Source organism: Lates calcarifer, linkage group LG6 (assembly GCF_001640805.2).
Source record: "Lates calcarifer isolate ASB-BC8 linkage group LG6, TLL_Latcal_v3, whole genome shotgun sequence".
Classification (NCBI taxonomy): Eukaryota; Metazoa; Chordata; class Actinopteri; family Centropomidae; genus Lates; species Lates calcarifer.
In genome coordinates this window covers 21,400,436-21,647,163 of record NC_066838.1, presented here as the reverse complement: position 1 = coordinate 21,647,163, position 246,728 = coordinate 21,400,436, and the positions used below count along the sequence as shown (strand labels likewise).

Sequence of the window (246,728 nt, the reverse complement as noted above, 5' to 3'; positions counted from 1 at the left end):
ACTATGACATTTTTTCATGGTTTTTTAAGCCATAACATACTATGACATTTTTTCATGGTTTTTGACACCTTGCTATATTATGACATTTTTTCATGGTTTTTGACACCTTACTATACTATGACATTTTTTCATGGTTTTTGACACCTTAGTATACTATGACATTTTTTGACACCTTACTATACTATGACATTTTTTCATGGTTTTTTTAAGCCATAACATACTGTGACATTTTTTCATGGTTTTTGATGCCATAGTATATGACATTTTTGGACCGTTTTCAATACCTTAGTATACTATGACAATTTTTCTCTCTATACTGTTAACCCTTTCTGTTACTGTAGTGAGACAGTTTTTGTTGAATTATCATACTATGACTATTAGTACTACTATTTTTTTACTTCATTTTGATGCCTTTCACATTTTTTTCTACATTCTTATGTCTTATGATGTTATGCATTATTTTTTAAATTTTGATTCCTTACAAAGTCATTTTTTGGGTTACATTTTTGATGCCCTACTATACTGTCACATTTTCATCTTTATTTCAGATTACTATTACTTCTGCATCACTTTTATATTACAAAATACTTTTAATATAACCTTTGATATTAGATATTAGAACTTTTGTCATTACATAATACTATTTGCTAGTAAAATTTATAGATTACTGATGCAAACTACATTCAATGCTGCAAACTACTTTTGAACCACAGATCAGTTTGATTATTAGATTTTAATCGTATTTTAATAACTGAATAATTTGCTTGTTGATAAGAGGTTTTTTCACAGAAACAAATTTTTTTTCTCACCTTCACCTTTGGTGGATTCTGTTCTGTGAATTCAGCTGAAAACACACAGAACATTTGTTTAATAACAGGTTTTTCCAAACACAACATTAATGAAAAATAAGGCATAACTGGTTATTATCTTTCCAATACCTCACAGTAACAGTGATTTTATCCTCATCTTTGAACTGTTACATACATACATTAACTATCTAAATAAACTTCATTAATGGGTCAAGTCTATTTTCTGACAAATTATGAACTATTCAGACTGATGATCAAATACTGAACATAAGCAATTTAATGTCAGTGCTCAGTGTTGGACAGTTGATGTAAAGCTGTTTGTGAATTACCTGGAAGCCTCTGTCCTGGTCTCAAAGAACTTCTTCATTGTACCAAGACTCTGTGATCGTGGATTATGTCTCTGTGATCACAGACAATGTCTCTGAGATTATGGACAAAGTCTCTGTGATCATGGACAATGTCTTTGTGATCATGGACGATGTCTCTGAGATCATAGACGCTGTCTCTGTGATCATCGACAATGTCTCCATGATCGCGGGCAATGCCGTCAAATCGGTGACCCCCGTCTCCGCCGATTCTATCGCAAGGTCTCTACGAAGCATGGGACAATGTCTCTGATCATGGACAACGTCTCTCTCATCTTTGACAAGGTCTCTGCGATCATGGACAATGTCTCTGATCATGGACGATGTCTCCCTCATCCTCAACAATGTCTCTCCGATCATGGACGAAGTCTCTGCGATCGTGGACGATGTCGTGGACAAAGTGGTGACACCTGGAGGAAATCAAAGAGAAACATACAAAGGAAAATGATCAATACACTACTACCTATTCCTCATCAACAGTGTAACCATGAAAACACAGATAAATATTCAACATTACAGCTCAAACAGAAATTTTAACAGACATTAGGTGGGCTGTTTCAGAAAATGAAATACTATTATACTGAATACTGAACATAAACAATTTAATGTCAGTGCTCTGTGTTGGACAGTTGATGTAAAGCAGTTTGTGAATTACCTGGAGGCCTCTGTCCTGGTCTTAAAGAATTTCTTCATTGTACGAAGACTGTGATCTTGAACTACGTCTCTGTGATCGCGGACAATGTCTCTGAGATTATGGACAAAGTCTCTGTGATCATGGACAATGTCTTTGTGATCATGGATGATGTCTCTGAGATCATAGACGCTGTCTCTGTGATCATCGACAATGTCTCCATGATCGCGGGCAATGCCGTCAAATCGGTGACCCCCGTCTCCGCCGATTCTATCGCAAGGTCTCTACGAAGCATGGGACAATGTCTCTGATCATGGACAACGTCTCTCTCATCTTTGACAAGGTCTCTGCGATCATGGACAATGTCTCTGATCATGGACGATGTCTCCCTCATCCTCAACAATGTCTCTCCGATCATGGACGAAGTCTCTGCGATCGTGGACGATGTCGTGGACAAAGTGGTGACACCTGGAGGAAATCAAAGAGAAACATACAAAGGAAAATGATCAATACACTACTACCTAGTTCTCATCAACAGTGTAACCATGAAAACACAGATAAATATTCAACATTACAGCTCAAACAGAAATTTTAACAGACATTAGGTGGGCTGTTTCAGAAAATGAAATACTATTATACTGAATACTGAACATAAACAATTTAATGTCAGTGCTCTGTGTTGGACAGTTGATGTAAAGCAGTTTGTGAATTACCTGGAGGCCTCTGTCCTGGTCTTAAAGAATTTCTTCATTGTACGAAGACTGTGATCTTGAACTACGTCTCTGTGATCGCGGACAATGTCTCTGAGATTATGGACAAAGTCTCTGTGATCATGGACAATGTCTTTGTGATCATGGATGATGTCTCTGAGATCATAGACGCTGTCTCTGTGATCATCGACAATGTCTCCATGATCGCGGGCAATGCCGTCAAATCGGTGACCCCCGTCTCCGCCGATTCTATCGCAAGGTCTCTACGAAGCATGGGACAATGTCTCTGATCATGGACAATGTCTCTCTCATCTTTGACAAGGTCTCTGCGACCATGGACAATGTCTCTGATCATGGACGATGTCTCCCTCATCCTCAACAATGTCTCTCCGATCATGGACGAAGTCTCTGCGATCGTGGACGATGTCGTGGACAAAGTGGTGACACCTGGAGGAAATCAAAGAGAAACATACAAAGGAAAATGATCAATACACTACTACCTATTCCTCATCAACAGTGTAACCATGAAAACACAGATAAATATTCAACATTACAGCTCAAACAGAAATTTTAACAGACATTAGGTGGGCTGTTTCAGAAAATGAAATACTATTATACTGAATACTGAACATAAACAATTTAATGTCAGTGCTCTGTGTTGGACAGTTGATGTAAAGCAGTTTGTGAATTACCTGGAGGCCTCTGTCCTGGTCTTAAAGAATTTCTTCATTGTACGAAGACTGTGATCTTGAACTACGTCTCTGTGATCGCGGACAATGTCTCTGAGATTATGGACAAAGTCTCTGTGATCATGGACAATGTCTTTGTGATCATGGATGATGTCTCTGAGATCATAGACGCTGTCTCTGTGATCATCGACAATGTCTCCATGATCGCGGGCAATGCCGTCAAATCGGTGACCCCCGTCTCCGCCGATTCTATCGCAAGGTCTCTACGAAGCATGGGACAATGTCTCTGATCATGGACAATGTCTCTCTCATCTTTGACAAGGTCTCTGCGACCATGGACAATGTCTCTGATCATGGACGATGTCTCCCTCATCCTCAACAATGTCTCTCCGATCATGGACGATGTCGTGGACAAAGTGGTGACACCTGGAGGAAATCAAAGAGAAACATACAAAGGAAAATGATCAATACACTACTACCTATTCCTCATCAACAGTGTAACCATGAAAACACAGATATATATTCAACATTACAGCTGAAACAGAACATTTAACAAACATTAGACAGCTGTCTCAGAAAATGAACAGAAACAACAACAACCAATATTTGGGAAAAAGTAAAATGATAATTGTCTGTCCATCAACAAATCACTGAAGTAAAGTAAATTTTTGAATGCTGGATTTTAGCTTGTGTTGTTTATTATTCTTCAGTAAAAAGTCTGAGTATTTTTTCCACCACATATGGGCACACACAGAATCATTATTTCACATTTCAACCTTCTTCTTATTAACACATATTTAAAATGTCTTTGTTTTGTGTTGTTTTCGTTTAATGAATAACAACCAAATTTAGAAAGATCTTAACAACAACTTATGCGAAAAAAATTAATTAAGCATAGAACTGGTCGTTATATACTATAAAGATATTTTTACATATTTTAATCACCCTCTGACTCACAGTTAAAATTAACACACTTGAATGAATAACTCACTCCATTGTTTTATTTGTAGAATTGATACTGTTTTGTACAGTGTAGTCTAGTGTGTCTAGGGCATACACAAGATTAAGAATTTCAGATCATGTACAATCACTCTGAAGTTAAGATTTAGCATTTGTTAATTCTGATGTATTTGATATTGTTTGGTGAGAAGGTGAGGAGAGCTATAGTCAATTTGTCCACAGACAAAACTTTGACAACTATTATACACATTTTTTTAAAACCAAGGATTCCAAATGTTTGTTTCAAGACGGAGGCTTGAGAGGCGAGAATTAAATAGTTTTCTCTATCATATGATAAATAGTAAATACAAGCAAAACAAGACATCTGAAAAAGTCACCCTGAGCGCTGAGCAATTACAGTGAGTACTTTTTCTGATTTAATAGACACAATTGATCAGTTCCTATTACATTCAGTAATAAATTCATTAAATACCAAGGTTTGAGCTGGAATTTATCCAGTGACACCAAATGGAAAGACCGAAAGCGACTGCTGACATTAATAATTCAGCTCATCAACACATATTTTTCAGACTGGGTAAATGTTTCAAACACATACCTGTTGGTGTCTGTCCAGGCTGCAGTAGCAACAAGTAACAACAAGTAAACCTGGAAAACACAAGTACAACACTTGAAACGTTGATTAACTAATTACAAAACTCACACCATGTTGGAGAACACAACAGTGGAAACTAAACGCTAAAGGCTTGACTATTACAAATAAAATTTGACGGACCTAAAAGAGAAAAGCATTAAAAGATAATGCTAATGTTAACGACATTCAGGTGCAGACGCCATATAATACACAATGACCACAAATAGACACAAACAACGACATGACAGACCGCTATAAATTGACTTAAATGACCAGGCTGGAGCAGAGAGTTACAAAGGGGCGCAAAATGTCGGTAAAATGGCTGTAAACAATTACAACAGGGATTTAAAGAGACTATCAAGAGCTTGTGTTTTCACCTGTCCACGCTGGGGGTCCACAACTCATGTCAGGGACGCCTCAGTCACGATTAATCACATACGATTAAACACACTCTTACCCTCGCGATATAAACGTTTGAAAACACAAATAATGTCAAAAAAGATGTAATTAAAAGAGAAGGCTAATGCTAAACGCTAACGCTCGCTGCTAGCTAGTTCGCTCTTTAGCCTTACCTTCCTGCCGCAGGTGTGTTCAGCGACCAGTCTCACTCGTGTTCGACAAAAGAGCAGCTCCGGGGCTTGTTTTAGCATCCAGGCTTCCTCGGTAATTAAGTTGTCTCACAGTACTGACAAACCGAAGAAACAGTTCAAATGTTGGTTTAAATATGTTTTCCGACTTCGTTTCCCCGCCTCTCTGCGCTCCTCCCAGAGGATTTCGCCAATGACGAGTCACGTCGCAGCAAATGACGACACAGGACGTAGCCAATGACAACACACGTAAGCCAACAACTGTAGAAAAGACGCCAATTGGCCAGCTGAGTCTTGTTACGCTTCGCAACTGCCTCTGATTGCTCTTAAAATACAGCCACGGGGAAGGTAGGATCATGGATGTATTATAAGCATAAAGATTATAAGACACTTAAGATTCTTTTTTTTCAGGACTGGAGTGTCTTCAAAACTCCTTCAAACTCACAAAAACCAAACTCACATCACTGGTAACAACAACATTTAAAATAGATAAATGACCAATCCATATTTGTGCTTCTGGACCATAATAATAATAATAAAAACCACAAACAACAGATAAGTATATCTTTAATAATGAACATGATCAAATCTAAGAGTGTGATAGTGACCTCTGATACAATGGATATTTAATTCAGGGGTGACTTAAAACTTTTTTTTTTCTTTTGCATAAATTTTATCTATATTCCAATACCGTTATATAACTCTGGTTGCTCCACAGTCATACTCCCTCTCTTTTCTTTCACTCCAGCATACACACACATACACACAAATACAGCAAGCAATTTAAAAAAAGTCACAAACATATACCATATAGGCTAGTCTCTGGGTGTTCATACACTTGACAATAAATCAGTTAAGTATAATGCTACAATTAAACATTTTGAGGCGATCTCAGTTAGAAATGCCGGTACATTAAAGCTTACATTTTCTGAGGATGACGTAGATAGGTTATAGCAATGAAAATGATGAAAATGCAGAGATTATAATGATGTTAAGAAAGAACAAGAAACAAAAAAATCAAAGTGGCAGGCCTGGCTTTGAGTTTTAAAAGCAGTACATGCTACATTTCCTTCGGAATCTCATAAACGAGTACCAGGGAAGAGAGGGAAATAAAAAGTCACTGTAGCAGGGAAATAGACAGAAAGCAAATTTTGTCTTGATAGAAACCTGAACTCAAACAGCATATTTGTATTCCCATCACGTAAAGCAACATAATGCAACTATTTTGCCTTAAAACAACAGCTTCAAAATCATTTTGACAGTACACTGACTTATAATAGTGAGAATAGAAGAGTAATGCCAAACTGTAGATCAGTTAAAAGACTCTGAAATCATTAAAAAATAACCATTTATCTCTGATATCTGGTGAGGAAACTTTGAAAATATCAAGATTTTCTAATTGGACATACAGTGACAGTACTTCCAGCTCTGGGGCTGGGGATCATGGGTAATATACACCATTTAGCCACGTTTCAGTTCAGTGAGAGGAGCTATGCAGTCAGAGCTCCGTTCAAGCCAACAATAAGCTTTGTTTTCTGTACATGAATATCACTTTCCCGTTCAGACTCAGAGCTCAACAGAATTAATTGCCACTCGAGGCTGCAGAGGGCGCTGTTGCTCAGCAAAGTTACACTGTGTTGCTCTAAATAAGAAAGAGAGGGACCACCTTTATGAGCATTTGTTCTCTAGACATCTTTTCCCTGAATCTCTAGCTGAAATTTTTGAGGTACAGTACTGGGACCCAAAAAAACAAAAAACAAACAAAAAAAAAAACATTTACACTACTGCTGAACAGAAATGTTAAGGCTCCACTCTGGAGAGAGAAAAAAAATTCTCCTTAATGTTAAATTTATATCAGTCGTAAGCCAGGTGATACATTATTCAAAATATTTTTCTAACATTTATGCTTTCTAATGTCACAACCTTGCACGATTATGTCTATGCATACAGAAACTTTCAGTATACACATTCCTCCACCAAAGTAAAACACCCCTTACATGAAAAAAGGGGCATTATAGAAGTTTTTTCTTCTGATAATATAAAATACAACTGGCCACACACAGATAGCAGACATTTGTCAATAAAGTGTTGTTCACTCGTTAAGATTAACCGATACAAGCACTTAACATTTCTCCAACACACAAACCACAAAGTGAACAGTCACTGAATATCAGCAGCATGTTGTCAAGAGAGATTTTCAAAACAGACGTGCAGATATTTATATTTAGTTAAGAATGCAAGTTCCAGGGTAGCGATAGAGATTTATAAGGCTAAAAAATACAGAAAAAACAAGAAAAATATAGATTATTGAAGCGATTCAACTGGTGGAACTAGCTTCATCCCTGCACTCATCTTAAAGACTGGGAACCAGGAGCAATGTGGCTCAAAAGTTTGACATGGGCCAAAGTTAACAAAATTAAATAGAAAAAAATATTAGTTTTCAATTTCTTTGTGTCCGTGTGTGTTTTCTTAAATCTAGATTTCAGCATGTCCGTCCGAGCACGACCGTTGATCGACCTGTCAGAGGCTCATCATCTTCTGTTCACTTCTGACGATCCTGGATGGAGAGGGAATAAAAACCAAGAAATTATTGGATATGATCGATCAATATCTCATAAGTCACCTGTAATTTTTACAGGGCAACACTGTGATTTTTAAAAGCAGTAAGTCACAAAAGTCTGAAAATCACACCCAAAGAAGGGAAGGATGATTCAATAATATCATTAACTGACTTTTAGCTGGATTACATTGTGCTAACTTGATCATATTATGTTATCATACTGAAAATTTCTGTTGTCCTGACCTCTGATTTTAAAGGTCTTTTTAACACAAAATTTTGTCTGGTGAAATGCAAACCAGTGGTTCATTGCATTAAACATTAACTTCATGATGTCTCACAAAAATATTAATATTCTCAGCTCAGCCCTATCCTAGAGAGAGATGTAAGATAATCATCATCATCATCAACCTTACCTGATCGATTCTGGATCGGCTCTGTATTGACACAGGCTCATAGCCCTGTTAGGAAAAATAAAATATGCAAAGCTTTACTGAAAAGTCACATTAGGAATATAAATCTCATGCCTTTTAATACAAGCATATTTAAATATTTAATCAGCAAACCTCCCTCTCATTTCAAATCAATGACCAACACATACAAAAAAGGAAAAAAAAGTGAAAACCAGCTTAAAAATAAGGGACTGTATAAATACTATTAAGTATAGAGGAGGATCATTTTTATTTTGGTTGATGGGAGGCTAGAGTTTTTTCTTAGCCCATATATTATTTTCCTCATCACACTCGGACAAGCAGGTGAAACGGCTCCAAATCAAACCACATCTGGTTATGTGGCCCAGAATTATGTAAGTGGTTTAATTATGACAGTCAGGGAGGGAACTAAATCTATATTAAGACACATCATTAGTCATTAGTGTCTTTATTATTTGGGGGGGTTATGTGAAAATGTTACATCACTCAAGACCTTCAGCAGCCTTGTTTATCACAAATTTAAATGTTAACAATAAATTAAAGAGAAATTTGGTGGTGCACAGTGTGAAAATCAATGTTCTGTTAACACATTACATGTTTACACTGTGCTACATGACCTTAATTTAAGAAATGAATTGTATCAGTTCAATACTATGCAATTAAAAATATATTTTTGGCTGTAAGGAAGGTCAAAATAAAGTATTAAAACTGAGGAATACAGTGCATTTTTAAAGGTTTCTCCCCACCCCAGTAATTTTCATACGGTCCCTAAACATATTATTTTCTATAACCCAAGTGCCAGGTGTTAAGTCTCAAAGAAATCACTACCTTTTTCACCACCTCCTCCTCCTCCTGCTTCTTCTCATAGTGGGAAAAGTCATCAAAGATAGAGGTTGTGTGTTTGTACTGGGCGATAATCTTGAGCACCTGCTTCGCCTTCTCTAGAGGAACCTCTTGAGTGTCACGTGAGTTGGTGACTGGCTTGTTGTCATTATTTTCCAGGCGGATGTGGCGCAGCTGGCTATTAGGCACGTCCTTAACAAACAACCAGTTCACATCAAACTTTCCCTTCCACTTGTCCTGCGCCCAAACACCAGCACTGGTGCCATAGTCCACGGGTGAGCGCATCTCTGCCACACCGCAGAAATGGCCGCTGCCGTTGACACTGAACAACAAGTAGACGGGACCTTTAGAGTTCATCGCTCTGTAGGCTGAGTCCAAACGCTTGTTGCCGTGCTCCGTGCTGCACCAGATGGAGTACTTGATGGAGCGGTGGATGTCATCCTCAGAGTAGCTCTTGATGATGAACACACGGCCGTTCTTCAGGTTCCAGTCAAACTCCTTGGGGTTGTAGCTGTGGGCCGCTCGCAGCTTCTCCAGCACAGGGTGGGACTCTGATCCTGGCTCTGGAGGCAAACCCCCACCCCCTCCACCTCCGTTACCAACACCGCCACCATTAGAGGAGCCGCTGCTGTCCAGGCTTCCGCCACCGTAGCACAAGTTGCGGTTGCGTGGGGCTACCCAGCGGGTCTGAGGTGTTGGAGCAGAGTTGTGGTTCTGGTAAGATTGCGGAGGAGGTGGAGGCCCCTGCATGGTCATCTGCTGCACAAGGGACTGGGCAGACTGTAGGGACTGTTGCAGGGGAGGTAGGAGACTGGGAGCATGGGAGTGAAGCTGTGGCTGGTGCTGTTGGTGATGGTGATGGTGGTGGTGGGGAGGCAAGGGAGGGGCCATCTTGGTAGCAGTCCCTTTATTATCCCATGTATCAATGTCCATGTTGTGTTTAATGGGGGGTGGAGGCAGAGCTCCTCCAGCTATGGGTGTGCCAGGCTTGTTCTTGGTCTTTTGTTGCTGCAGCTTGGCAGGTTTACTTGCAATAGCAGCCCACGATGTAGGTTTCGGAGGGGGCATTCCGATTGGTGTGCCGCCGTTGCCCGTGGCAACAGCTGCAGCTACGCTGCCACCTCCACCGATCACAGAGCCTGCACTCTTCACACCTGAGCCACTTCCTGTCACATCCCCACCTATTTTTAGGCCCAGCATGCCTTGCTCTAGGCTATTCATACCTGGAGCCTTGCTCAGGGTGTCACTATGGAAACCTGTCTGACCATCAGGGACTAAGGTGCCTCCTAGAGAGCTGGGTGGGTAGCTGTAACTGCCCCCATAGGCTGAGCTCTGAGTCTGCTGGCCCTGAGAACCACTGGTGCCCCAGGCCGAGAAGGCCGGGTTCTCAGGGAAAAAGTTAAACCTGTGAGGATAGATGCTGCTGCTGAGCCCACCCGGCTGCCCAAACACTGTGTCATGCATGAAGTGATGGTCTCCATTGCTGAGGGGGGCATAGGGCGTCAGGTAGGGAATCGGTGGGTCACCTCCTGTAGACCAAGGAGCCTCACTGAGAGGGTAAGGAAATCCAATGGAGGGGGCATAGTAGCTGGACAGATAAGGGTCTGTCATGGACTGATAGCTGTTATTCTACAAACAGAAACGCAATAAAGATCATTTGTTAAGGCAAAAGAATGTTGTAAAATTGATGCTAAAATGATTCAAACTCAGAGGTGCTTCCCACCTGATTGGACTGGCCGGTGAGATAGGGCTCAAAGTCATTGTCGTGGACTGTATCCTTCTGGTGGAGGGAGCCATTCTGCACTGAAACTGGAAAGGCTGCAATAAAATCAGATTGATGTCAAATCTGCACATCTGATTTTTAAAATAGTTTCAAACAATCTAATAAAGCAAACTCTATTATGAAGCCTAAAATACCTGTACTGTACTGTATATAATATCATTAAAACAGCAGATATTTCTCATGATATCACCTGATTCAGGACACAGTCACTGCTGATGCGTGGAAATATGCAAATAACATGTCTTCTGCGTTAATACTAATACATTGTTTATGACACGTCAGTAACTGTGCAGCATGCACCACCAATATTTATAAGGCTAGACTAAATCTATAATCAGGGAACTAAAAACCGATGTACAGTGTTGTGTGGAGATTTAAAATAGATTCCCCTGTCAGCTGAATAAATGTAACCTTTCGAAGGGTTGACCTTTTGAAATGTGCAAGCTGTTTCCAATTCATCAGCTGTTTGCCCTCCCCATGATGTGTATGTCATTACTGCATGGCTAAAAAACAAGCACGAATCACAATATATAATAATGCAAAGACATTTCATTTTCACTGTTGACATAACAATACCTCAGGCAGTACTGCGCAAAAGCTTTAGATGTTTAGATTCTTGCAGCATGACAGGCCCAAACATACAGTTAGAGACATAATAACATATTTTCAGAGACAATAAGAGCCTGGCATTAGATGGTATGGCCCCACTAGAGCCCTGGTCTCAGCATCATGGAGTCTGGCATTACATAGAGACAGAAGGAGAAGAAGAGCTGTGGCAAGTTCTCCAAGATGCTTGGAAAAACATACCCGTCTGGTAACTTGAAAAATTGTGCACAACTGAACCTAGAAGATATTTTTTCTGTTTACTGCACCTTTTGAAAGCATCCTCACTTCAGTTTTTGTGCCTGAAACTTTCGCACGGTACCTTGTGGAGTATCAGTTTACAGGTATGTACTATGCTAACCAGGGTGCTAAACTGATTAATGTGTAACACACAGAGACATCTGGGGGTACGTTAATGGTTTCTCTCTTACCTTTGCTTGCATCTTGTCCCTTCGATGTCTTGGTGGTCATATTGATAGAGGAGGAGTGCATGTGAAAGGAGGAAAAAAACAAGAGAGCCTTGCATGGGTGACGGATGTTATTCAGAGCATTACACATTAGCCGGAGATGTATTCGGACAATTCGTCTGAAAACCAGACTGACACACAAAAAACATCAGCGCCGAGCGATGTGTTACGTTATGCCATCGTCTGGCAGTCAGATATCCACTGGAAGCTGTGGTCCAGGCCTTCGTTATTTACCAGTTTTCCAGCTAACCCCCCACCCCCTCCCTCTCAGCTGGCTAACTAGCTGACTAGCTGGCAGCGGTGGCATCGTCTTCAGAGTGGGGTGCACACACCGCACATCTCACCTCCCTGTGGAAAATAAAAACCTGAAGATGAGCGTGTGTACCCCCTCTCCGCTGCTTACCTGAGGGTCGATACTAGCGGCAGACATCATTCATCCACCAGGTGTTGTGTTAAGCCCTGACAAGACGTTCAGTGTGTCCGCCGTGTGTGAGGCTAATAGCTGGAGAGGCTGCTCCGCGTTACTTTGCTAACAGTTAAACACAGTTAGCAGCAGCCGTTAGCCGGTGTCTCTGCTCGGAGCGGACAGTTTGCTTGTCGTGGCCCTGCTGGCACTCCGCACCGTCCTGTCGACATTAATCCAGCGGGGCTTCAATCCGGTCCGACCCCCCCTCACCGTTAAATTAAAATCCGACCAGCCTCGGTGGCCCTGCTCACTTGCCCCAATGGCAGCTTCATCCGGGGTCTGAGGGGCGGAAATGACATCAGTGACGTAAACGACGCGTCCGCTGCTACCTAGCAGCCGCAGATCGGTTCTACTGTTTACGTTAAATTCACACTAAAATACGCCGTTTTCTATTTTGATAATTTACTGAAATAAAACTTTCTGCGGAAAAAAATCCCAATTAAGTTGACAAGCTTCAACAACAACTAGTTTAAGCCCGTGTAGCCTGGGCGTTAGTTAATAAAGTAGAGCTGCAATGATTAATCGATTACTAGAAAATTAACAAGATGAGCTAAAGTTTCAGTCATTTTAAAGCCAGAATTACAGTCTGAAATTATTGTCTGGAATTGACATTGACAATTTTCTGGCATTTTATAGACCAAACACTTAATCCATTTGGCCCCTGTTAAAATACACAGCTTTCTTTTTCTTTCTTTTTTAAATCCTGAAATATATTTTTTCTACGGACAAAATCCCAATTTTAATGACAGCAACCTTAAACTCTTGTAGTCACATTAGTATCTACTGGTTGTTGTTGGTTCTTGGTAAATTCCACATACACAAATCTAAATATGACTCCAAATCCTGCTTTCAGTTTTTATAATTAATCAATAAATGAGCTTCAACGAACCCTGGCTTTTTCAAAGTTTGCACCATTTTATATGACCTTTGCTGTACCTAATGAAGTGTTAAAAATACTTTATTAATCTAATGAAAAGAGTGAAAATAATGGTCTGCTGCTGTGTGTGTAATAGCTACTTTTTGCCCATCATAAAAAGGATAAAGAACGAAAGTGATTTTAGGGAGCCAACCAGCAGTCTAAATGAAGCAGTCTTATAAATGTTTACGTTTGATGTTATTTAATATTTTTCTTATTGCAAAGGAGTCTTGTGAAAATGCCAAAACCAACAATGTGTTTGTCAATGAACAACAATGGAGCTCTATGGACCAGAAGACTGTATTATCTGGCTTTGGCTACACAGAGAGTACTTGTTAATCAGATCAGTTGTTGTTTTTTTTTCTTTTCATGAGATTTGTTTATTCTATAATGATAAAGAAATTTGTGCAGCACTCCAATACAAGCTGTGTAGTAGTTGTGGTTTATTTGACTGAATTATATCATACTCTACATTTCTAACTGAAATGACACGTGAATAATTTATACATTTTTTATAACATCAGAGAAACAACTACTTATTTACACACTTCAAATCACACTTTTCTTTAAGACAGCTGCACTTGAGTGCTTAATATCCAGTGATTTCCATCTCTCTCACACACACACACTCAACCACACACACACACTCAGGTAGACTTTTGTTTAGATATACAGCACTTGAGGCCTGAGGAAAAAACACATTATAAGTAGGTTTACGCACTTTCTACAGTGATATACTGGCATCTCCCCTCTTGACTCTGGACAGTGTGTACAGCACAGCAAGGTTCAGCATCTGTGACAGATGTTTTATTGACAGCTGAAGCAGACACATGATGAAAGTCTTCAGAGCTGTTTCATCTTCTTCCTGGTTCCTTCTCAGCTTTTCCCAGCCACATTCTTTTTGTGGTTTATTTATAATCTGAACAAAATTATAAAAACATGTATAAGATGTTGAACAAAGAAAAGATGGTGAAACTGTCATAGAGAGACTGGCAGTGATACCTACCCATCGAGTCTTTACACTAGAAGAGCAACTGAGAAGGTTTGGATGGATGATGAAATTCACCAATGAAATTAACTATAATAAATGGGAAAAGAAGAACATAAATAAATGATACACAAACACAAATCGATCCCACAAATGTAAAGGAAAGTGTAATTATAAAAATGGAAAAGACAGGAGTACAATACAGACAGATCAAACATCAAACATATCACAGTGATGCTTCCTTGTTATGGATTATTATGAATTAAATGATAAACTACACGCAAAAATATGTATTTGTCAAATAAATGATATCTGTGGTTTCATGTCATCTCTTCTGTGCGTGGACATCATACTTACAGCTGTCTTCCTCATCTGAAAAAGTGCAGACAACATAGCAGGCGTAAACAAATCCCAGGAGCTGTGGAAGTTAATACAAAAATATATGAATGTTAATTACATGCAATGTAAAGTGTGTGTTTTGGGGGGAGGTTTACTTTATCTAAAAGCATGTTATTCATTTCAAAGAATAATGAAAGATTCTTTTGACCTTTATAAGCTTTTTTTTTTTTTTACATTTTGACTTGTCATGCAGGAAAAGCAGGGGTGTAAATAATAAATGATTAAAAACAAATGATTGAATAATGAATAACCTTTGCTTTTTGTACTTTGACAAATCAAAATGTCTGCTGTGAAAAGGCCTAACATGTCCACAGATCTACAGAGCTCCTGTACAGGGAGAGGAAACTCCTACCACATTCCAAAAAAGTACATCAGGTTAATCTCACAGGAGATTTATACTTAATGGCACAAAAATATCATGTTTTCCATGAACCATGGGCCATAAACATGACTATGTTAACTAGAATAATTGACCCTATTACCAAAAAAACTGAACTAAAACTGAGAAAAATAGTGTGGTGGCTTTTTTGTGTTAATTTATCAGAAATACAAATTCACACGAATGTTAAAAACATGAGCTGTCACCTAAAGCTACAAACTGAGGATAATAGCTACAGGATTTTTTTTAGTTTTCTAGATGTTTAGACATTTGTAGTTATTCATTCATGTATTTAACACCACTTCAATATGTATTTTTTAAGGCTATACATTTAGAGATACAGTATCTCAATTAGAGCTATAATGATTATTTTTATCAACTACTTTCATAATTATTTCAGTCATTTTTCAAGCATAAAAACGTGGGAAAAAAATGACTAATAAATTTGCACATTTCTCCCTCAAAAAAGAGACAATTTGCTGCTTTTCTCTGTCATATATCATTGTTAACTAAATATTTGTGTGTTTTGACTGAACAAAACAAACTGTATCCATTATACAGAAGCTGTAGGTGCAGCTGAGGAACTCTGCACACTAACTACCACTAGATATCAGTGTGATAATGTGAAGCCGTTCTTTAATGTTCTAGTCTGTGTTTTCCAATTTACATTTGCTGTTGCCAAGCAACAGCTCATTCCTGTGTGTGCAGATGCATATTTATTGATAGTAAAACATTTATAATGGTAAATAAATATGCTTTTCAATTAAAGTTTTAAAAGCTTGTTGTAATTCTGTTGACATTTTCACTTGTTTAGTGTTACAGGATTTAAATGGTGATTTCACACATAACTAATGTGATGAATGAGGCAGAGACTCACTGATACGAGGAGCTGGACGATGCAGTGCAGGATTTCTATGTACTGGTATTCCAGCCAGCAGCTCAGCACCGTGGTCAGCTCAGGGTTTTGCTGGTTGTGCCACTCGGCGGAGGGAAGGCCCTCACTCTCACACCCTGGCCCGTTGTCCTTCCACCATGAGCGATGTGACGACACGCCGAGGGAGAGAATATCACTGTCCTGCAGTGACGAAACAGGCAGGACAGACATGAAAGCAACTTTTCAGCTCCCAGATATTCTGTTTTATTATATTGAGTGCAGTACAGAGTGTAAGAAAGATGGGGGGAAGAATGTGATGTGCAGCAAGGATCAGGAGTACTTTCAACAAGATGTTGTTTAACATGTATTTCCATTATTGATTAAGCTGTCAGCTGATTTGTAGGTGATTTATTTTGTCTATAAAATGTTGAAAATACCAACAAATTCACATCAGAAGTTATCAGACCCCAAAGACGTTTTTAAACTCAGTCTGACCATCAGAGAAAAAATCTTAAATTACATATATTTTCTATGGACTTTTGTTTCTGGCTGGTGGATTTCAAGAGATTAAACCTAAAGGAAACAAGCAGAACCCGTTCCTCCCTTTGTTCTGATTAATTTACTAATGATAGAAAATGTTATATTTCTGGAGTAAATGTTTGGTACTGTTACTTGATTAATATCTTGAGAAATGATAAAATTCTGAAGATTTGAATGGATTATTTTTTTCACAATTAATAAAATCATTATTTTATCACATCCACTTATCATTATAAGTTAGAAAATGACAATTTGATATGTGTTGCTGTAGACAGAGGACATAAACAGCTACTGTCACTTCATGAGACCAAATCTTTTAAGAACAGAAACTGTACAGCCCATGTGTGTCTGTAATTGGAGATATGGGCCTGAGACTTAGAAAGAGCTGAACACAGTATTTAGGCGCTGTAGCTGTGTGGGTCTCTAATTATCCGACACTTAACGTGACCATTAGACTTACCTTTGAAAGCCCTCCCAAATCCAAGTAGAGACAGCTCACAAAGACATTCCATCCAACCCACAACAACGTCCACAGCAGGTACTGAGCAGAAACAAAGACACAACGTCACACTGAAAATAAATGAAACCAACATTTCTTCTTCACTGTGCAGCAGATGGCTCCTCGCTTTTCCTACAAAGGTCCTAATCCTGAAACACTGGATACTGTCACTACTTCAGACAATCCACATGCTGCTCCTGAGTTTTATCATTATAAGGTGTTAATAAAGACGAGTGGTGATGGTAATAATAGTGATTGTTATCCTTACTATTGTTTTGTTTTCTCTCTGAGCTCTGACATTGTCATTTGTCCTCATGCAAATCGAAACACGCCTTAATGCACACAGACACGAACAAACACACAAATACCCGACTTTACTCTGCATATCACAGCAGTTGTTTCCTCTTGATGTTTAAATGTTTTTTTTCCTCAGTTGTTCTCTTGTGTTTTTCTCATCATATTCCTTCATGTTCCACTTTATTGTCACACTTTTGTCGCGTTTGAATAAAGGCGAATAAAAGCAAACAGACAAAAGAGGAAGAAATTGCTCTTTGCTTGAAGAGGAGTCAGGCAGATGGTTTTAATTTGCAAGGAAATGCACTTATTCACTTTCTTTCTGAGAGTTAAATGAGAGGAGGCTAGTTAGTAACTTAGCTCTACTACATTTATTTGTCAGCTGTGACCCCCCCACCCCACCCCACCCCCACCCCATTGAAAACTCAGTGTGTGACTGCTCTTGTCATGTTTCTTTATGAGTTGTTAGCAGTGACTGATTTCCCATCTACAGTTCTAAACATAAAAGAGGTAATTTGTCAAATGTTTCACAAAGTAAAGATCAGAGGAACAATTTGTGAAATAGAAATTTGTTCTCTCTTCTTTCCTCCCACATTTATGACCACTCAGATTTACATTGTGACCCTTTGGAGGGGTCTCACTGCTTGGTTGGAAACCACAGAACTAAACTATAAAACTGTTCAGAAAGTAAATAAAACTAACTCCACTTGAAGCAGCTACAATAACAAAATGCTGCTTATACACTGATGCATCGGTGTTGACAATCTAATAATGTCATATATAATAATATATCAGTCACAGAGGACATTTTACTGCAGTACAAGTACTTTTACTTTTGTTATTTTAAGTACATTTTGTAGATTATTTCTTACGTTTACAGTCTTTATGCTAAGCTAAGCTAATCAGATGTGAGAGTGGGATCAGTCTTCTAATCAAATGAGCAAATTTCCCAAAAGGTTGAACTGTTCCTTTCAGAGGTAATAATCCAGAAAAAAGGGAACCACTGGTATAAAGCCACATTCAGTTTTCTGCTGCTTTATATCAGACAGTTTCCTCACCATAATCACGTAGCGTGATCTGTACTGGATGGCACCAAACAGGCCCAGGATGACCATGATAATGTGAAAGAAGTTGATCATGATGGGAGCCCACTGGTAGCCCAGGAAGTCAAACACCTGCCTCTCCAGAGCAGTTATCTGTTGGGTCAGAAACAGAAATGATGAGTTATTAAACACATTCACTCTGTCAGGTCTGTGTCTGGTGAGACTGTGTGTTGCCACTGGCTTGTTAGTCAGTGATCTTTTGCTTGTAATTTTTTTTCTTCCCAGTAAGTTGTCAAGGCAACCAAGCCATGAGGGACAAAGCATGCAGACCTGGGTTATAATGTTGTGTCCTCTGAGGTCGGAGCCCCAGTCAGACATGAAGGAGGGGGGGCAGGGTGGGAAACAGAGAGGAGGAAGACAAAGTGGGTGCAGCTCTTCATTGTGGTGTAGCAGTGGGCGGTCGCTGCTTTTCATTTAATCCTTTAACTATAATAATCTTAGTTTAAATATGTTTCACAAAAAATATCATTTTAGTCGTGCTGCAGCCAACACTTACTGTCATTATTGATTAATGAGTTGATTTGTTTGGACTGTAAATGACCAGAAAGTAGTAAAAAATGCTCATCATAATTTTCCAGAGCCTTTGTATTGACAGTTTTATCTGACCAATTGTGATATTTAAGAGAAAGTATTCTCTTAAATATCACAAACAACCAAGAAAACTTGCGAAAATTGACCTTAGTGAAGCTTTAACCAGCGGATTATGGCTTTTTTTTTTCTAAAGACATTGATTAAACAATCATCTAAACTGTTGCTGAGTAATTTTCTGTCAATCAATGTTATCAATTAATGGAGTAGTCATTCCTCTACTTTTGAATTTGATTTTAATTTGCAGATAATGCAGCTAATGCCGAGTTAATAAGGACAATGTAAATGGAGGGATATAAAATAAACAATAAAGAATATGATAAACAGTTATTTAAGTTTTGTGATTGCTAAAATATTAATATATAATATTTTGCATGTTATAAAAATATAAAAGCTGAAGACTTAAAAACAACAGCAAAGGAACTTTCTCATCAAAATAAACCACAAGTCTTCTCTGGTAATTAACTCGTGAAAAATGCAGCTTTTGAATGTAATGTAAGTGATTTTTAATGGTAAAAGTTGGTACTGAAGTGTCATCAGTGCTCAGGGGGAAGGACAGCAGCAGGCCTGATGTGCAAGCAGATGTGTTTATGTCGAAGCATCATGTGAAAGAGAGAAAAACATCTCACCAACTGCAGACAACACAGGAGGATCAGCATGCATCGCGCCGAGCAGCACCCCATCTTCTTCTCCTCTCTGCTCCCGCTGGTGCTCCTGATGATGATGAAGAGAAGGCGGAAGATGTGAATAACAACAGTGAAGTGACTGGATTTTCAAATTTGCTCAAACACAGGGACCAAACCCGCGGAGCTGTAAATCCATCGCCTTGCGTGTGAAGAGACGCACCGTGCACTTTACCTCAAGAGGAAACACGTAGGCTGTCCCTGTGTGAAAACTACGGAGAAGGGGGAGGGTAGGCTGTATGAGGAGCGATTAGTGCCACAGATCAGAGGAGGAGGGGGCTGAAGGACAAAGTCAGCATCAGGACGCTGAGAGGCAGCTCCAGGACCCATTTAGACTTTAATCGTGAAAAACTGAATTTCCAGAAAATCCGCAGAAGAAAATGAAAAGCTAATGAATGTGTATTTCCAGAGGTTGGGTGCGTCAAAATAAAGAGGTGGTGGCACTGATTTCTCTGTCAGGTCTTATTAAACGATTGCAGGGGAGAGGGAGCAATGAGATGATGGAATTAAAAGATAACTCTGGTATTTTTAAACCTTATTTTCCCATGTTTTTGGGGTGTAAAGTGATTGATAAGGACAAATATATATGTGTGTGTGTGTGTGTGTTAATCAGAATATGTTAATCATAATCAGATATACACATACATATAGCTACATATAACAGTATTCCAGCGGCTCCTCCGTTCTGCTCTGTAAAATAGCTGTTTTTGTCAATGGAGTCTGGTGGTGATATATAGTAATGTTTTTGGTTCAACTAAAAGGATCTTACTCCTTAATAAAAAGGTCTATCTCAGTATGAATCCTGTCTATAATGGTGTCAGATACTTACAGTAATGATCTGAAACAAGCACAGAGGTGGATGTACTTTAACATGGACAAATGCCCTTTGGATAACATTACAGCAGCTGTTTGCAGCAGCTGGTTACAACCTTCTTGCTCAATACTGCACTGATTGAGAACATTTTTGTTCCTGTCAATCATTTATACCCAAAAACATTTTATTAAGTGGTAAGATCCTTTATATCTCAACCAGACTCCATTCACAAAAACAGTGATTTTACTGAGCAGAACGCAGGAGCTCCTGGAAAGCTGCTGTGTGTAGTGATGTTTCTGACTGACCCTGTCCCTTTCAATCATTTATACACCAAAACATGGGAAAATAAGGCCCAGGTTGGAGTTATTCTTTAAGGTCAGGGAGCGAGTGTGGTCATGGTTGAAATAAATTGTCTCCTGAGTCCAACATTTTGTTGACCCATTCGTCCAACCTGACCACACTACTTCCTCTTTTGCTCCTGATCATTTTGGGCATTTGTTAAAACAACTGATCATTATTCTTGGACAGTCTCAATTACAACCCATCAAAAGACCATCAGTATGTCCCGTCCTATAATTTCTCTCCTTCTGCTCCACTGTGGCATGGATCGACCCTCATACAGCAACACCGTCGCCTGCACCCTGATAGGTGGTTGATGTTTTACAATGCTCCAAAGACACCAGTAGGTGGTGGTAGTGGTAGAGGTACAGGCTTTAAAGGTGTGTGAGTGGCAAGGTTAAAGCACCAAAGAAAAAGACGTTACTAGCTTACTTATATATAGGTTAGACTTTACATATATTTATTTACAGCAAGACCTAAACTACATGAGGCAGAAATATAGTTTATAAGCAAAACAACCTGTCTGAAATTATGAATTCACCTGTGTTTGGTCCAACTTTAATGTAAGTGTGAATCATGTAATGAGGGGTCAGACTAGGTTATTGGTGCCAAAGGCTTTTAAAGGGCTCATGATGTTGTTGTGAAGCCTATTTATTCAATGTAATTTGACTTTAAACTCACTTAATTAAAGCTCCCATCAACAGTTTGACCTGTTGTTATGTTGCTTAAAGGTTTAAAAGGGATTAAAGTAGTCAGCCAAAAATGAATGAATGAATAAATAAATAAAGTCAGTGACAATATATCATACACTCGTCTCACAAATCTCTCCAGGACAGTAACACAGTTATTTTAAAGACATGATGACTACAGGTTCAACAGCTTGTATGTTCATATTTTGCAGCACACGCTGTGCTCTTTGCCTGACAGAGTCATCTGGACTCTGAGTGTTACAATAAACTCTAAGCGGCTCTTATCTGCCTCTGAAAATTACCCAGAGTCTACGTGCACCTTTAGCAGGGGCTAAGAAATCCTCCCTAAACCGGAGTCAGCCCATTCACCAGGCGATAGACCCGCACTTCCCCGTCCTTCCGAGGGATGACGCTAGAATCAAAAGACAGATTCATAATTGGGGGGTCTCCAGCTCTGCCTGTGTCACATGGAAGCACAGTAGCTGAGCCGAGGGGATGCGAGTAGAGATGGAGGGGGCTTGAGGGACTGTGGAGGAGAAACCTGGCACTTGGAGATAATATTTGGAGATACAGCGGCGGCGGCGGCGGCGGCAGCAACAACAAGAGGAGAGGCAGGTTAGACACTTCCCAGCCTCCCTTCTGGCTGGCTGGGGGAGCAAGAGGAGCGCGGACAGGGGCGCACAAGGGGGTCAGCGGGCGCTCGGAGGATGCCACATGCAATATGCTGCATTCCTGTTTGGTGAAGCCCCGAGAAGAGAGGCAGGAGAAGAGTTACCGCCTTTGATTGATTATGCTCGCGGGGAGCGAACGGTCCGAGTGGAAGCAGAAACTGAAGGAAGCGACCGGGGTCGATGCTGCGCCTCCCCAAATCTCTGAGCTGAGTGAGTACAGGAGATGCTATAGCGCAATGCTCTGTTGCCCGTGGCTATGTGACAGGCTGGAGGGAGGGAGGGGATGAGGAAAGAGGCGGGGGGGTCATTCATATGTGCCTATAGATTCAACTCGATAAGCCGCACACGCACTTCGCATCCTTTATTCATCCAGGAAATGTTCGCCCCACTGCTTTCGCCTGTTTTCTTTGTGTTCACCCCCCTCCTCCCCCCTCCACCCCTTGGTCATACATTTAACACACAGACACGTGTGCACACACCTCAGCGTTTACTGCATTGCCTTTTGTGATTTAAGCCTCAAATTAACGGATTCATCAGAGAACTTCACTGGGATTTGATGAGAGGAAGGTGCAGGAAGCTTCCAGTCACGCGTATTTTTACCCCCTGTGTGTGTGTGTGTGTTAATATCCCTGCCTGACTGTGAAGCATAAAGATAATTAACGTTAGACCTTCCGTTAACATTTGCAGCCCACACCCCCCTCCACCTCCCCCTTCTCTCTCGCTCCCTGCCTTTCCTTTTCCTCACTCATAAATAGGGGAGGGGGGTTGTGTGTGTGTGTGTGTGTGTGTGTGTGTGTGTGTAGAGAAACTGGCTTTGTCGTGTAAGTTGCCAGCTGACCTCAGGGACACAACATCCTTTACCATCCTCACTTTGATCTGGAAATGAATCGGAAACGCTTTGATGATTAGAGGAGAAAGAAAAAGGGAGGAGAGGAGGAGTAGAAGAAGAAGAAGAAGAAAAATCTCGCGCTACAGGCTTTAATGAAACAAAACCGTGATAAAAAAAAAAAAAAGCACACCGCATCAGCCTGAAAATTTTCATTTTCTGTGACCGCCTATACCCTCTACCTGCACGGGCAATTTAACCCCCAACCCCTCGCTCTTCAAGATAAAAAAAATCCCGTTCACACCCTGCACCCAGGTTTTCTGTGTCAGCCGAGTCGTGGTTTGTAACCTGTTGTCACCAGCATCACTGCAGTTTGAGGTGTCAGAGCCCAGAGGCGCGGCGAGCCGGGCAGCACCGTCACCCAGCGTGTGATTGATGCCTGCTGAGTGGGTGCCATCATGAGCCACATACCTCCCCAGAGCCCTTCAATGGAGGGTATCTTTATTTTATGTTACTAAAGGATCATATATACCTCCCTCCACAATCTAAAATATAAAACATGATGCTCGTGATCCCTCCCGCCCTCTTTCCTCACTTTGTCACAGCAGCTGGAGAGGATCTGAATCATGTGATCGCGAGAAAAATTGTAATTATTCTTTAATTTGCTTTAGATAAATACTGTCAGACGGTGTTTGTATCAGAGGCAGCGCTGCACAGATAAAGACAGAGCCTCTTCCACACACAGGCTTCAGCTTTCTTCCTCACAGGGGCATGGTTAATCGTTGTTGCAAGCAAACATTTGACCTAATTCACATTCTCACACAATAGCAGTCTCCTCTCTCCCTCTCCCTCTCTCCCCCCTCCTCATCTCTCTCTCTCTCTCTCTCTCTCCCCCTAACACACACACACACACACACACACACACACACACACACACACGTACACATAGCTGTTATTTGTGTCACACAGAGGGTGAGGTTTTTGCTCCACATCAACTCCCAGGTGGTTTATCAAAACCTGAGCAGATTGGCAGAGAGGCCACTGCTGGCTGGCTGGGCTTGTTTGAAAGGAGCTCCAGTATTATTAATAATGAACACACATGTAAATGCGTGTTCCTAGAAAATTAAAAGACCAATACTGCTATTTGATTTCTGTGTGCCTTAAAATATATTGTTTTAACGAGCATTAAACCACAATTCTCAGGTGCCATCAGCAGAAAACAAGCACATTTTCTTCATTGTTTGAAGGAGTTAGAATATGAGCATTTGTTCTGTCATATATTGTCAAATGTTGCCTATAAATACATAATCTGATGAGGATTTCATTGTTATTAAATGTGTCACCCAGCATGTTTCACTCTTCCTTTAAAAAACGTTTGACTGTTGGGATTAGATCCAAGTCAACAGGTGATTGATTACTGTCATCTACTAATGGTTATTTTCCATTTTTGACTGATTAATCTTATGTTCTATAAAACAAAATCTCCTTTACAATTGTCTTGAATCATCTGATGAACAAATTCAGAATCCAAAGAGAATGAATTTGTCATGTTACAAGCTGCAGCTTTACATCTATCTGTGACCCAAACTATCATCCATCCACTCCTTCATTCATTCACCTGAACCGAACAGTTCTGCAAAAATTTGTTTGTCGATAAACAGAAAACAATCTGCAACTATTTGATCGTTTTAGTCATTTTCTAAGTAAAAGTGTGAAACATTCCTCAGCTTGTTTTTCTTTGCCTTATTTAACAGTAAATTCAATATTTTTTATATTACAAAACAGAGAATAACCAGCAGATTCATTGAGGAGAAGAGAAAAAAAATATATAGCTACTATAACCACTTACTAGCCTCTGGAGCTTTCAGTCACGCCTTACAGTCTTCATTCTTAAGCTTTAGGAACAGTATATATGTAACAAAATATAACCCAATGAACTTCCAAGTCATATTTTCCATTTCCAAGCAGCAGGCTGTGAAGCAGGTAAGGAATCAGATAGTTCTGATTGATCAAGTAACCTCCTGGTCTGTGAAACTCAGTCAGGGCAACACCTGGAAAAACTGCACCTGCAGGTATTCGAGGGAGCGCTGGTAGTTTGTAACAAGCACACTAACGCCACAGGCAGAGAGGAAGGGGGGGGGGGGGTTCTCTCTGTGGCTGAGGGGGCTTTGTTTAGCAGGAAAGCAGCCGGTGGAGGGCCATTTCTTGCTCCTGCTCTGAGCACTACGTCCAATTGGTTGGCTCAGATGAGGCAGCTCTAGGGCCAGAGATTACACTGCAGTGCTGAGGCGTCACTCTGGCTGAACACCGCAGGCGGAGGCAGGGGGGATGGAGAAGAGGGGAGAATGGGTGGGGAGGCATGGACACACTCAGTGACATGGGGAACGAAGGCCGCGCAAAACCTCGTTGGGAAATGTGACAGCCTCTTCTCATCATCTGCTTTTCGGCGTCTTCAAACACCTGCCACAGGACTCCCACGCAAGTCTTCCTGCCCTCCTCTCTCTTCCTTTCTTTTCCTCCACACCTACACCTCTCCCCTTTTTCTTCTCTCTCATTACTCTCTCCATCTCCACTCCTCGGCTCTGTTGTCAAATCAGCACAGATATAATTACACTGACGCTGTTGAATTAAATTATCATCGCTCACTTCATAGGTGCATATGGTTCTTTAAATCCAATGTAATACTCCAGACTGATCAGGAGGTGAACTGGTTAAGGTGAAGCACAGGTGGATGAATTAGTGGCATTAAAAGCAAGTCGCCATATGTTTGACATGCTGTCTGCTGTTAAAATACACAGAATAATTTTGACAGACAAGCTGGGCAAACTGCTGTGATCACTGTCTTAAGTCAGTAATTATCTTGGATATCCACTATTGGAAAATATGACTTATTGATAGATCGTGTTAAAATGAACACATGAGGGACTCAGGACTCCCTGGTGTCCCTGTGTATGAAATTTGGTGCAAATTGGGTTTCACACAGAGAACAGTTGGGTTCATGGTTGGATCTGTTAAAAGAAATGCAAATTACCCAAAGTTTCCCAAAACGTCTACAGTACAGAGTCTGTTAAGCTTCTGTCCTGGCTTTACTGTCTGGTTTAATACAAAAATCAGATATCAGATACCTACTGCGGTGAAATCAGTCAAATAATAAGCTGTGAATACATTAAAGATAAATACATAAAAGACAGAACGTTCAAAAAGATCGGAGTCAAAGAGCAGGAAAAAAAGATAAAACGTCAACACCTGCATTGTAACAAAGAGGATTTACTGTGCTGATCAGTGGTAGAGCTGTGTTAATGTCAGTTATGTGGGTGACTCGAGAGAAGTCAGCATTTTCATCTGTCAGTGGTGTTGTAGCTTCTGTGAAATGTAGTATTCATATTGTTGCTGTTTTTTTTTTTTAAATCCACTTACCTGTAGTAAAAATTGAGCTGTAATTCAGCTGCTGTGAACACTAACTTTCCTTCAGCTGCTTCACAGTAAACGATTTCAACCAGTAACACAAGATTTTTATTGTGAAGCAGCTACTGAGCTACAGAGTTTACAGGAAGCTTTGGCTATAGGATGTCGTTCAGTCGGTCAGTTCATTAAAACACCTGTTGGATGTACTGCCATGAAATGAAATTTTGTTCAGACATGGTCCCCAGAGGGTGAGCACTAACGACTTACTTACTTAAACTTAAAGGTGCTATATGCTACAACTATTTGCTATCGCTACATCACCAACGTTAGCATTAGCATTAGCATTAGCTTTAGCGGCTGTTTACTTACCAGTCAGAGTTCAGCATCAAACTTCATTCCTTTACTCGCCAAGAGCCAGGTACCTCCAGCACCTTCAACTATCACTGTTGAAAAAAAAGAGGAAATAATTAACTCTTTCATCATGTGACAATGGTAAATATAAAAAACTCAGGTTAAGGGTAAGATAAAGGGTTGATTATAAACAAGTTTTTTTGTGGAAGGTAGGTGAAGTTTGTTGTCATAGTTACAATAATAAACACATGGTTAAGGTTACGGGACGATTGTGGTCATGATGAAACAGCATCAACCTCCTCTCTATGCAGAGTTTGTCACTGACTTCCTCCTTTGTTCCCGTCTATGACCACTAGAGGGCGATGCCTCTGCAAACCGCTTGATGTCGCTTAACAATAAAATGCAACTGTGGGTTGTAAATAAGCTGCTGCCACAAGCAACTGGCAGTTTTCATATGAGAACAGTCTACAACCTATGATGAACAACAGTGAGCTTTGAAGACAGGATCATGTGATCATGAAAATTCAAAATACATGAAACTAGTGCTACATTTAGTCGGCGTGTGCCAGATTTACCCTGGCAAGTCTGGGCATAGACGAGGCTTGGTGAGATTTGGAGCGTACATTGGCAAGACAGAGGGATTTTTAGTAAATTACAGTATGTTGCACAAAATGTAGGCCTGAGCACTTGGCTGTGGTGTATTTACCATTTGCTTCTTTTTTTTTCTGACTCCAGGGAGTGTTTTATGATATGATCAATATGGTGGTCTTGGCTGAAAGGGGAGAAAAAAAGGATTAACTGTCAAAATTAAACAAAACACATCCAAGTGGGGATGGGTGTGGTCTACGGCAGGAGATCCAGCTGGACAATGTGCTACTGTCTAGACAATTAGTTTAATTATGTTATAAATTTCACTGAGTGAATTTTAGTGTCTGAGATTTAATATTAAAGCATCATCAGACCAAAACTCAAGGTCCTGTACAGATCATTTAAGTGAAGAAGAGCGTACCAGCAATTCAAGCAATTCATGCTCGGGTTGCTTGAATCCTTATTAAGTCTCGATAACATTACAGACCGCTACAAAACGATGCCAAGGCAAAATTATTTGAGCTGCTTCAGAGTCACATGTTGGCTTCAGACACGCTGTTCACCAGACCACAGACAAATTGTTAAAGTAATTTGGACTGTGAAGATTAAATTCTGTCTGGATGGGAAGCATCTCTGTGGAATCCAATACTAAAGCACGTTGTTTAAAGTGTCTAATTTGATCACGAGTGAGGAGGATGCAGACACACAAAACTTACAGAGAGATCCACCGTAGAGTGTTTTATCTGGAGAATATCATTTAGAATCTGTGGTTAGAAACAGAATAAATACATGAGAGATGTTTGGACAGACATACAAAGACACTGAGGCATTATCATCCTGAAACTTTGGACACAATCAGACGACATGTTTCCTGCAGTCTGACATTTCAGTCTTGTTGTTGCTGATGGCCAAGCGACAAACACACATAAACACACATGGAAACACGCTGTCACAGTGGACAGATGGCGTGATTCGACAGAGATTAGAACGGGGCTTGTTTGTTTGGTCTTTTTGTTATAGCTCTGTGTTTTTATTGTTTATTTGAAACATATTACACTGCCAAATGTGAAACTGTCTGGCAAGCAGCAAGGAGTAGGAAAGAAGCAAGAAAGATGTTTCTGTCTGCTCGGTCTGCTTTCACACTTCAGAGTTTCAGGTTACTCCTCCTGCTGGCATGTTCAGCTTTGCTGTGACTCATTGTACCCGCTCAATATGTATGTTTGCTCTTGTTGGGATGGTTAAAACCATAGGAAATTTGAATTTACCCATACGCACAGGAGCAGCTCCCTGGCAAACAGATAAACACTCGATTCCCAGAAAAATGGAATCAGATATTTGATTTTTTCTGTGTTTGCTCAGTTACAAAACAGTTGTTCAGTGTAGAATTGTTGGATTGCTTTATGCTATGTAGACCTCGGTGCCTGAAAATCTTTGTTGGTGAGCAGGTATGCTGTTGATGTCTATGTAAGTGTGACACACAAAGCTCAGTAATCCCTCAAACAAGGTAAAGCAGAAGCACATGCCTGAGGCGCAATGTCTGTTCACTTCACTGCCTCAGCGCTGGACGGGAATTCTCACTTCTCCTCTTTTTAAACTGCTGCTTTCCTTCTGCCGTTTGCACCGTGAATATTTTACTTCTGGTTCCGCTGCTTTGTTAACCTACTTAATGTTTTGTAAAGGTCAGATAATTTTGTAATTAAGCTCAACTCTGTGCCTTCTCGCTGCAGATCCCAGTGAGACCGTGGCACTTCCCTGCGTGCATGAGTGTAAGGGTGTGAGTGTGAGTGTGTGAGAGCAAGTGAGCGCCAGCGCTCCCACATGGCCTCCATGCAGGACGGGCTGAACTTCACGGCTCCTCCCTACGGCAAGGTCCTGCTGCTGGGTGCTATCGCTGCTGCCTCAGCCTTTGTTGTTACAATCCTCATCGTGGTGCTCTGCGTGGGCTGCCAGAGGTAAGAGCAGACACTGTGCATGCACGTACGACCAGATACACACATGTATAGAGGATGCTCATTTGCATTTGTAGGACAACTGAGAATAATTACACTGGTGGAAGAAGAGCTCAGAACCTTTACTTAAGTAAAAGTACACACACGTTAATGTTAAAACGCTCCTCTACAAGTAAAAGTCCTACATTCAACATCTTACTTAAAGGAGGCACTTGCAAGTTTTTCTGTTGCTACATAGCTAACGTTAGCATTAGCAGCTGTTTACTTACTAGTCAAAATGAAACAGTGCACGTTTAGCATCAAACTTCATTCCTTTACTCACCAAGAGCTGAGTCCAGGGGTGAAAAGCTTTTAGTTCTATCACTTCTTCTACTGAAGTTAGCATGCCAGCCAGCTTCGTCTCGCCACTTTCCGATAGCAGCGTCCGGACCACCGAGAAGAAGTAGCGCTGCTCAGAGGGCGTATTCTATCCTCTTGTAAACGCAATGATGGCTGAAGTTCTTGGCGAGCGACCATCGCCACCACCAGCTCCTGGCGAGAAACCACATTCAACAAGACAGAAAACTTACAAATAGCCCCTTTAAGTAACAGTGCAGTGTAAAGTATTATCAGCTAAATGTACTCAAAGTGTGTAAAAGTACTTGTCCTGTAGTAAAATGGCCCCTTGTGTTACATCAGTTGATTATACTGATGCATCAGTGGGGCGTCCTGCAAAGGGTCATAAGATTAATATGAGGGGTCACGAGAGATTAATGGGAGAAGAGAGAAGAAAAAACAAACTTTGGACTTTTCATTAATCTTGAAATATTGGATAATTTTACCAGTTCTGAAGTCTAACCATCTGACATTTAGACAGGAAATCTTCTGCTAGCAACTCACAAGGGTCCCAATTAGATACTGATTTTTCATTAGAGGTCAAAACCAGTTGGAACAACTGGTTGAAGTTTATCATATAATTTTTACATAAAATATTCATCTGAAACGTAACCAGTAACTAAAGCTGTCAAATACATGCAGTACAATATTTCCTTCTGAAAATGTAGAGGAGTAGAAATATAAAGTTGCAGAAAATGTACACATACCTCAAAATTATACTTGAGTAAATGTACTTAGTTACTCTCCACTGCTGACACGCACATATGCAGATGTCCCCGTACATGTGCACAGTCACAAGATGACTCAGCCACACATGGACACATGGACAGTGACTCAGACACAAACTCTGCACGCACACACACACACACACACACACACACACACACACACAGTGCATCAGTGTACTAAGTGTCAATCTTTATGACAGAGCGGTTGTGTTTACCACAGGAAGGGAAAGACACACAATGTCCCCGGCGAAGGTGGAAAACACCGTCTCATGGACATGGTAGGTATCAGGCAACGCACTCCCCAGTGTTTTGTTGGTATTGCAGCAGAGGTAACTGAAGCAACTCAATTCACCAGGGAACAATATCATTCAGAGGACACTTCTTCAGTCTTAATTAGTGTTTAACTGGCTTTGTGTGTGTGTGTGTGTGTTGTCAGGGTATACTCAGGCAGTCGAAGCTGCGGTCCATCAGTAAATCAGACACCGAGATGAACAAGATGAACTGCAATGGCAAAAGTGAGTGCATCTTTCACATACAAATCCAGACCTGCGTTCGCTGCACACGGTACCTTGGCTGTCGTTTGAGGTGAAACCTTGTATCTCCCTAAACATCAGCCTTTCCGGAACTAAACAGCCTGGCCTTGTTTTAGCTGCATGACAAAGCAATTTTGGCATCACTGAAGGGGATATCTGGGGAATTTTCTGAGCTGCAAAGGGGCTGAAATCTTTTTTCTCCAACCACATGATGAGCATGTAATTATTCAGCTTATTTGGAAGCATGAAAATCAGAAACAGTGAAGATACAAGGTTTCCATAAATAAACGGAGCAATTATCTGCAAATAAATTTAACTGTGTACTGTGGCATGTTCTGATTTAGCCTTGTCCTCATTAATTAAAACCAGACTCAGCGTCCACCAAAAAAAAAAAAACACATTACCATTACCAAGCCCTGATGAGGCAAAAAAGTGCCACAGCGCACATTTTCTCCACATTATCAGAATCTGATCTGACCCTAAATCCTCCATGAACCTCTCTGTAATAAAGTTCGAGGGCATTTTAGAGGAAGAATTTACCCTAAAGCAGGATTCACATTACATTTACAACTCAGCCTTATTCCATCGGACTGTTCAGTCTTGATTTGTGAGCACGCAACTCTCTCTTTAAAAGACAGAAATCACAGAGCCAAGACAAATCCTGGAGCTCCATCAGTGACAGTCAACAGGGAACTGTGTTTGTGGGCACTGTGACAGTAGCCTGAGAGGGTTTGAAGAAATATAAGCATATGTCCTGTTTCATACTTGTCCTGCTTCCACTGCGGTGGAATGAAGCCAATTTGGATGCATATTCTCAACCGTCTATGTCAGTTCCCAGTTCACTGTCAGCTCCAGATTTTCTCTTACCAGTGAGAGACTTACTCATATTCACAAACGCTCGTGGATCTGTTCAGTCCAAGAAGAGTAAACGTATGTGAATCCAGCTTTATGGTGGGCATCGGCTGTTCGGACAGTAACAGCAGGCTGTATGTGCCTTGCAGAGGCATCTAAAAAGAAACGTCCAGCCAGCATGGACCTTCTGCTGCTGCCCAGCCGCCGGTCTAACTCTGACCTTCGTTCTCAAGGCAGGCAGCTTCCCCAGATCCCTTCTGGGACTGGAGAGGACGGAGAGCACACTTACTCTGAAGTGGGCCGACGCTCCTCCACCACACGTACTGACGATGCCCTCTACGCCATGGTAGGCAGGGCCGGGCAGACGGACACTCCGGCCCCTCCGGCCGTACCTGCCAACACCCCAGCGCCCCCGGACCCGGACGGCGACGTGGAGGGAGGGCTGCCCGAACCCGAGGCCCAGGTCATGTCTCCCCCTCACCCTCCGGAGACAGCCGAGTACGCCTGCGTCAGGAAGTTGAGGAAGGCCGACAAGGCGCCCCAAAAGAGGGACAGTGGGACGGATATGGGGGAGCCGCCGGCGCCGCCTCCACGGCATGCCCCGCCGTCGCACCCCGCCCCTCCTCCGCCACACCCTCACAGCACAAAGTTGCCCCGTAGAAACGTGGAGGCCTTTAACGTCCCATCATTCCCAAAGGTTGGTAGAGTTACATGTCCTGACCTGATGGTGTAAAGGAAACAGAGAGAGTTTGTCTGTGTGATAAATGCGAAGCTGGAGCTAGCAGGTGATTAGCTTAGCTTAGCATGAAGACTGGAAGCAGGGGGAAGAAGTTAGTCTGGCTTGTCCAGAGGTGACAAAATCCCGGACTGGGGTTTTTATAGCCACATGGTTTGACCAGGCCACCAGGATACCACCCAGAAAACATCTGATTAACATGCTGGCTATAAATATAACCTGAGCCTATTGTGAAAACAAGGTACACCTTTCTCATGTAGTCTTTGTGACCTTGATGCCACGTAACAGCTACACATTTCCTTCGTAATAACCCCAGACAGCAACACCGTAGTGGTCGGTTTTATTTGCTGAAGGGATTGAGGAATGATAGCTGGAGGGGGAGAGGAAGTTAGGAGCCTGGTTGGGTTGCTAGTGGTTCTCCAGAGGTCTGACTGGAACAATAGATAAGGTCATACAAGGTAGAGGAAGATTGAGTTGATGTCTTGTTCTCTGTCAGCAGCAGTATGACATTAGTGTACAGTTTGTAGTTCAGGTACAGTGAGCAGGATCTGGAGAGTATCGCCGTCAGATTTCCTGTTGATGCTGCAGAGGATCTGCACAGTTGTAATTGTGCCAGTGTTGCAGTTTTCCTTGCACTCGGCTACATCATGCATGGTGTTGTGATACGTTAGCGCTTCTGTGGAGAATTCTTTGAAGTCCGGGCAGCAAGTTGTGTTTATTTGTCGAGGAGTTCTCGGCATTAGTGGGGGTATTTCTGCTCTCAGCGGTGTCACCTCCTCCATATGTTCGCAGCAGCAAGAGTGTAGGCAGACTGTCTTGGGTTTTTTTCTTTTTTTACTCTGGATATAAGGCTCAGCGCTCCCCTCCAGGTGACAGTGGGAGACCATTTGCTGCCCTGTGTGAGGTCAGTGAGGTCGCGGTATCTGCTGTGACCTGAGTTCAGGAACACGCACAGTTCACAGGCTTACATGTGTACGCCGTCTGCTCGCAGGGCTGTTCACCGCTGATTTTCTTGTGGATGACGCAACATGTTGAAATTGAGTCATCCAGAATATAAGCACATGGTTCCTCTTGTTGCAGGCTCCACCTTCCAGGGAAAATCTATTGAATATGAAGTCCATCCAGTGTGCTTCTAATGCCAGCTCTGTGCCACAACACGCCTGCATGTGTGAAGCAGTTCATTTATTTTCTATGAGCAGTGTTTTTTTTTTGTTTTTTTTTTTGAAAATGCAGTTTTCATGTTCAGAAATGCTCATTTATCAGTCCAGCATCATGCATGAACATGTGACCAGCTCTGCCCCAGATGTAATTTGTTGTTCTGTTGACAGGAAGTGATGTTTATGGGCAACGGAGAGCAGTACATCTGGAAGCCTCCAGAGGATGATGACATGCTCATGCTGCAAAATAAAGCCCTGGGCCCATTGGGTGCTCACACAGTGGAGAATATACAACCGTCTGCTGCTGCGGTGAGCGAGGACTCTTCATCTAACCTGTCTGTTTTCTGTTACATTACTTTGTCAAAGCTCCACGATCCCAATGTTACGATTAAGTCGTTTTAACATGAGATGAAGCATTATTGAATGAGTCCCATTTTTCTGCAGCATTACTCATGCATTCAAGTCACAGGATTAAGCATCATTGTGATAAATAAATAAAACAGAGAGGATCGTTTTACAAATGTACATCTGTCATGAAGGTATTCTGAGAATCCTCAAAGCCTCCTCTAATCATCTAGATGAAAAAACACTGCACCACTACTACTACCTCTACTGCACAATAAAAATTCATTTTCTGAGTTGCATCTCTTTTTCTTAATTCAAACAAAAATGGCAGCTGAAAATGGGACAGCCTCCCTCAATTTGTACAACGTGAATCACAATTTAAACATTTTATCATCATTTATTACTTGTCTATACAGATGTAAAATGCTGTCATTAAAAAATAACATTATTTATTGAGAAGAACAAACTGAGGCTAGACTGAGTGTTTCAAATACAAGTCACTGTGTTTTTATATTTTGTTGTATGAATATGAAATAAAAAAATTTTACTAGTTCATCATTTCAGGAGAAAATCAACCTGACAAATCTGGTATCTTTGAAAACCTATTATCTTATTAGTAATAAATAAATAAACAATTTAATGTTTTGGGAAATAAGCGGCTAGCCTGGCTTTGTCCAGAGGTAACAATATCTGCGTACTAGTGCCTCTAAAGCTCAGTGAGTAACACATTATATGTTCAGTGTAAAAACCACAAGCTGTGTTTTTACAGAGGGGTTTTGTGTGGGACTAACTCTCACTGGAAATAGTGACTTCCACAACAAGCCACAAGCCACAACTCATTATTTTTACACTTTGGTTTTTATGCTAAGTTAAGGTAAACATCTGCTGGCTGCAGCTTCATAATGCACAGATATGAGAGTGGGGCCTCTCATCTAACTCTCAGCAAGAAAGTTAATAAGCGTATTCCCCAAACTATTCATTTAAAGTCTTTTTTCTTACAGTCCATAATCTCAGTAATGTTTGTCTGACTGCAGGTGGCTGAGATGTACTCGAAGGTGTGTAAACCTGGAAAGAAGAAGAGAGCTGTGCCGGGGTCTCCCCCTGCCAATCCTGGTTTCCGGACCTTGGGTCGTGGTGACCGGGACCGAGACCGGGACGGGGGGTTTAGTGTAGTGGTCAAACCCCAGACCTGGGCTCCTCAGGAGGGCAAAGCAGTTGGAGGGCCCCTCGACGACCACTGCTACGAGTCCATCGGGACAGAGGAGTGCGATCCAGCCTATGAGAACATGGAAGGCGGAGGCGGCTGGAAGCGAGAGAGGCCCCCCAACACGTGCGCCACCCTGCGGCCGAGGAGGAAGAAGGCCCAGCAGCCCTTGCAGCAGCAGCAGCCCCCTCCGCCACCGCCGACGCAGCAGACCCCCAAGTTACAGCACCTGCCTGCCAAAGCCCTGCTGCTGCCGGGGGAGAACCTGTACGAGAGCATCGGCGACCTGAAGCAGGGCTCCGCCACCTCCAGCACCACCACCATTTTCACTTTCAACGACGGCATGGAGATGTATGTAACAGGGCTCTGAGGCGGCAGCTGCACTGTGACCCCCTATCCTTCCAACACAAGGAGCTGAGCTAACACCACAAGGAGTGACGGCTGAGCCCCTGTCATGCTCACCCACACATACTGTTTACATTCAAGTCATAACGTCATGCCTTTCACAGGCTCCAGAGGCCTTGGGGCAGTAATGTTGATCTGTTATGACCTGGGCTGAATATAAAGTCCAATCTATAAACCTTATAAGGAATCCAAAGGTAGTAAATAATAAATGAGCACAAGACCATCACAGAGCAATCTGTTGATAACAGTAGCACTTCTATTTTACTGATACATATGTGCAAAGCACAATAAAGTAAAAAGCCTAAATTCTTCCTCAATTCTAGCGGGTAAAAATAGTCATTTATCTGGTCCTAGCAGGACTCGTATTTGGGGAAAAAGGCACAGCATTGTGTGAAATCTTTGGTAGCACTTAGTCTGTCATGAACAGGCCTTCCCTGTAGTTGGTCAAGATGTGATTCAGGACGGAATTCAAATGATATAAAGGAATGAATTACTAATCAAAAATACTTGAAAGCTCAGGGACCAAGAGAAACGATTATGAGAGTATTATAACAAAAATTGCACACATTTTGCATTCCTCCTAAAGGCTTCAACTAATTTTGACCATTGTCATATTTTGAAAACACAAAACAAAAAAAACCAACAACCAGATACTTCCCTCTGTCATGTTTTGTTTCATCTCACATGGACTGAACACTGTCTCCACTGCCGTCTGTAAATGAAGTGTTTTACTTTGTTGATCCTGTTTCTGCACTTTGCCTGCTACAAGTTGCATGCTAAAAAAAAAAAGTGGAAAAAAAAACACAAAAAATCAAGCACTGTCATGTGGTACCTCTATATGAATGTTTTTCTTTTCTCTTGTCGTTGGTTGTTTATTTATTTTTTTCTTCAGTGTGTTGCTTTATTTCTCTGTAGAGCACAAGGCCAGTTAGGTGAAGGATGTCGTTGGCTCGGTGGGACTCTGTGCAGCAGAGAGGAGTGTTAATTTTCTCTCCTCCTGCGCCGGCAACACACAAACACACACACACACACACACGTGGTACAGATAAAACAAGACTAAAGAGAACTGCTCGAGTCCTAAATGTGGAGACAGTCCACTCCCCACACCCTCCACAAACACACCCTCCCTCCACGTCCCCCCTACACCCACACCTAACCCTCCCCTCTGCTCAGTCCTCACTCATATCTGTGGACCGTTCATCTACATAGTCCCCTGCCTTGTGGTCATATGAATCTGCTTGGGTTTCATCATAGTGCAGCTTGGAAAGCTACAGTAGAACTGATGTGTATTAGCAAATGTCATGTCTCGCCATCACTCCATCGACGAACGCTCTCTCTCTCTCTCTCTCTGTTATCAGTGTTAAAAATATTGCAGAAATGTGAAGCAAAAGGGTCCGCTAAGCAGCAGAGCATCACCGTGAGGATAACACACACACACACACACACACACACACACATGCAAAATTACATCCAAATCCTGGACAATATAACTGAGTTAATGAGTTCATTTGACCAAATATCCCCAGCAAACAATGTGATTATACTGTATGTTGATGCAACGTGTATGTACATTACAAAAGAGAAAGAATAATAAATATATCATCAGTGTCAAGAAATCTATCTTTTTCTATTATGTTTAATTGTGTTTTGGAATGATCTTATCTTGTGACACAAAACTGCAAAAATCAGCTGCAATGTAAATTTCAGTGTATTTCTGTTTGTTGTTTTTTGAAGCCATGAAGCTACGGTGTGTTTTTGGAAAAACCCAGCTAAGTTAAATGTGGCAGCTAATGTTGTGTGTTTGCTATTCAGACTACAGGGTCTTGTACTCGAAAAAGCGTGTAATTAAGTGCTAAGTGCAAAAGATTGTAATGTTTTATATCAAGATTACTATTCATGAAATGTCAGTCAAGTTTATACTTTTGTAATAAAGTGGCACTTTAAAAAAAATATGCTTTATCTCATAGTCTTGGTTATTAAAGATGGAAAGAGAAGCAGAATTTGCCGAGCAATGCTCATGACGAACTTCTTTTAAGCCTAAGAGTTCACTTTGCCGTCTACTACAGAAGGATCAAAGGCTCTTTCTTCAATTTAAACCTTCTCTTCTGATCTTAAAAGCTGCCTGTAGATTTATGTCTTCACTCCCATCAGAGGAAAGAAAAATCTTAACATACCTATGCGCTTATATTCCTAGGGTCAAATGAAGAGAACAGGGTCATTTTTAATGTGTCTGCATGTGTTATTTTAAATGTGATGCTGCTTCTTTTGTGTACAACCTCACAACCTCATTTCACATGGAGTACAAGCGTGTGTGTGCATGTGTGTGTGTGAGTAGCCTTCCCATGTTTTTTTTATCTGTGCGCACGTGCACATGTGCACACAGAGTAGCGGGGTCTGCGTCTGAGTAGCTGTGGAGGGGGGGTGATGGTGATGGTGGTGGATGGGGAGGGCGGTGTAGAAAAAAAAAATAGGTCACCCCTTAAAACAAAAAGCTTGCAGTCAACATCGCAACCGTCTGCTGAATTTTCATTGGCGGGCCTGTCTCCATGGTAACAGGTTAACCTTGAGGCAGTAGTCACATGGGCGAGCGAGTCTTCTGCTGTCTTGGAGAATACAGCGTGCGTCGTATGACATCCGTGATCACAGTGTCACCCACTCGGCGAGGAGATATCGCACAGAAAAAACACACACACACACACACACACACACACACACACACACACACACACACACACGGAGCCCAAAACAAACGTGTAGGAGCAGGAGATTCTGTAGGTGTGAGGATGATGTGTTAATCTCACTGTGTGGAGAATGAATGACTGAATAAATGCATGAATGAAGACTGTCAGATTCATTGAGGGCACATGACAGTTGAAAAAGACACAGGAGGAGGGAGACAGAAGAGATAATAACTGAACGTAAGGTCACAAACCGGCGGCTGGGGAAGAAGAGGAGGGAGAGAGAGAGATGGAGGGGGGGTCGTATCATTACCAACCTCTGTCTCATAACAGGGATCACGAGGCGCGTTTGGAGTAAACAGTGTGAAACACAGGAGGGGAGGGAAAAACTGGAGGTTTTTACTGCTCAGTGTGTAACCCTGGAATGACATTGTTATCATCATCTTACATGTTTATAACTCAGCATCACCACACTGCATTCTGCGTCAGATCATTTGGTGAAATCACGAACCACGAGAGGAGAAACTCATGACATCAAATCAACACATTTCAACTTGGGAGGCGATTCAGGTGAGCCTGTGTGCATTCTCCTGCACTGTAACGAGACACACATTTCTCAGAGGGACACGCTATAAATCACAGAGAGAGAGAGAGAGAGAGAGCTAAATGTGAGCTACACTGACCCCTTCAGGCTCTAAAGTGCATCAGAGAGGGAGCAGAGTGGCCTGCGCCTGAACCCTGAGAGTCAGAGGAGCATGGAGAATATTCAGCAGTGAGCATGTGACCGTCCATGACCTCGCGCTGATCATCACTCCTTATTGATCGGTCCATATATACAATGAGCACACATCGTTTTAAAGTAGAAGCAGAAAGAGGCAGTGAAGGACTGAAAACGACGTCTGACTTTAATCTCTGAGATGATCGCTCATACCCTGAATTTAAGATTTACACTTCACTCACCTGCTGTGAGTGTAAACCTGCAAGACTTGGAAATTACAGTAATTTCCCTTTGTCATATATGTTTAATATAAAATTTCTAACTCTACTTTAGATTTGAGTTAATTACATTACATAAAAAAAGTCCTCAGAGCAGCATAAAGGAGTGGATGAACTGTATAGGAACATATTCATGAGCAGGTTGCACCAGCTGTTCATGAAATTCAAACCTAGTTATTGACACAGCTATACATCAGATTTTTTAATAAGTAAATATATTTGAAAGGTGGTTTAACCACACTTACTGCTATTCTGAACCTATATGTCTATACTCCCTGTAGACTTTACTAACCATTTGGATAATAAAATATTCCATCTGATGCAGGAGTAAATCAGATTTTTTACCCATTTATGTAGTGGTGTCTATTTTTCCTGATCTTAAAAAAAGATGGCGGCCAGAAATGTTATATTTCCTTTGCTGACTTTGTACAACATGAACCAAAATTAAAGTTTTATCAGTTATACTGGTATAGAGTGATATTCCTACAATAACATTAAATTGTTGCTTTTACAAAACAAGCAACAATGGAACAACAACAACATTGGAAGTTATGTTACAACTTGTGATGCTGATTGTTGATTGGATGTGATTTCATGTTGTTACAGATGTTTTCTAGAGATCGAATCACACATTAATAAAGTCCTTACTAGTCAAGGCGTTCCTTAAGTTTGTGAATTTACAAACAACTGGTGCAACCCAGTCCTGGATAAAGTTATTTAGTATATAATAATAATGTTGTTGAATTATTGTACCTGAAAGGTAATGGCACTGTTTCACCTCTGTGACCATCTGAGTATGAAAATATTACGATGAACTCTCAGTTGTACACAGGGCAAAACATCCCTCATGCATACAACTTGACCTGAGACTCATCTGTTGTATAAGAGTACAAAATTTCACGTACAGTACAGAAAAAGTGAATATAACAGTTGTTTTTTTTTCTATGCCCAGAGAGGATGCACAATAACAGAAGTTTTCAAGTAGTGTTTGTGTTCTCCTTCAAAGAGGCTCACAGATGTTTGCGTCAGTATGACGGCTGCTCCTGGTCCTCCTCATCACTCCAGCTGTCGGACCCGTCTGTCCCGAAAGTACCGATCCCCAAAGTCCCCTGAAAACACACAACAGAGCTACTGTGTACGAGTGGAATAGGAGAAAAGGATGGAAGAGATGGTTACTAAAATTATGACTTTTGCGGCTGATTCACAAACAGTATGTATGGTGAAACATACTACAGTGAATATTCATCTTAATGTTTGTAAGTAAAGTTTAATTATGTAATCATATGTAATAATTTGTTTGCAGAGAAGAGACTGGTGATCTAATATGTGTATTGTGCAGTTTAGTTACAGTGGTGATCAAAAGGAGCGTTCGCTTCAAATCTAAAGTGACACAAGCATAAAATTAGAATCTGCTGGGACATGAAATGAAATCTGTCAAGGTGAAACAGATGTTTAATATCTTTTATCTGCTGCAAAGACTGTGGACATTTTTATTTCCTGTATAAAAGTAAAATCAATCACACCAAGGACAGTGTTTGTGAGCTGAAATCCTCCTGTGAATCACCATTAAGCATTAAAATTAGACAAGTTCTTCAAAGGTTGAGAGACTGAAAACAGGCAAGTACGTTCTGCTTTATACAAAATGTGTCTGATTTTGCAGCGCAGTTATAAAAACAGTGAGTGTGTGTATTTATTTGCTTACCGATGCCAGGAATTACATGTAAGTTATCGTCCAGACTCTTGTCCACAGCGGTGGTGATGATTTTCACTTTCGGGAAGGCGTAGGCCACAGAGTGCACGCCGAGCTCCGCCATCAACAGCGACACCAACATGATCTTATCCTCTTGCACCTCGTGATCCTGCTCAGTCACACACACACACACACACACACACACATCACAGCCGTCAATACCTGCTTTATCATGACCAGGAGGATAATTAGTGCGCTGAAGGCAAAGGGAAGAAATTATTTGACTTTTCTCTTTGCAGAAGAAGTGCTGATCAAACCTCACCAAGACAGAGAGAGAAAAAAAACAACAACACGCGACTGACGAAGAGGAGAGTGTCTCCTATTGTTGTCTTACTGAAGAATAATGATGTTAATCTCCACCCACCAATAGGACTCGTACTGCCATCATGGCAGCTGCGCCGGTGGAGACGGTGCTGTCCATTAGGATGACATGATCTTCACTGATGTCTTTGGGCAGACGCAGGTAATGCAGCTGGCGAGGCCAGAGAGGAGGAGACAGGTTACCATGGTTACAAAAGCAGGAAGGGTAGTTACCACGGAGACACACATCATGTGGAAGAAAAAAAAAAAAAAAAACAAGAAAACAATCAAAACATTTTCATCTCTTGTCTGATGTGGTTTTGGAGACACTGTCCAACATTGTGTAAGTGTCACAGAGCATAGCACACATAAGCATCTTGAAGACGAGCACGTTCAGGATATTTGGCACTAAATGACCCATTTTATCTACCTCCGGTTCGCCTGAGTCGAGGTTGGTCTGGATGAGGATTTTGCCGATGCGGACGTCCTTGCACACGGCCCTCAGGGCAGGCTCCATGGTCTCTCCTGCCCGCAGGATCGACACACCGGTGATCTGTGGAGACGAGGCAGCGGAGCAAGTGTGATGACAGGAACCCTGAGGACACACTCGAGTGGAAGTTACAGAGACCTTGTAAAACAAGAACATCGCTCACCCCTCTCCCGTTGTAACTGCGGCCCTCGTACTCGTGGCCCTGTGGAGTCTGAACTACACACGACTGTTAGAGGATACAGAAGGGAAGAATTTTTAAGAGATCTCATTTTATAACACAAACACACCAAACGTACAGATGCTGACACAAAAACATGTGTATCTCTGTTTTTGAATGCACATATAGAACGTTGTCTTGCGACTGCGTGAGACATTTCTGTACATATTTACTGTATCACTGCAACAAAATTCACCTCAAACCCTACAAATAACAACAATTTCCCAAAGGACTTTTAATATGATACCTCCCAGGCAGACAGTTTGGGTGATGTCAGTCTGGTATGAAAATCAACTTGCAGGGACTTGAACTTTGCTGGAGACACCAGAGGCAATCCATCATAACAAGCGCTCAGTCACCTTTATTTTTATTTTTTTGTCAGGTGCGTTGTCAGGAGCTGTTACTGTGCTGAAAACTCCTTCTTGTTGACACATTCAAGCTGTGACAACTGACATCCAAGAGTTGGCTGCTTAAAAGCTTTGCTTTTAGAAACACTTAAGAGAAACAATAATCATAGATGTAAGAAAAAGATAAACTGAAGATGTTGTGAAGTTGTTTGCTGGTTTGACTCTTGGTGGAACTAGCTCTGGAATCCAGCAATAATTATGTTTTCAAAATAGTGTGATTATCATAATTATCTCGAGAAAGGTTTGTGTTTTCAAACTATACTGGCAGAAACTAGAAGTGATGGCTGCCTGGACAGCTGTGAATTCCAAAAACATGTGGTTTGAATGTAAAGAAAGTAAAGATTATTTGTATTATTTACTGAACTTTCGGCCACTTGGAAGCAGTGGATTGATGCTGTGAACACTCCTCTTAACTTGATATGGCAAACATTTTAGCCAGCAGTTACAGAGCAACATTATAATTCATTTGAATTTTAGTTATTTTAGAGAAATATCTGGCTCTTTAGCTGCTAAATGTTGCACTTCTTCAGCAGGTACCTGCTAAACGTCTCTCTCTGGCATTTAGTCCTGAACAGGTTGTGTACAGTTGTTGTGTCAGAGACTTTCTGAGCTTGTTGCCTGCTGATGAGATCTGATGAGACTGGACTAAAACAGTAAAGCTGTGGACCTGAAAACCAAAACAATGACTTTATAAAACTAAGAGATTCAAGTGATAATTATCTGTGGGTCGTCACAAAGAGCAAACCTTTTCACCTAAGCAGTCATGTGATCAGTTGTTGGTATAAAAACACTGATTAAAGCCTCTTCTTCTTAATTGAAGTACCTGTGATGGCAGAAATGTGAGTGCATGTTCTATGAGGAGCCTCATTAATCTCTTTGAGTAGAAGATGAACTCGTCTCGACTGGTTTCTTTGCTCCTGTGGCAGAACAAAATAAAATGTTTTAAAGCTTTTATGCACTGCTGCTGCAAGGATACAAAGCTGAACACGAGCAGAGGCCGGTACCTGATGATGGTGTGCAGACCTCTGACCTGCGGCGTGCTCTCCAACACACTGAGCGTCTGAGGCAGCGGCTGAGTCTGCTGAGCCGAGGCCAGGAGAGCCCTGAGACCAAGGAGAGCTGGTTCAGATCAAAAGGTTTTTTACTAGAACAAAGCAGGTCTGACTTAAAGGTGGCAGAGAGTTATTAAGACCAAGTCACGGGAACTCAGAAAGGCAGACCAGAGAGAGAGAGTGAAGGTTCAGAGCAACTAAAGCACTGATACAACACCAGAGAGAGTCACAGAAGGCAAAGTCAAAATATGTATCAGCATACCTGACACTGAGCTCACGCTGCATAAAGAGAGGGTAAGAGAGAGGCAATGAAAGGTGGTACAAAATGTAGATAGTCAAAAGAAGAAAAAGGATCTGAAAGGATAAGGCTGGTGATATAATAGTTTCTGACTTCTTCAATCTGTCTGTTAATTGCTCCTAAACATGTAACTCTTTAAAAATGCACAACAAATATACAGTTTCATCTTTTTTAAAAAAAAGGCAAAATAATATCCCACAACAGCTGGGCACAGTCATTTTAGGAAAGTTAGTCAAACAGGAGGAAACAGAGCATTTGTTTGGGACTATTTTCAGCTGTGGATTTGCTGCATAATAGAGTATTTACAGCAGCAGGATGTGGATCGAAATAAACTACTGTGTGTGTTCATGGTAATAAAGGAATATGTCACCCAGTGCAGTTCACTGGTGTGCAAGGACGGTTTCAGTAACTGGTTCCATTTTGGATCTGGTTTCAGTTTAGATTTGTTAATCTCAGGTGCCAATGAACCTTTATCCTTGATATAATCATTTAATTGCACTTTCTCCTCGATAGTTTTGCTCCTCTGTGAGACTGCAGGCGTCTGAAAAGATGAAAAACTGGTGACTTACACAAACAGCGAGACAGAACTAACAAAACATCGCCATGACAGAAATATTTTAAAGTGTAGATAAACAACAATGAAGTCAACCAGATGACCGTGAAATGCAATATCTGCAGGTGGGTACTCACAACAAAGTGGGGAATGATGAGAGCTTAAATATTTATCAAGCATCTAATGTGGTAAAATAAAACCTTCAAAAGGCATTTCTGACAACGAGAAAGACGAGTGCTCTGCATTAGATGGTCTGTGAACCACAACAGTGAAACAGCAGCTGTGCCTGCACATGCAGAACAATCTGAAATGTCTTTAATTAATATTTGTTAAAAGATGAATTAGAGTTGATATTTATTTCATTATATTGTTTTTACTCGAACGTCTATGGTTTCTGCAGCCAGATGCCACAGAAAAGCCACAGAAATTTCCATTTTCCTTTGCAGGGAAGGGTTAACAAATGTCACAGGGCAGTGACAAATTATATGGGGTGGAAGCCCTACAACCTTTCATCACTGCAGAATCTCTGTGGTTTAGATTTGTACAGCGTGAAATAGAGAGAGTACATTTTTTGTTCATGTCTTCAGTCCCTCAGCGAACAACCAAAACTGGATTCAGATTTGATAAAATGCTGCTGAGTAGGAGCAAGTCATCACTTTGGTTTTGGTCTTTTTAAGAGGTTTTTGACAATATGATGCATCCTTTGACACAAGAGCAATAAGGTTTGAAACCAGGTGACTGAGAAAACTGTGATTTAATCTGAGTTTGCAGCTGGTTATTGCACAAACAGGTGGGAGTCTCTATCTCTGCCTGTGTTACAGCTTTCAGACACATGGTGGCGCCACCTTCCTCTGTACAGTCACTCACCTCCTCCAGCTGGCTGTGAACATGCTGGACTATAAGATCGATGGCCACCATATTCCCACCACCTGGGAGAGACGATGACAGAGACAGTTGGAGACGTTTCAGGGATGTTCTTTGTTGGAGAGTGATGAGGAGGTCTGGCTCTCTCACCTCTTGGCACGACGATATCAGCGAGCCTCATGGTTGGCTCGATGTACTGCTCAAAGGCTGGCTTCACAAACTTGTTGTATTGCTTGATGACGCCTTCAATGTCCCGGCCGCGCTCTGTGATGTCCCTGCGGAGCCGGCGGACCAGCCGGATGTCTGAGTCTGTGTCCACAAAGATTTTCATATCCAGGAGCTGCAGGTGCGAAGAGCAAACATCCCTGAACGGTTCAATAATATTCACTTCGACAAAGCAGCTGCTCAAACAGCACCTGGTGATGATTACTTCAATTCAGTCAAGAATTCTTCAAAAAGAAAAGAAAAAAAGAAAACATATTGCCTTACCTGAAGAAGCTCTTTGTCCGCAAAAGACATAATTCCTTCAAATATGATTACACTGGCGCCATAGACATTTTTCTGCATAAAGAAAAGGAAAAACTGAGAGTCTTCAAAGCAGAAGGCTGCTTCATGAATAGTCAGTTCAGTTTTTATAAGATTAAAGCTGCAGAATGTCACTTTGAGGAACATTTTTACTGGAGAAAACATGTTTACAGAGAAAAATGCTGCTATACTTTCTTTACTGGATTTGACCTTTGAACAGTTCAAGTCATCACTGAGGACTTTTCTGTGATAAAACATCTCACCCAGTCTTTCTGTCGTCTGTGCGTGGTGAAATCATACACCGGGATCTTCACACTCTTGCCCTGCTTCAGCTTTCGGAGCGTGGCGACCAGCAGCTCGAAGTCAAACGCCCCGGGATGGTCGAAGTTGTAGTCGTTACTCGCTGCCAGGGCCTGTTCCTCAGGAGACAAAACCTGTTAAACACACACACACACACACACACACACACACACACACACACACAGCAGATTAACAGGATGTTGCTGATAAAGCATGTTTGAAGATTTCAAAGGAGACATTGGACATTTTGGGAAACATGTTTATTCACTTTGTTGCTGAGTTAGATGAGAGATCGATATCGTTCATGTCTGTGCTTAACTGTGGAGATAGAGCCAGCAGGTGATCAGCTTAGCTCAGCACAGAGATGGGAATGAGGGTGAGACAAAATCACTGCAGGGTTCAAAATCCCAGCACCACCAGCTCCTCTAAACCTCACTGATTAACACGCTGTATACGAACCAAAATGTAAAAAACGACAAATTGTAGTTTAACAGGGAGTCATATGCTGTAACTGCTTCTTCTTTGTTGCCTGAACTGGTATCAATCTCCTTGTCTAACTCTCAGCAAGTTAGTGAACAAGTGTATTTCCCAAAAAGTTTAACTATTTCTCCACAAGTAGAAAAGAAGAAATTTCTTTTTTATTTTATCCATGAAAGTCCTGTTGAGATATGAGATCTCTTCTTCCAGAGAGTCCTGGTCAAGAGGCAGAACAACCGGTTACAGAAACAAACAATTTTGTTTGGAAAAACATAAAAGAAAAACAATAAGGAGAGTAAAAGATGAGAAATATACGAGCCAGTCATTGATATCCACAGTCCATCTCATAGGAAGTTCTCATTCATTTAAAAACTGTTGGTTAGTAACATGTTTCCTTCAGGGCAGACTTTTGAATATATTTAATGAGGGACTGCACCTAATGTAATTATATTTTGTAACTCATTCAAAAGAAACGCAGTTTTACCAAACTCTGAGTGCAGCCTGGGGCATTTAAAAGAATCTGATCTATTGCTATAGTTGTTGGTGTGCAAAGATAAAAGGCTGGAGATACAGGCAGGAAGTTTACCTAACTGTCTTGTGTATAAATATCAACATGTGTGCTCTCTGATAGAGAGAGGACCATCCTAATGACTACAGTGCAGTGGTGTGGACGTGAGCCTATTATAAAATGTAAAGCAGCAAGTCCCGTTTCTTCCCAACCTTTTAGGGCTGTAACAGACAACTAATCTGCCATTTGTTTTCTCACCTAATTTATCTTTTAGTCTATAACACGTAAGAAAATAGTGTCAAATATCCATCCCAGATGTTTTATAAATGTATTATACTTTATGTTTAAGTCAGTGTTCTGCGTTTTACATTCACAAGCAAACTTAATTTAAGTTTACTGGACGACATACAGTATAAAATATAGCACGGCTTTCAAGTGTGTGCACAATAAAAGCCAACATATCATACTTATGTCATATAAACTTATGTCTGCTGCTTTTCATGACACAGTTATTGTTTAAAAAAGTATTTACAATTTCATTCATATCTATATCTATCTGTAGATACATACTGTGTTGAGTATATCACTGCTACTCAAGTATTCACACTGTAATTTACAGGATATAATCTAAAATGTTACCACAGCCTATTGAGTCAAACCTGCGACAGAAAGACAAAACATCTTCTCTCACCTTGTAGAAAGAATCCATAGACAACAGCACAACCCACGGCACATCCAGAGCCTCGATGATCTTATTGGCCACGGTGGTCTTCCCTGAGGCGCTGCCCCCACACAACCCTGCAGATCCACACACACACACAGCCACACATTTCAAAGGCCCATTATGTGTGTTTTTCAGAGTGTGTCTAATGTTGTCTGGCGGTATGCATGTGTGATTGCAGTGCAGTGTTTATATGGGTATAATAAGACAGAGCGGGACACGAGGAGAGGTTCTGCAGGAGGATAAAAACATCAACGTCAGCGAGTGACATACCGATGACAAAGGCCTCTTTCGACTGAGCTCCGTGCTCGTCGTACCAGGGAGGTCGGCCGGCGGTGTAGATGGTTCGTGTGCCCGTGCGGAGCAGAGGAGGCTCGGTTTTACTCAGCGAGGTAGCGCTCTTCCTGCGGGGGGCCCCGGAGGGGGGCAGCAGCCGGTCCAACGAGTCCTCCCCACTCCCACTGCAACACACAGCAAAACAGGGACAGGTTAGAGCCTGAACACACCGAGGAGTCTGACACCTGGTTAAATGTTGTAATACATACATTTTATACATGAAGTCCAGGTGTAATACAACATGTAAGGTGCTCAACTATTTATAAAACATTTAGTATTTTGACCTTAGACAAAATTTGCCAGCTTCCTCCAGAGCTTTCACCCACATTTCACTGCCTTCATCAACTGTTTTCTCAGTATATAAGTGTAGGCTGTGAGATGTGGTCAAAAACCCCTTTACTTAAGAATATTTTCTCAAATTATTATTTTGTTTTCCAAGAAATGATCAGAATTTCAGAACAAATGACAGATAAGAGGCATACTGAGCATCTCGCTGAAGTGAAGTACAGAGCTGAAATGATTAGTCTATTACTTGATGAGTGGACAGAAAGAAAAATAACCTGCCACTCTTGATTATCAAAAATCTTTTCAAGCAAAAATGTTGAATATTTTCCAGCTTAAGCTTCTATACTTCTAGGATGAGCTGTTTTTCTTCATCTTATGTGACAGTAAACTTTACATCCTCAGGTTGTGGATATTATCATCATGCGCTTTAGGAGACGGTGATTTTTAAATGAAAAAGATTCATCAATAGTGAAAATAATCATTAGTTTCAGCCCTAGTACAAAACAATACAAGTCAAGTATGAGGATTTCCACCTGAGACATTCAGATGAGAGTTGCAAAAGATGCTGAGGTTATGTAAAAAAAAGGTTTATTATATCAAATCTGACAGGAGACACACGGTTATTTAATATCTACATACATGATTCTTCTATTTTGTATGTTTATAGATAGAACAACATTTAAGGAAGAAATGTATTCAATAGAAAGAACTGTATCACATTTCTGTCTGACAAGAGTGTGCGAGTTTGCCAAAACCTGTAGTGCAAGAGGAAAACATCTTTGTCCAGTTACGCAAACACTGTGTTGTGTGTGTTATGTAAGACTGTTGAGCACTGAGCTGCTAAACCTGTTGTGAAGTTAAACTCAGCTGCTGACGAATAAAACAAACAGATGTTTTCTATTGTTTTTACAGGTTTGTAAAGGAGCCTAGATTTGGTGGTGGATTGTGACCAAGTGCATTTACCCAAGTATCCAAACAAGTGTTTCCATTTCATGCCTCTTTCCTTCTAGTCCACTACATCTCTGAGGGAAATACTGTACTTTTTACTGCACTACAAGTATCTGACAGCTGTGGTTACTAATTAAAACTTTAAAATCAAAACACAGAAAATATGATGCATTGTAAAAATGAAGCCATTCTGCAGTAAAAAACATTTTTTAAGTCAATTAATCAGTAAATAAATCATGAAAGTATTTTTATTAATCATTATCTCATCTCATCTTAAATCACAGTAAACTGAATAATTTTTTTAGTCAAACAAAACAAGACAGGTTAAGCAGCTCCACTGAACTCTGGGTAATGGTGATAGCTCATAGTACTGTATATAAATACTACACTGCATCATTACATAGACTATATACATCCACAGGCGATATTTCTCTGCATACTCTGAGTACTTTTACTTTAAGTACATTTTCCTGATAGTGTGAGAGATCAATGCAGCATTCTCAGTGTAGTTCTTTTACCTGTAATAGGAGTATTTTTACCTTTACCCAAGTTAATAATCTGAACTTTTTACATTACTGCCTACACTGTGTTAATGTTACTGTCTGATACTCTCACCCAGACCTTCTCAAAGTTTTTAATGCCTGACAGAAGAAGCAACAAATAAACAAAGATCCAAGTTGAATTCTAGTGAAATAAATGTCAGCACGACAGCATCAGTAAACTTCATCTTAGTTTTACCCTTGGTCATTCACCCGCTCCCCTCTGAAGTGGCTCTAGATCACTGTGATTAAGATTAGACTCTCACACCACTGTCTACTATGGAACATGGAAAAGTCAGCTTAGCTTTTGCGTCACGCTCTCCGAGGACACATTTAGCGACTCCTGCGTTCCCACTGGCAGTAATTAGAAATTAAATTAGCAACTCTGCTCAGTTTCACACACGATACACAACTACATATGTGCACACAAAACGAGACAAACTGCAAAATGGAGGAGAGGACTAATGAATGTTTTGCATATTCAGCTGATGCAGTTTGAAATGCCTGTTCAGTAATGATACACTGCAGGCAACCCTCTGAGACTGAGCACAAATAAAACACACCAAAAATCCCTGCAAACTAACCTAGATCCTGCGCTTCCTCTGACCTCTCCGACAAACCCTTTTTAGAGACTATTTATGGCTCACGCACACACACATCCACAGTTGTGTTTGTGAGGGGAACACTGGCGTCCCGCCTGCTCCGAGAGAAAACAACAGCACAAAGAGTTGGATCTTACCTGCGGTCAGACCTCAGGGACCAGCAGCCGGAGATCCTGGCTCCTGCACAGTCCAGCAGAGTCATATCTGCCTCAGACGACAACCTGCCACCCTCCAGCTCGCCTGTCACTCCGTGGCTACCTCACCCAAAACCACAACGCTCAGCGTAGCAACGCTGACCCAAGTTGTAAATTTGTGTAAATCACAGCTCTGTTTCTGCTTTCACTCCATCTGTATCTGTGGAGCCTAAACAATCAAAACACATCTGACTTCCCCATGTGTCCTCCTTTCTCTCCGTCCACCTCTTTCACTCTGTGTGAGTGGGACAGACACTAAGAGGATCAATGTAACACTGACAGCAAAGAGCTGCTTGGCTGGTATTAATAGACGCTCCTGTAAACAAAAAAAAGGAGGACGGGACGGATGTCTTCTGCGATCCTTCCCCTCAGTTCTCTGATCTGATCGACACACAGTCACCACACTACAGTACAGGCCTGTATTCATATCCTAACAGGAGGTACAGCTGGTAAAACTGTGAAAAATGTCCATCAAAGTTTCCCAGAGGCCAAGAACAAGTCTTCAGATGTCTTTGTTTTTCCTTGTTATTCAGTTTACAGCGATATAAAACAGAAAATCCTCACATCTGAGAAGCTGGAAACACATTGTGTTCAGCATTGTTCAGTGACAAGAAATGACTTAAACTATTAATCCATTATTAAAATGGTGGATTATTCTTTTTCTGTAGATCAACCAATCAACTAATCGACTCATCACTGCATGGACTGATCTCAGGAGGCCTCATTAGAGACATTTCTCTTAACTTGTTTGAACTGAGTGAAACTGCAGCTCTTTTCTTCTTGTCAAGCCAAGTGAAGTCTGTTTTATTTATACAGGCCTCAAATCATGAACACGCTTCAAAAGGCTTTACAATTTGTGCAACATACAACAGCCTCTGTCCACAGACTCTCGGCCTGGATATGGGAAAAAGGAAGAAACCTAAACAAGAACAACAGAGGAGGAGGAATCCTTCTTCCTGCACTAACATGGAATAAAAGTCGTATTTAGGAATAACAGTTGCAAATTTACAAAATGGAGGAACAGAATGAGAAGAAGTTCTGAGATCTTTTACTTAAGTAAAGTTAGCAGTGCCTCATTATAAAAATACTAAAGATCCTGCATTCACAACTTTACACAAGTGTTAGCAGCACAGTTTACATTATTTATTAAAATGAACAGTACTCATTATGTAAAATGACAGTGTTCAGTGTGTTATTGCAGTATTCTCATATATATGTAACTGGATTGTTATTAGTGGTAAAGTAGGTATATGTAAACAGATGTTTTTAAACATAGTTGGTCAAGGTGGCGCTTATTGTGACAAAATTATGTGTATTATGCTACTGTCTGGTAGTTTAAGATCTCATTTTTAATAAAATAATCACCAGTAAAAAAAAAAAAAAAAAAAAAAACATTTCCTAATTCAGGCTTCTCAAATTAGTAAATTTGCTGCTTACGTTGATACTTTAAGTACGTTTTGTTGTTAAATACCACTTTACTTTTACCTGAACATTTTGAATTTAGGGACTTTTACTTGTAATATTTCTACTTTTACTTAAGCAAACGATATCAATACTTCTTTCATTACTCTACTTGAATAAATGTAGTTAGTTACAGTTCACCACTGCCCAGACAGGCTGGGAAATATTATATCTAAGAGAGATTTAAAGGTTGATTTAATTTTTATACAGACTGAACGGTCCTTTGGTATATTTTTAAGGTTATTCTATGAATAAAGACCAGAAAAATCCCCATAGTCTTTGAACGCAACAACGAGTCCTGCAGACTAAAAAATACCTGAAGGTTTATTAAATAAACATTTTAGGGATAATCTAGTTGTTTCTCATTAGGGAGCCTGTGACGCACAATTGTGTCAACATGCCGCTCAGCTACTTCTGGAGAGCTTCGTGTTTTAACGCGTTTGATGTATCTACATCCACCATCCTGTCACTGTGATATATGATTAATGATAACATACTAACAGAGAGGGATTTCAACTGAACAGTAGAAACATTAGAGACGAAACGTGTCAGATTTCTTTGCTGTGTTTGGATGAGGAGGAGGAGGAGGAGGAGGAGAGGGGAGGGGGAGTCAGTGTGGTTAGCGTTACATTACAGGATCGAGACGCTGCTGCAGACTGAATAATCACTGTTATTATTTTTAAATCACATGAATGGTTTCGGCACAGAGAATTCAAACACAGGTAGAAAATATTCTCATAGTATCATGTACCTGTCCGAGCGGGACGACATTATTTTCCCGCACTCCGTTTCCATGGGGATCCTGCGACCTCGGAGCCGGCACCGGCTGGTTAAAGCCATGGATGGATTCCTTCTTAACTGTGCTGTGGGATTGTGGGTAATGTAGTTTATCATCACGTGTTTCCCCCACAGCTGCTCCTTTAAGGGCAATGCACACATTTCTGACCTCTAAATAGACATTCGTGATAAATAAAGGCATTGATATGTTTATTTATTTCATTTTTCTGATGTTAGAAAAGTTTAAGAGGGAGAAAGTGGCAGAGGCAGTAAGAGAAGAAAAAGAATTATTATCACAGAACAGAGGAATAAATTGACAAAACAGATTGTCATGGTGCTATTTCATCACAGTTCATAGTCAGTCCATGAAGATTACGTCTGTTCAGCGTGCAGATGGGGAATGAAAAGCTGCCGACTTCATTTTAATGATCATAATTCAGGATATCGTTCCTCGCTGGATGCATTTATTCCACAGATCTGATTCACATTTGAGTTTTTTGATCATAAATCCCATGATTCCACAGTGTCCACTCCTTCCAGCAGTGTGGCTATGATATATTTCCAAAGGAACCTGCAAAAGATAGAAAGATGCAAACAAATGGAGAGTCAGATGAGAGCGCTCTGATGTCTGTCCTGTTGGTTTAGCATAAAGACTGGAAATGGGGAAACAGCTAGACTAGCTCTGTCCAGAAGTAAAAATATCCTCCTACCTCCTCCTCTGAAGCTCACTAATTAACACTGTCAACAGCTGAAGTCGTGACGTTACGTCCAGACAAGCCTCTGTTCCAACAGCTTCTGTAACTCAGTACAATCTCTAATTCAGCTTTTCTTTTTTCTGTCTCTTTGAAAAACTGCAGCACGTTCCCGTGGGGTTACTTTATATATACTTTACTTTCTATATACTCTCAGCATCCACTACAGCAGTTACTGTAAGAAACTGAAGCCTCTGTGATCTCAAGTTTGTGAAAAAAAATACAGCTCCTATGAAAAATAACACAGGGTCCTTGAACTTTCTTTGGACTGTGTTTGACATGCCATCAGACAGCGCTTTGATTTCCTGTGTTAGGTGGCATTCTTGGCTACGGACATATTCATGCGGCTGAGCTCGTGTTCTTCATCCTCTGCTCTCTCCAAGCAGCTCTAACCAAGAGACACTGATCTGAACGGTTATAATATCCATAAAACTCACCTCGTAATCTCTTCTTTCTAAAAATGTCAACAGCAGTCAGTCCTCTCTGTGCTGCTGTGTTTATTTACATATCTGTGATAACTGTGACTCTATGACTCACTCATGGACTCGCCTCTCGCCTTGAATGTGTAGAGCGCGCGGAAAATGATGTTTGCCAAAGGCCGTTACAAAACATTAAAAAAATAACCGTCCTTATCTAAACATCTGAAGCGAGCCACGACATGTTAACAAAGGCTGGTACTCCAGTTTCAGGGGGGGCGTTATGGGTTGGGAAACGTTTTGGCTCTGAGCTGTTACCAGGTAGCCAAACTTCAGGAAGTAACTGGTCCCAGCCAAGAAATAGTCTGGCACATAACCACCCATATTTTTACACTTCTGTCTCTCTACAGGGTGAACAAAGAAAGATATAACTTAATTAGAGAGCTGTAGAGGTAGCGGTTGGCAGCATATTTACTGTACAGACATGAGAGTGGTGTCAATCTTCGCGAGTTTAAAAATAAAAGCACACACACACCCTCACCCCTGCTGAGCAGCTGCAGGTTGCGTCCCTCCTCCTGCACCTGAAGCTGCAGCACCTGTTGCAGCAGCTCCTGTCGAAGCGTCTCTTGCACTAAACCCATCCTCTCCAGCTTCTCCCCGTTCAGACGCAACAGTGCACGGCCTGTAAAGGGTGAAAACAGCAGGCTCAAAAGATCTATTTCACTTTTATATTGGAATTCTTGAATCAACCTTTCCTCTGTGTGTGTTTCCTGGTTGTGCGACCTGTGATGGCGTGATGGGAGAACGCCTCCACGTAGGTCAGGTAGTTGTGCGGACAATGTTTCTTCAGCCATTTACAAACATCCTGTTGTGACCAGAGCACGACGGGTCGGATCAGGCTGGGCTGTGTCGGGCTCGTGTGATATATCCCGTAACTGTCACTGGAGCGGTACTGCGGACAGACAGGAAGACATAAGATGGACATAGATGGACACGTATTAAAGAAATTATTTCACTTCCTTGTCAAGAACTGAACCCTGAATCTGACCTTTTAAAAACCCTTGTATGATGACGACACTGTATCAAACACTTTCAGGCTAAGCTACAGACATATGCACATGTGGGCCAACTATACATGAGAAACTAACAAGATACATGAACAAGAACAGGTTTCACACTCATTAACACACGCAGGGAGGATATGTGCACCATATGTGCATGTAGATCAAACACTGCATAAAGGAAGATCAGCGAACATGCAGCAGCAGCTCCTGCGACAGCACAGACAGAGGAACATGTAGGCCAGTGTGATCTTGAGATCCAGCTCTTTAATCTTAAAGATGTACAGGATGTAAAACTGTGGAGGAGTAATCAAACTGGGCCTTTGATCAGTCAATCAGTTTTAAAAATTCAGCAGGTTCAGCGTTTCTCCAACTCGAGAGTTTCTCAGATGCAAGAAGGAGGTGCTTCAAAAAAAAAGAAAAAAAAAGGCTGGCATACATTTAAGAGTTAGTGGGGCCAAATTTGTACTGGACATCTGCTTAATATGTCAGAGTGTACTGATGACTCTATCTGCTACAGAATAACATGCTACTCTTTAATCAATACAGAGCTCCAGATAAGAAAGATTACCATTATATCTTAAAGCAATTCCATTAAAGTATTTATCTAGTTGTTTTTAATGGTGACTGTGTTCATAATCTATTAAATATCTTTAAATCTAAAACTCATTTCCCGTGACATGATCTGATTAAAAAGCCAAAGCGATAAACAACCATATTTCCTCTTTCTAAAAGACAGTTTATCCATCTGAGGCTTAAAATCTAATGTTTATTTATCAGATTCACTTTGCTGCCAATAATTCCTCAATGTACTCTCACAACTTGACAATGTGTTGCTTCCTTTCCAAGTTGAATTAAGTATTTTGCTTTGCCTCCTGACTGACGGCCAGTTCACCCTGTTCCTACCATCTTGGGTAGGTTTTTGTTTTTATCCTCAGACTTCCTGTTCTAAGCTTGAAGAGCAGAGGATTTCCTTTCCTTTCATTTTACTTTCAGCTCAGTGAAACACTCCCATGTTTTGTTTTATTGTGACCAAAGTATTTATTGGTTCACACCCTCATCAAAGTGACCTTGACTTTTCACTACAAAAATCTAATGAGTTCATCGTTTAACTTCAAGTGAACTTTTGTGCCAAATTTAAAGAAATTCCTTCCTGGCATTCCTGAGATTTGGCATTCACAAGAAAGGGATGGACATGAGGTCATAGTGACCGTGAAGTTTGATCTTGGACTTCCAAACTTTGATCAATACATTCTTGAATACGAATGAATGTTTGTACCAAATTTGAGGAATCTTCCTCCAGATGTTCCTGAGATGTTGCATTCACAAGAATGGGATTGATGAAACCGAAAACATAACGCCTCCAACCACAGTGCTCGCCGTCACTGAGGCATAAAAATGCCAATCACAATTTCCTGAAGCCAAAAGTGATGCCTTCAAATTGCTTGTTTTGTCTGACCAACAGTCCAAAACCCAAAAATATTCCATTTAGTATTAAATAAGAAAAAGGAAAACAGTAAATCCTCACTATCAGAGGCTGACATGAAGGATTGTTTACTATTATTGCTTGAAAAATGACTTTAATGATAAATCAGTGATAAAAAATAGTTGCCAATCTTTCTTTCAACAATCAGTGAAAGTATTATGTTTGTCTGTGTCTACAGTCAGATGACAGAGAGAGACTATAATGAGTGTTTACTGTTTTTTTCAGGAAACTAACACATACAGTACGGTAGAGAGGAGACTGCATGACTGGATGGAGAAGAATGGATAGAAGTACGACATGTAGAAAATGAGTGATTTAAAACTAACTAGAAGAGAAAAAGTCTGAACTGTGGAGGAAGAAGAAGTGAAAACACTGCACACATGTTCCAGTGCAGCACATTCTCCAAACACACAACACTGATTAAGTTTATGTTTCTCAAGACAAAAATAAACCAACCACTACATTATGTGCATCCAAGAGGATTGAGGCAAACAAACAGTGCATTGTATACAACTCTGTTATCAGCCCAGCCCAGTTCTATGTTTGCAGCTTTAGCTTCAGCTCATAACCGCCTTTTAAAGAGCCTTTCATGGGGTGAAGACAAAGGCGTGGACTCTCTGACTTGTAACCACCAAGGGCTTTAAATGAGGCCAGTTTACAACACAAATGGATTTCTGTGTCGACTGCGAGCAGACGACGCTGCATCAGATAACAAAATGGATATCGACGGAAAGATTTAATTTAAACTGGAACAGAATTGCTACTGGAAGTGGATGTGACGATGCTTCACATTAAGAGATCTATAAAGAAAAAGGCTTTGCATAATGTTTATTAACTGTGTACCATCAAACTAAAGTCTGTTTCTCTCTGCTCTCAGTCAACAAACACTGTGGTGCTGCAGCATACTGCGAGTGTTGGAGGACCTGTGCTATTTAAAGCCATGCTAAAAGGCTGTTAGAGCCCACCAACCCGCCGGGGAGAGAGCAACTTCTATTCTCTGCTAACAAAGTGCCCATTTACAACAATGGATGGTAACTGGCCACATTCGCCAGAGTACCAATTTTTCCTTTCAGGCTTCTCTGTACAGAAATCTGACAGAGGAGCGAGTTTGCATATATACTCATGTTGATAAGACGTCAAGGAAAAGATTTGTTTTAATGATTTCTTAACTCAGCATTAGTTTTGTTTTGTGTCTGCATGACTTGTGTAGAAATATAGTGAGTTTGATAATGAAAAGGAAAGGTGAAAACACCAAAAAATAAATGACAAAAATGTTTTTAAGACTTATTGTAGATCAATCTAAGTAAGGATTCATTCAAACCTTTGGTGAATCTGCCATTTAAAGTCAAACTGAAATCTGAATTCTCCTCAGTTTTTGGCACTGAACATAAATCATGACACTGTAGCATATTTTTGCTTTTTTCCACAGTATTGAAGTGAAACAGCTTTTTCTTGCATGTCCTCATTATTAGATATGTGGTGCATCACAGTGGCTCCACACAGATGTCTGCGGTGAACTTTGACCTGAGCTGCATTGAACTTTGTGGGTGCAGCCAATCGCTGCTGAGCACTGCGTGAGCTGAAAGATGTATGAAAAACTAATTTGCCTGCTTGTGTTTCCAGAACTGCACATATATAACTTCAGAGAAAAACATATTTGTTTTGCTAAATATCAGCATTTAGATGCAGCTCCCAGGTTTGTTTGAGTCTCTAAAAAATCTACTGCGCTACGTTAGCACCGTAGTTAATGCAGTACCACTGGGAGTTTTGGAGACTGCACCAACCATCGTGAAACATGCAGATCCTTGTTTTTCTGCTGCCATATGAATATAATTTTAGTGATTTAAGAGGTCTGTTATGATTTTAAGTATGTACTGCAGTTGAAAAGTGCACTTGCTTACTAACATAAGCATTTATTCCCGCTAGATCTTACTTCTTTTTTCTGTTATTTTAACTCTTGCAAAGTCAGTCCTGTGTTTGTCCTGCAGAGTAGAAAGGAGGCAGACTAGCTAGCATTAGCTGTCTGTCTTTCATGGGTCCAGGTGTGGTAAACATTTGATCAGTAACCTTGGAGATAAACAAATCAGAGATGGGACTGAGCATCAGAAAACAACATTGGCCGCACTGCTGGTTAACTGCTCATGTGGCTGATGAAATTTAAATGATTACTGCCCACGACTCAGATATTACATCAGTCAAATAACCAGTACCAGCATCACCAGTCGGTAATTAACAGTGCTGACCTGCTGATTTCTAAGCAAAAATTCTAATTTCAGTTTTATTTTAGGCAGTATAGCTGTAACTTTTTGCCCAGTACGATCATGCTTAATTAAGTATAAACAGACATATCTCCTTGAGCTAGAAGAGAAACAGAAAACCTGGAGGGTTATCACGCTACATCAGTCCGTGAACCAGGTGTGCTGTTTGACATGTTGAGGTCATGTAGGTGTTCAGTACCTGCAGGGCCTCTGTGCCCGGCTGCTGCAGCAGCTTCACCGTCCTGCCTCCTGCCGTTTTCTGTCCACGCCCGTCATGCCAGGTTAGATTCCCACCTGTCCGTCGACTCAGCTGGTGCTTGAAGTCCTCAGGCAGAGCCCTGTACTCCACAGCTGGCCTGCAGAAACTGAAACTGGATGCCGCTGGAGAGATTAAAGCGAGAAGTATAACGATTAGACAGCCAGACCTGAGTAGAACCACTGACAACGTGAAGAGAAAAAAAACAAAACGCATGAAACTTTCTTTCCTCACTCTGCATGACTTGAAAACAAAAGCTGGAGCTGAACCCGCCTGGACACTCAGGGATGATCTCATTATGGAGAAGGCATGAGGCAGCATTCAAAATTATCTAAGCCTGGACAAGCCCCTGGGTAATTCCCGGAAGTCAGCGTTCAGGTATTACTTTGTGCAGACCTTGTAGGTGAATGTCGAAGCTGTGAGACGAGCCACTTTCTCATCATTACGAAGAGGCCTGTAGGCAGACATCCAAGCCCACTCAACAGCAGGTGGCTTCCCAACATTCAGTAATTAAAGAAAGTGTGCAACTACAGTAAACATGCTGTTACAGGCACAGATTCTGGCAGAAAGCCACGGGTCATTACTGATTCATGTGCCAGATTGGAAGGAATTTCTTACTGTGTTTGAAGCTATGCAGGCAGATGTGTCTGCGTGTGCGTTAATGTGCATTTTCAATATCTTAAATTGACTAAGAGAATTTGAAAAGAGGACAGAACGAGAGAGACTGTCACAGGGGACGAGGGTTTGAGGAGATGAAAGAGTCTTTTGGTTTTTCCAGCTTTGTGCCTCTTTCTTTCTGTCATTCAACATCTCCCGCTGAGAGCGGAGCAAAGCCGAGTCCTGCAATCATCAAGGCAAAGCAGCAGCATCAGATTATTATGAATAAAACTCTGCATGCGATTTTTGTTTCTTTGAGGTGCAACTCCAAGACTGTGTACGTATGAACCCTCCTTCACAGAGTTATTACTCCCCCAGGCTGCTGCTGTAAACACAAATGTGCCCCCTTTCACTGATTAAACACAGATAATTAAAACCACTTGTCAGACGGAGTTTTTACCTCCTTTAGTTTTGCCTGTCTATGGGAGGAAAAAAAGTCCTCATTAACTGACACGCATATAAACTGCCTGCGCTGGATAGGAAAACACTTTTATGAACCAAAATCTTACTAAACATACAGAGAAAAGCCTGCAATATGCTTCACTTGGTATCATATCAAAGCCTAAGAGCAACACGGAAACTACACCAACCTCCACCTAGACTGTCCATTTCTTCATACAGAGGCTTACACAATCAGAATAATGTAAAAGATGCGATATAATCAACTTAAAAATGTATATATGAGGGCTGTAAAGGGTAGCTGTGGGGTTTGATTAAGAGTCTGAGTACATGGACATCATCCACCATCACGCCATCAAACTGGTGATGCTGGTTTCTTCCAGCGAGCTGTCCGTTTCAGCACCAGGTCATTATCCATCAACAGACCACCCAGAGCCCCCCTGCTGTTCTTTAAAACCACCATAATGTTCCTCCTCTATGTGCGTTCCTAGAGCACTGAGTTAACGTGATGTATCGTGTTGTTCTTATTTCCAGCAGGTGACAGGTAGATTTAATGATGTAGGCGGTATTTTTAACTATTAATGTTTTGACCTCACTCTGTATATACTTCATGATACTGAAATGACGGCACAGCAGATGTCTTGTTACCAGATGCGACCACTAACGTACCCGGCAAACCGGTCTTGCAAGTATTAAGTTAAACTAATGAGCTCATGCTTGGCTTTTAGTTGAAGTTTCCGTTGAATGGAAAATATTTCAAAGCACATTTCCATGGATTTAACATAATGTAACCAACAGGAATCTGCCTACCGTCCACAGCCATGGTGTTTCTTTGCCGTAGAGAGGATCTAGTCAAAGTCTTCCATCGTCTCCAGCGACCGACACACACATACACGGGCTGCGGCGGGTCCTGCGCCCACCTCTCCTCTCCTCTCCGCGCTGTGTTCACTGATAAAAGTTTGAGCAGGGTCTGGCAGGAGGAATGACGCTCCACATCCTCCTCTCAGGTCCTGCTGCTCTGACCGAGGAAATGCCTTAAAACCGGTTCACGTTCACGGTGTCATCCGCCGCTGGTGTCAGTGGGCTGAAGTTGCTGGAAGACAGTGCAGGAATGTCCCCCGAGCAGCTGGCTGACTGGTTCTACTGGCTCAGACGGGTGCGAGTATCCGCGCGTGCGTCCGTACGTGCATGCGCGCGCGCCCTGCGTGTATTTGTGTGTGGTTTTTATCTGTGTCGTGAGAATCGGACGCGCGGCTTTTTCTCAAGAGCCTGCATGAGCGCAGTGAGCTCAAAGTGCAGCCCCGGGCCCTGTAATTAACGCAGCCAGTGGAGACTGAAAAACAGCCGGATGAAAAGGCTTCTCATCGCTGCAGCATCCAACTTAAGGAATTCCCCTTTGCCTTTTCTTAAAGAAAGGGAGCTCTGTGCGCGCCTGTGGGCAGCGGGCCCTCTCTGTGATGGACCCTCTATGTGGGGTTTGTCCAGAGGAGCTGCAGGACAGATATCAGAGAGCACTGTTCCTGCTCCCACCTGCTCATAAAGTCACTTTATTGATCAAATCTGGTCTTTACAGTAAAGGACAGCTGTGAATTAAATGACCCACGAGCAGCACCAAACATAACTGCAAACTATTCGTAATCACTGAAAGAGCTTGTATTTATTTTTTTGTTTTATTTAATCTCTATAGATTTTATTTTATGTCATGCCTTCCAGCAGGGGTTGTGCTTACAATCTCTGACACGAGAACTTACATTTTTGAAATCTAAATTGTTTTCTCTCCTGTGTTTTTGACTTAACAACAAATAAAGAAACAGTTATTTCATTATTTCAATATTTATATATATATTTGTTGTTGTTGTTGTTGTACGTACAAATTTTGAGCATCCTACTTCTTGATTTTGTAATTTTCACTCACTCTTCCTGCAGATCACTTCATGTTCATGAGATGTTTAAGATCTATACTCAAAGATTTTCAAATAATGATCGAGTAAGGGTGCTGTGAGGGTCATTCCCAAAACTATGGCTTGTGTTTCTTGAAGTAGTTCATGGTATATTTTTACATAAACATGCACTGGGTCATTGTCTTGTTGTAGAAGCAAATGCATTAACATTTGAGGGAGATGTCAACAATAGACAATTCAGCATTTTTAGACACATTTACTAAATTGTAAAACCTTAGTGGTGGGGACGGAGAGTTGACGTCTTCAGCTAGAGTTGAACTGGAGAAGCTGCTGTTTGTGTTGTATGTATCTTAGCCCTTAAATCACCATGAGACCACTTTTTCCTTTTCAAAGACAAAATCCAGACCACTGTATATGACTATAAAGGCCTAAAAAATTGAGGGCAAACTGAACTTGTTTATCCACTGCTACAAGCCTCACTCAAGCCTCAGGGAACAGCTGAGGGACTGCTCCTTAAGGATCTAGACTAAAATAAATTTTGTGGTTCTGTATATTTATAAATATTTCATACTTTTATATCAGGCTGCACTGGGTTTTAAACAATTTGGTTGAAATGGACTTTAAAAAAAAAGCATAAACAAACTTCTGAAAAATCTGAAGCCGTTTGTGTTACGAAACTGGAACCTGCAGGAGAAATTGTAATTTTTTATCCTCTTACAGAATAAAACACAATTGTTCGCCTGAGACAGATTTTAGCTGGGCACTGTGGTGATGAAAGTGCGATGATGAAACCAGATTAGAAGATCAAGGTAGCACATGAAACCCAACATATTAAACAGGCCTGTGCATGGAGGCCAATAAGAGAAAGAGGTGAGTGCCTGCAGGTGTTTCTGTTGTGCACTGATGGAGAGACACTGATGTTTGTTACAGGATATTTGCATAGTGGCAAAGCTTTAAAACAACATTAATCCACCCACACACGTTTTCACGTATGCCTGATTAGACCTCTTCCCGGGATGTGGTGTGCATGTATGAATAGTAGTTCCCTCTGTTCACCCTGTTTGTTTTGTTGTCAGCAACAAAAAAAAAAAAAAAAAAAAAAAAAAAGCTTTAAAACCCCACTGTACACTATCTGATCAGCACTAACCTGCCAACAGACAAAGTTAAAGACTACCTGGTGAACTCAGTGGAGCATTTAGCAGCTAAAGAGACAGACGTTTCCCTCAGGAGTTGGTAGAGACCAAAACCAGAGCTAAAAAATGAGTAATAAAAATAAAAACGAGTTAATATTTGTCAGATGGACTCAAACATAACCCCAAATTATTATAATTTTTACTGATGGTGTTTTTATCTACCAGTTTTTATTGTGGACTGATGTGACGTAATTTCGTTTTGCAGTGCATCTTCAATGTAATGTTTGAATGACAATAAAGAAATCTGAATCTGAATCATCTTACTTTGTAACTGCTGGATGTGTAAATAAGTAAATATTTGCTCATTTCCCAACTTGAACTATGATGATATACTAATGTTGTGTTCAAACGTTATTTCTACTGCCCCCAAGTGGCCAAAAAGTCAATGTATGTTTAAGTACAGTCCTTGAGTAAATTAACTTCCTTTCTACTAGTCTATGTTTCACCTCTCATCCGAAAGGCCTCCTCAGTTCCTTTCAGACGAGAGGTGAAACGTCTCAAAGAAACCTAAAAGACGTCCAGTTGCTTTCACATTTAACTTAACATAGAGACAGGGAAGAGGTGGTACCAGACTGCATCTTAAACCTGTACAAATCCAAAGTATAAAAATAACAAGGTGTGGTTTTATTCAATGAGCTTCAGAGGTGCTCATAGGGAGATTTTCTTAATAGAGCCACGCTAACTGCACCCCCTATTTCCAGTGTTTATGCTAAGCTAACTAGCTTCATATGCAGTGTACAGACGTGTTGATCCTCTCATCGAGAAATATCTATATTTGCTTTCTTGCAAACTGTTCCTTCAATTTTAAGACGTTATAGACTTGATTTTCAAAAACAATAATTTACACATTTTTTAAGGATTCAAAACACATACTTGAAGAAATGAGGAGAGGGTGGAGGGGGGCCAGAATGCCCTTTAGTCCACTATACACCCCTAACATAGCTCACATTAACAACAGTTTATTGCATTGTTGAATGTTTAACTCTTCTTTTATTAATGAACTATGATGATTCTTTTTTATATCATTACTGATGTTTATTTGAAATGACACTACACTAGATAACAACATCTGCCAGTTATTCTCCTACATCCTCCCACAGTCAATGCCTGAAACATTCTCCGCAATCTTCCCATTCATCACTGGTGATTACCACCTCGATGGCTCTAGCCCGATTTTTCAAAACAGTGGTCACAGAAACACATTGTAGTTTATCTCAGTTGCACCACAAAGCCGCACATGGGATTATAAACCCTGCTGACTAGTTTGTGTTTAATTGGCAGGGTGTGGGTATGAGTAGTTTCTGCAGACTGGAGCGCTGGGGCTCCTCTTAAACTTTTAAGCATGGACACATTTGGCCTGGTTAGAGCGCAAAAAGATGAAAAGGACCGCTTGAATTAATAGTTTCCACAGGAGAGAACTTCAAAGAGCCTAAAATATTACTAGTATACATTTGAGGTTTAGACTGCACGACTGCCTTTTGTTTTAATGTTTAACTGAGGATTTCTTTTCATCAGTTGTTTTTCATGGTCATTTCAGAGTGAACCAGAAAATCCTGTCCCTTTTATTATTTTGTATTCCAAACAACAAAAACATACATTAAACATATTAGACTGTAACACTACAGCCAAGTAATAACTGTGCCTATTTTTGACAACAGTGGATAAAAAAGACATTTGGCAATGAGACTGTAGGAAGCGTGGTGGCAGTTTAAATGTTTCCCTTTCTAGTCTAAATCAACAAACAACACAAGGGGGCAGTGTTATTCTGTGCACAGTGAGATAATGTACTGTGTGTATGTTTTGAGGAATATGTGATACTATTGTTCTGTATCAAATTTACTGTGTTTTTTACAGCTGTGATGTAAAAACTACTACCAATAACAGCATTTTAAAATAGACCATTTTGTCTTTTAAGCATGTTTGATTCTTCTTATGACATGAATCAATACTCAGAAAACAAGAATGGCATCAATTTACTTCACAGCATCTACTAAAGTCAGTACTACAGGAAAATGCTGCTGTATGCTTTCAATTTTTTATATCTACCATTTACAAACAAATTAAACTCCACTCATGCTGTGCAAAAACTATCCATTCATCAGTCCATCTGTCAATCAATCCATCCATCTGTTTGTAAACTGGAAATATAAATTGCTGCTATGTTAAGCACTCACTTCATCCAGGATGGACATTCAGACACACCTTTGTTTACATGGCGCAGATTTTACTTTAAATTAATTTAAAATGTATTAGTCATCACTCTGTAATACAGAGTTTAGTTATCATGGAATTCAGTTACATTACAGTAGATTTTGAACCTAAATTTAACAAATTTAGAGGAAATCATATAAACAGCATATGTGCAAAGATTATATGGAGTGAGGAAGAGTTTTTCTAGTGATTTAGTTTAGTTAAAGAATTATTAAATTCTTAAAATCAGTTAGAAAAAAATATCCTGGTCATGCACACACACTGTGTATTGAGAGATGTTTCTAGGGCAATTACAAACAAACAAACAAAAAACTGTGAAACACAAAAGCAGAGGAAATCATGTAGGAGTATTTATCAAGAAAAAACAGACTGCAGGATGGATCGTGGCAGAAAAAACTGGAAAACTTCGAAAGCCAATTTTGAGCAAAACTGCATGGAGACAAGTGAGTGAGAATGTGTGTGTGTGCTTGTGTGTGCGTTGGCTGACTCCAGATGTGTACACACTGCCATGGGTTTGGCAACAGTAAACACACTGCACTTCTTGGCTAACGTGTTAAGTGTGTCACGACATGTGGCCACCACATTAGGTTTGTTTAGGCTCTAAATTCTTAAGATGACGATGACTCAATGAATTAACTTTCACAAGTGTGAAAAGAAACCATGTTCACTCCAATGTATCTCAAAATAGACTCAGCTTAAACAGAACAATGTTGCATAACAAGGCAGAAAAGAGGTGAACCAGCACAGGAAACAAGGTTCAGGTTTGTGAAGTGTTGTGACCAATTAACTCCTGTTTGTTCTTTTACATGGCTGTGAACATACAAGAGCAGATATCGGCCACTCTAAAACAAACAAAGCTGCAAATTACACACAACTCTGCCCTTAACCTGCATTTCCAACATTTTCCTCCAAAACTCCATACAATAATTTGAAGAATAAAAGCTTCATTTTATCCCTGTCAGGTCATGGTCATGGATACATTAACATGTAGCATTTAGCAACTTGTAAAATAAACTGACAGGGAATAAGTGAAGAGATTTGGTTCAGAATAAGGTTTTATCACTTTCAGTATTGATTAGGTTGACTTCAATATGTCCAGAAACGACAAAAAAGAGCATAAACCCTTCATACTCTGTGCTGCAAATATTCTATAAGCCAGTACTGTTGGGAAAGCTACACAGTCCAGTAAGGCGCAGACTTTGTTGAAAACTAAAGACACACAAAGAGATTTACAGGCCGGCTCAGAATTTGGACCGCTGGTGTTAAAACTAAACAGACACAAAGACATGGAGGAGGGATAAACAAAAATGTAACTCCCCATATGTTGCACAGACTTTCATAGCCTCATATACATTTGGGGTACGCAGGCAAATTATAGGCCTCACCCTGTTCATAATTCAGCGATGTTGAGAAGTCCTCCAACAGCTCAAGTCTGACGTAAGCGTTATGACGGGCAGGTGAGTGGAAGCTAAAACAGCTGTAACTGTGTGATGCCATTCAAGGAAAACTCTGGGTGGAGCAGCCACTGGCCTCCAGAATAAAGCTGCATTTGTTTTACGGGAGCAGAAAGTACGAGGCCTGGATGCTGCATGTTTCACGTGATACAATGAGAGCTTGTTTACAAAGTCGAGAGGGTAAGAGAGCCATGGAGAATATCTAACACACACACACTCGCTGTTGTGTATCTGAACTGAACAGGGTGTTTCCAGGTAAAAGAGGTGGGACCTGGTACAAACAGGATACAGGAAATGGGCCTGCTTCTAAACAGGGTCAATCAAGAGATCCCTGCAAAATAATGGACACAGCGTTTCTCTTGTACAAAATGAGGTCATGTTACAATGGTCACGGCAAAACATTTTTGAAGAATGTCTGGTATTATTGGTGGTCTCTACATACTGTCTGATAAACTGTAGAAGGATTTAGATTCTCCAGGTAGAAGTTCTTCATTTCAGTCCTAAAGGCCTAAAGAAAACTGTTAAAACTTCACATTAGTAGCTGCAAGTTTCACTTGAAGGTTTTGATGTAATTCAAAAAAGTGTCTCCTACAAAAGTTTATACAGTTTGATGCTAAAGCTGCGCTGCTGAGGTAAAGATTAATATTGCCAGGCTTCTTTCTACGCTCAGGGCGGTAAACTTCTTCAAATGCACAAAGACTTGTGTTGTGAATGAATGTGTAGGCTTGTGCTGCAAGGAGGCACTCAGGGGCCTGGGTGTGTACTGTCACAGCCTTCAACACAGTGTATTTGTTTTTATTTGTTCGTGCTCCTGGAGGTTTGCTGTTAGGTCGGGGTTTAGACTGTGTCAGTGTGCATGTGTGAAGTAAAGGAGCCCAAGATGTTTCACAGGTTTCACTAAGAGACTGCAGAGGCTCGACAGTCTCAACAATATGAATAACACTGTATGAGAGGATTATGATAATCAATTAATCATTTCAGGTCTTCTGAAACAAAAGCAAATGAAACTCAGCCATTATTCGTTTCATCGTTAGCACCAGTGCTTTCTTTGGGATTTAATTCTTCTTTACGCTCTTAAGAGCTAATATATAGTAGTCAGACAGTCACACACTTGGATTATTATTGGATTATTATTTATTTCCACTATTACCTAAAATGTTTTTAAATGGCTATTTTGGGACAAGGCCTGGTGTTGTACACTATGAAGGTGATGCACAATTTCCCCTCTGTGATGTGCCGTGATGTCACCATGGGGAAACAGCTCATGGCCCTGATTGGTAGAGACAACATTCAAACTAGATGTATAATAAAATCTGCATTTTCTATAAAGTAGAGTGAGTAAGACAGAATGCCACACTACTAACTATTAACTGTGAAGATAATGTCAACTTGGTGTTACTTTGAGGAGGACTGAGTGGGAGGAGATATGCAGATGGTGCCAGTAGGGCCCTATTAGTGGCGTCTGTAGTCCGCACAAACTCACAGTGGACTGTTGTCAGTCTAACAGAGTCCACCACACCCACAGCCTGAGCATCAGGGTCAACATTCACAGGGTGGCATTCTGCTTTCTAACACAGCCAAAGACAGGTTGTACTGCAGAGACTGGGATCTTTTTTTTACCTGATGTCAATTTTGCAGCTTTATTTCTGAGTTTGTATTGTGATATCTTGTTTTGTCAGAAGCCTGGTAATTCAATTATTTCCATATCAAGTCAATGGAATGGAATATTAAGGTTATTACTTGCCCTTGAAAGGAGGATTAATTTTCTTTTCTTTCTTCTGTGAAATCACCTTGACCTCAGTTTGAAGACTCTTGTCACTAAGCTCTTGATACAGCTCGTGGATCTTCAAGGATGCATTTTGTGATGGCTGCGAGTCCTTTTGTGATCATGACTCTATTTTTGTCGCTGGTCGAAACCAAGTTCTACAGACCATTCCAGTTTAACCAGTACAAAGCTGGGCCCAGTCAATACCATGATCAAGGGAAACCCACCAGCAGACACAAGTAAGTTCTGTTCACATTTTACTGTATATCTACAGCCAACTAGACTCATATTCATGTGCCCCACCTCTCTTCTGACATCTTTTACCTCCTCTCTTGAAGAAACCACTGTGCCTACGTCACTGAAAAGACAGTTTCCTTCACCGTGCAGGATGGGGCAGCCCCTTATGTAAAAGCTGAGTACAACAAGTGTTCCTGGGGTCAAAAATGTCCAACTCTGATGTGAGTTAGCAAAATCTATCCCTTGATCTCCCTTGTCATAAAAGGAAAATGGGATTCATAGGACTTAAGAGTGACAAATATTAAGTGTACATTTCTTGGTTGCTCCCCCCAGGTATCGTCTGATGTACAAACCCATGTACAAGGTGGCACATAAAACTGTCACAGAGCTGGAGTGGCGCTGTTGTCCAGGGTACTCTGGTTACGGCTGCATGGAGGGACCTCCAGTTTACCAACACCCAATGAAAATGATGCCGCCATTCAAGGGCCCACCAATGAAAGGCCCACAGTTTAAGGGGCCACAGTTCAACAAAGGTCCCATGTTCAAGGGTCCCATGTTTAAGGGCCCACCTATAAACACTGCTGTGAAAGCCAACCCATGGAGTCAACCCAAAGGGCCGCCCACCGGCAGTTATAACTCTTACCCAATGCGTCACTTTGGGCCTCCATCGTCCTCCTCCTACCCTGACACCTCCTTCGAGCCCTATCCGCCTCAGCCAGAGCCAATGCCAGACCACCAGGAGCCACATCACACAGAGCATGACCAAGTACATGAGCATGAACACGAGCATAGCCAAGCACCTGAGGAACATGTACTAGAGGAGATCCCTCCTCCTTCCACTGGTGGTGAACAGCCTGAGGGAGAAACCACAGGTATGTTCTAAGTTCAAACTACATTGTAATTTTAACTGGATTTGACTATTTAGTAGAAAAGTAACAAACACTCACACTTTTTTCAGAGAGAAACAGAAGCACAAAAGTATAAAATGTTTGCTCTACTGTTAACAGCTTTTCTTTCTCTTCTTAGATCAGGCTCTTGACAGTGAGACAGAGGAGCGTATATATCGAATGGAAGAGGATGTGCGCCGTCTAAACCAGGGTCTGGAGACCCTGAGGGGAACTGTGAATGGACTGGAGGAAAGTCTACGAGCCTCTCTGAGAGAGGATGCCAACAGGATGCTGTCAGCACTGCTCTCTGCTGCCCCTGGTCCTGTTCCTGCTCCAGCTGTAGCCTCTAGTACATCCACTGTAGGGTTTGCAGAGATTCCTGGAGGAAACCCTGAGACAGAGGGTCTAGATGGCAGACACGTGTTTCCAGGCCTTACAGAACTGAATGGTAGGGTAGAGGATCTCAGGGCAGAGCTGCAAGCCAAGACAGTAGAGCTGCAGGAACTCAAATCAACAGTGATGGGCCATGACGGTGAATTGAAGAAGATGTCAGGTGTGGTATTAGACTCCACTGGCAATACTGGGGGAAATGCTGAGAGAGCTATGGAGAAGCTGATGGATGCCAAGCTGAATGCAGCAAGGACAGAAATTCTTGATGGGTTTGAGAAGCGTGTGGAGAGTGCAGAGGGCCGGTGTGAGGAGAAAGCTGGGGATGTGCGCCGTCAGTGCCAGAAGGAGCAAGGTGAGAGGCAAGAGCAGATGGAAGATGTTCTGCATGAGAGTACCACAGACTTGACAACAGAACTGAGAAACCTCCGGGCACAGATCCATGGTATACAGGCTGCAGAGGGCTGCTGTGGCAGAATGAGTGGACTGGTTGAAAGAGTGCAGCTGCTGGAAACATCAGTGGCAGGACTCAACCAGTCCCAGGGGCACCTGAGGGTGGAACTGGGTGGACACAAGGACCACATAGAAGGAATGCTGGAGGGGCGTCTGGGGTATGTTGAGTCCAAGCTCAACCTGACTGGGCAGATTAAAAGTGATGTGTCTGGAAGGAGAGGGGGTGTCCCAGACAGAGCTGAGACAGGACAGGGCCTGGAGGCCAGGATGGAAGGTAAGCTGAGGGCTCTGGAGGGCCGTTTACTGATGGCTTTGGAAGAGCTGGGTAATGCCACTGCCCCCGCTCTGCTAGAGGGTCATGCTGTTCCCACTCTGGAGACAGAACTGGAGTCCATCCGAGAAAGACTAGAGGTGGACGTGGACAGAGTGCAGAGACAGCTGAGCAACCTTGAGATTCTCTGCTCCTCTTCTTGTTCCTCAACTCCAAACCCATCTGCCATTCAGGGAGACTCTGCTGCACCAAGCGCTAACCTCGCAGAGGAGCAGAATGTGAAGGAGGTATTGGACGTGCAAGATGACCGTTTAAATACCCTGAACGTCACACTGCAGAGTATCCTGAAGCGTCTGCCCCTAAGGGAACAACAGGAACAAGGAGAAGGAGATACTCCCATCCATGGAGAGCTCACAATCCTCAAGTTTAATGTCCGCTCAGTCAACCGCACCCTGAGAGGCCTCCAGGATTCTCTGGGAACAGTCATCCACCAGGTGGGTCAAGCCAACAGCTCCTGGCATGAAAGAGAGTCTCGTCTAGCCCAGCAGATAAAGGGTGTGGTTCAGCTGGTTGGACACCAGGCTTCCATGCTTGGGGCAGGTGAACGCAGACTGACCCGACTTAAGGGTGAGCTGCTGGAGATGAGGAGGCGGCTAGCAGAGGAGGTGCAGGGCTGCCGGAGCACTGCTATGGGGGTCCAGAAAGAGGTCACTGAGGTTGGAGGGCGTGTTGCCAGCGTGGAGGACCAGTGTAAGGGCCTGAATTACTTGGCAGATGACCTTGAGAGAATCAGGGAGGAGCTTGAGAGACAATCGAACGGGCTTCTCCTGCAAGTAAATGGGACTCTCTCCAGCCATGCTCAGCAGCTGTCTGAGCTGAGAGGCGAAGTCAGAAACTGCACCTCCAAGGTAGAGCCAACACAACAAAGTTTAGAGCTGGAGGCAGAGCCAAGACGAGGGGACACCTTCGCTTTGAATTAGTTCGGTTTATGTGGACAATAGATTTTAAAAATGGATGAAAAAGGGTAAATACTCTGCAGGTGTAGTGGGGGTCCACTAAAACCCCATCTTATTTGAATTGTAAAATACAAAGGTTTTGAACCTGCACTGAAATGAGGATGATTTTAGTTAGCTTACAGTATGAAATGAAAACAAACATGGCAGCTAATTCTGACTGCACTCACAAAGGTGCTAAGATGAACTGTTTGTTTCAATGGACCATTATTTAGAGCCTAAGTGATTGTGGAAATCTGTTTCCGTAAAGCTTACAAAAATATTCTTGTATGAACCATTGTTTAATGATGTTTACATGTTTAAGTTTTTGTATTGATTTTTCTTACGTCTAGACTAAAAGTATAGGAGATATTATGTTTTTATATGGTTTCACTTAAGCATTAGCTTCTGTTCTATTTGTAATTCTGCATAAAATGTTCACATTTCAAGCTATGAACAGTTTAATTTCAAGGTTTTTCAGTATTTACAATTCAATAAACACGTTTCTTTACCGCTAATGTTTTCCTGGTTAGCAATCATGTCACACAAGAGATGCAAGATACATATAAAACATTATATATATATTAAGGACAACAACCCTGAATTTCAGAAACTAGTCATGTAACTCTTTGGAGGTGAAAAGTGTTGATGCAGAAAAGTGGGGAAGCCACAAGAGGGCAATAGAGAAGCATTAATAATGCTGAGTGCTGGGGACTGGGGAGGTTTGACTTGACTGAAGCTGTGCAGAGTAAAATGTTCCTCCCAAAAATTGAGTTCATGGGGACAGCCCTCACTCGCCAAAAGAAAATTACAAATTGGCATTATTGCCAAGGTCAGACAGAGAGACATCCAAGGAGGACTTCAGTACAGCAGCCTACATCTCATTCTCTCGCTCTCTCTGTCTCTCTAGGCTACAAATCTACCAGCCCAGCTTTCGGAGCACTGCTCTTATTGGACGTTACAATAAGGCGATAGGTGACCTTGCTAATAACCCTCCCCTGTTAGCCCCTCTTCCCCTATCGAACAAACAACCATTAAAACGACACCTATGTGGGAGATGAGCCCACTGCTGTGAAAACATTTTAGTCTGAGACATGAGGTGAATAACAACTACGGAAATACCAAGGAAAGGAAGGCAGACAGAGAAGAGAGACACCAAAATTTTTGTTGGAAGTGCTGAGCGACAGACGGAGTGATGTCGAGACACAAATATAAAACCTGGGTAATCATGTAGGTTCATGCATGCTCATGCACATACAGAAAGTGAGAGGAGGAGAGATATTCCACTGCTTCCAGGCGCAACCTTTCAACACATAAACTAGACTTTTTTTTCATTACTTAAAGTGAAAAATAGACATATATTTCTGCTATACCACACAATTCCCACATTATTTCAGGGCTCCATTGCATTTTACTTCTTTTCTGTATTCCTCACATGCCTCCTTTAAGTTCACACCTCACACACACCCAGACAACAACACATTAATCTTGTTTGTTACCAAGAAGACACTTGAGCAGAAAGGGCAGTCAGGGGCTCTGGTGAATTCGTCTCCTCTGACTCAGACTCTCTTCACTGCTCACTCATGGATCCGATTCTGAGTTATGCTCCCTGCACACCTCGCAGACTTGTCACTGGCCAAGGCATGCGCCCAAATCACAAAAGGCAAAGCTGGCACAAAGACAGAGGACAAAGGATATCTGAGTAAACAGAGAGCTGCAGTGGTCTAAAATGTGAATCATCCTATATAATGTCCTCTGTAGAAGCTTAAGGTGAAAGGAGAGTTTTCGTCCTCATTATTGTGATGGTCAGAGAACGGACAGTGTTGATTACAACTGGCCCATGCAAGAGGACGCCCAGGAGAGGGTTCAAGGACTCAGAACTTCAAAGTAACAAGCTCCATGAATTGACATTTTTCAAGAAGTAGTAACGTGTAATGATGCACTAGAGCTTTTGCCATCTACTCTGAACAAGTTGTTGGTGGAAACCTAAATGTTTTAAATGATAAACAAAAAATGTAACAGATGTAGGGATGCTGTATCACCCATCTCCTAGCTTCTGTTGTGTCAGAAAGATGAAATATAGAATAATGTTTCTTGGCTGTAACATTCTCAGAAGCTGGATCCCTGCCAGAGTTAAGTGCCTAAACTAAAATTTGGCTCAGTCCTCAAAGTGGAAGTAGATTACTAAGGCAAATAAGGCCAGCAGAGGCAAAATTAACACATGCCTACGGGGCGAAGATCTTCCATATACGTGTCTGGATGAATATACATGTCTCTTATGTACACTGCATGGATGTTAGGATCATGACGTACACAGGTGTCAGATGCAGACACTGTTTCAGCTATCATAGAAACTGTACAAATATAATTAATAATACACACAAAAAACAATGTAGTAGATAAATATAAAACATATATTAAAAGCCACAGATAACAAATAACCTAACTCGTATAGGCCTAAATGGTATGACTTTTTTTTTTTAATAACTGATCCTTTATCAGTCCTAATATCGTTCTCAGTTCAGTTTCAGTCCCTTTAAAAGTAGAAGAAACAAACCCATTAAAACAGGGACATTCACATAATGTGCTTCATGATCTGTCCTAGTTTGTCAACAGGGAATGTTGATACACTAAAAAGGATGTTGACAACGATGTTCCTTTGTGAGTCAGTTTTTCACAGTGAGGCCGATAATGATCAACCCAGCCAACCTTGCATCGCGTTAATTAGTTGTGCTGCTTCCATAAGTGACTGAAAAGCAGAATTAACAGACCTATGTATGTGCAACCAATCAAAGGGCAGAACAAACAGAGAGAAGCAATGACAATGGCCGGTATGAAACATGCGAGGTAGATGCGCAGAAGTTAACATGTTCATGTTTTTATTACTTTTGACAACAAAACTGTTTTTAAAAGGTTACAACTGAAGTCCATGGTCCTTTAGGTTTACAATGCCCTGGTCTGCCTATTGATTTTTTGCTTAACTCCTTTGATAGATAGCTCAACATCTTCACATAGAACACGTTATTCAGTCACTTCAAGAAAAACAATGTTTATCTGGGTAACAATTACACCAGTTTTCAGATGTTTTTTAGATTCTATTTTTACTTTTATCTGTGAGTAAGCAGCTGTTTAATAAATCAACCATGAGAGTAGTTTGCAGCCAGAGAATAAACACCTCACACCGTACATTAAATGTGCCCCTCTGGCTCAAACTGCAGTCACCAGGACATTGTGGTTTCAGCTTTCTGTCTCTCTCGGGCCACCCAGATAGGAATGACTCTAAAAATAAATTTTAATCCTCATCATAAAACAGACACATGACTGAAAAATCTACTTGATTATGCTAATGACAATGCTAATAATGCAACAGGATGTGGCATGAATTTAAATTTTGAATACCTGATCAATGTCATAACTTGTTAGAAAGGAAAAGTGGTCCTCTAATTGTTATTGGTGAATCAACCCTTATCTAATTAATTCTGTAATGTTACCTTTATGAATAGGTTTTGTGATGACAACCACTGTAACAGATATATTTTAAAAAATATTTAACTAAAGTTGGTTGAATTAACCAGAGGATCTTGCTGACCTTGCCTGTGTAATGGAGGTTTCCAATATGAAATGGACAAGATTTGACATTTATTTCAAAACCTCAAATGTGCTCTTCTCATTTTCTCATTTTCTCCCTCGTCTTTGGGCAGAATGTAGGATTCACTAATTAGAGTGACAGTATTACATAAAAAAGTGGTCATCTGTAAAAGCCATTCATTACTCTACATTCACATTCAAATTATTCATTGGCAGGAGGCAGACTAAAATTTCCAGGAGCACCAATTTTTGCAGTAGCTCATCAGATTAATTCTATTGCCTAAAGCTTTGTAATCCATCCTCTCAAAGGTTGAGGGATGGCCTCTGCTTTCAGTCTGCTGCCACGGCCAAGAAGGCTAGGTGACAATTTCAGCTCACTGTCCATTAAGAGTAAAAGTGTAAAAGTAATTGACAGATATTTACTGGATGGACGAGGACCAGAGTCATTGTTAGTCATAATAATCATGATAATAGTAAAGAAAATATACTAATTAAGTGAGTTATTGAAATAATGTTTAAAAAACAACATAAATACAAACAGGATTTGATCAAAAACATGTTTATATATACCTATACAACAAATACAAATTTATATCTAACGTGTAATTCCTCACGTAAATGTCACATCTTAAATTTCTCTTAGGCGAATGAGTATGACCAGTATCTCTCTGAAAGAGAGGCACATTTCTTAAAAAATAAAACATTATTTTTTCACAGGCCATATAAGACATTGTTTTTGAATTCATTCTGTGTAGTCTCTGTAGAAAGTTGCTTCTATAAATTACACAAAACTGTTACAGTTTGAGACTGAGCCTCTCTAACACACTGAGTGGAGTCATGGTCATTTGTTTGTGTCTTCCTCCTTTTCTAATATTACCTCTTTTCGTTGCTGCTGAGGAAATATCTACATGTAGGTTTGTGTAATATGACACTATATGCCAGATGACGAAATAAAAATCATTTCATATTATGCTCAATTTTTTTATTTTGTTTATTTTATGGAAATGCTAAACAATGAGATTAAACGCACTATAATTCTCTGTGGGTTCATCACTACAACCAACCATCACGTTGTTTTCACAATGTCATTTAAAAGTTCTGAACAAATTCTACATTTCACCTGATGATCAGACTATTTGACAAGTGAAGGGATCATGTTGAATGTCTGTACAAAATGCTATGACAGTAGTTGTTGAGAAATTTTAGTCAAACTACAAATGTCTGCCTCATTACAGGCACTACAGGAAAAGTCAGGGGATCATCAGAGCCACAAAGATACATGAGCACAGGACAAGTGAAAACTTCGACCTGCTGGTGCAACTGGAAGAAAATCCAGTAGGATCACCAAAGTCAGAGGGACTCATCATCTGGGGACCATGAACATTTGTACAAAATTTCATGGCAATCAATCCAACAGTTATAAAGATATTTCAGCCTGGACAAGAGCAGTGGACCGAACAACTGACCCATGTTGCCATCCCTGGAGCCATGCCACTACCATGGTGAAAAATTAACTGACTTATTGACATCCACCGTGTCTCTATGATCTGATGGAAAGCGACTGCTCTCATGTTCAAATCAGCTCGCATAATTTCTCCCGTTCTGATCATTTCCTGCCTACTGTCACCTCTAATAAGTCGCAAACACAAGCCGACCACAGGCTGTGACACTAAGTTCATTTTACCGTGTCAGAGCGAGAGGCCTGAGAAGGACCAGGACCCTAGCGCCGAGGTATTAATATGACAGCACTGCTCTTTACAGCTTTCTGACAGCCCTGCAGCCTCGGCACAGCTCAGTGAGGAAACCCACGCTCCCTTAAGCAGCTTTCCATGACTGTCAGTCTGGGAGCAGCGCTGCTGGGAGCAAACTGCACGGGTGGGTATGAAAAAGTAGGATGACACAGCGCTTCAGGTGCAGTTCAAATGCTCCCTATAGGACTGGATTTACTGCATGACTAGGGGTGACACCTTACTTTCTAAAGTGGCTGTCACATTCATTTTGGACCCTTGAATTAAGAATAATCACGTAAGAAATCTCATGCCAGTCACAAATTATGCATCAAACATTGTGTAATTCCCACTGCATGCTAACATAATCATTAACTGCCAGTAGCAACAGGCATTCAATCAACAACTGTTGGTACAGCTTAATTTCATCATTGTCCGTAAGCGAATATCCTTCTGACATGATAAGAAATTACAAATAATCTTTATCACTGGCTTTTATCTTAAATTACAGCTTCACAGGAACAGTCTGCAATATCAATATCCCCTTAAAACATGTCCTCTATTTTATATTCAGAGAGAAATATTCTCCAGATGTTAAACAGGATCAAAAATTCACCTTGACGTTGTTGCATGCATAAATCAACAGCCAGTTTTTCCTCCTGCAGGTTCTCATTACCACACTTATACTCACTGGTCAAGTGACTGAGATGCACTCATTAAGTACAAATACACACACACACACTGTTGCTCATATGTGCAGAAATACGCAGCTGTGTATGAGAAACTGATTTGAGAAAACCCACCTTACATGCATGATTCACATATATGACTTACATGTGTAGAAACAAATCAAAGTGGAGGGGGGATAAGTATAGCAGGAAAGCAACGAGTTAGGATGGATAGAGGAAATGGGGTGGGGAGCAGTACTTTAAGTCATCAGTGACACTCAGAGCTTGCCAGTATTATACTGATCCCTCTCTCTCTCGCTCTCCCTCTCCCCTCTCTCACCCAGTCTCTCTCACCCAGTCTCTCTCTCTCTCTCTGGCTGGCCTGCCGTCACTGTGGGCTTTTCGTTCTACATCACTGGGGCTCAGTACATCTCTACAATGATGATGAGTGAATATGCTGTATGAGTGAAGGAGAGCGTGTCCACCTAGCCGGACGCGTGTTAGTGTGTGTCATTGAAGAGGAGGAGGATACCTTAAGCAGACTGTTCAGTGTGAGCTTGAAACAGGTCCAGTGCTCTTCTCTCTCTCTCTGTCTCTCCCCTCTCCGTCTCTCACCCCTGTCCGTCTCCCTCTCGGTGACTGGCCAAGCTCCTCTCCTCTGTGTCCTGCTCTCCACCTGGCCTCCATGAGTTTAACTGAGGACAAGCCATTCCTCCCTGGAAGGTAAGCAGCATAGCGGTGGGGCGTCTGGTCTGTTTTCAGTGCAATATAAAGAAATTGGACAATAACAAACGGGGGGATCATTGACGATGAAGCAGTTGTTTGATCTTCCAAATTTGCTAGCCATGGACAATGAGATAAAGATGCTGACATGACTGTAAAAAATATTTTATTCTGTTATTTCTCTGCTTACTTTTATTGTCTGTGGAAAGGTCTGGTAGTTTGATCTGTCGCCTCCCTCTAAAATGATAACATCTGGTTTTGTTAAAAGGGTATTTACTGAAGGACATTCAGTGAAGGTTCAAATACAGTCTCAAAGAAGTGAAAAGGATTGTGCCGGCTGTAATGCTGATGAGATGAAAGCACAGAAATCACAGCCAACTTGTGGGATCTCCGGCAGGATTAGTGATGAGATCACTGATCATCCCTCTCTGTTTAAAAAAAAAAAAAAGAGAGAGAGAGAAAGAGACTGCTTTTCTTTATCTGCTAGTCAAAGTTGAAGTTGTCACAACACTGACCGTTTTTGAGACAGCCTGTCGACTTGTTCTCCGGCTGCTTGTCACACACTGTTTTCTTCGACATGCCTGCATGCATGAACTACCTATTGAGATGAAGGCACAGACAGAGTATGTGAGTGACGATTCATTTGTTTGTGAGTCCTCACTCTTGCCTCACAACAGAAAAATCAATATATGTTGACAATGACCATTTATAAACACCAGAGAATGAGATCTCTCTACTGGTTAGAAAATGATTTAACAGAGTGAATGACCTTCAACTGAAGATTAGAGTCAAAGGCAAGACAAGACATTTACCCATCACGGACACAGAAAATGTTTGCTTTCCCATACTCAGACTGTGGTTATGTAATATGTTTGTGTCATGAAGAGGAAGCAGTCGTGGTGGAGTGATGATGACATGACTTACTGGGGTGGCAGAATTGTATTTATTTATTTATTTATTTTGCATTCTTTGTGGCTGCTGTCCTTCCCACAGGCGTGGAGATCACAGACTATACAAAGAATTATATTTGTGTATTGAGCATCTAAGAGGGAAAAGTAAAGCAGTAAAGCTTAAAGATGTGTCAAATGGCCAGTGTTTGTATAGTCTGCATTATAAATCACATGAAGTCTCTGCCCCACCTCTGATGCCACATGTTTAAGGATGGTGTGCATGAAAAGCAAACAACTAAAGTGTCAGGGAACTTTCAGCAGGCTAAAACAATCAGTAGTGACAAAAATCATCTGTGCAGTCATCAGGTGACAACTGATTCATGGTCAGATTATTATACTGTAGCGCTGGGCATCCTGAACACATTATGTTGGGGGCACATTGTCTCACGTGACCATTCTCCTTCCAGTCATTACATAAGATATGTCACAGCATGCTCTGCAAAGCTTAAAAGAGTAGCCTCTAACCACGGTTTGTCATGCTGCTAAAACATGGTGTAAATATTGTGCAGTGATGGCATTCACTGTCACTGTCACTCACTCTCAGATGAGGAGACAGTTAACACACACACAGAGGGTGAACAAAGTCCACTTCAGTCTCGCAAAGGTCTCACCAGGCCCTCAGGGGATGTGCCACACAGCACACCAGTGTGTCATGTATGTTGAAGTGAAGGTTTGCTTTTGAATACTGCACAATGCAGTGAGCCATAAGTTTAGTAATGGCTAATAATACAAATAGTTTGCACACGATTAATGTGTCTGCAATGCTTACTTGAGTCAATTGAAAGAAAAAATTAAATCAACAACTTTTTTGTAAATTGTCATTTTTCATACAAATTGCACATTTGTTGGTTTCAGCTAAAAATATTATTATTGTTTATAAGAGTAAATGAAATGTCTGAGTTTTGAACAGGTGTGACATTTACAGACTAATCAAATGATCAAAAGAGAGAACAGATTAATTGATGAAGAAAATAATCATTAGTTGCAACCCAAGTGGACATTTTTATCTAACTGTGATATACAACAAACGTTTGAAGACTTCATCTTGCAAACAAATGTGCAGACACAGACAAGGGGTAGGACAGATTTAAGTTAAAAGATGATTTACTGAGGATGGTGATGAAGAGATGGTGGAGACCAACTGAACAGGTTTGGGAGACAGCTGGAGAGATGGTAGAGACTCAAGCCACAGCAGGGTTGGGCACAAGGAGGGGAGCCTGGGAGACAAGACGAGGAGTCAGGGGCCAGACACAGAGCAGACGAAACTGTAGAGGGAGAGGGGTCAGAGGTCAGAGGTCAGGATACATGCCACAGGTTAACAGGCTGAAACAAAATAACAGCTTGAAAAAAACGGGCAGTGTGGTAATGGCAGGGCTGGGTATTTGTAAAGGGCTTGATTACGGTGATGAGGTGCAGCTGGTGTGACTCTGCTGTGACTCCGGCACACCTGCATCCACTAAACCACAGACAAAGAGGAAGAGAGAGGGGGCTAGAGCCACTGAGGGAGTGACAACAGATTAGGGAGACACAGAATGAGAGGTGGTGTCAGGGAAGGTGGCGAACACACATGTGACAATTAGCAAAAGCTATTAAAGGCAATTGCCAAATCGTAATGCTCAACATACTAAAATTAGTGGCTTTACAGCTTTTCTGATAACAATAAAATGATTTGCTAGAGTTCACTATAAGCATAAATAAAAAATATGCTTGAAAAGCAATGAAAGAACAAGGTCAATCAACTGCAGCATAAAAGATACAGTGTGACACCTTATGTTCAGAAACACACAAATATCCTATGATTCATAATGTCAAAAGGCACAAACACTGGGGGTTGATTGTGAACGTAGCATCACAATGACGATGCACTGGAGGGTGTTTTTCTTTAGATAAGATCATAAACACAAATGCCAACATTATTTTCTATAGTTTGGTGAGAGGTGTGTGTGTGTGGGCTGAAGGAAAAAAATGTCAGATAAAATTGATGAGAACCGTTAAGATTAGTCTGACTTTTGATTTGATTTTAAACAATTCAATATTAATTTTCACAGAGTAAGAACCTCGGGGATGTCTCCTCATTACTCATTATTCAGGGGTCAGATTTAAACACAAGTCAAAGATTGAGCGATGCCACTGGCTGCCAATCTCCAAAAATCGTGCAGACACTGACATTGTAACTGTCACTGCTCATGAGCTCATGCATGTGGTTGCCCTGCCCTTGCACTTGCACACCCTGATGTGCCTGTCAGACCTTTAAATGGCTGCTTATCTCATCCGACTACAGACATTTAATGGCGACAAGTGACAGCCCTAGTTTCAGTGGCAACTTGTCACAAACTTATGGATTACTTGTCATGCTGACGACAGCAGTCAACAGCAATATGGATAAATAAAAATCTTCTCCTCAGTAAATTACACAGTCCCCTATCAGCCAGTGTGAGCAAACGGGGTACATACGCTAGGTCGGGAGACGATATATGGTTTACCCTGTGCATCATCATCTGGAGGTCAATGTCAGTGTCTCAAAGGCACCCAGTTAATCACAGCTGAACAGAGGAGTCATTCTACCAGGCTCAGAGACATGATAACAGCGGTGTCACAGTTCAGCCAGTCTCAAAATACTCAATCTGTCACAGCGGACCAAAGGCACAGTTCAGCTGGTTAAGCTCTCCCTGGTTCTTTGTGTCTACCTCCTTCCTCTCATGGCTGAGAGTGGTGGAGGTTTTATTCCTCTGGTTACATAAACATGTTCACTTACAGAGTATTACTTCAGCAGTGCTGCGAGTGTTATAGTTAATGAGAGGCATTTTAAGGCTTTCAATTGTTAAAGGATGCTGATTCAACTCAATACTTGAGCAACAATGCCTTCTAAATTATGCAGCATGGGATGGTTCAAAAATGAAATGAATCAGGCTTAGAGGAGGTGCTGGAGCTTATAGACCAGCACACTCTGCACACTGAGCAGAAGTTGTTCTGATTAATGCAAGCTTTAAATCTTGCAGGCGTGGCAGTTTCTGTCCAAGAATTTGCAGGAGATAAAACATCTTGAGCACTGATCTGAGTGTGCAGATGTTTTTTCCTCTCAAGGCTACTTGTATAGGATGTTTATATCACTCAGGAAACATCCAGACAAAACCGTATTATCTTTTGGCATCGTGTACTTACACTGTTTGCCAAAAAAGGGATGATAAGTTATGATTGCAAGTCTGAAAGAAAGAGGTAACTCCAGTACTAATCAATATTTTCAGGCTGATACTGGCATTTATATTTAAGAGTACAAAATATGTTACTGCTACACTACTAATACCCCATGTTGGGTTCTAGCGAATCTAAATGACAGAAAACATGTTTGATTGATAAGAGAGTCATTCATGCGTTGACAGAACAGTGGAGTTTTTTAGTGGCACTAAAACTGGTCATAACTAGTTACTCTGCTGAGTCTCCTCCACTCAGACTGACTGGACGTTTCGTCATTGACTGGTGTGCTGACTTGCATAGTAATGAAGCGTCATTCTTTATCCTCTGTGATTGCCTAAGACCTTGAGAGTCAATGTTGCCTCTGCATCTTCTCTGATATATAGCACTCCACATATTGCCCCATATTTGTCCCTGCATAGCGCTTTCCTGCCCAATTTCCATTTTATTTTTCATTCTCTTATCAAGCAAAGTGATGCTCTGAATAGCAATCATCATCTTGTTTGTAGGTAGCAAGGCAAGAAGATGCTGATTGCTGAGATCATGAGTCTGGCTCATAACAGCATGAGCATGAGTGTCTCTGACATGCTTCAAGTGAGGAGACACGATTAAGATTCTTCTTACAATCTATTAGGTTAATTTATTACCCCTCTGAAAGCACCTGTCAGCTCTCATTCGCGGCAGAACAACCACACTCTTACCTCCGCTCAATATGTATCTAATCTATCCCTCCATGTGTCTGCATTGCATATGCGCGTGTGCATGCTTGCATCATGTGTAAACATGAGCCGGCTGGGGACAAACCTGCAATGTCACCATCTTTTTTTCCCCAGCAAATTTGACCATGCGTTATCTTAATCGTAACGGTTATGTTCTCTAGCTCCTAATCTCTCATCTCATATTCCTGTTGTAAATCCAGTCTTTCTAATTCTTTCCATCTGCCAATCCTGCTTTATATTTTTCTATTTAATACAAATTGTCCTCATCTTTTAGTAGGGATTATTTTTTAATAAAAAAAAAAGAAAAAGAAAAGCCTTTTGATCTATTTCTCCCTCTGATCCTGTAGCACAGCTTCTACTTCAGACAATGGACCACATTTTAGATGCTTTAGAAAGAAATCTGTGGAAGTGTTTATTTGGTTTCTAATACAGAGACTAGACAGTGGGGAAATAGCTTGTGCCGCTGTAATTGAACACTCTGTCAACAATACATTTTCTTCCTTTTGAGTGTTTTCATGCAGTATTAAGTTTCTGTAAATTCTTCAATCGCTTAATTATTTATCATTTGTGCGTGTTTACTGCTAATAATGGAATGTTTCAGATGGGAAATGCTTCAGACACATCTGCTGTGTTTGCCTCCACCATCTCCAAGGAGCATGACATCTTCATGGGGTCACTCTACAGTGTCTTCTGTGAGTCCATGAGTCAATATCTGCTGTGTTGATCCTTTGCTGACTCAATGACAAATCCCCACAGGTGCACAATCTCTGGCTCAGCTCAATCACTCTTCTTTTTTTTGGTAACAGGTATACTGTCCCTCATGGGTAACTGCATTCTGCTACTTGTTGCATATCACAAGCGGTCGACCTTGAAGCCAGCAGAGTTCTTCATCATTAATCTCTCCATCAGTGACCTTGGGATGACACTCTCTTTATTCCCACTGGCAATACCATCAGCTTTCTCACACAGGTACCTCATATTCCGTCCTCATCTTTCCTCTTTATTCCTCCAATCTCAATATCTAATTCACTGTGAATAATAATTTGCAATAGTCTGCTGTCAGTCTCAGGCAAATATTATGACAAATAATTGTTAATTTAAGTATGTTTTTTTCTAACAAAAATGCCAAATATTTCCTTGTTCCAGCTTCTCCATTGAGAGAATTCTCTGTTTTTCTGATCAGACATAACAACACAACTGAGGAAGTCACCCTTGGCTTTAGGAAATTGTATTTCACTATTTCTTGACTTCCTGCAGAACAAGAAATTAGTCAAGAAACTCCTGAAATAACACATAACACAAGCGACAACACTGGTTGAGGAAGGAAAGGATACATTGCATAATATACACATATATCTTCTATATGTATCTCTGAGTGGCGACAGAGAGTATTTATGGTTTTCCAGCAAAAACAAAAAAAGCACAATAGGCTCCTATGTTCTTTACGTAAGAGAGTCACCTAATGGTGCTCTGCCAAACCTTAGAAAGAGTTAAGGTCAACCTCAATAGCACCCTATATAGTAACTCCAAACAGCACAGTTGCAAGGCATTTACACAGAGAGTAAGAGTGGCACATGCAATAAAAGTGAATAAAAGGTAAATTCATGCTCTCTGCTACTTTACTCTCATAAGTTGCAGACCTTGTCTCGGTCACATTCCCCCTTTCTCTCTACATACAGGTGGCTGTTTGGAGAGATCACCTGTCAGCTCTATGCTATGTGTGGAGTTCTGTTTGGTCTGAGCAGCTTGACCAACCTCACAGCCCTCTCCTTAGTCTGCTGCCTTAAAGTCTGCTTCCCTAACCATGGTGAGGAGATGATAAACTAAAGTAATGAGCATGTTATTGCCAACACTTCAGATTTTATCACAAAGCTGAACAGCATGAGAAGGAAATAAGAAATAACCGCACAGCATTTTTTTTTCTATCTCCTGTCTGATCAGGCAACAAGTTCTCCTCGTCACATGCTCGCCTCCTGGTGGCTGGAGTGTGGTGTTACGCATCTGTGTTTGCTGTAGGGCCCCTGGCACAGTGGGGACACTACAGCGCTGAACCTTACGGCACGGCCTGCTGCATTGACTGGCATGCGCCCAACCACGAGCTTTCAGCTTTGTCTTACATTGTCTGCCTTTTCGTCTTTTGCTATGCGCTGCCCTGCACCGTCATCTTCCTCTCCTACACTTTCATTCTGCTGACAGTGCGGGGGTCACGACAGGCCGTCCAGCAGCATGTGTCACCGCAGACCAAGACCACCAATGCACATGCTCTCATTGTCAAGGTCAGAGGATATGAGTATGTCGCTTCGGCATCACTGACTTCAGGTTTTGCAGTTGGCAGGATTTGAGCAGGATATGAGACAGTGATTTATTCAAAGGTTACAAAAATAATTTGTTGTACTTGCTTTATCTTTGTAGAACCTTCTCATGTATATGTAGCAATCTGTGTGTGTGCAATCATAAATAAGGGAATGATACTGCAGATATTTCTATCTACACTGTTTATATTTTATGTTTTCCTTTTTATGTTTCTGCTTCATAGCTGTCAGTAGCAGTGTGTATAGGCTTCCTGGGTGCCTGGACTCCATATGCTGCTGTGGCCATGTGGGCTGCTTTTGGAGACGCCACACAAGTTCCTCCTGCTGCCTTCGCCCTGGCCGCCATTTTTGCCAAGTCTTCCACTATCTACAACCCTATGGTCTACCTGCTGTGTAAGCCCAACTTTCGCGAGTGTCTCTACAGAGACACGTCTATGTTACGACAGAGGATCTACAGGGGAAGTCCACAGTCTGACCCGAGAGAACGTTTCGGATCCAACTCACAGCGCAATAAGGATGCGAGCATCTCCACGCGCTTCTCAAATGGACAGCAGGAGAGCTACGGGGCATGTCTGCACTGCACTGAGAATGCAGCACTGTGTCATCTGACACCGCCCCAGAGGACTGCCTGCATCCTGACTGGATCCAGCTACAGAGAGGTGACAGTTAGCCAGCTCTCAGCCAAACCACAGGCCGATTTCCTCTAGTGGTGCAACCTCCTTCTTTTGTGAAGAAAATAAAAGAGGGAAGGTGCTCGAGAAGATGAGAGATTACTGTGCATGGACAACAAAACTGCAAACGGCCTGCACACATTACAATAAGACTTTATAGAATGACAACATTTGCAAGGACCTTCAATGGCATTCTTCCTGAAAACCAATCATAAGTGGCTCCTTCATTTTGAAATGCCTGAGATTCCCAGAAATCCACACTGTGCAAAAACTGTGCTTATTTTGTCTGAGAAGATTTGCCACAGAAATTTATACTTGTAATGTCCTGACACCTACGTCCGTGTCGGCTTGTTTTCTGTTTCATTTTAATGCACTGTGTACTTAAGTGGATTCTGAAGGAGCAAAAAATGAGACAGGAGAACCCCTGCTGGCTTCAAGGTTAATTAGGGGAATGGGTGACATTTTAAAACAGCTCATCATGTTTTGTGTACAGCAGGAACATACCTCTTAATGCGAGGATAAAACATGTTTAATATTTGGCCAGTGCAAATCAAAACATGATATGAAATGATATGTAGAATTATTATAAAGGATCCTAAAGATAAGATATCACATAACTTTTCTGATCCGCTGTAGAGGAAATTCAATTTGATACAGCAGCACAAGAGAGCGTAGTTAACATCAAGAAAGAAATTTGCATAAGTACCTATATACTTATACCAATATACCTATACATCAGTAATACCTATACGTAAGTAAAGAAAATAAAAAATGCTAAAATAAGAATAATAGATACAAAAAAATAGATCTGTGTGTATATAAATGTACAATGTTCATGTGTATGTAAAAGCCAAACAGCTGTGGTTCAAATTAAACGTTTATGTTGACTAATTTGTACATCCCACTTCTACAGCACAGCACGCTACGAGTCAGGATCAGAGATACTGTAAGTTCATGTGGTGGACCTCATACAGTGTCTGTTTTTATATATGAAGGAGATGAGGAAATTGTTTATGGTCCCTCCTGTGACATCAGGCCTAACAGAATAATATGTAACCAGTTAAAATAAAGTTTTAGAAAGGATATGTGTAAACAAGTGGTGGACATACATAAGTTTTACTCAAGTCAAAATGACCATGCATTCACCTGCTGTGGGCTTGAATGTTTCTATGGAAGTTTTAATCCTGTTACCACTGCAACTTACTGTAACAGAGACATAAAATCAGCTGCTGTTTTCTGTAAGGAGTGAAACAATCAGCTTTTAGCAGCCACTTCAAGCCAAGAAGGTCCGAGTGTTTCATAATTAAAAGACAGATTTAGATGAAGTATCACTTAAATGAAGAGGTCCATACTTGACGGGGCTATACTGTGCCATGTAGTCTGTAGTTATTCTACTACTGCAAACAGTCGAAACCTGATTAAAAAAACATGTTTGCACACTATAGGCCTTAACACTGTTTGCAGGGGGAAAAATTGATTTGGACACTGATACAAATAGGACTAGAGATCAGTTTCACCTCATACTTTAGTTAAACAGAAATTCAGACTTCTATTCAGTAAAAACTGTCCCAAGTTCTGTGGTTGTGCTGGTTATGGGACCCCTCCCCTCTCCAGACTCCTAACCTTAATATCAGCTTGATTCAATCTTGGCAGATGAATAGTAAAGGGGCTCTACAGTACTTTCTAACATTAAATTAACCTGTAATTTATTGTAATTTAACCATTTCTCAGAACAGGAAACAACAGGAAGGATGTTCTACTATTTCTTTTTTCTCTATGATTCTTCTAATTGATGCATTAAATATTTTTTTGATGGATGTTTTTAATTAGCATAAATTGACAGTAATTCAGACATCAGTGGCCCTAATATTACATGCACATTAGATTATACTGTAGATGCTCTTAGGTTTGTATTTTCTGCCAAATAATGTGCATTTACACTAAGTATTAAGTTAAAAACCCATTATTTAAATCAAATCGCATGTCTGATTGTGCATGTACAGTACAAACCAAAAGACTAACGACTGTTTTTTTCCCTAAAAATCTGAAGCAACCAGCACTTCACTATATTTAATTCTGCTGTCCTTTTTTTTTTAAACATGGTACTGTGCTTTGTGGCTTCATGTATGTATATAAAAGAGAGCATACTGTACATGCTGTGTCGATATCATTATCAGATCCAATTCTTGTGCAGCTTTATTTACTAAAGAAATAAAAACATTCAATAGTTGTTGTTGTCCAACTGATTTGAAAACTAAAAGGAGGCCAAGTGTGTTTGAAGTAAGAAAGTTTTAAACACTGTGTCTTTTTTACTGTGAAAACTGTCCAAATTCTTAAGATGTAAAAAAAAGAATGAAGAAAAAAATACACCTATGACTCATTTTAATTATCTGCGAGGAAGTGTTGCTTTGGAAACTGTTCATTAACTTGAGAGCACTCTAGGTTCAAATTCACTTGCAATCTAATTTTCTACAAAGGAGTGTTATTGACATTATTGGCAGCACCTTGGGGTGGTATCTGTTTAAAATTCCTGGGTTGGTGCGCAACACTTCTAAAGCCTGAAACAAATCTCCCCTCACTGTTTAAGACAACAGTATCAGTGTTTCAGGAGACAGTGGAACTGAGACAACTGAGACACTTAAGACCAAATTTACAAATGTAACTGGAGAAAGTGCTGATATATGTGTCTAAAAAAAATGAGACGACTTCACCTTGAGTAATTAGGTTAAATAGCTGCTAAAATAATATTAATTACAAAAAAATCCATCCATCCAACTAATTATTTGTCACCAAAAGAAAAACCATTTAACAATTAATGAGATGTCGAAATTGATGTTTCACTCAGCAGATTGGAGAGTTGTATTCTGGGAAGGCACTGTTTCAGGGAGTTGAAGGACTACCTATGTAATGGACTGTAATATCTCCATTTTAGTGCGGCTTCATCATATCTTTGTTTGCCAATGAGACTGCTTTTTCAGAGGAGTATCTTTGAGCACACTGACCGAAATCATGATGACAGCAAAGCTAAAGCTGGGGGGTTGCCAGCCCTTTGAAGATAATATGCATGTGCATCCAAAAAGCACATATAAAAAGCTCATAGGATGTTGAAATCTTGGAGGAAGAAAACATTAATATGTATATCTCTATCTACTGGGGTGATCTACTTCTATCAGCGTGGCATTGAACTGGAATAAAATAAAATACCCATGCCAGCAGGGAGCCCTAGCAAATATGCATGAAGGATGGACTTATATGCAAAGTAATTTATTTTCCCTCAGTGTTAAAAAAAAAACAAGTCTGAAGGATAAGCTTTCCACTGGCAGCCAATATAGGGAAGCAGTGAGATATAGCCAGAGGAGGAATTAAAAGAAAAATAACTGATATGGCACATAACACTTAGAGAAACTGGCAGAGTAATCCTACACAGGCACATGCTGTACAGTAGCTGGATATTTTTCAAAACCCACAAACTAAATCTGAAACAACAATCAGCCTTTTTTTTTATCCCTGTATGGAATGGAAACACATGGGAATGAGAGTTTACTCAGCACAGCACCAACATATAAAAGAGCTTCAATTAAGAGTCACTTCAGAGATAATGACAGTGGAGCTTAAACAGTGAGAGATCCACAATGTTGGTACTGTGCATTCTTATCCTCATCTGATCCTCCTCTTCATACAGCTCTATTCTCACTCATTAATTCCTCTTCTCCTCAGTTTCCCTAAAACTCTGTCTCCTAAACTCTTTCTGTCTCTCCCGCTCTCTCTTGAAATGCAGACCATGACTTGCCGTACCAGCTGTTCCTGTGCAGCCACACCACCCCGGGCATGCAGTTAACACAAAACACAAATTTATTTTGGCGTGTTTCATTCTCAGCCTGAGATCGTTGCCTCAGTGGTGACTTGAGGAGAATTTTGTTTTTAGGGGGGGTATGAGACAGAGAAAGACGAGAGAGAGAGAGAGAGAGAGAACCAGTGGTTTTGTATGCTGCATGTGTGTTCCAGTTCTTAAACAATTAATCAGTCGGTCCGTCGACAGAAAAACAACTGGCAACTGATTAAGTAGTCTGTCAAGATTCTCAGACCTTAGTTTTTCAAGTAGAGTTGAATCGAGAGAAACTGGACTTGGTTCTAGACACGTAAAGACATTTCACCTCTCGTCCAGAGGCTTCTTCAGAACTGAAGAAGTTCAGTCGCCCTCCAGGTGCCCTCGATTCAACTTTTCTTAGGATTAATGAAGTCATTTTAAAGCAACATTTTCTCATTTCTGCCACTCAATTATGAGGATTTTCTTCTTTTCTACTGCTTTATATCACTGTAAACAGAATATCTTTGAGACAAAAAAAGCTATTTGATCACCCTTGGCTTTAGGAAACTCCCATGGCCATTTTCTAACATTTTATAAATCAAACAATTAATCAGTTGATTGAGGAAATAATGAGCCAATTATGCATTAATGAAAATAATCTTAAATTGTAGCCCAACAGTAATGTCTTAACAATAGTTTGGAAGCAGACTGGGAGGTATCCTGTAAATTGGCAAAAATGCAAAACCACTGCCACACTGCTTTAAAATACTTTTGTCCACTACATCCAATGTACTGTACATACATTACAGATTCATTCTGCAACAATGAACTTATTATTTCCTCTTTGTGCTGACAGATCAGCATGTGTTAGAGTGTTAGAGTGTTAGGGTGTCCTCACTGTATCCAATGCACAGGGTCAGTATCTCAATGACCAACTATGTGCTTATGCCCTGATGCCCTCTAGTGCAGAGAAATGGAAAAACATGAGGAACAGGTCAGCCACACCACTGGATAGTCTATCTACATCTAAAATTATGTTTATCTAAAGCCTGATTTTGATGGGTTGTTGCACCTGGTGGGGTGGAAAAACGTACGCCTTTATAATTCTTATCAATACAAGTAATTGGGGTACGTGCAACTAACAGATTATTTCATTATAAATTAATCTGCCATTCATTTTTCTCATTTAACTTTAAAGTCCCTGCATATCTCCACCCAACAAAAATAAAATTTAAATTATTTTTTGTACATAAGCCATCTTATCACTTAATATGTTTTTAGGTGAACATCTGTAACTCTCAGCTGACTGCACAAGTATAAATGTAAACTTTGTTATCAACAAAATTGTCCGCTAGTCACAATATTATCACTATTTCAGCAAGTCTCTTTTTTTTATCTGAGATCTAAGAATAAGGTTTAGCAGCTGTCAGAATTTGAGAAATTAGATAAAACAGCTTTACAGATGGAGCTCCAAGATGGAGTTGGAGTTTAGGGTGCCATAATATTCATATGACTAGTTTTATTGTAAATACCTCAGTTACAGCATCTATTCTTCTCAGTAGGGAGTGCAAATTAGCTAGACTCTTTGGGGAGACCAAATGTTTGATTCTGAAGCAATCTGCCCAGTTGAGATAAAGCTGGTAATAATTAAGAACCCATCAAAAGTACATCAAAACACTGAAGACAGCCTTGGTGTAGACCGAATTAACTCTCTCTCTTTTGATGCTTCTAACAAACATTTCACTGAACAATTCCCTCAAACTGTTACCAGACATCCTAGCCCAAAAATAATGTACCCAAAATAAAAAGGTTACTGTTCTTCAACCATAGTCTCCTTTGAAAGGTAACTCTTTCAATTTTAAAAGCCTGAATGAGTAGGAGAGACACTGAACCAGGGTTACAGAGGCACAAACATGGTAGAAATGTAAGGTCAGGAGTCTTAGAGCTTTCAAACAATGTATAATTTATGTAAAGACTCAGACTAGGACAGACCAAAACACACCTAAAACAGTGCTACATGGGGCAAAGGGTGGGGTGTTGTATTATAAAAGGTTAAAATGCATTTTAGAGTTGATAAATATAACTTCCCTCTGTTTCAATGTTGCATTATAATGAGTAGAATTGTGGACAGGTGGCTTAGCTATAGCCATAGACAAATTATGAAAAAGTGGAAAGACGGAAAGAGACCCTGTAGTCATTTTCTGTGTCTTTATAGTCATTTTGTGTCTCTGTGATTGTTTTGCATCTCTTTGTGGTCGTTTGTGGTCCTTCTGTGGTCACTCTGCTTCTTTTTATGGTCATTTTGTGTCTCTTTATGTTGGTTTTGTATCTCTTAGTTGCTGTTTTGTGTCTGTGTAGTTGTTTTGCCTTTCTTTGGGATCCTTTTGCATTTATTTGTGGCCATTGTGTCTCTTTTAACTGAGCTCTATGACTTTTGAACAAGAAATATTACTAGACAATCTATCCAAGACCACATTTTGAGACCGATTTCTGTCAACTTGCTATATATCAATTCAACACTAACCAAAAGACATGACTCTGGAAATCATAATGTATAAAGCAGCAAATGTTTGGAAGAGTGAGTAAGTTGCTGCACAGCTCACAGATGCAGTAAAGAAAACAGAAGTCACAACTCCGTCAAATCTTAACACAGCCTCCGGTGTTTCGCGAATAAACCCGCTCTTTTCAAGTGCAGAACTTCACGTTTTATCATCGCGTTTTTAGGTTTTCTTCAGTATCAAAGTAATTCAGAGAAACGTATCAGTACAGCCGATGGTACCCTGCGAACAGGAATTGCTAGTGGCGAATTCGGCGTGCTAACTTTTCCAAAATGTTAACAAACATTTGGAAAAGTTAGCAAAAACAACAACAAAACAAGACATGGGCTTAAACTTAAAGCCTACAGCATAATTCACTGAATCCATGGCAACGTTTAACTTCCTCTTTCATGTAAAAAAACAAAAAACAAAAAACAAAACAATCGTACTTATTAATTCCAGTGAGAACTTTAAACGTTTAATGTAACATAAACCAAAAGACTCTGAACATTTAGTATATTCATACCTCAGCTCCATCGGGCGGGTTTTGCTGCTTGGTTGCTCCCAGCTCCTCGCGGTGATGTGCACGTTCCGTACGTCAAAACCAAAACGCGGCACTTTAAATTTTAAGGTAGGGCGTGCTGCTGGTGTTGGGTTAGCTCGGTACTTGTTTAACTTGTACAGAAATTAATTTAAGTAACCGCTGTCTGTTTCTACCGAAACTGTAAGCTGCGTTTAAAACATACCGCCGCCATGATGCTGAACTGTCGTATAAAACCTAGCCTGTCGTAACGCTACTATGGAAACGCGACGTCCTAGCAACCACAGCAAGCTAGCCGACTTTGACCCTGGACTTCAAGCTTAATTGGCAGCAAAATAACTGACTAAACACCCAGCTATTCTCTAATGTCATTGTTATGTTTGTCACAGGTGACAGCTAACTTTCCAGCATGATGTTCCTCACTCAACTCCTCACGTCCAAGCGAGGACCTTTAGCCAAAATTTGGTTAGCAGCGCACTGGGAGCGGAAACTCACCAAGGCTCATGTATTTGAGTGTAATTTGGAAGCAACCATCAGAGACATAATTTCTCCAAAGGTAAAAATTATCAAAGGGTACCTCTCACACCCTGTCTAATGTTGTACATCTGTCTGAGATGTGTGCATTTGTGCTTTTTGTAGATGAAAATTGGTTTGCGGACATCTGGTCACCTGCTCCTTGGCGTGGTCAGGATCTACTCCAGAAAAACAAAGTACCTCCTTGCAGACTGCAACGATGCCCTGCTTAAAATTAAAATGGCATTCAGGACAGGTAACGTCCTGTTTGTTTTTATGAATGTGTCAACAACTATTTAAACAGCAGTGACAAACAAGAGGCACCACAGGGTTTGACAGGGCTGTGGTTACAGTGGACTGGCTGAAATAATAATTATGACTGAGCAAAGGTAGGGAAGTGACTCTTGAATAAAGGAGGCCAAAAGCTGGACTAAAAAGCTGACTGTGGTTTAATACTAAAGAAAACTGACTTCTTTCACAATCACGCTGCAAGGATAGAATGATTGTGCAGAAATGGAGTCACTGATATACACATTTGCATGTTTATCAGGAAGACTGGCAGCTGTTGCTATTATTTTGTCCCTCCAATTTATATAAAAGAGAATAGGCTAAATAACAGACACATAACGTGAAATCAACACCTCTCTCTAAAAATAATTTCAGCAAGAACTGGACGTTGTAGCCTTCATGACAGTAGGGTTTATTGCAGGATTGTTGTGTTAGACTCTAGTTTAGCAAGATGTACATAATATACTGTCAACCAAGTGTAAATACTGTTAAATACTTTATCTAATAAGGCCAACCACCAGAGGGTGACACAGACATAATTACTTAACCTACTTATTTTGAGAGGGAAGACAGAATGTAAAATTTAACACACACCCGAGACAGAGGTCAAAAAGAGGTTAGCATCTCTGAATTCATAACCTACATTTGCTCAGCTGACAAACATTTGAACAAATCTGAAGGCTTCGTCTATTATTCAAATGTATGCTTAGTACCTGTGAAAGCAATAGCACAGTGCCTATAATGTTTTTCTTTTTCCTTTTTTACCTGTTCTAAAGAAATTTCTTTCCTCTGCTGTTCATATCACCATCTGTCTTACCTCTCCTAGTTCTAAATTCAATGCATGTAAATATCATTTGCTTTGTTTTTCTCTCGACACACCAGGTCAGACAGATATGCCTGTGGAGGAGATCGAAGCAACACTAAAAGCGATTACCTTGATCGAAGATTTCACTTCTTTTGATGCTCAGCTGCCTCCTCTAAGGTTAAATATATCCTAACCTGTCGTTCATGTACCATAGTTTTCTTTGAGATGTTGTGCAGTTTAAGAAGCACAGTCACTACTTTTCTGCTTCAATTACAAACATAAACATTACTGATATTACAAGTTAAATTTTTGTAATTTGACTTCTGGAAACAGGACCAGCCCTTTTAATTTACTTTAGGATCACTGACTGTTTCTTTAAGCCTATTAATAACTATTCTGTCTGTGTCCACACCATGTTCTCTTTATACTGGGACACCAGTGACATAGATGTTGTGGACCAGTTCTCATTGAACCAGAGTCGATCAGAGGAGATCACTCTGAAGGAGGATTTTGGGAATGGCTTTCTGAATTTTACAGACTTCGGTAAGAACCAGGTTGTTCTCATGGTCCACAGACAGGGTGGGGAAGTCAGATTGTATTAAGACATAAACTAACACTTTGTTGGTTTTAGTCTTTTCATAGGATTTGAGGACAGCAACAAAAATGTACAACATCATCATTCCTCTCTGTTAAAACTGGTTTTCTGTGTAGAGTTGGTATTTGATACTGTCTTCCCCATTCTGTTATTTGTTCTGATGGGTAGGAGGTGAGTCCCAGAGCCACCAGCTGGATATGAGCTTCCACAGCCTGAGTCAACATGGAGACGCTTTTGGAGATGAGGACAGAGGATTCGACTTACTTGGTAGTTATTGTAAACTTTTTTTGCTACATGTTCATTCTGAAGGCCACCTAGGACAGAAAAAATAAAAAAAATCTCAACAGCACATTTCAGCTTGATATGGTGAACTTGTTAGCAAACAGTTACCTATACCAAAACAATAAAGTTGCAACTGAAGAGTTAAACATTGAGCTGAAACTCACTATCTGAGACACAAAGAAACAAATAACTAAGTTTTTGATAACCAGTGAATGATAACCCAGGAGAAAAAAGGTTCTCTCTGCACTCAGTCTAGTTTTGTAGCAAGAAAATCCTACCTCTGCTACGGATTACATTCAGATAAAAAAATAATTTAAATCTTCGTGCATCCAAAAAGATTCAGTCATTATTCCTGGTGATTCTCTTCTTGCTGCGTGAGTCACCGGTTCTTTTTCTGTTTTAATGGCCTATAGACTTCCTGACAAACTCCAGTGATGATGCCGAATTCACCGACTTCATCCCAGAAAGGCCTCAAAATGAAAATCCAGAGAACTCTCTGCTCAATTATCAGCAAGGTGATAATACATCAGGATAAATATTTTATCCTTATTTACATCCTGTGCTCACCTTCGACTCACATCAATAGACTTCAAAACCTGAAAAGACCTTAAAAGATGTTTTGTAGATGCTGACCAAAGTTTTCCAGTGGAGGCAGAGACCCCGGCACTGACTGAGACCACCTTGCTTACTAATGAGGAGGAGGCCTTTGCCCTTGAGCCTGTGGCCATCACTTGTAGGCACAAACACATCTCAAACTGTGGTCCTTTAACACTTATATGTGTGTTATTTATGTGTCAGTCATTCAAGCTCTATCAGCAATGCTAGCATCAACCGTTTGACACCACATGCATCCACATACTTGCAGCAAAAACAAGCACTCTTATGACCCACTCTTTCTCTTCAGCAAATTCAGAGAAAAAGAGGGGAAAGAGGAAGCGCAAGTTGATTGTGGACCAGGCTAAAGAGCTGACCAGCGACTCCATCAGAGAGCAGCTCTCTGACTATTCAGATCTGGTCACCCCTTTGGACATGGCCCCACCGACTGAGCAGCTCATGCAGTGGAAGGAGAGTGGAGGTGCAGACAAACTTTTTGCACAGCCATGTTCCGCTGTAGTAAATCCACAGATAAAGGAGGTAAAAAGACCTCTCCGTTAATCTATCTGTAGTGAACCTTACATTGAAATTACTGCTGTAACTGTTAAGTCTCATATTGCCTTTCTAGCTCTTTGCCAGGAGTATTTTCCGGGTGAAATATTATTCTGTTTCTGAGGAGGTTGAGGAGATGCGGCAGGATGGACAAGAGGGTAGGAACTTGCATCTTCAAGCAATGAAAGAACCATAATATATGAATTATAATCTCACTATTTTTAATGTATCACTGGCGGTGTCCTCTTCCAATCTCTTGTATAGTTCAGAGGGACATAAGTGCCCTCACTACAGAGAATGTCAGCGTTGTAGATTCATTGATCGATACTGAAAAAACACACAACGCTGAGCTGACTCTCGATCAAATGAGCAACAATCAGCGTGAGAATTACTCGGAGCTCACAGAAGTAAGTGTCTGCATTTCTGGAGTATAGAAACTATGTAGAGTAAAAAAGATTTAATTCTCAATCATGATGTTCTATCACCTTTGGTTTCTAATCTGTGCTTTGTGTTTGTCAGGAGGGAAACAGGTCAGAGTTCACTTATCCAGATCTCCCATCAGAAGACTCCACATTTGTCCATCCATCTCGCACTGAGCTGGCGTCAACTTCCCTCCACACTCAGGTGCTTTTGAACACACACTGTTACAAATGCAAACAAGGCAGGGAATTATACTCTCCAGGTTTCACCAGCCTTTTTCTTTGGAATGAAAATGAACTAATAATGGATGGTTATCTGTGAAAATGGCTGGTACTACAGACGAGCGACAATCTATTTGACAGATGGTGGGTGTTAATAACTGCTTTGGAAATGTGCCCAGCATCCCTGAGTGAATTATTCTCCTTTTCTAACCTGCAGTCTGTGCTGGACAGCCAGGACTTTGAGGAGAGGAGGATAACCAGGCGAGCACAGAAGCTTCTCAACACTCTAAAAGTAAGAGCCCAAAAATAAATCCTCAGATATTAGTACCACAACGACACTAACTGTCCCCATCTTACATGTAAATTGTGTTAATTCAGAGCAGTCTGTTTGTAAAGTCTGCATGTCCATGACACAGGGCTGATGTTTCCATGTTAGGAAGTGTCCTTGCTCTATTGAACATTGAGTGGCAGATAAAAATCTATAGCCACAGTGGACAGGGATTTAAAGATTATATAAAGACGGTGAAAATTAAATTCTCTTGTGTGTGTTTGTGTGCAGCAGAGCCAGAGCAGCACTGACACAACGTTCAGCCTGCAGGCACTCTGTGAAGGGAGCACTCGCCTGCAGGCTGCAACCACTTTCTTCTGTCTCCTCGTCCTGAAAAAACAACAGGCACTCCACCTGCAACAGAGCACTCCCTATGAGGACATCTTCGCCACACCTGGACCCAAGTTCTATGACTAGTAAAACAGAAATCAGCTTCATAAAATTTACAGTATCATAACTGAGTTGCGGTCCTGGTTCTACTGGATCAGTAGCAGGGTGAATATCTTACCCTGGGAATTGTATGTTGAAAAAAGCCTGAAAATAGTGACTTTATTTATGTCACACATGTTTGCACCGGGTGTCTGCAGGTCATAAAGTCTCTAAAAAGGAGTGAATTTAGTTTCTTCTTCTTTAAAAAAAAAAAAAAAAAAAAGACCTAAAAAGTCTTAAATTTCATTTTTAAAAGTTAAAATATTCTCAATTCTCTCAAGTTTTTGCTTGAAAAAATGACTGAAACAAGTAATATATTATAAAATGTAGTATTAAAAAGTCTTACATTTAATTGGTTATGCATCAGAAACCCTGTGTACATTTGTGTGTGTGTTAAAAGTTGTATATATTCTTTGTGCTTGTTCTCAGCACTTTTTGCTGGATGTGAGAAATGTGAGAGGTTATTAATGAAAGAGGATTTCATCTACTCTTTGTCAGACTGTTTGTATTAGGTCTCTGACATCATACAATACCTGACAGCAGGTATGTGTTCTACATCTTAAAATATTTTAAATAAGTAATCTCCAAGATCCTTTGAATATATGTATTTTTTATAGTTACTTTATATAAGAAAAATCTGATGTTATGCAGCAGTTATTGAGGTATTTTAGGACTGTGTTCTCCTGTATGTTTGAATTGTTTTACAGCAGTTCCTTTTCTATTTATTCCAAATTATTGTTCCTCCTAAGGTGTTGAATGACAAGACTTGTCCACCAGGTAGCTAATGAGTCCCTGTTGGGTTTTGTCTGAGTGTGAAAAAAAAAGACATTTAATCAGAAGTAATTGTTAAAAATAATTGCTTTAAAGTGCAGGTATTATTGACATCGTTGGCTAATGGTCATCTGTTCCTCATTCTTCTAGACTTTCTTTTAAAAATCTCTATTTAATGTCATTCTTTGTTTCAGGGAGCTAAATAAATATTTGGCATCTATATGAAACACAAATATGACTGAATATTTACTATATTTGTAAAAATGTTAATGTTTCATGAACATAAATCTCATGTTACTGAGGTTTGGGACATGTAGTTCAATTAGTATATTGGTCTTTCTAATGCTGTAGATACTATAATTCAGTATTTTGAATATTTTTCCTGCAGCTTTAATCTAGAAAATGGAGTATTCACTCCCATAGCAACAAATGTTAAATTATACAGTCATAATAGACTTGTTAAGTTGCTTTTTTCATTAGAATTGTGTGTTGTTCACTTTATTCTGTGCTTAATGCAGGTCTTTTGGGGACAAAATATAATTTTCTTTTATCCTGGGTCTATACGTGATAGTTAGGAACCACTAATACACACCATATGTTTAGAGGGATTACTGTTCAAAACACTTTTCATTTCCCACTTGTTCTTGGAGTTCATTATGTAGAGAATATGGAGTTTATTAAGCCATTTTGAAATTGTAATATTTTGTTAAGGTTTATGCTTTAGTGGACTGAATTAAAATAATGAAAATAATGAATATGTCTTTAATGTATTTATTTTACAAAGGAGCAAACTTTGCTGTAACAGTGGCCTGTACCTGTCAGTGAATGAGTCTCTGCACACTCATCCATCATCATCATGAGGTGTTGTACATGGTGTACCCCTCCAGCTGGACGCTATCCCGTGCCTGCTGTCAGTGCTGGAAATGAGGGACTTTCTCAGCTATAGTTCCCCCGCCAAGACGTTATCATCCCAGCCGTAAACACCCCATCAATAACCACATAATGTGCTGTTAGTAAAAGGTCTCGCTGCCAAATGAAGCGTTATTATCCCCTACTGTCACTTTAAGAAGCACCGATGCAGCAGACGCAGTTGCCTCATTTCATCTCCGGGCTTCATGGCTGCAGGATGGACTCTCATCAGCAGCAGCAGCAGCAGCATCTTCTCCTCCTGCGGCCACCACCAGGGACTCTTCAGCAACCATCAAGTCTGGCTGGGAACCGAGGCTTTTCTACGATGCACAACTCCCACCTGCGGAAATGGTAGATGTACAGCAGTGTTAATATAGACTGGTGTCGGTGTTTTGTGCGGTGTTTTGAGTGTGCGGCCAACAGAAACGATTGTTTGGAGATTATAACATCCTTGTATGTAGGGCACAGCTGGGACTAAATTTGTTAGTCAGCTGTTTGTATCAGGATCTGCGTTTTTATTTTTTATGGAAAGTACCTGCTGGGGTGTTAGATGTCCTGTTTGGGGACCCCTCTGTAGTCAGCTGCCTTTGCAAACCAATGACTTTTTAGGCTGCTGTCATCATCATCCTCACACTAGACCTTTCTGCTTATCTAACACTGCTTTCTCACAGGCGATAAATGTGGGAAACGCTTCGATTTAACACCATACTGATTATTCATCATCCCAGCACCTTCTGGTATTTATCCTAGAGAACATCACCGGCTGACTGATTGTATTTCTGTGTCTGAAACGCAGCTTTAAGTACAGTTTTATCCACCTGCTGTGCGGTGCTCGCCTCCTCAGTAAACACTGAGACTCACACTTACGTAAGATGATTGCGTTATTTCTCACCAATAACGTACTTGCCACTTGTTGCGCAGACAGAGTGGGAGCTGAGACTTCCTGCCTCATTGTCCTAGAATTTAAATATAGGACAAAAAAAAAAAAAAAAAAAATTCTGATGCTGCCGTTTCGTGTAGTCTGGTTTTCATTATCAGCAGAGTGAAGGTGTGTTTGTGTATCTGCTGCCTCTACAGAGATTTATCCAGCTGCAGGTATTTTAGGCCCAGATCAGGAGGTTTCCTGAGCTTTTCTAGAGCTGCAGAGACTTTGGAAGAAAGCTGAGAACATTTTGTTCTCCATGTTGGATTTTTGCTGTTTGATTGGACTGAGCTTCTCTACAACTGAGGGGGTGACTGAACTATAAGAAAATAAATTGAAAATGTTGATTACTTTTACTTTTATGCAACACTGTAGTGTTGAGGTCAGTGAGGTCATGTTTCTTTTCTGTGCATCTGAGGGTTTTAACAGTGTAGTTTACTTCCTATAGTTAAAACCTTTACACACAGTGGATATTTTACAGGATAATTCCACTATTTAGGTTTAAATTTGACTATTTTAGGCTAACAAAATATAAATGAATAAAGGACTAGGGTCATTTTGGGGAATATATACATGTTTTGGCCCCTTTTTAAAAATAGACATCAAATACATTGATCATGTTTTACTTACAATAATGTAGATTTAATTATATATCATGTAGGGAAAAGGTAGGGGAAGTTTAAAGTGCTGATGTTGGACTTTAACATAGTATATTTCTGTAGACCTAAAGCATTGTTGAAAGATAATTATAAGTTTAAATAAAAACTATGTTATTTATGTTATTAAACTGTTTTTACTATGTAAAAACAATGTTTTTTATAACCACTGACTAAAAGATTTGTACATTGTTATTGGTGCCTGTGTCGTTGTCCTTGTATTTTGGTTTCCTGGCAGCTTCATACTCTGTTAAATTGACAAGATGAGAAGTCAGACTCATAACTGAGTTTGTGCTGAATAAAAGGATACCAAACAAACAAAGACCTTAAAAGAAGCCAAACAAAGGCAAATATGAATGCACAGAAAGTCCAGAATAAAATAACCAGAATAATTCTGGACAGAAGACTAACACAATTAAAGGATTTACCTAAATAAAATACAGTCATAAATCAGAAAAAATTGATATAAATATGCTTTAATCCTGACTAAACACTTGATTATAATTTTGGATACTTGACACACTTAAGTACGGATGTATATTGGTCAGTCATCAGAATATTTTATAACTGTGAATTTACTCACGTCCTTTGTAGTTGCAGAGTTTCCAGCTTTTTCCATAGATTAAGATCAGGTTGGCTACTGTCCCATCGATCTTAAACTTCTCATTAATATTAACAGCTGTGGTCACAGGAACATGAAGCTGCTTGAAGACTGTCCTTTAGCCCTTTACCTAAACCACACGCATCAATTATTTCCATCCTTATCTCCTCAGACAGCTCTCTTCTTTTATTTCTCTTGTCTCTTGTCACATTGAAGACTTGATTATAAGATTGAAGGCACCTGTGAGGCTAATTGAAGATGGCAGCCAGCTTGAAATATCACTACAATCCACTCATTTATCACCACCTATAATTTTGTTCAGGCCATTTTAGAACATCTTTGTAGTGCCTTTGTTTTATTGTGGCAAAGCCAAGGCGTGCAGGTAGCAAGTACATGACAAAAAAGTTTTTAAATTCAACACATTTCAGGAAGGACAGAGTCCAGAATCCACCCCTGCTCTGTCAACAGTAAACTCACTGTAGACAGGTAGTGACCCCAATGACCCCTTGTGACTACACAGCCACCAACTGTCTGATTTTCTTTGGTTTTTGCCCTTTGACACCAGTTAATGTGAGGGTTTATCATGTTTATCTGCAGCTCTGCAGACAGGAGGACGCAGCTCAGAGAGAGAGGCAGCTGCACTGACTGTGAACTCACTGTGTCCCCTTTGTGTCAGCACAGAAAGGAGGCTTTATTTGCTGCTGGCCTAGACTATTTTTTTTTTTTTTTATCAGGCTGCTGTCACTGACTTCCAGCGAGACAGTAGACACCGTTTTGAAGGAAAAATAATGAGTGTCTTCTTTACTGAATAGCGTGATGCAGATAACCAAGGATGGCTTTTTGGGATTCATTTTGCATCAGTTGTTATCATCAGCTGATTGTCTGGTTTAATCTCTAGTGCGTTTATGCTTGTGATGGTTGTTGCAGCTCGGCTGTGAGAGCTCCTAGCGTCCTCCTCTAGAGACAGCAGCGGAGAAGGTTGGAGGTCCCTCGCACATCAATGTCTCTCACTCCGAGTCGAAAGCCCTCCTCAGGTCAGCGCAGGTACTGTTGCTTCCTTGTCACACCTCTCCCTTTTTAAATACATTTTTGGTTCACAAATGAGTGTAATTTTGATCCCTCCCATCAAGGCGCTCGGTGGGCACTGGTGGCGGCAGTGGGCGATATTCAAGTGATACATCCAGTACACACACCTATCCTGGTCGGGGTAGGGCAGCAGAGAGCAGCCCCACAGCTCGGACGTACCCTAGTACACCCAGGTAAGACACTAATCATACAACATCAGCTTCTTTTATCCACTCCTACTTATGTAAATTCTAAATCAGTATAACCAAACAATACTACAAACAACAACCCTCTGCATTACACTGCACCTGTGTATCCAATAAGTTGTTAATAAAGTGGAATATTTGATTAATTTCAGCAGCTTTACAAACTACTTTTGTGCACTGTAGCTTTGTTCATTGCCTGCAGGGCCATGTTCAACATCAGTTTGATTTGCACAAGGTTCATTTGTTTGTAATAACACAGGCTTTGCACAGTTCACTCATGGATGGATTATGAGAAAATGGGCCCATGGGCACAGACAGATAAAAGGCACCCGCCCTCCTACACATGGTCCCCAGACAGAAAGACACAAAATGGTTGCAGCCATATTGTTTGTAGTTGTTTTAATGGCAATTTTCTCTCTTTGTGTGTCTTTGTGATCATTTCATTTCATGATTTCCTGACCTCTCAGGCCCCTGACTGAGCCTGTGCTCAGCAAAGGCCCATTTGGAAGGACTTTGTGTAAATGATCTCTTTATAAATGTGTGTCGATTCAGGCGTCAGGCAAAGCACACAGCCTGCAGTGACAACCATGGGATCAGGCCCCCTACCCCAGAGCAGTACCTTACACCCCTGCAACAGAAGGAGGTGTGTATACGACATCTGCGGGCCAGGCTGAGGGAGAATGTGGAGAGACTACAACACAGGTAAACATTACTGTCCTTCAAGTCAATGTTTTGTTGGTTGTTAACACCAACATTTGTTGTAGCCAGTAAGTAAAGCTTATCCTTTCAGGCCTCCTGTGCACTAAACAATCATATTTTCTTTCCGTACGAGAAATAATACGTCCTCTATTCACTTATTCTTTACACTTTATCAGGGACTGTGAAATAGATGAGTTGAGGACCCAGCTGTACAGGATGCAGGAGGACTGGATAGAGGAGGAATGTCACCGTGTGGAGGCCCAGCTGGCCCTTAAAGAGGCCCGCAAGGAGATCCAGCACCTCCAGGAAGTGGTGGAATCAGTGAGGTCCAACCTCAGTGTCCGCGAACAAGACCCCCACGACCACAAGCCATACTCAGGGTTGCAGGGAGCTCGGCCGGGGGGGAAGTCTCGCTCCTGTGGCTGTTCCCCAGCCAGCACTTTGAGCCGCAGCACCACCTACACCCGACTGAGCAACGAGGCTCTGCAGCTGGAGCGCAGCTCCAACGCCCCCGAGGCAGGTGGAGCGTCTCGCCCAGCAGGACAAACCCACCTACTCCTGGAGGCGGCCCTCCTGTCAGAGCAGCTGCCGCCACAGGGCCACATCCGAGGCCCCCCCCCTACCGTGCCGCGCTCCTCCACCTATGAACGGCTGTGCAGTGGGGGGACTGTGTTGCCAATGTCACACTCCTGCCACACTCTCAGTAGTAGCTGCAGGTGCACCGGACACACCTACCTCCCCCATCATCACCTGTTCCTGCACTTACCTCAGGAGGAGGCCCCAGTAACAGCGGTGATTCCCTCTGTTCCCGTCAGTGATCCGATCCCCACTCCTGCTCCTCCAGCAGAGAAAAAGCCAGAGGTCCGCTCCCAGGCCTGCAGCCCGACCATGACCTGGCTGTGTGAGGAAAGCGTTGCCGAAGAGCTGAGCGTCATTTCTTTACCCACAGCAGACATCACTCCCTCAGAACCACTTCCGTTTCCATTGTCTTTACCTCCTGCGTCTCCTCCTGAGCATTCATGCAGCTTAGCGCCACTACCACCCGACAAACCAGAGGAGGTAATGGAGATGCCGGCAGAGCCCCACACCTGCCAGCCACCACCTACAGATCCTCTGCCAGTGAGGCAGGATGCTACAGTACTGGAGATAGAGGAGGACAATAAGGAGGAAACTGAAGGAGCAAATGAAGATGGGTATTCCCCTCAGCTGTGCCACTGGAGCCGCTACTTCCTCATCGATCTTTTGGCTTTGGCGGTGCCTGTGGTCCCGACCATGGCGTGGCTGTGCCGAGGGGCGCCCCGGGACGTCATGCCGGTGTATCACATCGGGTCCCTGCTGAGAGGCTGCTGCGCCGTGGCCCTCCACTCGCTTCGCCGCCAGAGCGCGGGCAGGGGACGCAGACCTACCAGCATGAACGGAACAACAACAATCTGACACTTTACAACTCCCAACCTCTGCAGGCACAGCCACAACCATGCTGACTTTGCTTTATCACATTTTGGTCATTGCCACGTGTTGGATATCTCCTCTTATAAGATTTTTAGATTTCACGTAATGCCCTTGTGATTTTTGTGGTCATGCCTTGCCTTAGAGAACAAAGGATTAGTTGTACATTGTTATATACTTTGAGTACTCAGATATACTTACTGCTACTGCCTGCAGTTTAAGTGGTTTTCTCTTTATTGCAATTTGCATGCAACCCACAGTTTGGTTGGGTTAAAAAGCCCCAACCTGGATTCATACGAAAGAGAAGTAGAAGAGAAGTTGTCTGAATGCTTCTCTATTTTCATCATTGTCATTTTCTTTGGCATCAACAACGTCCCAGAAAATCAGATAAATAAATTACAGTCTATCACCAGTTGATTGACTTGTGCAGAAACAGTAAATAGATTTGCAGAGGACAATGAGCACAGGCAGCAAAAAGTGGAAGGCGTTCATTTTGTACTTCCACTCATGAAAATACTGAGGATGTTTTAAAGCTGTTGGGACTTTTACCTTTTGAAAAAAGTAGAGCATGTGCATCGGATCTAGTTCTCAGGTGCAGAACAGTCAGATCGTGGATATTTTGCCAATAAACAAACCATGGGAGTTTAAAACTGTACGGACTCTATTTCTTTTCTCGAGTTAGGACATTTACCCTTAAACATCAGCACTAGTTTTTCAGTTGAACAATGAATCACTGACCTGAAAATAAAAAATAACAAAAAACCCTGCACTTTTGGCTTTGTCTTGAGATATGACTGAGTTAAAGCTACATAATGAAGGTCAGGTTGGAAGGAATGCAAAAGGCTGTGCTTATATCTTTTCAGCAGGTCAGCCTCTGTTGCAGTTTGGATCTAAAAATAAAGCCTTGAGGTGGGTGTGTGAGCAGGACATTAATACGTACCTGATTTCCACTCTGGCCGTGAATCTACAGTTCCACATTTCTACAAACAGGAGAAAAGGAGAGATAATTCTATAAGATTCAGCTGAATGAATGAAGGACTTAGATGAGCAGTTTTTACTGGATTCATAAAGAGATTAACTGTTTTTGATACTGTGACTTATTTTCAGATTTTACAAGAAACAAAAGATCTTTGCACGGCTGCAAGATGAACACTTGAAAAGTTATTCCTTCTTTGTGTCGGTGTAGGCTGCAGTCAGAGCGCTGCATTGTAATTTATAATGATGTACAGCATGTATCATAAAAGTGGCCTTTTTCTGTTGACTGAAGTGGCTCATTTGTAATCATGATGTACAGTGTGTATATGGTGACCAATTTCAGCCTTATTATGCAAAAATAGCAATGTTTTAGCTTTCAGGGATCTTTCCAATAAGGTTTTACTAGTTTAAGATTGAGCTTAAGGTAGAAGAACAGCTGTTAGTGTAAATTCAACCCCTGTGGTTGGAGCAGCACATATTGTGGTGTTTGAACTTCTATTTTCCTATTTTTGGTTTGTTAAGACTTCGGTTTCAGAGCATTCATGTTCAAAGAAAAAGCACTTCTGAATTTATAACTGCTTGATGTCACTTATGTACATCTCACTGCACAGCCTGGACTCTAAGAGGTGAAACTGGACTTTCTGTCAGTCTGTGCGGTATGTGCAAAATTAATGAAGCAGTGATTGACTGTAGAATAATTGCACAAGAACCAACAGACAACTGCAAAATAGCCTGGATGTTTCCTCTCTTCCTGGAGAATAAATGATGCTTCTGTATGTCTGCTTTTATTATTGTAAGTATTAATCTCTTTTAAGGTGATAGTGAGGTTAAACAGTGAGACTACAATCAACCAAGGGAAGGAGAAAAAAAATAACAGTTTGTGTTAAAAGTACTCTTTTAATGTGTTTAGAGTAAGGAACAGACCTTTTACATCCACAGCTTGTTACACACAACTCCTTCAAATAAAGAGAGCCACAAAGCCCAAGATGTGCCTACAAATCTGTGGGGGGGGGGCTTACCATGCAAGTTTAGAAACCGTGTACCAGAGGCTAAATATTTTTCCCCTCAAGACCTTCTTTTGGCTTTTTACAAGCAATCAACAGGACACACCATGTCCAGTTGTGAGCGTGAGCAATGAAGTCATTTAACTCTACATCTGCAGAGACCTGTTGGCTGTTCATGGCAATAATGTGCTTGACTCATAAAATCCCTGGTTACAGTGTATTTCATGCTTTTTTTCCCCTAAATTTATATCACAAATGTCATTCATAGAAATATCATTGTGTCAAACAACAATTTATTCTTACTTTTATTCAAGACAATTCATTACCCGCAATCAATACAATTTTAGTGTAAAAGGCCACGTAGCCACAGGAATGAGATTGATTCAATACTTCTGACACTTATCTAAAACCTGGTCCTGATGGCAGACACATTTTGCAAATTTAAAGTCAAATAAAAAAAGAAAAAACAAACAAAAAACAAAATATCACCATAAAAATACATAGCAGAATTTGACAAAATACATGGGATGGGATGGCCTATGACTTATTACTGTATGGAATCTAAAGTATAGCATGAAGGATAAAGTTTTAAAGCAAGTGACAACATAATATGTATCTAAATGGAAAGGAGAGTGAACTAGTGAGGCTATAGACATAGGTCCTATGCAGGAATCAAGAGCAGGAATCATCTGTTAATATTTTTCCTCCATGTTCCCGAGATAGGAGTCAACCTGCAGTGAAAAGGAGAAGAAAGGGCCTTAGTGCTGTGATTAAGGAGGAGAAGCAAGAGGGGATTACAGGATATGGAGACTAAAGCTTGTTATGTTCTTACCAGTACCCATCACTGGGTGAACTACAAAGGCTAAATGTATTATCACTGTGCATGTGATGAGCTTAAATGTTAGGACGGTGCTGAAAAAACTAATCTAACCCGTACATGATGCACATAATCATGCGGATAATTCAAAATGAAATAAATAAAAAATAAAACTTCTCACCCTGAAAATTTGAGTGGAATTTAACAAAGTGAGTGCACGAGTTTCAGGCTTCCAGACTAAGCAGCTCCACGTCGAAGGTGAGAGTGGCGTTTGGTGGGATGATCCCTGGGTGCCCTTTGCTGCCATAGGCAAAGTCTGGTGAGCAAACCAGCTTTGCCCGCTGACCTACACTCATCTGTGGAGGAGATGGACAGGTTACTCATACTACTGCTGCTACTGAATTAAACAACATGCACCACAGCTGACATATTTCAACTGGAAACTGTTTAATAATACATGCAGTGTATACACTCTAGGTCTGCAACAGTTATTTTCATTATCGATTAATCTGCAGATAGTCTGTTCAATTATTCATGTTGTCAATAAAACTCTTGTAATTTCTCACATCCTAAGGAAAGCTCTTCAATGTCTTGCTTTGTCTGACAAACAGTCCAAAACCAAAAGATTTTCAGTTTATTATTATTACGTATGACAAAAGGAAAACATCAAATCCTCTCATTTGGAGCCAGAAATGTTTGGAATTTTAGCATTAAAAAAAATAAATAAACATCAATCAACTAATTGATTATTAGTTCACTGTAGCGGCTTATTTATTAGGTACACCTGGCTAATACTACTGCAGTCTAATGCAAGAGCCCTGCTGTAAGTCCTACCCTCATGGACGTTATAATGTTCAGTTTTTGTTTAAACTTCTGGAGGATGTAGTTTGTGGTGCAAAGTAACAGAAACACTTCTCTATATAATGCAATACAGCTGAACAGCACCACAAACTACATCCTCCAAATGTTTCAGCAAACAAAATAAACCTAACTTTCATGAAGGTCGGATTTATCACAGGACTGTTGCACTGTCAAATGCAATATCACACACAGCATTAGGTTTATCTGGGTGTATCCAGTAAAACACCAACTGAGGGTAACAAAAAAAGCTCCTCACCTGAGCTACTCCTTCTTCCCAACCACGGATAACTTCCTGGTGTCCAATCTTGAATTTGAACGGCTTCCCCCGTGATCGCGAAGAGTCAAACACTTTCCCATCTGCCAGTGTGCCTGATAAAAACCAAGAGAGGGGAGGGCGGTTTGGCAATTTTGCAATATATAACTTGACAAACAGATTGGTTTCTTTGATGACTCTAATCTTTCTGTGTCCAGTGGTGGAAGCAGAGCTTGAAACCTTTTCCTACACCTACACAAAAGCGCCAATACAACAATGTAAAAGTATCCCATTACAAAATAAAATTCCTATATTTAAATGTGTATTTAAGTAAATAGCAATTCCCACCCTAGTGGCCACATGAGCCATCTTGAGTCACGACAGTCTTGTTGACAATCTGTGTGGACCGGCTGCAGTTTACAGGACTGTTGTGACTCAGGATGGCTGGCTGACTCTGGCTAACTCATAGCCGATCGTGTCTTCGGGAGGGACAGACTGAGGCTCTGGGTTTACATCTGTTGAAGAGATATCTTCCCTGGCTACGATATATAGTCTGTCGCTGCCAGGGAGCTAACACTAGCCAACGGCTGTCTGCAGATATCAAGCTGATGTTTTGCCAAAACAAACTGTGCAGATGAATTAGTGCTGTGCTGAACTTAGCTGAATCATCTGTTCACGGAAGGATAGTGTTTCTAAAAATATGCATAATAATGACACCCTTATAAGTGGTGCAGGATTTTTATTAATCTTGCTCAACTGTTCTGAACATGAAGGCCTGGGAAAAAAAATGTCAATCGTGTCATATCGTGTTTTAGCCGTTTTGCATTTGCCAAGGAAATTAAATCCTTGCTCCACGTTTAATAACTGGGAAATGTGTTTGAAATTTTGCCAACAATGTACATCTTGCACACCTTAATATTCAAGGAAACAACTGTGTCACTCACTTGTTGACTGTAGAGGAAACTTAGGGCCCCAGGATAAATTATGAGGAGCAAAACATTGGTATTTATCTGATGTCACCAAAAACGGAATTGTAGTAAATCAAGATGAATAAATTCTGCACTTTGTGAATCAAAGGTGAATCAGGAGATCAGTGCCAACATCCGACTCTAGTAACAAGGACCCCCAACTAGACAATACTTTTGTGTAGGGGATTTTATAGTGTATTTTCTGTGTTTTTTTATGTAAAATCCTAGGAGACTAAAAACTGTGGAGTATTTTCGTCTGAAACGTAGTGAACTAGCATTATAAAGCAACATGGAATAAAAAATACTCACGTAAAGGTCAAGTACCACAGAACTGTACTTAAGTAAATGTACTTAGTTACTTTTGAACACTGTCTGTGTCCAGCAGCCTTCTAACGGTAACTGCGGGCTAACGTTAGCCGACTAGCATCATGGAGCGGGTTAGCTTCACGATCGGCGGCTGACAGCAGCTACGGTAGCGTTAGCTTCGACTACAGCTCCGTCTGTCTTAAATGCCTCCAATAACGATAACACAGGGCCATTTCAATTACCGAGTTAACGACACAAGAAAGCCAGCAAGCGTGCCCCGCTTTAACGCCGCTTTAGCTAGTGTTAGCCGAGCAGACGCTGGAGGCAGTTTGTTCACCAGGGCATTGAGCGCTAGCTGCAATGCTAACCAGCAAAAGCACAACCAGCCGCAGTTTCCAGTTTCTACTTAGTCCTTTTTTCACGCCAACACCAGTAACGGCTAACGTTAACGGGGTGCATCTGATTAACGTTCGCTAAAATTAGAAAAAAAAAATGCGTCCAGCTCCTTTAGCTACATCCAGAAATCCTCGGCGGTACTCCAGCCTCCACACTCACCGACATAGTGCACCACGACGCGCTGTCCCTTCTTCGGGAATGTCCGTCCTGGAAACGAGGGGAGAAAAAAACAGAAAGTGAGTATAACAGGCTAATGAAGCAAGACACTCTAGTGAAATATATAATTACATTGTTAAACGAGGACAAGTATTCTCACCATCGCCCGGGGTTATGGTCTCGATCTCTACTCCCATTTTCGCTCTTCAGTATCCTTCCTCTCTCGACCACCCTACAATGCGAGCGGAAGCAGGAGGCAGGGGCGGCCTGCTGACGAGTGGGTGGGCATGGATGGAGAGGGGGGACGCACCAAGTGAACATGGAGGAACTCTACATATTTATACTATGCACGAGTGCTGTCTTATTTGGAAACTAGACTTCAATTTAAACAAGCGACAAGTGACATGAAAAAAAAAAAAAAAAAAAAAAAAAAAACACACACACACACACACACACACACACACACACACACACACACACACATTAATTGAACATATTTTCAACCTTGTGTAGGTCCTGCAACCATCTGATTATTAAAAGTCTAAATATGTTTTTGCCACTAAGGTGACTGAGGACTTCTGCAAGCTACCAGGAAAAACATCAGAATTTAGCCACTTGCCTTATGTGACTAAAAAAATAAATAAATAATCGCCCCTATAATACTACACAGTGCAGCAGATTATACAGAGTTTGCTTTAAAAATTCAATTCAGTTTTATTTATATAGCACCAAATCACAACAGAAGTTATCTCAACGCACTTTTCATATAGAGCAAGGAAAAACTTCCTTTCAAGAGGCAGAAACCTCAAGGAGAACCAGACTCAGGGTGGGCGGCCATCTGCCTTGAGAAAGAGAGAGAGAGAGAGCGGGGAAGGAGGTGAGACAGGGGGTAGAGAACAGGGACAGGAGAACATACCATAACACAAATTCCATGTAAAAATGTGCTAAAAAAGTGGTATCAATAATAAAGTAGTGATAAAATAAACGATGAATTGTTTTAATAATAAAATAGACATAATATTCACATTTTCAAATTGTTTTTCAAAACAACTGATATTAAAATAAAAAGGCACAGTTCTACATATGCATGAAAAGGTTACTCAGTGGGTACAGGCAGAGGGGCCTGAGGGGTCAGAGAACAAAAATGAACACAAAAAAACGTCAAATGTCTGCAGAGATGTAAAACAACTGCAAAGAGACACAAAGTGATCACACAGAGACAAAATGACCACAAAGAGAAGCCACAAAACGACAACAATGCTCACAGAGATGCAATATGAGACACACAAAGAGACACAAAATGACCAGAGAGGGATGCAAAATGGCCACAGAGACACAAAATGTCCACATAGAAATGCAACATAACCACAAAGAGACACAAAACAGCCACAATAAAAAGCTACAAAAAGATGCAAAACAACTGCAAAGAGAAGAAAAACAGTGTGGGTGTTTTGCTCCTTTGTAGGGGGAGTGGCGGGGCCTTCATGTCTGTGCCCAGGGGCCCACTGTGTTCTAACCTGTCTATGTCTATCAGCAAATTAGCAGACATTTTAACATGTCACAACAGGAAAGATACAGGTGTAATGAATAACAAAATGGCCACATCCCATTCCACTTCCAGCGCTCTGTTCCCTGCATGCTGGCTCACAGATCTGGTATCAGCTTTACATATAAATGGAACAGATCCATCACTATTATTAGTTACACCTGTGCTTTACTTGTACTGACAAGTCCAAATGCCTGCAGTGAAAACAGTCTATTAGGGAAAGGGGGTGTTCTCATGTAATTTATCCTGTCTGACTTCTTTTAGTTGGAAGCTGAGCCATTACCCTCATTAACAGGTGAAATTATACAACAGACTGAACGTACTTAACAGAAGACAATCAGGAACAGCACCATAACATCATGGCAATATCTGATTGCTTACTGACGTACTGATGTCCGTGACACAATTATTAAACCTGCAGTAACTTTTTAACAGCAACAAATTATCACCATTTAAGTTGATATTGTGAACCTGTAGGCAAACAGTTTATTTACACACCCAACAGCTATGTGGCAACATTATCATTTATCTGGAATTGTTTATACCAACCTGGTAAATGTCCAACATTCACACTCTTTTAGCTCTTTTTTTTTTTCAGCTGTCTGCTGTGGTGGAAAACGACGCCATGAGAGCTGTGAAGCAAAAACAGAAATGTTGCAGCTGGGCCATTAAACAATGAGCTGAAACCTAATGTAAAGCTCCATAAAGCTGAACAGAGCTGCACATTCAGGAGATAATTCTCCATAGATTCATCACAAAGAATGACCACTTTCACTGCCACATTGTCATTTGATACGTTATGGTAGAAACACTGATTACAGCAGCTTTAAACACAGAACAATGAGCGAAAACTTTGAACAGAATTGAATAAAATTATTCAAAACAACAAAGTAAATTTAAATTCCTGCCTCAAGTCATAACTTCTAAACTCAGAATTATCAGAACAATTACAGTTAGGGGTTGTCGACTTGAAATATTTCATATCTCCACTAGAATTTAATATGAGGTTCTGCAGGTTTTAACAGTGTTTGAATGCAAAGCATCAGCTTGACTCACCAACAGGCTGCTGTTTGTTGACATGTAACCCAGGGATTAGCTTCAACCACATGGTTCAATCATTCCACAAGGTTTTTCTACTTTGAAATCAATACATGGACGAGCAGTATGTTCAAAGAGCCCAGCAGAGAAAGTATTTACATGGGTGTTGCCTGAAGGCAATGAGAGCAATTAATATATTGTGTTTTTGTCAGTGTTTGTATGACATGTAACTATGAGCCACCGCCTATTAGTTTGCTTCATGTTTGATGATGGAGGATGATGAAAACATGATGAATGAGAGATGTTTTTTATTTAACCAAACACAGGTGCAGAAATTTTGCAGGAGTGTGAATATAAGCATGGAAACATGGGGCAAACACTAACAAGAGTAGGCTACTTATAAATATATACAAAAGTCAGGCAATCACAAATCACAGCAAAAGCAAAAACCTCCTTTCCAAAACAAACATTGTACACAGAATAAGACACAATCAGAAACAGAGCGAAGTGAAAGAGAACAAGATATATGTGAGTTAATTCAAAAAACATCCTCAAAATACTCATGTACTCTTCACCATATTTCCTAAAATGTTGTGTTTCTCAACCGATAAGTATTAAAATATAAAGTATTAAAAAGTATAATCCTCAATACTGGACAAGTACTTAGGATAAGTACTCTTACACAGCTGGTCATTTTTAGATTCAGCTGAACAGGGGCAGGATCCTACACTTTATCTATCCCAAATAAGTGATTTGGACTTACTGAAATGGTCTGTAACAGAAAATATCCATCCAGATGAAGATAGTTGAAATTTGCAGTTAGAATGTACTGTACACAGAGAAAGTTTCTGATTTATAGGATAAAGCAGTTTTCCTTTCAATCCAGATTTCACAAAAAGGTGTGAATAACAGTGATCTTAAAAGTGCTTCAGTATTTTGACACCAAAGTCTTTGAGAAGATCAATACCACCCACGTCGATACACTAAATATGAGACTACAGCCAGAAGGTGATTGGCTTCAGCATAAACACTGGATTTTTAACTACTATCAGGTTATAGGTTGTTTGTTTAATCCGATCACAAACAGAGGTGCTGTTAGTGGTCTTTTAAAGAAAGAAATCTAATTTACCAGATTCAAAAAGGGCAGATGCAGTGAAGTATCTTTAACTAAGTGGGGAAAAAAGCAGGCTTACAGTAAGATGGATGGAGAACACAGGAATCCAAGTGAGCAGGGAACAGGAAACACAATCTGGCAAAGACTGGGGACAAGAGGGCTGGAATAAACAGGTCAGGGCTGATTGGGGAGGTGAGAACAGGTGTGTGAATGGGTTGGTCAGACAGGTGAGTGAGGACGAGAGGGAAAGTCTGGGGACATCTGGTGGCTGGGTGGAAAATGACAGAGAGACAGGGGTCGGATGGCTAAAGTGAACAGGAACAGGGCAGCAGTCATAGCAGTAACTGTATGGTTACTTCACTGACAAACACAAAATCACCACAAACATCTACTAATCACTGGATCAAACTTCCACATCTTTCTAATGTCAAAATTGTAATCTTGGTTGCAAATGTCTTTATTAAAGATTGATGATAACTCAAGCAGTCAAGGCAGATGGCTGCCCACCCTGAGTCTGGTTCTGCTCGAGGTTTCTGCCAGTGTCGCTTGATGCTGCTCATGGTGTGAATTGTTGGGTCTCATATAAAGAGTACAAAGAGTCTAGTCTAGACCTGATCTATATGAATCAGATATGAAGTGCCTTGAAATAACTTCTGTTGTGATTTGGTGCTATATAAATAAAATTGAATTGAATTGATGATAAAGTTATAAAAGTAGTTAAATCAACAGTAAAAGTAATGGCCTATTTCCTTATCTCATTTTATTTTTATAATAAAAAAAAAATTTCCCTGAGGTCCACCTTTCCCCACAAAACTCTAATTTGTCATTTTTGAATTTCTGCGTGTGTTCAGATTAAACTGATTCAATATAACATGTTAATTAAAGGAACAAGTAGGTGAATCTTTTTTGTAAACATTTAACAGAGGCAGGGTAGCTGTTTCCCTTTGTTTCCGGGCTTTATGCTAAGCTAAGCTAACTAGCTGCTGGCTGTAGCTTCACATTTAGCGCACAGACACAAGATGAGTGTCAATCCTGATCATCAAACTCTCATCAACAAAGTGGATAAGAAAATATTTTCCCAAAATGTCAAACTACTGCTTTAAGCTATGTGACTATACCCAGGACAATTTGGATTTCACATTCGTCCTGCTAGACAAAGACCTAGGATTGTTCTCAAGGACATTTCTGCTCAGTCCAGCTTCTCCTGAAGGCTGGTGATGGCTGAGTCTCTGTTTCTGCCACTGAGGATTTACATTTAACTGGACAACTGATTTAGGTCTGCTGTATTTCACAGACAGGCTCTTGGGTACATCTGAAAGGGCAGACAAGTTCACTGAGCATCTTTTATCACGACTGTAACAGCATGAGGGTGCTGAATTTGACTTGTGCAATGTGGTATAATGTGATGTAGATGTCACAGCAGCCTGGGATGACTGCAGAACTGTTGGCTTCTCAGTGTTTTCTCCTGGTTCTGATGAAGATGATGATGATGAAGCTTCTGGGCTAGATGAAGGGTAAAGAGAAAAGAAAAACCACATATAATTGATACTACTATAACTATGTCACAGTGATCTGGTAAAACTGCTGTTTTTGAAAATTACAATAGTTATGGATATAAAGAGGATGTGCTGCAACGAGTTGTCATTAAAACCTTAATGTCCCTACAGGTGGTTATTATTAACCATGAAAAAATGAGAAAAGTCTTTGCATAATTATATTACTTGTTACTTAATTAGATCAGCTGTTGGGTATTTGTAGTGAATGAGTTGGTATGATTACTCAGTCGACTCATGGTGTGAATGCCAAGGGAAAACACTTCAAGTTTGGCATTTTGGGAAATAAGCTTTCTGTTTTCTTGCCAAAAGCAAGATGAGAAGATCAATGTTTGTCAATTTGCTTAGCACAAGTAAGCCTACCAATATCCCTGAAGCTCACTAATTTACACTTTATATCTTGTGTGTCTTTTGTATTGTGTGTACAAGTCTGTGTGCAGGTGCTGCTTGGTGTGTTTTTGAACTTAGGATACAGCTAGGGTTAGTTGTTTCCCTCTGCTCCTACCTGTAGCTTCATATCATATGGACAAGAGAAGAGTACTGATTTTCTCAAAGTGAATAAACATATTTCTAAAATATCCTAAATATTATATAATACACCACTGAGTTGTAGCAGTGCTAACGAATACAAAAAATGAATGATACAAAGCTCCTGCAAACAACTTCACAACTAGATATCAGTGAGCTGCTACTGGATATCCAGACCTCTGACTGTGAACTTAAATCCACTATAATTGATTTTTTGGCCACTTGGGGGAAGTGAAAATAAGCTGTAAACACAATACTGATATATGATGTCTTAAGTTGTTATAGCAAACTCCTGCTTATTGCTACAGAGCAACATTATCATTAATGTGGACTCCAATATAACTCTTTTAGCTCTGTTTTTGGTCTCTACCAGCTCCTCAGGCAGATATCTCTCTTTAACTACGAAATTTTCAACAGTGTTCATCATATAGTTGATAACTTTGTCTAATGTTCAAGGCTAAGGACCTACTGTGCAGCTAAATAATGAGGTGAGACTTGCTGTAATGCTCTGTAAAGCTGAGGGAAGCGGCAGATTTAAGTCATAACTCACACAAAAAGATACTTACTTGACTGGGGTCAGTTGTTCCTGGAGCTGCAAACTTTGCCTCTCATTGATTGGGTAGCAGCAAAAAAAGGCCATCCCTATCAGCAGAAGTGCGATGGGAGCTGGTGAGAACAGCACAATCAGAGTCGTCACCACTCCGTCACCATGGCTACACGCACCCGCTCGGTAGCCCACGAAGCTGCAGGGGTGGGGGCAAAATGTGACAGATGCACACAGATACACATACATATCACATTAAGTGAGTGGATAGTGGGAGATTGACTCACTGTAATATCATGGTTGAGATTCCTACAGACAGGCCTCCTGCCAGCTTCCTGCAGAAGGCATAACAGGAGAAAAACAGAGGCTCCAGGTCCTTGCAGGAGGGATGTCTCATGGCAAAGTCGTCCACCGCATCTGGGAGCATAGACCTGTAGGCACGGGAGGATTATGAAAAAGTGGGCCCCTGGGCAGAGAAATGTTTTTGTCTGTCTGATAGTTTTGTGTCTCTTTCAGGTCATTTCATGTTTTTATAGTCTTCTTTTCTTTTTTTTTTCAAAGACAGGCTCTGGTCCAATGGTCCCCTGAGACAGTGGCCAGTAGGCCTGCTGAGTAATCCATCCATGCCTGTAGCAGATACAGCACAAGCCAATATATCACATGTCAAAACCACATGTCAGTTTAGATGAGGAGAACTGACCAGTCGACAAAACACACTGATACTAGAATATTCATCACTGGCCACGTCAGGTGCAGACGATGTGAATGATTTATGCACACACTCAGCTCTGATACTGATGAGATCTGACAGGGCTCTGGAGAGGACTGAGAACTTTGTGTCCTGGCAGAAAACTGACTCACCAGGGTAGAAAGAATACAGTCGCCATGCTGAATCCCATCAAAATGCCCATAAGCAAGAGGACTGGCAGGTTACTAGGAACGCAGGCAACTATGATCACTGCTGGGATGTAGAGCTGAGAGACATAAACAGACCTCACAGATAAGAGGGAGATCTAAGGTGTCATCAGTCAGATAACTGTACAGGACACATCTGTGTTTTCTTACCGATAGTCCGATGAAAATTGTGACCTTTTTTCCTAATCTCAGAAGAACTGCCTGCCACAGAGGAACTGCTACTGAGGCAGAAATCTGTGGAGATATTGAATTTTAAATTCAGAATGCATTGTCTTTTAATCATGTACTTTCTGAAGTCATTAGAAAGCTACTGAAAATTTGCATATATTAACATGTAGGTGAGCAGAGTGTGTGTGACTCTAGTAAGCTGCATCTTACCAGTAAGAACCAGAAGGAGGTACTGGAGCTGGGCTCCCAGCCCAGCTACATGACTGCAGTAAAGTGCCAAATTACTCCAGGACATCTGAAATGAAACAGGCAGTTTCACAAACACTAAAATGCATACTTTGAAAAGCATAAACCAGAGCCAAGATTTAGAGGGATGCAGCACAGCCACTATGAACTCAAACTGTACCTGAAATGCAAAACCAGCAAATATGAAGCCAAGCACCAGTCGTTGGTAAGGAATGTGGCATATCAGCATCTTGAGTGAGATCAGATAGGGGGGTTGTACTTTGTCATCAGAGCAGAGAGGGCCTGAAAATAAAACCAAAATGAAGATGTCAAGGAAGAAATATTGCTCAATTGAAAAACACTATCTACTCCATTTTCATTTATAGTATTTGAATACTGACCGTTGGCCATTTCTGACTCACCCTGCTGCTCCTTTACCCCGAGGAAGACAACCAGGCTGCAGAGGAAAAACAAAGCGCCCATGACCAGAGCTGAGATCAGGAACGCCTTTTTCTGGAGGCAAAAACCCCACATTAAACCTTTACAGATAAACACAGCATATTATGCTGTGTACAAACACACGCCCAGAGCCATACAAACACAAGTCAACAAATCCTCCATATTTATAATTTGTGTTTTCAGTTATGTAATCTTTATTTGTTTGGGATTGCTTTGCCTTTAGATCACATTAAGTTTTTTTTATAGCATTACTATTATCGACACTTCCATGATTGTTAATGGTCACATTTGTCTGATAGCTTAGCATCAACACTGGCTCTGTCCATAGGTTAAAAAAAATCTGCCTCACAGCACCTATAAAGCTCACTAATTAAGATGCTAAAGCTTGTTTGTTTAATCCTCACAAAACAGAGGCATTAGAGATGTAACAATGAGATGGAGACACAAGATGGTTGTGTAGCCTGAAGTCACTCTGTATCTCTCTGAGGTCTTTTTGAGTCTTTGCATCTCTGTTATTTTTGTGTCACATTGTGGTAATTTAAGCCTCTTTGTAGTTGTTTTGTGTCTCTTTGTGGTAGTTTTGTGGTCCTTTAAGTCTCTATGCAGTCATTTTGTGTGCTTTAGTGGTAGTGTTATGTCTCTTTGTAGCTGTTTAATTCTAATTTAATTCATTTGCAACCAAGACTTTCTTCCTGTTTTTAATTTTAATGCTAGGCTAAGCTAATTGTCTCCAGGTAGTGGTGTCTCTTGGCAATAAAGTGAATATTTTCCAAAATGTAAATCTTATTCCTTTACTCTAAATTAACTCTAACAGTAATTAAATTAAATCTACATTAAATTCATTAAATCTAATTTAAACTCCTTTGTTTCCCCTGCTGTAAATAACTAACAACACAAGCCTGGGAGTACACACACAGATGAACACACAACTATCTCTCTGTCAGTCTAAGAGCAGTAAATTACAGGGTAACATGATATCCCTGGGACTATGTGAGTACAATGCCAAAAACAATACTGCTAGACTGCCAGAGAAATATGAGTATAATCTCGGTTTCTACTGTTTCCTGAAGTGATGCCGTTTGTGGTGGTGATGTGCTTTCAGGTGTTTCATGGACCGGGTCCAGCGGTTGACAAGACTCCTGCCTCTCTGTGTTGTACAAAGCCATAACTTGACCCTGGATTACAGAGGCCAGCAGCATCGACACCAACTCCGCGCTCATTCCTGGACAGAGACGCGGAGAAAAGAGGGACAATGAGAGTAACGAAGCGGAGGGGAAATCCTCACCAGCATTCTGTTTGGCCTGTAAGTAAGGAGTGACTCTCTTACTGTAGGCTGTGGCCGAGTCTCTGTCTTTCTGATCGCCGCCCAAGAACATGTTGAGCGAGAGGTAGGGGATGTTGTAGCACTGTTCATGGACGGCAGGGGGAAAAAACGTGAAGCTAACTGACAGCACACGAGCAGCGTGAAACTCGGTAGCCATGGCGACACAGCTCGGAGCAAAATGGCGACAGTTACAGTGACATGAAAATAGTGTGAATCTCTGTCGCCATGGTGACACGAGAAAGATTAGGTAGTAGATTTAAGCACAAGATGGGTACAAGCAGCAGAGCTGGAAGAAGTACTCAAAACAACAGTACAGTACTCGAGTAAATGTAGTTACTTTTCACCACAGAGTATCAGGTGACTTACACTCATGAGGGTCTCGAACAGGCAGGATGCTGCGAGGAACCACAGCACTCTGAGAGGCTGCGATATGTGGTGTGGTTCAAACCACAGCAGCAGATAGGACAGGACGCCAAATGGAGTGGAGAGAACCAGCCTGTGAGATAAATATCGACGGTTCTGTTGAGTACACCGCCCAAGCACCAACCGTAACTTCAAGTGTGAGTTCAACAGTTTGGCTCCACCAACCAACCATGGAGTGAGTTTGCCGATACGTGTCCATTTACTGCGGCTCACCAGATATCCAACCACAGGGTCAGTCACAGCGTCCCAGGCCTGACTTAGAAATAAAATCATGGAAACATAGAAGGCCTCCATCTGTGAAAACATGTTCAGCTCTTAAATGACTGATCACAACACTGTTTGTCACTGCTCTCCTTTTTAATAGAGCGTGAGGACAATTTAAGCTTTTACCTGCACAATATCCAGGAGGAAAATCTGCAGGGAAATTCCTATACTTAGTGCGGTCATCTGATATGGGACCCCACCAACAGCATAACAGATCTTCCTGGCCAGAGAAATCCCCCCCGGTGCCTGTGGAGACCAGGGAGAAGAGCAGGGCAGAAAGGTTTAGGAGCAGATGTGTGACACCTCCAGTTACTTCTTAGATATAACTTCAAACATTTTGTTTTCTCCACTAATTTGGTGCACTTCTACCAGTTGTCTCCTAACTTTAAGTGATTTCTGGCTGTCTTTTTTTCCCACACAACTATCATGTAGGAAGTGTGGGTTACAGGATATTTAATATTAATATTGTTAACAACAGGTAATGTGGACTAAAGTCTGGTGCAGTTACCAGACAGCTCTGTGTATCACCACTAAATAACTGCAGGTTTGAATTTAAGCTGAAAAAGACAGTGACACCTGATTTGTTGATTTGCAGTACTGATTTGCAGTATTTTCTTAGACACCTGTATGTGATTCTGATGATGGTATTAAGAGAATATCACACAGCTCTGGTGTCTGTGTCACCTACTCAACACCTACGATGCTTCAAAACAAACAAGAGAAACTGTAATATTAGGTATAACAAATTCCTCCTACAAACTCCACATTGAGATTCAGATTTTCTCCTTGTGTTTTGAATGTATCTGCAGAAATAAAGGGAAAAAAGAGAGATTTCATTTTGAAAACTTACCCTCTGCTGCTGACCTTCACTACACGAGTTTCTGTCCACGTTCTGTTTTAACACCCGATTCTTAAATGTCTGTAACTGATTGTTAAAATCCTTAAAACAAGTCATTTTTTCAAGCCACATGCAGACTGTTGGTTATGAACTCACACTGCGTGTATTAGACAACAAAAGCTCGCCTCGTGCACACACAGTTGTGCTTAAATCCCCCTTGTGGGAAACTAGAATCTGGTTTAACAACTCATGGATTTGAAAGTGAGATACTCCACCTTCTCATATTTAAGAGTGAATGGCATGGAACTACCACAAGCTTATGATGTGTATATTAACTAAAACACTGTTAAAAAACCAGCAAACCAAAGTCATAACATGTAATATATAAAATATATTTGTCCCTTTTCTGTTTTATCTGAGCTCACTTTGCTTTTTTCTGTCTTTCATGTAAACTGATGAGAGCCTGGTGAGATGCAACTGCTCACCTAGGTGTTTATAAATGCGACACCTCTGCAGATCTTTAAGGATTTCACAGAGTGCATGATTAAAAGACACCAAGCACTTTGACTTTGAATTTTTTTTTCTTCTCAAAAGCAGTTCATTCATGACAAACAGATGGTGAGAACAGGACATTTTGTGTGTGTGTCAGTGTGGACTGCTCTGACCTCTTGTGGAGCATCAGTGAAACTTTCCTCCATCAGCTGAAGCCTGTTGATCTCGCTCATTCTCTTCCTGAGAGTTTCATGAAAACGACCATGTTTTAATGCCACCAAAATGAAGAACAGTTTTACAGCAATTCCATTTTGAATCCATCATGGGGGTTGACTTTTTCTGCGGGTAATTTTTGGTGTGATACGCACAAAGACATCACAGAGAGGCCAAAACAAGATGCATCATTCAATCTTTAATGACGTCCATTTACAGCAGAATGTGATGTGTTGATAGCCCCATTATGAGACTCACAAAAAAAAAACATTCAATAAGAAAAGTCAAATCTGTCATTTAGTGACAAATATTTCAAAATAATTCTCATTTTGCAAAAGAAAGAAAGAACTAAAACAACAAAAAACCAAATCAAAACAACCAAATCAGAGTGAATTACTTGGCAGACAAATTGCATCCATCACATCATACATTTCAATTTACTACCAGTTTAATCATGAGATCCCATCACTCCATGCGTTCTGTGGTTTTGATATGTTGAAATTTTACTTTTGTTTTAAATCTTTTAGACCATTTAACACCATCATCTTATAAGTTGGTGCTCTTACTTGCATTGTCCTTGGCCTGACGGAGCCCATACAGCCATTTGATGACTCTTGCATTTCTCTCAATGACAGAAACACCGTAGGGGACACGCTCTGTAGCGTTGCCAGCATCTTCCTCCTCCTCATCTTCATTTTCTCCTCCCGCGCACTCAGACCCCGGAGCACTCACGCTGCGAAAACGGGCGAGGGAAACGATGTCAGAACTAGACCCAGTCAACTCCTGTAGGTCTGCAGGGTCCAGACCACACAGGTTGAAGAAGCGCTCCAGCTCTGTCCCGGCCCTGGAGTACCGGTCGCTCATGTCTGATTTAGACCGGGTCAGAGACGGGCGTTTCCTGGAGCTGGAGGAGGACAAACGGGTGATTGCAGGGGAGGGAGGAGGAAGAATAGGGAAGTTGGGGGTAGGCGGAGCAGGGGCAGGGGTTTCAGTTGGAGAAGAGGAAGGGTTGTCAGGTTTCGACGGAGCAACAACAGGGGCAGCTTTCAGAGGAGAAGAACCTGGTGTTGTTCTCGGCTGGAGGAGGCGCAGGTGTGAAGCAGCCGGGCGGAGTGGAAACTGGGAATGTAAAGGTATGGGCTGAAGGGGCTGCCGCATGAACTGAGCCGGTCTGCAGGTCGACCTCACAGGGCCGGCCTGAGGCATGACGTCCACTCTGCGAACAGTCCCTGCAGCAGGAGACGCAGGAGAACCTGGATTCTCCACCTTGGCTGGTCCTGAGGCTTTTAATCTCACCTTAGCCGGACTTGACCAGTCAGGACGGGGAGGTGGACGTGGCCTCTCTTTTTTGGGTTGTGGCTCTACAGGTGAGGGGCAAGGAGAGCTGTGTGCAGTGGTTGCACCATCAGGAGCTTTACTGTCCTCTGAGCTTACAGTGGTGCTGGACTGAGGTCCGTCGCTCACACCACTGATGAGGTTACTCAGGTGCTCCAGGTCGAGCTGGACGCCCTCCTGCTTTGTCTTAGCCTGGGTCGGCGTCTTCCTGGTCGGCCGCAGGGCAGTGCCGGGGCTCAGCAGAGGCTTCCGCAGCTCAGGAGGCCTGACCGGCTGCTGCTTAGACAGAGCCACCTGACTCTTGACATATTTAGCCTTGTCTGCCTCCAGCCTTTCCACTGCGCTCTGCTTTGGTCTGCCTTCTGCTGCGGGGCATTGCCGAAAGAAGTCTGGCCCCACTGGCCCCTTGGGTCGCAAGCGTGGGGGTGTAGCAGCTACAGCAGTCCTCGCTGGTCGCCTCACTGGACGTTGGAGAGTCTCCACAGGCATTTTCTAAAACTGGAAGTCGTACCTTGTCCGTTCTCTGTTTGCAGCTGCAGAAATTGCAATGTTTTCCTTTATTTGTGCCTCTGTGCAGGATCAGCTGTACTCCATTTTTGAAGAGATGTAACTGGAGTATCTCAGTTGAACTCTAGTTCCTTGACATTTGCACTTCCTGTGGAAAAGAGAGATCAGTCAGGAGAGGAGAGAAAGGCAAGGAAAGACAGCTCAATAAAGAGCTCAAAGTCAATACAAACATTTACCTTACCAGACAAGCATTTCTTTTACAGATACTTTTAGTACTCCAACACAGAGAGGACACAGTCAACTCCACAAAGACCCGACACTCATAAACCCTCCCTTTTCTTTAAGACGACAGCCAGTCATTCCCCTGAAGCCCTCTGCTTCCTACAAGTTCATTGGCTGCTGGCACAGACGGATCTGAACAATTACTCGCAGTCATCCATCTCTCCGCAGACAAACACACAATAAAAGTGACACTTCATTTTCAGTCAGTGGAAGGCCTGTGAAAAGAGTGGCAGAAGTGTGTGTGTGTGTGAGAGAGAGGGGTGATGGGGAAGCTGTCCAGCTGTCAACAAGCTATTGTCTGGAGGCAATACTAAGCAGCTCACACATGCACCAACAGCTGCTATGGGAACAATGACTCCTCAACCTTAAATAAAGCAGCCAGTTGCCAGGGTTTGTAGCCGGCTGGCTTCCTGCTGAACTCCAAGCCTCTGTAGGTAAAGTGAAGTCAAAACAGAGAGGTTCAACTCATCACCTGTTAACCCATCCTGGTTTGTGTACAGTTAAGATAAGCCTCTAACTGTGGTGAAGGTCACATGAACGAACTTGGTAAATACAGGTACTTTCTCTGAAGTTCTGTGTGTGTGTACTTAAGATCTCGTTTGCGTTTGAAATACGCCGCGTGAGCAGTCTGCATCTGCCAGTCACATTCTCTACATATTTGCCATTCCAGTCTGAGCCAGGCCAAACTCCTGCCGACAGAGCCGTGAAACTCTCCGGATCTCCAGTCTTGCCTGCCCCCGAGGTCCTCGCTTATCTCCCAGTTTACAGAAACCAAAAGTGAGCTCCCTTTGCCAGTAAAGACAACCAGCGCAGCGTAAAAGATCATTCAGATAGCAGGCTGGCATGTTACAAACCAAAGAGAAATGTCAGGAGGTGGGTCAGACAAACAAAAATAGAGCCACTAATTTCTGAATCAAGAGCCAGCATGTTCAGCCACTGAGAGTAAATGACAAACATGGAGCGAAGCAGGAAGCCAAAGACAAGACACAGACACACAAAAGGCAGGTAAACAATAAAATGTCCCTCATGAACTGAACTATAGACTCAAGGCCTACGCACTGGTCTTGCCCTGACAAGCTCAAGGCTGCTGGTATGAAGGTGTAGATTAGCTGGAAGGCACTTGTTGTTTTTCTTTCTTTCTTTTTGGCATTTCTACAGAATAACTCACCTCCTGTTGAGCTCCTGAGCCTCTCCTTGGTTTTCTCGTGTTGGCCCAACGGACACACTGCACTGTCCTACCCACAACTGTGTGTGTGAATGTGTTTGAAACCACTTAGCAGCACAAGACAAACCTGTTTGACAACTCATGTGTGCTGCTCCTGAGCCCGCCCCCCTTCTCACCGATTGGTCCGTTCACTCTCCTACAAGGAAGTACACTCACTCCTTTGGCCACATGACTGCTATTGTTTTGGATAGGTGATAAGGATTTTCAGTGTACTTCTTTTTAGTAGTGGAAGAAGTATTCAGTTCACTTAAGTAACAGTACAAACACCACACTGTAAAAATACTTTGTTAAAGGTCTCGTACTGTAAATGTTATTTAAGTAAAAGTACATAAATATAATCAGGAAAATGGAATGGAAAGAATCAAAAACAAAACTCACACACTACTACAACACTTTACTATTGCAGCATGGAGCTATTATTGAATCTATGTAGGACTGCAACTAATGATTATTTCCTTGATCAACTGATTTCATAAAATTGAATTCATAAAATAGTGAGAAATATAGTCACAGTTTCCATAGTGACACCTTCACACTACCTCCCAACCTCAATAAATAAATAAATCAATTAAAAAAATAATAACAGCAAGTTGAGAGGCTGGACCAATGAAATATTTGGCATTCATACACAAAAAAAATTGTTTTCTGTCAATTGACAAATCTGCTAATTAACCAATTGTTTCAGCTCTACTTGTATATACTGTTTAATCTATCAACATTATATTTTATTTTTTAAGTTCTTCATATGTTTTCTATGCAAAATTTTATTTTGTAAAGTAACTAAAGGTGTCAAATATTATAGTAGTGGAGTAAAAAGTACAGTATTTCCCTCTTGAATTGTGCTGAAGAAGAAATATAAAGTGGCGTGAGAAAATACTCAAGTGGAGCACCCTTAATTTGTACTTACTGCACTAGACTAAATATACAAAGTTACATTCCAGCACTGCTGGTATGATAATTAATCTGCACTACATGTTGACACAGTTTTTGTTGTCCAAAGGTCTGTACTGAGTAGTGAAGTGAAACTAGAATGACAGCCTCACCTTTGTCAACCAAGCTGCAGTTTACATCCCTTTCAGTTCAGACTCGCATAATAAACATATGTAGAGAAGACTTTGAAGCAATTTAACAGAAGGTTTTAAGTGTATTTTTTTTCTGGCAAACTGGAAGTTAACACTATGTTGGCATGTATAATTCCCAGAGAGAAACATTTTGTCTTTACTCATAGACTTTGTTATAGAGTAGTATAGATAGTGAGTTTCATCACAGTGCAACGACAATCACCTGAAGCTCAGTATCAGCAAAACCACTGAGCTGTGGAGGAACAGGACGCCTCCTGTCCTGGTCGTCATCCAGAGGGAAGAAGTGAAGAGGATGGACTCTCTGCGGAGTATTCTGAAGTTGACCATTGACATTTTGTGTGAAATTCTGTCATAATTAGCCCATTCATTGAGTTATGGATAAAAATGTCATTTGTGAGGTCACAGTGACCTTGACCTTTGACCTTTAAATGCCAAATTCTAATCAGATCATCAGTGAGTCCAGGTGAACATTTGTGCCAAATTTGAAGAAATTCCCTCAAAGTGTTTCTGAGATATCACATGGAGACATAAAAACACACATTTAGACCAACAATTTAGACAAATTTAATGTCACCATATTTCTGTCTCACAATCAAACAAACTGTCATTATCATCTCTTTCTTTAACCCAAATAAAACAAGAAAGAACAGTGACCTACACCAAGTATATAAAAATAAATGACCTTTCAGCCTTAGATGATTAGAGACGTGTACAGATTTTGCAGTATTTCGTTTTGGACTATACAACATACACACACACAAAAAAAACTGAACCTCCACAGTTCACACAAATCCTTTTGATTTTGATAACATATAAAACTACCACAGTTTGCTGAAGTAATCATACTCCGTCACATACTATTTGGCCATTTAGTATTCTTTACTATATAAAATTGCACATAAGAGCACAGAAAATGGTTACAGCAGAATTAAGATAAGATAAACTTAATATTCTTTTTTGATACAAACAGTGATGGAGGAATGTGCTGTCAGTTCCTGGTGATACTAGAGATTTGCATATATGTAAAATGTAGTGATATTTAACTACAAGGTCACGACAGTTCAAACAAACAGGTCTGAGTCTTCTCCTGGATGTTAGCATGTAATTCAAACATAATCATAACCAATACTCATTCAACATCCACCACTACTCACATGATTCATACACCATGTACATCATTTTCTACAATGTAACATCTCAGAGATTAACAGTGAGAAGTCAACACTATGAAGTTGAGCTACTTCTCTGAGGTGTATTTTGCTTCCCTTTGCCAATGAGGAACAATGGCTGTGGTTCACCTTCAGAAAAAAGTCCACACTTGTGAGTTGGATTTAACATCATGTCACCGTTGTAAAACTTGAACAACAGAATAATGAAGGGCCATTAGTTCTTCTTGTGCACCACAATTTAGAAAATAACATGCTGTGTGTTGATGTCACTCGCTGTTGGGGGTTAGGAAATTGCACAGTTTTTATCCTTGTCCTTTGCACCAAGACTGTGAGCTCTTCTCCGTCTTATGCTTCCTCTCAGCCCTGAGTCTCTCTGCACCTCCCTCTCCCCCTCTCCCTCCCTGTCTTTACCCTCCTCGGCCGGCTGTTTTCTGAGCTGCGGGGGCAGAGGTATGGGCTGTCCGAGAAAGAAGCCCTCCTCCTCTGAGTCTGAGGACGAGGAGCATGTGGAGCAGGAGTCTTCGTGTTTGTAGCGGGCTGACTGGAGGGTGAGTGAGGAGGCGTTGGATGAGCCCCTCTCCCTGTCCCTTTCCTTCTCGGATCTCCAGTCCAGGGCGTCCAGCCGGGGCCGGTCAGGCCGTGAGCGACGGGATCGCCTCTCCGTGCCCGGATAGAGAGTGGGGTCAGAGGGGATACGACAACGACTCCACCCTCGCCTCAGGCTCCGCTGATGATAAGAGGATCCATCTGGTTGGAGAAAGAAAAACAAAATTAGCCTCATTTCCAAATTTAAACTGAGTTAATTTAACTCTCTGAGGGCTTTACTCACCCAGCAGATCCATCTGGGGCGGGATACCTTTCTGTAGATGTAACCTGTTTCCAAAACCTCCCTCCACCTCACCTCCGTCCTGCTGGTTTTCCTCATCCTCTTGCAGCTCCTCTTCGTTCTCTTCCTCGTCCTCATCCTCCTCGACAGAGTAGCTGCTGCTGATTGGTTCTCTGAAGCTCACTCTGGCTGTGCCACTGCGAGTGATTGGGGGTGGAGAATCTGGGGTTCTGTCCTCTATTTGGGGAAGGCTGGGTGGGGGTGACTCCCGGGGTATCAAGTCACGAGACTTGACGGGCAGAGGAGGCGGGAGGACGGATGGGTTGTTGGGCGGGAGGGGAGGTGAGTCAGGTGAAACGAGGGGGCTCACAGGTGAGGTTTTCTGAGGAGGAAACACTGAGGACAAAAAAAAAAAAAAAAAAATCAGGGAGCACATGCAGTTAAAACACAGTAAGTTATTATTAGTAACTATTAATATTCAGCACCAGCAATTTCTAATACCTTGCATAACCTGATTCGTCCTTTCCACCCACTTCCTACAGTCTTTAGTGGTCGAGGTTCCTCGTGAATTAAGGCCAGTTAGTCCAGTGTTTACAACTAGCTCTTCCTGGAACTGACGACCACTGACTGGAGGTTTGATGCCACAGTCCTCCGGCAGTAAACTGTAATGTGGAAGGTCACTGGGCCATGATGGACCTAAACCATTTCCTAGATGAATATGGGGAAGAGGTGAGTAGGAGCCTCTTGGATGAGGATGACCTCCGGGAGGAACTCCGTTTTGGACTGGAGCAGTGCAGTGGACGCCTGACAGAAAAAACAAACAAACAAATGTGTTACACTAAAGGGAAAATAAAAGTAATAAAAGTACTTTTTGTATAACACCAATGTACCATATTCACCTCTGTTTTCCACTGCAGTGTGAATGCAGTCTTTTGCAGTTACAGTAATGCCCTCTAGTGGCTTCAGTGGAGAACCACACTGCTGCTGCTGGTGTTTCTCTGCTGTCCCGCAGCGTCTATTATGCTGAGGCGGTCGGCTCTGCAGCGCTGAGTCACAGGAGTCGGAGTTGTTGGGGTCTTCGCCCAGCGAGCAGGGCCTGGAGCAGAAGATGAGCCCCCCTCGAGGGAGGAAGGGACGTCCCAGCAAAGGCAGTCGACAGCGGGCGCAGCAGAAACACGACTCCACGGCGTGCCAGTGCTGACCCTCATATGTCATCTGGCCCTGGTCGATACCTGAGAGAAAATGATTTGATGACACATGTCATTTGTGTTGGCTGGAGAATTTGAAAGTCTGTCTCTGTTATGTCAGTGTGGGTGTGTACACTATGTATAAATATGGGCATTTCCTCAACTTTATTGGCTCAGCTGTATTTGGACATACATAACACAACTATGGCTTAATTTAAATATTAATGACCATACTGTGTCACTTTAATCCATCTTGTTTAATTTTAAGAACTTTATTGCACTTATCTGTGACCTATAAGCTACTTAACATTCAACATTCAACCTCTGCCTGTAAGACAAGAAGTTACATTTGGTCTCTTGGCTGTCCTCATGATGCATATTAAGTGTTTTGCTGGTTAATCATAATTTCATCCAGGCAGCTGGAGGATGAACGAAAATATTGAAAAAACAAATAAAATATTAATGTCTCTTTTGCGTGGTACCACAATATTAAAAAATAATTTTCAAAGACTAATCTGCCATGAATCTCAATTTAAACTTAAAAGAAGCTCACTGACAGTGTTTCGTGGTTATTACATTTTTTTTTTTCATGAACTGCTTGTTGCTGTAGCCTTTATATTAATCTGACAGCATTCAGTTTAGATGTCTGCCGTTTTGGAAAGTTTTACAGAATTGTTACAGGCTACTTACTACATCCAACCTAGTAAGTGACTCTGCAAATGTGTTAAATTGACATCAAATTAATGTAGCAAGTTTGTTTCCTTCCAGTACCTATGTGTTCTCCGCAGGTATCGCAGTACTCTGCATAAAGGGACTCGTAGCAGGAGCAGCAGTACGGTCGACTCTCTCTCATGATGTAACGCTGACCGCCGAGCGCAGCCTCACACTCAAAACAACAGAAGTGCTTCATGTGCCAATATCTTCCTTCTGCCTCTGTGCATTCATCTGCTAGAATAATCTGAGGTTGAGAGACGACAGTAAAAGAAAGACAGAGACAGAGGGGTCAGTCGGCACAGCAGTGATGATTTCGCGGGTACAGAAATAAACACATTATGGTCGTAAAAATACTCAAAAAATACTGAGGATTTGGGTTAATAAGATAGAAAAAAAGATGCTATCGGCGCCCTCCTGTTGCAGGATTAGCCATCCTCTGGGTCTAAAGAACTCTTGGTCAATCGTGCCAGATCCATTAGTCAGCTACGTCAACTAATCTCTTAAGTCACAGTGAGAGGCCATTCAAAACAAGAAGAGACTGACAGAAAATCTACAAATGACCCTGTAGTATGCACTGACCACAGGAAATGATGAAGTACACCAACAGCAAAGAACCTGACTGGGCCTGATGATCCATTTGGGGATAAATTAAAGTATCTTTCCACACAGGTAACCATTGAACAAACATACTCATCTCTTACATAAATGACTCACAGCAGTTCTTGATTTATTTTTGTTTTTCTTTAAGATAATTTTTAATATGTTGCCTTTCTGTGGACAGTTCACAGTCAAGACACACAAAAAAAGAAGCTAACACATCAGTAGGATTCTCAGTTTCTCGCTTTCTGACTCCACTACACTTTACTTTTAGAGACCTAATGTTAGTGAGAGGTTTATCACGCAGGTTGGAGGATTTTGGAGCGGCAGTCACCTCATCACAGGCCTGGCAGCGGGGTTTGAGCCTCTCAGCGTGGTGCCGGCCGCAGTAGATCTGTCCGTCCTGGTAAAAGTAGATCAGATCGACCAGCAGCTCACTGCAGGAGGCACACTGGAAACACTGAGGGTGCCAACAGCTGCCATGTCCGGCCCGACTGGCAAACACCGCTATGTCTCCACCGCAGATCTGTCTGCCACACTGGAAAAACAGATTTGGGTGGGTGGTGCAGAGGGAAAGGAAGTTGATGGTATATCCTTTAACAAATGAAGTGAATGCTCCAGGTCGCACAGCAGTTTGCTTATACAGCCCTGTAATCATTAAATCCCAGTATGCTGTGGCCCTTAAGCTATGCTTGCACCTACTTGCATTACAATTTGCTTCAGTCTCAAAAGAAATTCCTCCTCTACATGTCTCTAATGTATTTTAATAGACCTTCACATCCATGCATTAATGTTACCTAAGTATACTGCTGTTTTGAGCTTAATGTGGGCCTGTCTGATGAGGGAATCTGCAACATTTGCTAGACATGAAATTAAAAACACAGCTTTACCTGCTGGCATATAGCTCCCGTCATGGTCACAGGGAAGAGTCTGACGACGCCTCTGCCTAAGTTTTCTTTTTTCCTCTGCTGGCTGAACAGACGCAGCTCCTTCTTCTCCTCCTCGTCCAGAGAGTTACAGTACTGGGGCTGCAAGAAACACATGGAAATCCTTGTTGACAACAAAAAATTATTTCTCAACTTTGTTCACCTCTTTGGTTCAGTGAGATGGATTAAACCTGGCTGTGGCCGCCCCTTTAATAACTGGATAAGTGCTTGCTCAGGGTGGGAACTGTTGGGTCTGTTGGCAAATATTATAATTTAAAGAGTATAGTCCAGATCTGCTCTACATGAAAAGTGCCTCTAGAAAAGCAACAAGGCAATAAGAAAAAAATGACAAGAAGTAAACAAAAACAATAATATAACTAAATCATCTAAAACACTGTCTGTATGTAGAGAGAGGCAAAACCGATTCTAGGGTTTTTATAAATACACTGACATTCTTTTGACATTTAAAGATAACAAATTAAGAGTCTCATATATATCACAATAATGGACATTTCAAAATAAATCTACATAAACCACTGTAAATAAAATTTGGAGGGTAAATGGTATGACATAATCAAAAACATATATAATATTTGGAACTATGAAGAATGCCAAAACCTTGGTTTATTTATTTATTTTGCAACAGCACATACACAGCGGATGAAAGAAAGCTCAGAAGCAATAATAATAATAATAAGGTATTACTGTATTGTGATTTAATAAGCTTACTCATCTGAAGGATTGTATGTATTTGGCATGCTACCACACTATTACAATGCCCCAGGAGTGAAGCCAAAGACTAGAACATCCAAAGTCAGAGCCACAGTGATGTTACCTCGCTGTCGTGGGCCGGCAGCTGGTGCAGCAGTTGTTTGATTCGGTATCTCTCTCCTGGACTGTTCACGTAAGGCACCCTGTCCTCTGGTAAGCAGCTGAAATACTGGTATACCTGCATGAGACAGGAACATAGAATAAAGAAAGCAATTTATTAAATTGCTGCCATAAATCAAAAACACTGAATGCTTTTTCCCATCGTTAGCAAATTGTTTAAGTGTATGTATGAACACGCCTGAGTGAAATTGTGCACCGTGCATGCTTGTGTAGCATTAATTTATGTCTTGACTGTGCGTCTGCTCTGCACCCTGGCTGTTACCTGTTCAGGCTTGATCCCAGGTGGGACCCAGGCGTACTCCTCGGAGGCACAGCCCGAGTCGTCGTCCGAGATGGAGTGTCTCTGGAAGTCGGATACCAGCTTCGTCATCATCTTTTCCAGCTGGCCCGGCACAGAGCGCACAGCATGCTCCTCTCGCATACACTTGCAGTGCACACAGATTTTCCTGTGGAGACAGGGACAGTGTTGGGCTTCACCCCTGGGGACTTTTTTCTGTGCTGATTTACAACACAAGCCAAAATTGATCAAATGTCAAATCTTTCCATAAATACAGTATGACAGGTGGGTTCTCCAGGTGGTTCAGGTGCTAAGGTGCGAAGTTAAACTTAAGATATATCCCTCTCTTTTATACAAATTCAAAGAATACATATCAACATTTTCACAGCTAGAAGAAAATTTGACTCTTACTAAGTTGAGATAGTTAGGCCAACTCCGGAAACAAACACAAACATTAGAACTATCTTTGCATATTAACACCACATTCATTATGGGCACTCCCACAGTTTGTAATCACATTATTTATGAACACACTCTGCGTTGGAGACAACATGTCACAAACCAGCCCACACACATTCTTGAGGTTGACTCAGCTAGACTCTCTGCTGCCAAAAATTACTGATACAACAGTTACAGTACAACAATGGGATTAGGAGCAACACAAAAATATGATCTCTACATCACTTCAAACAAACTCAGACCCGTTCATACCCTCATCACACCAACATCTCACCAGATCTGCATCAGCACCAGGACATCCCAAACATTTTACCAAACAGGCAGGAAATGAGGTCACTGATATAAGCCTGGCTGTCAATCCCATGGCAGTTAAGAGAGGGAGGTGAAGATGGGAGCAATAATCTCCCTCAGCCTCGTATTACAACCCATCTTGTCCTCTGTCTCCACACCACATTCAATCTGGCGGGTGGGTGTGCCCGTGTGTGGGACCGGTGGAGTCAGAAATAAAGCGCCCCGGGAGGTTGTGACAGTGGGGTGTGGGTGTCACGTATTTGAATGGAGAGGATGCGACACTGTGGCCATATGCAACATGTATTGCATGTGTACATCTCTGTTGTGATTGCATAACAGCCTGCCAGCTGGCACTTGTGGCTCAAGTTCACAAGGCACAAAGCTGCTTTATTCCAGCACCCAACCCCCCACACAACCAAAAAGCTAGCACACAAACACACACAACTGCTTGTAAAAAAAAAAAAAACTGCAGGAAAGCTCCTCTTCTAATCAATCGTCTCCTGAAACGTCTTTGAAATGTTACTGACAGACGATAATAACCACATGTCAATGTGAATGAGCTCTTCTCTCTTTACCCAACACAAGTTAATTGTCGACGAGTTGACAAAACAGAGACAAAAAAATGATACTATGGGAACCCAGTATCTTTTCTCAGGCCCAGGACAACATGAGCTTGCAGGCTGTCCTGGGCTGGCACCTTATAAGGCAATGATCGCCAAGCAGGTAGAACCAATATAAATAATAGTAAACACTGCAACTCAGCTTAGGCTAAGCCATGTTGGCACGAATCTGCTCCCAGCTGTATTTGTATGTGTGTCTGTAAGTGTGTGTATGTGTGAGTGCTTTTGTGTGTCTGTGTTAACAAAGGGGGGGTCCATGCACATGCCTATGTAAGTGGGTAGGAGGACACAGCCGGAGACCTGGCATGATGGGACAGATGGCAGATGTACCACGTCTCACCCAGTGTCACCCCGCCTGTACCCCACCTCCCCACCACCACCACCACTACCACCAGCCCACACATGATGACAGCGTACGTTAACAGGGATATAATCACCAGTGGGTGCCTACCCTCACATGCGACCTACAGTAACTGAGAGATGACGAGGTGCCAATTTGGATGAATTTTGGGTATGGAGGTATGCAGGAGAGTCTCAAATCATGTCTCCCTTTGTGCTGATTGCTCGTCAGATATCTTGCCATTCGGGCCAAGTTTGACCAGAGCCTGGTTTGTGCACATGCCAAAACATTTAAATATACTTCTTCTACATAAATATAAACCAGAGGGAACTCACTAAGAGACAAAATGCTGCACACACAAACAAGCAAATCAACAACTGCAAGCAGCATCCCCATAGTATATAGTTTTGAACTGTACGGTTTAAATATCCAAGGGAAGCTTTTCCAAAACATGCTAATTTTATTTCTATTTTGCTAGCAAGTGGTTGTTTAATCATGACCTCACTAAACTTAAAAGCAGTACATTTCTCAAGGGTATCTCAGTGCTGTAATTTACTGAGCCCTGCTGTGCTGAGCCCTGTCCTGTTCAATTATTTGAGTCACAAGCCTGTGATGTAACACAACCAGGCTTTGTCCCCTCAGGATATGAACCACATGTGGTACTGATAAGTCAAAAAATGATCAACTAAGAGGTTCCAAATGAGGGAGAATATCCAACCAAATATGTCTTTGACTGTTGCGGTGGAGATTTGTACAGCAAGCATAGACTTGACTGTGACTAGCTGAAAAACAAATGAATTCAAGTTGTCATGGTAACTTTGTAAATTGGGGTTTATAATTTTGTAAATGGTAAAATGTAGCTGAAATGATTAATCAGATAATAAACAAAACAAAAAAACTACAAAAATAATCATCAGTTGCAGACCCCAAAACCAGACCAACAAAGTCTAAGATACTGATTGTGCTTCTCCAAGCTTTACTGCAGAGTGCACAGACAAATGTAATCAATTAAGGAAGATTATATTTCTGTACAACATCTGTGTATGTCTACACTGTGCTGCCTAGAAAAATAAAAAAAGAAATACACAGTAATTGTGCTACACAGAATCCACAGCCAACCATATGTGATATTAACCAGGAGACACAGCAGATGCTGCTTGGGACAGGAATCCACAATCTGCCTCTAAATTTACTTTGCCGAACCAAAACATCGTTACTGAGCCTGCTGGTACAGCTGGTGCTGTTACTGTTGTTGATGATGTATCTCCTAGTTGTGTTTGCTGGCTATAAAGTAGGCATGGGCCAGTATGAGGTAACACTTAAAATGAAAACACAGGCAGTCTGTTTCTTAACTTTCCAGATTCTCTCACTTGATTAGTTGTTTAGTCTATTAAATATTTAAAAATAATGGAAAATGGGAATCATAATTTCATCACATTTTGAGAAGCTGGAAGCAAAGAAATTTTTGGTATTTCTGACTAATTGATTCATTGACTAATCACTGCACCTCTAGTCTCTAATTATAATAAAATAAAAACAAATAAAAGGTAAATATTTACACTATACAGACCTAAAGTAAACTGATTTGAACTGGTGGAAATCCAGAACAGCTTTAATTAGCTTTAGCAGAGGGGATTTGAAATCATTTTAATTTTGTTGAACACAGAGATTAAGGCTTGTTCGCCCCTCCCCTGGATCCCAAACTGACCTCAGCTTGACCAGTAATACACTAGCCATGTTTTTTTCCCACAAAATCTTTAAATAAAATAGCATCTCCATAAAGACACAAAATAGTTCTCATGTAAAGATACATCACAGGCAGCCAACTGTGTCCAAGGGACGTAAGTAACAACACTACCTGTACGTGACATCATGTTCACCTGTCTGTATGGATATGTGTACATAACAACATAAAGTCATGAGAGGAATTATCTTCTAAACACACAAAAAACCCTTAGTTTACTCACATCTCCAAACATAATGACTGTTTGAGTTTCTAGTCCCTCTAATCCTGTTAGACAGTAAAATATGGTTTCTTAATTACCTGCTGTAATCATGACAAATTAGCCCAGCTTGGCCTGTTGATGTTGTCCCATCCAGACTCGTGTTCCACTGAAACTATAAATGTTTGCGTCCGATAGGCGCCGACTGCTGCCTGTCTGTCAGCCTGTCTGTCAGTAAGAGTAGGATATTCTATGGCAGCTCCTTTCCATGTGGTAATTTCTCTGTCTGTGCTGCTCCTTTTCAATGTCGCCGCCACCCCCAACTCCCACCCTCCTCCGTGCTGATAGTGGGCTCAAACAAAAGGCGTCAGCCCACTGAACACAACCATACACTACGCAAAATGCAAATACACAGTTCTCAAAGTACACACATGCTCATGTAATTATTACATTTTCTCAAATAAGATAAGATAAAGTACATACACAGTGTTTTACTCACCCTGCCTTTAAAAATATGAAACATCAGAGTCAGAGTAACAATCATGAAGAGTAAACTCACAGTGTCTCTCCTCCTCTGACCAGACTGCTCTGACTGATTCATAACAGATGGACGATTGTTGCTTTGATGCAGTTATTAATCATAGGAATAAATGGAGCAGATTTTGAGCCTATGAGCAACTCTGTGCTGTGCCGTATTTGTCATATTATGTGATCAAGATGGCCATGCATGACAACAAAGTATCTCTGGTGAAGTATCAAGCAGACAGCGTGACTTTCAGTCTCAGTCCAGTCACGACACATGTCTGAATTCATTCCAGCTCATCTGATCTGACTTTGGGTCAATCACAAAGGATTTTTAAAAGTTTAACGCAACATTTGTGATAAAAAAAATAAGAAAAAACAGCAATTATTTCGATACAGTGTCAGATTGTCACTGTCTGTCTGACTCTAGCTACTAAAATATAAAGATTTTCTGCTTTTCTGCCTCTAGTAAACTGAATATCTGTTTGTTTCGCACTGTTCAGATAAAACCACTAATCTGTCACCTTCACCGTTCTACTGACAAAACAACAATCAGCAGAATAATTGATAAAGAAAATTACTGTTAGTTAACTAAGTGCAGCAATGCAGTTTTTAAACAACTAACTTTCAAATAGCCGATCTAGACCACTGTTTCTGGGCAGATGTATCATAGGTCAGTAATACTGGTGTGGTATCCAGTGTGGCTGCCAGAATATAATCCTCTGCTTTAAATCTGTGCAGCTGCTGGTGTAACTGAGGCTGACTTTCAGTGGGGTATAGTGAACCCTTCTCAGATCTGGTTCTAAGAAACAGATGGGCTTTGTACCTATAACTCTCTGCCACTAATTAGTGACTGAGTAATTGCCGCATGGCCACCCAGACTATTAGAGATGGTGACTTTGAACACTTTGAAGCATGGTGGGGACCTGCGGGTCAAAAGTAACTCAATTCGCTCGCTGCTGGGCAGCGGAAGCACCATCTGCCCCCCACCTCACTTTAAGCTCTGTCTGAGAAAGCTCAGGATGAAGATGGATCACTTCCCTCTCAGCGAGCATCAGCAGCTGAGACCTGTGGTCACTTGGCTGATCTTCTCCATCGGGGGAAGGTGTGACTCTAAATTGGTTAATAAGGGAGATGCAATTAGCACCAGACTCTGGGGGGTCTTTACAACTGACCCCCATAAATCTCAATCATTTAATCATCTTCATGTTCCTCATTCTCCTGCATCAGCTAAGAGACTCCAAACAAGACACTCCTTTCTGTCACCTCACCTGTCTGTCCTTCAGCCAAACACATAACTGAACAGCTTCATTAAACCACAGCACTGTGTTGATACTACACAGTACACACACTGTAAACAGATTGATGTGCACACTCACACTACAGTGTGTCTGGAGGTAAAAGCCCAGCACACATGTTTTAGATTACATCCGAACTTCTAAGCTTTTGTCTTGACCTGAATAGAAGGAACAGAACTGAATAAGCTAAAAGATACAATTACAGTCTTTTGGTTACACAAAGTACGCATTCCTGTGCCTGCTGTTTTATTCTCTCCACCACCAAGCCACGGTTGGCTTCAACCATGCAGTGCCCATCTGGTATTGTGAACACAGCATTTGTAACCAGGGATAAATGTTCCTCCTTTCTTTCTTCATTCATTAAGCTGTGTGTCAAACCTGGTGAATGTACTCGACTTTCAGCCGACTCACAGCACAATGTAATGCCTATCACGCAGCTTCCTTATAGTTGATTGACTTTTTTCTTCTTCAACACTCACAAATAATCAGGAGTAAGTGTTGCGTAACACTTTGACATAATGTCTAGAACTGAAAACGTCCCTTTCTTTCATTTTATACATGAAAACTTGATGAAATTCAACAGTCACATCTAAAGAGGAAAAGCCACAGTGAAATGGGAGAAAGGGGGAGACAGTGAGGGAGACAGAGGGAGGTACAAAGTGGTCGAGAGGGTTGCTATCACAGCAGTGAGGCCTAATCTGATTAGCGTGATTGACAGGATTAGACTAACCAAGAGACCCAACCAGCTGGATATACACTAAAGGAATAAAGAATAGAGAGGAAAGAAAGGGGGGCTCAAATATTTGCATCTGAGAACCTGCTTCACAGAGGAAAATAAATTGTTGTTCAGGAGGTCCTTTGATAGTGGTGAACAACTTCTGAACAAATAGGTGTAAGAGGTATGTAGGCTGACATTTCAAGGGGCTTGTGTCTTGAGTTTAAAAAGTGAAAAGTGAATTGAAAGTCCTTTTGCTGCTGAGACAGTTACAAAAACTCTCTAAACACTCAAAGACACAAATGGGACATCCTACAAAAAGCATTGTGACCACAAAAACTGGTTCCAGATAAACACTCTCTCAGCTGATTTACACAAAAGAAAAAGTCCCTGTAATATTAAGCAACACAACGCTTTTCACCTTAAAAGCCTCCTTGTGAGCTAATACACCATATGACTCCATTCTTAGTATAATAAATGACAAATGCCACGCTGACATAGGAATAGGTCTTAAGTTTAAATCTCTGACATACAGCACATGTTGCAGGATGACTATGGGTAATCCAGCTTCCTTGTGGTGCTTTCCCCGTGAAGATAAAGTCAACTCAAACTAAATGCAGCTGCTGCTGTTGCGGGCTGTCAGGGCTTAATGGCACTCGTGAGTCTATAGTCCTGATTCTTTACGATCACAGAGTCAGTGAGGCTGACTGGGTCATGTTTGTTGTCCTTTAATGTACATGTGTGCTCATCGTTTGCACAGATTACAGTTAAGCTGATTTCCTTTGGTAGCAATGTTGCTGTCTTTTCTAAGACGAGTGTAAATTACACACAGATGCAGTTTAACTCCTGAACTACTGATTCTTACATAGGTTGACTTCGCTTTTAACTGCAAGCAAACAAAATGTTAGCATCTTTATATCTAGTGAACAAGAAACAATGAAATCTAGTCCCTGGTGTTAGCCATACACTCTATCAGTCCGCATGACAGACTGACTGGCTGTTTGTTCCACTTCCCACAAAGCTGTCACATCTTTGGCAGAATTTCCCCCCTGTTTTTCTGCTGCCTGGATGTTAACTGCTCTCATTTTATCAGAAACACACTATGGAGAATAGCTGGTGTGTAAAAGAAACGCAAACTCAACCAAAAACATCTGTTTTTGTGAGTGAGTCAACACATTAAAATTGTTTATCTACTCATACAGTAAGCGTTCCTGTACACAACACAGCGTTAAAATAATTAGGGGTTAATTTTTACTATAAAATACTTTTTTGAAGTTAAACTGGCAGGTATTTTTTGAAGGTTATCAGCCTTAAAAAAAAGATGCTTTTAAGCAGCTGATTCTTAACAGTAGCTGCACAAAATCCAAAAAGCAGCAGGAGAGATTATTAGTGCACCAAAGGTAAATACAGAGTACAAGAAAAACATTTCCTGCAAAGATGACCGGCGGCACAGACAATGTTTAAGAGTCCTACAGTTCATACCTCCAGCCATGGACACGGAAGCCGGGGCACTGGTCTCCGCAGCGCATACAGGGCTGGCCTCTGTCTGGGTCCTCTTCCTCCTGCTGAAAACAAAACACAAACTCTCTTCAGCTCACACCATTAACTTGACCAGCCTGTCGAGTTAAAAGATGAAGTTGGCACATACAGTTTTCTCTACACATGGGCGTAGAAACATCAACATCATATTGAGAGAGAGAGTGAGTATGCGCGTGAGCGAGTAGTGTTTCTATTTAAGCCACGAGCCGAATGCACTTAGAGTCAATTGTTTCAGCCTTTAGTTTAGTAGCGTGTGGGGTGGAGATGGGGTTGTCTATAGATTACTTAATGACGTCACGTGTGGAGTCAGCTTATGAATATCCCTACATTATATTAAAATCCTAAATCATCATTAAATGAGATATTCAATTCATCATGCATGCACGTGTAACATCAGTATAGATAAGTTGTGTTTGACATGGCTTGTGACTGACAGAACATAAAAATCACACCTCGGGTGGTTTAGTCTGAATATACCTCACATGCTTTCATACTTATACATGATATATTTTTCTCTCCTGGATTCTGGTCTGACAGCAAACATTGCAGCTCCTGTTGAGTGTGTACAATCACTGATCAACACCCTGAAAGAATGAGGAGTGCATCTAACAGTGGGCGTTAAACTTGACTTAATGAGCCCCCTCAGCAAACTGTGTGCTTGAGACCTGGCCTCAAACTCTGCCACGCAGTTAAATTCAGCTGTGAGTCTGACATATATATATATATATATATATATATATATATATATATATATATATAAAAAACTCATGGAGCAAAATCCAAAAAATGCCTTTTGCTATAAAGTGCTGAGCAATGCATCTGACTTAGCCAACAGCAACTGAACAGCTTAAACCAGCTACCTCATATCTCACTTCTATTCCTGCAGCCTAGTGTATGTGTGTGTGTGTGTGTGTGTGTGTGTGTGTGTGTGTGTGTGTGTGTGTGCGCAGGCACAGGCCTCTTTTTAGAGATGAGAGGAAGGAAGCAGACACAGGATGAGAGCTGCACCCTTTCCCTCTCCATGTAGTCCCTACTTTCTTTTTCTCTAATGCCTTTTCTCTCCTGTACCTATCTTCTGTGTGAAGAGCTTACTGTTACTGATAGGGATTTTTTCTTTGTTAATTATTAGTTCTTTCAAGACTGATAAATACACTCTACAATTGTGTTTCCCTAGCCCATCTGAGGGGACTCAGATGCTATTGTTTTCTACTCCGCCACTCGGACAAGGACAAAGTCTCTCTTATTTGTTTTGTGTACATAAAAAAGCAAGACACCCATGAGGTTTTCAAAATAGGTTGCATGTACAAAACTAAAGTTAAAACTTACTTTCAAACATAAAAACAACACTTGCTCTTCACCTCAGACACATAAGCAAACTCCACATGAAGATGCATAACACTCACATGAGCACAGACGCTAAGAGAGTTTAATGAGCAGGGCAATAAAACGAAGATATGTGATACAGCGAGCTACCTGTGCATACCTGCACTGCTATGTTTTGATCTTTCTTTTTCCAACCACAAACACCTCCTGAGAACAGGAGCCATAACCACTTATTCACATCAAACCTGATCTCCCATGAGTTTTTTATATGAGCATTTTCACAAACTGCAATGTATTATTTTGATTACACAGAGTTTGCTTTGCTTATCTTGCTGATATCTGTGGGTTGTACGCACTGTTGTATGAGGTTTTAAGTGCTTTACTAATGTACTGAGAAACCACAGATACTTTGAACTGGGTGCTACTAACATCTCGCTTTTTTTGCTCTTTCGAACATAAAATAACCTTTTATGTGATTGTACAATTAGAAATTATTCTGTCTAAAAAGTTTTATGTTCCAGGGTGGAGATGTTAGGTTATGTGCACTGATGACTACATCCAGTTTCGTAGGAGCATGAACTAGTTTGTCCAGAATAGTCCCACATGTCAGTGAACAATAATTTACATGTTGTTTTTAAAATGGCTTGTACTGTGCTGTGCAAGACAACACACACACACACTTGTGGACACAGGGATCTGAGCTGCGCCATGCTGCCTTATTAATCACCACTTTGTTAAGAGAGCCAGGTATGAAAGGTGACAAGACGGACTAAATGAAGCGTACAGATGATTTCTGGGTGACTGAACCTTTCAGTAGTTATTTTCCTTAGGAAGGAGCTCCTGCGCTGTCACACACTGACATGGTAACTGAGCCTGGCAGGCACACACACTACAAAATGCCTGTACACTCAACACTGGTGTATGGCGACACTCCTAAATATTACATTCATTAAGACTACAGAGAATGAAAGTAAATAGCTGCAGGATAAAAACACTTTTGGAAACTGAAGCCGACCTGGGATGATTACACTGCAGGATACTACAGGGTGTTACTGACTTTCCATTCATGGAGGGAAGAAATGAAATGACACTTTATATGTCCATGTTTTCATTGTCGTTTTTCTCCACTCAGGCACTCTTTGACCTGTTTATTTGAAATGAAGTCTAGCTCATTTAGGAGTGCACAACGTGAACAAGAGCAGATCACAAACAATTCACAATGATGGGGAGTGGGAACAGCATTAACTTCTTTATGATCACTTATGAATAGAAAACAGTTCAGGAAGTTATGATTTCACTCTCCCTCTTGAATTACACGTTTGGAAAGAGATACCAAGGTGGCTGATTGTTGTCTCTGAACTTGTCTGGAGGAGCTCTTTGAGAATCAGTCAGTCATAACACAACCCAGGAAGGACGAGTTACAGGAGACCCAACAGCACTTCTTTAAAACAGTAGTTTTGAACTACAAGTCTATGCAGCTTTTGTGAACAACAACCACTGTATGCATAAGTGACGATAACAGGATAATGGTGACAACTAAAGCTTGCTATCATTAGGTCATCATTAAGTAGAACTCTGGAGTGTATTCAGCTGTGCAAAAATGTTTTCTTTTCTTTGCATATAAAACATCGCACTTAAACACAACTTTTCATTTGTGAGAGGTAGAGAGGTTAGAGATGTTTTAAGTATTAGGTTAGAAATATGTATAAATGAGGGTTTTCTGTAGATCTGTAGAATAATCTTGTATTGTCAGATCTTCGTCTGATCAACCTCACAGACCTCTGAAGAAAATATTGTTAGTTATCTTATCAAACTCTGGAGGCAACCATTTGATCAGCTGCGAGTTTAAAAACACCCAACTCTGGCTGCGGAGGTTAATTTTGTGATTGGAAACAAAGAAGTCCTTCTGAGAGTAATATTATTTGTCTGCTGCAGAATGACAGCCACTGTATCTCTGTCTTTCTCTGAACTGTTCCACCTTGAATTTCTCCAGAGCTCTGGGAGGTTGATGAGATGAGGATCTGCCTGCATTAGATTAAGCTCAGCATAACAATCTGGTCTGGAGGAAGTCTAAACTGTTGATATAAAACTGTGGTCTCCCTTACTCTCCACCAGACCACTAACAACCTCTAACAAAACTTGTGAGATTCTCACTCACATGAGAGTACAACTGTGATGTAATGAATAATGGAGGATTAGGAATCCTGAAAAAATTATAATTTTGTGCTACCTAGACTCTGTCCAAAAATAAAGAAAAAATAAAGACCTGGAGATGACTTTGTCTGTAAACATATCCATGATGCATAAAACCTGTAAGCCTGTTTCTAATTAACACAGCATGCAATTACAAAGTCAAACTAGATTAATAGAAGGAAAAAATCTTCCAAACAGCTACTACTAAAAAAATAGGACCACCTTTCGGCCTTGAACATTACCCGCTGCCAGTCAAGTTTCACATTTCCTTGAATGTTTCCTTATCATGATGGCAGCGTCGTATGTGTCAAGGCTGCACAGAGACATGAGGGTTTCCATGTGTGTTTTCAACTCAGTTTACCACAAAATGACACTGCGTCAAGTTTGTGACCCAACAATGAGGTTCGCCTATTGTGCTGTACGTGAAGGATGTGGTGGGAGTGGTGGTGGGAAGTTTCTCCTAAACTAAGTGTGGGTAAAGTAAACACATCAGCTCACATGCTCACACTCAGACCGGCATATCAGACTTTTCATATCAGCTCCGTTGTTTTTTCTTTTTCTTTTTACCGGGTGGGTATAAGGTTTAATCACATGGCGCTGCCTCGGTTTGCTTGAGCTCTCTGTTGCTACCAAGTAACTGTGTAACCAGGTAATGGACAAACTGAAAGCCTGCCAGCTTTGTTATCTGACATCAGAAGGCAATCGCATTGGCTCAGTGGGGGATTACTTGCAATAATTTGAGATAATGGAAAAGTAATACAGCTGAATGATGTCGTTAGGGCCCATATTGAAAGAGAGGTGCTCCACAGGTAGGAGAAAAGTACTCTAAATGGCTCTGTACCCTAATAACAGAAACAGGCAGTGGCATTCAGGTTTTACTCCTCTCCGTAATGTTATGGTGTAGTAGGGGTTAAACATTAACAGGAGAGGTCAGAGGTCGGGGGCCTTTGCTGCCTTGGCATGCTGAGTAGATGCACCTCTCCTCACTGAACAAGATCAGACAGACAGCGTGGGTTCCCCCTTGTTCTTGTTGTCCTTATGGTTTATGCATCACTGCTTCCTGCTGCGGAGGTCAACTCAAGACAACAATGTTTGACAACTGGATGGGCTTAGCACATATTCAAGTGCTGTTCTCTGGATCAAAACAAAAATCTCAGTGAGTCTCAGTGAGTCGCCATCTAAAGGTATTTCTTGCTGGAAAAATAAGCCAGACTTGATATTTGTCCAGACACAGTCACACTACAAAAACTTCTAAGGACATGAAAGGACTTTTTAAATAGTAATTCTGTTGTCTCTTTAGTTTTTATCCCTTATCACTTTTATTTTACCTGTTTTTAATACTCACTCTCTTTTATTCAGGTTTTATTTACGTTTCTGTTGTTTGCATCTTGACTATATGTACTACTTTATTTTGTTCTACAGAGTACTTTGTAACTGTGTTTTGAAAAGTACTATACATTAAAAGCTAATTATTTATTACTTATTATTGCAGAGCACTATATGACTTCTTAAATAAACTTTATTTACTTACCACTGACAGAAATCATTAATTGCATTCCTATAATCTACAAATAATTTCAAGTTTGTTTACAAAAACGTACAGACAATATTAATCTTTCAGGAGTGTTTACTTTGCACGTTTGTCTGTATATCTGTGTTGTAAAATGATTCACAACTCACTTTTCTAGTGCTGGTGTAATGGAGTGTTGGATAAAATATTCATGATTTCATTAATACTTGAGCACAGTTATTGAATGTGTAAGGTGTGAACAGGTGTCCTGAGTGTTAAAATGATGTTAAAGCACTTACACAAAGGATATGTTGCAGGTAAATTTGAAGATCTCTATTAAATACTAATAATTTTATATACAAACTAAGTGACACAGGGCTAAGGCAAGTTCAGAAAAAGTTAATACGGTTTGTTATTAGACTCTTGCATTAAGTCCACTTTGTATGTGTATTCTACAAGAAGCAGTGTGGTATAATTGTAGCTGGATTCACAGTCACTGTCTGGATAAACTCCAAGACTGCTGCAGAGCCAGATGTTTCATGGTCACACAGCTGTTAGTCTGGTCCGAAAACATTTGCTTCATTCAGTCTGTAACCTGACCACATCGGCTGTGTTTTGGGCAGTAGCCCAACTAGAACATAATTTAACAGAGCATTGATTGTTGTTATGATGAAAAACCTGACAAAGGCAATAAAACACGTTCAGGTTACAGCTACCAAATCCTCAACCTGCTCAGGTAAGAAAAAAAAGTATGACGTAGTCTGACCCCTCCTGACTGACTTTACCTGGGGCGCCCGAAATGACTCAAGAAACAAAGAATGTAGGACTTTCTGGTACAAGGTATTATAAAATAACACAATATACTTTGTTTAGAGTGTGGGAAAAGAGTGGCACAATTTTACAAAACAACAATTCACCGACACAAACGCCAGGTGAAGGTGGGACAAAGTTCCGCTTGGGCTGTTTTCTGTGCTGGACTTGAAAACCCCAACAAGTTCATTTCAAGCCCACTATAACAGAGAAAGGCCTCGAAACCTTAAAAATAACCACTCTGAGTGTTTTGTGCTACAGTAAAACAGCATGGGAGATCATTCAAAGCGTTTGCTGAGTTGCGAAAGTCATTAAGAAATAAAAAATATGTGGCGAAAAATTAGACACTTACCGAGCGGTTCGACCGTCGCTTTTTAGACCCGCGCAGGAACATGATGTCGGTTGGACGTTTAAAAACACAGACGCAGGTCCAGGTGAACAAACAGACGGAAGAAACACGAGGTGTGGATGTTTAAAGTAACACAGTCTGTGTTAAACTACATGATGTTGTTCTCTCTCTCTCTCTCAGACTGCCCTATCTGCCCTCCTCTCTTCGCCTTAGCTAACTATTACTTTGGCAACTACACCGTCAAGTTAGCCTAACTGAAAACGCGACTTCCGGCTGCGCTTCAAAGTAAAACGCTAAAACGTTAACTCCTATGTCATTTCTTGAGCTGAGGCAAAACCAAAGCCAAATTACTAAATAGATATCAAGTAAATACACATAACGCCACATTGTCTGTCAGTGTTTTTAGTAATACGCCCTTTTGGTTCAAACAGACACAGTTCCCGCTTTTATCTTGAAGGTGTCGCAGCTGCAACGCCATCCTGGCAGCACCTATCTAACTTGACGAAACTCCAACTTTATCTCCTGTCCCAGACCTGAACACAGGCGGCAAACTGACCCAAAGTTTGGCTTTAACTTCACCTAGGCTACAAGGAAGTAGGCCACTTTGCATACAAACCCTACTCTCTTGACTCCGCATTAAAAATCCCACCTACGCGCTTTGAATTCATACCATAATTAGTAATTTACTGATCTGCAGAGTCTGGTTCAAACTGTTACATCGTGGAAACACTGAGTATGGGAGGAGTCGTCTTCTGTAGCTTTTTAAACTCCTGAATAAATATTCCTAAATAAATATTTTGACAAGGAGATGACAAATGCAACGCAGATGTGCTTTGGGGAAAGTTATTAATGAACTCGGGCTGCTACAGCAGCAGCAACAACATGGGGAATTAGTTTGATAACAGTCAGTATGACCCCAAACAAAGGATTATCATTCCACTGTAGGTCTTTAAAATGTCATGGGTAATACAGTTGGTTATTTCAATTGAAAGGCAGTAGCTCTACAGCGGAAAACAAAGCAGGGAAAGGATTTTTATTATGTATAAAGGCAATGTAACATCAAAATGAAAAGAGAGGAACAGCATGTGTATAACTGTCTGCAGCATTTCCAGATGAGATTAGAGATCACAGATGCATGCTGCACAGTGTCAGTCGACATCCTGGCAGGGACTGTGTGAGTCCTGATTGTATCTGAACACCGACATCCTAATGAGAGACTGAAACAAACGCCATGAACAATAACTGATGAAAGCTGACATTTTCTCACTGGTAACTTCCTCAATGACTAATGAGACCAGAGCCTTTTACAATTTAACAATTCATTTCACAGTAACACTCTGCTTCCATCTAGTGGCAATCTGATATATGACGAGTCAACCGAAATATATCTATAAATGAGGTTCTTGTTGAATAAAGCTGTTGCTGCAAACCAGGATTGTGTAGTTTGGGAGATTGGTGTAAAATTTAAGCTACAAAACAGATTTTCTTTGCAGTAACAATGGCTTTTATTTCCCAAAGCGTGGCTGCTTTGAATTGTGAAAATACAAACTGCAGACTTTTGTAAAGCCTGTTAGAAAAAATAATAATAAGGCAATGTTTTAGTTGGACAAATAACCACCAAAGGGAAGAGGAAACAGTTACAGATCATATTAAAATGGTGATATTTACATAATAAAATCTGATTTTTCCTTTTTTCTTCATATGCCACATGTACTCAAAAAACATTTAAAAAAAAAAGACTGTAAAAAGTGTCAACAGAAAAATAATCTGCACCTTAAAAATGTGTTACAAATGTAAGAAAAAGAAAACACAACCTGAGCAAGAATCAAAGTAGACAGGTACCACTGGAGGATGATGACACTAATTCAGATAATGAACATGTGGTTGATGGTTAACGGACGTCTTCGGCTCCTAATGATGCAGACTCTGATTAGTACAAAAACAGCCAAAAGATTTGCTGATCAATGACAGTAAATGACTTCAAATGTTTAGGATTCATGAATAAAGGGTGAACAGGATGAAGGAACTGGTTAATGTGAATGAGACTTTAAGGCACTGTAACACACAGGAAGCACTCTGCAGAGTAAAGATTAAATAACAGAGAAGAAAATGTTTAAACCTCTGAGAAACCTCACTGAAAACACAGAAAATCAAACTCAAGAAGAGCATAATTATGATGTTAAACAATTCCTAAAGCACCCATTCATATATCAGTGACTTCTTAAGTCCAAATGACTAAGTTACTACTTACAGTACACTACTGGTCAAAGGTTTGTGAATGGCGCGATTTTCCCAGTTTTTATTGAAATTTAACCAGGTCAAATCTATTGAAGTCTAACTCTAAATGGAGAAATCTGTCTGCCTGTATTTCAAGACCTACTCATCCAATCCACTTCAAACTTTGCAGGTGTACTGCTGCAGATCCAGAAAAGTGCAGTGTTGACTGAAGTTTTTTGGACTTAAATGGTACAAAGGTCAGCAGTAGTTTACCAAAGGTAAAAAAGAACAAGTGAAAAACCATGAAATTTAATAGAAAACAGGACTATTTCAGGGATAAAGAACTTCCTCCTCTGAGGCAATATTAAGAAGATATTACACAAAAAGAAGTAGTACTGTGCAATGCTTTCAGAATGATGAGAAAAAGACAGACTGCTTAGTCAGGGTTATTTCCAACAGCAAAAACTAGGATGTGGTTGAACGGTCATTGCGGTCATTTTTGCTTGAGAAGACTGAGACGTGAGTGAAATGACCTGTAAGTATCTAAGTGGCTGGTTGAATTCTCTAAATGCCAATGAAAGGTGCTTCAGTGCCTCCTTTCTTATCTCCTTGACCACAGGATACACTGGAATTATCCTTTATGAAAAAAAGATGGACAGATAATGTTGTCGTTACATACACTCTCCTTCACATCTCTCCTTGACTCATGACATATTCCATCAAGGTCAAGGAAAAGTGGTTAGAAAAGGAAGTAGGATGTAATTTTTTGGACTATTTGACCACAGCCCTGGATGGTCAGCTTCACATGATGGATGACCAGCACTGTGGGAACTTCTACAACAGTACTGAGTCAAACTTCCCAAAAAACATTTCATTTCCAATGTAGAAAGAATGCCACAGGTGTATTTGAACAAAAAAAACAAAAAAAGATTAAATTTAGGATTTAGGATAATAGGATTTTTTACAGTGTAAATTTCAACAACTGGAAAAATGGAGGTGTTCTAAAACTTTTGACCGGTAGTGTAGTACAGCAGTGTTATTAGACAAGCTCCTTGACAACATCAACCAAAGTTTTACATGGCCTGTTATAAAGGTTTCCCTTTTTAATCAGTGGCACATTGAGGTTGGACTAAAGGTTTCTGAGGGAAATTCCCCATGTAGCAGACAAGATTTTGTCTGACATGCAGGCACAGATGTACAGTACCACTCCCTTTGGCTGTGTCATCCTCCTCTCAGGCGCGGCCCTAACACAAATCTCTCGTCTGTTCACACCATACAGTGGCATTGATTAAACTGTGACCTGTTCATTTTACTGTCCATCGTCCTCTCTGCTCCACCCTTCTGTTAACTTCTGCACAAATGTCCTCTTTTTGATCTTCTGCTGCATTCTTGACAGAGGTGCATGTGTCTCGGGAGTGTTTAAACTCTGTCATCTGTAAAAAAGAAAAAAGTCAGACATTGGAGGTAACATCAGTAACACTTTATATTAGGGTGCACTTATTCTCCATTAAGTAGTTGCCTATTAGCATGCATATTTGCTCTTTATTAGTCATTATAAAGCATTTATTATTATTGGTATGGACCTTATAAGGTAGTAGTAACACAAGCTCAGTAATTCTCCCTTATGAACACTTGATAATATGATCTGTTCTTACATAACCAAACACAAAACTACTGCTATTAACACTTGTAGTTTTGTGTTTTGTTACGTCAGATGTGTTACCCTACCTTATAAAGTCAATCTGAGCAAAACATAAGTTCATAATTCATGTACAACATCTTCCTTACTTACTATCAATAAGCAGTAACTAGGAGGTTATTGAGGGAAAACTCTTATAATGAGCCAATATTCATGCTAATAAGCAACTAGTTAATTGGTGAATAAGTCTACCCTGATATAAAGTATTACCAAAAGATCTTGTTCTATATATGAATTAAGACAGATCTTGAAAACAAGAGTGTTGCTTTCACCAGTGGAAGCTGCTGTGTGCTGCCTGGTGCTCTTGATTTGCAGGAAGATGGTGTAGGTATCATATGCAAACAACAGACCAGCAATCAAACCAAATACCTAAAAAAAAAAAAAAAAAGCAACAACAACTCAGGATCAGAATCACAATAATAATCACATTCACATTACGGAGTACTGATTGCAAGATTATTCCACTTGGGGAAATCCACAACTGAGAAATGCCTGAGATATTCAACAAATGCGTGAGACAAGTCACTGTGGAGAAACCTGCATCAGTTGTTCAGGAGCAGATGTGATGCATTCAGTCCCAGGCACATGTGGTATATGTATAAACAAAAGAATGAGATAAAAATAGCACAGATTGGATTTGCACAAGCCACAAGGAATGTTGTGAAAGAGAGATGTGAAATTTACCTTTAATCAACAGAGCTCTCCCTGATATCAGACACAGAGTGAGGGCACCACACAACTGTCTCGACTAAAAACCACTTAATAGAAATAGTCTGATTTCCTAATGATTTCATTAATTGATCATAGACGTCTGTGACAATAATACTGGAGATTTTCCAGACACTTTTTGTAAAACTGTCAAAAACATTTTAGAACCAACTGCCTACAGCTGGCAGGAAAAATATTTAAAACTTTTCAAAACTTTTCAAGACCAGCAAATACCCTGTGTCAGTTATTCTTCTGAGACATCAGCTATCAGCATCTCCACCTCAACCTGCTACACTTAGAGCTGCTTGACCCACCACCTCTGTCCATCTTTCTTTCTCTTTCAGTTGCGGTGATGTGTGCATCGATAATATAAGTCACTGAGTGCTGCAGTATTTCAATTTGTGTGTGTGTGTGCCCTACAGCTTCCTGTACACGTGTGTGTGTAGCGTTGTTCCTCTCCTGTCTCAGGTTTGTATCTAAGGTGCTGCCAATACAAACACATCCTGTTTTTGTCTATGAGAAAATCAAACATGTTTAATAGTTGTCATAGTGTTTGTGACAGCTCATGATGGGCTGAAGACGAGCCTCTGAACTACTTCAACTGGTGACAGATTTCTATCTTATCTTATTTAGGGAAATCTGTCTGGGACAAACTGTGGCCAGAGTCTTGTGGTCTGAACTTGACTTAAACAGGAAGGAAGTGTGAGATAAGATCTAGGTTGATACATTAGTCATCAATGTTACACTAACTTATTGCTTTCACTGAGAGTGTGTGTGTATATCAAACTGAAAACAGTAAATGATCATCACCCCCCATCTACTATGAGTTACCATAACTACAATCCAAATAATTCATAGTTGTCAAAACAAACACTAAAACCTGAATGATTATGAACATTTTCAGAATTCAGTTGAAAGCTCAGGTTGAGTCAGAGTGGTTTTACTGACCCCCCCTGCAATACGAGCGCCGTCCCCGGCTCCTCCAATGACACAGATCAGAGAGGTGATGATGTAAAGGACAGCGCCAATGCCAGCACGGAAAAGATCCTGTAGAAAAGGAGGAAGCAGGATGAAGCGTTGTGTAACTGCACGCTCGTATGTTTGAGCATGCGCGTGTCTGTGTGTGTCGTAAGACATGTAGAGCACTCACACTCCAGACCCAGTTGACCACTTGGATCTGCTTGTCCAGCTCCATCATGAAGATGCCGAAGAAGACAATGGCGAAGATCATCTCGCAGATGGCCACAGCGGAGTAGCCTCCATACAGAGACGCGGCGTAGCAGATGAGGACGATTAAACTGATGAACTAAGAGTGATAAGAGAGGGAGAGGGAGGAAGGAAAAAATGTCAGATGTCAGAACGATGAACATATCGAGGGAATGTTTCAGGGTTATGCCAGAAAAATAACAGATGCTGCCTAATTTCCACTAACCAGAGGGTCGGTGGTTCAGCTCCTTTAGTCTGCATGTTGAGGTGCTCTTGAGCAAGATACTGAACCCTGAATTGCCCCTGCCATCAGGTATGAATGTGTACATGAATATGACATATAGTGTAAAGTGCTTTGAGTGGCTGTTCAGACTAGAAACACACTGTGTAAGTGCAGTACATTTAGTTCAGTTCAAACAGTTCACCTGAGAGAGAGCCAACGCTCAGTAACAGAAAAAGATCTGTGTCCACACAATAGCCAAGGCCGGTCAGACAGTAAATCACTCCAACAAAGCCAACATTGTTTCATCTACTCCAGCCAGTTCACAATTTAGCATCCACATAATATCAACCATTTCTGCCAAGAAAACACACTGTATTTTCTACACAAAAATATTATTAGAGTGACACAACTGGAAGGACTGTATCGCCCTCAGTCTGTCAGTCACATGCTGCGTTTTTCTTAGATTTACAGTCAGTGTTTGTTCCATCAAGGTCATGTCTTTCCATATGAGGGAAAAAAATCAGTGTGCATTCTTCTCAGTCCATTCCTCTGAAATGCTGCCAATGTGGAGAAATCATAAAGTTACGCAGCCTACGGCTCAGAGGCTCGCTGCTGTCAAACTGTGTGGGTAGATGCTTTCACACAACAGGGACATATGACAGCTGCGAAGGATTAGAATGCCTAAATAGCATTTATTTTATTGTCCATTTATAAAAATTTCTACATCGCAGAATGACAAATATTCAATTTACTACAATGTGAAATGAAGAAAATCAATAAATTCTCACATTTGAGTAGTTAAAATTTGACATATTTGCACGAAAAATCATTCAAATGATTATTAAGATAAAAGCTGATTAATTTTCTGTTGATAGACTAACTGACTAAACAATTAATCAACTAATTGTTGCAGCTCTAATACACTTAAATATATTAACAATTATATATATATATATATATATATATATATAGAAATATAGAATAAGAAATATAGAATAATATATATATATATATATATATATATATATATATATATATATATATATATATATATATATTTTTTTTTTTTTTTAATTCTATATTTCTTGTCTGTGTGGTGCAACATTTATCTGCTTTGCTTCCCTGTGACAAGTAAAATAATTTATTCTTGTAACGCTTACTAAATACATTGGCTCTGATTCTGATGTGTGTTTAAATAAAGCACATTTTGCACATTGCAGAGTTTTATTCTCAGACACATCAACTCAGTGGTCAGTGTCAAATCACTGCAGTCTATATGATACACACATGATGTAACTGACTCGACACAAGCCCTACATCTGTCACTGCTGCTTCCCCTCCCCTCCACTCTCAACTGTTACACAAACTCACAGCCAGTCAGCCAGTCAGCCAGATGCATCAGTAGTTCATGTGTTCTCGAGACTGGCACAGACTGCCTCTGTAGAGTAGCGGGGTGGCCGAGGCCAAGGTCCCACACAAAAGAGGCTCTATTCGGTCCGGGGCCGGCTGCTCCGAGGGCAGCAGCCATCACACAGAGAAAACACCCACTACACGAGTCCCTGAGAACAAGAACGGCTCTGAGATGTTGACACCTTTATGTTTTCCACACAGCGGCGGATCTGTTTGCATGGGTCGGCTTTAAAAGAATCCCAGCTAGGATCTTATTCACATTGGAATAATGAGCTGCTCTTTTAAACTGACCGGAGAGAAACTGTTGTGAACGGCTGGCTAATTATAGTCAGCAGCTACACGAGAGCCAAGACATAGCCCGTTGTGCAGATACACACCAAACAGCAACAGTTGCTAGGGAAGTCACTTACATTTTGGGGTGGTTTTTAGCACTTGCTGTGGGCTCACTAAAGTGTATACCATGTGTGCTCAGAGGAAAATGGAAAGTTGGGTTTCATTTCATCACTCCTCTTGCCTACTTTTCCCCCCGCTCTTTCCTCTGGTTAAAGATTTCCTTAAAGGAGATTACTAAACAAACAAATGGTTTCCAGTCGTAAGACAATGTGACCACTTCATACTGATAATGTCAACGGTACGGTTGTGAGATCAACTCACTGCATGACTCATCCTCACTTATCTCTAGGCTACTAGCTTAACTGTGCCACATGACAAATAGAAATAATTTGCACTACATGGGTGTGACTGTGACCTGTATGTTGTTCTGCGGCTTCAACATGTTCAAGTATGGTCATGCCTCTGACAAGTAGAATAAAAGAAAATAACTCTATATGTAGTTGGAATGTTTCCTGTTAAAACTTGCTGACAGTGCATGAAGTCAGAAAGGCCATTTTTCCTGCTGACTTGTGGTTGCCTGGGTGGAAGATTTGAACCTCAGTAACCCCGGGGTTAAATATCCCATTTCCTATTAGATTGAACATACAGTGCATGCAAAAGTGGCATGGTCAAAATTGCTGTTAATGTGAACAGTTAAGCAAGTAGAAGACGAAATAATCTCCAAAAGGTATAAAGTTACAGATGACACAGTCCCTTTACATTTTAAACATATATATATATGCTATATATATATACATACATGACAGAAAAGGAAAAGGTTTGGGTACCCTGCATAGTTAGTACCTAGTAGCACCCCTCCGTTTGTAGAAGCTATCCTCTTTTCAACTTCAGTTTTTTTACAGATGGTGTAACGTTTGCTTCCAGAATTTGTTGGAATTTAATTGAATCCATTCTTCCCTCTACCTGTGAAATGTTCCCCGTGCCATTGGCTGCAATACAACCCCAAAGCACGATCGATCCACCCCCATGCTTAACAGTTGGAATGGTGTTTTTTTTTTTTCATGAAATTCTGTGCCCTTTGTTCTCCAAACATACCTTTGGCCAAAGAGTTCTATTTTAACCTCATCGGTCCACAGGACTTGTTTCCAAAATGCATCAGGCTTGTCTAAATGTTCCTTTGAGGATGCAGGAGAGGTTTACTTCTGATGACTCTTCCATGAAGGCCATATTTGTGCAGGTGTCACTGAACAGTTGAGTACCACAACTCCAGAGTCTGCGAGATCTTCCTGGAGGCCTTTTGCAGTCAAACGGGGGTTCTGACTTGCTTTTCTAGCAATCCTACGAGCAGTTCTCTCTGATATTTTTCTTGGTCTCCCAGACCTTATCTTGACTTCCACTGTCCCTGTTAACTGCTATTTCTTAATTACATTTTGAACTGATGAAATCTGTACCTGCTTTGTGGGCGTCAATCATTTTCATTTTCAGAGTGCTAGGCAACTACTTAGAGGAATCCATGGCTGCTGATTGTTGGGACAAGGTTAGAGGACTCTGGGTATTTATAAAACTTTGGAACTGGCAACACCTGGCCTTTCCTAACAATGACTGTGAACAAGCCATGACCCTAACAGGCTAGTTAAGGTCTGATACCTTGGTCAAAGTTATCGGAGAGCTCAAGTCCCCATTCTTCTGCAGGGTGCCGCTTTCTCTTTTTCACGCTAAAATTGTAGAAAACAAAAATAATACACTGAAAGAGTGTTTCATGTTTAACTTTATGCCTTTTGGAAATCATTTCATCTTCACATTTCATCTTCTACTTGCTTAACTGCTCACATTAACAGAAATTTTGACCCAAACTTTTGCATGCCACTGTAATAAGCAGTAATGACATTTCTCTTCCTGTTTCCCTCCCACAGCCTTCTCCCATTGTAAACTATTTCAGAAATCCAACATCACAGATAACTCCCTTTAGAGTAGAGTCCTGAGTGGGAGAGGAAGCAACAAACTACCGAGAGTGTTCAGCGAAGCACAAAGATATCCTTGAATGGCACAGCAGAGATGTGTGTACTAAGCAATTCGCGCATTCCTTTTGTTCCTGGGGCCAAACTTCTCACACACAGCCTGGAATTTCCATTACATCCAAAAAAGAAAAAAAAACTTTACAGTGGGTGGACCACTGGCCACCAACATCTGAGAGCCTGCTTTATAATGAGCTTGTTGAGTTGTGAGACCAGAGCTTTTCATCACTGGCGCAAAGTGCTCTGCTCACTTTTGGCACAGTAACATTTTCAGTACTTTGTTTTTGCTGCTGTGAGATATGTGATAATACTCTGACGCATGTGCATGCGGATAAAACTAATGAAATGCAGCTGCGGTATAGTATACAAATCATTTACTTAAGTAAAAGTAGCAATATACTGTACAGGACACTGTAAAATAACTCAGTTACAAGTAAAAGTTCTGCATTCAAACTTTTACATAAGTAGATGTAGTAAAGTATCCTAAAGTATCATTACTACTTAAGTACTGACATGCTTAGTACTACATGCTTAGTAGTACTTTAATGTTGTCGTTGGTCAATGCAGAGCTAATTTTGCAGCAATGCATCATATTTTATAAGCTGATCATATATTTTGTATGTAAAAACTACAGTATTTCCCCTTTGTAATATGGTGGAGTAGAAATAGAAATGTTTAGAGTATAAATACCACAAAGTTGTACTCAAGTTACTTTCCACCGCTGAAAATGCAGAACTTATGTAAAAGAATTTAAGGTCACAGTGAGTCATGTGTTGAGAGAACACACCACTGTGAAATGCAAACAAAGGCAATCATGTGAAAATGCTGGTCAAGGACAATATAAATATAAAATATTCCCAGAAAGGAAGTGGTTATACGTGTGCCCACAACTTATTAATTACTGAGACTGAGGTGTTTCTTTGGTCTCCTCTGCTTCCTCCTGTTTGCCAGATGTGCGAACGTAATGCAGAGTGAGGGGGAAAAATCACTTTATGAGCCTTTACACTGCTAGGAATATGATATACATTGCATTTTCTCCTCGCCATATTTGGGCTACTGCTCCTCTGCCTACAAATAGTATACAGCCTGTGGTAATGAGCAGACAGGGAGATGCCTGACAACAGTCACTGAGCTGAGTTAACCCATATAACCTTTCATCTGCCATTAACACTCGGCATTTGGCTCTTTGGTGCCAAATGAGTAAACAGTGGAGCATATGTGACAGGTGGAAACCCTTAACCTCTGCTAGTGATCCCTCAACCTCCAGGGCCACATGCTTTTCATTCCCTGTTGCCTTTAAAAAATTAGACAAACCAGTTTTAAAGAAGCCAACACAGCATATTTGGACCAGAAATCAAATCAATAACAATGTAGGCAACAATAACCCACTTTAATATCTATGAAATATTGATCAGTTGCAGAACACTAATGCAAACACTACACATACACCATGTATTGGTCGGTTTTGTATCACGCAGCTGCCGAGTAGATGAAAGTTTTGCTGCTCAGGTCGGTGAACTTACTATTTCTGCTGCGAGGATGAAGCCTTTTTGGGTCTTCACATAACTTTTCAGCTTCTCCATGCAGTTGGCACCGGGGCTGGACGCGGTTGTATCAGCCATTCTGTATCAACTAACTTTTTGTAGCGACAGTGTGAAGTGTGTTTTCCTTTAGAGCCTCGACGCCGACGGAGCGTTTGAACAAACTTGTCTTGAGAGGAAAAAGATATTTTACAGTCCTGGTGTTGCTGCTGCTCCCGCTCGCTGGAAGTTGTTTTCCTCCCGCAGTCGAAGTGAATCAACTCCTCCGATGAAAAGTCGTGTTGTAATATCCTGGTTGCTCTCCGTTACTACCGCAGCAGCTCAGAAGACACTCTGCTTTCAGCTCTAAGGAGGAAGGGAGGAGCTCAGAAGCTGACAGTGGGGCGTTGGCCTCCTCTGGTCTCTGGAGGAACCGCTGCTGTTGGCACCACCGAGCCGAGCTGCCCTCATGCCTTCAGGGGCCCCTGGGAAACGCCATAACTCTTAGTATGGAAGCCCATTTCCGCCAAAAAAAAAAAAAAAAAAAAAAAAAATCCGGGTAAGTCATTGTAATGACAAACTCTCTCCAAATATTGACTTTGTATCTCAAAATAATGACTTAGTAGAATTGATTATTTCATATTATTATATGATAGAACTTATAGAATATGATGCATTGCTGTAATTAAACCGCCCAGCAGTATATTAAGTACTTAAAATTGGCTCATTCTTAAACATCATCAGCAGTGAAATGCAACATAAACATGACTGCAGCAGTAATATTAATCCAAAAACATCATATGCAATAAACCTGTAGTAAATTTAGCTGATAATACTTTCATTTTTATACTACTTTTACTTAAGTGCGGTTTTGAACGCAGGACTTTTATTTGAGTGTATTTTACACTTGAATTAAATTGCCAGTCAACTATAAAACTAAACAAATCAATTAAAATTAATTAGCTTATGAATATTGGAAGACTGGTACTGTGGCTGCAGTGTATATTATAACAGTACTATGCTCTCATTTAAATCCTGATCTTCTTTACATCATGTATTTGAATTTAGCAAAGGAAATAATTCTCAGATTTAGCTAAATGAGATGGAGGACACGTAACCCTCTCTGACTACTAGGGAGTACCACAAAGACAGATATCAAAACTACAAACTAGGTCAAACCATAGGCTGTATAAAAAGTTTTAAGGGTTATTTTTGTATTAATATACAGTCTGCTGATCAAGCTAACCTACATATTGGCCCCCAGCCTGCCTGAAATGGTGTTTAATTTTTATTCTCAGAAATATGGGCCAGCCAAGAAAAAACCAAAACACCACTGGCATTTTAGAACTTTTTATCCAAATTTATAAAGACCTTTAAGATAAGCTTGCTTTATAACTTACCTTAAACTAAACTCAAATAAGCAAAGAACAACAAACAAACAAACAAACAAAAACAATCAACTCCTGAACAGAAATACACATTTTAACCTTCAACAGAATAATTTCAAGTTTATTTCATTTTGTTTCACATGGATCCCATATAATAAGAATACAGCAGAATTCTGGAGAGTCTTGGATATTTTTTTTTTGTTCTCTGACTTATCATTATCATAAATACTAATATGAATACATCATACACAATAAACACAGCACTATCCAAAGGCGTAGAGAGTACCACAAGACATCATTCACCACTAACAACAGAGTATATTTCATTTCAGCATATTTATAAGAGCTACAGTGAAAGAGATAGAGAGAAAACAAAAACGGAGGTGTAGGGAACGGGGGGGACTAGAGGAAGAGAGAAAGCCAGGTGCTTCTACACTGCCTGAATCAAAGAACCCTGATTTTTAAAAAATAATGAGTAATGGATCGATATACTGGAGATGGATGACAACTGATTCTGGTGAGGACTGTGGAAGCAAAACTACCAATCAAGACACATCTCATTACCATTTGGCAAACATGATCTTGTATATCCAAACAGAGGATTGGCAGTAGGATGGGTGTATTTATATCTGGAAAGAAGTAATTATTGCAGCACTTACTTTGTGCTTTGAATAGAATATAGCAGAGCTGCTGTATGTGCTGTGCAGTAACCACTACGATGGAACAAACATACCACGGTATTACTGTTTAGTCTAATGCTTTCCTGCAGCTTTGAGCCTCAGCCTCTCAAATATGTTCAGGGATGCTTTAGGATATAAGGTGTAAGATGCATGCAGTAAAATGCGCTTGCCTTCAGAAAGAGAAGAGATAAAGACGGATTGAGGATGCAGGAGAAGTATATATATGGAGACATACTGTTCAGACCGCCTCTTTATAATATGTGTTTACCATGGCATAACCAAGCTCTTTAAGGTTTAATATACTTTAATCTCATTTACCTACAGCTCATGTTAATGTACGTATGGTATGTCACTGATTACAGTGTGATAGAAACACCGGTTAGAAAACTATATGACTCTGTCTTACAACTTTCGGGACCACATTAAAAGGCGATCGGAAACAGGACGAGGTTCACTGACAAAACTCGTTGGATGCCATCACATAAATCTGAACAAATAAACGAACACAGCGAACACTGCTATTAAAAACTGTTGTTCTCTGCTCCGATTCACAATTTTCATACTGATAGCACACTATAGAGCACAGCAAATACAAGATGCTACCATGCTCACTAATTTTCTTAACCCTATGTAGTTTTTTGATTTTGAATGTCAGGATTTTAAATGTTCTGTGTATTACAAGAGTTCATCCTCTCTCGACAGTGACGTTTGATGGAAAAAATATATATAAAAACACAAAATAAAGTTGAAACAACCTACTTATAACACACTGGTATCAACTGCTCCTAAAATAAATGACTCTTTCTCTGCTCACTCCTATATATCAATAATTTATCAATTAATCAATAATTCTCCTCTGTTTTCCTTTCAAACCTTGCCATCAAATGAGAAAATTAAAAAAAAAAAAACAAGATTCTGAGATGAAAACATAAAACCAGCATTGTGGTATGAATAATTTAAGGGAATTGAAGGGCAAAGGCTAAACTATGTGAGCTCCTAAACAGAACCAAAGTAAATGCAATTGAATAACTCTGTGCTCAACATTTGTTGTATAACAACTAATATGGAGTGCACAATTATTCAACTGTGTACATATAATCATATATATCAGCATGTTGATATTTACACAGCACAGACAAATACATTCTCCCAAGTTAAATATTACTACAATTTTTTTTTCTCATAAATGTAAGTCTTTTCCGTTACAAGATTTCTCTTAAATGTTCATCAACGAATGTTTTGGTATTTGTATTCAAGTTTTTCTCGTATAACCAAACAGACAATCCTCTGTTGTCTTCTACAGTTAAATACATCACGAGAATAAACATCATGTTACAGCAAAGACCCATTTCCCCCTCCCCACCTTACCCCCCGTCCCATCCCCAGATCCTGCTCCAGAGTGGTGTTCCCCCTCCCCACGGGCCCCACCAGTTTCTGCCCTCCATGCCTCCCTCCCTCCGCCTGTCAACTAACAGATACAACAAACAGACAAACAGAGGAGTGTGGAAATGCAGGTGGTGGTCGAGAGCCACACTCCAAAATCACAAGGTCACCCCTGGGAGGAGGAGAAAAGGAGGAGAGAGGTGAGAGAAAGAGAAAGAAGGAGAATATTAAACAAACAGAAAATGTATGATTACATTAATGACATGTTAAATATATAAACAAATTCTGATTCAATATATACAAGATATCAAAAGCTGATATTGAAATATCTTTCAAGTTGCAGATGGCTCCTAATCTGTGAAGAAAATGACCATAACACTATATATTCATGTGTAAAATATATAATGTTTTAATGTGTCATTGTTACATCTTTTATGTTATGTAACATGTCAGTGCATAATGTGTTAAAACTCAATGTGGTATAAATTATTAGAGACACAAACTGGAATTTAGAGTCCCTGAAATGGGATTAAAATAGTATATATTTCTCTATAATATTAATGACTTAATAAGAAACAATCAAAGTCTTCAGTCACTGTACTGGCAACATGAGCAAAACACCTGTCATTACATTTTGATTTAAAATGCTAAAATCTGATTGGTGCATGGTATTACAGTACGTGACAGCACCTTTTTCCCAATGAAGACCTCCCACACAAATACAGAGATCTCTAAACTTTGGCACATTATTCTGTGGTCATGAAGGATTCCATTGCTCCTAGTAGAAAGCTGAGGGAGTAAAATTTTTAAAATGTAACTTAAATAAAAAGAAAAAAGTCATGAAATAAGACGAGGTTTAACCAGAGTGTAGATATTCTGTATAGAGAGCAGATCAAACCCAGTGAACCCTATCTAAAGGACTAGAGGACTGAGTGCAGTTTTAGCCAGTCAGACACAACACTCTACAGCCTTGAAGCACTAAACCAAAAAGCTCTTTCTTTTCAGTTTGTTACAGGGTTTGCTGGGAAAGAGTGGAACCCAAGGCCAAACAGAGCAGGCAGGTGAATATAGCTTTACCAGATAAGAGCTACTGTGTACCATAGACTGCTTTGCAAGTCAGATGTTTTATACATCATCCATCTGAGCAGATCTCAACGTCATGCTGGTTTCACCTCTGCTACTCATCATTAACATACAGTACGGCCTGTTAATGAACAACCACTGCTGTTATTTCTCTGGAGAAGACAGTCATTACCTGCATGTCTGCATTAAAATAATACTTGCATGCACATTTGAATGGTTAATAGTCGCTGTGATTGTTTCTCCTGTCCATGACGAGATCCAGCACCATCAAAGAAATATTGATTATAGCTGCTTTAAGTTCAGCTGATGCTAATATGAGACAAACTAAGAGAGTATCTTCCACTGTTTTTAGTGTAGAAGTCCCTTTTTGTGTTTCCCCAGACTGTTTTTTTCAAAGCACAGTGACACAAAAGAGGGAATATCGAATCAAAAAGACACTTGATTTGGCAAACACAGACTGGTAAAGCCTCAGATTGTCCCTGAATGCTTACACTGGAATGACACTAAGAGGGGATCTTTTCATGGCCTGTAAACCATCTGAACAAACAACCAATGCTGCTGTTTTACTGGTCTCATTTGTAATATTCTTCTTAATGCAATCGCCAGGATTTGCAGCTGACATGGTGGAATAATTGTATATTCATATCAGCAACAAAAAGGTTCAGCAAGGTTATTTGCTCTATTGAACTATAAACTGGTGTTGATCAAGTTAACCTCAGGCTTTGAACAGTTAAGTGTTAGGAAGTTACACTGCATCCAAATTTGAATATCATTCAAGGGAGCGAAGTGGTTCAGGGAAAGGTTTGTTTGTCATTTGCATAGCAGTAATACTTCAGCTCATTCTCGCTGCCCTGGAGGCAGCATGTAAGAAACAACTATTGGACCAGACTTTGCTTGAATTAAAGATGAGATCACTACCTCTAAGACATAATGATATTATTATGATGTGAACTGCACTCACCATCCTGCAGCTGTGGTTTGACTGGACCAGCTCACATTTGATTAGAGTAGGAGGTGGGCTGCTGCTCATAGCCCTGGCTGTAACCTCCATCCTCGTTGTAGCCTCCCTGCTGGCCGTAGTCGGGCTGGTAGCCCCCCTGGGAGCCGGCGTAGGGGTCCTGCTGACCGTAGCCTGCCTGACCGAAGGAATCGGGGGCGGGCTGCTTTTCCTGTGATGGGACGTATGTTCCGGCGAAGGCGCCCATCCAGCCGGTCTCCTTGAACACGAACCACAGGTTTCCTACCCACAGGATCAGGTTGATGAAGCCAAAAGCCTGTGGAGCAGAGAGGAGGTAAGTGTTCCAGCAGTTCTCATATCAACTCTTCATGCAGCTTCGTTAACTGTGAAGGCATCTAGGGACCTACCACAGAGGTGTTGAGGCCGGAGACCTTGGGGTCGTAGACCTCACGGCAGCGATTCTCTGGTTCGTCGCAGGCTGAGATAAGAGTGATGACCTTCTCTGGATCAGTGGCTGTTTTCACATCTGACAGGCCTTTAGCCCAAGCACAGGATGACACCAGCCACATGAAGGCAAAAACCGCCGTCACAACGAAGTCCTGGGGATCAGCAAGACAAAATAATCACCTCTACTACCAACCACTGCTGAACATTAACTGCAAGTCTTGTTGTAGAACATGTATGTTGTGAAGGTGTGAGGGATAAACAAACTCACAATCTGGGCTCCTTTGTTGTTTTCACGGTACTTCTCCAGTATGAAACAGTATACAGAGAGCGCTGCCATGGAGTAGAGGAAGGAAAAGACACCGATGGTGACAAAGAACTCAGCTGAGGAGGAGTAGTCCCCGACCAGGAATAGACGCTCGGGGTTCCCTCCCCTACAGGTGGGGGCATCAAAGTAAACCTGATGGAGCCTGAGAACAGAGACAAAAATGAAAGATGGAAGTGCAAGAGGAGCAAAGACAAAGAAAGTAAGTAGGTACATGTAAGTAGAGTAGGTAGCAGTTGTTTGTGTAAAGACGATTAGAGGAGAGTATTTTAAGGGAACAGTGTGACATTGTGGGAAATGCTCTTATTTATTTTCTTGGCAAGAGTTAGATGAGAAGATCGATACCACTCTCATCTCTGTCTGTTGAATGTGAAGCTGGAGCCAGCGGCTTGTTAGCTTAGCTTAGCATAAAGACTGAAGACAGAGGGAAACAGCTAGCCTGGCTCTGTCCAAAGGTAAATAAATCCTCCTTCCAGCACCTCTAAAGCTCACTAATTAACACATTATACCCTAGTTGTTTAATCCATACTACAACTTGTCCTTTTAACACTTGGGTAAACAGTTTTTTACTCATTTATTTTCTTTTACATTTGAACAAAGCCAGGCTAGCTGGTTAAGCTAAGCTAACTGTCTTCATATTTAAGCTACTGACTAGCTATAAGAACGGTATCTATCTCTCTCTTCTAACGCCCTGCAAGAAAGCCAAAAAGCATATTTCTAAAAATGTTGAAAGGCACTTCCTCTGGCAAATGTCCCATTATAATTACTCTGATATAGGCTAATGAGATAACGAGTCTAATGATAGAATAAATCTGGAACATCTGTGTGTGTTATTTGCGAGCAAAAGTCAAACAAATGTGTCCAATTTGTATATTTATATATAAATTACTTTTAAATATAATTACTTGTGCTATAGCCTACTAGGTGGCATTAACAATTATAGCAAAAACAGGATCCCAAGTGTATGTGCTGAATGTTTTCTGCAGACAGGAAGGACAGTATACATACCTGAATGGATATTCAAATTCTACTTCTATGCCTAGGTCGCTCTCCGACCGGTTTTTACACTCCACGCTCATCTTGAACATGCCAGAGTAACTGCCACATGTCGAGAAGGCGAAGATTGCAAAGATCTGCAGAGGGAGAGAAGAAGGAGGCAGAAAGCTAAGAGACAAACTGGAGAAAAAAAAACAGAGAATTAACACAAAGTGACACTTTCCTCCGTGTGACTGACGGATCACATACAATCTCTACACTCCAGTTTAGTGCAGATGATGTAACCATGTAAACAAAGAGCTCTGGTGTAAATCGGGTGACAGCTCCATTTACACTGAAAGCTGCAGACGGTGCTTTCATCAACTGCGGTGTCTCAAGCACACTGATGCTCCACCAATCATGGTGAGCTGCTGGAAAATGCACACGGGGTGCAAATCAATGCAGTGGTATCACGAGGTTACACAGCAAGGACTGTACCTGTTGCCATGGTTACCATTACATTTTAGTTGACGTCAGGGTTCTGTAGATGTTGTTATAGTATTTTTTTTAATTTTTAATTTTTTTATTCTTTTTGTATTTTGTGGTATGACAGTGATTGTGCAGTCGTTCAGAGTCTGTTACTTCTGGTACAAACAGCTCGGTCTTGTTCCTCAGCACCCACCCACAGTCACGTAAACAGCACAAACAGACATGTATGGAGATAAACTCACTCTCTCTCTCTCTCTCTCACACACACACAGGAGATTAGACAAGTCAGACTATTTTTACCACACCCTCCCTACGCTGCAGGCCAGATCCGATTGGATGGAAAATCTAGCTATTAATCTGACTGAGGTGCTCTGCCATCTGTCACCAAATACTCAGCTACAAGCGATTGCACAGCCAGTCACAACACACACAAACACACCCACGGCCACACCCCCACACGTGAGCTCGTATGCTCACTTACACAAAGGAATGTCACTCCCTTCTTAACTCTGATCTTGTCGTACGGTCTACCTGCCGTGGGCACCAACACACTAAACTATTTACAGTAATCTTTTAGCTACTGTGAGTCCGAGGCTCGTTTGTTGGATTTACACACAGTGGTCGCCCAAAGCCAGCCTCATTGTTATCACTTTACTCATCCTTCTCTGATCCTGCAGGGCTATTTCATCTTTGAAGTGTCCTCTCCCAACAAGTCGAACACCTTCTCTCCCTGTCGTCGGTAAAAAGGCTTTTTAACACATTTTAATAATCAATGCAAATGACTGTGGATGTGATGAAAGTGGCAGTGTTAGTGTGTGAGCTGGCTGATAAACAAATTTCAAGCAGAGAAAAAAAAAGTCATTTGCCATCTGGAGGGTAACTTTAGAGTTGGAATCCATCCTAAAACACAAATGACGTCTCTATCATTTTTATAGTCTTGGTTGGGAATAAACTTTTGAAATCTTCAGAATATTTAAGCTTCGTTATGGTTTGGACACTGACTTTGGATCCATTTTTCTCAATCATGACAGTCTCAATCTGGCGCGTCAACCTCAGACGAATCTCTCCCAAGCTAAAAAATAAAAAAAAAATATGTGACAGGGCAGGAAAATGTGAACTGTGTTTTCTGTAGCATTTTCCTTTAGACCCAGAAAAGAATAACAGGATGTAATGCTGCAGCAGCTGAGCAATTAATCAATACCTACAGCATGTGCAGTGTTTCACACCTGCAGTGTCGGCACAATCCTTCACACAGTGCGCACATTATGGTATATTTTATCCTGAAAGATATAAATCATCCATTTCATTTTGTTTATTACAGCTGCATTGAGGTACAAACAGTTTTTATTATTGACGCTGTTCAAAGCTTTTACAGCTCCCTGTGTCCAGATCATTCTTTCACTATCCCTCTGAGACAGTTAGCGGTTATGATTTCATAAGATGGATCGATATGGAGACCAACAACATTTGGTGCCCCAGCTGTACATTTGGCTTTCCTGTCCTCCTCTTCTTCAGAGACATTTTGGAGAAAAAGAAAACTCTTTTACAAGGGCTGGACTCTCTATTTAAGAAACAATCTCTTCAAGCAACAGAAGTAAAGCGATGTGAATCACACTGATATGAGGAACTGAGGAATTAATTGAAGGAACAGCATATTTACATGTTAAATATGAATGTTTTCTTGAATAGTTTTACTTCTAGAGAGAAATTTTCAAACATTACTAGCTTGTTAGAACATAAAATACAGACCCTGATGTAAAGGTACAATAAATTAAAAATGTCATGCCAGTGTATTTAAATGTAATGAGACATAAAGTAAGAGATCCAGCATCTTAACAGCTCTGTGAGCCTTGGCTAGACACAGTGGTGCCATGAGCTACATGCTAGCATGCTCAACAATGCTAACATGCAGCTATTTAGCAGGTGTAATATCTACCATGTTCACCATCTTAGGTAGCGTGCTAACATTTGCCAATTAGCACATAACAGCAGAAAGCTGCATCATCTAAGAACCATGAATGACTGTACATAATTTTAGGCCAATCCTCCTGATACTTCTTGAAATATTTCTGTCTGGAACAAAGTGGGGAACTGACCAACATTGCCATCCCTAGAGCCACACCGCTAGCGTGGCTAAAAACCATTAGCAGGGAAAGAGAATCTTAATAGAAGGCGCCATGGCACAATTAAGAACCGTACTTTTATGGTGACAGATGAACGGAGAGAGGAGAGATGGGGGAGGAAGAGAAGAACAGCCAGGCTGAGAAAAGAAATGGTGGCACACTGAGTGTCAGGTGCCATGGTAACACTACTGGCAGCATCACACAGCGAGGAGGCAGAGGCTGGTTTCTACCCCTCCTGGTATGCTGGATGGTTGTCAGCTCTTCTGTGCCGAGAAGATACACAATCCTACACACTACTCAGACACAAACGATCAGTCTGCTACTGCTTTTCTCACGCTGTCTGTCTCTCTGTCTCTGTCTCTCCCCATAAAACCTGATCCACACAGGAATAAAGGTAGCAGTAGTCAATAGTAGAGCCCAACTGATAGTGGATATTTGAGGCAGATACTGAAAACCTAATCCTACAGTGATATATCAGCTCTTTTTTTTTTTTTTTAACCCAAACATATAATAAACATTTTTAGTTTAGGATTTTTGTTTGCTTTTGTTTTTTTTTGTTTTTTTTAATTATAATAAACATACACACTGAGCAGAACAATTTACAGATGAAAAATAAACTTGCCAGTTTGCTCTTGTGTAAAAATTATGTAACAGCGACACTGTTTCTAAATTATCTTTGGTATTTCTGTGCTGCAATGTCTTGTTAGTTGTCAGCCAACATTTATATCTGCAATAACCTTATATCGCCTGATTTATCCACCTCTGCTCAGTAATTTGACTATTTTATTCCAAAAAATATTACATGTTGTCCTTGTTCAACTAAAACAATGAAACACATCCTTTGAAACACATCATTATCTGGAGTATTTCAGAAGAAAAGCCAAAAATAAAATGTGCAAAAAATCTAAACAAAACAAACATACAAAAAAAAAAAAAAAAAAAAAAAAAAAAACCCTGAGGCTGAGTCTCTACCATGTGTTACAGATTGCTGTATGCACAGTATCTGTGTTCAGACAGAAACCTCTCATATCTGTAATCACTGCAAAGGTTCTGATATTTTATATAATAGTCGTAAATACTGTGTGGCATTATATATAAAAAAATGCATGCCAACATATAGCCAAAAGCACAAAAGCGCAAAAATAAACACAAGCTGTGTAAGCCTTCATCTGAGGCCCTGGAGTAATAACCACACAGAGTGTCTGAACAGCAAAAGCCCCCTGAGCTACAACAAAACCAACAGCCTTTATTACACTTTAGGGACTACACCAAAGCGAATGAGGCTCTTTATTTCATGTTCTCACAAACAGCCCTTTTTATGTTTTTTCGCTGGAGTGAGTCAGAGAGTGAAATCTGAATGCAGATTAAATTCAACGTAGCAGCACCGTCCTGTAGCGTGGGGTGGGGGGTGTGCCTGTGTACTCTGTGGTTGAGCTCTACATCAGCTGTATTTGGGAACTCAATGTCTTCTAACATCCATCAAATCTAGGCTTTGTCAGCACTATTCCCCAGAGACAGAGAGAGGAGAGGGTGAAGTGGGTTGGGTTAGGTTGGGGTGGGTAAGGCAAAGCATGATTCACACACACACACACACACACACACACAGGGCGCTGTTTAAATCTCACACATATTGTAACAACGAGAAGCTTTTTCACAGATAATTTTCATGCTCAGATGTAGAAAACAAGATCTCACATCCTCTGCCCACATACATGACTCCTCCAAAGTGATCCAGTCCATTACCATTTACTTTCATCTCTCTAATTCTCTGCTGACAAATTGCTGCTTTGAGTTTTATATAAAAGCACATTCTGGCTGTTTGACTCTACTCTATACAAGCATCTTTTTCACTGCTGCCTGTTTCCACTGAATCCTGCCTCAGAAGCTGGAAAAATACTTTTGAGGGGTGGCTCCTCTCTCCCCTCCTAAAAAACACTGTTGCTGGTGATGCATGCCCATATTAATCCAGAAAGAGCAGCAGCTCCAGCAGCTCCTCCTCTAGTCTGACGCTGATGCACGCACGCCCTCTGACAGATGATTCATGGGCCCTGGCTTCCTGAGCGAGGCTGCTGATTGGTGGTTGGCTCACTGTGTGACCCAGGGAGGCAGTGATGAGGTGCTGGCACACTCACACAGCTCCAGGGAAGGACTACAGAGTCATGCAGTACACTCATGCCTCTGACTGTTCTCTGGCATATCTGCAGAACACGTTACAGAGTGGGACTGCTTTAACACGCACGTTTTCATCTGGGTTGTGTTACGTTCTCAGGCTGAGGGAGCAGGGATGTAGCTAGGAATTATGGGATCCATGCACAAGAAAGGAACCCCCCTCTTCAGTTTCCTTCTCATTTACCCTCCCTACAATATGCATATAATTACAGTGCAAGCATATTTACACATATCTAGAATATATAGTGAATTGAAATGATTAGGCCTGAATGTAACGAGTATTTCATTATCGATTAATCTGATTAATTATCAGCCTGTTATGTTTCTCTGCAGCCCAAGGTGACCTCTTCACGTAGCTTGTTTTGGCAGAGCATCAGTCCCAAACCCAAAGATACTGACTTTACTACCATATATAAAGAAAAATGTCAAAATCTCATGTTTTAGAAGATTGAATAAGATTTTTTTTGTATTTTTTTTCTTGAAAAATGTCTCAAATGATGAATCTGTCATCAAAATACAGTAGTTGCTGATTATTTTTCTATCTATTAAATCATTTTTGGTCTCTATGTTGATAATAATAACCGGCTGCTGTAACCAGAGCCACAAACCAGAGCTGCCGCCAGAACCAGTTCATAGCATCACATGAGGGTTTTAACATAACAAGAGAAAAGAAAGGAACACTTGAGTCCACACATCTGAGAGGCCCTTGCTTAGCTGCGGGGCCTGCATGGGTAATTAGTACTACTATTCCCACCACTGTGGTGCCACAGCTGTAGAGAGAGAGAGAGAGAAACTGCAATAGAGAAGCACTGCTATTAACCCTGCAGCTGGAGCATGCTGCTGCTGATGGAGGACAAACAGCGTGGATGACAACACATTATACGAGGAATCTTCTACAAATTCTCTTCAACACATCTGCATTATCGTCATTATCGATGAATCTGATGATTATTTTTTCAATTAACTGATGAATTGTTTGGTAAAACGACAGGAGAAAGTAAAAAAAATGCCCATTGCAGTTTACCACAGCCCAAGATGATGTCATCATACTGGTTGGTACTGTCCAGCCAACAGACCAGACTCCAGAGATATCAAGCTTATGATTGAATTAGACACAGAAAAGAATCAATGCTTAACAACTGAGAAGCCGGAGCTCTGGAATAATTGTTATTTTGTTTGAAAAATGACAAAACTGTTTAATCAACTAATTGTTTTTACCCTAAATGGAACCGGATGAATTTATCAGTGAAAGTCTGATTATAAATGGGATACAATGTCCTATTTAATGATGTTTGCCCATGTAAAATAAACAAATAAAATAAATCTTTCTCCTTGAAATGCAGAAAATGCACAATCCTCAAGCTAATTTAAATACTTCAGTATATTTATTTATTCTGCTCTCTTCCTAGATAAACTAATACATGAATAGTTTGTTGGCTCCATCATCTGGTGGAGGAGACTGTGCACATCAAAACGTGGTAATAATAAACCACACTAGTATGCAGAGGTCACGTCCTCTGAAGAGGATTTGACAAACTGTCATTATATTCCTCGGCGGACTGACACCGTGTTACTACAGCAGTGACGTAACACATCCTGCTGGTGTCTCCTGCTCGCTCAGGCCTGCTGGGAGTCGTATCATCATAACCACCATCAGGATACAAGAGACTCCTCTGTAATAACCTCAGTCATTATTTGAACATAGGTAAGAGAGGGAAATATTAGAGCTGAGGAAGCGTTAAAAAAAAAAAGAAAGGAAAGAGTTAAACCCGAGTAGGAGAGTCTGCAGCTGCGAACCTGTTTTTCTAAAAGTGTACAGTCACATCTATTATTAAGCTCCATGCAGCTTTATGACCTCTGTTTGAAAGAAGGTCACAAATCTGTCACTGGCAGACATGGCTTTATTATTTATTGCAAACAGTCATACTAGTTCCAAGCATTTTATCCTTGTTAATATTCTCTTCTTCCCCTTTTTTTAATGATGGAAAAAATGGGAAATATTAATGCTCTAGTTCTATTTGTTACAGACAGCAATATAAATACGTAATAATACATGACTATAATAATATAAATAATGACTTACCCACTGTAGAATTTTTATAAATCCCAAAGGTTGTTTGACTACTGTGAACTGCCCTTGGGCCACCAACTGTCAAAACACAAAAATCAGAAATCAGCTCTGGAGTTTATATATTTATTTATTTTTTAACATTTTCATAGTGAGGTTGGCTCTCACTGTGTGTGAGCTCAGCCTCTATCAGTACTACACCAGACCAGGCGTGATGCTGCTGCTGCTGCTGATGATGATGATAATATGATGATGCTGATTAAAAACATAAACCTAATTACCTCATCCTCACAGCCCACAGGCCTGTCCTGCTGCTGGCACCTGCAGGTGTTTGTTACATGGCAAATAATTGGCAGTGGATAAAATGACTCCACTGTCACAGCTGGCACCTTTGTGGCCAGTGAGATGCTGTATAGTAATTTTGGTATTGACTTTAAATGCTGTGATATGTGTGTGTGTGTGTGTGTGTGAGAGAGAGAGAGAGAGAGAGAGAGATAGATCCTGGCAGCATTACAATTACACAAAGCTGATTAGCTAACTGACTGCTTCCTCTGCGCTCTTGCTACACACTTCACAGCAGCCGATGTCTTATTCATTTTGAGGCAAGGAGGTAAAAAGGTGGAAGCATTTGTGCGCAGGTGAATGCGACACCGCAAAGAAGGCGGTGTGTGTATGTGTGTGTGTGTGTGTGTGTGTGTGTGTGCATCAATAAATGGCCGCACAGGAATAACCAGCAGCAGCAGAAGCAGCAGCAGTGATGGTTTTCTCTCAGGCTGTGCGGGGATACACTTCTCACCCTGACGCTCATTGTTTCTCCGGCGCTTTGGATGCCAAACATCCATATTAAACAGATGACGCATGAACTGACAAAAAAACAAGCCTTGTCAGTCCTGATATTCGCTTATTTCCCAGGGGAAAAAAATGCCTTGTTGGCTTTGTCACAAACCACACAGCTCTCTCAGAGATGAGCTGTTAGTGGCCAGAGAGATGCAGGAGACCGTCCTTCTGTGTCGGGGCCTACTGCGGCTATCCGAGAACACCGAGGGCCTTTGGAAATTAATCAGATTCCCGTTTGTTATCTTAGCAACAGCGGGGTAATTGAGAGCGTGAGCAAACTAAATCAATTACCCGAATCTCTGGAGATAATAAATTACATCCTCTCCTTCCTTTGCTAAATGTCATTGCTGCAGCAAATCACTGGACATCCTACACACATTTTTTGGACTGTCAGCGCCGGGCCACTCCATCATATCGACTGCAGCATCAGTAGTGGAAAAAATATCCAATTCCGTCGTGTCTTTACACAAATGCATTTATTAGATAAATGCATAAATTACAATCCGACTCCGAGGGATCGCAAGCGCTGCATTAGAACCTGGAGGTCGGCGGATTATGATTTTAAAAATATTTTTATTGAAGCGCGCGACAGAAGGAAGATGAAAAATAGAAATAACCTAAACATCAGCTATCAAATGAAACTATAATAAATATATAGATGATTTCCCCCCCATAAAGCCTTACCTGGTTTACGACATCCATCTTGGCCGCTTACTCGCTGATAAGAGGATCAGAGGGGCGGAGGGAGGGAGACGTCTCATCCGGAACAGCCCAAAGGGAGGTGGGGGGGCGAGGGGGAGGAAGACGTCCGAGGGGGAAGAGCTGGACTGCGTCACGGGCTTGTTGCGAGGACGTATGAAGCGTCGTGACGTCAGACAAGTCGTTCGGGGGTGTGGAGTTTAAAAAGGAACGGGCGAGGTCCGGTCTGTCCAATCACGGCGCCGCTTTATTCTAAGAGGAGCTGAGATTTGCCTGGAGGGGGCTGTAATGAAGAGAGGAGCAGCATGGAGACTGTTAGTAGACAGAAGGAGTGATGTGGAGGGGAAATAAAAAAAGAGGTCGGTGAAGGTTCGTGAACCGCTGCTGGTCATTAGCAGGCAGAAAAATCACCTGACTTCGACAAAAAACAAACAAACAAACAAAACAGCTGTAATATGAAAAGAACACATTTTCTCTTTTAGCCTTATTCTGCACATTAACAAGTAGAGGGAAGGCAGAGGGAGAGCTCAGGTTATCTCCATCAGATCCATGCAAAACAGTATAAAACATGAGTACAGTGTGTGATGTGTCACTGAACAACAGACAACCATAGTGTAATGTTTTGCATGCTTCTTTATCTCTAAAAGAAAAGGCGAAACCCAGATGTTGTCCATCTGCCTGTCCATTAATGGCTGATTATATAATTCACTCTTTTGTATTTCACTGTGGTTTTCAACATCCATTATAGCACTGCTGTGAAAAAAAACCCTCTCGCATAAAGTACACTGCTGTTACCCTACTACTCAAAAATAAAAACTGTAACAAAAATAATAAAACATTAATTTATTTTATTTGCACAATGGAAAGAAAATAGATTTGTACATTTTTGCTATGAGTTTTTATGCTTCATCTTAGAGGATATTCAATATATTTAAATATTTCTCTAAAATAATAACACTGTGGGGCTCTCACGACCTGGATCTCATCATCGGTGAGAGTATTAAGGTTTCATTGATCTAAGAGTTTAACATATTCTAATTGTACAGTCTATGCGCCATGATTGCAACTGAACACACGCTTGTATAAAGTGACAACAATTCAAGTACAGTACAAAATACAATGCAAAATGTCATGATTCTAAGAGCCACTGTTTTGAGGAGGCTTTTCTGCAAAACACTGCAGTCATAGTGTTCACAGGAAACCTGGTTGAGTCCTGCCATGTACTGACATGTTCTTCAAATAAGTGCATGTGTGTTTGGCATTCACAAACAAAAGCATATTGTACACTCAGGACAACAAAGTAGAAAAAAAAACGATGTTCTGTTTGTATCCCATCACATCATTTCTTATATAAACACACACCACATACAAGACTTCACTCTTTTTTTTTTCTTCTTTTTTTTTTTTACACATTTCATGCCTCACTTTTTCCTCCAGTTATTTCGGTTTTGCTGATCTCAGTAAGAAATCACACAGTTCATTTCATCGGCCAGTTGGTCCTCAAAGCGAGAAATCGACTGACTGGCCCCGCGAGCTATCAGGTCGGCGGCGGCGCTCTCCATTTCGTCCAGGCTCATGTGACAGGCTTCAGCGATCTCCCGCTTGGCAAAGTTCACAAACTTCGGGTCCCTGGCGTAGACGCCGAGACCCTCTGAGATCAGGATCTGACATTGGCAGAAAAAAAAAGGGCGAAGGAACAAAGATGTAAGATGGATTATGATTTCAGCTCTGCACAGGAAATCTGATCATCTGAAAGAGTCACTTAGCCAAATTGAAATGCTGCATGGTCACTTTATTCTTTATCTCTTTTATCATCATTAAACAGTGCAGCAGCAGCAAATGGACTTTGCAGTGCACTTCAGAGAATGAAAAGGCATTGTACTACACTCTGAAAAGAATTGAGCAATTAAACGGTTAAAGGAGGCTTTTCTGATGAGCTTCCATTGTAAGTGATGGGGAACAAAATCTACAGTCCTGTGCAGAAATGTTTTTTTCGAGTGAATATCTTACAAAGTTATAGAGTTTTAGTTTGAATTTAACTGTTTTGAGAAGGACAGAACATTTGTGAACCTACCCTTTGATATAGTTGTTAAATATGAGCAAATATATGTGGGAAAATATTGATTTGAACTTTTAAAAGGTCACTAAAGCAAACTCCCAGGTGGCTCAAAGTAATTTAAAATAGCAATAGGTTTCTCATTCAAAAAAAAATCACCTGCTCCATGATTACTCACCGACTCAACCAGACTGTCTGCACTGCCTTTGTCTACATAGCCCTGGTTGACTGGAGGCATCCTCATGCTGGTGAAGGTCCTTGTCTGACCGGGGTACCAGCCAGGACGGCTTCCTGCAGGGAGGCTGGCAGAGCTGTCGCTCCACAGCGGCTGGCTGGTGCTGGTGGCGTCGTCCACCAGGATCATAGGAGTGTAGATGAGCTTGCCCCTGCGCCCGGAGGGGGCGATTATTCCTGGAACGGGAGTGGTGCCAGCTGCTGTATTGTTTGCCCAGGAGGCGGACGACATCGAGGACACGCTGCTGGGCCGGGAGTCCAGGCTGTGCTGGGTCTGAGAGCAGGAGAAGACCAATGAAACCAGGCGAAGAAACTCTCCATGGCTGAACAGTTCAGAAGAGAATATGTGCCGTGGTTTTACCTGTAGGCGGGCTCTGGATGGGGATGTGCTCCTGCAGTAGTTTCCTGGGATGGGGAGGTCGTCCACACTGCTCTGAGGCTTCAGACACTCGAAGTTAAAGGCAGGTTTACGACCTGAAACAATAAGGAGGAAGTGTGAGGAAATGGGTCAGGATGAGTGACTGTAACCCTGTGTGGAGGGAGTTAGCATTAGCAGTGAAAGTCTGACTTCGATGTCATGCATGTATCATGTATCATAAAGTCATATTTTAAAAACAATGGTCAAAATTGAAGCAGCAGAAGTGGAGACTTTTAGGTCCTAACGTGGGTCCAGCTCCAGAACTCTAGATCCTACATATCCCATAATGCAACCACCAGCATCGTGCCTAGTAAACACCCACGTCCTCGAAACTCTCAACAGTTTGCTACAGTTTCTCACCTTTTGGTATGGCAGGAAGTAACCGCCTCCTGACAAACTGTGCGCCGCTGTCATTTCCATTGTAGCCATTCCCAGTGTAACTCACTGAGCTGCCATTTTCAATGCAGCCGTTCACTGTGCTTCCATTACCATTGTTGCTGATGATGCTGCCGTTCTCGTTGTAGCCTGTGTATCCATTCCCGTTATATTCATTTGTAGCATAGGGGGTGGGGCTCGTAGCAGCGCTTCCTCCATTCATGTTGGTGCTATTGTAACCGTTGCTAATGAAGCCATTCGCATCATGAGTATCGTAGGGTATCTCCCCAATGCTGCTGGCTCTTTCCAGGCTCTGTCCGTTGTAGCCGCTCTCAGTTGGTACAGGAGAAACAGCTTCTGGATACACATACCTGTAAAATCCACATCAAGATTTTCAGCATGAGTTAATGTTTTACTTTAAGTAACTTTAGGGTAAGACGTAGTCTCACATATAACCCTCTGTGAAGCCACGACAGAGAAAGACAAACTTTTTCCTTCTGTTTATAATCTTTATGCTAAGCTAAGCTAACCATCCCCCCACACAAGTTTCATACTTCACGGAAAGACATTAAAGCGATATTGATCTTCTCATCTAACTATCAGCATGACTTGCTTCTTACCTGTCTACTGATGCCAGACTTGCAGCATCGCCTTCACTGTTATAAACCTGCTCAGCTGCTCCGGTTGTAGCTGCCACAACTGGCGCTTCAGCTACAACCTCTCCTTCGACTAATATCTCCGGGGGAGGAGGAGGCAACTCACTGATGGAGTCCACCCTATTTGTAGAGAACAGACAAGTTAGGAAACACCTCATTATGACAGTAACAATGTGGGAATTTAAATATAATGCAACAAGAGAAACACACCTGACGGGCAGGGGCTCAGATCTCAGAGGCTGCTCTGTTACAACGCTGACACCTGCCAGCTCTGATCCTGGTCTCTCGTGCTCCTGTAGGCCCGTCACTTGCTCTGTAATCACGCCCCCATTGGCTACCTTGGGCTCTGGTTCGACTATAACGGTCGTCTGCTCCACTAGCATGTCTATGGGTGGCATCGGCGTGCTGCGCGGCGTGGTGTTTGCTGAGGTTCCAGCATCGCTGTCGAATATCTCATCACCTGTCATCTCTCCGTCCGCACCTTCCTCTTCTTCCAGGTCACAGGCCATCGCCAGGCGCATCTCTGGAGCCAGGTCCTGCAGCGTCCGCAGCCCTTGCTAAGAATAAATACATGTTAATAATGATTGTTTACCACATATCCATAAAACAAAGTTAAGGTTCCACCTCCACTTTTAAATGAATTTTACTGCCTAAGCATCACTGTGCAGAAACATGTATGTGTAAAGTTTGACACTAGAAGGCTGTTTTCACATTCATCTGCTAAACTGGGGAAGTTTCTGGAACTTACACAAGTGTGATGTGGAAACTTAAGACCTCCAGTGCACACACATACCGAGAATAGACTTTTAGTGAGTACGAGACATCTGTTCGTCTAGGACTTTTGAAATGAGAAATATTTGCATATTCCCTGATGGTGGGTTTTTCAATGAGGGGAAGGAGAAGATGCACATAAAACTTTACATTTCACTAATTATTTGAGCTTTTTTTGTGGGAAAAAACATCACATCCAAATTATCACTCAAAGAAGGGTAATTTCTCTACGTCATAAAACATATCTGGAATCAATCCTTTAAATAAAAAGCACAAAGTCACCTGAAGAGAAGCCGCCTTGTCCTTCTTTTTGGATTTCCTCTCCCTCTCCTTTCTCTTACGGAACTTTTTAAAATAGTCCTGGATCAAGAAACTGGCATAAAACTTCCCACAAGTCACCTCGTCACCTGAGAAAGAAAAAAAAGAGACATACATGGAAAACTGACTGGTGTGTTAGGAGTTGGAGGGAAAGAGCAACTGAACAAATTCCAGTAATACAGACATCTCTCTGGAGGATGAGACTCATATATGTCTTAAATCTGTTTAAGACATATGTATGTATTCATGTATTCATGACATGTATTCGGGAATACTTACAATTATTTTTCAATGCAGGCATTTAACTTTCACAAGAAATAGGTGCCACTACTGGCAAAAGCCTCATTTAATATTTGGAGTGATTTCTGTTTTCTTTTTTTTTCATCATGGCTGGCAGCTATGTAATTATTTGATGTACCTCTAGGGGGAGGAATGACTTCGTCGATGAGCTTGGGCTTAGTGCGCTTCCAGAGCTTCTTAATAATAAGCTTCAGCTCTTCATTCTGCTGGTCAATGGGGCCTGAAGGGGAACAACAAATCCTTTAAGGAAAGCAGCACTGCACTACACAGCACTACACTCAGCTCATACAAGTACAGCAAGTGTTTGTATGTTTTGGAGGTCTAACCTTCAGTCTTGATCTTGAGTGAGGTTCGCACAAGAGCAAACAGAGTAGCATTGAAGGTGACCGTCCCATCTGGGTGCAGTGGGACGTTCATAGCAACAAGTCTCTGAGGGGACAACATGGAGCAGAGGGAGTGAGCTCTATCTATTCCTGTTCCTAAAACCTAATGTGAAAAGCTGAATGTGTGTTGACTTACCTTGCAAGCAACACGATGAGGACACAGTTTTCCAAAACCAAGAGGTGGCTGAATCCTTCGCAGCATGGTGACGACATCAATGTGCTTTATACGGCCGCTGCAAGAAGCAGATGAACAGATATTTACTGAGAGATAAAAGTAAGGATGAGGATAATTGAGAGGAGCAATGTCTGCAGATCGCTGCACCGTGCCTTTTTCATACACGCTGATTTCCAATAGCTTTGCACCTGCAAGTGATTCTGAACAGCGAGAGGGAACAAAGACAGAGGAGCTCAGCAAAGGCAGCAGAGGATGAAAGAGGAATGAGGAATGAGTCTTACGTGGCCTCTGGATCGTAGTCAGACCAGACTCTCTTAAACTCATCCAGGTGATGAGTACCAAGCACAGTCCAGTCTCGAGTGAGGTATTCAAAGTTGTCCATGATGACGGCAATAAACAAGTTGATGATCTGACAGAGAGGGGGACAGAAACATGACAGCTATTAGCGTGTTTGTGACCAACACATCACATTTAAAGTAAGATTTGATAACTGACTCAAAGGAGTTATGTGTAAGTTTTCTCTGCCACTGAGCGTGGTTTCTTGCCAGTAGCAGGTAGTGGTGATGGTCACTTGCCAAGAGTTTCAGCCATCATTGTGTTTACAATACAAGAGGCCAGAGTACGCCCTCTGAGCAGCTACTTCTTCATGGCAGTCTGGATGCTACAGTGAGTTGCCATTATGAAGTGGGGCGTGCTAACCAGCTGGGGCTAGCTTGGTTAGGAGACAGAACTACAAGCAAAACACTGGTGTTGGTTTTCACTGCTGGAGACAGCTCTTGGTGAGTAAAGGAAGTTTGAAGCTGAACTTGCCATGTTTCCTCTAGACTAATGACTCACAAATAGCTCCTTTAAGTGCAGTCATTTAAAAGTGTGAATTTTTTAAAGTTCACTCACAAAGACCCTTTTAAAACAACTTTATATAACAGTTAGTAATGGTTGATCATAATAATATAACCTTAAAGAAATCTATGGGTTAACATACTGTATTAGGGAAAATTAAGGTATAATAGGTGTTTTGAAGGAAATTTATATATGTTAAATTTATATTTATAAAAATACATTTCTATAAAAGTAGTCTGAATAGAGTCTAGTTTTTAAAGTTATCATTTTCCATCAGGGTGTTGTTGTTTATTGAACCATTTTTTCAGTTTTTCAGTTAGTGACTATTTGCACGTCAGTCCATCCAGTTCTGATATGGTGAACCCCAGCAGGAGTCAGAGGTCCACTTCTACTTTTAGCAGCCCAGAGTGGTCTCTGTGGGTTTTTGCTAAAGGTCGAAGACCACACACAGACTGATGGATGTCAGCTGTCCACAGGAGAAGAAACCATAGAAGGAATGCAAGAAAGAGAAGAGCTAAACATGAATCTGGAATCTGGGGTTGTAAATCATGAAAACAGCTTAGACTGAGAAAATGGTCTAACCAACAAGGAGATTAAATGTCCACATTGGTCTCAGACTGACATTTAATTTTCATGGAGCGTGTCAAATGTATGAGGTACAGGGGCAAAGGGGTTTAAACTGGGATGTCTTTTAGGTTTTAAAAATGTGGAAATCATATAATTTTGGTTTGTTTTAACTGCATTCTGCAGTATTTCTCACTACATGCACTACAGATCTAAACTTCAGACCACACCATGTTCCTTTCTCGCCCAATTTCCATGTCTAAAGTCACCTTGATTTAACCAGTTTAATGTCTTAAAATAGTACTGAGGTCACTGAAATGTTACTAAAATATTTTCACCCTGTTAAATCAGGATTTTGTGATTTGGGTCTGCTGTCTGGATTAACAAAATCCACAGATGTGGGAGTTCTCTGAAGAGCAGGAAATTGGAGAAGACAGGGTAAGCTTTTAAAACTGCTACTACACTGCTGTTGTAATACTATCCGCTCTACTTTCATCTGACTTCTATCCCACTTGACTTTATAGTCTGTAAAACACAAGTCTGAATTAATTACACCTAAATTTAATTTGTAGTCAGCAGGCTGTATTAAGTTATATCAAAGCGGGCAAAGCGTTTTACTACAAATGATCTGAGAGTGGAGAGATTAAAAAACAAATCAATGTGATCTTTAATCCTCCTTGGCTTCGCTCACCAGGTAAGCACAGAGCATGAAGAAGCTGATGAAGTAGATGTAGGACAAGTTGCTACCGCAGGAGAACTCTTCTCCGGGTTCAGTGTCGGCTTCTGGGTCACAGCGTCTGCCGGGGAGAGCTGCCAACATGATCTCCTGCCACTGCTCTCCAGTGGCACACCTACAAGGACACAGAGACAGAGCAGCGCTGTCATTTGTTAGCTTAGATTATTAAGATCTTCAAAAGTTTAAAAGGAGCAGAGGGAAATTATTTGGATTTCCTCTGAAGAATTACAATCTACTATTATCAGGCATTACTGATGATTCTTATTTTGATTATTGAGATAAATCTGGTTTAAAATTGTTAGATTTTCTTCTATTAATAGGGCAAAGAGTGCTGTAGCCATCAGCCATTCCCCTAAGATCATAAGATGGTTTCTGGATAAAATGTCTCACCTGAAAAGCACCAGAACAGCCATGAAGAAAGTCTGGAAGTTGCAGTTTCTGTTTATATGTGTGTTGTCATCAACGGCCACTTTCCCAAACGTCTACGAGGAGAACAGTGCACTCAGTGAGAGACATACCAGAGGATCAATACTGACTGATAACAATTTAGTGAACTGGAGGCAGACTGTCTTGTTGCTTTATACTGTTTCGTTGGTAAGTGATTAATTTCAAGTAGTGAAAATGAAACCATTTAAAAGTCCTGATTTGACAAGATAACCCTGGATCACTCACCTGCATGCCGATCACAGCATAGATGAAGAAGATCATGGCGATGAGTAGACCAACATAAGGCAGGGCCTGAGCAGATGAAAGTCAAGAACATGATTCATGACAACATCCTGAAATCGCTCTTTTATTTGATTATTTTGGCCTTGTGTGAATCCTTTGCTCTGCGCTGCACTGACCTGGAGGGACTTGACAAAAGTCCAGAGAAGAGTTCGAATACCCTCTCCTTTGCTGAGCAGTTTAACCAACCTCAAGACTCGGAACAATCGGAAGAATGTGATGGACACTTTTCCACTTTCTCCTTTCCCACCACCCTTGATAGAAAATGTATTGAGACAAAAACAGGCAAATAAATACACATTACACTGCTTGTACCTGTCATGAAGCGGTTGTGGTTGTAAAGCTACAGTGGCTGTGTTTGGCTCTCACCTCACCGTGGCCGCCTCCTCCCTGGATCAATATTTCAGGCAATTAAACAACAAGCACCGGCAGCATGCAGGAGGAAAGAGATTAAAAAGCCATCAGGATCAGCCACAAATGGTTTAATTATTATAGTAAAACATCTGTCAAGAACCCATCTCAATGAACAAGAAGCAAATTAACTTCTAAAGCCAATGGCACTTAGCCTTTCAATTATATTTTCTGTAGTACTGTTTTAAGGTCACATCCACACTACCAGGCCAAATCCAAATGTGAACAAACTTACGCTAAACTCGGAAACTGCGATGTCCAACACACTCCCCACGACAATCAAAGCATCAAATGAATTCCAGGGATCGATGAAATAATGCTGAATAAGAAGAAATAAGCAAAATGAGAGTTAACAGAAAAAAAAAAAAAACCTGTGGTGACAGTTGTTGCGAGTGTAAGTTTGGGGGGTAAAAAAGCCTCACATGAGCCCGCAGAGCCAGTAACTTGATGATCATCTCTATAGTGAAAACCACAGTGAAGATCATGTTGAGGATGTCCATGATAGAGGTGAAGAGTTTAGATTGCTCGTAATGCTGAGAGAGAAACAAAACTTCACATCAGGGGACTGAAACTGTTTTAATTTTCTTTATATTCTTTGAGTAATTTGAGTGAGATGGTACCTGAACAGCCAGAGTGAGGGTGTTCCCCAGAATCAGCACAAACATGACGTATTCAAACTGGCTGGAGTTGATTATTTTCCAGAACTTGAGCTGGGACGGGTTTTTGGGAATGTAAATCTTTATAGGTTGAGCTTTCAGTGCGTAGTACACACACTGTCGCTGGACGAAGTGAGAAGAAGAGAGTGGAACGTTATTCACTTTGAAACAAACACTAAACTAAAATTAGCAATCAAGGTTTTGTAAAATAACTTACCTGGTTTTTGTTGAGTTCACAGTTTTTAAACTCGGCCTCTCCTTGTTCTCGAAATGTGATGATAACAAAACCCACAAAGATGTTCATCATGAAGAAGGCGATGATGATGATGTAGATGATGAAAAAGATGGAGATTTCTACACGGTAGTTGTAGATGGGCCCTCGGTTTATGGCATTAGCATCCACAGCTCGGTAGAGGAGCCTTTAAAAAAAAAAAAAAAGGGAGGAAATATTTCCTGGTCAAGCGTTTTTCTTTTCCAAAATTACACCACTCTTCTCTGATCTTTTAAAATAAAAGCTAAAGCTAGTGTAAAGCTGCTACTCACTGAGGCCAGCCTTCAAATGTTGACACAGTGAATAGAGCCAGCATGCCCATCAGCACATTGTCAAAGTTGAAGTCACTGTTTTCCCAAATCCTCTCTCTCACCATGGGGTGGTTCGTGTCTCCGTCTTTATAGACCACAAACGTTCCCCTAAAATCAAACACAAACAGACACACACACATTTTATGACATACACAGCATGTTTAAACATCATCAGCTGCTTTATATTGTGTAGAAAAATGATAAAACAAAACTGACTTGCACTCCTCTGGAGTGTGTTTGGCTTCATCTGTGCAGCTGTAGAATCTGCCCTGTGAACATGAAACAGGAAGGAGCCATTTTCTTTTTTTCCATGAGTAACAGAAAGAGGAGATAGAAATCACACAGTTGAAAGCATGAGCATGTACCTTGAAGAGCTGCACTCCAATACATGCAAACATGAACTGAAGGAGTGTCGTGACAATCAAGATGTTACCGATGGTGCGGATCGCCACGAACACACACTGCACCACATTCTGTGAAGGTACACACAGTGAAGCCCATATGTTAGCTTTAAACAGTAACTTTATATCTACTCAACGAATACCAGATATACACTGTGAGACACAATATTCCTGAAATAAATGCTACCTTCCCTAATATGTAATTTTAATATAAAAAAAATGAAAGATAAACAAAAGCATTTACCTTCAGCCCCTTGGCTCTGTTAATGGCTCGAAGAGGCCTGAGCACACGCAACACTCGAAGAATCTTCACCACAGAGATTGCACTTGAACTGGGAGCAACAGGGATAACAAAAATAAGTAAATAATCATTTGTAAAAATGAGAGCAGGGCTCACTGGGAAACTGAACAAATATGAATCTACACTAAGAAAATCAAATAACTGTCTTTTGCTGAACCCTAAAAAGTGCTAGCCTCAACACTTTAATGAGACATCTACGCTTCCACAGGTTACAGTTACACAACAGTGACTCCCATCGATTTTTCTGTCTGAGCTGTTCAGTTTGCGTTGGACAGTTATCTACTCACTGCAGAAAGAAGGATGTGAGCGACACGCTGACGACCAACAGGTCCAGGAGGTTGAAGGCGTTTCTACAGAAGGAGCCGGTGTGCAGGAAAGCTCCGTAGACTGTCATCTAGACGTGGGTGAGGAGCTGGAGTCAGAAACTTGTGTCTGATGAAGGAATGACCATTTACACTCTCAAATTACACCATTACCTTTAGTATGATCTCCACTGTGAAAACTGATGTGAACACATAATCAGCATAACCGAGCACCTGAGAGAAATAAACAGAAATTATCATGAGTCTGAATCTTTCTTGTCATTAAGGTAATTATGCGCAGGTGGGCATGAAGGAAGAAATGCAGATGAAACTCTAATGTGGTTGGTCTTACGATGTTCCTGAATGAGTGGGATTTGATTGGATCCTCAGCAGCCAGGGAAATACTACTGAGGATGATGAAGATGAGGATGAAGTTGGTGAAGTAGGGGTGATGGATGAGGTTGTGGCAGGCGACTCGCAAACTGGGAATTGGAAGAAAGTGGGGAATTTAAATAATGTGTTGGTGTTAAATGCATATCACACAACTTAATGCTGAATGAGTTGGAAGTTAAAGTATAGAATTTTAGTAGAATTGGGTTAATTTGGCAAATATATATTCTCAGATTACCAGTTTTTCTTTCCAAGAATGAAGAAGGAACTTCCGTCAGGGATTGGTACAATCTTCTCTTTAGGCCCTGAGAACTCTGGTTTTAATGGAGCGACCCCTACAATAAAATAAAGAGCAAACAAAAAAGGTATAAGAGACAGTTCACATCTTAATCTCCAGCAGGGTGTGACGTCCATCACACTCACCCTCTAGTCCCTCGATGGCCCTCAGCTCTTCGTTTTCCTGCCAGTCGTCCTCGTCGTTCTACAAACACAACACAAGATCAGCTCCTGTAAGTTTGGTTTGCTTTTCATAAAAGGGGCAGAAACATATTAAAACATTATCTACCCCTGCATCTTCATCTTCTTTCTCTTCATCCTCGTCCCATTCTTCCTCCTCTTCCTTTTTCTCTCTGAGAAAACAAACACCAGGAAGCTGCTGTTAAGCTAAAAATATCATTTTTGCATGCACCTAATATACTGATCAGTTAGTGATAAATGCATGTAATACCACCTTTTCTTATGTCAGACTTACTCGACTTTTTTCTTCCCACCACCTCCTGCCAAGTTGTCCACAGCGATAGCCAAGAAGACATTGAGCAGGATGTCTGATCACAGAATTAAGGAGTCAGATTTGTTCCATTGGGAATTAATGATCAGTCCGCAGTTGGATCAGAAATACGTTTACAAACACTGCTGATCTGTTGATTGACTTCTTGGAAAAGGATACAGTTACCGCAGACGAAGAGGATGACAAAGTAAATGCACACCACCATGTTAGGGAAGATGGGCCCTCCGTAGGCCATGATGCCGTCATACATCACAGCGTTCCAGTCCTCTCCAGTGAGTATCTGCAAAGACCGACAGACAGAGTGAGGGGGTTATGATTCACAGCAATATGAAGTACTGCTGATAAATAGAAGTTACGATAGTAGCATGTGAGATATCATGGAGAGATCAATCACCTGGAAACAAGTGAGCAGAGCCTGAGGGAAAGAGTCAAAGGTACTTCTCTTCATCTGTGTCTCATCAAAGTTGAATTTGCCTCCAAACAACTGCATGCCCAGCAAGGCGAAGATGATGAGGAAGAGGAAGAGCAGGAGCAGAAGGGAGCAGATAGCTTTCATGGAGTTCAGCAGCGAGTTGACCAAGTCAGACAAGGCAGCCCAGTGCCTGGAAAACAACAAGAGAGCATGGATACACTACAGGAAATACTGATCACAAGCCCTAAAAAATGGCAGTTGTCATACTTAAGCTCTGTTATCAATTACCGCGTCATCTTAAATATCCTGAGCAGTCGGATGCAACGCAGCACAGAGATGCCGATGGGCGGGATGACGTCCATCTCTACGAGCAGCGTCTCGAGGATGCCGCCGCACACCACGAAGCAATCAAAGCGGTTGAACAGCGCCATGAAATAGATCTGCAGACCAAAGGCGTACATCTTCATCAACATCTCCAGGGTGAACAGCAGCAGCAGGATCTTGTTGGCTCGCTCTGTGGGACAAAGGGGAGAAGAGGTGGAGTCATCTTTTTATTTTTCTCCCATGATTTCTGCTGAATCCAGAGGGTCAGCTGTGCTCTTACCTTGCATCTCTGTCAGCCACTTTGGCTGGCCGTAATGCTCAGAGGCACTGGCCACTGTGTTGAGAAACACCAGCAGGAGCACCAGCCAGTAGAAGTTTGTGGTCTTAACAGCCACACGGCAGTTTTTCCTGAAGGTATGATTCAGCTGGCACAACTGGTCACTAAAGAAAGAGAGGACGTGGCATTTTGAGTTAAGAGAGAATTCATGACAAATACTGTTTTGTTTGTCCAGGTGTAGGTTTGTGTCTCATATACATTTAAAAAGACAAAAAACAACACACTCAGTGTCTCATGGGAATCATTAATGTTTGGGATATACAGTAGACCTGAATGTTGATAAAACTAGGAAAGAGTTTGGATGAGTATTTCATCATATTATTTTAATTACATCTAACAGCTCAGTGCTAACTACTGCACCACTCTGCCGCCCAGCAAACATTATTTTCAATTTTTCAATAGTTGACTTTTTGTGTTATTATGTTCACACGTTTTAACTATCTCTCTGAAAACATGTGCACTTCATCACATAAATATTTCACATTCAGTGTGTAATGTTGAAAATCTTACCAGAAGCTATTGGCCATCATCTTTGCCCTGAGAAAACAAGAAGATGAGAGAGAGTGAGAGAGATCAATAAAATGACTTAATCTCCTCCTGTGTGCCAACAGTGAGTCAAAACAATGTTGCTATTTCTCTGCTGTCTTACATGAGAGAAGCACAGCAGCCGTTGTCGTCATCGAGGTACGCTATATCATCATCAGAGTCTGACTCTGTTGAGACAAACACAGGCGGTTAGAGACATGTCATATAAAGTAAATATGATAGCAGACAGTGACAGCTGACATACCTCCACCATCTTCACTGTGTTTGTACCAGCCAAACTTCTTCATCATCTTTTTCTTTGCAATTGCAGCACCTGTTAAGACAAATGCAGTCAGATTATACAGAAATGTGAGGCTACAACGTGTTGATGCTTGGATTTGAGTGTCTGTACAGTATGTCAGAGTAAATGTGTGTTGGACTGACGTTTGTTTCCCTCTTCATCCACATCCTCGGCCTCTATGAGCCAGTCCATGTAGCCAATCATGTCCTCCTCCATCTGTTTGCTCTCCTGCGCCTTCTGCAGCTCGCCACGCGCCACGGCCTTTTCTCTTTCTTTGGAGAACTCTCTGTGCAAACACACACCCACATTCACAAACTTAGGACACAGAAGAGAAATGAAGGGATTTGGTTACGTGTTAAAAAGTTGAGACCTGCAGTGTAGTGACTACCCACCCGCTCAACACACCCAATACAAGATTGATAATGAAAAACGATCCAAAGATGACGAGAGAAACAAAGTAAACCCAGGGTATCTCAAAGCCGATGGCATCATTCATCTGTGTAGAGAGACAGAGAGGTTAAGCCGTTTCAAATTTGGAATCAAAAATAAACTGTAGATCTAGGAATATGTCTGTGTACCCAGTAGAGCACATCTGTCCAGCCCTCCATAGTGATGCACTGGAAAACTGTCAGCATGGCAAAGAAAACATTGTCGAAGTTTGTGATCCCGCCGTTGGGGCCCTCCCACTTGCCCCTGCACTCTGTCCCGTTGCCGACACAAAAACGTCCACTCCCGGCAAACGCACAAGGTGACGGATCATCCTCTACCATCAGACCTGGAGCAGAGAACAGGAAGAAAATAAACAGAACACAGACAGTGAGTCTACACATCCATGAAATATGGACAATGTAGGAATTATCTTTTTTTAGTTTAAAAAGCAGAGACCTGTGCTGATGGAGTAGCACGTCTTGTGCATCCTGCCGATGAACAGCTCCAAGCCGATGATGGCGTAGATGATGATGACAAACATGACCAACATACCGATGTGGAGAAGGGGGACCATGGCTTTCATGATGGAGTTCAACACAATCTGTAAACCTGATGAGACAAAGACAGACTTTTCAGTGGTGCATGTGCGGCATAAAACACAGGAAAACACATGCAGAACAAACTACAAATGATAAACGCACTTGGCACTCCAGATACGAGTCGAAGCGGTCGCAACACCCTGAACGCTCTGAGTGCTTTGACGTCCAGGCCTCCAGGTTTTCCTGCAGCGTGATGGGCCTCTCCTGGCTTATGATCCGTCATGGCCTCTGCTATCACACTGAACAGCCTGCACAGACACAGAAAACAGCTGTTACACTTTACTTTTTAATAATGATAGACCACTTGGAGATGGAAATCATGAAGCACCAAAAATACCCGACGATGACGATAATAAAATCAAGCAAGTTCCATCCACTGCGTATGTAGGCGCTGGGGTGCATCACTAAGCCGTAGGCAAGAATTTTAGTGAAGGTCTCAATGGTGAAGATGACAAGGAAGACGTACTCAACTTGTTCCTGAGAAGAAAAGAGAAGAAAAAGCAACATAGGTTTGGTTATGCACAATTGGAATGACCTTTTTTAAATGCTAGTGAGTGCATCTGAGAGGAATAAATACGTAAGAAAATGTCAAGTCATTGTCACAGAAAAATTAAGACATTTAGAAACTGTTGATTCCCACTGACTACGCATACCAATAAGTGGCACTAACTGTCTTTTTCATGCTTCTTTCTTTACATCACGTGTTTTCATTAAGGACTGATTGTGGTGGCTTTCTAACCTCTTAACCCAGTGCCTAACACAAGCTTAAGCCTGTCACTGAATCCCTTTTCTGTAACCTTCAGCTTAATGCTTCTAATCACCGCCACCACTGTCACTAGGACTTTACCTGAGGCTGCCACAATAATCTGTGCATGATGAGGTTTAATGAGAGATGACTGGTATTAACAAAAAAGTGTAAAATTCACCAAAACTTGATCCAAAATTTGATGATATTAAGTGATATTATGTCCCAGTAAGGAGGAGAATCTTAAACTGTCAGCTTAGCTTCTCTGTGAAATCCAATAAAGGGATCTACTAACATTTATCCTGCTGTGAGTCTGTGTGTAGCTCTGTGTGTGTCCCTGCTACTCTTAACTAAAATCACCTCAAATCAAACTCAAATATTTGATAATTTTTACTCTCTGCAAAACTATGAGAGGATCATTTCGAGCAATGACATAACATAATAACAGTGTGACTTCTTGTAAATATATGAAGCTGCTGTTAAGACAGAGAAACAGACTCATTTCTAGTTTGAATATCATGTAGTTTGGAATTTAAAGAGAAAAATTATCAGAAAAACCAAGGAAAAAAGAAAGAGACAGAGAGAGGGGACATGAGATCAGGCAGATGGTTGGTGTTTAAGTCAGTCACGATCCCTGACAGGGTCACCTCACTAAGGTCACAGCACAACTTTTTCCCTCTAATACCATTACCATCCATTCCTTCTTACTAATTCCCGCTACCTTCTGCAACAACTTTTCATTAACCATTTAACTGCCATTTCCTACACTTCTGTCATGAATCATGCACATGTTTATCAGTGTCCTCAAACGACTCCGAGGACCTGAGAAAGAAAGTCAGTTGAGGAGAGGAAAGATTGTCTTAATGGGAGTCAGGCCTGGGAAAGAAAGGAATGTAGAAATATCTTAAATATCATGATCATAAATATTTTGTAGTTTCAACAAGGTGTTATATTTCCAGAGACTGGGCACTCCTTCAGCAGATGGATGAATAAATGATCTTAGTGCCAGCATCTGTATGAATTTTATACTTTGCGTGATAAAATCTCCCTTCAATCTCATTTTTTCTCACACATCCTCTCACTGATTGAGGTATCTATTTATCACTATAATATGAGTGTGTATGGGTGCATGTATGAGAACATCAATGACATAAATTAAGACAAATATGAAAGATATGGAACATCTGCAGTGTTTTCTTTTTTCATTTCCTTCCTTTTATTTTCCTTTTTTCACTTCCTTTCTATTGAATTCACATGCACCCATGTTTTTAATTGTATTCATGTTGTGTGGATGCTGTGAATGACATTATCTTTTGCTGTGTATTCTATGCTCTAAGTAGAGCATCCTTTAGAGGCTGATCATATAGGAGTCTAGTTCTCATTGGAAATCTGATAAAGATTCAGGATTCTTGTGGAATGAATGAACTGTTTTCATGAAACACACTGGTGAAACAAAGACGATTCTTCCAGTGATATTTTCTTCCATATATAATAATGTGGTGATTGAATCAGGCTATTATTCACCTCTATGTGATACCACATAATCTCAACTTTTGTGTGATCCTCACATAACACCTCAGGGCACCGTGTTCTCACATATAATGTTTTCCTAACAAGTTAACTTCCTCTTTACTGTATCTCTCCACTTGAAACTTCACCAGTTTGTGATTGGTGGCATTAGAGTCATCATCTGGGTATGGCTTGGTAACACCCATGGCCACACAGTTGGCAAAAATGGCGAGTAGAATGAAAATATCAAAGGGCTTGAGGATTACAGTTAAGGACAAAAGGCCTTGTGAATGCATCCTTCCGGGAAAATGCACACAACTGCACAATTAAAACTTTAACAATGTACATTTGCATCACAAGCAGGACTGTTTGTATAAACATACACGAACCACAGTGCATGTGCCAACACAAACACCCTAACCAACTCAGACAAAAGGATATTTCCACTCCACCAGGGCCAGTGCTGCCATGCGGATGGGGTTGCTGAGGGTGAGGCAGCAGAGGGCTCGAGGGGCCCTGAGGGCAGACTTGTTGGCCTGCATCGCCTTCTTGGCCCCCCCTCCCCTTTTTCTGGACGAGCCAGTGGAACCGAGGGTGTCTGATTTGCCTGCATCGCCCCCAGGGGGGACCTCTGTCAAAAAACACACAGTAATGAAGTTAGTGGAATCTAAAATATGGGTATTACATGAGCACTGAGGTGCAAGTTGTTCTATTTTAATATACCTGGGGTAACAGACATGGATAGTTCTTTGCTAACAGATGGTAGACACCTTTACTGTCATGTATTTAAACTTAAACAAGAAAAGCCTGTGCAATCCTTATCTCACACCATGTAATTATTTCATCGCTGATATCAGCACACATTTCATTATCCAACACAGATAGGAGAGGATTTGGCTCGTGGCTGTAGCAGCAGACAGGTATTCTGTCCTGAAGGCCTCATATTAGAAGACCAGATGTGACCTAGTTCTTTATTGGGAGCAGTGTGGCACTTAGCCCAGCACTATCCCCAAGTAGGCCCGTGAACACCTGTTGAGAACGGCCTGCAGAGAATAAGCCTGAGGGTATATTTATTATTATCCCAGTCATGTAAAAACTACAAAGGAGCAGCCAAAGGTATGGGAAGATAACAGCTTAAAGTGACTGTCCTACTATGAAAGTCTTGCATATGATGCCAATTGTGCATTGTCTAAGAATTGTAAAAGTGTATGCTTTACTTTTACCTGTCAGGGGAAACAATGTTTAACCATTCACACAGAATATCTTTATCTGATATTTCAGAAAAAAAACTGCTAATCCATCGCTAGTTGCAATTTTCCATTATTTCTATTCAGTGTAATGAGCCGGTAACACCAGTGCAAGGGTATAACGTGGATATTGCTGAAATGCTATCTGTGCAGCCAAAACTTTAGAGACACAGCAAAGAGTCCCTACCTTTCTTTGCTCCGTCCATGTCCGCAGTTTAACACCACGATATCACTTCAGAAAACCCACCATCAACTCCTCAGGAAATCTGCGATGCGTTTTCGATCACAGATATAACCTTGGACCCCAAAAAAGAGAACTTTCCAGGAGTTTAAAAATAAGGACCATCTGCAGCCTGTCATTTCATATCCACATGCAGCGCGCCGGTGGAGCTGAGAGGCTACGGGCCATCCCGCTCACCGCCTGCTTGTAGCCTAGAAATCCAATTAAAGCCGATTTTCTGGTAATTTCTCACTGCGTGTGAATGGAATCTGCTAATTTGCTTTTATCTATTCGGGCACATAAAAGTGAGGAATATTAAAACAAACGCGCTCCCATATCCTCGGTGGTCAGCCGTCAGGATTAAACGAGCTGAGCCGTTTAGAAAGGATGACAGTGGAAATCTTTCAAGGGGAAGGTGGAGGTAGACTCAGGAGAAACTCTCCGGCTCTCTGGGGTTTTGCTGCAGAGTTAAACAGGGGAAAAAGGGAATGTTAAGAAGTTGATGTCAGGATGGAAAAGATGGTTCACAAACAGCAAATTAGAAAAACCTATTTCAGGACCTTGGACAGAAGGAGCCGGGTGCGGTACCGAGAGAGAGGCAGCAGGGGGCGCGCTTTCACAGTAAATAGCGAGGCAGTCTGATTGAGCACAGGTGCGTGTAATCTTTACAATGCCACCTGTTATTATCCTACATCACTGCATCATTTTAAGCTTTCGAAAGCAAAGGCCATGAGAAAAAAATAACAGTGATTCAAGTGTTCAAGAGCATTTGATGCCTTTATTGATTTAATCAACTTGTGCACAATAAATACACAGATCAGCCGCAACATTACCACCACTGACAGGTGAAATGAGTAACACTCGTTACAATACCGCAGGTCCTGGCATTTATCTGGATGTTACTTTGACATATAGCAGCAACTTAAACATTGCTGCAGACCAAGCACCCTCCTCCCCTGACTACAGCACTCCCCAACATCTAGGGCCTCCCCCAGCAGGACAATGCTCCCACCACACTGTAAAAACTGCTCAGAAATATCTCAAGGAACATGACAAAGAGCATGAGGCATTGACCTGACCTCACCACTCCCCAGATCCCAATCTGACTAAGGATCTGTTGGGATGCACTGGAACAAGCTAGATCCACGGAGGCCCCACCCTGCAACCCACAGGGACCCAAAGAATCTGTTGCCAACGTCCCAGTGCCAGACCCCACAAGATACCACCAGAGGTCCTGTGTCTGTGCCCTGATGCATCAGAGCTGTTCTGGTGGCACGAGGGGGACCTACACAATATTAGGCAGGTGGTTTTAATGTTGTGGCTGATCAGTGTACATCAGGACAATAAATAAATAAATAAACATTCTCTCTATACATAGTTTTACAGCAAAACACTGCATCATGCTGCACGTCTCTCTGCTGTGGCAGATGCTACCATTTTAAGAGAACAGAGAGACAGAGTTTAAAAAGTGCTTGGTTGCTTGATGGGATAATGCAGCGATCAAAGTGACGAGGGGTGCGTGATGATAATTGGCTGAGTGAGCTGTCTGAGTGATTCAAGCCATAATTCCTAGGAACTCATCCTTATTTTTCAGTATTACAGACATGACTTGAGCTAATCCATTCATTCTAGTATGTTAAAACAAAGATTCAAAAGTTACAGAAGCTGCCAGGGGAGGAAAAACTGCAAGAAAGGAATGAGGTTTTGTTGAACTTAGATCCATCTTAAGCGCACACATAATTTAAAAGCACAAGTAGTTCTTTGCACTTACTGTCTCAACTGACATAATTAACACATAGAAACAGACTGGCAGAATGCTACTCTCCATAGTAAAACCTAACTCAACAAATGTGATGCTGTAATGTCTCACCTTTTTTTTTACTACTCACACATAATCTATGCATACAATTATAAAATCTTTGGATGCTTTTAATCATTAAAATTATGAATAATCAAATTGATTTTATATATAAAGTTCAGTACTGTATATTTAACCTGAAAAGATCACAGCAATGAGAAAACCACAGATACAGAAAATGTTGCATGAGATACTGGAGGTGCAGACATGTGGTTTGTCAGGATCCCTGCTCACATGCAAAAATTCACTCCAGTCAATAAATAATTAAAACTCACAGTAATTTGCCCCTGAGGTATAAGAACATAGTGCAACTATTTAACACCACTGTAGTGACCAGTATCTCCACCTGATACCTGCTGTAGTATCTTTGTGCCCGCCTCCCTACTCTCTGGTCTGACTCACTGTGTCCACAGCTGGTCTCAGTCTTTACTGTTCTCTACTGAAACTGCCCCTTTGCCCCCTGTTGCTGCTGACCTCCGTCCTTAGGAGGTAACTGACTGGGGTCGTCTGCAAAGGGAACAGCTGGAGGAGAAAGAGGAAAACAAAAAAGTGGTTGTCAGATTTTTGTGGTAGCGTGCTGTCCTCCATTATATCAATACAGTATGTTTCTCTACACCTATACAGTTTCACTGTATAGAGTCAGTCTCTCCTGATGAATTAATCTTTCTGGTGCGCTACCTTTTCCCCAGCCTGTCACCTCCACTTCTCCAGTTAGTGATTTCTAACATTTCACACAACACACAACACCTTTTGACAACACTCAGAGAAAAAGTTTCAGCTTTTTTCATTCAGTATGTGTCAGTGTGAGGAGACATACCTGTGATTTTGAAAGCAGCATTACAATTAGATCTCAGGATGGTCTATTCTAGTGTGCTATTGTCAGTAATCTCATTCTGTTGAACTGCTGCTGCTGAAGTGATTTATTAGACTGTTCAGGAATCTTTTATTGAAGCTCAAGGACTGCCTGAATGTGAGCCCACATTTTCTCAGTATAACCAGGTGTTCAGGTTTATTAAAAAATTACTTGTCATATAAACATATCATATACCTTGACCCTGAGATTCTAAATACCCTGCAGATGTCTTTTTTCTATACATGTAATTTGCGAATCTCAAATCAGCTTCACTCACGATTCTGAAACTGCTGCGCTGTGTATCTGGTTAGGAGGATCCCAAAACCCTCAATGAGAGCGAGCAAAATTCCCCCCATCATGGCAGAACCCATCATAGCTAAAGGCCCACCTGGAGAAAAACACAAAACACATTCAGTCAATCAAATGCGCTTGGTGAAACAGCGAGGTGCTGTCAAGCTCATTGGTAAGATCAGTGCTACATGGGCTTCTGCTTACTGCGTGCTGCCAGGATAGCTCCAGTTAGTGCTCCACTTGTTATGGAGTTCCAAGGATCTTCCTTCCGTCTGAGGCGAACTAGACCACAGTCAATTGTGGAGAAGAGCCCTCCCCATACAGCAAAACTACCTTCAAAACCACCAAAAACAATCCTGGGAGGGTTAGTAAGGAATAGCTGAATATGTGCTTTTACTCTGAGACAATGAGAGTAATTTTTTGCAGATACATTACTTGACATGATACCGTCATGTTGTAATATATACCAGAATTATATACTATTCAGAAAATATTTAGACCACTTCCCTTTTTCACTCTTTACTACATTATAAATAGATAAAATTGCCATTTTTGTCTATAAATCTAAAACCTCATTAAAAACTTGTGAAAACATGCTGCTGCCACCATGCTTCACTGTGGCTTCCACATACCATAAAGGTCTGATTGATGCAGCACTGCTACTATGGTTGTCCATGAAGCTGTTACAGTGACTGTTGGTGGCTACCTCCCTGACCAAAGCCCTTCTTGTCCCGTTACTCATTTTGGCCTGACAACCAACTCTAGGAAGAGTCCTGTGGCTCCATTCTTCTTCCATTTCACAGTTATTGAGACCTTTGTGCTCCTAGGAATACTCAACGCTTCAAAAATTGTTTGATTGACCTTACCCTGCTCTATGCCTCATCATAATTTTATCACAGAGTTCCTTGGGCTTGGCATGCAGTGTGAATTGTGGGACCTTATATACACAGGTGTGTGTCTTTCTAAATGATGTTCAATCAATTAAATTTGCTACAGGTGGACTCCAATTAGCTTCAAAAATGAAGCACTCTGAATACTTCCTGAGGCCATTGTAAAAAAAAACAAAAAAAAACCAAAAAAAAAACAACAGGAATTTTAGTAAAGTAATAATTTAACTAGAAATATTACAAAACAAAACTTTCTCACCTCCAATCTGTGGAGCTCTTACTCTCACTGCATTTGCACTGCCTCTCAGTCGGTGTCCGACACCCTGAAACATTAGAGCACCATTTAGTTCTGCCTTTGAAAACCTGATGTGAGTCAGAGGGCAGACAATAATGTTTTGAACTCACCGCAGGGGCATTTCGAAAGCCCTTGACCGCCTGAAACACCCCTCCTCCAATTGCACCCATGGTGAAAGCGCCTCCACAATCATCCACTATTCTCCAGGGACTACAGGGAGGCAATAAGAGGACGAGAGACAGAGGAAGTAAATGTAAAGATAGAATAAATCAGTTACTGTAAACGTAAATTGTAAATTCTTTTAAACATGTACAATCTCAGTACACTTTTACAGATTTGTGTATGCATTTACAGTTTCTAATACCCCTTTGCAATTCTCAGTACACTTGCAAATTAGGCTACACATTCATAAGACTCTTGCACACAATTGATCTTGCTTCACAGATCTGAACTGAGCACACACAAAGCTATACTGAGCCACAGTTACACAACTCTCTACACACACATTTGCAAATAATATTGCCACAATAACACCTCCAAAGCTATTCAATATTATATGAGAGGCATGTGAGCTATAGTCTACGGTGTATTTTCTTCTGTTAACCATCCACCAGCTTAAAAAAAAAAACAGAGATTTATTCACATAAAATGCTGCTGAAGCTTACACTAGTTGCTGTGGGAACATACAGACCACAGCTTTATCTCTTTATATCCCTGACCCCTCACTAAGCTAGCTGGCTAACTACAACACACAGAGCCTCTCAGTTCTCACAGTAACTTGAATTAGACGTTAAAAAGACAAAACCTCGTCCGAAGTTGACCCATTTTAAACAAGCAGAGAAAGACAAATGTTTTAAAAACTAATCTCACCAAGGTTCACGGGCATATTCCTCCATGTTTGTTGTCGTCAAGACAAACGTTGCGACGTCATCATTGTGCGCGGCGTGTGCTGTTTTGGGAAGTCGTGTCGTCCATTCTGTCGATTTTCCAAAAAGAGGTAAAGATGAAATGATTTTAACTCATTATTATTTTATAGAAAAGTGTAGGTTTGTTGTTTGTGTCGTTTATGTGTTAACTTCTAGATGCATATGTGTGTTTTCTCGTTTAACTTCCCATCTGTTGCCACGGAGTTACCGAGCGGGGGGTGCAATAATTTTGTTGAAACAGATCTCGTATGTCTTCAAAATGTAGATTGTCTCCTTTTATGTGAAGAAAATTCTGTCCAGATCCTAGCAGCTTAAAGTATCGTAGCTATAGAAGTAAAAACACACCAACATTTCACCGGGAGCCACAAAGGTACAAAAGCAGCATACAAGAGGACGGCATAGACCACCCTAAAGGTAGCTTCCGATTCTACAGTTTTAAGGGGAAAGTTACTGCTTTTTTTCTCATCTAGACCACATCAGACCAGGTCCAGATAAAAACCCACTATACTTAGACCTGTCAAATCGGGACTAGATTATCCCTAAAAGCAAAAAACTCTTATTCTACTTAAGCAAATGCTATAATAATCATATACTGTATTTTGACCAAAAACTACGTGTTCCTGCTTCCACTTGCACTAGTCAGTAAAGGTTTCACCTCCTGGTTATATCATGACTTAATGCTCCCTCCTCTGTGTTTCAGGATGCCTTTACCTCCAGCACTGCTGGCCCGCTTGGCCAAGAGAGGGATTGTTAAACCGACAGAGCAAGGTAGTAGAACACATCTGTAAGAGCACACTGGAGCCATAACATTCAGACATTTGAGACATTTTCGTATGCTTCGTTCTTTCCTGTGTCATGTGATAATGTTTCTCCTCTAATTCATCCAGAGGTAGATGAGGAGATTATTGCTGAAGATTATGATGACAACAATGTAGATTATGAAGCCACCAGACTAGAGAATCTACCACCAAATTGGTACAAAGTGTTTGACCCTGCTTGGTGCGTATACTTTATTTGTAGAGTGTTATTACTGTTGACTTTTTCTATAAAAACTGTGACTGTATGTTGAAGGACCACAATGAAAATAAGCCATTCTATCTTACTGTGTTTTTATTTTCAGTGACTGAGTACTACTGAGCTATAGTTTTAAATTATCAAATTAATTAAATGAGATTTCTTAGAATATTACTCATCAATATGTATCACAGATTATTATTTACATTATGACTGCAGATTCATCTGTTTTATTTTCTTTTTCCACAGTGGTCTTCCTTATTACTGGAATGTGGAGACAGATTTGGTGGCCTGGCTGTCCCCAAATGACCCGTCTGCAGTGGTAACAAAAGCTGCCAAGAAACTAAGAGGTATGACATTATATAACCTCCATACTCTCCCAACTTGTAACTTGTGAAGCTTTAAACAGAAGTGTGTGGTGTGTTGCTTGCTAAGATGAGGTAGGTGATGAGGGTCACTACTTGGCTTGTTGCTTGGTGGTTTGAGCAACGTGTCTGTTTGGCTTTAGTTAGCTAGTTGTAGTCGGTCAGCACACTGGTGGCTGGTGTTACTGTTTCTGGTCTGATTGTCATCTGACAATTAATCTCAGAATGCAGTTTGTTTGTTTTTTTGCCTGACTCTGGTATTGGTTTATTTTGTGAAAATTATTTTTATTTTTTAGCTGACGGAGGTGAAGAAAGAATTGAGAGGCAGTTTGAGAAACTGGACAGAGAGAGAGAGCGCGACAGAGACAGAGATCGGGAAAGGGACCGGGACAGAGACCGGGAGAGGGACGACGGGAGAGACAGAAGAAAGCAGAGGAGGGAAGACATTGCACCATATGGCAAGAGCAAACGAGGTAATGTTTACATCTGTTACATGCTACACAAGCATTTTCAAACTGATGCTATTTACATTTATACATTTATTTTCCTTTCAGGTAGAAAAGATGATGAGATGGACCCCATGGATCCAAGTGCTTATTCTGATGCTCCAAGGTACAGTATTTAGTCATGGCTCCATGATTTTCAGAATAACACCTCAGCTAGCCAGATGCATTATGAGAATTAACAGGCATGATTACAGTACGTTTTTTTGCACACATCTTGAACAATACATGTGGGTCTGGCTCCTACATTTCCCATAATGCAACTTAATGACTATTTTCATCTGACTGTCCCTACCTGATAAACTGTCATGTCTTGGTAACACCACATCTCCTGCCTGTATTGCAGGCTGTTATAAATAATTACAAGTCTCTCAGAATAAACAGCAGTAACCCCATCTGGGTTATTATCATCACACGCTGCACAGGTCGTACTAATCATGTCCAGTAAACTTATTGTGATGTGTTAAATTGGTGGAGTGCCCCTTTAAGGTACGATCGTAATGCATTAAGAAACTGTTTATTAAAACAAACATTCATCTTGACAGGGGCACATGGTCAAGCGGCCTGCCCAAGCGTAATGAAGCAAAGACAGGTGCAGATACCACAGCGGCAGGGCCTCTGTTCCAACAGCGGCCGTACCCCAGTCCAGGAGCTGTGCTTCGGGCTAACGCAGCAAACCAGTTACCCAAAGAGTAAGCTCCACTCCCAGGAAGAAAACAACCAACAAAGACGCAGCTCGTCTCTTTTCAGTTTTCTTTTCATTGTGAAATGTGTGGACATGTGAGAAAACAGAGTGCTCAGCTTTTGTACCACCAGTGCATTCATACTCATGTGTAGAACAGTTGTAAATATGTTTTTATATGACCTAAATATTGACCCTCTTGTTGTTATTAGGGCAATTAGTGTGCATCATTTGCTAATAAATTTAAGGGTTACTGTGAAAACGACTCATTGCAACTTTTCTTGACAATGTTTTATTACAAAATTGCAATGCATTAAAATCTTTTTAAAAAATCCATTATTTTCTCAATATTACAAAAAAAATCAACATTTAGGATCAGATGGGATGAAAAAGGACTGGTAATATTTGAATAAAAATCAGAAGTATGTAGATCAACGGTCTGCTGCTCCTACATAGTGACAAATAGAGTCATAGTCTAGTGTGAACACTTTCTCCTCGTATCTGTCGAGCTGAACCATCGCTCTGCACTTGTTCTTGTCCCGCTGGAGAATACGGCCGACCTACACAGGAAATGTAAATACAGTCATTAGTAACCATTCAAATCAGTGCACATGTGTTGCAGGAAAGATTATCTTGATGATCCTTTGCTCACCTGACCCCTGTATTCACCCAGTACAACCATTATAGAATCATATTCGCTTTTCGGGACAATGGTTTCCAGCATGTCCTGCTTCACATCTGCCACCACAAGAAGAAACAGAGTTATTCACCAATAAACGCTAACAAACAGTTAACATGGCATCAGTCAGAGGTAGAGTGATTGCCTGTACATCATAATACATTTTCATCCTAATTTCTTGTGTGTGATTGAATGATTGTGGATAATCTTCTTTGTGTGTAATTTGACATTAGAAAGTGTGTAGACCTGTTTGTCACTGCTAACCTACAATTCAGTGCTGAAGACAGAGCTACATGTGCCCACACATAAACTACAGAATCAAGGAATAGCACATCCCCAAAAATCCCAAAAATCTCTTAATGGATATACAGTATGTAAAATATTTGCCAAATATAGGGAATATCAATATTTTATATCAGAACTTGACACCATATCTTAGTATAATAACTCATAAATTTGCACATTATATCTCAATAAATCTGCACAGAATCAGATATGTTGTTTCCCTTGCTGCCAGTCTTTATGCTAAGCTAAGCTAATGGTCTTCTGGCTGTAGCTCTACAGTTAAACAGACATGAGACTCATTTAAAACCAAATGCACCTCCCAAAATGGTGAACTACTCCTTTAAATTCCTGTGCTGGATCTGAAAACCACATTATTAGTCTGTTCCTCACGTTGACACTACAAATGTTTTTTGTTATATGTGTGTTGAATAGACTGCCTCAGCTTTACCCAAAGAGACATGACAAACAACATATGAGCAGGAGGAACTACCTGGCTCTGTGGTTTTCTCAACACCCCAGGCAGATGTTTTCATGATAATTAACATGGTTACAACACATACTTTGCACATCACATTTCCTGTACAACTCTAATTGGGCAGCAAATAAAGACACTGCAGAGAGAGAGAACTAACACCGAGAGAGGCTGGGATGGCACTCATGACTCACCGTCTAACAGTCTTCCCTCTTCAGTTCGACACACACAGGTTGTTGGTGTCAGGACATCCTCCACACACATCTAGGAGAAAATCAGACTTTGAATTTAAGAACTACGACAGAGACCCAACATCTCCAGTGATTAAAACTGTGCAATCAATGATGTAGTGTAATATTTCATGGCTTTTCTATGACTGGATATGACTCTTGCAACCCTTTGAATAGTATTTTTTCACTGCTCCTACTTCAGAACAATATAATTAACTAAAAATAATTACCCGCAAATATCCATCATAGAATGAAACGTGTAAAAGTAACTGGGTAATAATCCTGGTGAGTTCAATCTTTTCAAATACAATGGCTCAAAAAATTCCCTCAACATTCTATCACCCAAGGGAGGCTTAAGTGTGGTTAGCAGTTGATACAAAGAAAAGGTCATATCTGTTAGTACCTTTGAGTTGTAGTACCTGCCCCCTTTGAAAGCTTTGTCTATAAAGCGAACTTTCAGGTCTCTCTGGAGCCAGGAGGGGGGAGTGGGAGGCCGCCTCGCTTCTTTCACTGGAGGTTTCTCTCTAGAGAGGAAACAGAAGAAAAACAAATATATAGTGTGTTTGCTCAAAGAAAACGTTGACAAAATACTGACCAATAAATGGAAATGAGAAACTGCAGTGTGGTAAAATCTATAAAATATTAAAACACTGGTCAGTAAGAGATGAAATGTTGTTGTATCTTCATTCTTCAGTGAAAATGTACCTGTCTTGACTTGAGTCTCTGTGTTTCCTCTTCCTCTCGTCTTTTCCTCCATCTCGTTCTGAAGACTTGTGTTTTACCCCGTCACTATTACTTCGCCTCTCTTTCTCCTCCTGTCGCTGTTGCTCCTTCTCTCGCTGTTTCTCCTTCTCTTTCTCCCTCTCTTTGTCTTTGTGAGCTTTACTGAGGCGACCTAGTCAGTGGATGAACAAAATTAAGTAATTGAGTACAATGAGGAAACATCCAAACATAGACACTGTTGTGTTATGACTGCAATTCTGAGTGGCTGGGTTTTTGTTCTTGGGAGACAGCACTTATGTTACTGAAAAACAAGCCATGACTGAATTGTTCTGTGTGTTTTTTTAATCCAAATGAAGGCTGAAATGTCAGTGTACTAGAGGATGAACCCATCTTTTACTTCATTATAGATTAATCTGTCAGTTATCTTCTTAATTAGCATTTGGTCTGTAATTAGGGGAAAATTCTCAAAGCTGTTGTTTTGTTTGACCATCAGTCCCAAACTAAAAAATATTAAATTTATTTACATAGAAGACTAAGAAAGGCAGCAGACACTCACATTTGAGAAGCAGTAACCAGTAAATTTTTAAGATTTTTTTGCTTGGAAAATTAGTTTAAGTTAATAAAATTAGTTAAATTAATTGATTAACAAAATTGTGGATTAATTTTCTGTCACTTGACTGATCAATTCAACTCAACGTCACTGGTCATTTTCTTTAATAAATCTGTATCATATTGCTATTGTCATTAAATATAACTAACTTTTAATTTAAAAAAACATACATTATAATATGTTAAAATGGAAAGTGGATACCATCTAAATGTGATCAAAATGGACTGGAAATGTGATCTAATTTGCCACCCAGGGAACACATAGATAGATGTTATACCTTTCTGTTTCATTTGCTCATAGTTACTCACTGAGGTCTTTGCTGTATTTGTCGTATTCCTTGCGTCCAACCAGTTTAATGGCATACTGGCTGATTGTCACAGTCTTGCTGCCAATAGCCAGCTTCACCACAACTCGAGCGTTGTCTGGATCAATGCCTTCAATCTGCAGCACATGAATGAAACATGAGAGAAGTCAGAGAAATCATTATGTAGAAATGAGAAGTAGTTGTGCAATACTTTTCTTCTGTTTCAGGAAATCAGTGTTGTACTGTATAAAAAGTGTGTCAGCAAGACATTTTAGATCTACTGTACCTTGCCATACAGGTCTTTATGTGCCCCTGACTCTACCAGCACACAACCCCCAGGCCCCATCACAAGTTCCTCCTCCTTCTCTCGCTCCTCGCCTGGCTTGGGGGGGCGCTTATGTTTTGTGGGCTCCAGGTCCTTTATTGCTGAACGATCTGCGCCAAGACCCAAACCTTTTGGACGCAGCTGGTGTTCGATTGGCTTCACATCTCTGCAGCAGACAGAGAACATCAGCATTCAAATAATAAACAGAGAGGAGGATGTGTGCAGCATGTTAAATAGGCTAGAATTTGTTGCTTACTGTTTAAAGGTGCGTCCAATGCCTTCTTCTTTTTTCCACCCCATCCCCTTCAGCATAGCGAGTCCATAAGCCTCAACAGGAACACTCTCATAATCTGCCTCTGTTGACTGACAAACACAAACAGTGATATTGTATATTTGGAAATCCAGACACATACATTAAACAACCAAACAACCAGAGAAAAACAAAAAACACTGTCTGCATTACAAATACATGCTTAATATGAGGTGCTTATGTAATCTTTGAGTTCTGAAACAAAAGAATCTGTTTGTGGCAACTGACAGAGAGAAGCAGTTTGTGATGTCGGTCTTACTCAGCCTTTTGCCTTCAGGCTGTCAGACTCAGCCCAGGCTGACTAAAGTCACCAGGCTGCAGCCCTCATCAGAGCAGTGGCCCTGCTCATCTCCCTCCACTGAAGGCTTCCCTCTGAGGGAAGTTGAGAGCCCACTCTCATAGGCTCCAGACTGCATTAAAATGAGCTCCGGGCCACAGTGAGCAAGTTTCCCCTGACTCCCATGTTCTGACAGTCACGTCTCCAGTGATTGAGAGCAGATATGGGATGACAGTGACGAGGCACGTGAGGCCACTGATGAAAAGATGCAGAAAGGGATCGGATTGGTTGCCTGCATGTCTCTAGGGAGAATGCTGATGCCTCTCTGCCACTAGAGCTTTACTGTACTGACAAAGTCCTCTGTACCCACACACACACGCACAACTGTGTATGCACACTGTGTTATTCTACTCAGTTGACGGTCAGCATTTTCACATACTCAAATTTCAAACTGACTCAAAGCTACCAGCCATTTTGTTCAGTCAGGCATTTTCATATTCTCACTGAAATGCCCCTCTAGCAGATTAGATTGTGATCTTCACATCTGATAACATTTAAAGCAATCACAATTAATTAATGGCCCGAAAGTCAATCTCTGCTCAAACAAGTATTATACTAGTGCTTATACAGCAATGAATTACTCCAATGCAGCTGCAATGGAGAGCTCCTGTAATGTCACAGGAATAAAGACACATTTATCCTGAAAAGATTTTTCATGCAATTGTTTCATCAAAAAGATCGAATCAAGAATGTTCTTTTCCTGACTAAATCATTGAATAAGGGAAAGCTCACACACTCACTCTGCAGTTTAGAGAGAATATCTGTCCCTGAGTTGGTCTCAGTACTTACAGATTCAGGCCGTAGATCCACCTTAATGTGGTCCCCATCCTCAAAGCCCTCTGGCACTTTGTTTTGCATCAACAAGGGGATGCTGAGGTTTAGGTTTCTCTGTGACTGGGGGCCATTCTCATAGAGGTCAAGCTGCTTCCGTGACTCTATAAACATAAGTTAGAGATTAGCTAACTTATTAGAGCTACTAATACCCTCAGCCTTCCCATCAAGAATACAATACACTGTATTGTGTGTGTGTACAATACACACACGAAACCATGCCTTGCATTTACAGCTGTATAAAAAAATGAAGGCACATGACATATTTTTTCTTTGATTTTTGATGTGAAAAGAATAAACTACAACTCCTGCAGCGACATTAACAAATGAGCTTTTGTCAAAAGCTAATGCACTGTGCACAATCTGAAAACCTTCAGCTTGTGATTCTTGAAGTAGCTAATGGTGGGTTTTCAGGTTTCCTTTGGAAGGTTGTCCTTTTGGAGAATCCAATCTCTTTTCAGTTTGACTTTCTTCATTTCACTTCAAAAATCAACATTTGTAAGGTGCCCAGTAATAACCCAATCATTTCCATACCTTCGATGAGTTCCTTGACAGCCTGAGACTCCACAGAGTCATTATCCTGGGTCGTTTCTTGTGTTTTGCCTCCACTCTCCTCGCTCCGTCCCGCTCGGTCCAGTCTGTTCCAGCGGTTCTTCTGGATCAGAGGGATGATGAGCTCTTTGGGCTTCTCAGATGGCTTTGAACTGCACAACAGACAGACGTTAGCGAGCTAGCAGCCAGGATCGAAACAAAACTTACTTACTGAAGCCGAGTAATGTAAACTTCACATTTGCTAACGAAATGTTATAAGTTAACTAGCAGTTAGGTCTATGAGCATGGAAACGTGACAGTTACGATTAAGCTAATGTATGAACTAGCTTTTAGTTAGCATTAGCATACGACGCCTACCTTTGTAGTTCATTTCTATCGATTCCAGTCAGGTAATCTCTGTCATCTTTCTTGGTCACAGCGTCACCAGTAGAAGGTTTAAATTTATTAACGGTTTTAGTAAAACCAAACGACACTGCGGTTGTTTTTCTCTCCGCTTGCTCCCCGGGAACGGCACCTGTATCCTCTCCGTGTGATGCCATTTTTGTTTGTAACCGACAGATGAAGGCGGAAAGGATTCTGGTAATTGTAGTTTTATTTTGCGGCGTTCGATTCGCGTCAGTCGTCGCAAATGACTACAAATTCCATCATACGTTAGAATTAAAGGTACAACGACCCGTTAACAGAGCGTGGACGTGACAGAGATTTAATAAAAGATAATATTTTGATTAAAATGCGCGAGGAAGAGATATAAACCGAGATAGACAACAAATACAGTTTACATATATTTACACACAAAACAATAAGAAGTGTGTCCGTGATAATCCTACACGAATAAATACATTTTATGGATTTAATTGTAAGAGCAGTCTTATTGGTAGTGTTAGTTAATATTTACATTTTTGTGATAATTTAACATTTAACAATATAACATTTACAGCATATATTCCACTTAAAATTTTGTTAATTTCTTTTTTGAAATTTTGCACAATTGCATTGGCCAACTCTTTTCAAAACTATTTTCTGATTCTGTTCTTAAAAAGCAAAAATTACTAGTGTGTTCCCCATAGGTTATGTCCAGAAATTCACTTGCAACGTCAGGCCCGTTTTCCCTGTGGGGCTCAGTAAAGTTTTATCTAAATTATATCAACTGCAGCTTTATACCCTTAAGATCTGTCGCAGTAACCTTGCCGCAGTTGGACAAATACTGCAAATTGTAGGCTCGAAAAACTCACATTTTAGTCTGGTTCTCACGCCTTTATGTCCTGGTTGTAACTCGTAAGCGAAAAGTGATGCTGCTGATGCAGGTACACGGAGACTGAGAATAATAAGGGGCGGTACTTTAACTCTTTTTATTCCCTCCCCTCCGTGCACCTTAACTTCCCAAGAAAAGCCGTCTCATTTGCCTTTTTATCGTTGTTTCTCTCCTCCAAAAGTGGCTTTTAGGAGCAGCAACATCAGCCTAACCACACTTTGTACTGGACAGAAAAGCCTATATCTAATCAAATCTAATCTTCGGCAATTGACGCTCCGCGCCCTGAAAGCACCGCGCCTGCAGTTCAATGACACCTCAGCCCGGTCAGATCGATAATACCGACGTTTGTCTCTTTTCCTGATTGCTGTAACAGAACATCCAAATTATGTATGCGTGAGTAATTAACCTGTCCGATCTGCCAAAGGAAGACTAGTGGGGAAGGATTTGACGAGGAGAGGGCGAACATGACGGTAAGAAATTCTTCACAGTGAAATTAAAGTCCAGGACTTATTATTCAAGAGCCAAAGACTTGAGTCTGCAGTTAAGTTAGAACAGCCACGTTCTGACCACGACATTTATCCATCCTCCACGTTGCATTGCCTGTAGCAGTGCAGCAGCTGCTAAATTTATAAGCGGCCGCTGTCAGATTTGCCCGATACTCTCTCTCTTACTGTGTGTGTGTGTGTGTGTGTGTGTGTCTTCTGTGAGTGTGTGTGTGTGTGTGTTTTCCCTCTCTCTCCTCTCTCTCTCCCTCTCTACAAGATCACCACGGCTCTCAGAGCATCACTAGTGTCCAAATATCCTGTCAGCCGCGCGCATCGTCTCTGACTTTCTTTGGGATACGGTGGTGCCACCATCTATTCATCACTGGATTCACACACCAGGCTGCTGCTTTTTTAAATCACAAACAACTCGCATTTATTTATTTAAGTCCAGGCTTATTATTTAACCACAGTCGGGTCAATGTATATAGACGCGTTCAAACGGATCCTCTTTGAAAGGCTGAACTGCTTGAAAAGAATGTGTGTGTGTCAGCGACAAGGCAGGTCAGTATTTTTCCCTAAATATGAGAAATCTGAGAATCTGTTGTGTGTAACCCAACTGTGTGTGTGTGTGTGTGTGTGTGTGTTTGAGAGAGAGAGAGGGACAGAGACAGAGAGAGAGTGAGGGTGAGTGTGTGCATGTAAACTACTCAGCCAGTGTGTGTAAGAGAGAGTTTGTGATGATGGTGGCAGATCTTAGGGATAAGATTGTCATTTTGACAGATGAAGTTTGCCTTCTTTAACAGCAGGTGACGTGTGTGTTTGTGTACTCGTGATTAGAGCTTAAAAGTTTACTGAGACCCTTTTACCCTGTTGTTTTTCCACTCTCCTGCTCTATAAATTAGTCTTAATGAATTGCAATCAGGCGCCCATGTTCGTTGCACCTGTGCCCATTTTGCCATAAGAAATAGACTGACTTGCAAAAATGCACTCTGTAGTTCACAGCCAGGTGTGTGTGCGTGCAGGTGTGTAGGGACTGTGCACGAGTACCTCATGGCTCTGTGTCTGTGTCTGTTTGTTTAGGGTGTGTCCCTGCTGGAGACAGGGAGCTTGTTTGAAAGTGATGGATGTGTGACCCTGACTTAATAACGTGCATTGCTCTGGGTTTGGAGGGAAGTCAAGGTTATACTGTTATTATGAATCATTAATTCGCCAGAAGAGAGGAGGAGGAGACATGTGGTGTTGTAGACTGTCCACCACATGCTCTCATGCTGCTCTGGTTCCTCACACTGTTTGCTTTTCTTCAGTCTCATCTATGAGCCCGGCACCTGTTTTGCACTCTAACTAAGCAAAAGCCTTTTGGTTTTATTCTGCATTTGTCCTCCTTTGATTCCAGTTGTCAGCCCAAGTTTGAACCGGCAGTAAGTGGAAATGCATGTCAGCATACGAACATGACTCCGCTTTCACTGCTAACAAGAGGGGAGGATGAAGTGAGGTGCATTTCTCCTCTGTCGTAGTAATGCATGTCATCCGGGAGTTGTTGATTGTCTAATTATGTACCTCCTGTGTCCTTCGGCATCATGCATATTCATGCTGCTGTTTTAAGGTGTGGTGAAAACAAAGTATGCATGTATGTGTGTGTGTGCGTGTGGGCTGTGTTATGTGTGTATGTGTGCAAGGCAGTTTACCCTTGACAGGGCAGGGCTACGCAGGCACATTCTCCCATCTGTGGTCCAAACCTTTGCTCCCAGCCACTGCATTTGGATTCTGCAGTTGTAGCCTGCTCTATTCTTAGTCCTCAACAGTTCATATGGAGCCTGATATGAAATTTCAACAACAACAACAACAACAACAACAACATTCACATGCAGGGAGGGGGGGGGCTATACTGCTCATGTCCCCTGCCTAGCATATATATACGCTGAGATTCAATTTGGATCGGATAAGCCGCCGTGAAGTGGTTAGACTCGGACTTAGGTGGCAGATCAATAACTAATCAATGGTAGTGTGTGGAGTCACAATTTACACGGTGCCATATTTGAAATGTCAAGAAAGCAATGAATCCATGTATCCTTGAGTCAGATCTGAGTTGGACAACTGGGATCAATATCAGGTGGTGAGACAGGCAGCAGGAGCAGGCGGGGGTCACCTTCATCCATCCCTACTGAATCAGCAGTATCTCTCTTACACTCACACTCACACTCACACACACACACACACACACACACACACACTTGAAGGCCTGCTTAGGTTACCAAACTGCGACCTCACAAAAATGCTCATTATAGTGAACTGAACCCCCCCCCTTCCATTTCCTCATGAATTATTCATTTTGTTATTATGATTTCAGACATTCTTTCATAAGGTTACATCCTCCTCTGTGTAGATTCTACTATTTTATTCCATTTTCCTTCAAAGCGAATGGCACTGGTGCTATTTTCTGTATCATCTCATCCACTTTTAATTTCCCTAATTTCTCCCAGCTTTTCCCATTTCTCTCTCTCTCTCTCTCTCTCTCTTTTACCCATCATCACCGTTGAGGAGCTGATCTGCTCTGTTTAATTAAACTGCTCTCCCGTCCTGATGAGAGCTCATCTCTGATCGCAGCGAGGGGTGTAATGCGTCCTGGCAGATTGAGTAACAGGACCTGTTGTCACAGTGGTATCCCTCAGAAAGAGCAGAGTGTACACAACACAACATGGCCCTGTTAATGTGCCCCCTGCCTTGACCTTGATCCTGTGACGTTAAAGATACCATTTCACCAAAGGGAACATCACTGAGCTGGTGTTATCCTGTCAGGTGTGTGTGTACGGGTGTGTGTGTGTGAATGGGTGTCACTCCAACGCTCAACAATGTTGTAATCTTACACTAAGTCCCTTTGTATGTTGTCAACACAAAAGCAGCTTTAATAAAATCACATAACGGAATAGATTTTGGATTTATCGATGGCGTGCAGGGAATAGTGAATGCGCTTTTCATCCCCATGTATTCTTATCATCTTTTTCATGTATCGAGTTTTCATTGAGTTGTATAAGAGAGAGAAATGTTTCCGTGCGTGACCATGCCACTGTGTGTGACAGAGAGAGAGATATTTTGTGTTTTTCAACCCACAAGCATTTAATCTTTTATTTTTAAATCTGCCACTGCTGTCTGTTTTGTGTTGAGCACTCCAGTGCCCTAGATTTGAAAGTGAGTGAGCATCAGGGAGCTTTAGTACACCCCATGTTGCTCGCACAGTTTGGTGTAACCATTCGGAGGGAGAGGTCAGGGCGCGGATACCAGATAAGACGGAGAAGTCGGAGTCGGGTGAAAGCTCGTGTGCCTCTCCCGTCTGTCTGCCAGCCACTACACCAGTCTATCAGTTCAGTTGAATTTAAGGTCACTGGTTATTTAAGATGCCTTACTTGGCTGACCTCCAACACCTCCCATGGGAAGATGCTGTAAGATTAGGAGCAATGTGTTTCACTACAGGTTAGAGTGAAGAGATGAGCTCAGTGTTTGATGTGAAATGGGTTGAGTTTGTTTTCCTCACCTTTGCAACTCAAAGAGCACAGCGATTTAATTTAATATCATTGGTAGACATTTTAAAGTTTAGATTTAAGCTGTGTTGTAGGCTGCAAAATGGATAGTGTATGAGGTAGACCTGAAAAAAATAGTTGATTAGTCAATTAGTTTATTGACAAAATGAATTACCCTAACTATTTTGATGATCACTTAATCATTGAAAAAGTACAAAAGCACCAAACGTTCCTGTGTTTCCAGAGAATTTGCTTCTTTACGTCTTCTTTGTCTTATGTGACAGTAAATTGAATATGTTAAGGTTTTGGACCTTAAGGTTGGACAAAACAACACAACTGGAGGCATCATCTTCAGCTTTAGGAAATTGTGGGAAGCATTTTACATAATCTCACATTTTTTGATAGATTCATCAATCAGTAAAACAGCTGCAGGTTCCAGCTCGTCAGATGTGAGAATTTGTTATGTATGATAATAGTTAATTGAAAATCTTTGAGTTTTGGACTTTGGACTCTTGGTTGGATAAAACACAAGACATTTAAACACATCTTCTTTGTCTTTAAGAAATTGTAATGGTCAATTTGACATTTTGTATATTTAACAATTAATCGATTAATCGAAAAAATAATCAGCAAATTAATTGATAATGAAATTAATGAGAAGTCACAGCCCTAATTCAGTTTACAGTGATGTAAAAACAACAGCAGCAAATCTTCACATTTGAGAGAGTTGAACCAGAAACTGTCTGGTAATTTTTCTATATGAATGATTTTAAATGATTACTGGATTATTAAAATTCATGACAGTTAATTGTCTGTGAATCAAATAATCAGAATTAGCTAAATGAATTGTTTTAGCTCTGCTGTTGTTCATATTATTCATCCAAAGGTAGGATGTGCAGTAACAGCGCATGCATAAAATACCAAATTAACTTACATAAATTCATAGAGCATTCCAGCTGAGCTAATTGAACAGGCTAATTTCATTATCGTAGACCTCATTTAGAGCAGAAACAGAATGTGGACAACAGAGCGAGCAGTGGCTCCAACAAGTCAAACCAACAGAAGCTTTTTTACAAGTGCAAACCGACTCCGCTGCTCATGTAGCGCAGAAAAGCTGCTCAGTGACATGAAAATTTACAAGCAGACAATCAGCATCCCAGTTAGATTAGAGCAGCATCTCACGGCAAAGGCTGATTGTGTTAAAAGTTTCACGTCTTTGCAGAAGTTTAACAAACTCTGCTGTGGTCAAAGCCGATTATGTCAGGGAGTGATCTACCAGCTGAGAGACGGCTTTGATGAGGATGAGGGCCGGCATTTAGATAGACATCAGGAACATGGGGAGAATCACGAGAGCTGACAGTCACTGCTTTCACCACGAAGCCTCACTCATGTTATTGATTCAGGAGGAATGTTAGAATAGGCGTTGAAGCTGCCACGATGAAGTTGAACAGTTTTTTAGTGGATGAAATAGCTTTTAAGTGCAGTTTCAAATGGAAGTGTATGCACTGTGGACTTCAACCTGCTGCATAAATCTGTCAAGACAAGTTGCTGTTGTTTTCTTAGCCCTGCCAGAGAGAGCAATTCAATTATTCACTTGTCTTAATTGATGTGTTTTGCTTGCATCCTTTTTTCCTGAAGGTCTTTCTAGATGCTCCAGCCCAGTGTCAAGTGCTATTCCCACTTGTCCTTGATTCCTTGCTTCAAGTTGACTTTGAATTATTGAGCTTTGTGGCAAAGCTCATCTGTGTAACTTTAATAAATTAATACCCTGGAGATCCAACCTGAAATAACTGCTTAGTTAATTTGTCCTGTAATGAAGATATTTCACTCATGACTGTGAGCTGCCGGGAGTAAAATGGCTCCAGCTTTTTTAGACTAATCACAGGAAAGAATTTAATTGCACAGGACCTGAATTTTTGGCATTAACACTGCTGCCCCATAAGGTATTATTAAAGTGCAGCAGTTGGGATGTTTGTTAAGATGTTGACTCTCTTCAGTAGAAAAAAAAATATTGTGGTTAATTCACCATTAACAATGAATATTTTCTTGATAATACAACATGATTATTTATTTATGGTGAAAGGCATATTTCAAACAGAAAACACGGTGTGGCGCAGCTGTTCATACTATACACTGAGTCAAAATAGCCCGGAGCTGTACTTTATGTTTTCTGAATAAACCGCTACGGTGAAGAAATGAGAAACTGACCTCTAAGAATAGCCTCCTAGTCAAGAGGATGTGTGTTTTGCTATTGACAGATTGCTGTGGTTTGAAATTACACTGGAAGGCCAGGTTTGCAAGCTGTAGAGATCCTGAGCAGGTCGCTGGTGGAGAGGAAGTCAGTGAAACAGGATCTGTGTTGGTCAGCTCTTTCCTGACCTAAAGGTCAGAAATCTCAATAGAGCATTCTTTTTATAGGGTTAGATATCCTTGAATCCGTATATTGTGTCCTCCTCTCTGTATAACAGTTAATCCAGGATGATATATATTGTTTCGAGACAATGCTAGCAGTGTGGCTCTGGGGATGGCAATGGTCTGTTGGTCCACCACTTTGCTCCAGACTGAAATATCTCAACAACTATCAGATGGATTGGCATGAAGTTATGTGCAGACATTCATGGTTCCTATATGATGAATCTTAATGTGTTTTATGATCCTGGCTATTCCTAAAGCCATCATGAGGCTGACATTGTTATTGGTGAAATACATCACCAACTACTGAATAGACTGCCCTGACATTTGCTACAAACATTCCTGTTATCCTCAGCATGAGCTGTAATAATTGGTGATTTTCATCTTGTGCCGTCAAATAAAAAAAATTCCCATCACCCTCAGCTTCTCTTTTTATTGCTCATATGAGAACAATAGCATGCCAACCCTCTAAACTAAGAAAATGAAGATGGTAATTGTTATACCTGCATGTTAGCATTGTTCTTGTGAGCATGTTAGCATGCTGATGCTAGCATTTAGCTCAAAGCATCACTGTGTCTAAGTACAGCCTCACAGAGCTGTCTGTACACTCTCAGTCTTGTTTTAAATTGAGAAAACGTGAGTGAGTGGTGAAGATTCACCACTAAGTATGACAGCTTAAACTGTTCTTATAGACTCAAGGTAACATTGTATTCATTGCAAATGACTGATTACTTAATCCACTGCATTAGATAAACTTCACAAACAGAACGTTCCTCCCCAGCCTTAATGGCAGCCCAGCGGTTTGTTTTTAATGGACACAGTAAGATGAGTGTGCAGGGCCAGTTTGTAGCATCAACACCAACAGCAGAGCGAGAGCAACGCAGTGTCAGGGTGTGTGTCTGCAGCGGGACGCGTCCAGGCTTCAGCGGACTTGACAGGCTGTGGCTCATTAAACCCCCATCAGACGCACGAGGTCAAGACAACAGCAACTGCTCGGGCAACACGCTCTGCCTCCATGCGTGTAATGTAGACACACACGGCGACTGTGTAGGCCCAACAGGATAGGATAATACCCTCAAACCTATCAGTAGTTTTATTTTTAGCTTTTTAATCATTACTGCTGATAAGTTCTGAGAAATCTTTAGATAAAGCATGAAGATACTAACGGCTTATAGAATTATGATTAAGGCTTGATGCACATGGGAATATATTGTGTATGATTAGATGGAAAAAGTTGCCTTTGTTTTGATTCTCTTCTCACGACACACTTAATGCATGTTGTATTACTGTGTTTTCTGTGTGGGTGGACGGCTGGCTGGCTTTGAGGAAGCAGGTCGAGGATGCTGCTGCAGAAGGTTTCACAGTGGGGTAGAGAGAGAGAGGGACCGGGGGCACTGTTTGGCAAGGATGAAATGATAAGCATAATTTCAGGTTGAAACATGCCGGCGTAAACAACGCTACTTGTTTGATCGCGTTTACACAAATGCACTAGAACAACGGTGACAGCTGTTGGCTTTAAACCAAGGCTGAAAATGCAAGTTGTGTGTTTTTGGGTTCTTGATGTTGTGTCAACCAACTCAACCGTTTCCCAAGCTCTGACTCATGTCGCCTGAGCTCAAGTCCTGCAAGGTCAAACAACTGAGTCCTATGCCAACCACAGGCTGTGTGGCGCCTCTCTATCTCCATCTGTACTTGCCTTTTTTTGTCTCTCCCATTACTCTCAGAGCATGAGAGGAAAAACATGCACAATCCGTCTGTATCTCACTATTAGACTTTTCATTCTCACCCTATTTCTGCTTTTATCTCTTAATCTGTCCACTCCCTGCCTTCCTCTTCAACATTTCTCAATTTCTATACATAAAAAACCACCAGGGACCCCCCTCTTTTGGCCAGGCAGTAGGAGAGAGGATGGAAGAAGAGGATCTCTGTCGGATCTGTCAGTCGAATGACCAGTCAAGTGGAAAGGATTACTTATATCCTGTCCTTTTCTCACTCCTTAAAGCAGTCTCATTAGGCCTGCTGGGCCAAAGGATCCAGTGTGCCCCTGCTAGGGCTGGGCTTGCACAGGGGAAAGCCCTGGGCATGTTATCCCTACCCAGTTGAGGGTTATCATAGTCGTATGGTCTCTTAAGAGGATTGCATTTTGGTGCAGTGATGTGTAATTGCTAATCTCTTGACTACAATGGAACTGGAGATAAGTATTTTTCCTTTCAGGACATTGTATTTGAGCTAGCTTGTGTTAGCATAGGTGTTCCAGAGTAAGTTAAAAGCAATAGTTTGACATTTTGGGAAATGTGATTATTACCTGTCTTGCTGAAGGTTAAATGAGAAGATTGATACCACTATGATACCACTATCCTGTCTGTAAGATAACAATGAAGCCTGAGTCAGGAGTCAGTTAGCGTATCCTAGCTTGGTGTTAAGACTGGAAACAGGAGGAAACAGCTAGCCTAGCTCTGTCCAGAGGTTATGAAATCTGCCTGCTAGCACCATCTTAATGCACTCCTTTGTCCACACAAAAATCAACACAAGTTGCAGTTATACAATGTATAACATGTTCATTTGTGAGCTTTAGTGATGCTGGCAGATTTTGTTACCTTAGCTAGCTGTCTCCCCCTGTTTCCAATCTTTGCGCTAGGCTAAGCTAACTGTCTTCTGGTACCAGTTTCTTATTAAGCAGACAAACATGGGTGTGGTGTTGATCTTCTCAGCTAACTCTCCACAAGAAAATTAATAAGTGTATATCCCAATATTTTGAACCATTTCTTCAACAATGAGTTTTCTTTATCATATTGTGTACATGTTGTGTTTGTCAGTGTGATCCTCTGTCTCCTGTCCTGTGTGTCAAGGTGACGGTGCTACTCTGATAATGTCAGGGGAACATTGTCCGCTCTCTCCGGACATCACAGCTGTCACATCGCAGACATCTCAAACACATCAGCTACATCCTCAGCCCACACACACACACACACACACACACACACAGCTGCTCACCAGGAAGACGGTTGCAGTAAAACATTATTTTCAGAGCAGCTTTGCCTTAAGGTTTCTCACCTTTTTTTGTTCACAAAAAAACATACTGTGCAGACTATTAGAGAAGCGGTAGAGGAATACAGTTCGCAAACAAAGAGGGTAATTATTCATTGTCCTGAAAAATCTATAAAAATCTATATTGCTGTGAAAGCATCTTGCACCTCTGTAGATACAGAAATGACTGGTGTTCGGCTGTAGCTACAGGTTCTTTGTTTGCCTGTCAAAATGTCTGTGCATCCAATGACCCGTACCTTTATTGAATCCAAACTAGATTTTCCCATGTGACTGAAGATGTGGTGGAATGTGCACTAACCCTTCCTTGTGTATTTACATGAAAACATAACGTCAGCCTGCAGCAAGCGCGATGAACATAAGGGAATGGCTCTGTTTCTTTTGGTTGGACAGTCATGTTCTGTGCTGTAGAGTATGTTTGTATAAAACAAAGGTACGGTTCCCATGTTGTGTTACTCCTCACATTGTCTCAGAGAAAATATCCCAACCCTATGAAGCTGGAATTATTCATGACTTTTACGCATTCTTGATGTGAAACACTGCAACTCCCCAGACCTCAGACGTTGACAGCTGACAAAGGTTAAATAACAAAACAACCTTCTAGGTGAAGTCACAGGATCTTTCCCTTGCTAGCTTTTTTTCCTACTGTCTCACACCTTCTGCTCATCCTCCAAATCTCATTTTCTTTTCTCTCCAGCTCATTTGCCATGTCTAAGACGGCGGTGAAGAAGCTGCACTGGCGTTCCAAGGTGCAGGACAGCTTCGTCCCCTTGCTGGGCTCGTCGGGGGAGCTGGGGATCGCTGTTGGCGGAGGAGCAGATTATGGAGAGTTTCCTTTTGTCACGGCGGCTCCTGGGGGTGGACTCACAGTGGGTGATATCATCCTAGAAATTGGGGGAACACCTGTGTTAGGGATGACATTAGGAGATGTCCGTGGTGTTCTCAACTCCTGCCCCCATCCTGTCCGCATCAAAACTGTGTCACCAGGTATGATTCAGCACGCTAACTCACCCCTCTGTAAATTAGTCTGCAGCTCGTTGTTTTGGTGGATGTGTAAATAATCACCACCCAGGCAAGAAAAGGTCTGAGCGTAGGTGTGCCTTTCTTCTGCTAATGGCATTTACATATTACACATCGTCCATAATAATCAATCTTTAATCCTCTCCCTAACCCTGCAGACAGTTTAACTTGTTGCTGTTTATGTTGCACATCATTGCACTTGCTTCATCAGCCTGCACCCAAACAGTTTTTTACACTGGCATCCAAGCTGTCATCCATAATAATCTTGCTCGATAACCCTCCTCTGAGTCTCACAGGCCAAATATGCAGCCTGTAGCATTCTGGTACTGATTTGCACTCGTCAATTAGTCTGGATATGTCAAGGCGATTGGTCAATATGTGGGTAGGAGGTCAAAATTGCTGATGACACATGACATGAGTGCGGCGATATACTTGTCTGTCACCCGTGAGGGGCCTTGATGCTTAGAACAGGGGGCTAGGGAAACGGATGTCTTTGTTGGCTCTGAACAGAGCAATATGTCACCGAGGTGTCACCTGACTGCGGCTCCCGATGGCCTTGCTTGCCAGATTGATAGCTGATTTGGCCACAGGGGTGTAAATGGGGGACCTTTGCTCCCAGTCCCTCTGCCGCTGGTAAGATCCATTATCATTTCTGAAGTCTGCCTGGCTCTCTCCAGGCAGCTTGACTGCATGTAGTGTGGACAGTGATGGATGAGCTGATGCGCCGCGCTGCTGTATCACACCTCCTCCTACTCCTACTACTACTACTACAACTCCCTGTGCTCCAGCCCTCAAATACAGGACACAAGGCTACACTCCCCAGAGGCAGGAAGCAGTTTAAAGGTTTTAACACTAATGCTGGTGCTCTGTGGACAAAACCAAAGAGTAGTGATATGATCTATCCATCAAATGTTCACATTTTTTCTTCAGTGGGTTCTGGTACCTCCTCTTTGTATTGATATTAACCTTGACATCTGACTGCCTCACTTTAATGGCATCTTATATGTGATATGTTTGCACAACGTACAATAAATGTCACATTTGTCATACTGTATATTTAGTGCAGCCGGCTCATTCAGTTTCAGAGAGCTGATGTTCAGGTCTCAATTTTGCTCTTCAACAGACTAGAAAATAGCAGCTGTTTCATAACATGATGAACAAAACCCCATCACTCCTCCCAAAAGGCAGGCGGCTAGATTCATTTCCCTTTACAGGCAGCAGCCATATGTGGCCATGTGTACGTGCAGTTGACTGCCTCCGCTAATAAAGTTATACCACTGTGTGTTTTTTTTTTTTTTCCTTAATAGCGCACAGCAAATTCAGTCTGCTACTGGGCAGAACCACTGTAACAGACAGTGGGGGTAGGCGGTGGCAGAGGGCTGTGGACTGCTGGGCGGCAGTCTGCAGGGGAAGCACCGACAGAGCAGTCGTCTGTCAGAGTGACAAGCTGGAGATGTGCTCAGCCCATCCGTAACAGCAAGTGGGCTGTCATCAGAGGTCGTAAAGCACTTGAGATGATATTAAGAGCTCTGAGACAGGAAACTGAGCTCCAGTGATCAGCTCTGCCTCCCCTGGTGACAGCCTCAACTGTTTTGTCTGGAGCAATTAACCTCAGTGGGTTGTTATGTATGCATGAGGTACTTGGGAGATCACATTTTATACTCAGGATCTACAGATATATGAAGTGATATTGAAAGATTAGTATGTGTGAACGTGGGAGTCTGAGGTCGTAAAGTTGATGGTCTTAAATTGAGCCCGGCAGGAGTAAATATTAGTGCTTAAAATACATTTCAGCCTTTATTTGACAGGTTACAAACAAATACATCATCAGACTGTTTATGTTTACAGACCTGATATTGTTATGTGTGTTTTCGTCTCTCTCTCTCTCTTTGCTTCCCCCTCTCCATGCCATATTTGTTTCTTTGCCCTTCCCTCAGGCTCCACATTGTGCAAGGATCTCAGGTTGTATCTGAGTAAGTGCTTCACACCCGGCTCAGTGGACAGCCAACTTCAGCAGGTCATCCGAGAGAACCTCTACCTCCGCGCTGTGCCCTGTAAGTCCTGCTGTATTTCACTGTATACCTCATCTTTGTACGTCTTGTCTTATCTGCTCTTCAAGCCTCCTGCACAATCCCGTTGCTGCCATGTGCTGTATGTGTCACGTTTAAGCCTAACATTACATTTGCATTGATTTTCACGGTGCTCAAAATATAAATCTATCCAGGCATATCTCTTTGAAGTTACTGACCTCATTAATTAACACATCTCACGGTTGCCAACAAGTGAATATCTTGGTGTTAATTGGTGTTTAAGCCTGCAGAACTGTTTTCCACACTTCCTTCTGTCAATATATGCAAGCAGAACACAGAACTGTGGTGATGAAATGTAAATGAAAAATGTAAAAAAAAAAAAACACTATTGGGATTTTTAGAAATTGGTTATGAGGCTAAAATATCTTAACTCAAGTTTAAGACAGAAGATGCCACAAGTGCAGTCAGTTTGGACATTTCCATAGCAACAGTCTGTATTGTCACAACACTGGGTTTATCCACATCCTTACAATCCTCACCCCTGAGCTCCAGGCTATTACTTTGTTTGGGTGGTGGTAAGATGGTGGTAAATCTGATGGTAGTTCTGTTTGACAGGTTCTTTTTATTTGCACAGTGTTTGCATGATCCCTTGAAAAAGGGCATTTAATTTTGATGCTTATGAATAAAATCAAGCACAATGGCAGCCAAAGGCAGCTAGTTGTAGTACATCTGTTGCTATCTTAATCCTCTATAATATGACGTCACTGGAAACGGCCAGAGGATACAGCAGCTGAGTAGGGTTTTCTGAGAAGATGTTTGTGTGTTTTGGAATGTAATTTTCTGGCTTGCGTTGTGTGTTTTTTGTTGATGTTGTTGTTGTTGTTTTTTTTCCTCCTTTGTTCAAGTGCGGAGGAGAGAGACCACCTAGTGTGTCTGTAGTCTTAACCTTGCTGTGACTGTGTGGAGTTGTTGCTAATCTCTCCTTTAGTCCAGGAAGTAGGTCATGTGGGACAGTCTGCCACCACGCCACACAACACACTCGCTGACAGGACAAGGCACAGGTCAAAACTCACAGCATGGTGCCAGGAAGATAAAACTGTCTCTCTCAGTGCACAATATGCATATTCATATCATGATGATTGCACTTTTTTTTCTTTTTAAGCTTTCTCATTACTTAGCCATGTGTGTACACATCCTGTTACATGTGCAAAGCAGCTGCTCGGAGACTGAATTGCCCAAATAAACTTTAGCCATTTCCTAATCAGAATAGAATGGACATTGGATGATTGTCGTACACAAAATCAAATGAACCGGCTTTTTGAGGTTTGGTCGGAGAAGGTTTTAGAGATTGTTCTAAAGACATTATATTAATTGATAAGATATTTTAATAAATTACATTACACAGGCCATCCTTCCCCTGCTGTGCTTTTGTTGTCAAACTTTTGACGACTCCCCATCTCTGAGTGCTTTTCTCTAGTAAGAGTGACAACAAGGCAGGCTCAAGCCCCCGGGTGTGTAATCCTCTGATCTGCAGGAGACGACAGTAAGATGCTGTTGTTCTCATGCCGACACCAGCACACGCATGCTACCGTGATCCTTGAGACGTCTCATTATAGACCACTTGTAGATTATATAGGAGCAGAATTTTTTCCTTTTGTTGTTGTTTTTTTCCTGGAGGAGGCAGCTGTGCTTGATGTAACAGGAACTTAAAGCTGAGGAGTTTTCATCAGTGGCTCATTGTGGCCCCCTTCAGGATCATATGTATGTTCCTCCTGTTTCAGGAGACTCTTTGTCATCGTATACTTTGAAATACATAGTATAGATTTATTAGCCACTATTAGAAGCTTATGAAGCCTAGTTCAAGTTTTTAAAATGTTTTTCACTGCCAGGAAGCAAAGATAGTGTGATACAGCTTCAGTTTTGATTTGTTTGGGTTTTTTTTTTCATTTCAATGCTATTTCTTCCCTTGAAACTGTGGCTTAGAACCTCTGTGCTATTTAGAGAATATCCAAATCTCTGAATCCTTCTGATGAGACAATGTTCTCTGATGTTTGAGCTGGCACTGATGCAAGAAATATCATTACAAAGGCTCAGTCAGGAGGGCAGAGCATAAAAATGGAAATGAATGACAGAATTAAGTAAATGCAGGCTACTGTATCAATAATCTAGAGGGGGGAATTAAATTAAAAGCAAATGTCTATCAGTGCCAAAGGAGGAGGGTCTGACTGCAGCCTAATGGCTCTGTTTGCTCATACTGAGGCTTACTGTGTAGGTAAAAGTGTAGACAAGCTACAATATACCATATGTTCAGTCTTTAACAAACATGTATATGAAAATTACCTTCTTTTCTCTCTTCATTCATACCATTTTGTTCTGTCTGCAATTTTGTTGACGTCACGTTACGCTCCTGAACTTTCCCATCCTCGTGTATAATCTCAGTAACCATTTGTATATCTGCCCTTGGATGATTCAGAGCCAATGTCATAGCTTCAAGGCTGGTTCTGTCTCCATCTCCTCCATAAAAGACTTCTCTAATTGTCTTCCAAGTGAGTCAGAGATAAGAAACATCATCATTTAGTTATTCTAATATGCTCGCTGCAGCATTGTCAGGCAGACCGTCTGTGGCCTTTTCAGCTGTAGGATTCATCGTGAGTTATTTGTGTGCGACGATCTTGACAGACAGCTCTCTCTGGGTGTTGATACGGAGTTCTGTGTAATTACCTCTTCAATCCCTTTCTCACCCCAGTCCCAGGGGATCAGAGTGCAGCGCCTACAGGGACAGGCGGGGTGGAAAAAGATGTCAATAATCCATCCTGTCCCCCCCCTGCTGACATGTCATATATATATCTCTGAGGAGGGTGCATAGATAATGAATCCCTGCCTCGCGTTGTATCAGCTGGATAGATACTGTGTGTCCTGCGGGGAGGAGAAGAATTACACACACGTTTAGATGTCATCAGGAGATTTGCTATCAGATCTTTAATTAGACATAGAGACCTCTAATTTCCTTTAACTAGGTGCAAACACAGATGGGTGTGAACAATTAGTTTTTGCAATTTTTGGAGACCAGAGGTGCAAAGGCAACCTTGGCGCTGAATGACACAAACTGGAAAAAAAAGGCTGCACTTATCGAATCCATTATAAAGTATCAGGAGCTCTTTAAAAGCACCAGACAGTTTCCTAATGAGCCAGGAAATGATGGTCAAACATCTCTGGAGAAACTGGTCTACTCTGGGAAGCACAGAGTGTAAGGAACAATACAGGAAAACCTGATTGATTACAATTGATCAATCAGAACAGAAACCTGAACAAAAGAAATGAACAGAAAATTAGTCAGCAACAATTTTGATTATTGAATTTTTTGTAATTGTAAACCCTGTTATTCCACCTTCTCTGTTCTGATTATTTGCCGGTTTTCTTCTGGGATGGTAAACTCAATATCCTTACTGTACGTACTGTACAGTAAACACACTTTGTTCTACAGAAAGAAGAGGTCAGGCTGCTGGAGATGTCTCATGCTCTCTAGTGTTTATGTGCGAGCAGTTCTTCGTGTCTTCATCCGTGTGTTGACTGTAGTGCGAGAGTGTGTGCTTGTGTGCATGCTCTGTGCAGTCCTGCATGTGTCATTGTGGCTGGGAGAACTGCTCCCAGGACAGCAGTGCATTAATCATGGGTTTTATAGGGTAGCTGTGTGTGACTCCCTCCTGTCGGCCCCACACTGACATCACATGTGGTCCTCCAGGAGAAGGACAGAGATTTGTCCTTAGTTTGGGCTTGGTGTGATTTTTTTCTTGGGAAAAGAATTAACTCGCCTCAAGGTCAGAACGGGCGTGTAGTAAATTAGAATTATCCCACCATATTTGACACTATAAAAATGTGATAGATTTCACACTACAAGCCTGCACATGAATTTACTGATGAGGAGATCTGTGAGGTCAGGGTCAAAACACAGCAAACACTGGGACTTTCCTCAGTCCTGTAATAATGTCGGGTGTTTTTCCTGCTGTGGTTTGGCCTCGCCGCTTTCTTCCAGGCCAAGGTCAATGTGAATCAATTATGATGACAGACCATTGATCATCTGAGTGCTACACCTTTGCAATGGTGATAGAAAGACTTTAAGACTTTCACGGTGCCTCATTAATGTTTAATTCTGTTCGTACTGATCTGTTTCTTAATAAAGAGGTCTTGGTAAATGCCTACCATCATCACTGTGCTCTTTATACCAAAGGGCAGATTATGGTTGTGGGTGGATGCTGTCTTGACCTGGAACTGATTTTACATCAAGAGTGAAATGCTGTAATCAAAGTGGTTGCTTGTTATTATCATTTTAAGCTCTACTTAAATTTGTTTTGTCTTCTTAAATTTGTTTATGGTATTAATTACAACCACTATAGAGTCATTAGGGTGTTGAGTTTTGCTGGACTGTCTGAGTGTAATTTCTCAAACCAATGTTTGGACTATTTATAGTTTGCTGAGTTGTTGTTTTGTTTAAACACTGGACTCAGATTGATGACTCCCGATGAGAGGAAAAGGCCTTGATTAATTGACACATCATTCACAGCGGAGCTGGCAGTATTTCTAGCCCTGTAGCTCTGATGTATGACATAATATTTCCTGTTGTCTCCCTCTTCCAGGTACGACCAGACAGCCCAGAGACGGGGAAATCACAGGGGTAGATTACAACTTTGTCTCCATTGAGGAGTTCTTCTCCCTGGAGGAGTCGGGAGCACTGCTTGAGAGTGGCAAGTTTAAAGGTGAATAAGTTGGAATATTTCAACTAACTGATGTGGCGGCCTGATAGTCTCCAAAGATAGTTGTATGATGATTCATCATGCAGAGAAAATTAGTGAAGTTATCCTAGTACTTTTAGTTAGAACAGTGTGTACTTTATTTGAATTTCTCTGTAATTGAACAATGAAAAAGTATATTAACATAGAGCAATGTAACACACAATCGCTGAACCATTGCAAGGTAAATATTTGTGCTGTTCTGTACGTGAAAAAAATTGTTTAACATCTTGGGAAATACGGTATTTAACTTTCTCTGCAAGAGCTAGAAAAGAAGATCTCTCATATCTCACGACCATATGATGTTGCAGCCGACAGCTTATGGAAACAACACTTTTTGTTTCCTGAGCAAGGCTAGCTTTTTTCCCTCCAGTTAGTGCTAAGCTAAGCTAACATGCTGCTGTCTTCAGAAAGTGGTGCTGATTCTCATGTAACTGTAAGCATATTTCCCAAAATGTCAAACTGCACGTTTATAAACCATTTTCCTCCCTCTTTTTAATATACTCATTGTGTTCCCTGCCCATGAAACATTTATTGACAGTTTTTTGTTGTGATGAATGAGGTTTACATAATTGATAACAGGAGGACAGCCAGTTGTAAAGCCTAAAGCTCTGCCTGGCATATTAATGTCGTCAGGTGTGGCTCACCTCGTATCTATCCTGCAGACCCCTCCCCCCTGTAAGGGTCAGAGTGCTGCCTCTGATTAAAAAGCCTCCATACATTAACATCCATAATTTATAAGAGTTTAATGGGAGCAATAAATGTCATCCTCCCCTGCCTTATATGTGACATTGACAGACACATCACTACAGCAGAGCAATCAGGAGTATCAGCAGCACTGCGCGTGCTGTAGCCTGCAGAAACTGCAGTAAATGGTGACGGCTGGTGACCTTGTTGCTGAGTTCACTAATCTAATGTTTCCCCTCAACCCATTTGGATCTCCATGAGCCAAATGGAAGGGTGAAGGTAATTTCATTTCTTCTTTCGCAGCTGGAGCAGATGGCTAGACTGAGAATATAGAACATATGCAGTGTGTGATCTCGGGGGGTTCATAATGCACATACATACAGGCAAGTAGTATGTGCTGTTTTGTGCGTGATAACACAACCCTGCTCTGTTCCTGAATATTTGAATGTAAAATCTCATGAACTCATATCAGTTTGGAACTCAGTGGCGTGCTAATGCCGATTGTGCACTGTTATGGATCTTTAGATTTATGTCAATAGATTTTAAATTTCAACACAGGGCATTTCCACTTAAATTTAAATATCAGTTCACTCAGTATGTTTGTCATCTTTCTCCTGCCCTCCCCTTGTCTCAGGAAATTACTACGGCACACCTCGGCCCGTTCACATCAGCGCAGAGAGCCCCCCCATCACCTACCAGGAACACCGCAACCTGCTCAGAAACTTCCGCACACGCAGCAAATCGCTCAGCAACCTGGAGAAGGCTGCAGAGGACGGCGAAAACAGCGAGGACGACTCAGGCCTGTCAGGCAAGTGTCTCTAAAACCTGGTTCATGTGACAGCATGTGTGGACCACAGCATAAATGTAAATCTGAAGAGACTGGTGCAAATACAATGATACAGAGCAGCATAATGGAGCATGGAATTTTACAGTTGCCTTTTTTATAGTTGAAGAATTGAGGACGTATCGACAGGATAAAACGTGTCTGTTGATCCCTGCACATGGAGCCAGCAGCTAAATGCTGCATTGTCCCTCTATCTATAGCTCCAGTCTCTGATACTCAAATTAATCAATCATTAGCACGATTAGTATGCTCTAAACTCTCAGTGGGGCTGTGGCCTCATCGATCGCTGGATCACCTCCAAGGGAAGGTCAGTCTGCCTCAGGTCGAACAGGCGAGGAGGTAAGCAGATAGGGAAGCATGCACACAGGGAGGTGAGGGAAAAAACTGAGGAAATGCTAAAAGTGTTTGAATTAAATCATTAGACTCTCCTAACACTGGAATAGCCAACACAGGGTTGCTGTTTTTTTTTTTTTTTTTCATTTTAGATGTGATGGATGACTCATTGTTCCAGATATGGCTTATTATGTTAAACAGGCAGCTTAAAAGGCTTATTATTCACCAGTGGTGGAAGAAGCAGATACTTTATTCAGAAAAAAAAATCCATTAAAAGTAAGTAAAGTCCTTCGCTAAAAATTCTACTTTAGTACAGAAGTATTATCAGCAAAGTAAAAGTACTTGTTCTGCAGAAAAATGTCCCCAGTGACTGATATATTAATATTATATTATTAGGTTATTAATATTGATGAAATGATGTGTGAGCAATATTTTACTGTTGAGATGGAGGTAGTTTTGACTACTACTACTACTTTACTACTAATGTAAAGTTATGTAGTTGGTCTCCGATATAGAGATCAAGCCTCCTCAAAAGGAGTTGAAAAGAAGAAAAATCTAAGCTCCACTGTTCATTTTGTGGATTTTTAAATTAAATTTTAGGTTAATATATGAATATTGATTCTATTAATGTATAAATAATATTTTTTTATCTTCTTCTGCCTAAAACAGTTGTTTGAATTAAACCACCAGTTTAGAGGGGATTGTCTCTTTGATGCTACTGCTAAAACATCTGATACATGATAAGGTGGACACTTGTTTTTATGCATTATCTTTATCTTTTCCATCTGTCTTTATGTCTGTCCCATTCTTGTGAACACAATATCTCAGGAACACCTGGAGGGAATTTCTTCAAATTTGGCACAAACGTTCTCTCAGAGTCAAGGATGAACTTATCAGATTTTTGTGGTCAAAGCAACTTGACTGGTTGGTAGAGGTATACAACCAGGAGGCAGTAATTCTAGTCACAAGAGATATATGGCAGAAAGTCAAACAAGATATGCCCTCACAGACAGATGACAGATTTTAGTATTTATGGTATTCTAGCAAAAGCGGTTCACACATATGACTGGCCCTCCCTTCCCAATGGCACTCTGCCAGACCTTAGAAAGAGTTAAGGTCAACTTCAACAGCACCTTATATAGTAATTCCAAACATCAGGTCACTAGGGCAAAGCATTTGGTCTGGTTCTCTTTTCAGGAATGGCTGAGAATATCCTCACAGCAAGGATGTGGTATATTTAGACACTACAGTTACAGGGCATAGAGACAGAGAGGTATAAAGGTAGAGCACATACAACGTAGATAAATGATAAACTGATGCTTCATGCTAATTTACTTTCACAGATCACAAGCCGAAAAAGGTTGAAATTAATCTTAAAGTATCTGTAAATGAATGCTAGCTGTCAAATAAATGTAGTGGAGAAAAAAATACATTATTTTCCTCTAAAATGTGAAGACTAAAGAAGTATCAAGTATATAAGACTAACCTCTATGTAATGAAATGAATTCTGAAGGCAGTGTTGGAGAAGTGATGGTAGCAAGAAAGTAGAACACAAGAGCTGAACACAAGGTGGGTGTGAGATTAAATGACTGGGGTAAGAGAGCAAGGCAGCGGCATAGGGTTGTGGTGATGGAGGTAGGTAGGGAGGCTGAGTGTTTGGAAAGGTGGAGACAGGAGGGAGCCAGAATGGTAGAGAAGATAAGAGAGAGGCAGGCAGAGTGGGAGGTGGGAAACGCAGGCAGGCAGAGATCCAGAGAGTTAGGGATGGGCTCCAAACAGGCAGGTAGGGCAGCAAGCAGCCGGGACTTAGGGGGTGGGGGGGTAAATGCAGGATGCAGGCAGGATGGAGTGGGAGAGAGCCATCCAACAAACTGACCTTTGCTGAGTCATTTTCTGAAGTGATACTGTGTGGGTGGATTCAGCAGCACTTGTCGTGTGCAGCAGGACTCTGGACGCCCCGTGTTGTGTCCAGCATCTCTCAGATCCATGCTGGAGCTCACAACTGAAGGACAGCATCAAGGACAGCTAAGCAGAAAATATGCTTATTTTTCTTCCTCTGGTAGTATGGCATGCACAGTCACACACCCTGCCTCCTTAGAGGGAGGACAAAGCTGGACTGAGATGCTGACCTCAGGTCTTTTTCGCCTGACAACCCTCAATGGAATTCCCAGCATCAGGTCATTACAGATTGCAGGAGAAACTTTTTCACCCACCGCATCGGTTCGATAATATGTCACTGTTTGATTTAGATTCTTAACAGTCTGTCTCATCACCACCATCCACAGGAGGATCTGCAGGCCTCAGCAGCCACCGTTCCCCCGGTCGGCCCCGGGCGTCCAGCAGCGGCGGGGATGGTGGTGCCGTAGAGAACGGGATCATTGGCAGCAGAGGTAGTGCCAGGGTGAGAGCTGTGATGCCTGATCACTGGGAGCAGGCCTTCAGTGACCCAGGAGAGTCTTATTACATAGAGTGAGTGTCTACCTGGTCTTCGCAAATCTGTTAAAGGAATATATTCAGCTTTCTGGGAATTACACTCATCACTTTCTTGCAAAGTTAGACGACAAGAGATCAATACCATACATGTATGTTCGCTAAATATGAAGCTGAAGTGAAGAGATAGTTAGCTTAGCTTAGCTGGAAAAAGAGGGAAACAGCTAGCCTGGCTACCAGCACCTCTAAAGCTCACTCATGTATAGGAGCTGTTTGTAAGTTTTGCTATCGCTACACAGCCAGTGTTAGCATTAACAGCTGTTTATTTAGCAGTCTAGAGGAAACATTCAACATCAAAGAGCTGTCTTCAGTAGTGGAAAGCAATGCCAGTGTTTTGCTAGTTCTACCACTTATTTTCTTTTAATGAAGTTAGCATGCTAACCAGCTACCTTAGCTTAGCTATAGCTAAGTTCTAACCCTAACCATGGACAGGAAACAGTATTTGAAGGGGAGGAGAACTCCTTTAAGTTGATACATTCGAGAGGGAAAAAACACTTTAACACAAGGATATAACCCCCTGTAAACTACAGCTGGTCGTTTTTGAAATTCAGTTTTTGTGTGGCAGGTTATTGACTGAGTTTTTGCAGGTACGCTGACTTTCTGGACTCTTTGGACAGAGACAGGCTAACTCTTTCCCTCTGTTTTCAGTCTTCATGCTAAAAAATAGCTAATCACTTCTTGGCCCTAGATTCATACAGTAAAGAGAGCAGTATCAACCTTCTGGTCTAACTCTCTGAAAGAAAGCTATTCACCCTGTTTCTCAAAATGTCAAAGTATTTCTTTAAACATGCTCTGAATACAGTGGAGCTGCCATGCAAAGCTGTCATGACTATCAGTGGCATCTAGGCTCATCTCTGTTCTGATTGTGATACAATCCAATGCTATTATGTTTCTAAAGAGGGTGTCTTTTCTTTTCCTTTCCCCCTTTGTCTCTCCAAGTCGCAACCCAAAGAGAACCAGCTGGCAGAGTCCTCGAGCCTCAAGCAGGGAGACGGTCTACAAAAATGAATGTGAGCCTCTTTTGTTTCTTTTCGCTCTCTCTTTCTTGATGTAATTATTTGAACACTGGTGACACATTCAACTGTTGAACAGCCTCAATGAAGCAATGAAATATTTGTTAAGAACGGAAGCAACAGACACAGCCGGCTTGTTAGAGTCAAATGAGATGGAATGAGCTTTTCGCTGAACAGAGACGTGTAAGTGATTAAGGCCTAAAGCTCGGAGCTGCTGGCAAAGAGCCAGACTCGCTGCTGAAGGCTGGCGGGGTCGGCACGTGTGCGGCATGTGACTGGCAACTTAATTTTATAATTTGGTCACATGATTTGTTGGTAAAAGAACAAGGACATAATCTAGTTTCTAATGTCTGTCTGACATGGCTGATTGGAAACACTCAGAAAGCCATCTGTTTATTACGCTGTGATTCCAGCTTGTCTCAGTAAAGTGCAGTACACTCCTCTCACCAGCAGAAGGTGATATAATCTCCATTATGGCCAGCTGTTACCTGCATGTGAAAGGATTATTGTAAAATCTTATACAAATGGAGTACACTGATAATGTGTTAGGGTGGACAAATGTGTGAATTAATACCTTCTGAGATGACGGCTGCTCCTACAGCCACTTTAAGACACAGAGCTGAAATAAGAAGGAAAATGAGAAGAAAATGAAATCAGTGTTAAAACATTTTCCACAGATTTGGTGATGCAAAACAGTAAACAGTAAATAAAAGTACCCAGATTACAGTAGTGTGTCAGGTCTGTGTAATGGATTACGTAGCTGATTTTAGTCTGTAATGGATTTTGCTTTTAATGCAATCTTTCCACTAAACACTTTGGTTTGTGTGCGTGTCTATTTATTTATAAGTATTTTTTTGTTAAAAGCCATCTGGCGATTGGTTTGCAGTGTTCTGACTCTCTTTCTCTCTTTTCCCTTCACTCCTAAAACCCATCAGTTCTGACCATTAAGTCATAGACGCACACAGGACTGTAAGCATCATCACTATCTCACCCTCTCTCTCTTTCTGTATGTTTCGGTGACTGCCAGGGTTCACAGACCAGCCTGGTGAGCTCAGGGGTTTCCCCGTGCACACACACTTGACCAAGGGTTCCAGAGGGTTTGGTTTCAATATTGTGGGGGGCAGCAGGCCAAGAGAGTTCCTCCAGGTCTACAGCGTGACTGCAAGTGGACCTTCAGCACTCAAGACAGGTAAAAATACAACGAACCTGGATGATTACTGCATTGGGAAAGCTAACAGAAATGTATTGCTGTAAAAAAAGTGAGATGAATCATTTGAAACAACTTCAAACAAAAAGACATTACTTTCCAGCATGTTATTAGTGATGATAATGATGAGATATGTAACTATGGTAAATCTTGTAAGATGTTGCAGAAAATATTTCAGCAGTTTGTTTTAACAGCCTTAATCTGTCTCTGTCTCTGCTCTTTGGGATTAAACCTATGGAATCTTCTGATCTTCCGCAGCAAGTGTATATCACAAACGTTCCTTAATCCTCAGGGCAAGCACGCCATAATCTAGCTATAATAACACATGCATATGCAGCGGTAAACATCCATTTCACACACACACAAGGCAGATATTACTGTTCTAGGAAGCCAGAGCACAGGCTTTCTCTGCAGGGACTGATCTAGTTCATATATGATGTTAATAGGCTGGTTTAGAGGGATTAGTTGGTTGGATTAGTCCACGCCCACACAAAAGACACAGACAGTGTTTCCTTTGCAAACAAATTTTGCTACAGATGATAGAAAAGTATACAATACATACAATACATCTCCTTCCATGTGCTTTCCTTTTTGTTTTATCAGCGGACATCCTTGTGTTCATCAATGACGTTTGTGTGTTGGGAGTGTCTCACAAAGAGGTGGTGGAGATGCTGAAGTCGGTGCCTGTGGGCCACAGCGTGGATGTAGAGGTCAGAAGAGGGTATCCCATGCTCTACAACCCGGACGGCTGTCCCAAGCAGCCCCCACCAAGGCTAATGGACAGTGGGGAACCCATCCTACCACCCACCACCACCCAGCCTCAGCCTCTTCATCACCAGCTATCTCGCCTCCCGACGCCCACTCCCCAGACCCAGCACTTTAACTTTAACGGGGTCCATGGTGACGGGAGCTACATGGAACCAGGGGTGACTCTAGACGCTAATGGAAACGCAACATCTTTCGCAGTCAGGCAGCCGCCCTCATACAGACGCTCCAGCATGAGCAATGCTGTCTCTTCGTCCCCTGTGCGCTCACCTCGTCATCTGAGAAGTTTAGCTAGGCTGCAGTCGCTCGACCAAACCCTGGCCAGCCAGAGTGACAGTGAAGTTGTTTCTGCGATTGGTTCACACAGGTACACACCTACGCATATAACTCAGCAGAGGGTGTACACATGCACAGACTAGCTCCAGTAGAGATTGTGCTTGTGAAGTGCATTTATTTGAATTTACAATGCCCCTTTTAAAGTGTTTAATTAAAATAAAGTAATTCTGATTAGTATTGAAATTAAGTATCTTTGAAAGTTCACCTGTAATTTCAAATTAAGACTGATCAGTTCTCAGTTTAATCGAGAAATGAATCAATCCACAATGAATATAATCATTAGTTGCAGCCCTTCAGTATAAGAATGTGTCAAAGCTAAAACTTATTTACTATTGATTTTAACTTTCCTTCCTCTTCCTCATCAGGGCATCAGTGATTCGTAACCACAACAATAACTCCCTCTCAGCACCCTCTCATCCTTTACGTTACGGCACGTCCAAGTCGTCCGAGAGTGACTTGTCCACCTGCACCCTGTCCGGGTCCCGCCTGCCCCTGCCTCAGTCACCCAGAAGGCCGTCATCCTCCCCTGGCGGACCCCGCAGCGCTCACTCCCGCCTCTTCAGACCACAGACGACCTCCCACCTCAGACCTCCCCCTACCCCCGACAGCCCCCACCACCGCAGCTTCAACGGTTACCACGGCAACGCCAGCCCCACTGCGAGCCCCACCAGCTTGTCCTCTCCAGGGGCGATGAGCGTGGGCAGCGGGTTTGGCAGCGGAGGGGAGCTGGTGCCGGTGGCCTTGGCCCAGGCCGAAGGAGACCGAGGCCTCGGCTTCAGCGTGACAGCCGGCGGTTCGGGAGGAAGGATGACCATAGTGAAAAGAGTCTGGGACAGGAAGCAGTGCAACTCTCTGCAGCCAGGGGATGCTATTGTCAAAATCAATGGAGCTGATGTCCAGAGTCTTAGCTTTGCACAGGTAACTGGGGATCAAATGGGAGGGAGGTGAGAGAAGGAATATGATTTATGGTTATTGGGTTAAAACTGTGCTTCTCCTTTGTTTTAAACTTGTGACCAGTAATACAAAGCAGTGACCACTTGCAAGTCTTTGTCACAGGCTGCATGATTTGTAATAGACTTATATGTTTGTTCACAGGTACAAACAATCCTCCAAGAACACACCAAACAGGGAGAAGTCATCTTATTGGTTTACAGAGGAGGTAAATCATTAACATTGGTTGTCGAGCCAGTGGTTTTTAGTTACTAACAGCCAAGTCTTTTCAATGTGGATGAACTCCTCTCACAGTTATTTTCTCTCTTATCATTAGGCATCTATCATTCAACCGTTTCCCCTATTCGAAGGCTCCCCCCGCCTCTTCTCCGTCCACCTCCTCCACCTCTTGGTTCAGAGGACTCCACTGTGCTCCCAGAAGCGCTGCCCGTGCCCCGCACCTCCTTCAGCACTCCTCCCTCCCCAGCCCCAACACGTTCCTCGCTGATCCAGAGCACCAGTTTCTTGGAGTCGATTCCGGTGACCCTGACGATGGAGCCCAAAGACTGGATCAACACGGGCCTGGAGGACGACACGGGTGGCATCACGGTGCCCAGTTCAGGTCTGGAGAGGCAGGGCGGTGAGCGTGTTCGGCCGCTGCGAGGGTTTGACGTGGAGCTGAGGAGAAAGCCAGGAGAGGGCTTTGGGTTCGTCATTGCCTCTCAGGATGTAGAGAATGGCAAAGGTGAGAGCCAACCAGTGATAAATTGTATGCGCAACATGTGTATTAAGTTAAAATAATTTAAATATAACCAGTTTATGAAGCTGTATTTTTATATTGAAGAGTCTTAAGTAGAACTGGACGGCATTAGTTGAACTTTTCTGACACAGTAGAATCATTTGGTTACCTGCCCAGGGAAACAGGTTTTATTTGGATGCCCTTGTGGACAGATGGACCATTAGGTAATTACAGATTAAAAAGTGGTCACTATGGCCACATGCCACCAGATGAGTCATGTATGATTAACCCTTTTCTTGTAATGTGTTTTTTTTCCATGATGGTTTTATTTACACAGTCAAAGGAAATCAGTTTTCCTCTATTTTACATAATTGGCCTATCACTGACACTTTTAGGTGGCTAGCAGAAAGTAATAATAAGTAAGTAATTTCTGTCTTCTGAAAATCTCAAATTCACAGTAGCTAAATGCTGCTTCTCCAGGTCAAGAGCGTTCATATGGCATGTATGTATTTTGGTAATAAGCCATTGATAGATTTATAAGCAGTAGTACCTTATTCTCTTACATGCTTACACGCTGGAAGCCAGCGAAGAGTCTGGGAGAGTTTTGAGTCTCTGGGTGACCACTGGAACCCTTTTTCTGATTTTATAGGAGGTGTTAGTTTAGATCAATATTCAGAATCTCAAGCATGACATATGATTTCCTGGCTTATCAAATGAGAAGTCGCATATTTTGGGAAATGTACTTAGTCGCTTTCTTGTTGAGAGTTATGTGAGAGGATTGATACCATTCACATGTCTGTTCTGTAAATGTGATGCTAGAATCATCAGCTGATTAGCTTAGCTTAGCATAAAGACTGGAGACAGGGGTCAACAGCTACCCTGGCTCTATCCAGACATAACAAATCCCCTGATTGCATCTTTGAGGCTCACTGTGTCATTTTTACAAACAAAATGCAGTAACTGCACAGACATAGGAGGGGCACCAATTTAATTCTAAGTGAATAAACATATTTCTTTAAGTAGTTTACAGGTTATTTACAGGTTTCGTATGTGCCTGTGCTCTTATTAATTCAGTTTGTGAGCTGTATTGTCCCTTACTGAATGACCTTTTCCTAAAAGTGTCTTATCAGTACTCACTCTGTGTTCTCTATCCATTCTGATCTGTCAGGACACTGAGGCTTGTTTGTGTTCTGTCTGGGAAGTGAACACATCCCGTCCTTATTAGCTTTTAGTGTAGTGCTTATGAATAGCAGGATAACCGCAGCATCCCCATGATGTATTGCCCCGCTCTCCTCTTCCCATGTCTTGTATTTACTGCTCTGTTCCAGTTTGATGCAGTTCAATTTGCTTTATGGCCTGAGTGAACACGCATTTATGTTTTCATGGTGAGATTAAGGTTGTTGGTGCACCTGTCTCTGCAATACAGAGACCCTCCCTCCCTCTCTCCCTCCCTCCCTCCTCATTCTCCCCTTCATTTCACTCCTGTCGTGTCACAGAAAGAAGTCCCCTTCGTCTCACTATATCTCCCTTTTTCTTCTATCATTTCCTCTTCCCGCCTCTCTCTTTCTCCTCCACTCATTAGTCTTTTCTCTCCACAGCTCTTCTCTCACTCTCCCTCTCAAGCCCCCGCCCACTCTCTCCCTCGTTCTCTCTCTCTCTCACTCTCGCTCACAGCCCCTTTTACTCTGCAGTAAAAGCGTCCAGTCTGGTTTTTCAAAAGATTAAAACTCTCCCTCTCCCTCTCTCTCTCTTTCTATCTCTCCCTCCCTCCCTCCTTCCCATTCCCCCCCTTGCTCTCTGAATGCTTAAGAGAAATGCTACACTGAACATTTCCCTCGCCGAGGCGCAACAGAGGGGACGATATACCGTGTTTTTAGCTCTTGTTGACGATCACGTGAATCCGAACACCTTCAAGCTTCCTGACACGGAATACAGGAGGGTTTTTTTTTCTTTCTTTCTTTTTGTTTTCCTGCGCATGCTAATGAAAGATGCTGGAGAGACTACAGTCTGCTCTGAAAACTGTGAAGGAGTCTAAACGTAATTATTTGCTCCAATTCTGGTTTTACATTTACCAAGAAAAAAAAGGGTAGGATACTGGTTTGGTGCAGTGTTTCAGGTTTAGATTTGTGCATGAGCTAGAGCTGTTAAATCCTGTGTTGCACTCTAAAGTTTGCTCGGTCAGGTGTGTTGACTTTGGCAGCATGAAAGTTAGCTCCACAAGCTCACATGTTCTAGATATCAGGTGGGTGATCAAACTACTGCCGTAACAGAGAGATGCTGTATATCTATATTTTTTTTACAGTTATATCACTGAGGATGGCAGTGACAGAAAGATATGAGAGAGATGATTTTTTTAACCATCCAGGCTTAAAGCAGCAGCACATGACATGTTGTGGTAATGGTCTGCGTATTAGAGCCATTAGTGAGCCACACAAGCTGTAAGATGAATGGACTTAACAGATAATATTAGCAGTGCTGAGTTCAGCATTAACTAACCTGCACACACTCAACTGTATGAATGATCCTGCTAAAGATCAACAGTGCCCCCCCACTCTCTGGGTCTCCGACATGTAGTAGGCATCTGCAGGGCTGCCGTGGGGACGCCTGCACTGGCCGATGCATCTAGGCTGCAGAGGAGGGGGATTTTACGATGGCGGAGAGAGGTGGTGGTGGGGGGTGGGGGGTGGTTGCTGCTACCACTCCTGAGCGGTGATCAGTGCAGCGCGTCAGAGGCTGGCTGGCTTCTGGGCATACCGCAGTGGGATTACTCTGGACAGGAGAACATGGAGAGCCAGAGGAAAAGACACTACGATATAAAGCAGTCCATTTGGATGCATCTGTGTGTAGTTTAAGCGTGTGTGTTTGTGTGTGTGAGGCTGAGTACATCTGTCCCAATCCCTCTGTGTGTGAGTCACTGTGTATGTGTGTGTGTGTGTGCACAATGGCTGCCGTGTGTGAGCATGTCTGTTGCATGCGTATTCATGTGTTTTGGCTACCGTTGATGTACGACTGATGTATTATGCATGATAAGAAGACTATTTGCAAAGCTGCCTTGGCTTTGATTTGACCTGATTGCTGTTTCTGCCTGGGTCACCCAGATTAGGCCCAGACAGATTTGAGATGTGTCTCTGGGCTCTGAATTATAGGCTGTACCTTTTAATGGGATCATCATTCCAATATTACATACACTTCATCTCATGTGACATCGTCCTAGCCCCCTAATTACAATCTTAATCTGTTAAGGACCATTTCATCTCACTTCATAAAACAATTTAAACATGCTATTTTTAGACCGGAGGGATACAGACTGAAGGGACAGTCATGTACCTCAGCTGAATGAGAGTCTCAAAATGTTTATACTGCCTGATGGGTTACATAAGGCCACTGGCAAGACTCTAGAGGGGCCAGCTGTCAGCAAAGCACAGCATATCCTCAAAAAGGGGTCATGGAGAGAGTAATAGGGAGTTTACAAAGATACAGAAAGAGGAACAGAAGATAGAATCAGAAGTCTAAGCGGACAGAGACAGACCGTCCAGCTAAAAACTGTAAGAAGCTTTTTTTTTTGGTGCAGGAGATTAATGGAACCAAATGTATTTTTAGTCTGCTCAATATTTTTCTCATCAACATCAGACACTGACTGGAATTAAGCTTAATTGTGAGCGATATCTTCGTAGAGAAGATAAGACAAAGGGAGTTAATGATACACGAGGCTTATTGTCCCTCCTCACACTATTAGTATCTTCTCTTCACTTCAAAAGTCAGTTGAATCACACTAAAGTCCAGAACACACTTGCACATTATCTGTGACCTCAGCTTCGCATTCATTGTCTTTAATAGTTTAAGAGTTATATGTGGTGTGTTCTCTAGGTGTGGAGAAGTGTAGGGCCTAGGAGAAGATGGCCAGCGTTTTCCCACACAGAGAAAAAGATATTTTGTGGTGCCAGCAAGTATTGCTGTGTGTGTGTGTTTATGTGTGTGTGTTTTGTATGCCAGTGGCATACCAGTGCACAGACTGCAAGTTAGGGGATCTTAGAAGAGCTGAGCATAAGATTCACTGACGTGAAGTGTATATATCTAAAGTCTGCTGTTATATGAAGTTTGACAGATTCAGGACAGGAAAATATTGTTGGAGAGCTTGTGTTCCATGACAGTTTGTACTTGAGGAGAAAGACAAATTATCGAAAGGCGAAAAACAGTTCCCGGTGTGTCAGCGGATCGAGAGATAGGTTGATAGATGGGAAGATGCAAGGAGAGCAGGACGGTGTTTCAAGGAGACGGTGGGGGAGGTGTAAAGAAAAGCTTCTGTAGGAAGTAATTTATAAAGTAAACTCTGCCAAAAACGATCCAAAGCTTAATTACAGCTTGTTTTAGGAATTCTGGCATACGCACAAGTGAGATAAATCTTCCTGCTTTTAAATTTATCTACATTTGACCCCACTTATTGCTCGCTGCCTTCAGTTAAAAGGAAAGTTTTGGTGCTGGAGCCGGAGTTTTGTGTTCCAACTGCAACTTAAGTCAAGTCCAGTATGAACCACTCAACAACCTACTCAAGCAGCCAGTCATTTAAGGTAGTAGTAAATAACAGTTTGTTGTCTTCTGTCCTCTCCTCAGCTGCTTCTCTTCTCCCTCACCGGTTTGTGACGGTCCGCCGAGGCAGCCCGGCAGCCAAGAGCGGGCAGATCCGGCCTGGAGATCGACTGGAGGCAGTAGAGGGACGCTCAGTGGTGACTCTGCCTCATCGGGAGCTTGCTCAGATACTTCGACGAGTGGGAAACACTCTACGGCTCACCATTGTCCCCCGTCCAAGCACCTGTGAGCACTGACTTTAATATCTGGTGAACGCAAAGTTACACAGCCGTGCTCTTATTTCATAATGTAATCTCAAACTTCATCTCTTCCAGACTCTTCAAGCCTCTCAGAAACGACTGAATATGACCCTGGTCACAGAAGCAGAAAAGGTCAGAGGTCGCGTCCAAAGGTAAGGGCATAATCATCAGCTCATTTTATCCACTGCCAGTGTGTGATATATCCCACAGTGATGACTGCCAGTCCTCCATCTGACTCTCTCTGCCCTTGTCTCCCAGCGTGACTCCAGGTATTACAGTGTAGACCTGGATCGTGGCCCCTCGGGCTTCGGCTTCAGCCTCCGAGGGGGCAGTGAGTACAACATGGGCCTCTACGTCCTGGGACTGATGGAGGGGGGGCCAGCCTCACGGAGCCAAAAGATGCAGGTGAGCCGGTTTGCTGTGTATACTCTTCTACTGTTAAGTTAAAACTCAAAAATCTACTTCCTCTTTTCCTTCCTTTTAGCTTACTGCTAATTTGCAAATGTTAGCATGCTAACAAGCTGAACTAAGGTGCTAGTGTTAGCATTCAGTACAGCCTCACAGAGCTGCTAGTGTGACTGTAAACTGTAAAGTCTTGTTTCCAATTTTTCCTCCTCAAGTGATGAAAGTATTATCTGCCAGTAAGTCACCACAATATAATCTTGACTCGTCACAGTAGGAAAAGCACAGGTGTAAATAATTAACTGAATAATGGCTGAATTCCATTTAGCTGCTTCAGTTTCAGGGTCCTGGCTTTGTGAATGCTCGCTCACTGTCACACCATGTGATTAGTAACACCTGTGTTCTTCCTGCTATGACAAGTCAAAATGTCTGCAGTGAAAAAGACCTGTGTCAGTTACTGGTATAACATTATGTAACTGAATATTCTGCTGTGTTTGTATGTGGTGGCTGCAGGTGAGCGATCAGCTCGTGGAGATTAATGGGGACAGCACAGCTGGGATGACCCACAGCCAGGCTGTCGAGCAGATCCGTAGAGGGGGTCATCGCATCCACCTGGTGCTCAAGAGAGGAAACGGCTACGTGCCTGACTATGGTAAGACACAGTAGGAGGGTATGGGTATTAGTTTTGGATGTTACCACCATGTCTGTGTGAAAATATATAAGATTTAAACATTTTTTTAAAATCAGGGAACCTCTGTCTTTGGCCTGTGATGCATTTGTCTTGGGTGTGTAATCTCCCTTCTTCTTTTTCTGTCGCATTGATTCTAACTAAACAACTTTCTACCTTTCTTTTTCTTTTGGGGTGTTTTTTTCTCCATCGATCCACATTTCTGGTTAATTCAATATTTTTTCCTCCTACATTTTCCCCTCTCCATTTGGCCTGTCTCGGTTTTTCCCCCCTTGGCACTTTCCTTCCTCTCCCAAACATTTCTTTCCTTTCTGCGCCACTCCTTCCTTCCTTTTCTCCTTCTTTTTCTCTCTCAGTGGAGCTCTCCAGTTTGTCTCTATGTATGACCAACTCCAAGCTAGGCGAGCCTTGCTTCTATGTCATTGGACGGACAGAGAATACGCGGTTGGTAATGGTTCCTGTTAGTTCTCCCATTTTCTGTCTCTCTACATTCCTCTGCTCACTCACCACTGCTGTCCTCACTTGTAGTGCAACAAGCCTGTGTGTCTAACCTCCTCATTATAAGATCATCTTGATTATCAACTTGCGTAGTAATGTAGGAATGTACAACATTATGAATTAACTTTCCCTAAAACCTACCTCTGAGCAGAATTCACCAATTTGTAGACACAGGGAATAATTTAGTCTAGAAAATTGCATAATTGCACTATTATAGAGCTTACTGATAATCAGATATGTGTGGTATTTCTAATGAAGGGTTATCCCAAGGTTACACTAAAATAGAAAAGCAGCTGTTGTTACACAAGAGAATCTAATGCACCTCTTCTACAAAAAACACTCTCTGGATTTCAGAGCTCTTTAATAACAGATTACATAAATGCTCTCTGCCAGAGATTTTGCTCTTCCTCTCAATTACCTGCCTATTGAGTCTGTCTTCTCTTTCTTTCTCCACCCCCCTAATATAATGTGTGTCCAGGCCGTGAGCACAGAATCACCTCCCCCTCCCTCTTGCGTCACCCCAAGGAGCAGGGTTTGGCTGCAGTAGACTCCACCGGGCGGAGGGGGCGCAGCTCCAGGCAGAAGAGGAGAAGCAGGTCTTCAGACGGACGCGAGAAAGAGAAAGGGACCAGGAGGAGAAGAAGAGGGGCCTCAGAGGGAGGGGGACGCTCTCGTTTGCAGAGCCCCGTCTCCGAGCAGGGGGAGAGGTCTCGGGAAGACAGGGACAGGGGGAGGAGGAGGAAAGGGAGGAGAGAAGAGTCTCAGAGTTTACCCAGAGATGCCCTCAGGAATTATGATGACAGTGACACAGAGAGAGGAAGAGTGAGGGGAAGAAGAAGGGAGAGGGAGAGGAGAAGCAGAAGCAGAGGGAGGAAAAGCAGGAGCGGGGAGAGGGTGAGGACGGTAGAGGGTGAGGAGGAGCCTGAGGAAGTGCAGGAGGTACCTGCAGTTGAGGACAGGGTGGGGATGGCAGAGGGTGAAGAGAAGCCTCAGGAGGAGCCGGAGGAAGCGCAGGAGGTGCCTGCCATTGAGGAGAGGGTAGAAGATAAGGATGAGGAGGTGGAGGAGAGAGTGAATTTAGAGAGAGGAGAGAGTGATGAGAATATTATTCTACCCATTCCAAGTCCGAAACAAAAGCTTCCCAGACCCAAACAAATCTGGGAGGAGGAGAGTGATGAAAACTGGGACATGGCACTAGAGTACAGGGAACTGAGGAAGGAGAAGGAGCTGGAGAGCGAGCACGAACAGGAGCAAGAGCAGGAGCAGGAGCAGAAGAGGCCATGGGATGACGACAGGGCCGACCATAAAGAGACGGAGCTGAATGAGGATGAGAAAGACGATGATGCGCTGAGTGGGCACATCGAGAGGCCTTTACCGAGCGCTGCTGTGATAGATTCAATGTCACACAGAAAGCCCTTCTCCTTCCTCACCTCCACAGTGTCCGTAGAGCAGCTGTGGGACGATGAGTCAGAGTCTGGAGGCAGCCAATCTGACGGCAGCGTGTCTGCTGCCAGCATCTCAGGCCTTTCTCTGGCCGCCGCTGAAGCCGGCGGGCGCAAGGCCGCGGTGCTGCCAGGCCCCTGGCTCACACCCAGCCGACAGAGGGTGGCGCAGGTCACAGAAGGGAACAGGCACCCGGGAAGGCAGACTGGGCAGGGGGGAGGAAGAAGCGCTGTCTCATAACTTTGGACAGGAAGTAGAGCATCTGAATGACACTGTATCAGATTCTGTCCATCTCACACTGTTAGACCTCGACTTGTTTTCTGCAGCTGCCCACACTACCAACATTTTCTCTCAGTCACTTTGATAATCTACAGTAGTATGAAGTCATATTCTTTGTGCCTTTTTACAGCTGACCTCTGGCTGATGTTACATGTCACTATCACATTTTAACTTGTAAATGACACCAACATGGTTAACGGTCGCCGTTGACACCGTGACAACATCGTCTTTCTTTTAGTCTGAGGCCCTCGTTATGTTACGCATTATTATGTCTCTTTACATTTGCCTCATATATGGTAGATATTTCCAGGACAACAAGGTATTTCGGACACTTCTGTTCCAACCTACTTCCTGTCTCACCTCTCTGTTTAACACTCCAGCAGAGTGTCCTCTCTTAAATACCCCCCGCACTGTAAAAAGACTTATCACTTATACCTCATGAAGACACTGAGCAATAATAATGCAACAGTCCAAGACTATCAGCCACTCATATCCACTGCACCACGTCGATCTGGTCTGAGAGGAAACGATGTAACGTGTTTGTACGATATCCTCTTTTGTCTTATGTGGACACTTGCCTCAACTTGTAATGTTGTTCTATATAACTGAATATATGATTGTGATAATGCAAATCCCTTTTGACAGCAGGTGTGAAATCTATACTCTGTAAATATTTGTAGAGAAATAAATGACAGAACCTATTGTAAATACTATACTAACTGGAGCCAGGCCCTGATTTGTATTACTGTATTGTAATACATCATGATAAATCTATCTATCTATCTATATATATATATATATATATATATATATATATATATGAATATATGCAGTATATCTATATATTACATACAACAGCTACACATTCATATTATTTATTATCGTGTGATGAGAAATAACATATAGCTTTTGTGAAGGCTCAAAATGTAAACAGATTATGAACTATATTGTACCTGCCCTATTCATAAATGAATGTTTTGTAATATGCTGCTTGAGTGTGGATTAAGATGCTCTGTGTTGTACCCTACTTCAGAAGTCAGCAAAAGATGCCAAAAATATGCATCCGATGTGCATATTTCAAGTACTGTTAATATTGTGTATGTGTGGTCAGAACAAAAAGAAAAAACACTGTCTAGATTCTAGAGAGTGCTGTGCCCATCGTGCCACGTACAGTTGCCTTGGTAACATAAACCACTTTATTCCTAACCACTGATTTTTCTTACTGTGAAAACCCTTGCTCCGAGGTCTCTAATACGAGAGGAGGGCGGGCCGTTTAGTAATTTCAGTCATGCCAAAACACAAAGAGAGAAAAAAAAAGGTCCTTACTGTAAATCCACAGAAATATAAATCATAAGCCTCTGCAGAATCTGAGCTCAGTGTTGCGTCTGAGATGACAAAATAGCACATGATTTTGTTTTGCTCTCTTTTTTAAGCGTTCTGTTATGGAGAGAAAAAAAAAACAGGAGCCAAGCTGAATGGATACTGTGAGATGTTATTTTTCTATGAAATTATCTTTTTTGAAATACTCAGGTTTTCAGATACTTTGCTCTAGATAAGCCATTAGGAAGGGGAAGAAAAGCTACAGAGTGACTTCACATCATTTTCATAACGCAGAGTGAATTCATATTATTTAGAGCAATATTACGTTAATCCTTTCATGGCAGCATTTGGAGACGCAGACTGTTACAGCTGTTTTGTTACCAGCCCGTATTTATCTAAAGGTTGATGCTGATGCTATCAGTGAAGTCATCCCTTCATCTGTGCCCCACCATGAACAAACCACAGGACTGAAATGAACTGCTTGGTGTGCTCTGCCCCATTTGTTTGCATTGCTGTGCTGCCCAGTAAATGGCAACACAGTGACCAAACCAACACACTGCACTCCCTGACCAGTGACCATACAGAGTAGCTTGGTAGCCTATATGTAAGACTTATTTTATAACGTTTGCTAATGTTCTTTTTTTAGACTTTCATTTCCTACTGGGGATTATATGGCTGAACTGTAAACACGTTCTAATAAAACTGCAAATAAACTGCTGAACCAATTTCCTCAGTGGTCATGCATGTCTTTCTTTTATTGCTTTTTTTTAACACCAGAGGAGTCACAGTAACGGACAGCAGATGGCAGCAAAATTATAGGCTTCACTATATTAAGGAGAGATGGGATTTGACATGATGTGTGAGTATCTGAGAGAGAGAGAGATTTTAGATTATTTTAAAGATCTCATATTCACACTAAGGGTTAGATGTATCTAAGAATGAATCAGAAAGAAATTGAAGACTGTGTTAAACTCGGGTTATGGCTGAATGGGATCCATCAAGAGGGTAAAAATCTGATCATTTCCCACAGATCAATTATTAAACCTGCTTTTTGCAAGAACAGGGATTTCACATTTTCCGTGCGAGGCTCGCTCCTCAGGCTAATATTAGTTTCCTACAGTGTAAAGCAGGAGCAGCCTCACCTGCATGAGCTGTTGTACTGAGAGAGGAATTCACTCGTATTGTGCCTCAGTTCTGATATGAGCACTTAAGTACTGCTTCTAAAAATAACATCGCTCTGAGGCCCGTCTTTCGCTCATGTTGTCCTAAGCCGCATCCTTCTGTTCAAGTCAGCTCATATGCAAAAAAAAATAAATAAAAAAATAAAATCACCGCATTAACAACATGTCTGCTCCCATGTTTGACTGCAGGAGGAGACGGACTTAAAGAAGTGGACTCAACTGTTCAGACAACTTCAGATCAAGCTTCTGAACGTCAGCTGCAAAGAAATGTTCAGCCGAGTGTGATGCTGGTACCTGCACTGTCTTTGCATCGCAGTGTGCAGTGTTGTTTCCTGCATGTGCATCCTGGATACATAGGCGCTCAACAGGATTCCTGAAGATTGTGAAGATACGAATGAAGATGCAAGATGAGGGTCCGGTTGTACCTTCAAAATAAAATGTCATCCAAGCACGCGATCATGTAAGGGAAATTTAACCACTGATTTGGATGGAAATGGGACTTTTTAAATTAGCTGTAGCGGCTGAAAACATCACACATACTACCCAGTCTGCACTGGATTCTTACACTTATAACAAATATGCTGTGGAGTGTCATTTCTTGAACAATACTGTGAGCTGTGTGATATAAGTAAAGTGAGCCCCAATTTCTTTTCAAATTGTTCATACCATGACAAACTAAAACTGACAAATGTTCATGATAGAGCTGCTCAAAATGTAGAAATGTCTGCTGATACTGTGACTGTCCAGCTGTGAGCAAAGTTTG

At 41.3% G+C, this 246,728-nt stretch overlaps 20 protein-coding genes, 2 long non-coding RNA genes and 1 other non-coding gene across 32 annotated transcripts; 7 read left to right on the top strand and 16 right to left on the bottom strand.

Annotated features, from left to right (window-relative positions):
- Nucleotides 1-1,234: 1,234 nt before the first annotated feature.
- On the bottom strand, nucleotides 1,235-5,674 carry LOC127142613 (uncharacterized). The gene is made up of 6 exons (XR_007813516.1): nucleotides 5,368-5,674; nucleotides 4,760-4,809; nucleotides 3,208-3,630; nucleotides 2,519-2,962; nucleotides 1,830-2,273; nucleotides 1,235-1,584 (listed from the first exon to the last, which is right to left on the bottom strand). It is a non-coding gene; the product is annotated as an uncharacterized LOC127142613 (long non-coding RNA).
- A 258-nt stretch (nucleotides 5,675-5,932) lies between these two features.
- ythdf1 (YTH N6-methyladenosine RNA binding protein F1) lies at nucleotides 5,933-12,836 on the bottom strand. Its single transcript, XM_018674559.2, has 6 exons — nucleotides 12,470-12,836; nucleotides 12,031-12,058; nucleotides 10,937-11,031; nucleotides 9,199-10,842; nucleotides 8,356-8,400; nucleotides 5,933-7,939 (listed from the first exon to the last, which is right to left on the bottom strand). The coding sequence occupies exons 1-6, from the start codon at nucleotides 12,497-12,499 to the stop codon at nucleotides 7,925-7,927; spliced, it is 1,857 nt and encodes a 618-aa protein (XP_018530075.1). The 5' UTR covers nucleotides 12,500-12,836; the 3' UTR covers nucleotides 5,933-7,924.
- An 818-nt stretch (nucleotides 12,837-13,654) lies between these two features.
- Nucleotides 13,655-20,014, bottom strand: nkain5 (sodium/potassium transporting ATPase interacting 5). Of its 2 annotated transcripts, XM_018674552.2 has the most exons (7): nucleotides 19,742-20,014; nucleotides 18,480-18,617; nucleotides 17,089-17,169; nucleotides 16,092-16,289; nucleotides 14,794-14,854; nucleotides 14,455-14,526; nucleotides 13,655-14,367 (listed from the first exon to the last, which is right to left on the bottom strand). In XM_018674552.2, the coding sequence occupies exons 1-6, from the start codon at nucleotides 19,793-19,795 to the stop codon at nucleotides 14,471-14,473; spliced, it is 588 nt and encodes a 195-aa protein (XP_018530068.1). In that variant the 5' UTR covers nucleotides 19,796-20,014; the 3' UTR covers nucleotides 13,655-14,367; nucleotides 14,455-14,470. The 2 variants fall into 2 exon arrangements, with proteins under 2 accessions (XP_018530068.1, XP_050927490.1); XM_051071533.1 differs by lacking the exon at nucleotides 14,455-14,526.
- A 2,085-nt stretch (nucleotides 20,015-22,099) lies between these two features.
- si:dkey-70p6.1 (uncharacterized protein LOC570575 homolog) lies at nucleotides 22,100-37,712 on the top strand. 2 transcript variants are annotated; one of them, XM_018674549.2, is made up of 7 exons: nucleotides 22,100-22,518; nucleotides 29,206-29,430; nucleotides 30,751-30,808; nucleotides 30,967-31,045; nucleotides 32,149-32,612; nucleotides 33,980-34,117; nucleotides 35,188-37,712. In XM_018674549.2, exons 2-7 carry the CDS (start codon nucleotides 29,297-29,299, stop codon nucleotides 35,725-35,727), a joined length of 1,413 nt encoding a protein of 470 aa, XP_018530065.1. In that variant the 5' UTR covers nucleotides 22,100-22,518; nucleotides 29,206-29,296; the 3' UTR covers nucleotides 35,728-37,712. The 2 variants fall into 2 exon arrangements, with proteins under 2 accessions (XP_018530065.1, XP_018530063.1); XM_018674547.2 differs by having other exon boundaries at nucleotides 32,065-32,612.
- Nucleotides 37,713-38,353: 641 nt separating this feature from the next.
- Nucleotides 38,354-50,863, bottom strand: uckl1a (uridine-cytidine kinase 1-like 1a). The gene is given in 16 exon segments (XM_018674545.2): nucleotides 38,354-40,524; nucleotides 40,526-40,545; nucleotides 41,139-41,295; nucleotides 41,551-41,658; nucleotides 41,917-42,039; nucleotides 42,140-42,202; nucleotides 43,424-43,517; nucleotides 43,605-43,703; nucleotides 43,915-43,931; nucleotides 45,371-45,432; nucleotides 45,518-45,707; nucleotides 45,857-45,928; nucleotides 46,156-46,326; nucleotides 47,869-47,975; nucleotides 48,172-48,359; nucleotides 50,746-50,863. Coding segments are annotated over 16 exon segments (1,599 nt in total). The 5' UTR covers nucleotides 50,811-50,863; the 3' UTR covers nucleotides 38,354-40,461.
- A 2,370-nt stretch (nucleotides 50,864-53,233) lies between these two features.
- On the bottom strand, nucleotides 53,234-61,459 carry samd10a (sterile alpha motif domain containing 10a). 2 transcript variants are annotated; one of them, XM_018674555.2, is made up of 5 exons: nucleotides 61,136-61,459; nucleotides 59,213-59,394; nucleotides 54,992-55,160; nucleotides 54,744-54,890; nucleotides 53,234-53,611 (listed from the first exon to the last, which is right to left on the bottom strand). In XM_018674555.2, exons 1-5 carry the CDS (start codon nucleotides 61,146-61,148, stop codon nucleotides 53,589-53,591), a joined length of 534 nt encoding a protein of 177 aa, XP_018530071.1. In that variant the 5' UTR covers nucleotides 61,149-61,459; the 3' UTR covers nucleotides 53,234-53,588. The 2 variants fall into 2 exon arrangements, with proteins under 2 accessions (XP_018530071.1, XP_018530072.1); XM_018674556.2 differs by having other exon boundaries at nucleotides 54,750-54,890; nucleotides 61,136-61,458.
- Nucleotides 61,460-68,516: 7,057 nt separating this feature from the next.
- emilin3a (elastin microfibril interfacer 3a) lies at nucleotides 68,517-73,146 on the top strand. The gene is made up of 4 exons (XM_018674542.2): nucleotides 68,517-69,088; nucleotides 69,188-69,307; nucleotides 69,420-69,958; nucleotides 70,113-73,146. Exons 1-4 carry the CDS (start codon nucleotides 68,937-68,939, stop codon nucleotides 72,062-72,064), a joined length of 2,763 nt encoding a protein of 920 aa, XP_018530058.2. The 5' UTR covers nucleotides 68,517-68,936; the 3' UTR covers nucleotides 72,065-73,146.
- A 77-nt stretch (nucleotides 73,147-73,223) lies between these two features.
- Nucleotides 73,224-93,584, bottom strand: LOC108882196 (sterile alpha motif domain containing 10a). 2 transcript variants are annotated; one of them, XR_001960748.2, is made up of 6 exons: nucleotides 93,498-93,584; nucleotides 80,841-80,997; nucleotides 79,298-79,380; nucleotides 78,973-79,019; nucleotides 78,592-78,811; nucleotides 73,224-73,745 (listed from the first exon to the last, which is right to left on the bottom strand). It is a non-coding gene; the product is annotated as a sterile alpha motif domain containing 10a (transcript). The 2 variants fall into 2 exon arrangements; XR_001960747.2 differs by lacking the exon at nucleotides 93,498-93,584 and having other exon boundaries at nucleotides 80,841-81,077.
- Nucleotides 84,217-88,829, top strand: opn7d (opsin 7, group member d). Its single transcript, XM_018674550.1, has 5 exons — nucleotides 84,217-84,335; nucleotides 84,450-84,612; nucleotides 85,323-85,450; nucleotides 85,585-85,919; nucleotides 86,180-88,829. Exons 1-5 carry the CDS (start codon nucleotides 84,236-84,238, stop codon nucleotides 86,660-86,662), a joined length of 1,209 nt encoding a protein of 402 aa, XP_018530066.1. The 5' UTR covers nucleotides 84,217-84,235; the 3' UTR covers nucleotides 86,663-88,829.
- rad21l1 (RAD21 cohesin complex component like 1) lies at nucleotides 93,514-98,718 on the top strand. Its single transcript, XM_018674543.2, has 14 exons — nucleotides 93,514-93,602; nucleotides 93,902-94,068; nucleotides 94,152-94,281; nucleotides 95,196-95,295; nucleotides 95,558-95,661; nucleotides 95,882-95,980; nucleotides 96,409-96,510; nucleotides 96,621-96,728; nucleotides 96,900-97,129; nucleotides 97,218-97,299; nucleotides 97,406-97,548; nucleotides 97,661-97,765; nucleotides 98,000-98,074; nucleotides 98,342-98,718. Exons 2-14 carry the CDS (start codon nucleotides 93,922-93,924, stop codon nucleotides 98,525-98,527), a joined length of 1,611 nt encoding a protein of 536 aa, XP_018530059.1. The 5' UTR covers nucleotides 93,514-93,602; nucleotides 93,902-93,921; the 3' UTR covers nucleotides 98,528-98,718.
- Nucleotides 98,719-98,744: 26 nt separating this feature from the next.
- On the bottom strand, nucleotides 98,745-103,304 carry LOC127142581 (uncharacterized). Its single transcript, XR_007813440.1, has 2 exons — nucleotides 102,381-103,304; nucleotides 98,745-100,559 (listed from the first exon to the last, which is right to left on the bottom strand). It is a non-coding gene; the product is annotated as an uncharacterized LOC127142581 (long non-coding RNA).
- LOC108882192 (syntaphilin) lies at nucleotides 100,457-107,982 on the top strand. The gene is made up of 5 exons (XM_018674546.2): nucleotides 100,457-100,570; nucleotides 103,326-103,442; nucleotides 103,529-103,657; nucleotides 104,222-104,371; nucleotides 104,545-107,982. The coding sequence occupies exons 2-5, from the start codon at nucleotides 103,399-103,401 to the stop codon at nucleotides 105,800-105,802; spliced, it is 1,581 nt and encodes a 526-aa protein (XP_018530062.1). The 5' UTR covers nucleotides 100,457-100,570; nucleotides 103,326-103,398; the 3' UTR covers nucleotides 105,803-107,982.
- Nucleotides 107,983-108,069: 87 nt separating this feature from the next.
- Nucleotides 108,070-111,868, bottom strand: LOC108882197 (peptidyl-prolyl cis-trans isomerase FKBP1A). Its single transcript, XM_018674558.2, has 5 exons — nucleotides 111,711-111,868; nucleotides 111,554-111,601; nucleotides 109,728-109,840; nucleotides 108,792-108,966; nucleotides 108,070-108,524 (listed from the first exon to the last, which is right to left on the bottom strand). The coding sequence occupies exons 1-4, from the start codon at nucleotides 111,745-111,747 to the stop codon at nucleotides 108,835-108,837; spliced, it is 330 nt and encodes a 109-aa protein (XP_018530074.1). The 5' UTR covers nucleotides 111,748-111,868; the 3' UTR covers nucleotides 108,070-108,524; nucleotides 108,792-108,834.
- Nucleotides 111,869-114,469: 2,601 nt separating this feature from the next.
- Nucleotides 114,470-121,930, bottom strand: mfsd2al2 (major facilitator superfamily domain containing 2a-like 2; the record flags this gene model as incomplete). Its single annotated transcript, XM_018674541.2, has 13 exons — nucleotides 114,470-116,751; nucleotides 117,896-118,072; nucleotides 118,161-118,304; nucleotides 118,735-118,847; nucleotides 118,939-119,022; nucleotides 119,177-119,251; nucleotides 119,363-119,484; nucleotides 119,604-119,694; nucleotides 120,699-120,862; nucleotides 120,968-121,046; nucleotides 121,331-121,460; nucleotides 121,557-121,681; nucleotides 121,778-121,930. Coding segments are annotated over 13 exons (1,848 nt in total), but the record flags the coding sequence as incomplete, so codon positions are not given.
- Nucleotides 121,931-123,373: 1,443 nt separating this feature from the next.
- fam110a (family with sequence similarity 110 member A) lies at nucleotides 123,374-126,656 on the bottom strand. Its single transcript, XM_018674539.2, has 2 exons — nucleotides 126,487-126,656; nucleotides 123,374-125,184 (listed from the first exon to the last, which is right to left on the bottom strand). Exon 2 carries the CDS (start codon nucleotides 125,016-125,018, stop codon nucleotides 123,741-123,743), a length of 1,278 nt encoding a protein of 425 aa, XP_018530055.1. The 5' UTR covers nucleotides 125,019-125,184; nucleotides 126,487-126,656; the 3' UTR covers nucleotides 123,374-123,740.
- Nucleotides 126,657-128,165: 1,509 nt separating this feature from the next.
- On the bottom strand, nucleotides 128,166-148,468 carry prickle3 (prickle homolog 3). The gene is made up of 11 exons (XM_018674535.2): nucleotides 148,128-148,468; nucleotides 141,883-141,965; nucleotides 134,198-134,381; nucleotides 133,880-133,993; nucleotides 133,009-133,146; nucleotides 132,453-132,656; nucleotides 131,579-131,765; nucleotides 130,520-130,852; nucleotides 130,122-130,424; nucleotides 129,624-130,016; nucleotides 128,166-129,541 (listed from the first exon to the last, which is right to left on the bottom strand). The coding sequence occupies exons 1-11, from the start codon at nucleotides 148,167-148,169 to the stop codon at nucleotides 129,078-129,080; spliced, it is 2,445 nt and encodes an 814-aa protein (XP_018530051.1). The 5' UTR covers nucleotides 148,170-148,468; the 3' UTR covers nucleotides 128,166-129,077.
- Nucleotides 148,469-149,605: 1,137 nt separating this feature from the next.
- Nucleotides 149,606-159,912, bottom strand: plp2b (proteolipid protein 2b). Its single transcript, XM_018674534.2, has 5 exons — nucleotides 159,459-159,912; nucleotides 153,899-154,054; nucleotides 153,697-153,795; nucleotides 152,313-152,409; nucleotides 149,606-151,774 (listed from the first exon to the last, which is right to left on the bottom strand). Exons 1-5 carry the CDS (start codon nucleotides 159,555-159,557, stop codon nucleotides 151,761-151,763), a joined length of 465 nt encoding a protein of 154 aa, XP_018530050.1. The 5' UTR covers nucleotides 159,558-159,912; the 3' UTR covers nucleotides 149,606-151,760.
- A 1,023-nt stretch (nucleotides 159,913-160,935) lies between these two features.
- Nucleotides 160,936-175,171, bottom strand: LOC108882184 (synaptophysin). Its single transcript, XM_018674533.2, has 7 exons — nucleotides 175,062-175,171; nucleotides 173,556-173,621; nucleotides 166,725-166,849; nucleotides 165,663-165,861; nucleotides 165,355-165,546; nucleotides 164,951-165,263; nucleotides 160,936-163,078 (listed from the first exon to the last, which is right to left on the bottom strand). The coding sequence occupies exons 1-6, from the start codon at nucleotides 175,077-175,079 to the stop codon at nucleotides 164,982-164,984; spliced, it is 882 nt and encodes a 293-aa protein (XP_018530049.1). The 5' UTR covers nucleotides 175,080-175,171; the 3' UTR covers nucleotides 160,936-163,078; nucleotides 164,951-164,981.
- A 736-nt stretch (nucleotides 175,172-175,907) lies between these two features.
- On the bottom strand, nucleotides 175,908-192,923 carry cacna1fa (calcium channel, voltage-dependent, L type, alpha 1F subunit a). Its single transcript, XM_018674526.2, has 45 exons — nucleotides 192,789-192,923; nucleotides 190,723-190,862; nucleotides 190,488-190,633; nucleotides 190,243-190,395; nucleotides 189,936-190,132; nucleotides 189,750-189,853; nucleotides 189,501-189,643; nucleotides 189,322-189,390; nucleotides 189,181-189,244; nucleotides 189,042-189,068; nucleotides 188,475-188,635; nucleotides 188,159-188,384; nucleotides 187,853-188,060; nucleotides 187,618-187,738; nucleotides 187,423-187,495; nucleotides 187,237-187,300; nucleotides 187,095-187,152; nucleotides 186,910-187,006; nucleotides 186,634-186,763; nucleotides 186,456-186,515; nucleotides 186,267-186,373; nucleotides 185,923-186,010; nucleotides 185,643-185,750; nucleotides 185,494-185,546; nucleotides 185,239-185,385; nucleotides 184,913-185,114; nucleotides 184,660-184,818; nucleotides 184,462-184,572; nucleotides 184,275-184,358; nucleotides 183,998-184,018; nucleotides 183,748-183,882; nucleotides 183,575-183,640; nucleotides 183,293-183,384; nucleotides 182,858-183,017; nucleotides 181,044-181,171; nucleotides 180,724-180,820; nucleotides 180,531-180,633; nucleotides 180,323-180,424; nucleotides 179,869-179,993; nucleotides 179,026-179,372; nucleotides 178,780-178,935; nucleotides 178,145-178,530; nucleotides 177,728-177,840; nucleotides 177,311-177,640; nucleotides 175,908-176,740 (listed from the first exon to the last, which is right to left on the bottom strand). Exons 1-45 carry the CDS (start codon nucleotides 192,843-192,845, stop codon nucleotides 176,534-176,536), a joined length of 5,925 nt encoding a protein of 1,974 aa, XP_018530042.2. The 5' UTR covers nucleotides 192,846-192,923; the 3' UTR covers nucleotides 175,908-176,533.
- Nucleotides 192,924-194,864: 1,941 nt separating this feature from the next.
- timm17b (translocase of inner mitochondrial membrane 17 homolog B (yeast)) lies at nucleotides 194,865-199,245 on the bottom strand. 2 transcript variants are annotated; one of them, XM_018674528.2, is made up of 6 exons: nucleotides 199,161-199,245; nucleotides 198,401-198,500; nucleotides 198,255-198,318; nucleotides 197,313-197,441; nucleotides 197,095-197,205; nucleotides 194,865-196,486 (listed from the first exon to the last, which is right to left on the bottom strand). In XM_018674528.2, exons 1-6 carry the CDS (start codon nucleotides 199,184-199,186, stop codon nucleotides 196,401-196,403), a joined length of 516 nt encoding a protein of 171 aa, XP_018530044.1. In that variant the 5' UTR covers nucleotides 199,187-199,245; the 3' UTR covers nucleotides 194,865-196,400. The 2 variants fall into 2 exon arrangements, with proteins under 2 accessions (XP_018530044.1, XP_018530045.1); XM_018674529.2 differs by having other exon boundaries at nucleotides 194,865-196,471.
- pqbp1 (polyglutamine binding protein 1) lies at nucleotides 199,203-202,042 on the top strand. Its single transcript, XM_018674532.2, has 7 exons — nucleotides 199,203-199,287; nucleotides 199,917-199,984; nucleotides 200,104-200,215; nucleotides 200,480-200,580; nucleotides 200,892-201,068; nucleotides 201,150-201,207; nucleotides 201,644-202,042. The coding sequence occupies exons 2-7, from the start codon at nucleotides 199,918-199,920 to the stop codon at nucleotides 201,792-201,794; spliced, it is 666 nt and encodes a 221-aa protein (XP_018530048.1). The 5' UTR covers nucleotides 199,203-199,287; nucleotide 199,917; the 3' UTR covers nucleotides 201,795-202,042.
- An 11-nt stretch (nucleotides 202,043-202,053) lies between these two features.
- On the bottom strand, nucleotides 202,054-214,005 carry gpkow (G patch domain and KOW motifs). The gene is made up of 12 exons (XM_051070989.1): nucleotides 213,967-214,005; nucleotides 207,796-208,070; nucleotides 207,421-207,590; nucleotides 206,845-206,990; nucleotides 205,665-205,771; nucleotides 205,370-205,574; nucleotides 205,088-205,220; nucleotides 204,152-204,341; nucleotides 203,850-203,970; nucleotides 203,411-203,480; nucleotides 202,433-202,518; nucleotides 202,054-202,340 (listed from the first exon to the last, which is right to left on the bottom strand). Exons 1-12 carry the CDS (start codon nucleotides 214,003-214,005, stop codon nucleotides 202,212-202,214), a joined length of 1,671 nt encoding a protein of 556 aa, XP_050926946.1. The 3' UTR covers nucleotides 202,054-202,211.
- LOC108882180 (membrane-associated guanylate kinase, WW and PDZ domain-containing protein 2) lies at nucleotides 208,772-245,513 on the top strand. 5 transcript variants are annotated; one of them, XM_051071368.1, is made up of 17 exons: nucleotides 208,772-209,160; nucleotides 218,845-219,134; nucleotides 221,105-221,221; nucleotides 225,832-225,951; nucleotides 227,306-227,479; nucleotides 230,134-230,317; nucleotides 231,278-231,348; nucleotides 232,379-232,540; nucleotides 233,162-233,690; nucleotides 234,025-234,577; nucleotides 234,755-234,818; nucleotides 234,927-235,334; nucleotides 239,940-240,140; nucleotides 240,230-240,306; nucleotides 240,413-240,559; nucleotides 241,070-241,208; nucleotides 242,221-245,513. In XM_051071368.1, the coding sequence occupies exons 2-17, from the start codon at nucleotides 218,855-218,857 to the stop codon at nucleotides 243,423-243,425; spliced, it is 4,431 nt and encodes a 1,476-aa protein (XP_050927325.1). In that variant the 5' UTR covers nucleotides 208,772-209,160; nucleotides 218,845-218,854; the 3' UTR covers nucleotides 243,426-245,513. The 5 variants fall into 5 exon arrangements, with proteins under 5 accessions (XP_050927325.1, XP_050927326.1, XP_018530040.1 ...); XM_051071369.1 differs by lacking the exon at nucleotides 208,772-209,160 and adding an exon at nucleotides 241,601-241,688 and having other exon boundaries at nucleotides 217,068-219,134; nucleotides 242,221-242,312; XM_018674524.2 differs by lacking the exon at nucleotides 208,772-209,160 and adding an exon at nucleotides 217,070-218,751.
- Nucleotides 245,514-246,728: the final 1,215 nt, after the last annotated feature.

Bases quoted from the DNA above. Each gene is read 5' to 3' on its own strand.
- LOC108882184 (XM_018674533.2), bottom strand. The intron at 165,862-166,724 runs GTATGTATACTG...CTCTGTTCTCAG, and splicing joins GAATTTGAATATCCATTCAG to GCTCCATCAGGTTTACTTTG. The intron at 165,547-165,662 runs GTGAGTTTGTTT...GCTGATCCCCAG, and splicing joins ACAACAAAGGAGCCCAGATT to GACTTCGTTGTGACGGCGGT.
- rad21l1 (XM_018674543.2), top strand. From the start codon at position 93,922: ATGATGTTCCTCACTCAACTCCTCACGTCCAAGCGAGGACCTTTAGCC. The intron at 95,296-95,557 runs GTTAAATATATC...CTGGGACACCAG, and splicing joins GCTCAGCTGCCTCCTCTAAG to TGACATAGATGTTGTGGACC. The intron at 97,300-97,405 runs GTAGGAACTTGC...TCTCTTGTATAG, and splicing joins GCGGCAGGATGGACAAGAGG to TTCAGAGGGACATAAGTGCC.
- emilin3a (XM_018674542.2), top strand. From the start codon at position 68,937: ATGCATTTTGTGATGGCTGCGAGTCCTTTTGTGATCATGACTCTATTT. The intron at 69,308-69,419 runs GTGAGTTAGCAA...TGCTCCCCCCAG, and splicing joins CAAAAATGTCCAACTCTGAT to GTATCGTCTGATGTACAAAC. The intron at 69,959-70,112 runs GTATGTTCTAAG...TTCTCTTCTTAG, and splicing joins GCCTGAGGGAGAAACCACAG to ATCAGGCTCTTGACAGTGAG.
- gpkow (XM_051070989.1), bottom strand. From the start codon at position 214,005: ATGCCGGCCCTCATCCTCATCAAAGCCGTCTCTCAGCTG. The intron at 205,772-206,844 runs GTAAGTACTGAG...TGTGTTTGTCAG, and splicing joins TGGATCTACGGCCTGAATCT to TCAACAGAGGCAGATTATGA. The intron at 205,221-205,369 runs GTACAGTAGATC...CATGTGCTGCAG, and splicing joins ATAAAGACCTGTATGGCAAG to ATTGAAGGCATTGATCCAGA.
- fam110a (XM_018674539.2), bottom strand. From the start codon at position 125,018: ATGCCTGTGGAGACTCTCCAACGTCCAGTGAGGCGACCAGCGAGGACT.
- nkain5 (XM_018674552.2), bottom strand. From the start codon at position 19,795: ATGGGGTGCTGCTCGGCGCGATGCATGCTGATCCTCCTGTGTTGTCTG. The intron at 17,170-18,479 runs GTGAGGAAACTG...GTTTCTGCTCAG, and splicing joins GATCACGCTACGTGATTATG to TACCTGCTGTGGACGTTGTT. The intron at 14,855-16,091 runs GTGAGTCTCTGC...TAACTTCCACAG, and splicing joins TCGTCCAGCTCCTCGTATCA to CTCCTGGGATTTGTTTACGC.
- samd10a (XM_018674555.2), bottom strand. The intron at 54,891-54,991 runs GTCGCACAACCA...CACCCTTTACAG, and splicing joins CTCCCATCACGCCATCACAG to GCCGTGCACTGTTGCGTCTG. The intron at 53,612-54,743 runs GTGTGTGTGTGC...TATCTTTTGCAG, and splicing joins GCTGCTCAGCAGGGGTGAGG to GTTCCTTTGGAAATATATCA.
- LOC108882197 (XM_018674558.2), bottom strand. From the start codon at position 111,747: ATGGGAGTAGAGATCGAGACCATAACCCCGGGCGATG. The intron at 109,841-111,553 runs GTGAGTGTGGAG...GGTTTTTATCAG, and splicing joins CGTCGTGGTGCACTATGTCG to GCACACTGGCAGATGGGAAA. The intron at 108,967-109,727 runs GTGAGGAGCTTT...TCTCCTCCACAG, and splicing joins GGGAAGAAGGAGTAGCTCAG to ATGAGTGTAGGTCAGCGGGC.
- cacna1fa (XM_018674526.2), bottom strand. From the start codon at position 192,845: ATGGGTGTTACCAAGCCATACCCAGATGATGACTCTAATGCCACCAAT. The intron at 190,396-190,487 runs GTGCGTTTATCA...TTGTCTCATCAG, and splicing joins ACTCGTATCTGGAGTGCCAA to GTTTACAGATTGTGTTGAAC. The intron at 188,636-189,041 runs GTAAGATTTTCA...CTCTTTCTTTAG, and splicing joins ATGATGGCCAATAGCTTCTG to TGACCAGTTGTGCCAGCTGA.
- si:dkey-70p6.1 (XM_018674547.2), top strand. From the start codon at position 29,297: ATGGCCTCCATGCAGGACGGGCTGAACTTCACGGCTCCTCCCTACGGC. The intron at 29,431-30,750 runs GTAAGAGCAGAC...TGTTTACCACAG, and splicing joins CTCTGCGTGGGCTGCCAGAG to GAAGGGAAAGACACACAATG. The intron at 32,613-33,979 runs GTTGGTAGAGTT...TTCTGTTGACAG, and splicing joins ACGTCCCATCATTCCCAAAG to GAAGTGATGTTTATGGGCAA.
- ythdf1 (XM_018674559.2), bottom strand. From the start codon at position 12,499: ATGATGTCTGCCGCTAGTATCGACCCTCAG. The intron at 11,032-12,030 runs GTAAGAGAGAAA...ATTTTATTGCAG, and splicing joins GGGACAAGATGCAAGCAAAG to CCTTTCCAGTTTCAGTGCAG. The intron at 8,401-9,198 runs GTAGTGATTTCT...TTTTCCTAACAG, and splicing joins AGGAGGAGGTGGTGAAAAAG to GGCTATGAGCCTGTGTCAAT.
- prickle3 (XM_018674535.2), bottom strand. From the start codon at position 148,169: ATGTTCCTGCGCGGGTCTAAAAAGCGACGGTCGAACCGCTCG. The intron at 141,966-148,127 runs GTAAGTGTCTAA...TTTTGTTTTCAG, and splicing joins AGCGACGGTCGAACCGCTCG to CAGGAGGAAGAGGACCCAGA. The intron at 131,766-132,452 runs GTGACTGCCGCT...TCTCAACCTCAG, and splicing joins GCTGCCAGGCCTGTGATGAG to ATTATTCTAGCAGATGAATG.
- timm17b (XM_018674528.2), bottom strand. From the start codon at position 199,186: ATGGAGGAATATGCCCGTGAACCTTG. The intron at 197,442-198,254 runs GTGAGAAAGTTT...GTGGTTTTGAAG, and splicing joins AAGAGCTCCACAGATTGGAG to GTAGTTTTGCTGTATGGGGA. The intron at 197,206-197,312 runs GTAAGCAGAAGC...GTTTTTCTCCAG, and splicing joins AGCTATCCTGGCAGCACGCA to GTGGGCCTTTAGCTATGATG.
- plp2b (XM_018674534.2), bottom strand. From the start codon at position 159,557: ATGGCTGATACAACCGCGTCCAGCCCCGGTGCCAACTGCATGGAGAAG. The intron at 154,055-159,458 runs GTAAGTTCACCG...TATCACTCTTAG, and splicing joins TCATCCTCGCAGCAGAAATA to TTCATCAGTTTAATCGTCCT. The intron at 152,410-153,696 runs GTCAGTAAAACC...TTTTTTTTTTAG, and splicing joins GCGCTCGTATTGCAGGGGGG to GTATTTGGTTTGATTGCTGG.
- opn7d (XM_018674550.1), top strand. From the start codon at position 84,236: ATGTTTCAGATGGGAAATGCTTCAGACACATCTGCTGTGTTTGCCTCC. The intron at 84,336-84,449 runs GTGAGTCCATGA...TTTTGGTAACAG, and splicing joins GTCACTCTACAGTGTCTTCT to GTATACTGTCCCTCATGGGT. The intron at 85,920-86,179 runs GTCAGAGGATAT...TCTGCTTCATAG, and splicing joins CACATGCTCTCATTGTCAAG to CTGTCAGTAGCAGTGTGTAT.
- LOC108882180 (XM_051071368.1), top strand. From the start codon at position 218,855: ATGTCTAAGACGGCGGTGAAGAAGCTGCACTGGCGTTCCAAGGTGCAG. The intron at 219,135-221,104 runs GTATGATTCAGC...CCCTTCCCTCAG, and splicing joins CATCAAAACTGTGTCACCAG to GCTCCACATTGTGCAAGGAT. The intron at 230,318-231,277 runs GTGAGTGTCTAC...TGTCTCTCCAAG, and splicing joins GGAGAGTCTTATTACATAGA to TCGCAACCCAAAGAGAACCA.
- LOC108882192 (XM_018674546.2), top strand. From the start codon at position 103,399: ATGTCTCTCACTCCGAGTCGAAAGCCCTCCTCAGGTCAGCGCAG. The intron at 103,443-103,528 runs GTACTGTTGCTT...CCTCCCATCAAG, and splicing joins CCCTCCTCAGGTCAGCGCAG to GCGCTCGGTGGGCACTGGTG. The intron at 103,658-104,221 runs GTAAGACACTAA...GTGTCGATTCAG, and splicing joins ACGTACCCTAGTACACCCAG to GCGTCAGGCAAAGCACACAG.
- pqbp1 (XM_018674532.2), top strand. From the start codon at position 199,918: ATGCCTTTACCTCCAGCACTGCTGGCCCGCTTGGCCAAGAGAGGGATT. The intron at 200,216-200,479 runs GTGCGTATACTT...CTTTTTCCACAG, and splicing joins AAAGTGTTTGACCCTGCTTG to TGGTCTTCCTTATTACTGGA. The intron at 201,208-201,643 runs GTACAGTATTTA...TCATCTTGACAG, and splicing joins GCTTATTCTGATGCTCCAAG to GGGCACATGGTCAAGCGGCC.